Below are 288358 nucleotides of genomic sequence, written 5' to 3' on the forward strand. Positions count from 1 at the left end.
TTTATCTCCTTTGTGACTGCGCTGTCTATGGCATAGCATTTTCCCTCAAGTTTTCCTCATTCTGGCTACATCTGGTCTACCTCATGCAGGCAAAACAGTCTATCAAAGCAGCTCAAATATATTTGTAGGTGCCGAAGGATCATGGAGGCTCTTCTACACAGACAGCTTGGGAAGTAGAGTGAACAAGTCATTTGAATTACCTAAACCTGAAGAGTCTCCTAGGAATTGAGAATGTTCGTGTTAAGTCTGGGCTAGTGCTACAAAAAGCCAAAATGAAGTGTTCCTTCTCACCAACTGCCTCAGAGTCCATCACATTTATCTGGGGTGGGAGGGTCTAATGGTGGCGGGGACTAATACCCACTGTCTCCTTGACCTCACTATCTCCTCAGTATTTGTGACACAACTCTACTCCAATGTTTTTATCAGAAGATAGAACATGGGCAGCCCTGCCCCACTCTGTGTTCTGTAGGCTCGATAGAGTCTTTCTCCCACATTTCTTAGGAAGATACCTTCTGTTTTACTGTTTCTTTTTATAAACTTAAGGATTTTCTTAGTTTAGGGTTTTTTTTTTTTCTGACTCTATCCATTTTTTCCCAGTTTATGCTCATGGCTAGAATATGAGTAAAAAAAATCAATCTAGCTTTTTTTTTTCCCAAACAAAGAACTCTGGACTTAGAAGTATTTCAAAATGGTTTCATGTTGAACATATACCCATGGTTACAGAAAAAGTACCCATCACATACCTTATAATATAATGTTAAATTTCCTGTGGCTCTAGAGATAATATTATATTAACAGAGAAAAGGCTCTTGAAAAATGGCTCAGGGAAACTCTGTACTTGCTGCTTTCATATTGTGAACTGCTGGATGATGGACTGAGTATTTCTCATGATCCTCACTGGATGGTAGATGCCATGTGGCCAATTAAAGCTCCCAGAGATCTGTAAGGTTAAGGTCATGTGGTATACACCACATCTAAACTGTATCAAAGTGCTATGACTATACACGGTATAGGTATTGTAAGAGCTCTACACAGAAACGGAAGGACTTATTTTGAATAGCTGGTAGTAACCAGGCATGAGAGAGATGGCTAAATAGGTAGGAGTGCTTGCCTCAAGGCCTGGCCACTTGCGCTTGACCCCCTGCTCTGTGAGGTGGCAAGAGATAACTGACTCTTGTTGTATTCTGAACTCCACTGACAGGCTGCAGCATGTTTGTGTCTGCAAGTACATCACCCACACACACACTCACACACAGAAACACAGACATAGACACATACACACACTCAATAAGTACACTCACACAATGCACAAAATAAGTAAGAAAATACAAAAGAAAAAGAAAAGAAAGACATTAGACATGAAAATAGTCTTTTGTTTTCTGTTCCGCATGCTTTTCAGTATAGCACTCCATATCTTATGCCTACGGGTCTGAAAACTCCTTGAAAACAATGTGCCTTATGGGAGGGGCCTCATGACAGATCTTTTCTTTTCTTTTTTTTTTTTTTTAATGTGGTAGACAAAAAGACAGTGCTGGAAACATTGTTGGAAATTTTAGGGTTTGCCTCCTGCAAAATCTCTTAGCAATTGAACAATACTTTTCATTGCAATGTTAAGAAAATAAAAATAATACTATATATATGTATATTGTATAAATATTAGCATCAAAATAAATGTGAAATACAAATAAAGACATCTTTTTCTGACACGAGCTCTATCATGGCTCGTCCTGGTAACCGAGAGTCCTTCAGGAAAAAATGGAATATAAATGGTCAGCTGTTGACTTTTCCAGATTCTTTCTTTGCTGTGATTTGTGCCGACCCTGAGGCTCCCTGCTTCCTGACTCCCCATATACATCATAGACAATGTTAGAAAGGCCCAGCCCCTTGACCCAAAGGAGATGAAAGGGTTCTGTTTTTGGCTGAGCTCCCTGCAGGATTGGACAGGCCTTATCTTATAAGCAGCTCAGTGCGACTTCTTTTCCCCTAAGCCTGCTCCCGTCAGATTCTTCTGTCACAGCTGTTGATCTTTAGAACATCTTGCACCCAAAACTCTAACAGCATCTGCTCCCAGAGAACCCAGCCTGGGCTTGGATTGCAGGTGCTAAAAGTTGCTGTTATCTGGGTACCATGGTTTTGAACAAAAAACTTCCTCTTCCTATCCCCCTTCTTAAAAATCTAAAGGGATTATTAAAGAAAGCATTGGTCAAGAGAAATGACTGGACTATCCACAATTTTAAAGCAGTTAAGCATACACATGCAACTGTGCCAAATTTTGGTTACGAGCCAGGTCCTTCTGTATTTCTGGTTCCCTTCCTTTCTTTAGCACAGGGTTCCATATGGGTCTGGTTCATGTTCTTCAGTGATGTTCAAGTTATGGAGAGTCATCATGGTAGTTTTGTAAGATTTACACACAGTTCTTCAATAAAAGCTTTTTTTTTCTGGCTCATATATAAGTCCTCATCAGTTATATTTCTATTAATCTTTTTCATAATAGCTATTGCATAATCTACAAAAATGCTGAAAATTCAGATGTTTTTCCTTCAAATGCAAGTATGCTTGCCAACCTTAGAAACTTTAGCATGCGCACGTGCACACACACACACACACACACACATACACACACACTGTGTGAGAATACTGAGTATCTTCCACTTTATCTCTCTCAGGAGACCTTTGTTTTTGAGACAGAGTTTCTCTCTGAATCTAGCGCTCACCAATTTAGCTCGACTGGCTGGCTAGCAAGCATGGGGATTCATTTACCTCCTCCTCCCCAGAGCTAGGATTACAAGTACAGGAGCACAAAGGTCCTCATGCTTTTCCAAAAAGCATTTTACCCACAGTGCTATTTTCCTACCCCCTAGGAACACTTTGTGTATGTCTTACTAAGCTTGGCACTAGCTCCAAAGAAACTAATTATTTTTTTTTCCAGAGTTGCCACAGCAGACAGTATATTAGAAGCGTATCCTAAAAGATAATTATTTTTGAAATTTTTTTCTGTCTGTATTACCTTCAAGCTCCTTTTCTCTCGTTTTCCTTTTCCCATCTCTCTCCCTCCATCCATCCTTCCTTCCCTCCATCCTTCCCTCTCTCTTCTTTTCTACTTTCCCTCCCTCCAGCCCTACCTTCCTGGCCAGCTCTTTTCCTTACATTCTGAACCAAATGCAGAGGCCTATCTTACCTCAGGTCCTCTTCTTGGGCAGCCTCAATGAGACTTCACATTTAATTGTTTTGTGCTCCCATTATACAAGCTATACTTGTATCCAAGTATATGGGTGGAAATGATTTTTTTTCTCCCAGAATCCTAAAATCAAAACTGGGAAAAGAATTCAAAAAAATTTTTTTCTTTTAAAATTTTACTATTTGTTCTAATGTGAACTCAGTGTTTCATGTTCTCTTGTTTTAATTTTCTAGTTTCCAAATCTTTTTTCCCTCTGATATATTAGGAAATATACTTAAATGTAGTTATATATTGGCATAGTTAGTATAGTTATATAGTATAGTTACAAACCTGAAAGATATTTGGGTACATTCTAAGGAGAACTGTGGAAACTGCGGATACGGTTAGACACAGGTGTGGACACATTGAAGGGTGTGGACATGAACTGTAGGATTATTATATAGGAACTGGAAGGCGTTGAACATATTACACAACCTTCAAGATTGATAGTCCACTCTCTTATTCATGGAGATAATGAACATGTTGACTATTAACTTGCACGGGTGTTGGGAAGCTCTCTCCACCCCCACCGCTCTCCCCACCACATCCACACACTGAAGAATCTGTGGCTGACAGTGGTGACTTCATAAATATTTGACATCATTATCACTGAAAAATTGTACAATATTTTTGTGAGCCCTACTTTCTTCTCTAAGTTAACATTTTTCGCTGGAACATATTTAGCTTCTGACTTTATGTAAAGGTATAAATTTGCATGATTTTGTAATATGTAAGGCACTTTAAGCTCCCAGAGAAAACGCATTATGCAATTAGGGAATATTATTATTCACTGCACTCATGTGTGAATGCTCAAGGCTCCCTACAGATTCATCTTAAAGGAAGTATTAACTTCAAAGACTCTGTGAACCTTTGTGTACTTCATAAATGCTGAGTTTTCGTAAATTTTCACTTTTCTGTCTCACTTTTCTGCTAAGAGTAAAAAAGCAAAATCAAAAAGTGAGTGTAACGGGATTTATGGCATGTTCATAAAATGTAAGAATTTAAATCTTTCCCTTTAACATCAGCCTCATGCAATTTAAATATAAGGAATTGTAAGTTGTAAACTTGCCAGTTATTGACAGGTCTAGCCAAAGTGCTATGTCTATGCATTTGAGCCCAATATGCTCGCTGACTGCGGTAGCAGCATGTAGTATTTACACGTAGCTGGTCCAGTCTGTTTAACTTTGAATTGTCACAATTATCCTCTTCTTAGGAAAGGCGGAGATAATCACTTTTTGCTATAAAAGAAAACCTAGGGTCCATAGCCACCACCCTGAGTGCAGATAGCTGCTGGGATCAGAGTGTATCTGTGTCCTAGTCAGGACATATTCCCCCAGGGAGGGACAGGCTCTCTTCAAGAACAACAGCCCACCTGCCTGACTTCCTGGGTGTTGCCATAGAAGAGTCTCAGTCAGATCTCAGCATGGAGTGCTGAGAGCCAGACCCATCCAAGGCTCTCTCAGAGCCCCCAGAGAAAGGACAAAAGGAATGGTAGTGTATGTCTTTGCCTAAGGATATACTTGGAAAGTTCCAGTATGTAGCTGGGGCCTGGGCCTTGGAGAAGCCAAGGCTTCAGTTCCTGGGAACTCTCAGCGCTTTGTTTATCAGTCCTAAGGCTGCTCTGTCTGAGGCACCCTGTGTTCTCTTTGCCAACATTGTCTGATTTAGCTTTCTGCTGACCTTGGTCCAGTCTTCTCCTGCAAATAGTATAAGAAACGCTGTGGTCTTTAATGAAATGTCTTGGAATAACAAAGTTTATTACATACAAGACCAACTGGTCCTAGCTTGTCTATCTTTATCTTCTTCTCCCCTGGCCTTCCCACTTAGGACCCCGTCACAGAAGCTCAACTTGCTTTTCCAGGTCAATGGAGACCTAGATTTACAGAAACAATGTTCTCAAATCATTGTTTTTGCCACTTCGCTGTCATCACTTTACATGGAGGAGCTGCAGCTGGCCCTCGACGATGGTCCACATTGGTTAGAAAGTCCCCCCCCCCCCACCTGCCAGTATCAGCAGCTCCTGTAATGGAGGCTCCTCCCACACCATCGCTCTCGTAACACACATCTGTATTTACCGCTCCTGTCCTTGTCTCCTCTTAAATTTTCCTTTTATTCATCAATTTCTCACTTTATAATGAAGTGTGGCTGTCAAAAAATGCAAGGAAGAGCGAAAGGAAAAGTAGACGAGCGTAGGTCATTTTCCTGTGATCACACCAGAAGAGTCATAGATAGTATTTTCACTCTTCTGATGAACAGCTGAACACATGAGGAGAATCATAATTATTCAGTTTGATGGGAACGAGAATTTGAGACGCTGTTGGAGTAGTTTGGATGGGTATTTGAAATCGTTCTTAAGTCATTTGGATTTAGTATGATTTTTTTTTTTAACCAGGCTAGCCTGGAACTCATTATACACCAGTTTAGTCTTAAACTCTGGATCTTCCTGCTTCAGCCTCCCAAATAATGGCATTAAAATATGTACTACTAAGCCCAATAAGAAATTTGAATAATGTTAGAGGTAGAAGTGAAAAAAACAATTGAAAAGTGTGAACCAAAAGAAGTTCTTGTTAGAATAGTTGTAGAAATCGATTGGTTGGAATAGGTCAGAAAATATGGCTACAAGGATCATTAAAGAAAAGTGTGAAAATGAAGATGATTAGGTTATTTAAAAGACCTGCAGAGAATGGGGATTATGGAGATTAAATAGGATAGAATTACTTCTCCTGAGTGCGCCAGGGACTGAACTCATGGCTTCCAAGATGCTAAGTATCCGCTGACCTAAATTTTCATTTAAATCAATCTTGTTTTCTTGAAATGATATTACTTGAAAGAAATATTAAACAGGACAATGGAATCAATAGATGAAACTAAATAATTTTGCTTAACATCTGTGGTCTGAGATTTAACGCAACGATAGGCAGATGGCTTCCTGCCCTGTGTTTAATTTAAGCAACTGTTTCCAGCGGGCCGCTGGATAATGGATAACCATGTTCCTCTGTAGTGGGCTTCTTCTGCATCCAGCCATGGAGAAGGGAGTTTCTACATGTGCTTACTGTGCTGATGTGCATCTCAGGAAAGAAATGTGGAGTTGAAGAAAGCCTGTCTCATTCTAGGCAATTCTAATGAGCAAATTTAAAAAGCAGGAAGCCATAAAATACAACTTTTCATATTTCAGCTGATGCAAACAGCATTAGGGTTTAGACAGTACGACAGCTGTTGACGGCTGAGTTGCTGACTTGATTCTGTACTTTGGAAAAATGTATTTCGCTTTTTGAGGAATGTGAGTATGGGTGGGAACCAAAGCAAACCTTCTCAGTATTATTTGGTTGATCAGATACGTTGGATGCTGTGACAGATAGATGTTGTTGCCATGTGAACAACGGAAATGGGAGTTTCTGTCCTGTATGGGATCCTCCATACGAGTACATCTTGTTTTCTGTTCCTCTCAAAATCCAGTTTCCCATAGGATCCCATTAATCCTGACAGATGCAGGTGATGGACTTTATGACCCAGAGCAACTCAGTCTTGCTTTAACCCATACACCCCAGAAATGCATCTCACTCCTAGTCCTCTGTCTACAGAAGAGTAGAAAACATATATTAATCAGGAGGATGTCAACTCAGAGCATGCTGTTAAATATCCTATGTGGGCAGGTGGATATCAGTGACCTTTTTAAAAACACAGAAGCAAAATGTGTCAAGTAAATCTTTGATTGACCTACATTTGATCCTGCTGCAGGCTTTTGGGCTCCAGTACTCACATTTTAAGGATGGTGTTGTACCTATGTGCTAAGGTGAGGAAAATAAATGGGGAGGATGGTGACTGACGACATTGAGGGAACACCAGGAACAAGGGCCTGGGTTAGTCTGGCTAGACAGTCTACTGATCTTTATTGGAGAATCCATTACTGGCGGATGCATGCAGGGCTGCTCTGAGTTCTAGCTAGCAGTGGTAAGACAGCAATATGCACTTTGGTCCAAAACAGCAAAGCTATTCAACACATAGGGCATGTAAAGAGAGGTAAGGTCTTTCTCCAAACAGGTGGTTCTCAACCTTCCCACCACAGCTGCAACTCTTTAACACACTTCCGGTTGTGGTGATCCCCAACTATAAATTTATTTCCATTGTTACTTCATACCTGTAATTTTGCTACTGTTATGATTTGAAATGTAAATATCTGTGTTTTCTGATGGTCTTAGATGACTGTTGTGAAAGGGTCTTTCAATCCCTAGAGAGGTCATGAGCCGTGGGGTTGAGAACCACAACTCAAGCTCCATGAAGAAATACTCTGCAACCTATCACTAAAACTAGGTCTGCTGCTTACAGATGTGGTGGTTGTGAGTTTTCTTTCTTCTTTCTTCTGTTTGGTTTTCTTCAAGACAGACTTTCTCTGTGTAGCCCTGGCTGTCATGGTCTCACTTTGTAGACCAGACTGGCCTCAAACTCACAGAGATCAACTGTCTCTGCTTCCCAAGTGCTAGGATTAAAGGTGTGAGCCACCATGCCCTGCTAGTCGTAAGAGTGTGCCAAGCAGTAGGGAGTTGAGGAGCTCAACCAAAGCCTTACCCCAGAAGAGTGGGCAGCACTGAAGTTGATTGTATCTAAACGTTTCTCCGATATTAAACAAATGTCTTCTGTGTTTGTCTTGTACCTTTGTATTTGTCATTTGCTGTTGTTAGAATGTCCATGGTCCCAAGAAAATAATTATGGCTCATATCAGCCCCAGTACCTGTAAATGTATTTCAAGACTATGATGTACAGCTGATTAGAACTGCCATTACAAATACTTATTCAGCCGCATTGTTTTTTTTTAAAGGACTTATATTTTATTGTAACAGAAAGAATTCTGTTCTTTCTGTTCCCTTCTGTTCTATACAATGTCCCATTTGTATAAGGGAACATACTTTGCTAATCTGAAAGATATGATGTACATTCTAGCATTTTTTTTTTAAGATAATTGCTATCTTTTGGTGATTTTATGCTCTTCACTCTCTCCCAGACACCTCCCTTTCCTGCTGACATATGAGTCACTAAATCCCAAGTCCATCTCCTCTTTTCATTTATTTTGTTCCTATTCTGTGCCAGGTCTTGTGCAATGGTCATAGCTGCTGTGTGTTCAGGATTGTGATGGCCACAGCATATCTCTGTCAAGGTCTCATGCAGTGGTTTCAGCATTCTCATGCAGTAGCTTTGGAATAACCCAGAAGACACATCTCTCTATCCCCAGGCCCTTACAGTCTTTCTGAACACTCCTCTGCATTATCCTGGACCTCAGAATAGATAATAGATTAGATGTCTCACGTAGGGCAGAACACTCAGATGTCTCTTGTTCTCAGCACTCAGTTCTGAGTTGCTGCCTTGAGTGTTTCCCTCTTCTGGAGGTGGCTTTCCTGATGATGGCTGAGAGCGCTAGGATAAACGTAAGTATTTAGAATGCAGTTTAACTACACGTGAATATTCCAAAACATCACTAGCAGATTCCTACCATAGGTCTGTAAGCTTCTGACCAGCTTTCCAGCACTAGGCACATGCTCTCTTCCCTGAAAGGGGCCTCAGATCTAATCAGAGAATGGGTTGTTGCCCTGGGAAATATGACGGTGTTTCTGCCTGGCTGTTTGGTAATGTAGGATGCATCCCGCACAATTGGGTTAGATTATTGATGACTTTTCTCCCCCAGAAACCAGTCTAGATCTGCTAGAACGAAGAACACTTGCTAGCAGGGGAAACGTTTTAAGCACAGACCCATAACAGTTGCACCAGCTTGCCTTCCCACTGACAGCGTGGAAGTGTTCCCCGTCCCCAACTTACTTGCCAAAATATTTTGTCATTTGATTTTATGATAAAGAGTCATTCTGACTGAGCTGAGCTGAAATCTCAAAATGATTTCAATGCGCATTTCCCTGGTGTCTGATGCTGTTGAACACTTTTCAAAGACTGTTTATTTCCATTGTCTTTCTTCTGATCACTGTTTGGTCTCATCACCTGTTTTATGTTGGTTTTTTTTTTAACATCTTTTTACATTTTTGTATATTATAGATACTCATTCTGTGTCAGTGTATAGATTAGAAATATTTCTCTTATTCTGTGGGCTGTGTCTTCTGTTGATTGATAGTTTCTTTTACAGTGCAAGAACTTTCTACTTTCATAAAGGTTTTTTTGCTAATGGAAAGCCATATTTCCTAAGTGAATGAATCCTTCTACAGAAAGTCCCTACCTAGGGTATATATTTTTGTGTAGTTCCTAGTTTTTTCTCTTGCAGTATCATGTCTTTACTGAGACATGATTTTGATGCAAGGTGAAAGAGAAGGACTGAGTTTCACTAGATATTCAATTTTCCAAGGACCGTCTGCTGAAGAAGCTGTTTTTTTCTTCAGTGTACATTTTTTTGGCATCTTTGCCAAAGGTGAGGAGGTTGTAGTTACAGAGACGTATGTCTAGACCTTTTATTCTATTCCATTGATATGCACGTCTGGTTTTGTACTTGTACCATGCTGTTTTGATTATTATGTAGCCCTCAAAAAAATTTTTTAACAGCATTGTGTGGTGGAAGATGTTGGTATCTTCAAAAACTCAGTTATGTTATGTAAACCTGCTTCTGTTTTAACTCCAAATGTGGGGTATGGAGATGTTTCTAGTTTATCCCCTGCACATAATTGTCTCAGAAGGGGTGAGGCCTTTGCCGTCTGGTAACAGCTTCCTGTGTCTCAGAGAGCGGCGTGGTCTTCACCAGCTGCAGTTAAATTCTGAGGATTCTGAGATATCAGAGCCCAGACAGAGGGAGAAGGGACACTTAAAAGAAGGAAGCTTGGAAGAGATGGATTGAGAAAGAGCAAGGCTGCTGCTGTGTTTGCTGCTGTTGGCTAATCTGATGACTGAGATTGCTATTGCCCCAAAGAACCCGATGCCAGCCAGAACTAAGTCTATAGATGTCTGCACCACATTGCCCCACTAACCTTCTTCGTTTCCTGCCTAGCATCATGGGGTTGAAAGGGAAGTAGAGGCAAATGAAACACTAAATAAAATAGAGTCAAAAGGGTGTGCAGCATTGTCATTGCTGTACTCTTGCTAATGGCTACTGGATTTGAATTTGTTTCCTTATGGGATAAAATTAGTAATTATAACTTCACGGCTTTTTCTCCTATTTTTTCCATGTCACATTGGTGGAGAATCCAAGAAAATGACAAGTTGATAAAATAAACACTAACTGTGTGCATTTTTTTCTATTTTCGTAGCTGGTAAGTTTTCCTCTACATGTGTGCATTTCACTTGGGTCTGTAGTCTGTGTAACCTCCTAAACATAACTTCACATTGTACAAAGAATCACTCTGTTCAATTGTAGTGTGTTTCCCCTATATAAGCAGCCTAGGTTTGGAACACTAGTTTGATTTTTTTATTGTGTTATTATAATTTTCAATAAATTAAATGGGTAATGTACCTATGGATAAAATGATTTGCTCTCATTACATGGTGAGGGCATAATTTTTCATTTTTAAGCAAATAATACATTTAAAATATGTTAAGATTCATGAGAGTTGTGATTTTAGTGCATCACCATTTTACAGAAAGGGATATAATAAAATTAGTTGCTAAGTTGAGGTATTCTTATACAAAGGTCAGTATGATGTCACAGGGAATGCATTCTGGGGCATATATACTAAGAAGTATATTTTGTCTTGCTCTCTACATATAATAGAATGAGAAAGTATTAAGGTGTATTTATGTTGGTTAATTTCAGTATAATCTTCTATAAATGTAACACTTGATTACTCCTTTTTTTTTGGTAAAAATAAAATTTGAAACTATTTTGTCTAAAACATGTATTTGTAAAGTTCAGATTCTGTATATGAGAAAAAAAGCTATGGTTGACCGAAATGCAGAAGAACAAAAGGAAACAAAGCGGAAGTCATTCATGGAGTGAAAACTCAGCTTTAAATAGTAATTATCAGTTACTCCCTTTCAAACTGGCACACTCGACAAATAACCCTATAAAATAAACTTGAGTATTAGAAAAAAAAATCTCATTTCCTATTGAATCAAGTAAAGTGTTCTTGATGAAAATCAGCTTCATCTAACAGTTTCTCCATTTCTCTAGTTTCCCCTTTCTTTTAGATTCTAGTATTGTATATTTGTAATGTTCAGCCATTTTTAATAGCAGACAAGCCACTACTATATAAAAATCAGAAAGCTGATATCCAGAATTAAAGAATTGGGAAAACAATTGTATCATAGAATAACTAAATGTGTGAAAATAATTAACATTAAAGTTTTACCAACATTTATTTGTTTTTAACAAGAACATTGAATATATTTCTTATTTAATCACATTTTTGATACAGGGTATTATGAATTATTAAATAAATTCAAATGAATAACAGGTAAACGTGTAGGCAGTAATTATTAGGTGGACATACTTTATTATGACGGCGTCTTGAAAGCAATAGAATACCTGAAAAACCAATAACAATGGTAAGATTGAGTCAGGAGTGGAAATATTTTATGAGATGAAGCTTGGTGGTTTCAGTAACAATTTCTGCCAAGTGACTCATAAATATCAAACTTCAATTCCCCTTCAATTATGAAAAAAGAAAAGAGAAGTGAGGCTGTGGGGGAAAGTGAACTCTTGTACCCTGTTAGAAACGTCAGTTAGCCAGCTGGGTGATCATAGAAGTAACTTACCATCGGCAATGACCACCGATGTTCCATCAGTTTCTCTACTGCATTTCCACTGGATACACATCGCACATAGGAGACATCTACCCATGTATGTTTATTGCAACAGTACTCAACATATCCAAGAAATGGAATGGATCTAATTGTCAATCATCTGATCAATAAATAGCAAAGATGTGAAGATGTGATGTGTGTGTAATATAATACTATTTAACAGTAAAAAAAAAAAAAAAATGAAACGCTGTCATTTAAACCAATATGGTCGACAATGAAGACCAGTCTACCTAGGAAAATCAGCCAGATTCCATAATACAATAATTACACGATCACATTTATATGGATCCTGAAAAGAAATCCATGTAAAATATTTGAAAGTACAATGGTGCTTTGTAAAGCCTTGGGAGTGGGAGGGGATGTTGATCAATGGGCCCTAAGTTATAGTTAGAACAAGTAAGAAGTTCTGGTGTGCTAGCCTGAAGTAGGGTAGCTGCTGGTCAAACTTGATCCCGTGAGCACAAATTACTTCCGGGGTCAGTCTGAAGTGACTTCCAGCACAGTGCTCTGGTTAAGGGTGTAGAATGGTTAAGGGTCAGACCATATGAGTTCAAGCTGCAGATCATCTTTGCGAACTGTATGCTTGGTCAAAATTTAAATTGTCCTGTGCCTGTTGTTTATTTATGTTTTGTAGACTGATACAAATAAATACCAATTTTGTGAGAATATTATGAATATTTAATGGAAAAATATAGTTTATGTACATGTATGCCAAAGTCTTAATACAATTACTGCTTGAAAAATATCAGTTATTACATGTGTGTTATGTTAGTAATATACATTGTGATGAACTTGCATATTTATGCATTTTCTAAGAAACTAAGGAAACATCTATTCTTATTTAAATGTTTATGACTTTGATTATTATATATTTTCATATATGTATATAACAGATTTTCTTTTAAAAAATAATGCTTTTCTCTTGATGTAATGAAACACTTTCAGTGTCACCAATTAACTCTCTAATTACCCGTGAGTTTTTTTCTCTACTATGTTTTATAATTGCCCAGCTTATTTTTTTTTCATTCATCTTTTTAGGTTTTTAATTCATGGAAAGAGCTTTCTGATTTTTGTAGCAAGGCATATGAATCCTATACTCAGTGACTTTTACCCTTAACGTGACATTTAAAATATATTTCTTGGGGAAAGTCATTGCATATTTGATTTCAGTTATTAGGCTTTATTTTAAAATTTAAATTCATTAAGGAACATTTTGTCAATCAACATGTTACTGATGAAGCTTGTTAACTGTATGTGCGTCTCAGTTTTGAAGATGAATTATTGCTGAGCACCAATGGCAGTTCTCTGATCTTTCTAATAGGCACAGCCCTCATCTGTCTCGCTGCTGCTCATTTTAGAATGAGAGGATCAGCTTTCTATTTCTCTGTTAAATGTGATATCTGCTCCTGGGCTCGGAATGATGGACCTTGTTTGTAACATGACAAGAAGATCATACTTTCAGTTTATTCATCATTTATATGAGGGATGGTGGTTATGTTTGTTTAGATTTTTGTAGTATTATTACATGTAGATTCTTGGCGAATTTTAGTAACTAGGGAGATGGGAGAGATCTGAGGGAAGGGGAAAACATGATCAAATACATTATATGAAAAAAAGTTTTAAATACAAAGAAACTTTGACTTTTTTTTTTTATAAAATTGTCCTTCAATGAGTCCTTTAATTATGTGCAGAGTATTACATGCTTGGTAGATAATAAATTACAAAATCAAAACCCTAAAGGATTACACTATTTCTAAGGGTACTAACAGTATCCTGAATAAAGCTTAAGAGCATTTGTAAGACTAGAAAGCAACCATGCCTAAAAAGGTAAGCGTCATAATCTGATATCCATTAAAATTATCACACTAGAAAAGGCAGACAAATGCAATCCACAACGAAGAGAAAAATCAATCATTAAAAACTGATACAGATCTATTACCAGCAGGGACCTGCCGGAAAGAGGATTAACAGATTCCTTATGAAAGAGTATTTGCAGACGGCAAATAAGCACATGAAAAAATATTCAAAATCATTAGTCATTTGGGGATGTAAATGAAAACCACAACGAGACACCACTAAACACCTATTAAAATGGTTGAAATTAAAGTCATCGATCACTGCAAATGTTAGGAGGCAGTAGGGCTGTTATCCGCACACTGCTGGTGGGGACATAAAATGCTGCAATTACTTTTAAGGCAGCCTGCTAGAGTCTTGGAGGTGTGAATGTCATCCACACTGTGATGCAGCTGCTCTGCATCTCTCTCTCTCTCTCTCTCTCTCTCTCTCTCTCTCTCTCTCTCTCTCTCTCTCTCGTGCAATTATGTCGACTGCAGCTCCGCGCTAATAAAGCTGCAGCGACCATCTGCACAGCTGTCTGCTTGGATATGTGATTTACTTCTTTCCAAAACCCCAAACTTTCAATTCTACCCATGTCTGAATCTTTTTCATCTCGTTCACTTCCCTAGCCAAATCCTTTGGCCAGTGTCCAGTGCAAATGGGAAGATAAGTGACCATTGAAAGGATATGATTTATTATTGACATCGCCTTTTCAATATATAAATAAATCATAGGCTTGTAGCATATCCATGCAATGGAGTGTTACTTCAAACCCAAAGGAAATGAACTATTTATTAAAATAAGAATAAAAATGAAGATAACCATAGTAACTAAAAGGCATCGCAAGTGTATTCCATTTAAATAAACCTCAAGAAACTATAATGCTGGGACGTACATTAATGACAACCTGAGAGCCAGGAACCCGGGAAGGTGAAACGGCAAAGTCATAAATGAGCACAGACACTCCAGGGGTGATGGATAAAATCTGAGAGGTGCATACAGTGCTCTAAAATTGTGTACTTAAAACATACGTCAGTTTTACCTTAGTTTCCCACGGCGCACAGTGCAGTCTAAGGATCTTCTTCTAGAAATACAGCATGGTTGGGAACATACAACTATGAAACCTTGTTTTCTCCCTATGCTTTTAAGATATTTTTAAAAATCTAACATTTTTTTCCCAGTAAATTTTATTGGTGTATATGTATATAATGCTGGGTTTCATAAAGACAGCGTCTTTCAATTATATCATGCACTTTGACCATTTCATTCCCTTTTAGCTCCTTTTCTCTTCCTCCCTCTCTCATTTCCTATTAATCCGTTTTTACTGCCTTCTCCTCTTCCTCCCTCCACCCTCTCTCTTCCTCTCCTTCCACCTTCCCCTTCTCCTCTCTCTCTCTCCCTCCCTCCCTCTCTCTCTCTCCCTCCCTCCCTCCCCCTCTCTCTCTCCCTCCCTCCCTTGCTTCCTCCCTTCCTCCCTCCCTCCTTCCCTCCATCCCTCTCTTTCCACTTCTCCACTCCTCTCCACCTCTCCACATACAAATTTTTTTTGTTCTCTTTTCCTGTTATGGAAAATAGATTCTTTTCTCATAGATTCTTTTCCTCATGCACCCTGATTATAATCTCCGCCCCCCCCCCCCCGCCAATTTCTTTCTCAATCCATTTGCTACATGCTTGTAAGAGGGCTACTTACTTTTTTGAGTTTATCTTGTGTCCATCTACTTTGCTGAAAGTATTTTTGAGGTGTAGGGGTTCCTTGGTAGGGTCACTTATGTATACTATCATATCATCTACAAATAATCACACTTTGACTTCTTCTTTTTCTATTTGTATCCCCTTGATCTCCTCCAGATGGCTTATTGCTCTAGCTAAGACTTCAAGGACTATATTGAGGAGATCTGGAGAGAGTAGACAGCCTTATCTTGTTCCTGATTTTAGTGGAACTGCTTTGAGTTTATCTCCATTTAATTTGATGTTGGCTCTAGGCCTGCTGTAATTTGCCTTTATTATGTAGATATTTCCCTTGTGTCTCTTATCTCTCCAATACTTACTTTTGCCATGAAGTAATATTGGATTTTTGTCAAAGGCCTTTTCCATATCTAATAACATGACCTTTTTGTTTTCTTCAGTTTTTAAAAAATACTATATTTATTTATTTATTTATTTATTTATTTATTTAGTATTTTAGACCATTCCTGCATCTTGTGATGAAGCCTGTCTGATGATGGTGGATGACCTTTGTGATACATTCTTTGTTCATTTTGAAATTTTTATGGAGTATTTTTGCATCTATATCCATAAGGGAAATTTGTTCTAAGTGTTCTCTCTCTCTCTCTCTCTCTCTCTCTCTCTCTCTCTCTCTCTCTCTCTCTCTTCTACTTCCTTTTGTTGAGACAGGGTTTCTCTGTGTACTCACTTTGTAGACCACCCTAGCCTCTAACTCACAAAGATGCCCTGCCTTCTACCTACCAGAGTGCTGGTTTTACAAAAATAATTCTCTTTCTTTGTGGAGTCTTTATGTGGTTTGTGTATCAGGCTACCCACTCTGGTGTATCAAGTCACAGTAGGATTTGTTGTCAGCTTGCTGTATATTGCCTTTATTGTGTTGAGGTACTAACTTTTTATCCCTAATCTCTCCAAGACTGTTATCATGAAGGAGTGTTAGATTTTGTCAAAGGCTCTTCAACATTTAATGAGATGATTGTGTGTGTGTGTGTGTGTGTGTGTGTGTGTGTGTGTGTGTGTGTGTGTGTGTGTGTGTTTCTGATGGCAGAAGGCCCCCTGGAATGCAGGCAGAGCTGTGTGCTGGGAAATGGAGTACACAGGGGACAGGGTGGGAGTAGGGTTGGGGGTTGGGGCATGGGATCTTTCCTGATTGTCCCTGGTGCCAGCAGGCCTCCAGGGGTGCAGTCAGAGCTGCGGGCTGGGGAACAGAGTGCCAGGAAAATTTCCTTTTATGATTTTCTTGAAAATATTTTCCAGGCCTTTGAACTAGGATTCTTCTTCTTCTATTCTTATTATTCTTAGGGTTGATCTTTTCATGGAGTCTCAGATTTTTTAGATCTTTTTTTTCTGTCGGGATTTAGATTTAACTTCTTTTTCGACTGGTATATCCATTTTTTCTATCTTATCAACACCTGAAATTCTGTCTTCCATTTTTTGGAATTCTGCTGGTAAATTCTGTTCAAATTCCTAAATTTTTCATTATTCCAGCTGGTGTACAATTGCAACTCTAAATATGGTACTGGGAGATTGGATTTGGAGGGAAGGAGAGAGAGGTGAAAGTCTTCAGTTAGCTTGACTCTTTTCCTGTTCTGCTCAGCTGGTGTGTTCCCAGTGAATGCCTGCTGGGGTTGGAGGCTGGGCTACTAGGAAGGGTTGGAGGAGGGAAGAATGGAGCCAAGTTCTTTGTTCTCTGTTGGGAATGGGGTCAGAGAAAAAAGGGAGCTGGGAGTGGGTTTCCTGCCACATACCTGGGAAAGAGAATTGGGCGAGGGTAGGTGGATCTCAGGAGTGTGGGTCTGCCTTCAGCCTACTTGTTACTCTGGGAGAATGGCTTTTGTGTTTGCTAGGGTTGGAATCTGGGATAAAGCAACAAGTGTGTGCATATGGTGGGGAGGGGAGGCTAGAAGTGGAAGCTCCTTGGTACCCACAGGACGTGGGAGGGGCATAGGGAATGTTGTTTCAGGTGTTCTTCTGCCAAGCTGGAAACGAGACAGGGATATTGGATCTGTGGTAAGAGAGATGTGTGTTTTCTAAGTATTTCTCTGTTTAAAAATATAGTTTATTAATTTATTCATATTACATCTTAATTGTTATCCCATCCCTTGTGTCCTCCCATTCCTCCCTCCCTCCCATTTACCCCTTATTTCCCTCCCCTATGACTGTGTCTAAGTATTTCTTAATGATAGACTTTCAGTGTAGTTTTACTTAGCATTTCCTTTATTACTAAGGATGTTGAATATTTTTGTTACAACTGGTGGCCCTTCGGACTTCACCTTTTGAGACAAGGTCTTTTTTTGGGGGGCATCTTTTAATACATTCATCAATTTTTGATCTGTAGCTGGATTTTGTTTACAAATATCACATGCGAATATTTGCATCCATATTCACCAGATAGATTAGCCTATAATTTTACATTTTGTTTTGTCCTTATTAAGTTTTGGTGTTGGTGCAAGAGTGGCTTTATAAGAAAAGTTACCCCCCATCCTATTTTATGGGCTAGTTTGGAGAGCTCAGTGTTGGTTCATCTTCAAAGACCTCAGAATTCAGTAATGAATCCACAGAACAGGGCTTTGCGTAACTGAAATATATGTCTTGTAACTGATTTAATGTCACTTGTTAGTAAAAGTCTATTAAAATTGTTCATTAATTTTGTTAGACCAAATGGATATTGAAAATTTATGTTTTTTCTAGATTTTCTAATTTACTGTCATAGACACTTCCAAAATATGCTTTAACAAGCCTGCAAGTTTCATTATTATTGATCATCATCTCTCTCTTTTCATAACAAATTTTGTTAATTGGTATTGATTTAATTTTGTTTGCCCATCTTTTTTTATTTTTGATTGATTTTTGTCCAATCCTTTTTATCTTTTGAAGAGCCAATTCTTCGTAGTAATTATACTGTCTCCACTTCATTAATTTCTGCCATGATATTTACTGTTTTTTTTTCCATCTTCAGATTTTAGATTTTCCTTTATCTTAAGGCCTCGAAGTACACCATTAAGATTTGCTCTTAGAATTGGCTTCATTCTGCTTTATAGAAGTTTATAGACGTCTGATAAATTTTGTTTTCATTTTCATTAAAACCTAGCCATTTAAAAAATCTCCTTCAGATTTCTTAAATGAGTCTGTAATCATTTAATAATGTTATTCTGTCTCCCCACAGTTTCTCTTGCTATTTCTTTCTCATTTTATCCTCTTGTGATCAAATGGGACATTAGAACATCTTCAATTTTCTCGTATCTGTTAAGACTTGCTTTATAAATTACAGTGTGGTCTGTTTTAAAGAAAGTTCTCGAGGCTGCCAAGAAGAATGTGTGCTCTGCAGTGTTTAGGTAAATGTTCTGTAGATGTGTGTTGACTCCATTTGATTTGTAATTTCACTTAATACTGATCCTTTGGGTTTATTTTTCTAAATGCCATATCTATTGGTAATAGTCATGTGCTGAAATCATCCATTAAATTTGTGCTGAGATTAGTCTCTGCCTTTACCTCCAGTAGTGTTTGTTCTATTTGCAAATGCATTTAGAATCATAAGGGTTTTTTTTTTTTTAACTGTGAAGTGAGCCTTTCAAGTTCCTTCAGACTAATTTTGATCCAAAATCTGTTATGTCCAAATTGTTGCCTGTTTCCTACTTCCCTTTGTTTGGGATATATTTTTCAATCATTTCACCCTAAAGCGGTGCTTATCTTTGCCAGTAAAGTATGTTCCTTATTGTCAACAAATGGATGGTTCACCAGGGCATGGTGGTGCATGCTTTGCATCCCAGCACTCAGGAGGCAGAGGCAGAAGGATCTCTGAGTTCGAGGCCAGCCTGGTCTTCAAAATGAGTTCCAGGACAGCCAAGGCTACACAGAGAAACCCTGTCTTGAAAAAAAAAAAAAACAAATAAGCAAGACCTCTACAAAACAAAAAGAACAAACAAACAAAACTCCAAAACAAATAGATGGTTCTTATTTTTTTTTTACACCAACCTTATATGCAGTCTGTATCTTCTTCATTAAAAACTGAGACCATAAATATCTAGTTACTAAAATGTATGTCTTAAGTCCTTTCACTCTGTATTTTTTATAATGTTATTTTCTTAACCATCATTTGTTAGTTAGTGTTCTAGTTTACTTTATTCTTGTCTGTTGCACTTTGGATGTGTTATTTTCTTCAGTCTACAACATTCTTGACCTAAAAACCATCTTTTGGAATGGTGGCTTTCGTTCTCTTTTTTGTCTGTGTTTATTATGAGAAGTTTTTATTTTTTTCCCCCAGCTTGAAGGACAGATTTTTTTGGGGAGATATTTTCATCTTAGCTCAAAGTTAATTGCTTTTTTTTTTTTTTTTTAGAAGTTAGGGTCCATAGTTTCATGCCCTTCCGGCTTTCAGGTTTGCCCTTGAAAATTTTGCCTTCATACGTGACTTGATATTCCTCTATTGTAGCTGGAAATAGTATTTCTTTGCTCTGTGTACTTAGTATCTTAACCATAACATGGTGTGGAGAAATTCTTTTCTGTCCTTCTCTGGTGCTTCAAATCTTCTGTTGTGTTCATGGCTGTCTCTTTTTCTAAGTTTGGGATATTTTCTTTGATGTATCTATTTAATATGCTTTCTCTGCTTTTTGCCTATTCCCTTCTTGGCCTGTGTCCATAGTTCATAGATTTGACTTTTTAATGTGCTCCATAGAGCCCATATGGTCTATTGGTAGCTTTTTATTAAGTTATCTTTGCCACTGTTTAAATACTGCAACTCATATATCTGATATTCTATCTTTCATTTTATTCATTCTATTGGTGAGAATTCAAAATAATCTTTCCCGAAAAGCTTGACTTATAGAGATTTTTAATATCAAGCTTTTAGTGGGAATTTTCAAAGACCTTTATTGAATTTATCTTTTATAAACTATATTGACTTCCTTATTTTGTTAATTCAGAAGTTGATTTCTATCTGTCTTATTTTTTAGAATAATTATTTTATTTTTTGAGACTTTCATACTCTACTACATGTATAACATTCCCACCTTATTCTATCCCCAGCCTCCTCCCTTGTACCCCCTTCCAAATATATAGTGATAACCATTTTAGGACAATTGCTCCTTTAACGCCAATAGCACAGGATAGAGCCATGAAATTTACCTTGGAGGGGAAATAATAAAGATAAAGATAGGACATAAAGCCACAATTAAAGGAAGAATGAAAGGAGAAGGAAGCAAAGAAAAATACACTAGACATCTTAAAAAGAATCCTAGCATTCAGAAGCCTGAAGCACAGAGCACCCCAACTCAGGGCCAAAGTATTCTGTGGAAAGTTCATCAAAACAAACAAACAACAACAGAAAAAGAAGGTCATTTCGAGGGATTACAGTGGGGGCAAAGCTAGCCTACTAAATTGAAATTAATTTAATGGGGAAAATGTTAAATTGAAGGACAGAATTTCCCAGGTATTCAAAAAACTGCCTGTGATATCTTAGCAACACCTGCAGAAGTGTCTCCTTGCTATCCCTAACAGGGCCAGGAATGTCAGGCCGTCCTTTTGCAGTCCATCACAGGGGCACGGTATCTCTCCTTCGGTACCTGCTTTTACCTTGTTCTTTTGTATCCATGTTCCGTATGCCTTCTGTGCACACTTTAGCGCCTTTACCTGAAATACATGCTTCCAATTCCAGAGAATTTCAGTATTCTTGATCTAAACATGAACTATGTATGTTGGAAAGGCATCAGCTCCTTGCTTTCCATTCTACGAGGACCTGAGACAAGACCGAAGAGCTTCTTATAACCCACATTCTTCTGTGGCTGCCATTTCATTTCCTGCTTGCAGGATGTTTCTAGTCATGCTGTAGGGAGTTAGAACTCTGCCACAGCCAGTGCCTCTCTTAAAGAGTGCCACAGAGGTGGGCACCCTGAAGATCCCCAGAGGGCCCTCGATGAGCATTCACCAAAGCAATGTTCAACACGTGTGTACAAGGAAATATTCCAGAAAAAAAATTCACTGAATTTGAAGAAATAAATGGAAAATATGAGTTTAAAAATCAAAAGGAAAACTAAAGCATTTAAAAAAAAAACAAATTATATAATAGTGTGTGTGTGTGTGTGTGTGTGTGTGTGTGTGTTCCACCAAATAAATATGTAAGGAATTCAAGTCCTTAAAGGAGGCTGTGGCACAGCATACTTAAATACGTATTCCAATTGGCTGTGGTAGTGGAAGTTGAGGCACGAAGATGATGAATCTGAAGCCAGCCTGAGCTACGTGGTCACTTCATTTTCTGAAAAGTCTATAGATTGTGGAGGGAAATCCTGAAATGTATACATGATGCAACTTGCTTTTTCCAACTCTTCTTAGTAACCAGGAAGAAAACTACAACAAAATATTATGAAAACAAAATCATTTACAGGGAATTTTAAAGAAAATAAATTAAAAGACAGAGAAACATACTAAGAAGGATTCAATAATTCTTATTACAGTTATTTACTTTTTCCACAGCATCACACACACACACATACACGCACACACACACACACACACACACACACACACACACACAAACACACACACACACATCCTACTGAGTCCATTTAACGTGTTGTTCATATGTGCATGTGTTTAGGGCTGGCCACTTGGGATTGGACAAACTGTCAGGGTGCTTGTCCCTGAAAAAAAAAAATACATTCTGCCTTTTAGCATACATTAACTGCTTCTAGTTCTTCATATAGGGAGTAAAGTCTTGTGAAAATTACCCTGTCCTTGTCATCATGTCAGCTGGTGTGGACATTATGCAGGTATTGTTTAGGCTTTGGTGCAAATCCTTTAGGCATTCTTAGGGAAATTTTAGGCATTGTTAGAGATAGTCTGGGTATTGTTAGGGATAATTTAGGCATTGCTAGGAATAGCTTAGGCATTGTTAGGGATAGTTTAAGCATCCTTAGGGATTTTGCTTAGGCATTGTTATGAATAGTTTAGGCATTGTTAGGAACAGTTTAGGCATTGCTAGGAATAGTTTAGGTATTGTTAGGGATTGTTTAGGCATTGTTACAGACTGCTTAGGCATTGTTAGGGACTGTTTAGGCATTGTTAGGAACAGTTGAAGTGTTGTTAAGGACTGTTTAGGCATAGAAAGGAATAGTTTAGGTATTGTTAGGGACTGTTTAGGCATTATTAGGGATTGTTTAGACGTTTTTAAGGATTGTTTAGGCATTGTTAAGGATTGTTTAGGCATTGTTAGGGACTGTTTAGGCATTGGTAGAGATTATTCAGATTAGGTACAATGGAGATTTGGCTCTGGTAAATCATAGAGAAAAGGCTATAAAGGTTGTAATAGCTGGAGGGCTGGAGGTTCTGTTGGTACAGAGTGTCTTTGAGACACAAGAAAGCCACACCTATGAGATACTGATAAGTTGTGCCTTTTGCACTTTTGGTAAATGTTGGTCCTTTTTAATCTTCTGGAATTCTCATTACACATAAGTTTGTATTTGATGGTGTTCTATGAGGGATGGGGAGCCTAAATTTTTCTGTATGTACTTATGCTGGGACCTAGAGTCGGTGCCAACACACACCATTTTCAATGTAATGTTAGTCTTTATTTACTGCCTTCAAATGACTAAAGGGCCAGTCCAGAATGATTGCTTCTCATCATCTGAGTTATCTATCTATATATGGCCTTCGGGGATTTATTGTTGTGAAAGAAAACTGGAGTTGGGCATTTTCTTTGTTCCTGCATACATCTCATTTATTCCGGCTTCTTCACTGCAGTGATTTAATCAGTTAGCTGCTAGATTTGGGAAGGTATAATGGATTAATTTTTTTGTTTAAATACCTTTCAATAATGCCACATTGGAGCTTGTCTCATCTATAGAAAAGATCTGAGATAGGATAAATGTCAGTAAGTGTGGTGGTGCCATGACCTGCAGGGTTTTCGGCTTGACCTGACTGGGGCAATGGGAAGAGGAAACAAGCAGCATAGATGCAGAAATCTTGTATCTGATAGGACTCAGTCAGCTTGGTTGGAGGCACTGTGGCACTGTGGCCCCCAGGGTCCTCCCATTTGTTATGTACTTCAGGAAGTAGGTAGGGAACAAATATCTTCTTGGGATCAATACTGAAATCAACTGAGATTTTCAGGCAGCAGTATGACCAAGGGCAGAGGCGTTCTTGACAACCCCTTGTCAGAAACTGTTCTCATGAGCATGCTTGTCTTTCCTTAGTGGGGTTGTGCCTCCTCCTCATAACATTCTGTTCTGGGGCATGGCTGTGCTAGTGCTCAGAGCTCTGTATAGTTACTCAGTCCAAGTTAATGCTGCTCTCTAGATGGTAGGTACTTTGAATAAAAATTTCTGCTATAGGCTTGTGCGCTTGAGTTGTTTCTCCGGTGATTGGAACTGTTTGGGAAGGATTAGGTGACAGTGGGGGCCTTGCTTGGGGGGCGGTTATATCATGAGTGGTAGGATTTGAGGTTTGACCAGCCTTATACTATCCACAGTATGCTCTCTGTCTCCTGCTTCAGAATATGAGCTTGCATTGGTTCTTGCCGTTACACATTCGCTCTGCCATCATGACTTTAAACCTGCGGAATTGCAACCTCAATGAAGAGCTTTCTTTGCTAAGGCGCCATGGTCCTAGTGTTTTATTATAGCAGAGGGAAAAACAGCTAATACTGAGCCAGCTCCGCAGGAAAGCACCAGTAGTTATAGTCCCATTTCGTATAGCACAATGTTCACGTCCTCCTCTAGAATTGGGACTTGCGTGGGTTCCTTTCACGGAGTCTGCTTCCGGCTGAAGGATGGGTAAAGTGGGCACGGCAAATCCCACGAGATTTTCTTAGCAGAACTTCAGCATCGTTTTCAACAACTTTTCTATTCATCATACGTCGACCTGCTTCCCTCTCTGCTCCTCTGAGCTCTGGGAGCTGCTCTGCCACCTGGGGCTTCCTGCGGCAGAGGACTGCACACAATCAAACAGGGGTGGGCCGTAGTGTGCCTTAAGCCACAAAACTGTAAAAAAGCAGCCGCCAATCTTCTGGAGAGAGGGTGCGGGAAAGTCCGTGCCCTCGTGTTTTCCATGGGAAGATGTCCCCAACTGCCTCTCAGGCAGGAAAGGAAGCCGCAGCTTGGGAAGAGCAGAGGTAGCCAAAATCAGGAGACAAAATGAGGCAGCCAAAAATATAAGGAAGTAAACTTTTAATTTGCATTCTTAATCTCACGAATCCTGTGTATTGGAGAGTCAAAAGCCAAAAGAATAAGAACAAACAAACAAACAACAAAAAGGAAGGGCTAGAAAGGAGAACGGGGGACCTGAAGCTCAAGAGAAAGGGGACAGGAGAAGAGCCAGAAAATAGATGACCAGAAAAGGTGACCAAAAAAGGCGACCCTCACTCTAGAGCCTGGAGGTTTTAAGCCCTGTGTTCTAAAAGAGGAGAGATTCCAGGATATGGCTTCTGTTTATAGTAAATATCCTGAGAGCCCATCTCTGGAATAGGAACAGCCCCGTGTGAATCTGAGATGGCTTTGAAGTTTTTTTGTTAATCAAAGCAGAACCAGGTCTGTTACACTTCTCACCAAATGGTATCTAAAGGCCTGCTGGGAATAGGAGAGAGTCACGTCCTTTTCCGAACTCCTTTAAAACAGATTATCTGGAGGGAATAGAACTCAACCTTTACCCAGCAATGCCCCACAATTATATGTTGTGACTAGGACCCAGAGATCAAAACATATATTCCAATACGTAGTATGATTTGTCTCCTGTTTTAGAATTCAGTTCCAGAGGCCTACCTGTGATGTCATTCCTTACCTGCCACAGGGGTGTGGCCCTGAAAGGACAAACCCTCCTCATGGCCCCTTGTACCCTCTCTCTTATTCTTCCTCTGTCTCTGTCTCTGTCTCTTTGTCTCTCTGTCTCTCTCTCTGTTCTCTGGGGTATCCCTCTCCCCTTCCCTTCTCCCTCCCATACTCATTTAATAAACTCCTCTATAATGTAATATCTGCTGCCTGGTAACTTACATCTTATTCTCATATATAAAAATCTGTAATATACATAAATTTAAGATGTTGTGTTTATAAAAATATTTATTATTCTATATGCTGTCCCTCAGCCTGGTTTTCCATGTGTATCATTTTATACCTCTCAAACATTCTCTGTTATTCATTCATTATTTAATCCCTTGCTTCAGTTTGGACAATTCCTATTCATTTATCTGCAAGACCAAGTCATTTTTACATCATCTCTGTTAAGCCCATCAAAAGTATTTTTTCAGTTCATTCCTGCATCTGTAATTTCCTCCATTTTCTTCTGTTTCTTTATTTTGGAATCTTCATCTCTGCTGTACATTACCCAGATTTTTTTTTTCCATTTTTGACCATTCTCTCCATCTTAATATTAACTGTGTATGTTTAAACAATATGTTGTATATTTTCAATATTTATGAACTGTGTGGACCTGGCTCTGTAACAATTATTTTGTCTGCTGTTATGATGTTTTACCAGGGCTTTTATATGAACTGTAATTTTTTGTTGAAGGCCAGTTGTCCTGCATTGTTAGACTAAAGGAGAATGGGCTGTTTGAGAGAGTACTCCTGTAAATCTAGAGTTAGAGTCGTGTGCTTAACGTTTGTTGCTGGTAAAAGTAACACAACCTTCCAACGTCTCTATACCAGATATTTTCCGTTTTCTCTTTCTTATTCATTTCCCTTGTTAAGTCCAAGTATTCTCTTATGAGGTTCATATGTCAGGTTATTTTTTGAAAAGAAATGTGATTGCTCTTGAGCTGCTGACAAAAGTAACAGCAAAACTTGACAAATGGACTGTTTTTTCCCCCTAACTTGCCACAGTTAAATCTGCTGTGTTACAAAGACTGCTTGTCCGAGCTGTTGAAGCTCAGCGTTTGTCTCTGCCAATCACCAGTGTTGGAGACAGCCCACGGGACTTCCATCACTCTGCATGGCTTCCAAATCCTCCTGCTTCAATAGAAATGTCATAAACGTAGCTTATGCCTCAGAAAGAAGATCCTGAGAAAGACCTGTTTATTTTTCATTTGTCTGACATAACGACAGACTATTTTGATAATACTGGAGTTGAAAAACCATAAGAAATACGTCTTAGAAATTGTTACCTAAATTTAGACAGATTTCACATGTTAAAAAAAAAAAAGGGAGCCAGGCGTGGTGGCACATGCCTTTAATCCAATCCCAGCACTCAGGAGGCAGAGGCAGGTGAATCAGGCCAGCCTGATTTACAACTCCAGTCCAGGACAGCCAAGGCTACACAGAGAAACCTTGTCTCAAAAAAAAAAAAAAAAAAAAAGGATATAGAGTAAAAGTTACAATGATTTAATTTGATGGACTAAAGAAATGCAAGAAGAAAACAAATGTAATATAGGATACAAATTAAGACAATAAAATTATCCTAATTTCAATGGAGATAAAATTGTAAAGGTGTCTTTTAATCGTCTGATGTAATTGTCTTCTCGGAGACTTATTGTTGAATAAGCTAACCCTTTCTAGTTCTTTCTGAACTGTGTCTGGCTGCCTCAGCTCAGCTATTCTGGCTCAAACTCCTCTCCACTATGACTGATTCAAGCTGGCTTCTCCAGGACTCTCACTGAATTACTCTGTTTGGCTTCACACTAACTCTTGCAATTTGTTCTAATCTTCTGGCTTCAACTTGCCTCCGATGATCTGCACTGAACTTCATGAACTCAGGAAACAAACTCAACCTCACTACACTGAACGCACTGCATGGAGTCCCAACTGACTAACTCTTTCCCTGCATCGCTCTTGTTTAGCTTCTCCATTCTGTGTGGTTCTATGAAATGTGGGCATATCCTGTCTCTGACTCATTCTGTAAATCTTTCTCTGACTCATCACTTTGTTTGCCCTTTAATTAGACATCACTGGTCAGGATTAAATTGAGGATATGTCTTCATTCTTGCCAAATCACACAGATCTAGAAGGCCTTTGTATGTACTCAGAGCAGACATGTTGCTGGATTAAAATTTCTCTACATAACACAAAGGGACAACGTAGCAACAAAGTTTCCAGAAACTGCGAACTTTATATTTTTAATAGCCAAATCCTTTATTTTCTAGGTCAATTGTCCTTTGACTATCTAGGCTATTAATGAAATATTTTAAACATTCAAGGTATTTTGAGTTACTTCTCTGTTGTTTTCTTTACCCTTCTTTTGATATTTTATTGCATGTGTACAAGATGTTTTGGTCATTTCACTACTCAAAACTTTTATTTATTTCCCTACTCCTGGTGAACCTGTGTGGCTCCTTAAAAGTACCTTTCATATTTTCATGTATTTTGTTTGTCCTGAGATTTACTGAGTTAAATGAGTGTCTTCTCTTGCAAATCATGTATTTCAATTAGCTTACTAGCTACTTGTAGAATTTGATATTTGGGAAAGTGAAATTAAATAGAATATGATTTCTAGCCTTTACAATATAATGTGATGAATCCTGGAATCTCCCGAATCTCTTCCTTCTAGTGGGACTTGCTATCCACACTATTGTTACCATAAACCTAGCATTTAGCTGTATTGATTTAGCTGATTTTGTTACCAAGACTTTTGGCCTTGATCTACAATCAGAATGGTTACCCTGTTTTAAGATGGTAGAGGTAATTTTCAGCCCAGAGGAAATAGCTAAATTAGAACAGGCACTTTCACAGCCCAAAGGCAGAATCAAATCTACTTGTTTGATTTTCAATCGCCTTGTAAATTGCTCTGTTATGGTAGATATTATTTGGTTTCCAACCTTTCTCTGTGGCTCTGTCCTCACTGATACATTGTTTGTAGTTCAAGTAGATTGAGAAAAGAATGGATGGAGAAATAACTTCCATTTAGTGCCTGCTACTTTCTGTTGGGAGTTTTAAATTAAGTATCTTAATAAATCTTGACATTCTGAGATTACTGTTGTTCCCTCTCATAACATTATCAAAGCAGGAGCCCTAATACAAATGGGAAATAGGAACACCAGGATTGTGTTCAATGTCTGTCTGGCCACAGAAGCTATGAATGCTCATCTCATGGGTTGAGTGCTCTTATGCTCTCCTAAAATCTTTCTCTTTCTGTGGTTTAGCACAGGAGCTAACACAAAAGATTATCAACATAGCTTTTATAAACATACGAATAAATTAATTCTAGCCTTCATGGTATTGTGATTTACACTCAGAAATACCATGAATTCTGGCATTCAGAGTAAATAGTTTACACAATAACTACTATGTCCAAATAGCATGAGATGAGTAAAAATGATTTATGTAGATTAAAAATCATATAACCTGTTGTGAGTGATCACAAATACTGTATTTGTAGAAGAGGAACTTGATAATTAGAGAGAGTTTGGGCATGAAAAATAGGGGAGTGGAAGAGAAAAGAGGGAAAGTGACAGGTATGTCTGATTAAGGAAAGACGCAAATGTCTTTTTCTTTTTCTTTTCTTTTCTTAAAAAGAACTTTTACTCTTTTCTCATACATTATATCCCTCCATCCCTCCCAGTCTTTCACCCCATCTGCCCTCTCCCCCAGACCCACTCTTCGTTGGCTTACCTAAAACAAAACCAAACAAAAAAAATCCCCACATTTTACAGGGATATCTACTGAACATAGCCTGACAACATGCAATAAGACTGGCACAAACCTCTTATCAAGGCTGGTCTAGGCAACCAATTGGAAGGAAAAGGGGCCCAAGAGCAGGCAGAAGGGTCATAGATAACCCCAAAGTCCCTTTCCTAAGTAAAGGAGATGCTCACAAAACTATGTAGACTAGCTAGTTTGCAACAAAGCAGAATGTTTAAATCAATCCATAGAGACAGAACTTTGTTCTACTGGCAAATGGAAGATTCTGGAGCCATTGGTTCCTAGGAAACAGAAGCAAAGTCTGTCTTTTAGGATGACTATCCTGGCGGGGTGGGCTGACATGGAGGAGAAACAAAGACAGAGTCTATTTAGAATGTAACCTCAGTCATTGATGTGAGAAGCAATTTCAGCTTAAACCAAAAAAATATGTACAACGGAAAGAAAGGAGATATAAATTAATTAGAAAGAGACAAATAAGAGTCTCCCTCTACCATTTTGATTTCAGCTATGTCAAGTCTTGGAGAAGTGCTCACGACTAGTTTGTTTATAATCAACTGTTTCTAAGAAAGGAAGTTACAGGGATCCACACATCAGCTAGAGAAGGTGAGTATGGGTGATCAAATCATCCCAAAACAAGAGCTTATTAGCCAAAACATTCCATTTCAGCAGAACAGGTATCTAACAAAAAATATATCAAGTACTGCATCTACCTATGACTGAGACTTTAATTAACCATAAAGAGACAGATAAAGCCATTTATTTCTCCTTTATGTGATATTTATGCCAAATGTTCTTTTTAGATAGACATCGGGCTCCTGATATATTTTATAGAAAAATGTGGTCAATAACAACCGAGTAGGAACAGATGGGCAGAAGCTTTCCAAAGGCCACAGACAAAATATCTGTTATAAAAGCGCGAAGAGGATTTTGCCTGGAACACTAATTTAAGATTTACTGCTTGCTTTGGTGTTTAAAATGGGCAGATTACACAACCGAAGGTTTGTATGTTTTCTCCTGCTTTCCCACGTGTTTGGATATTTAAGATGAAAAAACAAACAAATGTTCTAATTGGGAATTGGTGTTAAGTGCAGAGCACAGCCCTTTAAAGGAAGCTACTGAGAACTGACTGGGTAAGAGTAAGGCAGCATTCTGTCGGTGCTGGGACACAGGACAATGTGCGCTTTATTCTTCATGTATCATGTCCATTAGATTCAGCACACACAAATCAAGGACTCGATGGGGAAAATGTCATGTCTTGAACTCTTACTATGTTTCAGTAGTTTTGAGAACCTTACCCCATATCTTGAAGGGCATAGGGCATGCGATGAAAAGTTTCTGAAACTCTTTCATGAATTCTTTCTGTATTAAACTGCCCAGAAAGTGGCTCTTAAAAAACATTTTAGCATCAAAGAACAGAGTGTTTTGCTTCTGTGAAAACTCGCATCTGAAAGAAAGTCACCATGAACTTCATTAAAGGAGTTAAGAGAACTGTTGCTTATTAGAGGTTGCTTGGGTTTACCTCCATCTTGAATTAAAATATGCTTTGACTGCAACTGATGTCAAAATATTTGATGATATGGCAAAAAAAAAAAAAAAAAAAAAAAGACGAGGATTTACAAAGACAAAGAAAGAAACACAAGGGGACCAGACACAGTTCCTGATGCAATTTTCTTATTCCGATTAATTAATTAGGTCCTGAAAGCCTGACTACACTATTGACAATATATAGCAATATATGGGAAGTGCTTAGAACTCTGCTTGGCATATTATCTTAATGTTTTCAACATTAGTCAGATCAATCAGTTGTCTCAATGTATTTGCATCATCTGCCTTGGGCAATAGGCACTGCATGCATGGGATGATCTTGTGGTGGATTACATTCATTGATTTACATATGTTGAACCATGTCTGCATTTCTGGGATGAAGTTTATTTGATCATGGTGGATGAGCTTTCTGGTATGTTCTTGAAATTGGTTTGCAAGTATTTTATTGAGTATTTATGCATCCATGTTCATAAGTAAATTGTTCTGTAGTTCTCTTTCTTTGTTGGGTCTTCATGTGACTTAGGTAGCATAGTTAAGTGTGACCTCATAAAACAAACTGAGTACTTTTCTTTCCATTCCTATGGGGAATAATTTGAGGAGTGCTGGTATTGGCTATTATTTGAACATCTGGTGGAATTCTGTGCTTAAACAATCTGTCCCTGGGCTTTTTTGTTTGTTTGTTTGTTTTGGTTGGTTAAGGGATTTTAGTGACTACTTCCATTTCACTAGATGTTGTAGGCCTGTTTCAATCACTTATGTGATCTTGATTGATCTTTGGTAGGTTGTATATGTTAAGAACATTATCCATTTCTGTAAGATTTTCCAATTAGGTGGAATATAGTTTCCTTAAGTACGAGCTTACTATTCTCTTCACTTCCTCAGTGTCTGTTGTTTTATGCACCCTCTTGCCTCTCATTTTGTTAATTTGCATCTTCTAACTCTATATTTTATTTACTTTGACTTAGAGTTTGTCAATCTTTGATTTTCTTAAAAAATAGCTCTTTGCTTCATTGATTTATTTTTTATTTATTTTTTGTTTGTTTCTATTTTATGGTTTCAGCCCTAAATTGGTTTATTTTCTTCTCATATCCTCTTTTGAGATATAATTTCTGGGTTTTTTTGTTTTTGTTTTTTTTTGTTTTGCTTTGTTTTTTGTTTTTTTGGTTTGCTCCAGAGGTTTAAGGTATGCTGTTAAGTTGCTAGTAGGAGATCTCCAATTTTTAAAAATATAGGCACCTAGGGCTCTGAACTTGCCTCTTAGAACTACCTACCTCCATCATGTCCCATAAGCTTGGGTGTGTTGTACTGTCATTTTCATTCAATTTTAAGATATTTTTAATTTCTTTCTTTTCCCATGTTACATCTACTAGTGATTTTATCAGTTTCCACAAGTTTGCAAAAATTCTTTTTGTTATTGTTTTCAGCATTAATTCAGAAGATCAATAGAATTCAGGGTCTTTTTTTTTTTTTTGTATCCGATGAGACTTGATTTGTATTCAAGTATGTAAAGTATGTGGTGAATTTTGGAGAAAGTTCCATAAGGTGTTGAGAAGAAGATATATTTTTCTGTGTTTAGGTGAAATGTTCTGTAAATATCTGTTAGGTCCATTTGGCTTACAATGTTAGGTAGCTTCAGTATTCCTCTGTTTAGTTTTCATTCAGATGATCTGTCCTTTGGTGAGACTGGACTATTAACGTTACCCAGTATCATCATGAGGGTCAATATGTGACTTAAGCTATAGTGGTATTTCTTTTATCATCTTGGGTACCCTTGTGTTTGGTGCATAGATGTTTAGAATTGCAAAATCTTCTTGGTGGATTTTTTTCATTTGATGAATATATAGTGTCCATGTGTATCTCTCTGGATTCGTTTTGGTTTGAAGTCTATTTTGTCAGATATTAATATGACTATAGCTGGCTTGTTTCTTTGGTCCAGTTACTTGGAGTATCTTTTTCCTTCTCTTTACTTTTTGATAATAGCATGATCATTTAATTTTAGGTGTGTTTCTTGGCTGTAGTAGGATGGAAATTGTTTTGAATCCATTCTGTTAACCGGTTTCTTTGTATTGGGGAATTTAGATCATTGATGTCGAGAGTTAGTAATGAGAAGTGTTTGTTGATTCCCATCACTCTGTTGTTCCGGTTTTGGTTTCTGTTCACCCTTGTTGATTTGCTGCTCTGATATTATTTATTCCTGTGTTTTCTTGGGCTTGGTTAATCTTGCTTAAATGTTGTTTTCTTTATGGAATACCTTTCTTTTCCATCTACTGTGATTTAAAATTCTACTGGATATAGTAGTTTGAGTGGGCATCTGTTGTCTCTTAGAGTTTGTAGAAAATCTTTCCTGACATTTCTGATTTTTAGAGTGTTTGTTTTTGTTTTTCACAACCGATTCTTTGTGTACATGACTGCCAGTTTTGTGTTTTTATGGGATTCCTTAATATGTGGATGAGTGTGTCTTTTTGTCTGTGTCTGCTTCTTTTGTCTTTTCTTAGGCTCTCTTCCTTCCGTTTGCTTGTTCTGTTCTATTTTGATTTGGTTAATTATGTCTTACTTGTTTTATTTATTATTATCCTTTATATTATAGATGTTTGCTTCCCAGTGGAACTCAGAAAATGGGTGGGTCTAGTTGGAAAGGGAGGTGGTAAGGACTGGACGGAGGAGATGAAGGAGAAATCATAATCAAAATACATTGTATGAATAAATGTTTATTTTCAATTTATATAGAAAGGAAGGAAGCAAGGGAGGAATGAAAGAAGAAAGAAAAGCCAGATTTTAGTCTAATGGATCTGCTTTTACATGTTGTGTGGACTTTTTCCTTTGCAATTTTTAATGTACTTGTGGCGCCCGCGCCACCACGGTACCGAGTCAAGGGCGAGGGACTGCGGATTGAACTCACACACACACATACACACACAATAATACAGCAGGTCCTTCATGCTAAGAGAGCAGCAGTGGCGGCATTAGCAGCAGCAGCAGCCACAGCAACCTTTATTCAGTGTTCAAAGAGCCTTCTTATAGCCGGCAAAACAGGAATGCCACTCGCAGGTGAAATCCCTCAAGAGGTGATTGCGCACAGGAGGAAAAGTCTTGAGGAGAGGAGGGGTTCATTCTCAGAGCAGTAAACATGACTAGCTAACCAACATAAACACAGGCATGGAAGCTGCAAGAAACAGGACATGAAACAGCAAGACAGGCAGGCAGCCCAGTCGGGCCTGGTTCCTACATATACTTTGTTTTTTTTCTGCTTGTATAATGTTTTGATTATTTTGTGCCAAGGGGACTTTCTTTGCTTGGTCCAGTCTTTTTGTAGTTGTGTATGCTTTTCGTGCCTTTATAGGTCCCTTCTTCTTTAGGTTAGAAAAAATTTCTTCCATGATTTCATTGAAAATATTTTTTGTGCCTGTGACCTGGGTTGGGTTTTTTTTGTTTGTTTTTTGTTTGTTTGTTTTTTGTTGTTGTTTGGTTGGTTTTTTTGTTTTGCTCTGTTCCTTCTACTTGTAAAATTATTTTGGTCTTTTCTTGTAAAATTATTTTGGTCTTTTCTCTGGTGTCCCAGATTTTGGGGATGTTTTGTGCCTGGGATTCTTTTTATGATCATGGTATCCATTTCTTCTATTTTTTCCTCAGTGCCTAATATTCCCTTTTCCATATCTTGTATTCTGTGGCTGAGGCTTACCACCAAAATTTTCATGCAGTTTGTGTTTTATAAATGGATTCTAGTTCTACTTTTTGTCTTGAGAAGTTTTTCATTCCTCTATTTGTATTTCCATAGCTTTCATTAATGAATTTATTCATATTCTCTTTAGAGTTCTTGGTCATATTCATAATAGCTGTTTTAAAATCCTTGTTTTGTGCTTAAGCTTTGTTGCATATCTCATAGTCTCCTATAGTAGGGCTCTGGGGGTTTAGTGGAGACATATTTTTCTGGCTGTTATCATATGTTGGCATATAGGCATCTGTGTTTGGGATGATTATAATTCTATGTGTTCATGTCTGGTCTTGTCTTTGTTGGGTGAGTTTTCCATTTCTTGGTTTCTTGTCTCTGAACTTAGGAGTATATAGTGTCTGTGGCTAACAGAAGTAGGGAGCTTTTCTGAGTCCTTGAAATGTGTGATCACGGAGGATCCCAGGTAGAAGTAGGTAGAACTTGTTTTCAGGTATTGAGAGCAAGTACACAGGGATGAAGATGGATACCCTAGAAGGGCAGAGAGCTGAGTGATCCCACAGAGTGCTGGCAAGCTGAGTCTTCTGGGATGATCTGGTTGCCTGGCTGGGATGGACAACAGGTTTCCTGCGAGAGAATATCTAGGGTGTTTGTAATAAGTTTTGTGGTGGCTTTTCTTCCTGCTCCAAGGGGAAGTGATCAAATAAGAGGCACTAGAGTTCAGGTCAGAGGGAGTCTCTGCTACCCCAACAACTGTGAAGAACGAGCTGTCCATTGGTGAATCCTATTCTTTAGATATTAAAATATCAACAACAACTTGCTTCTTAGGTCCGTATGCCTAGAAAAAAATTTTTTTTCAAACTCTCTACTTTGAGATATTGTCTATCTTTAGAGGTGAGGTGTGTTTCTTGGATGCACCGGAAATGTGGATCTTGGTTTTGCATCCATTCTGTTAGTCTGAGTCTTTTTACTGTGGGAAATTGAGACCATTTATGTTAAGAGATATCAATGACCAATGATCTTTGATTGCTGTTATTTTGTTGTTGGTGATGGTGGTGTTGGTGATCGTGTGTGTGTGTGTGTGTGTGTGTGTGTGTGTGTGTGTGTGTGTTCCCTTTTTTGAAGAGACAAGGGCTAAAAGTTTTCAAGAATCAATGAATAAATCTATTTAGGGCTTTCCATGGTACCTGGAAGGATACAGCTAGATGTGATAATGACAGTTTTGAGCATCAGACATAGAAAGCTTGTAATACAAGTTGTAAAACTCAGCATTGGAGTTTTCTCTAAGAGAACCTTATTTAGACTTAAAGCTTATTTCAAAATACTAACAGTTGGATGCTAGAATGGACAACAATACAATATTTAAGATTCTGAGAAAGCAGTAATTGTGAAATTAGGATTAAATACTTTAATAATAACATCTTCACAATTAACAATTAAATAAAAATATTTTCAAAAATAGTACAGGCTTTTTATCACAAAAGATGTTATTTATATAATATTTTAAATTGTCATATTACATATAAGACATCTTACAAAGCAGATCTGAGCTATAAGAAGAAGGAAACAAACAGTAATCAGGAAGCAAAACTGATTGGTTACATTGGTTACACGAAACAATATTTATTTGGATACTAAAATTGCCACATATACAACAATAGGTCAAGACTAAAAGGAAATGCATTAAATATGCCCTTAGTCCTCACATGACTGAAGAAAATTAATTTCATACATGGGTAAGTTAATTACATATGTTATAACTTTTAATGTACCATTGTATTATTAGTGAGTGCATAAATTACAAACTAGTTTAAGAGGGAAAAGAAGGACAATAATGATAAAATGATCCATCTGGAAGGCATAAGCATGATGAAAATACCAGAGGAGACTTGAGAGATAAAGAAATAACAGTGAAAGCTCTAAATATACTAGTTATAATGTTAATTGAAAGAAAGATTTGATTAAAATTAAACAGCTATAGGATTCCAGAAAGTACAAATGCAAAATAAGTACACTTTGTACTCCTTAATTAATGGTCACTATAGAACAGTGAATTATCTAGAACAATCTTACATTGTGAATGAAGCAAAGCTGACAGACTTCATATTAAATGACATAGACCATTAGGGAGAAAATGTTTATTTAAATATAAGGATCATAACTTGATAAAGGCTACTGCCACTAAAAAGATAACACAAATTTCATCTCAAAACAAGCAATCAAAAGTTCTACAGTCTTACCAAAGCATAGACATGAATCTAAGGGGCGAGTTTAACACAATCTTTTCAGTAATTGATGGAATAAGTGAGCAGCAGTTTCAGTAATGGTTCTGTGACTGCCAGGATCAATAGAAATGCTTCAGCAATGAGTATGCGTTAAACACTACACACTATGCGACTGCCAGGGGCAGGTGCACCTCCCATCACTCTCTTGAAAGTCACATTGACTAGAGAAATGTGAATGGGACTCCCATTGTATACCATACAAAAAGAGAACACCACACAGTCAGTTTAAACTTTTGAAGTGCACGTTGAAATGTTGAAATTTTATACAAGCAGCTTTCATCCTTTTTTTTTTTTTTTTTTTTTTTGCTATTCAATAGATTACAGAGTACTCAGGTATGAGCACCTGGAATAGAGGGTTGATGTCTTAAATCACTTCAGAATGAATCTCACATCTAATCCACATGCAAATATTATTATTTTTTGTACCTGGCTATTGATTTTAATTGTTCATTTGGGGACCCAAGCTTGCCTCATCCTCTGCTTCCTCCACATGGCCCAGTAAATTCTATTTCTCTCTCTCTCTCTCTCTCTCTCTCTCTCTCTCTCTCTCTCTCTCTCTCCTCTCCCTCTCCTACCTTACCCTCTCGGAAAGCCTCTGAACAGAAAAAAGGTGCCAAAAGCCCAGTGTCACATCTGTAACAGCTGTCCCAACCCCTCTCATTTGAAGTCTCCAGCCACCCAAGCCCATACCTCAGATAATCATAACTGAGTACAAGCCTAGCATGTGGCAGACATGTTAGTTTTCTTCACCTACAATCCATAAACAACTTCCTGCTGTAGTCTGTCTTTGACTTTGTTTGGTCAAATCCCCTGAGGCTTGTGAACTCGTCTGGGAGCTCATTCCCAAAGAAACTTGCTCTTTTTTTTGGTTTTGTTTGTTTGTTGGTTGGTTTCTGTTTGTTTGTTTGTTTCAGTTTGGCTTGGATTCACTTATTTCATCAACAGAGAAAGTATAATATTAATTATATGCAACCATCAGAAAGAAGACACTGTAGGCTGCTGACAGTGCAGGTCTGCATTCTAGCAAACCCCTCCCTGCACACATACACACTAACATTCTGGAAGCAGAGGAGGAACATTTTTTTATCTGTAGTCTACATTCTTAAGTTAATCACACCAGTATGCACAATAATGACCATAATTTCCATGGGCCATTCCATTGATGAGGAAAGGTAATAAGAATGGAGCAGTATGTATTCTGCGAGACCATATACACTTCAGTGCCTACCAAGCTGTGGTGGTTTGTGTAAGAGTTGACCCCTTAGGGTGAAAAACTTAATGCATAATTGTGATGGCTAGTCTTGGCTGTCAAGTTTAGTACATCTGAAATGAACCACATTCTGGAAAGGGAGGGCATACCTATGAGGGATTTTCTGGTTGGCTTGAAATGGGTAAATCCACTTCTAGACTGGACCTTTGACATAGAAAGAAAGACACATATTGTTGACCTGAATATTGAGGAAGGAAGACACACCTTTAATCTGGGCCACAGCTTCAGCTGGAGCCTATGCAAGGACATGAAAGAAGAAGGCTTTTACTCTCTGTCTGTGCGCCCTGGCCTTGCTAGAGCTTCCATTCCTTCACTGGCATTAGAACCTACTTCTTTGGAATTTCAGTTGAGGAACCCAGCCTTGTGGACTGGCCAACTACCGGATTCTTGGACAGTTGGCCATTGTTGGATTAACTGGACTTCAGCCTATAGGTCATTCCGATAAATCCCATATAACTAACACAGACACACACAGACACACACAGACACAGACACACACACACACACACACACACACACACACACACACACACACACACATGATTTTATCTACATAATTCTATAAGTAGTTACTCTAGAGATTCCTGACTAACACAATAGTTATCAGGGAGTGGCACTACTTGAGGTGGATTAGAAGGCACCACCTTATTTGAGTAGGTGTGACCTTGTTGGAGGAAGTGTATCACTGGGAGTACGTTTTTTTAAATATCTATTCCAGGCCCAGTGTCTTTCTCTCTTTTCCTGTTGCCTGTGGATCTAGCTATAGAACTCTCCATTGTTTCTCCAGCATCATTTTTGTCAATGTGTCACCATAATGATAACGGACTAAACCTTCAACATTGTTAACAAGCCCTAATTAAGTGATTTTTTTTTTTAAAGAGTTGCTTTGGTCATGGTGTCTCTTCACAGCAACAGAACGTTGACCAAGACACAAGCCGAACTTAGAAATTTGGGGTTGACTTTGTTTGCACTGAATATTGCCTAACTTATTTGTTGCAGAGTGTAGGTGTGTACAAAGTAGTATTCTAGGAAACACAAGATGAATTAACTAGGAAGGAACAGAGAGAGAGAGACCATTAGTACAGAGATTATCCAGAGTCTGCATATGTAGCAGAATATATTTTTTCAGCACGAACAGAATTCTGACTTGAATAATAAGAATTATCAGCTCATATCCATGAATAAAAACTAATGCTACCATTGCTAATTGACTTTATAAGATAGATATCATTGAGATAATTAGCCAGTCAACAATGGGTTCAATTTGAATGGAGAAGTGGTAACATACCCTTTTAGTTAACCTGTCTGTTTTGTACTGAGCAGAGAACAGAGGCACAAATTGTTCTAAGTGTTTGGAATACTCTAAATATGGAAAATTCCAAAATTAGATTAAATCTGACTTTGTGGCTCCAGACAAGTTTATATAATTAACTGACATTCATTTGACACTTATATTTGTTCATCTGCCTCTAGAAATAAAAGGTAAGTTAAAAAATGTATGAAACCAAAATGATTTAGAGGACAAGAAATGTTATTGGGTCACTGATTTCTTATATCAGACATCAAAAGGATAAAAGGAGAGTGTCCCTAGATGTCAAGAAACAAGCTTTGGATGAAAGCAATGGTTCTGAAGAACCAAAAGCTCATGTTTGTCTGCTCCCTTCATATTTCTTCTGAAGTTCAAAGTTGGTGTTGTGCTTTCCCTCAGAATAGTCTTCATGTTTCACTGAAGCCACATCCAATACATTGTTTTAAGGAATCTTTCAATGAAGGGGCTGTACTTTTGTCTCAAAGTCACAATTATTGGATATATAATAAATGCAAGGAATAACACAACAAAACGCTGTATGTTTTATTGAGCAGATCATTTGGATGGAGCGCAACTATTTTTGTAATTTTTGTGTTAAATTACCACTGCAATATTTTGTACAAAGGGCACTTATACACTTACAAAAGCCTCCAAATTAAAACTTAATAGTTTATGAGAAATTAAAACTCTTAGTTTGAGAGAAATATGTTCCTTACATTATCTGTGTTACTATATTTTAAAATACCATTAATTAGAAACAATATTTTAACTGAAGTCATTGAAATATCGGCATTCTACATCTTCAAGGATTGTTGCAGCCATCTAGAGGGAATGTTCTGGAGTTGAATGAAGGGAAATTATTGCTCTTCTCTACTATGAGGGAGGCAGACATTCACCAAACACTTCACACCTTTTTCCCCATCCACTAAGAGAATGCTCAATACGAACTCATTATCTATAATATTACATTATGTGATCCATTTTATCCTTTACTCAACATACATGTATTAGTGTGCATGTAGTCCCATTCACTAAAAATATTGTTATATCCTTATAAAATGTTCATAAAAAGATTTAACCCTTTTTGATTAAATTAGTTGGACATATTTGAAAGTGAGCTCCTGAATATGCTAGTAAGAAAATAGACAAATCAGAATTCTGATTGTGATTCATGGCTTCAGTAAGTGTCTTGAAATGAGCCTAAGAAATTTGCTGTTCATTTTTCCCCAAAGGAAAAAAAAATGGCATGGGCATTTGAGTGGTGTTACTATGAGGTAGAGAGAACACTGACTCTGCACTAGGCAGTAGTGTGATTTGGGTGTTAAGGGCACAATTCTCCCCAAGGAACGTGTGGTCTAGTGTAAAAACATGACAAACAAATGGCTCAGTGTGTACAACGATTAATGGTATATTCTAGAAGCAATAACTTTTTCTGCTTGAGGGCTAAAGTGAAGGCACCATACAGGTGGTAACATTTGGGGTCGTTTCAGAAGATAGGTAGGAGTCTGGCATGTCAAGGAGAATGGCCGGGAATGTATTCAGGGAGCACTAGCATCACGTTCAGACTAACAGTTTGTGAAACACTATGGAGTCGAGAGAACAAGAAAGCGTTATGTGTTAGGAAATCTGAGAGTAGTGAGCAGAGACTGGAGGGGAGGTCACAGGCTCAGAGAGCGGGTCAGTCAAACTCACATGACAGGATGTGGGCTAAAGATGAACCAGTGACATTGCTTTAGAAAGTGCTTGTTAAATGTCTGGCCTGAAAGCAAAATAATGAATCAAAGCTTAAATGCCCACATAACCACTCCATGAAGACTAAATCACCAGATGATTCCACATGAAAAGATTTATTGTATCTGTGTTATATTGTGCAAAGGTATTTGTGCACCACAGGATGAAGGTGTCCTGAGAGTCCAGAAGACAGCATCAGATGTCCTGAGCTGGAGTTACAGGGAGTTACAACTCATCTGACCTTGGTTCCAAGAACCAAACTTTAGTGCTTTTCAAAAATAGCGAATTCTCTTAACTGCTGAGCTATCTCTTCATTCCCAGGACGGTCAGTTTCATTAAGTCAAATACAGTAACATTTCTGAGAAACACTGTTTTCATTTAGTGCAATGTAAGATTTAGTGGGGCCATCTGTGTGGTCCTGAGTTTGGATGTACCCATCAGAGCCTCATGAGCTCACCTAAGGATACACAACTACTGGATGCTCTGCCTGTCTATCCCAAAATCAGTTGTTTGCCAATTGATTAGCTATATATGGTAGTTTCACATGAATTCCTTCTGCCCTAAAAGCTGTGAGGCCCATAGCTGGCAAGCATCTTGGACCTTGGCATAATGCATTGAGTGGACCTAGGGCAGGCTGCCTTGTGACCTCTTCCCCTCCTTGCCTCAGGATACATTCCAAAGGCTGCTTTGCAACCTCTTCCCCTCCCTCAAGGTACTCTCCAGCTGTTCTCAGTATTCCCGGAATTAGAGAGGCCTTCAGAGGACGAGCAGAACAAATTCTATAGATAGCATCTTGTGGTTCCAGATGCCTAACAATTCCACCCAGCCCCAGAACCACAGAGGCCCTCGCCCTGCCAAACTTCCTGACTTCCTGATATCTGGCGAAAACCACCTACCCAGATCACCTCACTCAGCCTCCTGCCTCAATGGTGTATAATTGCCTGTGAAAAAATAAATTTTGGTCAGCTTGATCAGACCCTTTGACTTGCTGTGCGTTCTTCGTGTCTCTTGCCCCCCATTCTCTCCCTAGGTGTCCGAGGGTCCCAGTTGATTGTCTGGCGGGTCCGGACAGTGAGGACAGCCCAGCTGTCCCACCTCGTTTCCCTAATAAACACAGCTTCCAGGAGTTCATGGTTGTCAATCCCCACAGTGTTTCAAAAATAGTATTTTATAGCCCTTTCCCCCTATCTTGTGCTTATAATATTCTTTTAGCATCATTTTTTCTTTCACACTATCACAATTATTGTATTTTAAATCATGAAAATAAGCCACACTTGATAGGTAGAAGTGAACATGATACGATGATCCCTGGGCTAAGGTTAAGTGTATGGATCCTGGGCTTTCATGTTACAAACTAGCATGGAGATATTATTTTTTGATAGTGGCTTATTTTTTTCCATATTTTTAAAACATTTAGTTGTCAAATAAGGATTATATACATTGAGGCATAAAATACAATGGTCTGGCATACATTTTGTGGCATTGATCAACTCAGTTAGCACATCTCTCTGAACCCATGTTGTGCATTAGATTCCTGGCCTCCTTCATAAATGAAACTTTGTGTTTTCTAAAGTTAAGTCTTTGGCAATTTCACACATGTACATAATGCATTCTGGCTACTCCCCTCCCTCTTACCTGCCTCCTCTTGTATCAACACACCTCCCACCTGGAGATTGTTTTCTTCAAGAAAAAAAAAATAGTGTAAGACCAAGAGGGAGTGCGGTGAACCACAATCATGAAGTAAAGTTGTAAACACTCCCACTGGAAGCAGGAGAAATAGGACACCACCATTGTGAACAGTTTCAGGGTAATAGTCAGATGCCAGGTCTTAACCTCAATTAACTTTCCACTCTATTCAATAGAAGCAAATGTGAAACTTCAGCGTGTACCCTCCTGGTTAGCATCATAAGAGAAGAAACCACCTGCTCAGATACATAATTGGGGGATAACTACACCTCATTCAGTTAAGTGATTTTATAAGATGGCCTCAAAACAAAAAGGGAATGAGAAAGGGTAGATTAGGTTGAAAGTGTGAGATGAAGCTGCCAGCCAGAAGCTGAAGCAATTATCCAATGGCTGGGTGGCTAGCAGTTTACCATGAGTAACCTTGGGAAGGAAGTGGTATTTGTTGTTCAACTGAGGCGAGTCTGGTCTTGTAAACAAGGCAAGTGCTGCTGTGGTTAGAGCAATGTTTTGGAGATGGTGGCCAGCTTTGTTTATTCCACTGAGTGTTCTTTTGCCAGATGCTCCCTGAGAAAATATTTGTCAAACATCACTTCATGGTTGCGGGAGGACGTAAGAAGATCTAGAAGTTTAGAACAGTAATTATGCCCCGTTTATTGGTTTGTAGTTTGGAAATCTCAACGCCTTACAGTATATTTGCTTTTGTTTTTTGTTTTCCAAGACAGGGTTTCTCTGTGTAGCGTTGGCTGTCCCTGGACTCATGTTTTTAGACCAGGCTGGTCTTGAACTCACAGGGATCTGCTTGACTCTCCCTCTTGGAGTGCTGGGATTACAGGAGTGCGCCACCACACCCAACTACATTATCATATATTTGTAAAAAACAAAGAAAGAGTTAAAAGATTGCAAGACTTTACCAGATGCTTATATTTTTACTTCTAGTCACCAAAACTTGGAAATAATCCAGATGTCACCCATCGGTTGAAGATAAACACTGGTTTGTCCACATCTATTGAGCTATGGGAAGTTTAGGAACCATACATGGATAATGCAAAGTGATAGAGAGCAGTGGGAGAAGGCTAAAGTCTATATAATTCCAACTATATGAGAATGGGGGGGGGGGGAGGTGAGGGCGAACCATTGAGATAAGGAAAAGGCACCACCAGGGAGTGGAGGAAGGGTAGGAGGAGCAGCGATAGCAGACACATGTGAGGCAGTGAGCCTCTTCTGCGTGCTACAAGGATGCTGGGCACATGCCAATAGAAATTGTTAACCCCTACAGGATAACAGGAGTGGACTGCGTGTGAGGTGTGGATTCCACATGATTAGCACATGGCTAGGCAGGTTTATTGATAGTAGCAAATGTGCCACAGTAGTGGATGACAGCGGTGGTAGAGTCTGTTATGCGTAGGAAGTGGAAAGAGGCTGGCTAAGAGGACCCTCCTGTGATGTCCAACCAGTTTTGCTATCAATCTAAAGCTGCAGTAAACAAATCTAAAACTGTAACAAACTGATCAACTTAAAAGTCAGAATCTTTATGCCTCACAGGATCACTTCTAGTTTGTGCAGGAGGAAAGGGGAATAGAAAAGAGGAAGTTTTTTGCAAAAGATAAGATTCTCATATCCAGAGGGTCCTAGAAACCTACAAGAAGAACATTATGATGGGCAGATCTGGGCCCAGGGGTCCTGCTCAAACTATGGCACCAGCCAAGGACAATACATGCAGTTAACTTCAAACCCCTACCCAGATCTAGCCAATGGACAGGACACTCTCCACAGTTGAGTAGAGAGTGGGGACTGACTTTCACATGAACCCTGGTGCCCCATATTTGACCATGTCTCCTGGATGGGGAGGCCTGGTAGCACTCAGAGGAAGGATAGCAGGCTACCAAGAAGAGACTTGATACCCTATGAGCATATACAGGGGGAAGAGGTCCCCCTTAGTCACAGTCATAGGGGAGGGGAGCAAGGAGAAAATGGGAGGGAGGGAGGAATGGGAGGATACAAGGGATGGGATAACAATTGAGATGTAATATGAATAAATTAATAAAATATAAAAAAAAGATTTTCATGGGTTTTGTGTGTGTGTGTGTGTGTGTGTGTGTGTGTGTGTGTGTGTATGTGTGTGTGTGTGAATAGCATATTTAACACGCCTTTCAACATAGTGAAATAGGTTTCAGCCAGCTCAGGATTGCTCACTTTTCCTAATTCTACAACCTTGTAATATAGTTTCTCATGTTGTGATGACCCCCAAACATGAAGTTGTTTTTGTTGCTACTTCATAACTGTAATTTTTTTAATGTTATGAATTATAACAAAAATATCTGTGTTTTCCAATGGTCTCAGGTGATCCCCGTGAAAGGATCAGTCAATCCCAATGGGTTGCCACCCATTGGAGAAATATTGATCTAGAGGAACAGATTACACATTTTCAACCTTGTAAGGCATTTTGCATTTGATTTATTTACCCTTAACTCATGAATATGGCAGTTGACATGTAGATAAGGACCCACATCTTTCCAGAACGATGCACTGTAGCACCGAGAACTATGAGCTACAACAAACCCTCTTTATCTAAATAAAAAGGAGCAATGACTTAAGACAAGGTGAATAGCTTTGGAAAACTGTGTAACACTGGCTTGAAGTGTTTGGATACTTTTGTTAAGTGACCTGGCCTGTGTACTTAACATGTAGTCCCCAAATGGTATGATCCTCTTCTGAAAAGTTGTCTTTGATATAAAACCAGGGACTGAATAATTACCCAGCCTAAGACAAAACAAATGGAAATCCATCAAAACAGCAGCAGAAAAATGAAAACAATGCAAGTGGAAGGTGACTAAGTGTTTCAACATGGAGTCAGGCCCTTCCCGAATGTACTTTCACTTATTTTTTCTTAATTCCAGGATGACTTGCTACCTTTTATAATTGCACTTAAACTTGTCAAATCGATTTGAAAAGGTGTACCATGATTCTGCACCCATAAAAATAAAGATGTTTCTGGGAGCTTCAAAAAGCCCACACTTTTACTATGAATTTCTTTTGAAATAACCTCATAAAAAGCGGCCTGCTTCTCTGCCCTCTAAATTACAGTCCTTTCCTCCATTGCGTTAAAAAAATGTATTTTAAAGTTGAAACTCCCTTCGGATGATCGAACTACAAAGAGTCTGTGGGATTCAGAGTCGGCCACAAGAAATGCTGTCACTGAGAGAAAGATTAATGATGTAAGAGCAGTGCAGGGTTGGCCCTCCGATAATCCCAGCCCTCAGTGAGATGACTACCTCCAAATTCCTGCCCCTGTGATTTATTTACTTTGGTGAAGTAGAGCCTAGAGTGGATGTTTTAAATGCTACCAAAAGAGTTTGGAATTCAAATGTATTTGGATTTGAGAATGCCTGGTGATAGGCCAAGCAGTGCATATATATCTGATATTGAGAGGGGTGGGTATACACCATGCCGTGCACATTATTATTTGAGTCATATTTCTTGAAGTAGTAGACAGATTATGTTATTATAGGAATGTCTAAACAGTGTAGTATTTTATCAGGTTTTTTTTTTTTAGGTCCTATAAAAATAGACTTATCACAGCAGCAGCCTCTAGTAACATGAACAGTGAGGGACAAATAGAAGCCAAGGAAAATCTCTGGTAAAAAATAGATTTTTTTTAGGCCTTCAGTAGACCATATGTCACTGCTGAATCTACAGTTCTCGAAACGTTCGCAGGGAAGGTATAAATAAATACGGCTGTGGATTCCAACCACGCGATTTTTAGCTGAAGGAAAACACGCAGCGTGGATCTCCAGGCTTGGCCCTCGGTTACAGGCTGGAAAGCTCCTCCAAGTATCACACCAGACTCTGCAAATCCTGAGCAACATGTCTTGGGGAAAGTGAGTGATGGTTCTGCATCTCTCGGCTGCCGCTGGAGCTGTGTTGATTTGCCGACCATCTTTGCTGAGGCATGTGTGAACATTTTAGCAGGGCACAGCCCTTCTCCCTGCCTGGCTGTCTCTTCTGTTACTCGGGCTGCTTAAGGAAGTGGAGCCCAGAACTGTTAAGGCTTGATTTGGGTTGGCAAACAAAACACTTGCTTCCACTGTTTCCTCGGAGATGTGGTAAGGATGCGGAACTTGGAGCAAGTGTGGAAAAGAGGCTAATGTGCTTTCAGAGAACATGGAGATATGACGAAGCGAACAGCGACTTTTTTTTTTTAAAGGCTTTTCACAATAAGATTAAGACTAATGGAAGTATTTATTGCCCTTAATTATATTCATAAGCATCTGCTGCTTAGAACACACTCATAAATTAAAATACCTTTAAATTATATAAATTAGGTAGCTTGGGGTATGATTTGCATATTTTATGAAAAAGCCTGTAGAGACTAATGCTGCCATTTCCTAAGGGCTGATAACTATGGGTTTTTTGGAAAGTGGTTTAGGAAATACATGAAAACAGTAACAATTCAAAGTAAATAATAAATGAACTTGTAAACCATTTGTATGTGAGGAATATTTGAGCAGACAATGTCAAGTTTTATATAATATAAATAGCACTGTATTTTTGTGGAAGTGAATTTGACCAGTGACACCCAGCACTTGGTACTTAAGACCTCATATTATCCATCAAGACTATTAAATATTTTGAAAAGGGAGCAAAATTCTCCTTTCAACCATGTGATAAATACTTTCCAATCAACATACAAATCAACTTTTAAGAAGAAAATAGGCTTGGATCACATTTTCATTCAAAGACCATAGTCCCCTTTGCTTGGGATCATGGCGTGGCAGCACACTATGGTCATCTGATACGCACCCCCTGTGCAAGGGTTGTTCAACCCCCACTCCCAAAGAAGTTGTGACTGCATGTTGAGAGTCATTACTTTAAAGCAATAACTTAGAATTGGTAAAGTGTAATATACTTAAATATTCCTAAAAGGTTGAAAATGACAGAATAATGTAAAACTGTATTTAGATCGTAGTAGGGAAACCTTTCTAAAACAAGTACTGATATCAAATATGTGTGTGTGTGTGTGTGTGTGTGTGTGTATATATATATATATATATATATATATACACACACACATTTGTATATATATTATCATCTGCAGATACGCAAATAATAATATTCTGCACAAGTTTGAGTGTGGGCTGAGACACTTATTTTTATGATATACACATTGCTACAAATAATTTGAAAGATGTTCTATTGAGAATGTAAGCAACAAAATTTTAAAAGAGACACTAAAGTTAAGAAGCCAACATGCACAAATAGAAGTCAATGTCTTGAGTCCAAAGCATCCTCCGAAAATCCTGGTGATCTGAACTATATCCTTAGGAACATGGCAAGCTGGAGGCATTTTCCAAAGAGTTATCACCTCTTAAAAAAGAGAGAGAGAGAGAGAGAGACCTTACAACTGAACAGTAAATGGCATTATTCATCAGGTGACTTGTTTACATGAATCTTGAGAGTAAATAGCTTCAACACACACACATGTAAATTTTGATTTATTTAAAGTTTTAACTGACTTAATTTCCTAGTGGAAAATATGGCTAGATGATCTCAGAGACATGCCTACAAAAACATGAGATGAGAAGTGAATGTTTCCAAAGCACACAAACACAGGCTTTAGCATAGAATATAATTTGAGTAAATTAAAGATTAGGCTGTATGGAAAAGAAATCAGTTAGAAAAGTTTCTAAATGTGTTTGGCCCTTTGAATTTTGAGATGTATTCACCTTTATATCTGACAAGTTCTTTTTTTTTTTTTTTTTTTTTTACCATTTATATACTTCAGCCATATCAAACCACTTGCAGTTTCCTAAGCTTATGTGTTAGTTTGCTTTTATGCCCTCTTGAAGGGGTGTGCGTGTGTGTGTGTGTGTGTGTGTGTGTGTGTGTGTGTGTGTGTGTGTTAGTGGAAAAGTTGTCTTTCTGGGCTATTCTAATTCTGTAAAATACTGCCTAGGCTGTCTCTGAAGATAATCTCTGATCTACAGATTTCAGTGACCCTGGTTTTCTTCTCTGTTTATATATATTCTGGTCATAACTGTTGAGGTGTTTGCTGTTACATTAATTGCCATGAAACGACGTGCATACTGAGATACATGTAGTTGATTTTGCTGGCTTTCAATCAATGTTTTATATTAGCGGATACTTCAAAGCAGGTGTTGAATAACTGAGTAGATTTCACCCTGTTAACAGCAGAATGATTCACAACACGTATTATTAAAGAAAGTGGACTAAATGGAAATCTCTGGAATGAATGTTAGGGGAAACCAGATGGTTCAAAAACAGGCACTGTAAGATAGTGGGAAAATAGAAAATAACTGATAGTGTTGGATTTTATTAAGCATCTTTTAATTGCATCTGGTGTGTGGTGGGTACTTGCCCTAATCACAGACCACATAAAGGAATGGTGTGTGTAAAAAGAAATCATTTTATAATCTTCCAGTCATAGGAAAGATGGTCAGATCATCTATTCCAGAGTTTCTCAACCTGTGGGGCACAATCTTTTTCAGGGGGAAAATGAGACTTTCACAGGGGTCACCAGAGATCATTGGAAAACACAAATATTTATATTACAATTCACAACATGAACAAAATTACAGTTATGAAGTAGCAACAAAAGTAATTTTGTGATTGGGGATCACCGTAGCATGAGGAACTGTATAAGGGCTTTTGGATTAGGAAGACGGAGAACCACTGATTTAAAGAATGCACATTTTCTTTATTGCTCATAGTTTCCCTTACAAACATGTACAAGCAAGAGGAAACTCTGAAAATGTAGTGTGGACACCACATGTTACTTTTATGTGAATTAAGAGTACAAATTACTTTAAATTAAGAAGTATAAACAAACAATATTTTCAGAGCACCACAGAGTCTAACACCAGGGATGAAGAAGGTAACCATAGTTACATGAAGATGCTGGACAACAAAGCTGCTAACAGCAATTTATGCTCTAGAGGCAGATGGCCCAGGCTTGGATCCTAATTCTGTCAATTACAAGTTACGTATCTTTGGGAAATTATCTTACCTTCCCAGCTTCAGTATCCTTATTTTAAGTGGACAGAATTGCAGTGTATTCCCTTTAAATGTTAATATAAGCACTTAAAAGGGAAAATCTATTTTAAAATGCTCAACATTATTATTATGGTTATTGGAATCATTTTGTGAGGAAGTGAAGCAGTCCATGAAGAAGGACCAGTGTAGTACTTGCTGCTGTGGCTTTCAGGAAGTAGCAACCGAATAGAGCTGGGGAATTTAAATTTTTAGACAGGTGCAAATGGGTTATTTCAGGCAGCATGTCTAAGGCTTGCAGGTGGGAGAGCTGGCAGTCAATAGTGTACTTCACTTGAAATATGGGGCCATGTGAGGATATCCCAAGAAATAGACTTGTAGATGGCTCAGTGGTTAAGAGCACCGCCTGCTCTTCCAAAGGTCCTGAGTTCAATTCCCAGCAACAACAGGGGTGGCTCATAACCATCTGTAATGTGATAGGGCGCCCTCTTCTGGCTTGCAGGAGTACATGCAAGCTGATCACTGTATACATAATAATAAATAAATACACATTAAAAAAATAAATTCTGTATGGTCCATCTCAGACTACTTATTCACTGTATTCACTGTTGTCTGCTAGATGTCGTGTTGTTTTCTCTACAGATATTTAAGTAAGTTGCAACATGATTTCCTGACAGTCGTGAAACCTTTACAATATTGTTGTAAAATCTAGTGACATGTCTTATGTACGTGTGCTCAGACATGATATCGGGACCTTGCAGGTATCCATGCAGAGAGACTTAAATGAAGAATTTAGTGAGTATTGTTCATGAATATTGATGAAACTTATAATATGAAGACACTTGGATACGTGACCACATATTGTGTAATGGCGAAACAGCTACTGAGAACACAGTATGAGGCCATGAGCAGCTTCTGTCTTGTTTTATGTAAACACTGTCATTGTTAACGTGCTTCTTTTTCCATCCACAAATGATAGACAGCACAAAAGACAGATAGTAATGTAATGCAGACAGTGTACTCTGCATTATTAAAGTCAACAAAGCCAGAGAGACAGTAGACGGAGAGGCTGTTGTCTAACAATTGATTCTGTCAGTTACCATCTCCATAGGGATATGAACATCCTAATTTGTGTGGTTCATTCATAGGTACCTCAGCTCAAGAGGATTTAATCTAAACAACTCACTTCAGTATAGCTTATAGAGAATTTATCCTAAACCAGCCTCACACCAGTATCTGAGAGCGAGGACAGAAAGGCATGAAATTGAGAAAGGCCATGTCCTTGGCCCTTGTGTGCTCATAATTCAGGCAAAACAGACTGCGATAGACTCTGTGATAAACAGAGTCCAGGAGACACATTCCTCAGTGGCAAAATGGAAATGGAAACACACACATTAAGGTCACACACATTAAAATATGTTAGAACCTGTAGGCTGTTAGGAACGTCAGAGTTACATAGTACTGCCTGTTGGCAATATCATGAGGAATTATTAATTTTGAAAACATTCGCAGGCATAAAAGTACTTAAGGAAAGACAATCTCGGGAGTCACAATATATTATTTATTTTTTAAATTTTATTAATTTATTCAGATTACAACTCAATTGTTATCCCATGACTTGTACCCTTTCATTCCTCCCTTCCGCACGCTTTCACCCTATTCCCCTCTCCTAGGTCTATGACAGACCAAGGGGCACCACCTCTCCCATTATATGGTTATAGGCTGTCAAGTCTCATCTTGGTAAGGTGCTTATTCTTTGAGTGCCACCAGGCCTCCCCACCAAGGGGAGGTTGTGAAATATGGAGCACCAGAGTTCATGTCAAAGTCAGTCCCCACTCTCCACATAACTGTGGAGAATGTCCTGTCCATTGGCTGCATCTGGGTTTCAATGTTTAGTGCATGTATTGTCCTTGGTTGGGGCAGTAGTTTGAACAGACCCTCCCCCTGGGTCCAGATCCACCTGTCATAATGTTCTTCTTGTTGGTTTCTAGGACCCTTAGGTCCTTCTATTTTCCCATTCTCTCATACTTTTCTCACCTACGCTCCCAATAGCATGTACTCACATCTATCCCAAGTTCCTGGTAAGTGAAGACTTTCACTGGACATACCTTTTGGGCTAGTGTCCAATTATAAGTGAGTATATACCTTGTGAGTCCTTCTGCTTCTGGGTTAACTCAGTATGATCATTTCTAATTCCACTCATTTGTCCACAAATTTCAGGATTTCCTTGTTTTTAATAGCTGAGTAGTATTCCATAGTATAAATGTACCACAGTTTCTTTATCCATTCTTCAACTGAGGGACACCAAATTCATTCTATGAAGCCACAGTCACATTGATACTTAACCCCACAAAGATCCGACAACAAAAAAAGAGAATTTCAGACCAATTTTTCTTATGAACATTGATGCAAAAACACTCAATAAAAAACACTCACAAAATGAATACAAGAACATATCAAAGATATCATTTACCATGACCAGGTAGGCTTCATTCCAGGCATGTAGGGATGGTTTAATATATGGAAATCCATTAATTTAATCCACCATATAAACAAGCTGAAAGGAAAAAACCCCACATGATCATTGCTTTAGATGCAGAAAAAGCATTTGACAAAAAGCAACACTCATTCATGTCTAAAGTTTTGGAGAGACAAGGCACATACCTAAACATAATAAAGGCTGTATACAGCAAGCCAATAGCCAATATCAAATTAAATGGAGAGATACTCAAGGAAATTCCTCTAAAACCGGGGACCACACAATATATTTTTAAAAAGTAGAGCTGGCATGATCATTCTGATGATAAATTTAGTAGTGCATTTTCTGTATTATTTCCTGCCAGCCTCAAAATATCACATGACATAAAGACTTTTTATGTCCTTCATTCTTTCAATAAGTAAGTAAATAAATCGATGGATAAATATAACTGAAATGACAAGCTGGATTGAGACAGCAGGAAACCATGTTCAAGTGCATCTACAGTTGAGCACCATGCTCTTATTAATATTTTAAGGCAGCTTGTAGAGTATAAGAATGTGTGCTCACGTAATATGAATGATGGAGATGTGGAGGAGGGCATCTATCATAAAGGTGACACCTATGGTTGTCACAAAATAAAGAACACTGCCTGGTGTGGAAGGGGAGATTTCAAAGGAGAAATGTCTGGGGTCCTTTCTTGATAACAGCTTCGGCTCCTGTGCAGATTTTGGTGGCTTAATAGTCCTGTATGTTCTTTTATCATCTCTGAAACATGCGGTTGAATCTATGAATATTAATAAGTATGCCGATGGACTATTTTGAGAATTAAATAAGAAACATAAAATACTTATCACGGTGCTTCATTGTCACAGAGACTAGTAAATATTAATCTCCATTATCCTTATTAAAGTTGTGTTACCGTTCTTGACATTCGTGTAGGATGCAATGAATAACAGAGTTTATAGAGGTTTAGTTTTGCCTTAGGAAAATCCAAGAGTAGAGTAGCCTCTCATCGGTGAGGGATACCAGACCACCTCAACTTCCTTACCTAATGCCTAGAAATTTAGGAATGAACATAGCTATCTGCTTCTTGCAGTTTCAGGAATCCGAAGCTTTCTCATTAACAGCACAGCATGGTGCCTGTGCCTAAGCACACCATATATTAAATTCTCCCTTGTAGTGTGCTTCTTTTAAGAGTGTGGTTGTAGTTAATTATGTAAATATATTTTGCTTCACTCCTACCCCTGCTTGACTGAAAGTTCCCTAGCGACACTGACTAGGCCAAATTTATCTTCCTACACATCTTCCTGATTGGTACATAGGAGACCTTTAACAGACATTTGCATAATGAGTGCCCTCTTGGGTGAATGGAGAAATTATAACATTTTAGAAAATTTCCCAAGTGACTCATCAATTTCTCACTGATGTATATTTCCCTAAATAATTTTAGAAGTCTTTATAAACAGCAATATAAGTTCCTTGAGCTCTAGCTTAGGCAGTTTTGGTTCTTTTGTAGAGTTTCTCATTTCAGCTTGTCAAATTTATGAAGTTGTATTCATAGTTTTAAAGTTATTGGCTTGCCTTAGCTCAACTTAGACGTTGACTGTAGGGTGTCCTTTACGTCTTGGCTAACTTACAGGTAGTCTTCAGCCTCCATGACCCTATTACTGAATATAGAACAAATGTCAGAGTAGGTCAGCTTCTGATAGAGACAAGAGAACAGAGCATTTTGTGTGGAATAAGATAAGATTTTTAAGAATATGGACTTTACTGCTTTGGTTCTATGACTCACTAGATTGAATTTTGAAGAAAATATAAAATGCTTCCCTTGCACCATCTTTTCAGAGAAACTTCACTGAATCCCTTGCCTGAACTGTGAGGGAAGTTGTGTTTGTATTTTCTGTAGCACAGTAGATGTTCAAAAGGGCCATACAGTTCCATATTATTTTATCATGACTCTAAAGTAGATGGTTTGGAAAATAGTAAGCAATTAACATAATATTAGCAGATTTTTTTGAAAGGGAGAAGTATTAAGGCTTTGAGATACTAAAATTACATGTTTTTTTAAAACTTACTTTTGGTGTTTTACCTAGTGGATATACTTTTTACATTAGTGGTATCTTGATTTCATGAGATTACATTAAAAGACCGTCTATTAGATCTTTAAAAAAATAGGAATTTGATTTGATTTTTCAACATGCCAATCTGATAGGTTCCACCTTACAGTAGGCAACCATATCTCCACAAAGATGCAAAGCTGACCTTCTCCATCTTTAGGATATTTGTAGAACTTGTCTTGATGGTAACTTCTGTATTGTGGATCTTGCTCAACTATAGGAAAAGCCTTAAAGTAGTGTGTTGCTTTTAATGGAGACTACTCTTGAATTTATTTATTTATTCTTATTTTTATTTTTTTTAAAAGAGCAAGTATTTACAATTTTATTTTAAATATGGGTGTGTGTGAGTCTGTGTGTGGGTTGTGCACATGAATGCAGGAGACCCACAGAGGCCGGGGGTGGGGGTGGGGGGCTGGAGTTCACAGGTGTTTGTAAGCTGCCCAAATGTAGGTAATTAGGAGCCAAAGTCAAGTCCTCTGCAAGTGCATTCACTCTTGACTGCTGCATGTATCTCTTTTTTTTTCCTTTTTTTAAATTAATTTATTCTTGTTACATCTCAATGGTTATCCCATCCCTTGTATCCTCCCATTCTTCCCTCCCTCCCATTTTCCCCTTATTCCCCTCCCCTCTTGTATTTATAATGGTGATTTTAAAAACAAAAATGAACAGTGTAAACGGTCAGCTCTTGACATATCAATTACGTCAGTTTTAAACTTTTCACTGAAATTAATATTTAAATTGGTTAAAGAAATGATCCCTTAACCATATATGGCATTGTTTAAATTGTACTGAAGGAAGACATGTAGCAAATAATAAAACTTTTAGATCAAACTCACTTAAGATTTCAAAACATGTATGATCTTAGGCTTGACATGTGGTGTAGAAAGGAACCCAGCTGTTGCACATCCTGTGTCACACCCATCCTGATCTTATTCTAGTTCATCATGTCCCTCTTTCTTGATTTGGATGCATTTTAAACAAGTAATTTATCAGAAATGAACGGGAAAGGTTTGGAGCTTAGCCTCAAGATGTCTGAGAAGCTTCCACTGCTGTCTTGTGAATTCTGTCTGTTTGCAGGAAGTTCACACGAGACCCTAGATATAGAAGAGACTGTGGGCCTGAGCAAGAACACCCATGTGTCGCGGTGTCAGTCTCACACATGAGAGTCATGTCAAGGGAGGTCAGCAAAGCTAAGTTCACTGTTGACTACAGGTGACAGTGGAGAGTGAACAAAACTACCGAACAGAATCTTGCATAAACTGCCCACCACAGACCTGTGAAGAGTTTGATTTTGATCCAGTAGGCTTAACAAAGGTTTGTTAGGCAACAACTCCTAGTACACTGATATTACTGGTATGTCTTAGTACTAAGATATCTCCTGGCATGTTGTTCTAGAAGTATCCTCAACTCAAAATCTGGATGACACAGTTAACACAGTTAAAACTGTCACCAAGGAAGGCATATTGGCCAATGATAAGCAATACTGAATGTATCACCAAGTATGGCAAGTACACTGGGAGTCACACTGAATGCGACCTAGACCTTTAAGTGACAACACTGGGCTCTTCACTGTTCAGTGTGGTGATTGCCTTTGGCTTTATATGTATCCTTAAATTCTCCAGGACTTTTATAATGAAAGGATACTGTAATTGGTTAGAGGCCTTTTCTACATCTAACAAAATTATTGTGTCATCTCTGTCCTTGAATTTTTTAATGTGATAGATTAGATTTATTGATGCCATCCGTGCATCTCTGGGATGAACTCAGCTATAGCATGGTGCTTAATCATTCTTATGTGATCTTGAAAAATTTTCTGCATGTATTTTTGATAATTTTTTTAAAACATCTCTGTTAGTCATAAATTTTGGCTCATTATTTCCTATTTGTTTTTGTTGCATCTTTGGTGTTAGTGTCAGGATAATAGTGGTTTCTTTAAGTGAATTTCAATGTTTTTCTTCCTTTTCTAAGTTATGGAATAAGTTGACTAGTACCATGGTTATTTCTTCCTTGAAGTGTGGTTGATTTTGTACAATAGTCCTCTGGCCCTGGAGCTCTTTTTACTTAAGCAACTTTTAATTACTTCTATCTTTGTGCGAGTGTGTGTGTGTGTGTGTGTGTGCGCGCGCACACACACACACGCGCTGAATGCGCACATCTGGGCATGTGGTTGCTAATGCACTAAAGCAAAAGTAATTAGATCCCCTGAAGCAGTTGTGAGCTGCCCAACGTGGGTGCAGGAAATCAAACTCAAGTCCTCTGAAAGGTCAGTATGTACTCTTAACCAATGAGTCATCTCTCCAGCCTCTAATATTTTGACTCTTAGATTCTGCAGATGGGGGAAGAAGAGAACAGCACGAGTTGGGGCTAGGTGTTGGTCCAGTCAACACAGACCTTCAGTTTCTTGCAGTCATGACTCATTACTTCTGTGCCACTTAACACATCCTCAAGCTCTTTAATGCGCATTTTCACATTTGGGTGCAGTAATGAGCCTTTGGAGACAGCCAGGGAAGGGTGGTTATTTTCATTTTAGAGAAGAGGAACCTGAAACAATGGAAGCAAGCGCTTCACAGATATTAGCAGGACAGGGACAGAGCACATGTTGCTGCCTCTCTGTGCATCTCAGGGCTGATTAAGCAGTTCTGCCACACGAGCCATTACTAGTCACATCCCTCCTCTGGGCAGAAGGGACAGAAGACGCTGGTCTCTGGGATGATTAGAGTCCAAGAATCTTTCATGGACTCCCTCTGGCTTCCCCAGAAGCTACCCCTGAGATAATGCAGGTGGCCAAGAGACATGGAGAGAAGAGATGAGAGGCCCTGTTCCATTGGAAGAGGTCCTGAACTTGCACACACTTTCTCACAGAGCTGTATCAGAAGCAATGGCTGACCCGTCTCTGAGACGTTCTATGTAAGATTTGCTTAAAGCCCAGGTTTCCAAGTCACTCTTAGAAGCACAGCAGCTGCGTCTACATATTTGCCGCCCTTTTGCTTCAGGTAGGGCATTCCTGGAAGTCAGCAGTTCACAACCTGGGGGTCATGACCCTTTGGGGGGGGGTCAAATGACCCTTTCATAAGGGTCACATAACAGATATTGTGCATATCAAATGTTTACAATATGATTGAAAACAGTAGAAAGATTACAGTTTTCGAGCATCAGTGAACTAATTTTCTGGTTGGGGTCAGCACACCATGAGGAACTGTATTAAAGGGTCACAGCATTAGGAGGGTTGAGAACCACTACTAAATATTTCTTGTGGCGCCAGTGTAATAATGGTGAAATTTTCCAGCTTTTATTTATCTTGGGACCTTGGTGTCCTTAATTTCCAAAGGCCAACTTTTCTATGTACAGTGTTTGGGATGGTATTTTTCTTCCAGGAATTTGGAAGAATAAATAATTTTATTATTTCCTGGTCTCCAAGGTTACTGCTGTAGACCTGCCCTCATTCTAATGGAAGTTCTTACATTTGACTTGGGGCTTAGCCCTTGGAGTTTTTTGAATTCTTTGTCCTGCATATTCATATAAGCTGGACTCTAATGTGGTGCGTAGTGAAGACCTCGTTCCATCAAATCTAGGCAAGGTCCTCTGTCTCTTAAGCAAATCCATATGTACTAAAGTTATTTACACGTTCCCTTGAGTGGGTTTTCTGCCTCTTTTCCTCTTCACGCAGATTTTGTTATGTTTTTAAATGAAGTTATACAAGTCTCAGAGAATTTTTGCATTAAGACGTCATGGTTTAAGATACTTTAAATAGCCAGCTGGGTTCAGACACTCTTCCTATTTCTTTTTTTTTTTTTCCTTTTTTTAATTAATTTATTCTTGTTACATCTCAATGGTTATCCCATCCCTTGTATCCTCCCATTCTTCCCTCCCTCCCATTTTCCCCTTATTCCCCTCCCCTATGACTGTTCCTGAGGGGGATTACCTCCCCTTGTATATGCTCATAGGGTATCAAGTCTCTTCTTGGTAACCTGCTGTCCTTCCTCTGAGTGCCACCAGGTCTCCCTCTCCAGGGGACATGGTCAAAGGTGAGGCACCAGAGTATGTGAGAAAGTCATATCCCACTCTCCACTCTACTGTGGAGAATGTTCTGCCCATTGGATCTAGTCTATGATAGAAGCTTTCAATATGTATTTTGTCTGGATCATTCACTACTTCATTTGCGTTTCACTCATTTTCCTGAATTTATCTTTAATAATAGAAATTGTTTTTCTAATCTGACTGGGACGTCTGCATTTGCTTAGAACCCATTGATTCTTCTTAGAATCATTCTTATGAATGTTTTGTTAAGCTTTACATGTATCCTTCAGTGTGACGTCACTAATATGTTACCATGTTGCTTTTCACATGTCATGTCATGCTGCCCTGCATCTCCATCGTCCTAATGTTCCTACATGGACATGTGATCAAATGGCTATCAATGGTCTCTACTGAATTTATTATGTGGCGTTTGTAGTTCATGGCTTTCTTCTGAGCATGTGTCCTAAGAGGCCGGTTTGGTAGCGCTGATTCTCATTTTGCGTCACAGCGTAGTAGGTCCTCAACTACAGTCAGTGGCACCAGTGGTGGAGGCAGGGTGGTGAAGAACATGGCCCTCGAGCCAGGCATGTCACATGGCTTGGAGCACACTTGTGAAGTACTGGCAGTGATCCGGAGGCTACAGGCACCCAGCAGGAGAGGCAGGGACCTGTTCTCTTGGAGGAAAGATGTGCACAGTAGTAATGGGAAACAGAAGGAAGTGAGGGGCAGAAGGGACTCCAACCTCCAGAGCTTAAACGTCTTGCCCTTTGAGGTGTTGGGAGCATCCAATCTACCACTGCATAGAAACTCTCATTGTTACACCAAAGGGCAATGCATTAGGTTCGATTTTCATCTAAATAACTACACATGTAAGTCATACAGAAAGAAACAATTGGGTGCTCCTTTTTGTGTTTTTTTTAAAATATATATGCTACAGATATTCCTTAAAAAATGATAAGTCCCAAAGTAAAAAGAGCCTTGCTGTCATTGGTTTGTCACACTATTTTATTTTGAATCCTCTGTCTTCTCAGATTGCACAGCTGTGGTACCAGCGTTGTATGCGGTTCAGGGGTTCCCCATGGTGACATTAACCATGCCTTTTACACAGGAGCCAGACCAGAAAGATTGAGTAGTTGCACCATCTGCTTTACAGGTCACAGTCCTCCATCACAGTCATTGTTCAGCGTGAGATGGAATAATGCATGGGAGTTTAGAACCCGAGATCATGGTACCTGTGAGTCAAAGTGAGGATTCACACTACAAGCACACCTCAAGCCTTAGGATAGTGAAGGGGCCTTGCCCTATTGCAATGGTAGCTGCCTCAGAACTAACAAAACCATGGCAACAGCTAAAGAAGCCAATTGTGTTCCCTTCAGATATCTAGTTTACCAAGAAACTTTATAATTATTTTGTTTAGCTATTTTCTTGTGACTTCCATCTCCTTTCTGCCAAAAATCATATATGATTTATGTACATATAATATAATACACATATATCATTTGTGCATATAACTTATTAAATCATGTCCATTACTTTTTATTTGCTTTATTTTCTCAAATATATTGCACATTTGTAGCATATTTTCTCAAATATATAAAATATTAACTTGCATTAACTGATGCTTTGATATAATATGCAAAAATACTGATAATATTTATCAGCCACACAACATTCTGGACCATGATGAAAAGATATCACTATTTCAACCTTAAATTGTATTTTTGAAATAAGGTTTTATAGCTATCTCTGATTATAAGACTACTTATTTCATGTTAAAATTTTAAGTTGCACACTTTTATTATAGACTTTATGAGCACAGTTATTCTTGTGTTGAGTTACTTTTTCTAATTTCAGATTTGATTATATATATATATTTTTTTTCTCTGTCCCAAAGTCCTCAAACATTATAGGCCATTGCCAATGCTCTTGATTACCCCCCTAGAACTGGATGGTAAGTTTTTATTGTTAATAACATGACATCTTTGACTCAGAAGATACGAAGAAATCAAGTTGGTACTGGTACTTTTTCATGATGCTAAAAGCAGCTATGCATGCATTCTAAGAAAACTAAAATCATCACTCGTACACAGCTTTGAACCTTATGAGCTGCAAGAACAATCAGTCTCAGAAGATTTGCACACTGGTGTTGGAAATTGTGGAGCAATCAACCAGTTTCTGATTCGATTTACATCCTGACTCACAAAATGAAACCCATAACTGCCACCATTATTGGGCCAAACCCTAGACAGGTCATTGATTCTCCAGGGAAACTTTACTACTATTAGTCTACTAAATGGACATAGTATTAAACTGACTCATAAATAGTTGTCATTAGACTCATAGACTAATACACCTCCCAACTCTATCAGTGAAGTGTCTGTTTGCCATATATGGTGATCAACACAGATATCCACAACTTGTTGATATGCACAAAATAAGAGACTACAGAACACTCGGCCTTAAATAGAACCTATATTCCAAATCCCATCTTCCAAAACTTCAAGGATCATAAAGATGGGCTATGTCCTCAGAAGAAAACTATATGCAACCAAAGAGTTTATCAAATTAACTAAGTTATCTTCAGAAACATATATATCATTTATTTCCTCTTGATTGTGGTCCATAGAGTTTCACATACTCACATAAACTCATGTATGGCTACATAAAATAAATTACTTTCATAAATGAAATGGAAATGGAACAATGTAATGGAACAAGAGGTACCAAGATGAGCAAGGAAAGGCAAGAGAGAGGCTGGTGAGGACCATGTGGTAACATGGTCAGTGTGCACGTTATACCTGCAGGAAAATTATTCACATTTCCCAGGAAGAAGAACTCATTTAAAGCAATATTCCTTAAGCATCATATGCTTATATTCTAATGTATATCAGAGCCTTGTTTTCATCTCCAAATGGAGTAAAAATAAATTTTATCATTTGACCTCTAAATAGAAAGTATATGCATTTGTTAATATCATTTATCTTCATGTGGTAATTGTGATTTATCTAAAAATATGATAAGTATATGATAACCAAGGATGGCTGACAGACTGCAGGGAAACTGTCCCAGTTTCATTTCTGTTGCTGTGATGAAACATCATGACAAAAAAAAAAAAAAAAAAAAAAAAAGAAAACAAAAACCAAAACCCCCCAAAATACAACAACAACAACAGCAACAACAACAACAACAACAACAACAAAACCAACCCAAACAATTTATGGGACAAAGAGACTTATTCTACAAATGTGTGCATGCCTACTGCCCAGCTAGCTCCCTTTCCTCTTTAACAAGTCAGGGAATGATGTTTTGCCTCCACTCTCAGGCTACATCTTGCTACATTAATTGTGGCTGTCAGGAAACTCTCCCACACACATGCCCACAGGGCCTTCTGATATAGACAGTCACCCACTGAGACTCATTTAAGGTTGTGTCACAGTGACATTTAAAACTAACCACCACAGTCATTTAGCACCTCCGGGGACTACAGCACACCCTTGGTATTCCCTTAGTGAGGTACTTTTCTTTCCTGTTACTTAAGAATAAATTTGATCTCTAAAGATGTTGAGTAGCGTCAAATCTGCATGATGTCTGAGGTGATAATCAAAGTCAATATTTTTGTGTGTGTGTATGAAAAATAGGGTTGACTATGGAGATTCCTGTTTTGTTTTGGTTGCTCAGGAATACTGAAGAGAATTCGCAGACAAATACATTTATCAGTAAGTGGGTAACGTGAATCATGAACTTTCTTCTAGCAAGAATATTCAGTACTGTGCAGTGTGTGTTTGCACATGTGCATATTTGTGTGAAAACATAGGGCAAAAAACAGAAGCAGAGCTATCAAATGTGCATGTGCAAGTGTGTGCAAAAAGAGAAAAAGACAGAACCAGGGTAGGTATACACAGGTAAGTACACATGTGTCCGTGTGAATGGAAAGAAAAAAAGACAAAGACTTTGACAAAAATAGAAAAAGGGTTATTTGTTACTAGAACTACTGCTGTTTAAATAAACAAATAATAAAGGCATGCCTAGTTTGTAAGGCCTATTTCAACTGCATCTGACAGATTGGCATTTAGTGGTAGAGCCCCTGAGCACTGTTGCACTCAGTTACATGAGTAAGAATTGATCAAATACTCCTCTTTGCTTAAATGCTCTGTGGCTGAGAGATTTTTATTAGCATGTTGAAGAACACAAGCATGTTATCATAATGAAACAATCGGACTGTTCTGTCTTCATATTAGTTGGCATCTAGTTAACTTAAGATATGTAACTACACATGTGCTGTTGAGGCAGACCAGGATGTGCAGCAAATTTAACAAATAAACTAGGAAGGAAGCAAAATTTGAAACACTTCATTTCACTTCTCAGAGTTCAGGTGCTCAAAATGTGTTGGTCAGGTTTCCTTCACTGGGAAAGATGCTTGTAAGAAAGACTTTCAAAGGGAGAGAGGGCGGTTTTGGCCCACTGGCTAAGGTGTTTCACCGTATGTTTGGCTGAGTCTCTTGCTAGGGACTGAAGAGAGGGCAAAGTGTCTTGGGGAGAATGGTGTATGGGGAAGGCTGCTCACTTCATGGCAGCTTTGAAGCGGGGAAAATAGCAGGAACTGGCCACTGCCACACGCAGATCTCCCCACGTGTTCCTGGTGAACCGCAGCCTGGGTCTACCTCATAAAATCCCAATGAGCTGTTGTAAACTGAGCCTTCAACACATGAACCTGCGGGCACATTTTAAATTCAAGCTTGAACTCTATGTGTTATTTTCTGTCTGTTTCTCTGTATTGGGGCAAACTCTGAAAACAATGCCTTATGGGTAATTGAAAATATAGAAATATATTCAAGTTAAACTATTGTAGCTGGTGAATCTGACATAGTGCCCATGAAAATATAAAGTCCTGTGGAAGAGAGAGCCTCTTTCTTTTTCCTTCCTCTGTGTGGCGGAATGTGTGTTATCTTCTTGAATTTATTAAGCATATCTAAATAAAATTATAGTTCAGAGGAGCCTTTGCTTAGGTAGAGGGGAGGAAAAAGCTCTCCTTGAAGCCAATGTCAGCACCATCTGCCCATATGCTGTATGGTGTGACACGAACCTCAGTCAGTGTCGGAATACCTTTCTGTTTCCAAAGATGAGTCTAGGCACTGCCATACAGACAACAGAGCCAAATGCAACAACTTCCGAATAAGTCTAATCCCCTGGGAGAACATAACAGTATGAACATATGCCAGATTCCGATGGGCAATTTGACATTGTCTCATTCCCTTCCTGTCAATATGACTTCTGAACCCAGTGAGCCTCTCATGCACCTTCTGTGATGACGAATTTTGATTGTCAACTTGACTCACCTGGAGGATGGAACCTCAATTAGGAAACTGCCTTAATCAGATTGGCCTATGGGTATGCCTATGCGGGGGATTTTCTTGATTTGTTAATTAATTTAAGAAGGCACAGACCACTGTGGGTAGTATCACCCTTAGGAGGGCATTTTCAATTGTATAAGAATGCTCGCTAAACACAAGCCAGAGAGAGAGAGAGAGAGAGAGAGGAAAGAAGGAGGAGGAGGAGGAAAGAAGAAGAAGAAGAAGAAGAAGAAGAAGAAGAAGAAGAAGAAGAAGAGACATAGAGATAGAGAAAGACAGACAGACACAGAGAGACAGAGAAACAGAGAGAAAGAGAGACAGCACTCAAGTTCTTATCTGAAGTTCCTGCCTTCATCTCCCTCAATGATGGGAGATTAAAATCTGTAAACCAGATAAAGCCCTTCCTTCTCCAAATTGGTTTTGGTCAATGCAGTGTGTTATCACAGCAAGAAGGAAGCAGGCCAGAACACATGCCCACAGCACATACTGATCAGGGGTGCTTCAAGTATTTGTTCTTTACTATGGCAATTTCACATTTTTCCACGTGTTTGTATATGCATAAATATTTCTTCTGTTTTATTGATACCTATGTATAGCAGTTACATATAAGATATTTTAAGATAATGTTGTCTTTTCATTATACTATAGTTATTTTTTAAAATAAAACTCCATGCCCTTAATTGTGTGCTATCATTTCATTATTCTATAGTTACATATATAAAACTTTATGGACTTAATTTTGTGCTATCTTCTCTGTATAATATGATAATTATTTTCATAAAACTTTACAGTCTTTATTCTATTTATTTCAATATAAAACAAAATTACACAAATACATTTTAAAATTTTTGACAAAATATTCATACTATTATCAGTTTACTTTAGTAAAATGAAAGTGTAATTAACCAATAACCTCTGAGTAGTTTCTTTGAGGAATGTGAAACATGAAATATCTCATTAATTTTAGCCATAGTGTTTGTCTTTGAGCAGAGATAAATTATGTGAATTATTATAGTTATGACATTGGTCCTGAAAACTTCATTAAAGATATTGTAAGATAATGATTTGGAACTTGTGTAATGAGGCTTTTAAACTATTAATGCTATTATACTAAAAAACCCTCAATTTTTTTGTATATGATTATAAATATTTCTCTAAAAATCTGAACTAAAGATGCTAGTTTTAAGGGTATTCAAATGGAAATACATTTTTTTGATAAAAAAGAAATCCAATTTCCATATTATTGCGTTAGTTAATACTTCCTAACCATATATACTCTGAAATATTCAAAGATAAAGATTGATAGAGCTAAATATGTAATAAACATTTTTACATGTAATAGCTTCTAGTATTTCACTATTGCTAATAATATCCACTCTTAATAAAAAAATACTTAGTTCACAAAAATATAAATAATTTTCAATATTTCCTTGATTTATGCATGTTTATCTTATATATAAAATGCAATATCATAAGACCAGAGAAGTAATTTTTCTTTTTGAAAATGTTATGCCAACAAAATTTAAGTATTTTATGTAGAAAGAAGTCACCCGAAGCATTAAAACCAGAACATATTAGTAGAGTGGCATTTACTCAATGTAGCAAAGCATAGCTATTGTACAATATTTTGTTATGCATTTTAATCAAAATATCTTCTTACCTCAAAATTTTCTATATGAATTCATAAAAAGTGAGTTTCAAGTATAATCACAAGGACAAATTTCTTTTGTTTTTGTTTTTCGAGACAGGGGTTCTCTGTGCAGCCTTGGTTATCCTGGACTCACTTTGTAGGCTAGGCTGGCCTCAAACTTAAAGAGATCCACCTGCCTCTGCCTCCCAGAGTGCTGAGATTACAGGTGTGCACCACTATGCCCAGCTAAGGAAGCATTTTTTAACCAACACTTGTCTTAATTAGGATTTTTTTGGTAGAGTCCTATGGTCATCATACAAATGATTTCCTATATTTGGCTAAAAAAAAATCTAGTCTGCATACTGGATTATTACACATGTATTAAGACGCATACAAATTATAGGCATAATTATATGTGTCTAACTTGGGTAAAGTCAACTCACTGAAGTCACGGTAGAATAATATTTGAAGCAATATTTCTCTGCCATCTTAGGGAACCAGACATGCCCTTCTAGAATCCTTGGGCACCAAGTTCTTAGGTGGCACATACTCATACAGACAGACAGACAAAACACGCATATGCAAAAAATAAATAAACCAACCCAAAATTTTTAAGTTAAAAAGAGAAAGAGTAGTCATAAGTTTTAGGAAAAAAACCTTTTTATTAGTTCTTTGAGATTTTCATACAACATTTTTGGGCCATATTCACCTTCCCTCCCTGGCCTTCCCACTCAGCTTTGTGTTCCTGGCCACAACCAAAGCTAAGTTTGGATGCCCAAGTATGCTCAGATGCCTGGCCTTCCAATGGCGCTTGGTTGTTATCCGGCATTGTACTCTTTAGAGAGAAATGGTTCTTTCTCTTCCAGAAGCTGAGAATGGCAACTGGCATGCTCCGGGAAGTCAGAGAGAAGCAGTTAGGATAATCTTTCCCTCTGATGCAGTCATTGGCTGGTGCCTCGGACAGATACCATGACATTCTAGATCTTTTGCTGCAACAGACAATTAAATCATTATGGAGCCAACATGTTCTAACAGTATGATTATTGGATAGGATTTTTTTTTTTTTTGCTTTCTGTTTGTTAATCTTTAAAAGATCCCATCCCAGCAGTCTAATTGGATGTAAGGCCAATACAATAGATGGGAAATCATGCCTGGTAGTAGATAGAAATTTAACCACTTCTTGAGGGACAGTGAGGTCATGGGCATTAGAAATAACTTACTGCCGCTACCTTGCTACATCACATAATTCCTTACCACATTCTAAACTTTGTTCTTATATCCACAGATAAGAAAGACTCCCACTCCTTATCAAAAGCAAGCAAGCAACCAACCAAACAAAAAACAAAAAAGCAAGACAAAGCAAAACACTTCTCTTTACAGGAAACAGAGATCACCACAGAAAATCACAACTGGACACAGTGCAGAGATGAACAGACCTTGTTAAGGCTGATTCAAACGGCTACATCTTTATCACAGCAGCAGCATCTGTGGCTAAGGAGACAATGCTGAGGGAGGAGAGAGAGAGGGCAATACCCGGACATCTGCTATGAAGCAACTTCTTATAGAAATGGGTGTATAAACAAGACCAGAACAGTGGCAACATCGACAGAAATTCTAACATGGAAAAGAGAAAATGTTATGGAGTCCCACTCCTAGACAAAGAATTACAGACAGCACATGGCTGCCGGGAGAGAGAGAACTAGTGTCTTTCACAGATGAGGCCCCTTATTTGTTACCCAATATCAAGTTGTCAGCTCTGCCACCATACAGATGCAATCAACAAAAACGAACTCAGCATATTGTGCTTGTAATAGTTGCACATATCCATATTTACACCCAGGTTTGTTTTATGTATTTGTAAATAATAATAATAATAATAATAATAATAATAATAATAATAACCCAAGAGACATGGGAGGGGTTGGAGTGGGTATGTTAGGGAAGACTGGCAGAAATGGAAGGAGGAAAATGTTATAGTTCTATTTCAATTAAGAATGTAGCATCAATAAATAATGAAAAACTAAAATCTCATTGTTTTTATCCTGATATGCCTGCCTTATAAAATAGAATCTAGAGTATTAACATTTGAAGGCTTACTTTTTACTTCACTCTTCTCTTGGAAATGTGGATTACCATCTTGTCCATATATTTCGACAATAATCATGAAATGTATTATGTCCCCAACTACTTTTCCCACCAGTGAATTATTTACCTTGTCCTGTAAGTTCTGAATTTACCACTTAAGAAATGCTCAGAGTCGGTGAAACAGTTATGAGGTCCGGAGACCCATCGCAGTCCCTAACACCCTATCTTCTTTGGGTGTGTTTGGCATCCCTTCCTGAAAAACAATCAGAGGATCTCAGAGGCAGGTAACAGTCAGATGGGTGCGGTGCTGAAGGTTTGCTGGCAAGATCTACTTCATACTAACAGATGGTATGGATCTCTTATCACTGTCATAAGGCTAGCTGTGCATCCACGCACAGTTCATTTTATAATATTTATCATCTGCACCTCTCCTGATCTCAAATTTCCATTTTGTTTAGAAACTGGGCTCCTAAAAAAAATCTCATGTAAGTATTCAATCAATTTACTTGTACCCTTTCCTAATTTTTTTTCTTACTTTAATGTTCTAAACAGCTTAGAATGCAGTCATTTCTATCACAAGCGACAGAAAGCACTGGCTTAGGTTGTAAGTGTTCCTGATACATGCTCTCTGCTCCACTCGTTCAAGGATCTGAAAAAAAAAAAAACCAACAGTTTGGAAGAAGACAGCTAAATGGAGTTATGAAAGCCGAACCTTCATGTATGCAGTTAAAACAGTTTTGAGTTTTCCCTGAGCTTCTGAGAGAAAGCTATCTCTGATTTAATGCTTGAAGAAAGCAAAGTTGAGCAGTTGACTAAAAGGGGAAAATACAGTCTAAAGCAGCATTTATACAGGGCACGCTGTAGAAGCTGAGGCATACAGGGGCACCTGACTCTGATGAGCATAAATATTTAAATACAGTTAGCGTTCAACACATCCCTCCTCCTATCCAAAAATGACCTTCTTTCTCTTCAGGACCATGAAGGAAAGAGGGGCACTAAGAAGGGAAGGCTGGTAAATGTACATCATCTCACTTTGTGCCTTTGACTTCCTTGTCCACTATACTCTCCGCCCTTCTGTACCACAGGTGCCAGGTAATCCTGTCATCTGCTCCAGAGAGCGAGCCACTCTCCTTTCCAGAAGTTGCAAACCCACATATGACTAATAGAAATCCCCACTTCAGTGAGGCAACTTGACACTGGAATTTTCTGCAGGAGAACAAAATCAGAGATGGAGGATCAGAGATAGTCCTTTAGTCCCATCGCTTTGTATTGAGCTGACCAATGGAGCTGGCAAAGGAGCCAGCTAGTTAATTTCTATCCTCACCATGCCTGAAATAATGGACAGATAGCAACTTAGAAGAAAGGTTTACTTGGCCTTTAACATTTGAGAGAGTGTATCCATGATGATGAGGCAGACAGGGGAGTGGAAGGCAGCTAGTCACACCACATCCACAATAGGAAGCAGAGAATGGAATGTTGGTACCCACTAAGTGTTGTTGTTGTTGTTAATGAAGGAACCCCAGCCCATGGGATAAGACTCCCACTTTAAGGTGAGTCTCTCCTTGTTAAATCTCTCTGGAAACAGTCCCATAGGCACACTATTGGTGTCCTTCCTAGGCGAATCTGAATCCAGCTAAGTAGACAGTGAAGGTCAACTACCAAGAGGAGGCGTGACTCATCTAAGGAAAGCCTAAAGTCCAGGGTCAGATGAGAGGTTTAATGAGAGAGAGAGAGAGAGAGAGAGAGAGAGAGAGAGAGAGAGAGAGAGAGAGAGAGAGAGAGAGAGAGAGAGAGAGAGAAGAAGAACCCCTTTGGCAATCTTTTGATTCAGTCTGCACTGATTCTGAAATAATCAAATTAGTATTGTGAAAGGGAAGCTTAGTTCATAATGTGGTGGTTGAATACCTTTAACGTATTGATGAGTCATAGAGAATTCTGTTTAAAAAGAAAGAAAGAAAGAAAGAAAAGAAAAGAAAAGACAGAACATCTCCCTATATCTACAATGACAGTGTAGGGCCTAGTTATTAGGCAGATTTGGACTCAGGGGTCCCGCTCAAGGACAATACAGGCGGTAAACCTTAAACCCCTACCCAGATCTAGCCAATGGACAGAACACTCTCCACAGTAGAGTGGAGAGTGGGATATTACTTTCTCACATACTCTGGTGCCTCATCTTTGACCATGTCCCCTGGAGGGGGAGACCTGGTGGCACTCAGAGGAAGGACAGCAGGCTACCAAGAAGAGACTTGGTACCCTATGAACATATACAGGGGGAGGTAATCCCCCTCAGGAACAGTCATAGGAGAGGGGAATAAGGGGAAAATGGGAGGGAGGGAAGAATGGGAGGATACAAGGGATGGGATAACCATTGAGATGTAACAAGAATAAATTAATAAAGGAGAAAAAAAAGGGGCACCCACACTGTCTGCCAAGCCACGGTCTCATAGGCAGGCATCTCCAGTTCTATTAGCCCTGCACAACCCCTGAGCATATTGAAAAGTTCAGCAAAATTGCTATGAGACAATCGTGCCACAGCTTGTTTAGTGCATTACAAAAATTAAATTGCTGCAGAAGCCATCAGCGCTTGCTAGAATCTTAGGGTGCACTTGGCCATGGTCTGATTCATAGTCTCCTTAGCTGAATGTTTCCAATTTAGGTGAGCTTAAAAGTTAGAATAAATATTTACTGATTTACTACTCCTAGGTTCCAGCCATCAAAAAAAAAAAATGAAACTAACTTAAATTTAGTATTTTTTTGGCAAAGAGCCATGAAAAAAATAAGCATTTAACATGAAAGATCAGGAGTCTGTTCTCATTCCAATTTTCCAGAGGCTACAAAAACAAAAATGACCAGAGTGGTATGTTTGAGATTGCTTTTAATAACTTTCATATTCTTAGAAAATGGATTGGAAGTAAACAACCTGTTATATATTGTTCAATTAAAACTGGAGTAGGGCTGCGTGCATGTTAAGCTAAACATCTGGGGAAGAAAGTCTTTGTGCTGGTAGCTGTTAATTTGTGTCTTGTGTAACTGTGTCTTACAGACAAAGCCTCGTTTTCACCTTGTGTTGACCTGGAGGCATGTGGACCGAGGTCCTCTATAGGAGAATCTGATCAGTAATTAAATTGGAACAGCTGTGATAATGGAGCCAGCGAGGCAGACAAAGTGAAAGTTGTGGGAATGTCTGTATGTGATGCTTAGTTTATATTTTTAGATTTGAAGGATGTTGTACAATGCAACAGTGTTTTAAGATAGTGGAGGCATTCCATGGGCTATGATTTTTTTTTGGTCACCCAGTAAGTTTCTTCCCATAGGGCCATATTCACAACCCATCACATAACCCCCAAATCTCTGTGCTGTGGTTCCTATCACAGGACACAACGCAGTCACTCTCCAGACTTCCCCGCAGTGGTCTTTCTCCCCTCATTTCTGTGTCTCATTGTCATAATTAGTTTATTGGGCTCATTTGAATTTATTCTGCTTTTTTTGAGCAAGTTCTCACTATGCAGCTGAGAATGGCCTCTTATCCTAAAATGAATAAATAGCAGAAAGAGTTCCATTGAAGCATCCCATTGTAATATGAAATAAAATATTCAAATGCTTATTAATGTTTTATTAATTTACTCCCCGTCTAATTATTTATCTTCACAAAACTGATTGCTCTGTGGCCTAAGTGATTAAAAATTCAATATATTCCTTCCCTCCAATTGCATTAGTCCCATTTGCCTTTGAAAGCAATGGAAAGAGAAGGCAGGGGGTGACAGAGTAAAGATGATAATCTTCTAGATGCATCGTCTTCTCTAGAAGTCACTGAGCCAGAAACACTGGCAAGACACTTGTATAGCTATTTCACCAGTTTTCAGCAAAGAAAGAAACAAAGCTCATGGCTGCTACATTCTATGCCAGTATATGTAAGATACGATGCTGCCCGGCAAATTGCTGTTTCTCTTCTAGCAGGTAATTGTGTTTGGCTTGTGTTGTGGTGGACACACAATTTGCATTTTTGCTTCACTTAGGTGCAGTTCTAGGACCTAGACCTTCAGGGACTGCCATGGGCATCCACAGTGTTATTGACGGCGCCCTTGGATCTTGCTGCCGAGAAGCACCAGCTCTTCCTCACTTACTGTTGTAGAATTTTCTGAAGTACACATCACTACTTGCAGTTTGCTGAGTTATGCACAGGTTCTTATGAGGGTTGTGTGTAAAGGTCTGTTGTCTTAAGCTGTAACCCAGGATCCTATCAGTTAGCTTTCGGCTGGATGTTATCAGAAGCTGACTCCGTGGTTGATACAGAAATACAAATGACAAACATGTGTAATGCATTTTAAAGGGAAGCACATCTGAAAGACTTGCAAAAATGGGTATTAGTATTATTTGCAAAATATGATCACTATATTAGCTTAAAAATAGATAAACAGCTAATAATATGCAGAGTCTTGAAGGAGAGATGAACATATTTTGTTGTTGTTGTTGTTGTTGTTGTTGTTGTTGTTGTTGTTGTTTAGATCCAAGTGTGGGATGAGGAACAGGTGATATTCATCCCCTTAGAAGTTCAACCACCTTGTGGGGGAAGAATGGTTGTTACCATCTGAAAAACATTCTTGAACAAACTCTGAGAAGAGATATAAATGAGAGCCCAAAACAGGAGGGGTGGTGTCTTTAGAGGCTTGGGATAGTTTTGGCTGTTCAACTCTCCTAGAGAGACCCACTCGAGGGAAGGTTTCAGGGCTCAGGGCTCAGGCTGAGGATCCAGGGCTCCGGTTGCTTCAGGTTCCAGAAAAAGAAATCCTGCTGACTACTCCAGGAGAATTGTTCCTCAGAACTGATACCCAGAAGGTTTCAGTCTTGTGTTCTTTAATCTCTTTTTCCTCTTGTTTAGATTAGTCAGATTATAAGTGAGGTATGTTAGGTTAATAAGTTTATAATAAAATATAATAGTTAAGAAAATAGAGCCTACAGGGTCTGGAATCCCTCATATATGTTGGTTAGGTTTATGAGGAAGATGAAACTACAATGAGGTTGTACCCTGACAACCAGACCCCATATGTCATGTACAAATATAACTTTTGATAGATAAAATACAGACTTAAATGTGAAATATAAGCACAGAAGCCTTCAAAAGGAAATAGACTTTGTTGATAAGTCTTTTTCATAGGCAAGAAATAAAGAAGTTGAGAGTCTCCCTAAAATTAGAACCGGTGAACTTGGTGAATTGTTATTACAAATACATGTCCAGTCAAAGATAGTTTTAAGAAATTTAAAAGACAAGACAAAAATGAAGATAAATATGTCTATAAAAGCATGTAATTAGGGTCTAATATATGGAATACACACAAAACAAAACAATGCTTCTTCAAGAGGCAGAAAAGCTATGAGATACACAAAAAATAATAGAGAAAGCATTTTGCAGTAGAAGATATATATATATATATATATATATATATATATATATATATATATATATATATATATAAAGACACACTCAGAATTTAGTTACAAAAGAAAACCAATTTAGAACAAAAATGGAACACTAGCGACAATTGCCTAAATCCATTAATGTTACAAAACCAAAAATACTGTTCATTAGATAGAGAGTTGTACACGTTGTAGAGCTGTTTGACACCATTGTACTAGTTATTTTCTGATGCTATCATAAAGACTATAAGCAACTTTTGAAAACATTGATTTAAGCTTACAGTTCCGGAGCAATGAAAGTCCATTACGGCAGGGAGGCATGGCGGCAAGTGCAGGTGTGGTGGTAGAAGAGCGACGCTGAGAGATCACATCTTAAGCTGCGAACATGAAGTGCAGAGACCCAATTGAAAGTGGGACAAGGTTATAAACTCTGAAAGCCAGCCTTCAGTGATGAACTTCCTCCATCAAGGCTCTACCTCCCATAAACTTCCCAAATAGCACCACAAACTGGGGGACACATGTTCAGATACTTGAAGGGCATATTTCTCACTTAATCCTCTATTCAGAAATTCTCTATGTGGTGAATCTTTATGCTAAGTTTGGAACAGTCCTGAAACAGCAGTCATCAAATCTAACCTATCACACACTGCTGTCTATTTGGTGAAGGCATACTAAGTAGGCATGAATTTGCAAATCTCAATTACATAAGACAAAATTTAAAGCTCTCATAAATAAAACATGTACCCAAACAAGCTAGAGAAAACACTTTATAATGCTTTCCTGAAATTTATATTTTTTTAAAAAAGCAGGCAAATGCAGATGTTTTGGAAAGAGAGATACTTGTTAACCTTGCCAACTTCAATCAAGGAGGGCAATGAGGGCAGCTTCACAGACTTTCGCAGTGCTGTGTGTTGTGTGAGCACAAATTAAATCCTGGCATTCTGATTTGAAAATTAATTGTACTTTTTACTCCTGTGGATTGTCAGCTCTTCTCTATTCTTCCCCAGAAATATAGAATAAAATAATATGGCTACATCAAGAACTTAGGCAAAGCTGGGTGTGGTGCCACATGCCTGGAAATTCATCACTCTGGAAGCTGAGACAGGAGGATGGAAACTGTGAGGCTACCCTGGAGAAGCTTGCACAATTCTGCTTCAAAATCCAAACAGAACAGCAATAACCTAAACCACAGCAACAGCCACACTGTGCACCTGCATATGTTTTTTAAAAAATTATTTAGTATCGATTACTGTCAATGAAATTCTCAAAAAAGATATAAAATATTTTGCAGTTTTTACTGTGAATTTTCTATTAATGTTCAACAGAGGAACCACAACCTTTCTAACTCACAACAGAAAATGTAATCATGTCCTTATATTGACCTGTATTTGTAATACTCATTTTTTCCTGTGATTAAAAGGAGGCCATCGCATTTCAAGTTTTGTTTAGGGTTACTCAACTACTTTTACTTTTAAAATAATTATATGCTAATATTCTGTTACCATAAGTGCCTAGGGAATCCAAGTCTATGTTTAAATTTCACCCTGAAAAAAAAAAAACCCTTCACTTTTCTCTTCAGACAGAAGGTGTGCGCTGTGTGGCACTGTCTTCTGTCATCATCCACTGAGAAAGCAATGGAGTACAGACTCTATCTGTGTAATTACCAGGCCCTACCTGCGGAGCCAGAGTTCATTAGAAGCAGCATGGGGGGTGGGGGGGTTGCTGCCTGCCTCCTATAGTGGGTGTGCGCACCATCCACGGACGTTAATGGGATCTCCATGCACACAGTGGGAAGACTTTGAATAGGCAAATGCAAAAATTCCCATTTCCTCCCCTGCATTGATGCACGGCAGGCTTTTCAGTTATGTGGAACTCTTGGGGGAGTAGATTCATTTGGCCTTTGACTTCATTTAGCACAGAAGACCCACAGGAAACCTTTATGGGAGTGAAACTGTCTATAGCGTCTTGTATTCCTGCTTACACAAACACAGTTATGCTTGCGAGCTTGATTTCTTAGGACATAGCAGGTTTTTTTTTTTCAGTTTTCCTCATCAAACTGATTCTGTGAACTTGCTTGCACAGGATAAAAACTGTGTTTATAGTTGGAGTAAGAAGTCTTGGGTTCCCTGGACATCTAAGGTGACTTAACTGGAAGTTTTGCATTTAAGAGAGCACAACTGTCATTCGTTACCTCTGTTTTTTTGTGACCATTTAAGTTTTCCAGCTCCATAGCCAGGCTAAGGAGCCAACAGTAACATCTACGCCTCTAATAGTCAGATTTATAAGGAGCAGCTTGCCTTTCAGAAGGATGGTTGCTATTTGACCACAATGTCATCACTGTTATGTCTCTCTCCTCTCTCCCCCATGCTCCCTTCAGTTCACAAGAGAACAACAGCCTTGTATGTATCATGTCTATCAGTGGAGAGTGGAGTCTGCAGGGCGGTGAGCCATTTTCTCACAGAAATAAAATAGCAGCACACGTTAAATTCAGGGGTTGGGGATCACAAAGCGACGTACAAGTATGTAAGCATATAAGTATTGGAAAGGACAACTACAAGGTAGTAACTGTCGACTTGCATACAAATCTGTTTCTCAACAAATGTGGTGACTTCAGACCCCTTTGTAGAGTTATGAAGACATGGATGACACTGTCTGTGTGAATATTTCCATGCGGAGCGCCATGTTCTTTGTTGAAGCTGATTCTCCATGTAGTGATCTTAGTTTGAGAACAGGTCAGGTATGGCATACGGCCATCATCTCCCAGGATCCGCTGCACTTCATATACTGGAGTACAATGGAAATTTTTACTGTGGTGCTCTTTTCAGACCGGCGTTTGTTGACCCATTCAAGGCGTTAAACATTTAGCATGATACTGAGTTACAGTGTGTCCTTAAGCCACATAGTCGGGACAGGTTGCTAACATGACTCTACGCTACGGGACATGGCATTCTTCTACTCAGGCCTTGATGCAGTCTCTGTCCAGTGTTCTAGTCTTCTCCAGCTTGCCACTGACATCAGTCGTTCTTTCCTTCTGTCCTTCTACCTCACTCATGCATGAACGCTGGATACTCTTCTAAGCTTCATCCCCATGCCACTGCTCAACAGTCCTGCTAGGCACTAATATGTCACGTGTCAGCAATCAAAGGCTTTGATCCCACCCAGCCAACACCCAGGGTGACCCTGTTAAATATTAATTTGACAGGATCCATAATTACCAGAGTGATGGGCCGCTGAGTGTGTCTTTGGAGGATATTCTTAAGTTAATTGATGTGACGAGACTTGCCCACTGTGAATGGCACCTGTCCCCATGGGTGGGGACCTGAACTATATAAGAAAGAGAAAGTGAGCTGATCACACATGTGTTCTTCTTTCTGTGTTTTCTGGTTGAGGATACAATATGGCCAGCTGATTCCAGTTCCTTCTGCCTTGACCTCCTCATCATAACGAGCTCCTTAAACTGTGAGCTAAAAAAACAAACAAACAAAAACAAAACAGCCCCCCCAGAACAAGTGGAAAACTACAAACAAAAACATTATCATCAACAACAAAAATAAAAACAAACAAACCGAACAAACTAAAGATCCCATCCCACTTAAATTGCTTCTATGGGATTATATTATCACAGAAAAACAAAAAGAAGTTTATACGTGAGATTTCTTTCCCTCACATCCCCTTCCCCATGTCTCTTGCTTTCTCCAAGTAATAGAATTGAATTCTGAGCGATGGCTTCATCACCGAGTCTCTGCAAGTCTTTTAAAGTGAAGACCGGGCTAAGAATGACCCAGTGTAGCCTGGTCTGTCCCTAAGCATGCTAGCAGCACTCTTTCCTAGTGCAGCCTGCCCTGCACCCTCCAGTGCTTCTGCGCCATGGTATCAATCTGGTTTGGAAGGTCTCTACCAGCTCCAACAGCACGGGAAGGAAAAATAATGGTCCTTCTCCACCCAGCTATGTATGCCACAGAGTTTAAACAATAAATCATGCGAGCATCAGAGTCACCAATGCTGATATTGAATTTTAGGTCTAATTAGGTCTTTAAATTAACAACATAAATTAGTTTTAAGGAAGGAAGAGTAAAGCATGCCAGCCCAATGGTACTCTGTTTTCCTTGATAGCTTGTCTAAATTTTCGCACAGCAAGGTAATCTCAAATGATGCTAAATACATTTGGGCTCTCAGAGTACTGTCTCTATTTTAATCTACTTTAATATGTTATACATTGCATGTTTTAAAGTCTTGCTGCTTTATTTACTTTTAACAGAGTTTGCCTTTAATCCATTTCAGCACAGTCTCTTGTAATATCCTGTTGTTCCTCTGCCTGGGATAGCCTTGTCTTTCCCAATCATGTCCCATGTCTGCCTAGTCTGCTGTCGAGAGCTCTCATCTTGGGAGGTGCAGTCCAGATCCCTGCTCTGATCGCTCTATTCCTCCTTCTATCCTTTGGTACCTAATGAAAGATTTGCATCCCTCTTTATCCTTCGGGGCCTAGATGCTTTGAGGATGGAGGATGATGAATAACTTCTACTAATAAGAAAATCTCTACTTCATTAAGATGTTCCTGAACATTTATTATGTTTCAGGTCCCATGGAAACACCTGCCAATAGAGGGAGAAAGAAAACTCATTTTATTTCCAAATGGATCCTAAGGGAGAAAACAGAAATTCCAGACAAAAAGTGGAGTATAAAGGAACAGTTTTATATTGGAGGTCTCTCCAGAGTCCTTTGGCAGTGACCCAAAAGATAAAGAGTCGGGGCATATAGCTTAGTGGTAAGGAGTTGCCCAGCATATTTGAGACCCTAAATTTAATCATTGCTAGCGTAAAAAAAGAGATGGAAAATGATAAAATTCCTCAACTCCGGGGAATTACAATGTGTTTAGAAAACAAAGCAACATATAAGCTGATCCTTAAGGTGGAAAAATCACTAGAAATGATGAGAAATCACATGTCCAGAGATAATGACATGTTGAGAGTGCCATGGAGTAGGGAGGGTAGACAGCTATCAGATGGAAAATATGTATAGGGAACAGGGCTGTTTCTCCAGAATCTGCCAAGTGCATTTGACTCCTTCATGTTATTTTCTAGATATGTAGTTTTTCACTAATGGAAAGGAAAACAGCTACAGTTTATGACTGGAAAACACCATTATTAGCAGCCAAGAAAGTATCATCATCACACTCTTTAATCTCTTATATATGCCTCTAAAAACAAAAGGCAAGCAATAAGGCTAGTTGAGACTCAAGGCAAGAGTCACGTCTTTCTTAAAGGTGGCATTGTTTTTGCACTTTTCATATATTACTGTCCTTGACAATCAACTGTTTACATGATGCTGCTTGGCGACTATTGGAAGCAAAACATGGCTTAATAAACATGGCAGTGAAAATGGTGGATGCTAGTGGCAATGTTATAGAAAACATCATGCAATAATGAAGAACTCTGCACCACACAATGCTCTACTCACAGCAGGGGTAAGAGAGCTGGCACCTCAAGCAGAAGAGAGGGAAATGGCAAATCTCCCATAAAAGGAAGAGCTTCAAACCGAGACTCGGATCTTAGCCAGGAAAAACTGAACAAAATATCAGTTCAGCATTCCCAAAGCACATCTCGATTTTTGGTCTTATTTTTTTTTTTAAGGCTAATGATTAGTAAAATTAAAAACATCATCTTATTTATTCATATACTTATTGTCCCTGACTGATTTTTTTTTTAGCATCTGATCCTAATGAAATGAAAAATAGCTGAGAGGAAAAGCAAATTCAGTAATGCCTCTTTGAGTGCACATGAAGGATGATACAAATATCTTAACAGCTTTTCAAACAACAGTTAAAGAAAAGAGGTCATGAATTTGAAATGGAGTGGGTACGTAGAGGGCTTGCCGGGATGAGAGGAAGGGGAAAATGACACAACTATATTACTTTTTCAACTTTTAAATGTTATTAATAAGAAAAAGAAATAGTTGTTGGAACCTCTTAGACAGTGTGCGGATTGCTTTCCAATGACCAGTGATATTTAAATTATTTAGAATAAAGTATGCAGTTTTGTCTTGACCACACATCACTGCATAGAGCAGAAGTGTCCTCTGTGACTTCATTAGGGCTCCAGAGACCTCCTCTCTAGGGTGTGGGAAGTAAGGGGTTTGGAAGCACTGAGGTCAGGTGCAGGCAGACCACATCAACAGAACACACAGCAAGCTGACTTTTGCTGCTCCTTGGAGTGAGCAATATTTGTGAGCAAAACTTTCTCTTGGAGAACAAAGCCTGCCTTTCTGATCCTGTCACTCAGTAGAAAGAACAAAGACTTGGTACTTGGAACCAGAAGAACTGAAATAAGTGTTTCCTCCATTTTCAAGCCCTCAGCAGTCAGAAGGTATATTTCTCCCTTTGAGTACTGGATATCAGGTGGTTTACCCCTGCTGTGAAGATGATGAGAAAAAACAATCAAAATGTTTTGTACTATGATCTTGATGTCATAAGTCACACTGCTTTTACATCTGGAAATATGACATGGTGGGGTATCACTGTAGCTTCACTAGAAAAAGCCAGCCATCGGCTCATATTTATTTTCTTACAGCCCATTAAAGTGGCTACACAAAAAAATCTCATTAGACCATGCAATTTTAAATTTGTGTTCTCTCTTTTTAATATATATAAATCTTTCCTATGCTAAACAAAAGCCCTTAGAACAACAGCTTCTCACTCAGGACTTTTGCCATTTTTTTTTTTCAAATTGCAAGGCTTCTCCTGTTAGACCATCTGGTATTTATTGTAAAATACACACCCCCGTGATGTGCTAATTGCCACAAGAATGCGACCTCACAACTGTAATTAGTTCTTTGTACGCAGTTTCTTCCTGCCACGGATAGTGCTTTCCTGAATAAATGATAGTGTGGGATTGCCTGTGTCAAAACACTAGCCCATTGTTCCCAAGAACAGGCACAAGAGAAGGCTGGTCTTCTGTGAGGGGTGGCAGCTACCCCTGTCACCCATGTGAAAGCAACCTTAAAGGGGACCTAAAGATGTGACAGGAAAATTCACCACTGAAGTAGGGAGAAAATAAGCTTCTAGAACACAATTTCATTATAATCTCTACAAAACCACAGTAATGTTAATACAAAAAAAAATTAAAATACTAATAAAATAGAATTTTGAAATCAACATTATCTGGTAAAGTTGATTTCAATCTAGTAGCCACGTGTCACGTTTATATTCCCTATTACCAACACTTTATTGTAGCTGATGTTTTTGACTATTTGTTAGGTTTCTAGGCTACCACCCTTCTACACACCAATCCCTTCCAACCACCATACACTAGTTGGGAGAGAAAAAAAGGATAGAGGGGGGAAAGGGGCTTAGATCTCTTTAGATACTGTTTAGGGGCACCGAGTTTCTTGGGGGGTAAGTCCAATTTTCATTGTCAAGATATCTCCAACCAGCAACCAGCAATCCAGCAAACAACAAATAGCAATCAGCAAACAGCAAACAGCAGGAAGCAGCCGCAGCAGGGGAGGCAGAAGTTGCCTCTTTGGAGCCCCTCCTGTTGCTCTCAGGGGACTGAGATTTATAAGAGTGCCCAGAATTCCAAACTTAACATATCCCCAGCTGGCAAAATCATGCCCTTGCCAGAGCATGAGAACAGTACTGGTTAGCTCCTGTGGTCAATCTGAGGCAGCACCATTTCCCACACCCGGGACTGAAACGAAGCTAAGACTCCTGTGGGGACCCATGCCAAATTCTGCCATGTCAGAAATCCTGTGTTTAGGCTGTGTGCTGTGATCTTTGAGTTGCTGACCTTTACCTCACCACAAGGTCCTGTGTTCTAGGCTATCCTTGAACTATTTACCTTTGAAAGAAGTAGAGATGTCTCAACTTGGAACCCCCCCAGAGGATCTAGGAAGTTCTTACAAGGAACTACTCAGAGAACTAGAAAGTTCTACAGAGAGCAATTTAGGCTATTGCATTCTTGCCCTGGCACTAGGGTGCGTAAGATAAGAATAGATCCTATTGACCTTGCCCTATATATGTTCCTGCTAGTTGGCAATAAAGTGAATCTTGAGCAGAAATTTCCTGACTTGATTCGTTATTTCTCACGTCTTTGTATCCTACTTTCAATCCCCACTCCCTCTTTCAGGTGAGCTCTGATTTGATTTTTCCTGTGGGCTGGGACCCGACAGACTCGTGTGTGTGTGTGTGTGTGTGTGTGTGTGTGTGTGTGTGTGTGTTTAAAGAAACCAAAAGTTCTCACTACGTTTTATTCTGTAACACTCAAGTTATGGCTGATTACTTCAGTGACAAAAGAAATTCCAGATGATGAGAGCCTAAGACTGTAGCAGTATTTTCACGGGAAGATTACCTGGAAGCCAGCTGCTCAGGCACAGTTAGGACATCGCCTCTGATGCCACCTCAGCAGGCTGCAGTGCAGCAGGAAAGGCATGCACACAGTACTGCAGTGCGCTAGAAATGGTGACGTGTGTAAAGCCAGTTTCTACAGGAACAAGAAGCAAAACTAAGGCTGTGGCAGACAGCTGGAGAGAATCAAATGTGTAAAAAAGAAGTGGACAGTAAGATTCAGGGGAGGGGTGGGAAATGGTAACCCTCCAAGGTTAGGGTTTGGATTTTGATGTGTTACCAATATTTCGTATAAGAGTTGGGACAGAAAAACAAGGCTCAAACTTTCTAAAAAGAATCTGCTTTTGGCTTATTTGTGTAGAAATGCCCAAGAAATGGTAAAAATGCTTGTGTGCAGAGCTCATAGCAACATAGGGTTGAGGAGGTAATGACTCTGTGATTAACTTTGTAAAATTATACAGTGGAAAATAAAATGAGAAGAGTGTAGAAAACGGACACGTTCCTCAAGAACATCAAATGGTAACAGAATAAGGAAATGTCCTGCCAGAGATAGTAATGATAGCGGAAATGATTAAGACACTGGAAAGGAAATGTTACTGAAACCAGGAAGAACCTTTTAGGAGAGAAAAGTTGATCAATGTTACATTGGAACCTGTGTTGGGTACAATCAACACTGTTCTGTGTAAAATTTTATAAAGCCATCAGTGGTCTAGGAAAGGACTGGATGTAAGTTTATGAGCAGTATAAAAAATGTGATTATATGAGGAAGTTCATCAAGCACAAAAAAAAAGTATAATTTTTTTTTTATTAGGAAAAACAAATTTGGGCAATGTTTTAGGTAGAAGAAGCCAAAGGAGGAAGGGTTTGGAGGTAAAGAAAAAGGGATAAGTGTAACAAAATATCCTGTGATGTCACAAGAGCTTGGCATATAGGAAAACTGTGTTTAAAATGCACATTTAATATAAAGAGGCATTGCTACCTTGGAGAAGGAAGTTGAAAGGGCAAAATTCCAGTGCACATCATTTCAGGGAAGTTGGACAGGCTACCAAAGCAGGCCTGCTATGTCACAGAGATCCAGAGACAGTCACCCAGGGGAGGGGAATCTTTGTTTTAATGCGTCACTGCACATTTACACACATTGACTCTGAGTAAAAGTGTGTGTAAACTGGTTGGTCACAAAGGAAAAAAAAATGAATCACCTTAGTCACTACGTTTTCAGTACTGCCTGGGAACTACTCTAAAACAGCTTCCTGCTTTTGCATCTGTGCTTCTGAGCTGAATTAAGCACTTTGCACAACCACAAATTATCTTTCTTTCTTTCCCCAGTCTTTATTGATTAGCCTTCTTTAACAAATAATATATGGGATCAAAAATCTAATATTTCCGAGTTAGAAGGCCTCTCTAACACATTAAAATGCCATTGGCAGATGACTTTCTTCAGATAAATCTGAGCATTTTCAGGAGGAAGGGGAGACACATTTGTTTTCATATCAAGAAGAATGGCTATTCCGAGAGGTCTATTGATCTCATACGGATTTCAGAAAGAAAAATGGCCAAGTAAGAGCAGCAGTGGGGATGAAGGATGCTGCTGTGTAACTCCTTAGTAAACATAAGGAATTAGATTAGGCAATTAAGGCCCAAGACGCCTGAGTCTGCAGAAGCAGTGCTTTCAGCAATAAAATCAGGGAAGAGATGCACCGTGGTAATTTCCAAGACTTTGGATTCTCACACGGTGTCTAGATCTAGATTTGCAATAAAAAGTGAATTTGTACAAATAAACATAATTAGTGCTGAAGTCGTCAGAATATAAAATATAAGTACCAGTGAGGTAGAATATAAATTCTGAAAGAGGTGGAATAGAGAGTGGTGAACTTCAAAGAATATCATTTTTCTACATGGGGGCCTTGGTCAGTCAGTATTTGGAGTCAGAATGTTTGATCTTAAAACTCATAATATAAAACAAAACATGCAGACAAAAACCAGATCTGTTTATACACGGTCATAATCCTCATCCTGGAGATGCACAGACTTACAGATCACTGGGGCTCTCTGGCCGACAAACCTATTCAGACAACTTGAGGCCTATTGGAGACTATCTCAAAAATAAGATGGACAGCATATGAAAAACTTCACCTGCGCTTGACCTTTGGCTACACACAGAGAAGAAACACAAGTGCACGTGGAGTACGCATTTGCACACACACACAAGTAGAGGAAAAAATAAAAATAAAGAGAATTTTCACATTGGTAGGAGTTAAATGTCAAAAATGATTACAGTTGGACGGACCATATTGGAAGTTATGACTTTACAGAGCACTCTACAAAACGACAAAGAATGTGTGAGAAAAGAACTTCCGAGAATAGATGTGTGTGTGTGTGTGTGTGTGTGTGTGTGTGTGTGTGTTGACTGTACTTAGGAGTGCTGGTGCATGAGCTCATTTTCATGCCTCTGAGGAACAGAGAAGAATACTAAGTCATCTATCTGCTCTATCACTGTCCACTTTATTTCCCTGAGAATTGGTTTCCCTCTGATGGCAGACCTAAGTGTGATTAGCAAGCCTCAGTCTCTGTCCACAACAGCAGTAGTGCTTCAAGAGTGTCCTGGTTTTGTTTGTTTGTTTTCGACTATTCTCATTATTTGGATCTGACTCTCCTGGAATTCATTATGTAGAACAGGCTGGCCTCAAACTCATAGAGACCCACTTGCCTCTGCCTCCTCGAGTGCTGGGTTTAAAGGCGTGCACCACAACTAAACATGTGTTTTAACGTCAGTGCTGGGGATTTGAGTTAAGGTCTGCATGCATGCACCGGCACTCTTATTCACTGAGTCATCTTTATTGGCCTGGTCATGGTTTTTTAAGGAGACAAAGCAATAGGCGGTATACATCTGCTTGTTACTTTTGCATAACTATGACTTTTAGCTGACAGAAGAGGTTTATCGCCTTGGCTCATGGCTCAGTGGACATTGTCTATATGGCAGGGAAGTTAAGAAGGTGGGAGTCCTTGTGGCTGTAGTGGCAGAAATGTGAGACGACTTGTTGTATCATGGGAGATCCTAACTAAGAAGCGAAAACCTGGGCCCGAAAGCAGAGCTGGAAATTGGCTTTAAAGCCACAAATTCAGTATTTTCCATATCCCCAACTTTAAAAGCATCACAAGCTCCAAATCAAAGATCTCATTTTGGAAATGAGGGTTGTTTAAGCACATATATCTGTGAGAGTCATCTTCACCTTCAGATTATTAAAGGCTTATATAAGTGGATATAGATGTGGATGGATTCCCATACACAAATGTAGATATGGTGAGAAGGGACTTATTAGAGTAACTGGCTCATAAAATTACAGATGCCGAGAAGCCCTGTAATAGGTGTTTTGCAAGTCTGAGATCAAGTAAGTCATTGGCATAGTTCAGTCATCGTTTAGTTGTAAAATTTCAGAGTCAAGAAAACTGGTAACATAATTTTCACTCTAAGATTAGATACCCAGAAGACTATTGGTACATGCCTAGAACAAAAGGTGGGGTACTTCGGAATTCTGACACCCAAGTCCAGAAGAATAAGCATATTCAACTTCTGAGAAAGTGGACAAGAGATAGAAAGAAAGAGAAGCAAGGGTGAGAAAGAGGCTGGAGAGATGGTTCAGGGGTTAAGAGCATTGCCTGCTCTTCCAGAGAACCTGGGTTCAATTCCCAGAATCCACACAGCAACTCACAGCTGTCAGTATCTTCAGGATCCAACTCCCTAACACAGACATACACACAGACAAAGCACCAACGTGCATTTTTTTAAAGCCATGAGAAAGAAGGATGAGGAGGGGGAAGAAGAGACGAAACAAGTGAAGATGGGAGAGGGAACTCATATTCCTGTACCACTTTATTCTCTGTGGACCAAGCGGATGATGCCCACCTACACCTAGTGAGGGAGATAGTCCCTGACTGTGCTTCCGCATTCAAATGTCAGTCACTGTCTTCTAGAAAGAGCTTCATAGAAATGTATAGTAATAATGTTAGAGTTCCCTGAGGGACACTCAAACATAGAATTGCCTCCATCAGATTAGTCTGTGGGACTTTTTTTTAAATTAATGGATGTTATGACCTACACACACACACACACACACACACACACACACACACACACACACACATATGCAGTAACTGCTCCTGGGCAATCTTATGTGGTTGTTTCCCCTAAGATGGAAATTATTTCTTCTTCTTCTTCTTCTTCTTCTTCTTCTTCTTCTTCTTCTTCTTCTTCTTCTTCTTGTTCTTGTTCTTGTTCTTGTTCTTCTTGTTCTTCTTGTTCTTCTTCTTCTTCTTCTTCTTCTTGTTCTTCTTCTTGTTCTTCTTCTTGTTCTTGTTGTTGTTGTTGTTGTTGTTGTTGTTCTTCTTCTTCTTCTCCTCCTCCTCCTCCTCCTCCTCCTCCTCCTCCTTCTTCTTCTTCTTCTTCTTCTTCTTCCTTTTTCCTTTTTCTTTTCTTTTCTTTTCTTTTTTTTTGGTTTTTCCAGACAGGGTCTCTCTGTGTAGCCTTGACTGTCCTGGACTCACTTTGTAGACCAGGCTGGCCTCGAATTTCTTAAGATATGATGTTTGCAGGGAAGTGAAACACCAGGCTGTCACAAGGGGAGGGCAAATACTGTATTAAAGTTAGTTAAGATAGGATGTAAACAATTCAAAATAGCATCAGGAAGTGTCTGAAACTGACTAAATTTTCTATGCCCATCCCTTCCCAAAAGAATACAAACAGTAAAGACTGCTAAGGGAAGTCTTTTGGACAATCCTAGTCTCCTGGAAGAAGCAGAGACACGTCAACTGGCTTGGAAGAAGCAGAGACGATTTGAACTGCCTGGAAAAAAAGAAGTCCTCCTGAGACGCCTGCAAGGGGCTCAGAGCAACAGACCCACCTGGAAAGGACACCCACCAACTGATTGAACTGCCTGCAGTCTCTGAAGTGAGCTCAAGATGTCTAGGAATGGTGAGCTGTTTCACATACTAGGATGAGCTTTGGTGATGTGACTCTGATTGAGCAATCTCTGATACTGTAGGTAGCCCTCCCCTGTATTCCTGTAAAGTAACCGTATAAAACTCAGAGGCTCATCAAGTTAGATTCTGGTGCTAATCCGTACTTTGGTCTGTGATAGGCTCCCTTTCTTGGGTGAATAGATGTGAGTTGTGTATACTCCTAGGAAAAAAATTTTGTTATACAATAGCCAGGTGGTTCTGATAAGCAAACTGAACAAGCCACAAAGAGCAAGCCACGGAGAGCAGGCTAACAAGTAGCATTTCCTGTTTTCTACTTTAGTTAAGGCCTCCAGGTTCCTGTCTTGACCTTCTGACCTAGCTTCCATTGATGGTGGACCAAAGAGCTGATATAAATCCTGTCCTCTTAAGGGTGCTTTGGGATCATGGAGTATTCACAACAACACAAAAGGAAGCAGGCCTGAAATTGTTATCGTGTATGGCATCTTGGTTTATATAATTATGTTGGCTTTGGAGGAGATTGTGGAAATGTTCATAACTTAAGACTGGAAAAACTATTCTTGAATGCTAAGAATTCAGTGGACTACTATGTGGAAATTAGGAACATAAGGATGCTGAGAGAAATGTGGACTGCAGCAGCTGGCTTGTAAGACTTAAGAGGGAAGGAAAAGGTCTCTTATAGCTGTTTGTGTTATAGGCACAGTTAAGAATTGATGAAAGAGCTGGGCGCAGTGGCACATACCTATAATCCTAGTATTCAGGGAGGCAGATTCAGGCAGAGCTCTGTGAGTTCGAGTATAGCCTGGCCTACAAAGCAAATCCAAGACAGACAAGACTACACAGAGAAACTTCATCTCAAAACTGGGACAACTGTTTAGCTAGGGCTGAAATCTAAGTAGTTGTTGATAAGATATCAGCATAGTTGAGGTGCAATCTTCTGGAAAGTATTTCCCCAGCGTCAACACAGAGTGGGCCCATGTTACACGTCAAGCTGAAGTTCAGAGTGTGTATGCGTCTCCTATAGAATGTTTGTTTTGAAAGGATAATGAAGATCATTTGCAGCTTGGTATTATGTGTAAGGATTGGAGTCTCTGTGGTGAAGCGAGCACTGAGAGGTCATCGGGAAACATGGAACCTCAGCTGAAAGGAACACCTCTGCATATTGTAAGTGCAAAGACTTCAGGGTGACCACTACAGACAGCAGCTGGTGTGGAGTTGAGCCTGCCTGGGTCTACAAGCGAATTATGTGTGCTACCGATGGCAGGGCTGGAGAAGAGGGATTGCTCTGACTCTTTGGAGCCCAGGAGATTGTGACACTTTGGACCCAGAGCTTGTTATGTGTTAGATTTTGGCTTTGCTTTGATCTAATTGCAAGTGTGACTTGGTCTTCTCTTTTGGGGTAAGAAAGCATTTGGGTTGCTTTTCATTTTACAAGCCTCCACAAAGTTATGAGTCTTTGGATGATTTAAAACAAGTACTTGAACTTTTTGAAGATTCATTTTTTTATTTTTTAATTATGTGTGGCTGTGCATAATGGGTTATAGTTATGAATACATGCTTGCAGAGGCCCAAGAGGAACAAAAGTGTCAGGTCCTCTGGAGATGGAGATACGGATGGTTATAACCCAGGTGCCATCACCTGGATCTCAGTTCCTCTGGAAAAGCAGTATTTTTAGCTACTGAGCAATCTCCCCAGCTCTGATAACTTGTACTTTCCCACCACTGAAAAGTTTAAAACATAGTGGGACTCTACACATTTTGCCTGTGTTTTATGTTGTGATATTAACAAGAGGCCTTGGTGATAAATAAGAAACGAAAAATTAACAGACACACTTGTGTGTCAGCTTGACAAGGGGTTAATTGTGCTGATTAAGTTTTGTCAACTTGACCTAAACTAGAATTTTCTCTTATCCGATTGGCTATGGGTATGTGTGTGGGAGCATTTTCTTGATGAATTATAGATATATGAGGGTTTAGGTCACTGTCGGCAGTGCTGTCCCCTTGCAGGCAATTCTGAGTTACATCAAAATAAGCTGAGGAAGCCATGGGAAGCAAGTCAGCAGGCTATATTCTGCTATGGCATCTGCTACAGTTTGTATCTCTAGGGTTGTGTCGTGACTTCTTCAGATGATGGACTGAAGTTTGTGCATGAAATCAGCTCCTTCCTCCCTCCTAAGTTGTTTGGTCAGTGTTTTTATCACAGTGGTGGAGAAGCAATCCAGGACAATACTTTACTAGGTTTCTGGGTATCCCTTAGTGTAGGAACTGTGATACTTAAAGCTAAGCATCACAGTATGTATACTCAGGAACCAAAGCACAGTGTCAAAGGTTGTATCCAATTCAGTTTGACAGTAATGCAGGATTCTTTATGCGAATATTTGCCCAGATTTCTAATCATACACCAATATTGAACAGAATAGACTACATCCCTGATGTGGCAGACATTGCCCAGATTTCTAATTTCTATGAATTTGAGAAGATAGTAAATTTAAAAGGCATACTATTGTAGTTGTAATTTGTATTTACTTGCTTGTTGTATGTGAATGCGCTAACTAACACCTTTATCAGATCTTTCCATGGATACCTTTTTCCTTCTATTTATTATTATTACTATTTTTGGAGGCAGGATTTATCTGTGTTATCTTGGCTGTCCTCGACTCACTCTGTAGACCAGGCTGACCTTGAACTCACAGTGAGCCACCTGCCTCTGCTTCCTGAGTGCTGGGATTAAAGGTGTGGACCACCATGCCCAGCCGACACCATTTTCTTTTCAGGTAAAAATCAGAGGATAATGCAAAGGAAAGTATCTACATAGGTCTCTCTTGTTGTGCTTTTTTTTTTTTTTTAAATACAGGTAAGTTCTTTCTGAGTGGACACTTCAGCCTCAGTTACAGGTCTTATTGTCTACAGCAAAGGCCATGTCACTGATGCCATAGCCAGTTTACTCTCATGTCCCATAGCTTCTCTCAAGGACTGTAATATATTATCTAGTTCGTTAGACATTTGGGAGACGTCCTCATACTCACGAGGCAGACATGCTTCATCAAGGAGACAAGTCCCCATAGTCACACTCTTTGGGAAAAGATGCCTACCCTAGGATTTCCCTAGAGGACACTCCAACCTCACATGTCTCAACCTTGGTAACACGTCTCATCAAATCCTTGCAGGGAATCTTTGGTTCTGAGGGTCCTTGCATTGTGTGACTTTTCCTGTGGAGACATGAACAATCCGTATTCATCTACTATAGGACAGTGACAACACAGCAAAGACGTTACTAATCCACCTAATCTAGCTTAGTGAGTACATGTGGGTATTAGGTTACCTGTGAAAGCATAGGCACAAGGTTACTTAATGGGAGCTTTTAAATCTTTTATGTTTTAGGTTTTCTGAGTCTTATAAGCTTCATTTACATCCAGAGCCTTATGTGTCTCTCTCCCGGATCTCTGAGGAAACATCTACACAGCAGTTGTCTATACTTTTTGTGCAAAACTATTTTGTTGTCATTCAATACTTAAGTCATAAAATATGGGAGAGCGTTTAAGACACTGATATTAAAATACAATGAAAGGACAGTCAGTATGGCTCAGTAGGTAAACACTCTTGCCACAAAACTTCCATGACCCTTTTGATCACCAGAATCCATGTGGTAGAACAGAAGAACCAACTCCCACAAGTTGTCTGCTTAATTACACATTGCACCACGGCATGCATGCAGGTATGCAGGTATTAAACATACACACACACACACACACACACACACACACACACACACACACACACACACAAATGTGTGTGCGCACAGAGAAGAACACTAATTAGCCAGCTAAATGTTTAAAAAATTCTCATAGAAAGAGGAAAGTTGGAGGAAAAACACTCTACACATTTTGACAAATGCTTCTTCTTTTTTTCCTTTAAATTTTTTAAAAATTGTATTAATTTTAAAATTGTATCTTTTAAAAAAATTGTATTAATTTATTCATATTACATCTCAATAGTTATCCCCTCCCTTGTTTCCTCCCATTCCTCCCTCCCTGCAACTTTCCCCTTATTCCCCTCCCCTATGACTGTGACTGAGGGGGACTTTCTCCCCCTGTATATGCTTATAGGGTATCAAGTCTCTTCTTGGTAGCCTGCTATCCTTCCTCTGAGTGCCACCAGGTCTCCCCATTCAGGGAACTTGGTCAAATATGAAGCACCAGAGTACATGTGAAAGTCAGATTCCACTCTCCACTCAACTGTGGAGAATGTCCTGTCTATTGGCTAGATCTGGATAGGAGTTTGAAGTTTACGGCCTGTATTGTCCTTGGCTGGTGCCATAGTTTGAGCGGGACCCCTCGGTCCAAATGTGCCTATCATAATTTTCTTCTTGTAGGTTTCTGGATCCTCTGGATCCTTCAACTTTGCCATTCTCCCATGCTTCTCTCATCTAGAGTCCCAATAGGATTGACAGATGCTTCTTTTAAAAGCAGCCAAATATGGGAATTTCTTGAACCACGTCTCAAAATTAAACAAGATTATTCCCAATACATTTGTGTAATTAGGTGTGATTAGTTTGGGGATATCCTGCACGAGTCACTTGCATCTAGGAGTGATCAGTTGGAGGATCCAACTCAGCTGAGAACTATCATCAGTGGGACACATCAACGAGAATGTTTTCTGTTTGAACACAGTCCAAGAGTGGAGTCATAAGAGAATTCTGAGTGTTTGTGAGAAAGATCCAAGAAACAAGACAAGGTATCTATGATATAAGTGTGTAAAGAAATCCAGGTGAATTTCTGTCTGTAAACTCAGAGACTAAGTGATGCACTGGCTGGTTTGGCAGTACTGATGAGCAGAAACTTGAATGAGGCAGACATCAAGGCATACATAAACTGGATAATGATTGTGAGGACTAGGCACCTTTGAGGATTCAGGGCGTGCTGGACAATGAGCGAAGCCAATGTCCTCTGTGAAACAATGGGCTATTTCCAGCTTACAGACTCCTAGAACTGGCAAGTGTTTGACTTAAAAATCATTTTTAGATAACTCATCTGTTTCTCCAACATTCAATTATATGTCTAATTACTTCTTAATGTGAAGATTAGTTTGTCCTTCGAGATGCCTTATAGGTTTTTCTGCATATTATTTTGGAGAAGAGTCTCTTTTTATTGGGGCTTTTAACTTTCTGGTTAATGTACCTAACCTTCATGTGTGCCCTAAAGAATAGTTTACAGGGCTGTTATACTATCCTCTGTGGCACAAAACTGGGTTGTGCTCTTTTATAATTTCTGAGTCAAGCATCTGGATTCAACAAAGCATCTGCATCCATTAAACATGTGCACGTACATTTCAGTAATTATTGATTGCCAAATCACGGTGTTCTGGTATTCCTATACATTTCATTTTGGTTTCAATTTGTTTTCTTCTAAAACTATTTTTTACTTGAAATATTTTATATATTTTTCTGAGTAAGGGCTTAATTTGCTGTGTCAATCTGAAGGCTTTTGAAATCTGTTGAACCTATAGAAAAGTGAAGACGATAACACAGAAGGGACATAAGAGAGTATTCCCTTCCATTTTGCCAGATGCTAATATTTCTACCTTGTGCCCAATTTCTCTTTCAATGAAAAGTCAAACATATGGCTAAATGTATTCTTTTTATTTTATCCACTCATTCATTATTTGTGACAATTTTGTTCACAAGCTACAAATTTTATTATTATTTAGACATACAATAATTTCTGTGTTTTATACTATATTGAATCACAGGAAATTTGATGTTTTCATTCATTTCCCATTTGAAACTTATACATATTTGTGTATATTTATTCCAAAGTTAATTTGCTTTATAGGTTATTTCTAATGTTTTGAAATATTGTGTTTTTCTGCCATAGATTCTATTAATGGAAAGAAATGTAAAGCATTCTTTTTTTTAATTGAAAAATAAAATCATTCATATTACATCTCAATTGCTATCCCATCCCGTGCATCCTCCCATTCCTCCCTCCCTCCTGCTTTCACCCCATTCCCCTTCCCTCTGACTGTGACTGATGGGGACCTCCTCCCCTTGAATTTGATGCTAGGGTATCAGGTTTCTTCTTGGTAGTCTGTTATCCTTCCTCGGAGTGCCTTCGGGCCTCCCCATCAAGGGGACATGGCCAAATATGGGGCACCAGAGTTTGTGTGAAAGTCAGTTCCCAGTCTCCACTTAACTGTGGAGAATGTTCTGTCCCTTGGCTAGATCTGGGTAGGAGTGTGATGATGACTGCACATATTGTCCTTGATTGGTGCTGTAGATCAAGCAGAACCCCTGGGCCCAGATCTGCCCATCATAGTGTCCTTCTTGTAGGTTTCTAGGACCCTCTGGATCCATCTACTTCCCTGTCTCCTATATTTCTCTCACCTTAGGATGTCCTCACCACTATTGCACTTTCCTGGTAAGTGAAGACTTTCATGAGACATGCCCCTTTTTTTGAGAAGTCATGATGGGAAATGATTTGTTAAATTTCCAAAATAACAGATCTGTCGTGAATACTCTGATGAAATAAAGTATATAAACTTAAAGATTTCTGATCCAGTATAAGACTTCAGGCATAAAAAAGAGTAAAGAAATTATATTAGGAAAACTATTTTCATCAGAAACCAATTTTTATACTCAGATGTATTAGAGGTTCTACATATAAGCAATATATGAAAGATAGGTACAATGGATAGATCTAAGGAGAATCTCAAAGACTCCTTACTATGAGCCAAAAAGTGAGGACCTATAAGAATATTTGGACAGGGCGGAAGAAGTGAGGATCAGTGATGAAGATAGCTCTCTGCTCTGGCCTCTAAAACACAGGATGAGAAAACTCACCATTCACCATGCATGCATGGATGGGCCTTAAGAGTTGCCAAGAACAGAAAACTATGGCAACCAGAAAGCAGTCTGTGTCTGATGTGTTGGAAGTTTTGGGTTCTTTGTAAACTCAATTATGTTATATACATATGTTTTTTCTTTAATCTCCAGTGTGGTATTTTCGTTTGGGTTTCAGTATGTCCACAGCTGATAATTGCCTCCTGTAGGGCATGGTCTTTGTCAGCTGGGAAAGGATGCTGCAGGAAGAGGTTTATGGTCCAGGGCTCTGAGGGAGATAAATGCAAGAGCCCAGAGAGAGGAAGAGAGAAGGTGTCCTGTGTGGAAAGACCAGAGACCAATGGTGTGGCAGCTTGAAGGACACAGATGGAGAGAGGGTTGTGAGAGGGACACTTCTAGGATGGAGGAGAGAGAGAGAGAGAGAGAGAGAGAGAGAGAGAGAGAGAGAGAGAGAGAGAGAGACTGACTTCAATTGAACTAAACAACCAGGAGAAGGAAAGAAGTGTGCACCCTCTCTCTTCACTAACCTTCTTTCTCTCATACCTAGTAATGAGGTGTCAGAGGGATTCGGGTGGAGAATGGAGGTAGAGGTAGTGAATACTCTAGATAAAATAGAGTTTAAAAACTAGCACCAACAGTCTGAACTGTTTCAAATGGAGAAAACTTTTAAGTGACATGTCAAAAATCCTATCACAGATTAGCTTGTAAAAATATGGTACACGGAAGCTTGTGTTAATAGTCCCGGAATCCAACAGAGCAACTAAGCACCTTAATGCCTCATCCATTTTTTGAGACAAAGGTTACATCATCTGAGGCAATATCAGCTAAATCAATCCCCATAGAACTGTCTCATACCAGTAACCAGGGACACTTAGTTACCACTGACTAAGACCCAATGAATTCAGAGACTAGAAGCGAATAGAGGTGTGAATGTCATTACTAAAGCAACTGGGCTTGAGCGAGACAATATTTGATTTCTACTCCACAAAGAATTCAGGAAGAGGTTAATTGAGGAGGTACCTCTTATCTGGGATAGAGCTTTTGGGTCAGGGGTTGGGTTGTTGAGCTCCATGGCCTGGCATTATCTCTATTGTCAGGAGAAGCACTGTTGGTTATAAATACCTTAGTGGTCAATGCTGTCTCCCAAAACTAGTCATACAATCCAAAGAGTATGAGAAATGGGCTGAGCAGATAATAAAGTCTTCTTAGGTCACTCAAGGACAGGCATGTCAAGCTGCTGCTTCGATGGACTTTCTGGGATGGAGGTGGGGTAATTTCAGAAAGTCAAATACTGTGCTGCGAGCTTAAGAACTTTGTGGGTGAACAACAATTTCCAGAGAACACACATGATAAGACAATGCAGAAGAAAATGATGAAGATGGTTATAGGGATTCGCAGTTACCTCTCCCATACTCTGCAGTCTGCATTTCTTCCAAAAAATTTATACTAAAGAGCTGAAGTTACTCAGCAGTTAAGAAGTACTGGCTGCTCTTTCAGGGGACCTGGTTTTTATAACTAGCAACCATCACCCGGTGGCTCACATCTGTCTATAGGACCAGCTACAGACATCCTTTTCTGTCCTCCTCAGGCACCATGCTCATAATTGGTCTACAGACACAGACACACATCTAGGCAAAATACCTATGTACATAAAATAAAATAGAATAAAACTTAAAATGTTATACTGAGGATGAAGTTTCTTTGCTCAGCCATGGACTGCTTAGAGCCTCTGTGACTGATAGGAAGGTAAGAAACACAGTGCTGGGAAGGAACCTGTTAGAACCAAGGAACTGACTCTAGCCACATGCATGGCAGGCTAGGGCATGGCAGACAATGACATGGCTCTGCTTCATACTGGACCTGAATTTAAAATATGCAATTCAAGCCAGCCTTACCAAGATGGTCAGGAATGTGAAAACACAAGGGCCCGCAGAAGCAGCAGTGCTCCAGAATAAGAGATGAATGGCTCATAAACAAAAGCTCTGGGTTACAGAAGCCCGTATGAGAGACTGTCTCTAAGCGCCCTCCCCCCATGCAGTTTTGCTCAACATTTCTCTTTCCAGGACAGTAGATCCAAGTTATGACATCTTGTCATGCTAAATTAGACCAGTGCTCATGAACCTGTGGGTTATAAACACCTCAGGGTCACATACCAGATTTCCTGCAGATCAGATATTTATATTACCATTCCTAACAATAGTAGCAAAATTGCAGTTATGAAGTAGTAACAAAATAATTTCATGTCTGGGGGGTCTCCACAACCTGAAAAACTGTATTAAAGGGCTGCAGCAGTAGGAAGATCAAAAACTATTGGATTAAACTTTAGTAACTCGTCTGTTTTTGTTTTTTGTCAATTTGACACAAAGTAGACCCGTTTGGGTAGAGGAAACCTGCATGTAAGATTGCTTCCATCAAGTTTGCTTGTGGACATTTCTGTGGGGTGTTTTCTTGATTAATTATCGATGTGGGAGGACTCCGCCCACTTTGGACAGTGCCACCCCTCAACATGTGGTGCTGGCTTGGCCAGCAAGCCACTACACAGCATCCTGCTATGGTCTCTGCTCTTGGTGCTTGCCTTAAGTTCCTGCTCTCATTCCCTGAAGTGGTAATAGTGGTCTTGGAATATATAATGAAAACCAACTCTTTTATCCCTGAGTTGTGTTTGGTCATTGTTTTATCACAGAAGAGAGAAGCAATTTAGGACATATCTTTTTAGCTATCAAAAAACAATCAATCAATCAAAAACAACAACAACAACAACAACAACAACAAAAACCCTGATACTTGGAATGGACAATGTTAGGCTCAGAGATCCCGTTAATGCTTTGTTTAAAAAAAAAGATAAGTCTTGCATGTCTTACAGATTTGGAAAAATATTATAGGTCAAAGCTTTCCCTATGTTACTACCACAAAAAGAGACACACAGACATGCACACATAGGGGTTGGGAGGGGATTCAGTATATTGTCTTACATGACATGGCTTGGGTAGTCCAACAATGGCTGTCTCACTTTGAAGAGGTCCAGAAGCTATAGATGCTAAGCCCATGATGCCGAAGATGGTGGATGTCAATGAAGTCTCAGTCTTGTGTAGAGACTTGGAGGAGTCGTGGAGAGCTGTTGCTCCTCAGTCTGCATTAGAAGCCTAAAGATGCTCGTTATAATGCCAGCAAAGCAAAGCGGCAGCCAAAGGGTGGATGAATTTGTCACCAAGAGTAAAGGCAAGCAGGAGAAATGCAGGTTTCCTTCTTCTATGTCATTTTATCAGGGCTGGCACCAGAAGGCACAGCCCACATCTAGGGTAAACTTCCCACTTCAAAGAATGTAGTCATAGAAATTCCACACTGGAGTTCCCAGAATCCTCTATTTTAGTTGATTTCTGATCTAGTCAAGTTGACAGGGAAGACTGAGCATCACAGTTAGCCATGTTAACAGTCACGCTGCACCAGCCACGGACAGTACGTGCAGTAAACTTCAAACCCCTCCCTACCCAGGTCTAACCAATGGACAGAACATTCTCCACAGTTGAGTGGAGAGTGGGGACTGACTTTCACATGAACTTTGATGCCCCATATTTGACTACGTCCCCTGGATGGGGAGGCCTGGTGGCACTCAGAGGAAGGATAGCAGACTACCAAGAAGAGACTTGATACCCTATGAGCATATAAAGGGAAAGGAGGTCCCCCTCAGTCACAGACATAAGGGAGGGGAGTAGGGGAAAAGCAGGAGGGAGGGAGGAATGGGAAGATACAAGAGATGGGATAACAATTTAAATGGAATATGAATAAATTAATAAAATAATTTTTAAAAAAGGAAAAAACAGTCACGCCACTATTCCCCTGTTTGTGATTCCTACCTGGAGTTCAGGTGCACAGCATGCAGGGGCCATACTTTGAGTTTACAAATAAAGATAACACCTTCCTGTCTGTTCTGTCTCCTTCTACTTCCCTTCTGCCTTGTATTCAGGGTTGGTTTCTGCTTTGAGCCCACGCGCCTGTTAGTCCTTTGATATTTTCATGTCGATTATCCCCAATTTAAAAATTCAAACTCTTAATTTTTTTTTACTCGCCCATTTTTGAGATTTCTTAATAAAGATGGCACCACTGGGAATCTGTGGTATGGAGACAAAGGGGAAACAGCAAATTGATGCCTAGGTAAGATAGACATGTCTCTGGGACATGTGTCCTGAGAACAAATTATTGGCTAGTTTATTTCACAGCATTATTATACTGTACTAGACTAACTCTTATGAAAAGTCCAGCACTACCCTCCTTTTAAAACTCAGCAGAGACTTCTGTACAAAGGAGGGCATGTTGTGTAGGTTCAAGAAAAACTGGCTTGCTGTACATCATTGTAGACGTCAGACAAGGGTCCAGGGAAGAGAATGGCTTTCACTGTTTAGAAAACTTTAAATATTATTATAGGGCTGTAAAATGAAGGGGCAGAATATAATTCTAGATCAGACTCTGATAGGAATGAAGCTTAGCTGAGAGTGAGCTCTGGGTCAATAATGTAGCCCTGATCTCAAGCTGACTTGGGCAGAGGGGTGTGAGTGCTGAAAAGCAGAGTCTAGAAGCAGTTGGAGGATCCTGCAAGAGAAAAGACATCAGGAAAGTCTCCTGGCATCATTTAGGTAGGAGCATTTTGGGGTTTGGAGTAAGGTAACTTAATATTTGGTAATTAAAAAAATATTATAATTCATCTTAAAGGTTATCCCTTCGATTGTATCTTCCACTCCCACTCTCTCTCCCTCTTCCATCCTATTCCCCTCCCCTAGACCTCTGACAGAAGGGGACCTCTTCCCTGACCATATGACCAGAGCCTACCAAGTCTTATCCAGATAGCCTGCTTCCCCTTCCTCTGTGTCACCAGACCTCCCCACCAAGGGAAAGTGATCAAATTGGGGGCATCATAGTTCATGTCAGAGGCAGTCCCCTTTTCCCCAAGAACCATAGAGAATGAGTTGTCCATTGGCTAGATCTGAACAGGGGGCGGGTCTACGTTTACTGCATGCGTTGTCCTTGGTTGGTGCAGCAGTTTGTGCAGGCGCCCCTCTGGGTCCAGATCCGCCGGCCTTGATGTATAGCCTTGATGTCCCTCAAGCAAAGAATGGATAAATAAACTGTGATACATTTACACAACTCAGCTATTACACTACTCTGCTATTAAAAACAAGGAAAAATAGAAATTTATAAGCAAATGGATGGAACTAGAAATGATCATCCAGAGTGAGGTAACCCAGACCCAGAAAGACATTCATGATATATATACTCACTTATAAGAGGAAAGCTACCCACAGGGTCATGAGTATGACAGAACTATCCCTGCCCCTCACTAGCTTCCACACTAAGGAGAATGAGTCCTACACTTCACTTGGACAGCATAGCAGAGCTGGCACTGGAGGTGGGGACAGTTGAGTTGGCCTGAGGGTGAGAGCATGGATTAGTGTCTCCTCTACCTCATCCCTCCTCACTTGCTGCAGTCAGGAGAAGAGGCCTGTGGTCATGAGAGTTCATGAGAGCAGATTAATTGCCCCTGTCACTTGCTGCCTGCAGCACTTAAGAGAGTGGGCCCTGCACCTCACCTGAGCAGCACAGTAGATTTGGCACTAGTGCTGGGGGACACCAGTGAGCCAATCCCAAGGGTGTGAGCAAGGGAGAGCTTGCCTCTGACTCCTCTGTCAGGAAGTGCCCTGGGGAGGAGAGATTCCCTCTACCCTCTTGTCCCTTGGCATCTGGGGCAGGTAGAAAAGCTTATACCAGGGTCATTAGAGCTGGTAAGCTGACCCTACCCCTCATATGTTGCAGCACTCAAGAGAGCAGGCCCTGCACCTTGCCTGGGTAGCACAGTATTTCAGGCTTTGGTCAAAGGGTTGAGTGAGCCAGTTCTCAGGATGAGAGTGATGGACAGCTGACTCTGCCACTCTTCTCCCATGAGGTGGTATTGGTTCAGAGTGATGCTTGCCCCCTCAGAACTTGTGGTACTTGGAAGAGCTGGCCCTGGGGACAGCTAAGAGCAGTGAGCTGGCTCTGACCCTCATTGAGTAGACTGTAGCACTTGAGAAATTGGACTTTGTACCTTGTCTGGGCAACACAGCTGAGTTGGCATTGATAGCAACCGCACAGATGATCCAGACTAGAGGGTATGAGACCAGAAGAGCTGGTCCAGTCCCTCGCAGGCTACAATGCTTAGGAAATTGGGCTCTGCACCTTGCCTGGGCTGCACAGTGGAGCTGGCTATGGAGGCATGGGTGTGGTTGAGTAGGTCTTGAGGGTGTGAGAGCAGGAGAGCTGACCCTGTTTCATGCTGATGGCAGGATTGGGTAGCCTAGCCAGAACAGTGCTGGAGAGCTCGCCCTGGTGGTTCAGATAAAGGAGAGAGAGAGAGAGAGAGAGAGAGAGAGAGAGAGAGAGAGAGAGAGAGAGAGAGAGAGAGAGAGAGTGCACTAACTAGTTCAGCTACCACCCAGGTCCAGACTCAGGCCCCTGAGGTGTCCCACCCAAATCCATATCATCTGTGATTGATTGGGATGTGTGAAAGGGCCAGTCTTGCTGGTCTACAGCTGCAGGATCTCCATGACACAGGGCAACAAAGAGGATAACCGGCAAGAGTCCCAGTGAGGATCCAGTGTTGATGGTGTCACAGAAGCCATAGACCTTAAACCAGACCAATAACTCATTACAATGAACATTTGCAAGTAAAGATGTGTGGACAGAGGGGTATGGTGTAGGACATGCTGTGACATACTACACTTCCATGATGAGATTGTTTTATGCTTTGCTTTCTGTTGGTTTATTGTTTTTTTGTTTGGTTGTTTTGTTTTTTTTTTTTGGTGAGGAGACTGCAAGAGCGAAGGGCATATATGAGGAAATGGAGCCATTTGCAGGACTGGGCTGTGTGATGTGAAACTCACCAAGAATCAGTTAAAAAAACATAAAAATCAAAGTTCCTTTACTTTCCTATGTCTTCAATAATGAGTAAAATCAAGTAGGACAAAAATATGTATCACGTTAAGATAGGAAAGAGAAATGTCATTGTATTTCATTTTTACATATCCGGCTTCCTTGCCCAAATGTCTTTGACACAGCATTATCTTTAGGCATATGACATTGCTTCAGATTGTTAAAAGGTATAATTGAAAAATCAATGTGATTCCAGGTTTACTCTTCCTCTATGATTCTACTATTTGTTGTTCAGCACATTTAATACTGAATACTTTTTATGTAAACGATCAGCCAAGTTACCATTACTGTTACAGCCCTTAATTCTCTCATTCAACATGTCCCATAGTATCAGACTCTCAGCCTTCTTTCAAATGTTTCTATAAGATACCCTTCCATTGTACACACACACACACACACACACACACACACACACACACACACACACCCTTTCTTCATGAAGATTACTTATAGGTATAAATATAATTTAATCAACATTCATGAAATTGATATCTAGACAAAGTATGGGGAATAATTCCCAAACTAACAGAGGTGAGAAAATATTTCTCTCAGTCTCTGCATGTAAACTGAACATTAATTTAGTATTCAAAATGTAATGTGGAATTTGAGAGCCATGGATACCTGTAGTAGAGGCTAGATAAATCCTATGCCTCTGGTTTATGAGTAAAAAGCATGCACACTATAAACAGAAAGGTCACACCATGAGCCAGCAACTCGTGCAGCCGCATGAGCTCTTCTCTAAAAGGGGGTCTCGGTTCAACACGCTCTGCAGCTGCCTCTTTAGTACTTCGTGAGCATGAAGTCTGCATTTTTTTTATTTTGCACTGGGGCAATATGGGTTTTTAAAAAGCAAATGTATGCAAACACACACAGACCAACTACCAGACTCCAGAAGAGAACAAGGAAACGTCCCATTTCCATTTCAATGCACTTTTCACTGCTTCCTAGAACACAGTACACCCAGATCTCTTCAGGCAGCTTCCTTACGTTCTGTGCTCACGAAGGCTCATCAGCAAGTCATCATCATCATGTTTATCACTAATTAAATAAAGGGCACCATTACCATTTATTTTCCCTCGTCTCGAAAAAGGATTTTAGGTCTAACTTTTGCCAAATGTTTTTTGCTTGGGAAGAAACGACTAGGGAAGACACTCATCTGCCAATAAGAAATGTCTGTAAGATGGCTGTCTATTGTTGAAACAGACTCTAGCAATATGTTGACTTTTAGCAGCAATTGCTAAATGTTTTTATTTATTCTTTGAAAATTTTTATGTATTTTGATGATACTCTTTCTTGCCCACCCCCAAGTCCTCCCAGATCCTCTATCACCTTTCTATCCATGCAATTTCAAGTTTTTCTCTCCTTTAAAACAAACAACCGCGCACGCGCACACACATGCGTGCGCGCATGCGCACGCACACGCACGTATACACGAACATGCACCATGGAGTTCTTCTTGTATAGGTCACCTACTCCTGAGCCCTGGGCTTGCTCTGGAGTATGACTGATATGCTCAGTGTCATTCCACTAAAGAAAACTGATTTTGACTTTCCCAGCCATTATCAGCTGGGACTAGCTTCTTGGATAGGGGTAGGACTTTGGGCTCCCTTCCTTCACTCCATGCTACACTCTTATTAACAGGTACATTGAAAGGATACAAGTGATGGGATAACAATTGAGTTGTAATCTTAATAAATTAATTAAATAATAAAAAGACATTAAAACAAAAAAAATAAATGAATAAATCTTTAAAAAAAGATTTAAAAATTTTTAAATGCAATTTTAAAATAACTGTAAATACAAATAAAAGAAAAACTTAAACACACACACACACACAAAGAACTACTAAAGTGTACCTGGCTATGTAAAGGGTGCCCAGGTTAAATATTATTGTTAATAAAATTATAAAAGATATTATTATCTCCTGTCCTCATTCTGCATTCCTCTATGTAAGATTCACTGAAGTCTTACACACTGCAGACATAGGGAGGAAACAGGTCGCTATGACTTTGGCCGTTGAAAATACCTCTTGTAGTCTATTCTCCATTTTACTTATAAAATACATGTCTGACTGTCATAAAGCTTAGGTTTTATCTCTCGTGTTCATGATATATTCCTATCATGTAGATCAATTCTTTTACCCAACATTTTTTAGTTCAACGATGAAATACTTATCAAATAAGTAAATATGATGCAAAGGGAAAAATGAGGGCCCAAGAAAATTTTTACATAAATGTATTTGTGATAAAACATAAAATATTGATTTAAAGATTTTGAAGCAATGAAAAGTAAAATTCTAATTAAAAATTCAAAAAAGCAAAGGGAATTTTATTTACACAAGTTGTTTATTGTTTTACATAAACTAGTAAAAGTTAACCATTTTAAGCCTAAAAAGTTAAACCAGTAAAGTTAACAATTTTAAGTCAAAACTATCTAGTACATGCTATCTGGTGTGTGTCATAAAATCAAAGTCTATATATAATTTAAAATTTTAAATTAAAATTTACTTTGTTTTGTATAGATAGCTTCACACATGAGTATAATGAACATTTATTAAATTTGCTTTTACTCAGTTTGTCATGTATTTATGACAAACATGGCGATGCTTTGATCTGTGGGTTAATTAAATCAAGCTAGCTAACACAACCATCGCACCAATTAATTTATTTTTATGTGTGGTTAGAATGTTAAAACTCTCCTTTTTAACTTTGTAACTTTACTCATTTATTCATTTTTGAGACGGGATCTCATCATGTGACTGTAGCTGGCCTCACACTCACAGAGCTCAGCCTGACTCCTGGGTGCTGGCATTAAAAGCTTGTGCCTCCATGCCTGACTTCTTAGGCACTTTGAGGTACATAATTTGTTACTGTCATGTATATCCAACTTCATCAGCGCAACTAGCTTTGCACTTTGCGTTCATTTTCCCCTTTCTTGTGTTGTCCCAAATCAACCTTAGTTAACTACCAGTCTTCTCTCTGTAAGACTAACTTTTGAGGCTCCATGTATCACAACACCTGTTAGAATGGCCATTAACAAGAAGAATATTTTGACATATAAACACAAAGAAGTGTATATAAGCTTACTGTTAATCCAAAAACTATAGCACTGCTATAATATAGAAATTATATGCATCTAGAAACAAAAACTACAAACTATCCCAGGAAAATATTACCTTAATAACTAAAAGAAATAAAGATTGATTCGAGAAATTCTTCTGCCATAACTGGCTGCCACATCTAAAACTGAGCTACAAATACGAATGCTTGTGATAAATTTAAAAAATGGCACCTAAGTTAGTGGATTCAGACATTATTATAGGTCATTTCCAAAAATTTTTAGGTTAAGGAACTACATATTTTAAAATTAAAATAATGAAATTCTTAGAAAGTTATGAGGAAAAATCTGAAGATGCTATCATATGGGATTAGAATTTATAGCCAGCTGTAAATTTAAAATTGTTATTTATCCAGGTAACTTCCTCCTCCATTTGACTCTGTCTGCGCTTGCATTTTGGAAGATCGTTCAGCAAATGATCTAAAAGTTAAAGGACATTCATGTTAGCTGACCTTTATCCTAACATCAACGATTGTTTCTAAAGATATTATTTTTACCCATTAAACCCTTGCAGATATAGGGAGAAAATGGCATCCCTTGATAAGGGGGTACTATATAAGTGTATGAACACTCAGTGTTTTATCTGTCATTATAATGATTTCAGATGTTTAAAGAAATGCTGTCCAGCATTCCTTGTGTATCTTAAGTGGAATAAATTCTTCATATTAAAAAGAATTTATTATTAAAGAATTTTTATATGAACCCTGTCTTGGAAAAATCAAGGAATTCCAGTATAAGAATTCAAAATAAAACACTATATAGAAAATAGAAACTTACTCACATATGGGGGAATAAATACCAAGAAGTCTAAAATTTTGGTCCCACAGCTTACCACTTGTAAATGTATCTTTGAGAAGACTTATATGAACACACTTGAGCCTCAAAGGCAACAAATTTATAACCAGAAATGATTTTGATAACACTTAAATGGATCAATTAAATTAACAACTCAAAGGTTCTTAATATCTTGAGACTGCTACAACTAGTACCTAAATTGGAAAACATGACCCCAAAATAAGGAAATTACATAAAGTATAGAAGAGCATGGACAATCTGTATGAACACCCATGACATACAAAAGTGCTCTGAGTAGGACCCCACTGAAAGTGTCTTAGCATCTTCTGAGACTCCCCTTTGTAGCATTTGTAATGATGTGCTTGAGGGTAAGATCTACTTACATAACTACCAGTCATTTAACTCAATGTTGGCCTCACTGGGCACTTGGTCTATATGTGTTGTAGAGCTAATTTATGGCCACTGAAAATGATATTTTCATGTCTATGATTGTCTTTCAATGGACTTAAGTATCAAATGTCCCTCCAGGGTATCCCAAGAACTGAAAAGTTGATTTTTTTTTTTTAAATACAGAAAGGTACTTCCAATTCCTATGAGTTGTTTTTGATACTTATATCGAAGCCAACAGTGCAAAATATCTGTTGGTTCTAGCACTCCTTAACTATTCTGTCCTTAATTTTTACGAGGCCCATTGTCATGATATCTCCTGGAGTTGTAATTGTTATTTCTCTGAGTATTAAGTTGGTTGACATTTTTGTGAAGTGCATTTTCTATGTTCTTGCTGTGTCTCCTTTCTCATTTTCTTTTTGCCGATGCAATTATGTTCTGTTTACAAGCACTGTTTATTGCTTGTTTGAAATTTGTTTACTTCGTGGGTACGGGTGTGACATATATATATGTATATATCAAGTCTGCCACCATACTGTAAATATTAAATTCTATATCCTATGTCTATTATAATTAGAAACATTTGGCTGCCACATGGCATGATTTCTTTGGATTTATTTTATAATCTGCAGCATCCTTTGTCCTGGCCAAGGCCAGGGAACATTTCCAAGCATTATATTCCACAGGCCACGAGTGGCTTTGTCCATGTGTGTCAGGTAGGTCAGGCCAGCCAGCTCCTGTTCCACTTCTCTTCTCTACGCACTAGACGTCATCTTCTCACTCTGTGAATTATACGGAGTTGTCTAAAGACCCCTCAGTTGTTCTGAGTAGCATCTGACACTCTTTAGATTTATCAGGGTTTTTTGCAGGTGATGCTTCACTTTCATTTTATTTCAGGGAAATTTTCTTTTTTTTCTTTCTTCATTGACCTATTCATCATTGAGTGATGAATTGTTTGATCTTCATGGGTCTCACCATTACCAAAAATTCATTTGCTGTTAATTTTAAGCTTCATTGCATTATGGCCATATAGGATCCATGGAGTTAGTTCAATTTTTCTAGATTTCTTCAGATTGGTTTTATGCCCCAGTTTGTGGTCTATTTTAATGATATTTCTTTCCATGGGATGTGGTGTGGAATGTATATTCTTTGTTAATTGGGTAGACTATTGTGTGTGTATATGTTAGGTACATTTGATGTTTGAGGTCATTACTTCTGATGTTTCTCTGTTCGGTTTTGTTTTGTTTTGTTTTGTTTTGTTTTGTTTTGTTTTGTTTTAAATCTAGAATACCTGTCTATTGGAAAAAGTTCAGTACTGAAATTGCCTAATTTTCCTGAATTAAGACTAAGCTCTTTCTTTATGTCAATTATGGAAAATTAAACTATTTTTGAAATTGGGTATGTGAGAGTTTGTACTGTGTTCTTAATTAATTGTTCCTTTCTTTAGTGTAAAGCATCCTTTTCCATTTCTGATTAACTTTAGTGAATTAACAAAACTACTGTGTCATGAATTAGACTAGCAACATCTGTTTGTTTCTGGGTATCATTTGCTTCTAATACTTTTCCCCATCTTTTTGCTGCAAAGGAAAGACTAGAGATTTGCCTGTTACATACTATCCTGGCCTTTGATACTGTTTTTGTGATATGAACTTGAATGTTTATTTTCTTAATTATGTGTCTTATGTGAGATCCTAGGTTGCTTCAGGGTAAGCAAGTGCAGAAGTGATGTGACCTGGTCAAGGTTTGGGATATGGAGATGGAACAGGTAAGGTTGTCCTGAACAACCAACATTTTAAATAGGGAAGTCAGCACCATGTATCCTGAGTATAGAATTTATAAGAAAATGCAAATCTTCTGAAAAGAATGAGCAATTTTAGCAAAAAAAAAAAAATCGAGAAATACCAGTGGATACCAATAATTATAAAACTGTGATTATATATATATATATATATACACATATATATATATATCACATCAAACATGACCCTATTTCATACTGCATTTTTAAAAGGACTATTAGGAACCTTGTAGTTAAATATGTGGGTCATGAAGTATTGACATTTCCAGCAATAATTGTTTAAAGTCTTCATGATCTTGGGTGGGAAACAGTTTTTATGCAAATATTTAAAATACTAAATGTAAAGATTGTCATAGATATAAGGAGCTGAATTAAATTCAAGAGTCTTCACTAACCAAAATAAACTATTTGTGAATATTAAAAAGAAAAGTCACAGTATGCAAAAGAATCTTTGCCACATCCACTTTATACACAATTAGATTCAATACATACAACTTCTAAAAATCTTTTACACTCAGTAATTCACTATAAAAACAGGAAAGTACACTATAAGCAGGGAGAAACTTGAACAGGTCAAAAGGTAGTATTTAAATAAATCTCTATAAAGTATTTGCGATATTCAGGAGAAGCCACTTGAAGCCAGACGTAGGTGTCAGCACACAGGACATAAAGCTGAAATGAAACACTGAGCAAAATCCAGCATCAGCTGAGATGCGAAGGAATAGAACTTATTCTTCTAGGCAGCCATTTTGGACACAATAGCAAACAGTCACAAAAGTAGATAAATGTGCATCTCCTTAGTAACAGGCTCTGTGATGGATCCAGGACCACTGCCTCACAGGATTCAAGAAGCATTTTTCTTCCACCATACAATGATCAGAAGTGATTTTTTAAATAAGCAACAGGATTCTGTGTGAGTCCCCAAACTAAGTCATTAACGAGACTAAGGACTGGACTTCTTCTCTGGAAGGAGCTTGTCATTATGGCATGAGGACATTCACACAGCCTGTTGGAGATGCCAACAAGCTAAGGAGCTGTGGCCTCCTGCCAACCGCCACATGAGCGATGCATTCTGGAAACAGATCCACCACCCCTGTCAACCCTTCAGATAACTGCAGCCAAGGAACACCATCTTGACTGTAGCCCCATAAAAGACTGAGCCAAATTGCTCCTGGATTCCCAACGAATGGAAAGTGTTTGGTGCAATAAAGTCCCTTGTTGTTTGAGAGCTCTCTGACTAAAGTAATTGTGTTTTAAAGGAATCCCTGCAAAAATAAGTAATATATATGTTTACACCTGAAGAGTCAAAGTGAAACTTCAATTGTAAGAGTAACAATTGTAGTAGCATAGAATAGAAACAAGGCAAGCATTCTTCAATAAAGGAACATAACATGGAAAGAACACGTTCTTCTGTAGGCATGGGTCAACTAGACATGAACTATGTTGACTAACGGACAAACACGTTCTAATTGTAGCTAGCAAACCTTCACAGAGACAGACCATATGTTGTCTCCCCTTTGAGAAATGTTTCCCTAAGAAGAAACCTGAAGGGAATGCTGGGGTGTGAGCAACCTTCTGTTCCACTGTCAACCTGGCTGTTACGCGGATATTTTAATCTCATAAAATACATCAGATGCCTCATTGTTTCAGTTACGATAGGCTTCAAAACATTTCCTTTTCCGAAAGAGATTCTATGGAGTTCGTTCTTACAGCTCTCACAGCAGTTCATGAAAGCACTCAATAAGTAGATATTGAACATGCTACAGAATAGGAAACTTTAGTGAGTATGGAAATGATATAGTTTATTCACTATTGAAACAGTATTTTAAAGTCTAGAGAGGCAGCTAAACAGTTAGGAGTACATATATATTGGCCTTTAGAGGATCCGGGTTCAGTTTCACAGCACCCACCTTTGGAAAGTTCAAAACTGATTATCACACCAGCACCCAGGGGAATCTGCCACCTTCCTCTGGCCTGCAAGGACGTCTTCACTCATACGCACATACTCTGTATGTGCACACACACACACACACACACACACACACACACACTTACTAAAAATCTTTTTAAAATATAAAATATTTTACACTACCATTATATGCATTCATTTATGTATATATCCAGCTTGTTACACTGTTTTTATCAAATGTGTACACAGAATTGTGAAAATATACATATGCATATTGGACTATCGATAAGAGTAGTTGCACTCATGACATCCTTAACACTCATAGGTTAAGCAGCAAAGTATTGCTTGGCTTTCACATCTAGCAAGGATTGTCTTGCTCTAATAGTTTTCAAAATTACAGGAACTATTTTGGGTGGTAAAATATGCTCATTTATAGCTGAAGGATGGCAATTCAAAATATCTGATTTCTGATGCATTAACAGTATCTCTGGAAGAGTTGTTTACTGAAACACAAACGAAAATGATATATTTACTTATTTTTTCTGTTTTGCCTGCACTTGAGGATGAAAATGATTTAGGCAGGTTAGTGAACTTTAGATAGCATTCTGTCTCAACTTCTGCTTGCTGCTCGCATGCAAAAGTGGTCACCTGTTTTATAAACCAGAAATGTGGATGCCATTCCGTCCTCGCATCTTCCTCTGGCAGTGATGATGACGGTGATCATAGTCGTAGTAGTATTGAATAGTTATAGTAATAGTAATAGTAGTGAGGCTGCATACATAATCTAATGCTAGATTGTACACAAGCTTATAAAACCTTTGGAAACCTGATAACCTCAGTTTAGACTAGAATCTCAATCTTTCAGAGGACACTTTTGTCCTATTCTGTATTTCATATACTTAAAAAAATCCTGCATTTGCGAGTTTAATGTTAACATTCTTATGTATCACATATCTCCATTTTTATTTTCTTCAAGGAAGGTTGCACTGACATTTTTTAATCAATTACATTGCACTTATACTTACTTTACTGCTGAAGTGTTGCTAAGAGGCCACTCTACTCATCTGAGTTGCATCGTTAGGCTAGTGGTTTCACACATCACTTACAAACTCATATGCAAATTAGCATCTTACAGCTATGGTGCTCTATCTATTAAAAATTTTCATGGTGACTATTTGCCATCAGTCATATAGGATGTCTGCCATCTCAGGTGTCACTGAGGGACACACCTGGAGAGGCCTACCTGGAGAGTTTGAAAATGAACCCTAGTCACAAGCACATGAACTAGCTGATATAGGAATTCACGAAAGAGGATATAAGTGAACCTTACTGATTGACAGTTATATGATCATATGTTACATCAGTCTTTCAATTTTTTGAGTGGAGAGAATAAGAGATACTTCATTCTAGAGCCATTGTGAGTGACAGTGGTTGTGGAACAGGGATTTAAGTTACCTCAAATTCTGTGTTCCAATGTGAAAGCAGTTTCATGAAGTTTTATAGTATTATAGAACAAAGAAAGCCATATGTCGAGGGAAGTTTAAACTATTGGTGTGTACATTAGAGAAGTGCAGCAAGACGGCAGAAGTTTTGCTATAGGTATGATCTTTTGGTGGATAAATGTTTAAACCTATCCTTTGTGACTCAAACACTAGATAATAAAGAAAGGCTACCTGGAAATTAGTGTAAAATAATTTATCATTCTTTTCCTGGTAGAGGAAGTAAACATGAATATGTTTCTTTTGTGAAAAATAATTCTCTAGAGATATGGAGAATCAATGATGTAATGTATCTAATGGAAGAAAGAAAGCTAAGGAAGAAGAAGGTTCTAGAGATTTCCAGATTGAGGAAAGGTTTCATTCTGGACTGGTTAAAAATGCAAAAGGTGGATTCTATAAAGCATCATTCTTTACCTACTTGGCTTTCTGCTCAAGCAGTATATAGACAAGCTCTTGTGTTTCATGGCTCCTTTCCAAGATGGCCCCAGATTAAGTAGCGTTCCTGAGAGGGCGAGGGGAGAAAAGGAAGGAGCATGGGACTGTATTTAGGATTAGAGTTGTCGCTCAGCACTGTGAGATCCTTTCAATCTATGTGTTTTGGGAAATGGGTATGTATTCTGGAATTATACGCTTAGTTTATAGGGCCTTTGCCCATTGGCTTTTGCTCTCCATGAGTCACAAGTTAGACCTGGAGTTTTTTCTTTATTTTTTAAAAATTAAAACATAATGACTTTATTGTCTCTTTTCCCTTTCTTGTCTCTGACTCTTGCAGTTTACAGTCCCCTTTCTTCTAAAATTCATGACCTCATTTTTTAAAGATAATTATTGTTAAACAGACAGACACCATTACAAAAAGTCACAACTGGCCAAAATGGAGAGAAGTTATCTTGGTGCTCAAGCCCAGTTGCTATATCTATAAGAAAACACCTGTAACTAAAGCTCAGAGAACATCACAGAGAATGAAGAGGATTATAGGAGCCACAGAACCAGGAGATCTGCTGTCACATTGAGTCTCCTACAGATGACAGGGCAGCTTCACCTATGGTGTATCTGGAGTTTTAAGACTCTACTTGAATTCTGAAAATGAGTTCCAGAGACAGCTTAGGGAGGTGTGTTGTGCCATTTTAGTGGAAGCCAGTCAGGGAAACCCTGAGGCTATGAACAGAGACATGAAAGAAACCTACTGCTGATCATCTTTGCATGCAGTATCTTAAATATATTTAATGAAAGAAGCTCAGGCCTAGCCTAGTAGCTGTCTAGCAGTCAATAGGTATTTTTACACCATGGCATGTCTGTTTCAATTAGCTTGAATTCTATCCCAGGCTGTAATTTTGAGTGTGCTGGGATTTTAGCAGCTAGGAAGTCTATTTAAGTGCTTTATATCATCATAACATTTGTCATTATTTTGCCTAAAGCAACAATGACTTCCTAAGGCTTAATGTTTACATTAGAACGTCTTGCCTCTCCATGCAAAGATTTTATATGGCACTTTGATGTATTTATTTATTATTGTTCATTTATTTTATTTCACAAGTATTATTATGGACAATTCTTCAAAACTGGAGAGAAAGATTCAATCACAGAAAAACGCTTTTGTCTTTTTTGATAGTGAGTATTTACTCACTGGAGTCAGAAACCTTTGGGTAGATGCTAAAAATAGGGCATAACTGTCGTAATTTAAAGTCTTAAAAACAATGGTTCTACAAAGGCAATGACTCCTGTTACAAATATCATAATTATCAAATAATTGTGTTGTTTCATTTCCCTGCCTCAAAAGCAATCACTAGAACATTGAAAATTTGCTAAAACAATCAACAGATGGCTATTTCAACACTCAGTTTATTGTTAATTTCTTCTCCTGATGTTCTTTTGCCCCACACTATTCTTTTCCAATTTACCGACATCTTTTATACATTTGATAACAGATGATTTCATGAAAGTAGAGTATTTTGCCATCCCGTAATTAAAACAATTATACTTTAAGCTTCCTCTTTAGACATTGGCTTCTGCTTACTTATTCATCTTCACAGGAAGGAGTAATCATCAGAAGTGATTCTTTCGCACCTGTAATTTGAAGACTTCCTAGTAGAACGTCAAGGACCTTCCACAGCTTTCTTGGACTACTTTCCGCCTGTTTGTTTGAGCTGCATTAACACTCACACCTCCCACTCATTGTTCTTTACTGCTTCGCGTGCATCACCACTGTTTCACACCTAGTAGCGACTGTCACCACAAGCTCATTTGGCCTTTTCAAACCCCAGAATTAATTGTTGAATCACTGACCTATTAAGATAAGGTTCTACCTACCTGTCTTCTTTCTTTTACAGTTGTCACAGCATCACTGAAATTTGTAAGCTGATTCTATTTTTTCTATTATCCTCCCTTCCCATTACTACTTTTTAATATTAAGAAAGTCAAATATTTTATCAGTTGTATTACACATTTCGTGATGTTTAAGGTAATTGATGCTGTAGCTTTTCATAATGTTGATGCCTGACTCCCATTTTCTCACTTAAAAATATTATTCTCTCATATAACACAACCTGACCAGTTTTCCTTTCCTCTGCTCCTCCCCGTCCTCCCACTTCCCCTCCTCCCTAGATCCACTCCTCCTCCATTTCCCCTCAGAAAATAGCAGGCCTCCCAGGAATATCAACCAAACATGGCATATCAAGATACAAAAAGACTAGGCACAAACCCTCACATCAGGGCTGAGTGAGTTAACCCAGTAGGAGAAAAAGGGTCTCAAGAAGAGGCAAAAGAGTCAGAGACAGCCCACTCTCAGTCAGAATTCCCATAAAACACAAACACAGCAACCATAACATATACACAGAGGACCTATTTCAGGCCCATATGGACTGTATGCCATTTCAGCCTCTGAACCCTTATGAGCCCTGCTTAGTTGTGTCTGCGGACCATGTCGTCCTGCTGCCCACAATCCCTTTGGACCCTACAACCCCTCCATTTCCACAAGGTCCACAGAGCTCCAAGAGGAGAGACCCAATGGAGTCTCTTTCTGCTTAATGTTTGACTGTGGATCTCTGCGTTTGCTGTCAGCTGCTGGAGAAGCCTCTCTGATGACACTTGAGATAGACACCAATCTATGAGTATAGCAGAATATCATTATAAATCATTTTATTGTTTTTTTTCTACCATAGGTCTCCCGGCGATCCATCCAGCATCCTGTTTCTGACCATCCAGGCAGTGTTGGGCATAGGCTCCCTTTCCTGCCATGGACCTCAGATTAGAAGAGTCATTGGCTGGCTCCATTCCCACAAGTTCTGTGCCTCCATTACCCCAGCACATCTTATAGGCAGGATAGAGTGTAGGTGGACAGTTTTGCGGCTGAGTTTGTACCCTAGTCTCAATATTGGGCGTTGCCTGGTTTCAGCAGATGGCCATCTTCTGCAACTAGACTTCTAGTTTCTTTAGATAGGATTATAAATTACACATATGTCCACATACATACCATGTACAAACATGTGTATGCACATATTCTATACATATATCCATTATTAGAATCCTATGGAGTTGGTACAATGGTTTTCACTACTTTAGGGATGTTTTACATATAAATAATGAAACTAGTGAAATATCAAATATATTTTAAATCCAGAGAGTGCTGCTCTTACTTTATCCCTGTATGTTTTCTACATATAGACTATAACACACAAGACATAAGAGCAAGTCATTTATTAAAGAGGTCATCTCATACAGTCATCCCATATAGCTTTGAAAACTTCTTATGATTTTTTTTTATCTTTCTTAGGCTATCCATGCTGGTATTTCTCCCATTGCTTCTATTTTTTATTTATTCCCAAGTGTCATAGATGGTCACTTACTTATAAGTAATCATCTCTTTTTGTTTATAAAGATAACTCCATGTTCGATTAGGAAGACAATCTGCTCATTTATAGAGTATATTTTACATAGATAAGTCTTCCCTTTGAGTGAAGGTGGTGAGTGAATCCTTTGAAGGGGGGTACATAGCTTCTCTCTTCTCACTCACTGAAGCATGAACATGGCTCTACTTCTACCTGCCTGCAGCATGGCTCTGCTACTGGCCTGGAAAGAGCAATAAAATTGCAACTGAAAACCCAAAAAAGAAAATGAAGAAGCAGGGTAGAAGCAATGTGGATCCCTGCTGCTCTTTTGAAATCATCAGATGCTCTTATTTCTCTCTGAAAGAACTGGTTAATGCACAGTAAAGAGGAAGTAAATTTAAGGCATGCAACCGTATTACCTTTGCAGTGAAAGCAGTTTCATTCAGATGACTCCCTTGGTATGTGTACAACATCAACACAAGGAAATTCTCCCATGACCCTAAACAAATCATTAATCTTTAATTGTGGTGAATATTGTCAGCTATTCTTATATTCTTTTTTCCAATTGTTTTTTAATTAAACATTTTTTATCATTTGCATATTTATTTATATTATTACACATACATACAATAAACTACCAATAGCAAGAAGAACCACGACACAACCAGGAATTACATAAATATTATGTTCTTAGTGTTTTGGATATTTGTTTTTGACAGTCTTGAAGAAAACATCTTTCCTCTCTTTGTGCATTTAAAATTCTGAATACCAATCAATATCTATCATACCTCATCATTTTCAACTTAAAATATCTGTCTAGACCTAAAAGCATCTTAACCCCTATCTTCTTATCTTTTTAAGTTTAATATAAGCTAAAGATGAGGTTATTGAAATGGGAAAAGAAAGAGAAAAGTTACAACCTGGGAGAATTTTAAGATGGCCAAGAATTAAGAACATCTCTGTTATACACAACACAAAAAAGAATCTCAAAAATAGTTTATTTAATTCACATTTCTGACAATAATGCTTTAATAGATAAAATGGTTTTAGCAGTTGAGTGACATCAAAATGTTTTGCTTTGTCAAAAGATACTAGCTTTTTGGGGCGGTGTAATTATACCCACATATTGTAACTATTTGGTATCCCCTCTTACATGGGGGTTATGGTTTAGACAATAAAAATAAAATGTTAAGTTAGTGTCTTCTTTGAAATAATAACATCAAGGAGCTAGCTTCTATGTCCTAGAAATCTAGGGTTAATGTTGAGTATAGGGCGGAGACTTCTATTTAAAAACTTTATATATCTCTCTGAATACTTCTGCCTAGATATCCTCTGTGCACTCTTTAGGGCATGAAGGATATCTAGGCAGAAGTATTCAGAGAGATATATAAAGTTTTTAAATAGAAGTCTCCGTCCTATACTCATAGTCTCTTAAGGTTCAATCTGGTTGCATCAGGCTCATCCACTCCCCTATGAATATGAAGATATAGTCTGATTTGTGAGTAGTGAAATATTCTGGTGGCACAAGCAAAAGGAAGGTCTAATATAGTGGCCAGATTGAATATTCCTACCTCTACTAAAGAAAATGTGAATTTAAAAATAAGAGTGGAAAACTTCTGAGAAGCAGGGAGGGAGATGTAGATAAAGATAAAGAGAGTTTTTAAGAGGTACCAGAAAAATACAAGAGAATTATATTGCGGGCCTTGAGCAGCAACAAGTTACCATTTTTGATTGACAGAATTGTCATTTGGCATCTATATGCATTGCCCCTCTTTGCTGGAAATAAGCAATCTTTGACTTGGTAGCTTTATAAAATTGGCTGCTAACTTTTTGGGCAATTAAATGGGAGCAGATATGATGCACACAGCTTTCCCTTATCTCCTATGGTCTTTTTCCTTGAGAAGAACATGTTTAAAGAAGTACACAAGGAGCCAGGTGGTGATGCCTCATGCCTTTAATGCCAGAACTCAGGAGGCAGAGGCAGGAGGATGTCGGTGAGTTTGAAGCCAGCCTGGTCTACAGAGTGATTTCAGGACAGCCAGGGATACACAGAGAAACCCTGTCTCGAAAAACTATAACAAACAAACAAAACCATAAGGCTAAGGGAAGTCCCTCTGTCTCTCTGTCTCTGTCTCTGTCTCTGTCTCTGTCTCTGTCTCTGTCTCTGTCTCTGTCTCTCTCTCTCTCTCTCTCTCTCTCTCTCTCTCTCTCTCTCCTCTCTCTCTGTGTTGACATATAATAGTAGCTAGGAGAACAGTGTCACTTCTTTAAGTCATATACCCATATTAAGGTAAATAACATTTCACCTATATTCCTGCTGGAAAACTGCACTGAATGGTCACACACAGTTTTCACTCAAAAACATAGACAACACTACCACACCAGAAATGGCAAGTCACAGGTATACAAGAGAATACTGTTGTCCCATCTCTAGTCCTTGAGCTTTGGACTCTTACAGCAAGGCTGTGGCAGAAACAATTACTTACATTATTCACTAGGAGTAGAGTGGATTCTATAAAACGTATTCTATATATTGAAGGGGCAGACCTTAAGTTAACGTCATAACTCATTTAAACAGATGACCTAACTCTGTTATAAGCCCATCTACTTCCAGGAGGGCTTTAACGAGTTGAATGAATTACAGGAGCATTGGCTCATTGCTTGTCTTCTCCTTACATGAACTCTTTGACATGATGAGACCTGGATAGCGTATTACAGTGGTTTATGAGCTATTCAAATAGCTCCACTAATAGCAAAACATGATAGGAAGGAAATGTAAATCCACAACAAGATCTTATTCTAATGAACACAAATAATTACTCCCATCTGTGCCAGATTGCAGTCAAGGTAGTAGCTCTGATGAGGCCTGGAGCCGTTTTGGCATTGGTGATGGTTTAGGGACATTCTGGGGACTTGATTGGATGGCTCTTGATGCTCACAAATGGAACAAAAGATCCAGTGGCACCTTCATCACGTTTACAAAGAGGAAATCTTCAACTTCAATTTTCATATTCCACCCATCGCTCCCCTGACAGGCTTGGCAGAGATCCCATCCTTAAATACCCCACCCTCCCAGATATTCAAGGTCTTTTCTTACTTGGAAATAAAGTCTTTGCAAATGTAACTAGGATGGGGTCATCACGTACCCCAAATGGCTATAAATTATCCACTAGTGTCTTTATTATAAGACTTTTTCAAAGTAGGCCATAGGAAGGAAGAAATCAGTGTTGAGAGAAAGAGAAGACCAAGGGTAGTGCCTGCCAAACCCAGGGTATGGGATCCCAGATAGGGAATGGCCCATGTTAGCATCCTGATTTTGGACATTTACCCTCTAGAGCTGTGTAAGAATTCTCTTTTTTTCCCTTCCATTTATTCTTCTCTCCACCACAGCCTCCCCTCCCTTCACTCCTCTAAGCCCTTCTCTCTCCCAGATCCACTGCTCCTCTGTTTCCCTTCAGAGTAGAGCAGGCCTTCCAGTGATATCAAACAAACAGGACCTAATAAGAGGCAATGCATCTAGGTGCAAAAGACACTGACTTACAGGGCACGAGTTTCTCTTCTATTTTGCCTCTTAGTTTCAGGTACTCATGACTCATAACTGTGGTCCAGAAATAGTTAATGAAAATTTCCAGTAGTTAATAACTTATAAGATTGAAATAATCTGTATTATAATATACTGTTTATGGTGGTTCTAATACATTAGCTTCTATGGTTAATCAGTTGGTGCCCCTAAAATTTAAATTAAATCTAGCCGTAGATCCATACGTAAGTGAGAAATAAAGCATGTTTTTCTCCTGTTCTAATCCACCCAGTTGTAGGAATCCACTGGACACTATATACTGCGTCCCCCATAGAGAGTGGGAGTAAGTGTACATTGGCAGCCTAGGACATAAGTATGTGGCCCAACATGTACTGTGTTTGTCATCTTTCTCAGATTACAAACACCTCTCCAGGTATAGATAATATAGATTATAGTGACCACCATTTAAATACTAGAATTCTGTAGTCCACATCAATGAAAAGAATGTTTACATTTGCAGAGATTAAACCATGTGATTCTTCCCTAAATTTTATTTCTATATCCACTAATGTTTATCTTGTGTAATTACCAACTAGTCTAGAATGAATATAGATTTTAAGGTAAAACATAATCATCTACCATATAGCCACTAAATAATTTCCACCCATAAACACACAAGAAATCTACACATAATAAAAAAGATAAACATAAAATTAAGTACATGTACATATCATCAGAGGTTAGAATAGGGCACTGGATCTCCTAGAGCCAGTGTTGAAGAGATACAGCAGGAAAACAACCACATAAGGAAAGAATTAAAATTATCGCTAATGCCAACATGATTGCAATTTAATACAAAAGTAATTTTAAATTATAAGATAATTAAAAATAGACTATAGATTAACCAAGAAATTTCTTTTTAGATAAATTATTTGACCTTATGAAGATATCAATAAAGAGATTGATATTAAATACAACACAGATGGCATAACATATTAAACACAGTTTAAGAAAATGACTGGACTGAAAGATAAACAGGAAGAAACAGCTGAAAAGTAACTTAAATACCTCAAAAAATGACAAAGGAATAGACATTGGACTATTTTGAGTTATTGCTTAAATGGCATTTTTTGTGGATCATATTTGAAATTTGTCTCTGGGTTATACTATTAGAAACTGTTGTAATATTCAGGAAATGGAGTCTCCTAGGAGATCATTTGGTTATTGGGAATATAACACTGAGGGGATTGGGAGATAATGACCTCTTCCTTTCCTCATCCCCCCACTCTCTGGCCATAATGTGTGTTTGGGTGGCTACTCATCTCCTGTGATTCACACCTAGTAGCTTTATCAGATGCTCTAAGAAATAGACCTACAAAATACTAGGCCAAAACATATAAGAAAAAAACAAATATTCTTCTTTATGCATTAATTATTTCACTTACTTTATTATAGTTACTGAAATCTGATCAACACTTCTAATATGTCAAAAGTTCAGAAAGAGAATATTAGTGGGAGGCATTAATCCAAAAGTTCAAAAACTCAACAAGTCCAAGTTTATATATAATTATTCATATTTATTTAGAGATATATACATATATATGTTTGAAGCATCCAAAAAGGAAAAATATTTCCTCCATTGGCAGGGCAATTAATGTGACAGATGGCATCTTAGTCATTCCTGAGGTTAGGCTACAGTAATGTTTATGTAGGAGGAGAAGATATCTAAACCTATAATTTTGTATTAACTGTCTGTTTTCTAAAATGTATTACAGAAGCTTGAGACTTAGCACACACTTACCATATCACATTTTCTCTGGGCTGGAATTCAGCAGGAATTGTGGTGGGTGATTGTGGTTGAATCTCTTATAAAGTGGCTATTAAGTTGTACTTGGACTGGAGTCAACTGTCATCTTGATTTCAATTGATGAATGATCATCAAAAATGGCTGATTTAGGGGACTTTTGAAGTAAGTTCTCAATAGCTGTTAGATGGGTGCTCTCAGGTCCTTATTATATTCACCTTTCCATATTTCATTTCACCTGGTCACTGATCTAAGAAATGGGAGGAAAGGAAGAGGAGGAGGAAGAAGAAATTGTCTTATTCCATGAATCACTTGATTAATCCTTCAAAGAGGAGAAATTGCCTCCGAGTTTTGAAAAAGGGATTTCAAAGAATGTGGAGTTATACATATACAAAAACATTCTCAAGTATATACAAAAGAGTAAGGAAATAAGAAAACAAACAGAAAGATGGTATTTTGACCACCAAGAGATATTAACCAAAGATGACTCTATACGAGGTTGCATATACAAAAGTGCATGTGGAATGCAACATTAGAAAGTCAAGCTACTAAGACAGATTATAGATCACAAAAAGCCCAGACTTACATACAATCTTAACTTACAATCTGAGTACCATTCCTGCTCGGTGGGAAAAAGAATATTTCAATCAATGATGCTGACACACTTATTCATTCCAGATAAAGAGAAAGGAAAATGAAATTGAGAACTTAATCTCATATGCAAAGTTAACATCTGATGAATTACAAAATTAAATATGAACGTCAAAGATAAAATTTAAGGATAACAAACACTTTATGAACTAAATGCAGAAAATATCTGTTGTGGCGCTCCACCGCGGTACCGAGTCGAGGACGAAGGACTGCGGATTTTACTTATACACACACACGCACACACAATAATACAGCAGGTCCTTTGTGCTAAGAGAGCAGCAGCCGCGGTAGCAGTTTATTACTCTTTCTCCAGAGTTCCAAAGAGCCTTCTTATAGGCAGCCAAACAGGAATCCTCCTCCCAGGTGAAATCCCTCAAGAGGTAATCGCACACAGGAGGAAAAGTCTTGAGGAAGGGAGGGGCGCGTTCTCAGAGCAGTAAACACGACTAGCTAACCAAGATAAACACAGACGTAGAAGCTGCTAGAAACAGGACATGAAACAGCAAGACAGGCAGGCACCCCAGTCGGGCCTGGTAACTACAATCTATTGACACATGAGGCACAAAAAATGAATAATGGGTTATACCATAAACTTCACTTCCACTTAATTCTTCCATGATGTGACCTTCAGGGATTTCAGATACGAGCTTTTACAATATAACTTAGCTTTACCACTCCCTGGCATATGTCCAAAGGACCCCCCCATCCTGCTTCACATATACTTGATCAGCAATGTTTCTTGACGCCCTATTAACAATAGATAGGAAATGGAGACAATCAAAATGTCCTTCAACAGAGGAATGAATAACAAAAATATGGTACATATACACAATGGAGTACTAGTCACCATTAAGAAAAATGAAATGGTAAAATTTGCAGGTAAATGGACATTCCTAGAAAAGATTAGATTGAGTGAGATAACCCAGGCCTAGAACGGCAAACATCATGTTTCTCTCTCATTTATGGTCCCTAGCCCCAAATCTTCAATGTACGTATACAAAATGGAGTAACCACAGAATCTAGTAGAATATTAAGGGACCATAAGATATGGTAGTGGGTGAAGAGGTAAATAGTGGTTCAGTCTCTGTCAGATCCAGTGTGGCCAGGACATTTGACTCTCTAGGTCTCCCTATAGAGTCCTTAACCCCTCTGGCTCCCTCACTCGTCCCCCAACTCTTCCACAGGACTGCCGAACTCTATCTAATGCTTGGCTATGGGGTCTGTATCTATTTCCATCAGCTGCTGGGTGAAGCCTCTCAGAAGAGTTATGCTGGGCTACTGTCTACAAGCATAGCAGAGTAACATTAACAGTGTCAGGAATTGGCTCTCCCCTGTGCGGCGGGTCTCAAGTAGGGCCCATCTTTGGTTGGCCGTTCCCTACATCTTTGCTCTGTTCTTTGTCCCTGCTCATCTGGTAGGCAGGACAAATTTTGGGTAGAAGGTTTCGTGGGCGGGTTGGTGTCCTTATCCATCCACTGGAAGTCCTGTCTGGCTACAGGAGGTGGCCACTTCAAGCTCCATATCCCCTGCTGCCAGGAGTCTCAGCTAGAGTAACCCCCATAGACTTCCTGAGGCTTCCCTACCCCAGGTCTCTGTCACATCCCAAAAATGCCCAGAGGAGAGTGGGGCTGTGATCAGCATGTGATGTGAATAAATAGGCAAATTAATGCAGAAAATAGGTGATATGAAGAAGGAAATGGAAAGATGGGGAAGGGGCTGCAACTGGGGACAATAGGGAAGGTCAAGACAAAAGGGATAAGAGACAAATAATACCATGGATGTTTGACAAAAACCTCAAGAAAGCCTGATAGTTTATATCCACATAAACTGTTATATGTAATACGCGTATACGTATATGTGCTATATGTATACATGTATACTTATACACAAATATGCATATATGCATGCATATGTCTTCTAAGGAAGTTCAGCCATTTGGGCTGACCATGCTCCCAACAAGAACCATAGAATAGCAAAAACCCTAGTACTAGGTATGAGAAACTTCCTTTGCTATGGCTGTCGGTTTATTTCAGGTGACTCTCAAAGCAATAAAGATTATAGGTGTATGCTTTGCTTGCTCCTTGTTGAAGACACTACACAGTTAGGGCTCAGGACTCAAATGATTGTAAACTCCCTAAAATCGGAAAGTCTCCTTCTTGAAGTCTAGCTTTCAAGGGATCATAAATGCTATGCACGCTGCCAAAGGAAGAAGGAAATTAATAGTCCTTCTCATGTGCGTAGTCTAGGGAACATGATAATGACAAGCACGGCAAGATAACCTGAAAGGCATAGGAGGTGACGCATGTTGGCAGGCTTAAGGCCCACTCAACGGGAGTAAAATTGTGCCTGGTACTAGAAACCTTGCCAACCTCTTAGGGACAATGAGCTCATGGCCCTCAGATAAGAATTCACTACCATCACATTGCTGGACCATCACAACATTTTATTCTAAAGATTGTCCTTACACACACACACACACACACACACACACACACACACACACACACACACATACACACACACCCCACTACATTAAAAAAAATGCCTGACATGACATTATGAGATAAGGAGCCTCCAAAGATGCCATTGATTTCACTCTCTGTTCACCATCTACTGCTGGGCATGCAGCCTACCCTTAAGAGTATTTTGTTTCCCCCAGAGACTCAACTGGAGAAAACTAAATTTTCATTTGCAGCAATCGATTAGAGATTGCTTCTGGGTTGGTGATCACGGCATAGGGCCACTTCTCTTTCCGGCATCCATCTGGTGCAGACCCATGCAGGCCCTGTGCATGCTGCTTCAGTCGCTGCGAGTTCTTAAGTGTAGAGATCCTGTTGCTTTAAGATGCTTTATTTTGTTGGGGTTCTGCCTCCCATCTGGCTCTGACAATCCTTCTGCCACCTCTTTTTCGAGGGTTCCCTGACCCCTGAGGGAGGCATTTGATGGAGACTTCCCATTCATGTCTGAGTGATCCAAGATCTCTCACTCTCTGCATATTGTTTGGCTGTGTGTCTCTGTATTTCTTTGTTAGCATATGGAGACCATTGCAATAAGCCGCAGGTGGACACAATGCAGAGAGCAATAAATGGCGGAGAATTGGTTCCAATGGCCACATCTACACCACAGATAATGCATCTATGTCTCAGAGGACATTGGAGAAGAGAGACCAGAAAGATTTGAAGAGCCAGAAGATTAGGAACTTGGGTATGAAATAGTCTCTTCTATAAACAACTGCATAAACGATACTGGAACCATGACAATACCAATAGACATGCTATTGTGGCTGTGAGAACCATAGGCAACTAAACTGTGCTGGGAGAGAGAGAATTAGCCTCTCCCTGGCATGAGCCTCTATTTATTATCCAATATGAAGTGCTCGGCCTTGAAACCGTACATACACAAGCAACAAAAGCGCACACAGTAGATTTTCAGTTTAGATTTGCACATAAATATGCATATGTATTATGGACACGAAACAATAATAATCAAAAAAGAGTGTCAATCTGAGAGCAGGATTTGGAAGAGGGCACCAGCAAGAGGCTGGAGTGAGAACATTTTAAGTACATTCGTAAGGAAAAATATCTCTATAGGCTTATAGAAAATTGAGATAGATCACATCCCAGTATTCTCTGTTTCCCAACTCTTACTTTTCTCATAGTTTGCTCAGTTCTCAGCACCTGCTGTTACTGTGGTTCCTTCTTACAACAGACAAGCTAGCACTACCACACTGATACTAACCGAAGCCCACCCTGAAATTGTCTCTGTGTTACATATCATAAACCCTTCAACACAATGTTTTACAGAACAGTTTCACTTTCTTTAAATCCTATGTTCTACCTGTTTACTCCCTTCGTTTGAATTCCCGACTCTCCCATATACTTTACTATCTCTTTTTTTTTTTACATAAAATGTATATAGTTTCCTAGGTATCATTTACTTGGAATTGTAGACTCTATGTTTAGCCTTTTCAGGCTGATTCCTGGCCTAAGCGTTATGTGTGAGGACCTCAGCAGAGGAGAATTGAGCCGCCAGATGCTAAGGTGGTCCATTAAGACAATAACCAAAATTACAGCAACCGTCAAGCCTTTAATTTCTACTGCAAGGTACAAGCAAGAGGTTAAACAGGAAAAAAAAAAAAAGCACCAGTTCTCTCAATGTTCTATTTTCCCCAAGGAGGAAGGTCAGCTACATCAGGGCAGATGGGAGAGTCATCTCACTGGCAAGGCAGCCCTGCACAATAGGCTCCTCCTGCTGTTTTATGGGCCCAGTGGGAAAGAGAAAGAGAAAGAAAGGGTGATTGGAAAAACACTGACTGTGGAGTCAGAATAGAGAAGTTCCTTTGACATAAGACCAGTAAAGAGGCCTCCACAATGTCATCTGAAGCCACTTGATGTGTGTAAGGGTAGAGCCACTGGTGGTGGTAGTGGTGGTGGTGGTGGTGGTGGAGTGCAATACTGTTCTATTCATGCAGTTTATTAAGTCTAATGTATGTATGAAGGAAAGCCTTCCCACCACTAGCCTGCCACGTGAAGCCTTTGCCATTGCTAGTGAGATCATGGGAGAAAGGCAGCATACAGCGTTCTATCCTGGGGCATTGAAGCCTTAATGTGCACTTAGCACTCTCCCAGTTTTTGTCTACACACAAACTCACTCATTCTTGTTATTATTTTTCCATTGCTCAGGCATGTTGATTCATTTGCCCTTTAAGAGCAACCTGGCTTCTACTTTTTGGAAACTCAAAGCAGATATTTTAGCCCTTTCTATGTAAGTGTGTGCAGGCAGATGTTTTAAACACATTTATACAGATACCTAGGTAGAAAATCATTGGATCATATGTTGCAACTCTTTAGATAAAAAAAAATGGCCACAGTGTCTATTGAAGTCCTAGTGCTCTTCTGCCTTTGCACCAGCACCAAGTGAGAGCTCCCATAGAATCACATTCTGACTGTCATATGAAAGCATCCGTGTCTTAGATTTCAGTTATTTTAAAGGTGGTCATTATCTTAATAGGAATTCAGTAAAAAGATGGCATTGCACATCTTTTTACATAGCTAAATTGGTTGTGTAGATATTTTTCTCTGGGAAAGTGTGCATGCAAATGGATCATTTTTTATATAATGTATTTTGCAAAGATTTCTCCCTTTCTATGCCTTGACTATGTAAATTGTCTTTCACAGAGTTGGAGGTTTTTAAAACTTACAATTAAATCCAACTTGTTGAACTTTCTCATGGGTTACATGTTAAATCAAAGATCATTTGGAATTTCTTTATATGTTTTCTTTCAGAAGTCTTATATGTTTACATTTTATATTTAGTTAAGAGATCTGAGTTGAATTTTACATAAGCTTGAGTCAAGATTGTTTGTGTGTTTCTAAGTGGATCTCTATTTGCTCAGCACCAATTATTGAAAAAGTCCCTTTTTTCATTGAATTGCTTTTTTTCCAGTCCAAAATTATTTCAGCATGTTGTATTTATATATTTAGGAATGTGTGCACATGTATGCACATACACATGCATACACACAGATAGAAAGACAGATAGATTAGATAGAAAGATAGAAAGATAGAAAAATAGATGATAGATAACAACAGTTAAAGAAATAGAGGTCATGAATCTGAGAAAGAACGAGAAGTATACATGGGAAAAGTGGGAGGAAGGTAAGAGAGGGAGAGAAATGACAGTTGTATTTTAACTTAAAATAAATATATTTTAGAAATTAGTTGAATATAAAATATTACTTGACTATAATGTATTTTACTGATAGGCTTTTAATACTTTTCTGTTACTACACATACATAGACATAGACACATACACACCAAAAACCAAAAGTCAACATCAGTAGACAATAAAGTGAGTAGATAAACTTATTTTGGAGACCTGTTGAACTTTTTCAGTCTATCCTTTCCCAGGAATTCATGGTTAATGGTCATATGGACGAACGTGGAGGCTTCACATGGGCTCAGCAATGAAGGCATCCACTCATCAAGCAAGGCATGTCTATCTGTAACCATCACAATGTGGCCTGTATGCCGACAACCAGAGGCAGTTCTAAGCCTGTTATAAGCTCATGAGAGATCAGTCCCCAGGAAATCAACCCCTCATTGGGTATCAGGCTGGTTTCAATGGAAACTTTGAACTTTCTATTCTATTTCTTTCTATTCCAAATCTTACTATGGATATAAATTATCCAAAGGTGACTATAATGCTTCTAGCGATACTGCTGTCCCGGTAAATTATAGTATAGTACCAGGTATGGGACTTAGCAGTCCTAGAGTTACATCCTCTTTGATGTTGCAGGCTTCCAACTGGAAACTAATGTATAGGTAGCTTCTCAGGATTCATGGATTGAGGGCTGACAAGTAAATGGCCATAGTGACAATAAGTGAATGGTCATGATGACCATAATAACCATCCAGTGAGGCAGTAATAAGTGCTGGCCTTCTTGTCAGTGTAACTGTGGACCCTGCTGCTCTAAATATCTTGGTTTTCAAAGAAAAAAAAAGCTCATCAAAGGACACAGAAGGCTTCTAGCTGGACGCATTACAGTGGCTTTTACTATCTGAAAGGTTATAACTGCCCTTGCCAGTTTGTGCTCCTCCTCCTTACAAGGAAAGCTATGGGGGGAAAAGATGCCTGTGACATTTGGAGTAATTAAATCTGAATACCAAAGGGGAACTGATCTGCTATTAACAATGAGGGTAAGGATGAGTACACATGAATGCAGGAAGTCCCTTGAGCATCTATTCATTACTCATGTAACCTTGTGGTTAAAATCAATCAAAGCTACAACAGTCTGATAAAGGAAAAAGAATCTGTGGTTAAGACTGTTGCAGTTATCTCATTGTTGCAGTTTATTATTAGACACATAATTATTATTATGGCATACTTTCTAACCCGTTAACAATCATTCATGATGCAGACACCTGCTATATTTTAAAATAGCCTTAGTTAACCTGGGGCAGGGCAGATATTAATCCCCTAAACTTCTTCCCATAGTGGGGCAGGTATGGGATACCTGTCTCAATCCCATGCAATCTGCTTCTAATAATTTCTATCTAATAATTTCTACTTCCCATCCATAATCCCAAATACTTGCTAATTATCATCATCTGCTTCTCTTCCACCTAACCCATGTCACAGCCTTCTTCTCCACCCCTCTTCTCTGGTCTCTGTTCCTCCTAAGATTCTGTCTCCCGAAGCCCTGGACCTTAGCCATGCCTATGCCATTTGACCAGGCCAGGTGTGATGGCCTTTTATTGGTCAAACAGGTTAGACTCTTAGGGATGGTATAGGTGGGGCACAGAGACAACAAACAATAATTAGCACCAAAATACACCAGACCAACCTCCAACAAAGACACTCTAGAAACTAAGGTTTTGTTACTATATCAAGAAAGGAATAAGATGATCCCAGGCACTAACTGAAGGAAGATAGTAGGTAGTGGAAGAAAATAATTATGAACACAAGCTATTGCATGTGACAGTTTGCAGAGTCAAGGACGATGATGCATATAAGCTCCTGCATTTTTTTCTTTATGGTTTTTGAGATGGAGTCTCATATAACCCTGGCTGACCTAGAACATGCTATGTTGCTAAAACCGATTTTGAGAATGGCTAAAAAAAATTGTTGTGGCCTTTTTCAGGCCAATTGGTGACTGCATGGTCATAAACACTCAACAGGAAAGCATAAACCAAAGATAAAATTACTGATGTTTCTTTAACAGTGTAAGTGATTGTGCTCCCCAACCATTAGTCCTGAATCCTTATGCTTTGCCATTTTGATAATTTCTCGTTAGTGGTTTTCTTCATAGTGAGAAACCAGCTACCCAGATTGAATTTGACTCAATTCTATGCTGAAATGCATACTTGTAATGAAGAGAGGTGAGCCCTTATTGTTTTAAGCTAAAAATCAAATGGTTAAAATTCTCTCTCTCCCTACAGAGAAGCCATCTGTGAGGGGCCACTTTCTGTGATTCTAGCCTCTCCAACAGTTAGCAAAATGCCTGAAAGAAGATCTTGTGTCTGTCACACTGAAATCCAGCCTCAGAAACCAAAACAAAAGCCTAGGAGAAGCCCAGTGGATGAACATTCTTGTGAGTCCATCAAGAGATTTTAGTGGATGTTGGTTTGATAAACGTTTGTCCTTATACCCAAAGATAAGTATAGGTAGTCCTCATCCTTCACAAGGAAACTTCTCTTTGCAAGAGACTAAGACTCCTACAGGAAACCACCAATCAAACTGCAGAGTCATGTAGCCCAGGCCCAATGGATACACCTACAAAACACTACTGTACCTAAGGCTCAGAGAACGTTGTGGAAAAGGAGGCTGAAAGACTTGTAAACACAGTCTTAGAGTCTCACCAACATGGCTGGCCCAAAATGAACACACTAAAGCAGACAAGGAAAGGTCATAGACCTCAACCCTACACAAAGAACTAGAAGCAACAACAACAACAACAAAATTCTGGAAACCAGAGAGATGGTCTTCTTGAGGGAAGAGCACACCAATTTGTTGTCCAGTACCAAATGGTCAATCCCTGAAAAGATGCATACAAGTAACATATAGACTGAGCAGGTTATATTTAGGAATACACATGTATGCAGATATACATATGTGCATGCAATAACAATTAGTGAAAAAAAGAGGGCATGAATTTGAAGAGGGCATGTGGGAGGGTGTGGAGGGAGGAAAGGGAAGGGAGAAATGTTGAAATTATATTATAATTTAAAAAGCTCCCCTTCTAGCTTTTCCTGATCTTGGACTAGAGCCTTTCATGCTACCTTTTGCCTTTACTTTCCCATCATGTTTTTATTTTGGAGCCAGTTAAGTCTTCCCTTCTTCTCCTAACTTGTCCCTCATCCAAACATAATCATTGTTACATTTGGAGGTCATTAAGGGGTGCTCCAACTGCCAACCCAGTTACTCCATGAGCATCATAGTTCCTCAAATGGCAGAGTTACCTCTTCAGGTCAGGTGGATGCTAAGGAGAGGGGTTAGAAGTGAGAAGGGCAACTCAGAGATAAGGACCTTGATTCAATCCTTGGCCATAAGCTGAAAAAGTCCTCAGTTCTGGTCTAGCTCGAGGCCAGGAATGCCCAAAGTGTTTCAGAACTCTGATCCCCATCCGTTTCATGGAGGACTTGAAGGAAAACTGTTGCAACGTAGAGGATTTAAAAAGAAAAGAAAAGAAATGTACTTCTTTTTTTGTTTGTTTTATTTTTATTTAAATAATTTATTCAGATTACATCTCAGTTGCTATCCCCTCACTAGTGACATCCCGTTCTCCCCTCCCTCCCTTTTTTTTATCCTACTCCCTTCCCCTAGGCCTGTGATAGAAGGGGACATCCTTCCCCACTATATGGTCACAGCCTATCAGGTCTCATCCTGGTAGCCTACTTACCCTTCCTCTGAGTACTCCTAGGCCTCCCTACCACAGGAAGTGGTCAAAAAGGGGCACCAGAGTTCATGTCAGAGTCAGTCCCTACTCTTCACACAACTGTGGAGAGTGTGTCTCCTAGACCCCTAGATCTGAATAGGGGATCTAAGTTTATTGCATGCATTGTCCTTGGTTGGTACAGGAGTTTGAGCAGACTCCCCCGCCCCCCCCCCACCACCAGCCTTAAGTAAATTTCTTCTTTCTTCTTGGAACCCTACAAGAAATTTACTTCTGAGCAGAGATTTGCCATTGTGTCTTCCCTTAGGAGTTAGTCAAGCTGGGCTAGCCAATCACCTGCTCAGTGGACCATTCCACAAAAGGCAGGTTCATCTTAAGCCATGCTGAAGGAATTATTGTACCTTTAGTGAAATAATGTTCTTTTATTCCCAGAATTCCTATGACCTAGTGTAGTTACTCCAGAGCCACTGTGATGTTTTGCTGGCATCTTTCTGGGTGATGACTCAAATAGGTTTAACTTTACCTTTTCTGGTTTTGTTTTGTTTTTTACCCTTTGTTTCTGTCTTCACATTTCCGATGCTGGTCAGAGCATAAGTATAATTTTTTCTGGCATTTGAGTATTTTCCTGTTTTCCCTAAAGCTCTCTTCCCCACTGTGTGACTGGTCATCTGTCATGTGACTGACCTCCATGCCCAGCTTAACTCAATTGGCATGGCTTTCCCTCTTTCTTTTCTCTACCTTCCTCTTCCAGGCAGCCGGTGAGATTTACCACTTGCTTGCTTTGAGGTTTTTCTTTTTGTTTTTCTTTTTTTCTAGTAAAATTGTCTTCAAGATCAAAGGGGAAAAAGTTACTTTGTATTCCTAAAACTCATGCCTCTACTTTCCAAGTCCTGAGATCACAAGTATATGGACCAGGTTTGGTGAGCCTCTGTGTTTCTTCAACATGAACAGGCTTGAACATATGGAAGCTCTTTTTCTCCTTTTCCGTCTTGTTTCACCCAATAAAAACACTTTAATGATTGTTAACTTTTTGTCTCACTATTTAATTTATAACACCTCAAAGGAGAGCCTGATTCTTCTAAGAGAGGCATGAATGGCATCCAATAGGTAAAGGTTGTAAGTCTGCTCTAACGAGAAGACAGCATGCTCTGGGTGGACGAAAGCTGAGGGCATTATGTTCAACCAGGGCATGGGCTTTTCTGTTGTCTTTGTCTGTAAGTTAAATTGAATATACTCTGCAAAGATATATATATGCATGCCAAATAGGTAAGAAGCGACCTATGGGGGACAATCATTGGGTCATCTTCACAAAGACAGAATTACACTTCCCAGAACTCTTTCCCTGCATTGTTCTATTTTGGATGGGCCAACACACAAAAAATGATAATTTGCATGAACTTAGAGATGCAAATAGGCCACATGGTTGGATTACTTCATACTTGAAAGGTCAGGACACCTTTGTTTTATCTGGCTTGAAACCTTTATGAGCTACACTCATAGCACTTACAACAAGACAGTATTTCATTTGACAGAACAGAGGGAGTTCTATGTGGGGTTTTTTAAAAGTTATTTTATTAATCATTTGAATACAACCTTTAAAAATTCTGCATTTTTGAGTAAGGGTTTTTGGGAGGGAGCCTACAGATTTATTATCCTATCATCTTGTCATAAAGTAGTATTTTTTTCTGATGTAAATACACTCCATGACATTTAAATTTTAATATCTTGAAACTTTTAAAGTGTTCCCTGCCTTAGTTCACTAGAGTTGGTGATGGACTGCTGATGAACAATCAGATCAGTAAATAACAGAGTGAGAAAGATCAGAAAAGTCAAGGCTTAGAAATGTAAAATACAGCTAAAATTCTGTGAAAGCCATTGAGAAAGAGCATTTGTTGCTATATCTTTGAATCTGGAGGATAAAGGGAAGGGGGGGGGGTGGTAAATTAATGTTGCGTAACAAAATGCCACAGTGTCAACTGCCTTAAAAAGGACAAAGGTGACTCATGTAATATAGAGTAATAAGTCACAGAGGGCTTAATTTAAGAGCAGAAGAATTGGAGGCATTGCTCAGGGTGCACCTTCAGAGCAGTGTCAGCTAGGAGAGGCACCCTGAAATTCTGTGGCTAAGTTGGGTTATGCTAGTCAGTAAAACCATCTCCCACAGAGCTGTCTTTTCTATGGGACAGAAAACTACATCTCTGTCTTCTTTTTAAAATATGAATTAGTAAGTCTCATCCTGGTAGCCTGCTTATCCTTTCTCTGAGTACCACCAGGCCTCCACACCAAGGGGAAGTGGTCAAATATGGGGCACCAGAGTTCATGTCAGAGTCAGTCCCTGCTCTCCACACAACTGTGGAGAATGTCCTGTCCATTGGCTAGAGCTGAATAAGGATTCAATGTTTACTGCATGTATTGTCCTTGGTTGGTGCAGTAGTTTGAGCCCTTTTGGGCTAGTGCACAATTATAAGTGAGTATATACCATGTGAGTCTTTCTGAGTCTGGGTTAACTCACTCAGTATGATCATTTCTAGTTCCATCCATATGCCTGCAAATTTCAGGATTTCCTTGTTTTTAATAGCTGAGTAGTATTCCATAGTGTAAATGTATCACAGTTTCTTTATCCATTCTTTGAATGAGGAACATTTAAAGTTGTTTTCAGGTCCTGGCTATTATGAATAAGGCTGCTATGAACATGGTTGAGCATATGGAGGAGGTCTCTTTCTGTCACAGAACTAGGGTGAAAGAGGGAGGGAGGGAGGAACGGAGGAACGGGAGGATACAAGTGAGGGGATAACAATTGAGATGTAACCTGAATACATGAACTAAAATTTTAAAACAAAGGGGAAAAAAGAAAACAAAACAGATGGGCATTGAAACCAGACTTCTGTTTGACAAATCTTCTGAAGGTTGTTCTGATGTATAATGACCTCATCATGCTTGCTTTGATTAACATACAAAACTCACTAATCAGTAGAACCAGACAAAGATAGAAAGCATGGTAGAGAACCTCATGTACTTGAACCCAACAAAATATCTATCTCCCTAAAATAAGTATCAACTAGTAGGTGATATCTCAGAATCTAGGCTGTTGTAAGATGCACATGCTCCAAGAAAATTAAGTAATTATGATGGCCTGTTTTACAGCACTCCAGCAATGTGACAAAGAATCATCCAACCATTTTTCATTCCAAACTGCATTTTTTAGTTATATAACACTGTTTAATAATTTTATAAAGCCACTTACCTCTACTTCTATTTCTTCTTTTCTAATCCTTGACAGTTTTGTTTGTAAGGTTTTTATTTTTAACCCAAGCTTAGACAATAGGAATCTCTGTATTTTCGACTAGTCATAACCATGGCAGCTCAGTAGATGGCTTAGTATAAATCCATCCTCTAGTCTCAATGTATATGCAAACAAGTCTTGGGTTCTCTCCCTAGTTTTCATTCTTAAGAGAGTTTTCCCAGTTCAAACACCCCAGAGGTCAAGGCTCTGTTTTCTGTAACCTTGTCTACAGGGCCAGGTCTTGATGTCTGTGTTGTGTTCTTCAGTGGACATTTCCATTTTCCTCAATCTGGCAATTTTATCTACACAAGGAATTAACTCTGAAAGTTATCTTTTGTCTTACATTGTCTCTCATAGCAGCCCATTTAAACATCAAATGCATGGAAATTGTATTTGAAGATGTAATTTTTACTTGTCAGGATGGAACAGATGTGTAATGTGAGCCGATTTGCTCCTACGTCTTAGATGAGCGGTTGTGCTCCCTTATGCAGGATGTAAGAAGGAAGTCCTGGCGCGTATTACTAATCTCCTGCTCGCTCGCATCTACACCCAAATTGTTCTCTAGCAACCCTAACAGGTGAGCTGAGCTGCCAGATACTCCTCTGTAGAGGAAGAGAAGGCAAAGGTTCACAGAAGGATTCATCTGGTAAACTAGCCATGCCAAGACACTACACCAAACGCAGATTTCTATGAGTCCAAATTTTGTTCCTTTTCCTATATACCACAGTGTGAAAATCTTGGCAAATGGCAAGTCATTTTGATGACTAAGTTATTACTTTTATCCTTTTTCCTCTTTTTATGCCGTAGTGTATACACCAACAGGGAAGAGGTATACATACATACATACATACATACATACATACATACATACATACATACACACACACATATATATGCATTTATGTATATGCACACACACATATGAGTGGACACTGTTAAGGCTTCTCTCCTTATTCATCAACAAGACAATTGTACATTTCCGGTTACAGAACCATTACTGAAAATGAGTATCACCATTTGCTTAAGTGTTGCTGTTTTCCTCTGTCAAAAAGAAGTGTAGGAATGCACCAGATGACTCAGCACACCTTGTACTTTCCAGACAGACCCTTCTGTGATAGAGGCTGCTTGCACTTCCCAGTGTGCATATTTGTAAAATTTATAGTACGTTACATCATTCTGTCTTACCAGTTTAATAGACTGTACAGAGAAAAAGATGTAAGTAGTGTCTGAGTATTAGTAAACAAAACAAATAAAAAGTGAACTCCCTCTGAATTGCAGCTGGTACAGGAACACGGCTATCTTTTATTTATTTATTTATTTATTTGCCAGAGAACAATTCTGTCTGTTAAAATGAAGATCTAAATAGTCTAGCGAATCCCATCCGAAGTCCCATCCTTACCTTGACATTTACTGCCCTGCTTGCCATAGACCAAGGCTAGAACTCAGCTGGAAATAACCAAAGACAGAAACCTTGCTTTTTCAGAATAAGTGAGAATTAAAAAAAAAAATCAAGAAGACTAGAAAGAGAAACTGTGGATCAATACAATAGATCATTTCTCATTCGGTTTAAATCTTCTTTCCCTCAAGGCTGCACTTAAATTTTGTTTAATAATTGGCAGGGAATTTGCATTTATAAAGCTCCTTAGCATTTAGTTTAGAAAAATAAAATTCTTGTCTTCCCACAAAAAAAAAAAAGTGATTAACTGATTTCTCAGGTTTCAAGTTGCAAAGCAAATACAATTTAATTATAGATTTTTGTCCCAGAGCTGTGCTCTGGCTATGCGCCTGTTGTAAATCTTCATCTTATGTCAGCATCTGTATCTTTTAACTCCTTATGGTGACATTGACAGCTCTGGTCTAATGGGGCAAACTCCAGTTGGTAACCTTGGGAGCAAATGCAGAGCTGTAGAAAGCCTTCGAATCTATTTACAAGTCCCTAAAAGTCTATCTTTGGATCATGATTCAAGAACCTTCTATGGCACCTGTAGTCTTTTCCTGCCAGATTATAAATCAGCCTCCAAACTCAGGTGACTATGCCACTCAGAGCAATACTGAGGAAGTCATGTGTCAAGGATAGGACTCAAATAAATTATGTGATGAAAAAATATGCTAATTTAAAGTGCAGAAAAAGAATTAATAGAAGGGCGATGAAAGTAACGCCCAAGGTTTCTTATGAATACAATTGATGTTATTTAGAGTTTTGCAGTTTCTGAAATTCAGCCTCACTGAATGTCACCAACTTTGTCAGAAGCATTGTTATCAGTATTCCATTTTAAAGATCACAGAATAGATTAAGAGAGTAAAAACGTGTCACAGAATAACCCAGCAAGCAATTAATGAAATGAGAACTCCAAGGAAAGTCTTCTGATTCCAAAGAACATACTCCCTCTCCTACTACTCCATTTTTTGAGATCCACTTAAATTAGAATAAATCCTGTGTTCCTCTCCCTTCTAAACTGTAAGGTCTTTGCACTGAGTTGCACATGTTTTTTTATTTTATATTTTTCTCTTCTATATTCTTCATAAAACCATCACATGAAGGGCTCGTGCTTAATAACATATTAACTGATTTTTGCAAATTCTATTTGTACCAAAGTATCTGATTCAGTCTCTGATTAGGAAAATAAAGTCATAAACTAATTAGGGAATCCCTTATACTACGGGATTTCTATACTAACATGGCCACTTAAGGCATACATTAAGATTTCAGTTAAATGTTGAATCTAAAATGATATTTTATCATGGGTGGTGTCATTAGCATTCAGAATGGTTTTTTGTCTTTTTTGTTTTTTGAGACAGGGTTTTTCTGTGTAGTTTTGACTGTCCTGGACTCGCTTTGTAGACCAGGTTGGCCTTGAACTCACAGTGATCCGCCTGCTTCTGCCTCCCAAGTGCTGGGATTAAAGGCGTGCGCCACCACTGCCCAGTATAGCACTTAGAATGTTAAAGAACTATTTGGCAGCACATTTCTGACAGTGTGCCCCAGCTTAGTTACCGGCTGGCTGGTCTTTTCCTTGACTTTTGAGTATTAATTAGGTTGAGTATTAAATGTATCCAACAAACCTTTGTATGAAACCGTTGCTTCTTCTGTGTTAGGCAATCTTTGATGCAATGAAAATACTGCAATAGAGAACATGAAATTCACTTCCTTCCTCATGGGGAGTCCTTTCGAATGACAAAAGTAATTAATAAGGAAATTGATAGGCTGATATGTATGCCATATAATTACAATGAGCTCGATGTAGGTAGAGCTAGATGTGGGCCTCAGAAGAATGGAGGGGTGTGGGGGGGGCAGTTCCCATGTTATAAAGGTGAAATCTGGTCACAGCCAGTAGTGGAAATGACAAGTCATATTCATCCATAGGAAGGATTTTGTGGTAGAAAGAACAGGCGCTGATTCCCATAGTGAGAACAATAAAGGGTCAAGGTTGTTAGCGGAGGAGACTGGTATAGGTGGGAAGGACTAAACCTTGGGACTGGAAATGCCCAAGACACTTGAAATCCAGTTATGATGCCTTTTTATAGTTTAATTTTTATTTTAATGAATTATAATCTTCTGCATTTGTGATCAGTCAAATGTAAGATATATATTTTTTTGAGACAGGGTTTCTCTGTGTAGTCCTGGCTGTCCTGGACTCGCTTTGTAGATCAGGCTGGCCTCGAACTCACAGCCACCCACCTGCCTCTGCCTCCCAAGTGCTAGGATTAAAGGTAAGATACATTGAAGGGATCTTTTTTCATTATTTCCCTCTTTGTTAAGTGTTTAGAAGGTATACAGTTAATCTGCGCAAACATCAGGCTAAGCCTATTCTGTCAAGCAAGGCAATTTTTTATTTCTTACAAATATGAAGACTAGAGGTCTGACCTCAGGTGCAATGCATCATTTCTGGCCTCCGACTCACAGCTGTCTGCCTGCCTCTGCCTCCTGAATCCTGGGATTAAAGGCGTGGGCTACCACACCTAGCTGACTATGTTATTTCTTACAAAGACACTAATTCCTGAGAGAACACTCTTGTCATCTCATTTAACTAGTTATTTTCCATACTTTCCTGTATGGTAGAGATAGGAGGCTTACTGGTCATAGCACCACATGGCCTAAAAGTGAGAAATCCCTTTTCTATCTCATTCATATTAAGTTTTATTTCCCTCAGTCATATTGACTCTTACAATAATAACTACTCATATGTCTATTGCTAGTTTAATAATCTCCAAAATCTTAGGTGCATTCACATACTTCACATTATTTCTTCCATGGGCAAGTATGGGTTCTTCTAGTGCTATTGTGCCATGTTAATCACACATAACACATACAACATTATCTGTTGCAATGTGCTCTTAATGGAGGTCTCTATCAAATGTTAAGGACTGAACTCGGTTTCTATGTCTACATGGAAGTCCAGTCTCTCTACGTGATAGCGTTTGGGGATGATATTTAGGAAATAACTATTTATTTTTATTTTTACTGCTGAGGATTTGATATTTTTGAGGCCTGCTTTGTCTGGTTGGGGGTATAATCAGATCTTTCGGCATTTCTTTGAAGATGAGAAAGAAGAGATTTATTTTAGGTTACACTTCTCCAGTCACACTCTGTCGCTAAGAGACGTCATAGCAGGAGCTCCTGGCAGGAACGGAAGCAGAGGCCATGGAGGAACTCTGCTTACTGGCTTGTTTAGCGTGTCCCCACCCTCCTTTGTTAAATGTAGATGTGTTTCTCATACAATATAATCTGAATAGTTTTCCCCTTGCTCTGCTTCTCTCATTTCCTTCCCTTCTTTCTCATCCTGATCCACTGCCTCTCTGTACTCCTTAGAAGGGAACAGGGGCTTTTTCATCACTTCCCCCAAGGCAGGCCACAGGGGAAACGATGCGGGCAGCACTGATGATATGTGATGTGCTGGGGTGGGTTGGTGGGGAAAGGCTCCCCCTTTCTGAGGAGTAGGAGAAGGAGGCTAGGAGGAAGAGGGAGGGAGAGTGAGACTAGGGGAACAGGAAGGAAGGGGGTATACATTTGGTATGTAAAATGACTAAATAAATAAACGAAGCAAAATCTATAAAAAGAAAAGAGCAAGCTTCTAAGAGACAAAAATAAGAACACAACAAAATAAAATAGAAGATCAAACTATCATATCGAAGTTGGACAAGCCCAACCAAAGGAAAAATTCTTTTTAAAGCCCCAAAGGAAGACACACTCATGCATTTACACACTCAAGAGTTCCATAAAAGTACTAAACTACAAGCTATAGCTAATTTAATTAGCTAGAATTTAATTTCATTACTGTAGTATAGTATTTATGCAGAGGTCCTGTGTGGGCCCTGTGGTGGCTGCTTCAGTCTCTGTGAGTCTATATAAGCTCTGCTCTGTTGTTTTAAAGGACTGTGTGTGCCCTCTCTGTGTCCCTGAATCCTCTTCCAACGAGTTCCCTGAACTGTGAGGGGAAGGATTTGATGGAGACTCCTTATTTACAGCTGTGTTTCCCAAGGCCTCTCTGTGTCATAACTGGCTGAGGGTCTCTGTATTAGTTCTCATCTGCTGTTGGAGGAAGCCTCTCTGATGATGAATAAGGCACTGATTCATGAGTATGGCAGAATTTCAGTAGGGATCATTTTATTGTTACTTTTTTTTTTAAAAAGGCCAGTAGTATTTGGCTTTAACCTAGATCTCTGGACTATCTAGTCTCTGGTTATTAGTTACCAAAGCTGTGTCAGCGTGTTAAGTATGGGTTCCATCACATGAAGTGGCCCTTAATTCAAATCAGACATTAGTGGGTTACTTCCACAAGTTTTATATATATATATATATATATATATATATATATATATATATATATATATATATCCACCATTGCCTTAGCTTAGTTTTCAGACACAGTAGATTGGAGAGCAAAGGTTTTGTCTTTGAGTTGGTGTTTATGTTTCTCTCTTGTGATACTTCTCCATTTAAAGAACACCAGAGCACAGGGGAGAAGGTTTTAGGTAGGCACCAACTCAACCTCTCCACAGTCAGCAAGTTGTGTGGATGCTGTTTTCAGTAATGGGGTCTTGCTGTCACTTTGTGGAGAGCAACCTGTTGTCTTGGCAACAGGCTGGGTTGTTTGGGGAGTTCCATGGAACTCTTTCAGCCAAGACTCAACAACGTAATAAAATGAAGCTACCAAAAGCTTCATTTGGTGACACGAGAGGCCCAGTTGGTACTTTGTCTCCCTCATTATTTGAAGACTCCATTAGAATTGCCTTCATATATTATAGGAAGCTTCCACTGCACAGGTTTCCATGTAGCCCCTCAAGTGTCCTTCTAGCTCTCTCCCCTCCTTCCCTCCCTCAATCCCATCTCTTCTCTTCCTTCTCACCAGATGTTCCCATTCTCATCCCCCCCCCCACCAGGCCTCAGCACACTCAAAATCTATTCTATTCCCTCCCAGGGAAATCCATGTGTACTCGTCCCCTGTCTCTTTCTCTATGCCTAACTCCTCTGGGTCTATGGATTCATTATCACTTATTTAATGGCTACTATGCAGATATAAAAAATACATGTCATATTTATCTTTCTGTGTCTGGGTTACTTTACTCAGAATAACTTTTTTTTCTAGCTCCATTCATTTGCCTGAAAAGTTCATGATTTTTTTTAAACAGCCAAGTAATACTCCACCTTATAAATGTACCATATTTTCTGTATTCATTCGTTTGTTGAAGGACATATAGATTATTTCCAATTCCTGGCTATTATGAATAGAACAACAATGAACATTGTTGGGCAACTGTCCCTGTGGTAGGATGAAATGTCCTTTAGGTATATGCTGAACAATGGCATGGCTGCATCTTGAGGTAGATTGATTCCTTTTTGAGGAAAACGGAGGGTCAAGATTGTATTATTCGTTTTCTTATTTAGATTCAAGGTCGGTCAGTTATGTTTGAAATATACAATTTGGAAAATCTTCATTACTACAGCAACACACTGGGATATTGTGTAAGATACAAGTAGTGTTCCCTTCAAAGTTGCCTTGAAATGCAGTCACTGAATTCACATTTCTAGGTTGTTATGCTGTGCAGTTAATTGTGTTTTCTTACTGAGCTTACAGAGAGAAATCAAAGAAAACAAAGTCTCTATTAAGAAATTACCTATTTAACACCAAATGAAGTAGGAAACATTCATGAAGTTATTCAGAAGAGGCAATAAAATTCACTGACAGGATACCATTCCAAATGCCATGTCACCTGTGATTCCATGATGGTTACACACCTTGATTATTTACTTTCCAATTTACAAAGGACAAAATAAAATATAATGCTCAAGTTACTAAAAATATAATGAATAAAATGTGGTAGCTTAGTCACAAATAGTTGCAAAAATTTTTTTAGAAGTGAATTGATGGACTTAATAAGATAAAACGTAAAGTAATGGTGCTCATTTGGAAAATGAAAAAAAAAAAGCCTATAATTGTTAGAAGACCACAAAAAGCATAACGTTAACATGACAGAAGTCACCACTGAGTTCTCTCTCAGAGTCAGATCATCCAGGATGGTTTGGATTACATCACATAATTTCATAGTAAAACCTACTCATGACTTTCTTTTCCCAATTCTTCCTTTATTCCTTTAAAAGACATTTAGTTATTTTTTTATATTATAGTATAATTACATGGCTTCTCCTTCCCCTTTCTTCTTCCTATTATCACAAATATTCCTCTTTGGTCTCCTTCAATTTCATGGTCTCTCTTTTCATTACTTGGCGTTACTGGAGAAAGATGGCACAGTAGACAGGCTAAGGTGTACGGAGAAAGCTCACGAGACCTCCATCCTACAAAAAGAACTGCAGGCAATGAAGGAAAGCTGAGAGCAAGAGAAATATCCTTCCCCAGGGAAGAGCACACCTATTAAATAACCAAAGCCTTCATTCCTTTTTAATACAGCGTAGATGAACTTGAGTCATCTACAAAATTATTTAAACCTCACCTTCCACCTGTCTTGAATATTTGAAGAGTTACTTCACTGCTCTGGAGGACAATGTGCTGATTGTCTAGGACGCGTCCTCCATAACTCAGCTTGATCACATTCTTACTTAGAAGGGTTATATTCTCTACATGTTAAAAAAAGTTTCTTTAAAGTACAAATTTATTGTTATAATTGGCAAAAAGACATTTTGTAATGGCTTTCATCAGAGAATACAATTTATGGCCATTTTATCTGCATCATCTCCGAAAACTGACTTTATAACATAGGTCCCCATGTGGGGCTGGCAAGGCATCTGCTCTCGTACAGCATGGTCTATTTGAATTAGTTGGCAAAGACTTGGAAGAAAACACTCTTTCACTTCAGTATTCTCATTGTACATTTGTCCTCAGGAGTTATGTCACCCAAGTAACCATCTGAGTACAGTCTGATCTCTGGAAAAATGTGAATTAGGCAAGGAGACTTTAAAAAAAAAAGAAATAAGTACATGACAGGTATGGCTGCTAAGTTGGGAGTTATTTTATCTTTGATGCAATACTTTAAACCTGTGGCGTTAAATACAATTGTCTGATTGATAGATTAAGATAGATGATGTATATATATATGGATGTATATGGATGGTAGCTAGCTAGATGATAGATAGATTAGATAGATAGATGATAGATGGATGAGGAGAAAGAGATGGAGAGAGAGAAAGAGAGAGAGAGAGAGAGAGAGAGAGAGAGAGAGAGAGAGAGAGAGAGAGAGAGAGAGAGAGAGTTGATACTTAAAACACTGCTGGAAAGATCATGGGAGTAACAGGATTTTTGTGCCTTATATTGAAAACAGATGGCATGGTTAATTTTAGATGTTAGCCCGAGTGAATGCAGGATTTCCTGGAAAACTTACAAGTCAATTTTAAGTGTTGTTTATTTTGTTTACAGAGACTATTGGCACCATCATATGCTTTATAGACTGTAGGCTGACTGTGGAAAATCTACCCTCACTACATCAAATACATTAAGGGCCTGGTTGTTGCCCCCAAATTCATGGAAATGGAAGTTTTCTTTCTGTGTGTCTCTGTCATTTTCCCAAAACATTCCCTTCCTCCTATCCTTAGAAAAAGACATCCAAGTCCTCTGCCTATGGACTCTGAGACTTACTCCAGAGCCCTTTGAGTTCACATACCTTCAGGCTCCAGGCAGTTACACCAAAGGCTTATATTGCTCTGAATCCTTCATGATATAGGTGTTTTCCCTCACTTAATAGTGGCTATTTCATTTGGCTTGTCGGCTTCTACAACTTTGTTGGCCATTTCTCTTAATAGATCCCATGCTATCTACCTAGGTCTCTCTAACTACATAGACTGTCTGTCTGGGGGTTGCTACTAAAGTTAATGTCTCACAGAAATTAACCAAGTCACTGTAAAAAATGATAACTTTATGTCTTTTGCTACAATATGGGTGGAACTGGAAGCTACTATAAGTGTAATAATTACCTATTCACTTATATGTGGCAGGTAAAATGTTGATCTTCCAGAAGCAGAGTAGAACAGAGGTCACCAGAAATCATGAAGGCTAAAAGAGAAGGCTACAGAGAGAAGCTGACAAAGGGTACTGCTAGCAGGTACATAGGCAGATTAGTTCTAGTGGGTCATAGAACAGCAGGACACCTGCAGTGTGAGCCAATTTACTATACACTTACACATGGACATAGCTGCAGAAGAGCCTTCTGAAAGTTTTTAACGCATGAAAGTAAATGATACGGGTGAGGGACGCACTCTTTGTATTGACTTTAATCATTGTGTCTGCATGTCACATCATCAGCTGATCATGCTGTAGCTGCAATTCCAAGTTCACACAAATACAAATGAAAATGAAGCTACAGTTGATGAGACCCTGTAGACAACGGCAGGAGGACGGCCAGATCAAGCCTTCCTAGGCTACCAAGTGCTACTTTGAGCAGAGTAGTAAAATTCTGCTTCAAGGTAAAAGTAAAAAGAGGGCCGAGGCCACATCTCAATGGGAGGTGCTTACAAATATGGAGGAGACCTTGTCTTTAACCTCGGGTTGACCCCAAATATGAAAATAGCAGAAAGAATAATGTGGCTGACAAAAATTCACAAAGTACTAATATTCATGGATTTTGGTGGTGAATCATGGATATATTTTTCTTTTATCTTTACAACTTTTAAAAAAATCATAAAATTTTAGGTAAGCATTTTAAGTATGATAAATTACAGACCAAAAGGCAAATGATCATAAAATGGTACTTTGTCTAGTATTAGAAATACATATTTACTCTAAGGTATGTTTACCAAACATGCTATTTATATTGGAAGAGCCAGTACTTCCCTAAGCATTAACCTGTGCGTAAACTATTTAGCAGAATAGGATAACACACACATACACAGAGACATATTCAACTGCATACATCATTGCGTGAATTTCGCCTTGATTTTAACCAATAGCTTTTTATTGGTATTCTCCTTCATCTTTATCTTTGTCATGAGAGAGACAAGTTTCTTATGTTATATACTTTATTTTTGTTATTTTCTTTAAGAATAAAATATGAAACCTGTCATTTGACTCAAATTTTCTTTAATTTTCTTCACTAACTATAATATTCAACTTCAAAAACCTAATCTATAAGGGAACATCTGTTAGAATTTTTATGGAGTTCAGTTCATTCACATTTTTTCTTAGTCCTCTTTCTCTATATTGTTTTTTTTTTTTGTACATCCTTATTAAAATCAGTGTGACATAAAGAGTTATAAAGTTATGGTAACTCTCAATTTATTTATCTCTTAATTATACTATCAAAACTTTCAATAAATATATTTATATAAAATTCAGAATAATGTGGACTGAGAATGGTGTGTATTTGGTTCTTTAATACTTTTATCTTGGCATAGTTTTTACAATAAGCACATCCTAATTAAAAACAATTTTTGTGAGGTTCTATTGTTTCCTTAAAGACTTTTTCTCAGCTGGGCAGTGGTGGCTCACACCTTTATTTCCAGCACTTGGGAAGCAGAGGCAGGCGGATTGCTGTGAGTTCGAGGCCAGCCTGGTCTAGAAAGCGAGTCCAGGACAGTCAAGGCTACACAGAGAAACCCTGTCTCATAATTTTGGATTTCCAGATTAAGACTTCATAGAGTACTGGCACAGAAGCATTACGTTAACTTTATTTTATTTGCATAGTGTTGGGAATCTAATGCAGGGCCTTAGGCATGGGAGGCAAATGCTCTACAACCACCTCCTTCCGTTTCCTGTTCAAACCACGTGCTTGCAAAGTAGCTTGGTGGTAGAACGTGAGCTTCCTTGCAGAAGGATCCATAATCAACACTATTCACACAGAAGATACTATTTTACTGATACGTCATTTCCATACATTAAATTTAGATTTTTTTTCCTCTCTGAATTTTTTAAAACAATCTCAATATAACCTTTGAGATTCTGCATTCGGACACATTCACAACTGTCAGTGCCTTCTCCTGCTTCTCCAAACGTGCATTAGGCACCTTCAGATACAACCCTTCTATGCCGTGAAAAGAATAAAATGTGATGTCTGCTCCTGTGTAGGTTACGATCTACTGAGACTGATTAACTGTAGCATGAAACACTACTATGAGCCCTGCTCTAAGGGCAGTAGAAACAAAGGAGTCTGATGGTGCAAAGAATGTGAGATTTTTTTTTTTTTGGTTTCGTTTTTAATCGGAACAAATAGGGATTGAGAAAAGAGAAGATTTTTGTGCCATCTCTAAGAAACGACTGAATTGTGCATTCCATCATATTCTGATATGATGAAGGTAGATGCTAATATGTCAGGGGCAGGTAGGAAAAGGAGCTGGTCTCATAGAAGACTGAGGGACTTGTGCTGTGTGAGTATCGGGGGGGGGGGTTAAGTGGATTAAAGAAGAAACACACAGTGTTAGGTCGCCAAATGCACTGTTTTATAATAGCAAAGATATTAGAGGAATTTAATTCTAGTATCAATCCATCAAAGTCAGACTGCTCCTGAATAGGTCAAACACAGTTCCGGGATGTGAGACAGCTAGAGTGAGCCTTGAGCTCGCTGGGATCTGGGGACAAAGTGCTAATTGGGCAGAGGAACTGCAGAATGTAGCTGAGATGGTTTGAGAGCTGAAAATTAACCCATTGATTCCTTGGAAAGAGTATAAAGACTAAATATTTATCCAAATGCAAAGTAGTTCACTGAAACCATTTAGCACCAATTAATTGTAGTATCAGAGCCTTTCTATTAGCCTCATCAAGTTGCATGCATCTATATATGTGTATATAGAACCAAATTTTCTCATTACCAAATCTACCACCTAGGTCGCACTTAAGTAGGATATTCTTCATATTGTTAAATAGTAGTACAAAATTATTCGGTAGTAAAAATAAAGCATAAGTATAATTTTATCGATCATTATTGGAAAATTAACCCAACCTCAGAAAAATATAACAATATAAACAAAATTCATGTTTCTGTTAATATAATTGGCAATATCTACCTTCCCCAAAGTAGGATAGAATATATCATAAAAACCTCATTCAATCAATGTGTAAGAAACACAAGATGAAGCTGGTCCTCTAGCTCCAAGGAAAGATAATCTACTGAGAAATGGGAATGAAATCAAGGCGAGCTGAGAGTAACAGCGAGCACTATTCTAGCAAGGGTGCATCGAAGTAATGTGTGTGCTGGCAGAAACAGCACTTGCTAAACTTAGAGATGCTGCTAGGATACTTCCACAGTGACTGCTGGCACTGTGGTGCTGACTTGCACTTTCTTTCTCTCATCATCTTATGCTTTCTGGGCTTTCCAACTATTCTAAGCTTCATTAGCTTCCGCAGCCTCTAAATTGCATTAGTTCCTGAGTGGTTTGATACCCTACATCTATGTAATTCAGAGAAAATGGCTATAACACTACACCCATTCTCCAGCTCGTATGTACTTCCGTATCCTCTTCTGAGATGTTCCCTGAACCTTGAGGGGTTAACACAGATGCCTATTTTCTCCCATTCAAGGTTGGGCATTGGGCAGCCTTGCCACAGAAAGAATACTATTCTCCGAAGTTTAATCAGTAATGAACCTCAAGAGGCAATTGCTATCTACTCCAATTTTTTTTTCTTTCCATGACCTTTGCTGAGAACAGAAATATTCTATGGGCATAAGTACAGTGTTTAGAATGAAGTGTGACAGGCAAGCTGCATCTGTTTAACAAAACAGTCACAGTTGCTTCTCCTATCCAGATGCTTCTAACTTAGCTTACAAGACAAATTCTTTCCTGTAGAGTGGGGCTTTGAACCCAATTGGAAACTAGCACACTCACAAAAGTCATACCACTGTTGCCCGGAGGGTCATATTTATCTGACATGTTGGCACTGTAGCACACAGCGTCTATAGCTGAACAAGACGGTCAGTGACAAGTGCCCTCCAGCAACCTGTTGAGGGTCTTCTAGTATAGTAGGCATGGAGCTACAAGGGCCTTTCATTCAGACCAGGATATGTACGTCTTCGTGTCCTATAACCAAAACATGTACTATCACGATAAATTCAGTACTACATTTCAGTTCTTGCACCCAGATGATAGTTGTAACATGTAGTTCCTTAAAGACCTCCCTGCCCAACAATTTGTAGGAAGGTAACTTGCTCCTGTAGTGGAAATTTTTTCACCAACGTTCTTGGGATGTCTGGGGCTTTCTTTTCCTATACATGCAAGGTGCCTCCATTGAGGTTCTTTACCTGATGTTTTTACTCTTTTGCCAGGAGCTTTCCCACTTCTGTGAGACATTAGACAGAGAGCGTTAGATGAGGAAGTCTCCTTACAGGAGTTACAGGAGCTCTAAAAGCCCGTTTCTTTCCCAAACAGATGCCAGATAACCTTGGGCTGCTAAAGAGATAATAAAATCAAATTGGTAGTGAGGCCCACTAGCATTAAGGTTCTCACCAAACAATTCAAATTCAGACTATTCTGAGGTCCTTGCAATTTCCTCTACCATGTTGTTTCTTAAACAGACATTTGGAGTCAATGATTTTTCTTTCTTCTGTGATGAAGTGTGGGTCTAGGAGATGTATCTTATCTCTCATACCTTGCTCCCAGATGACTGATTCTTCCTACAGATTTCCAGTTTGGGGATCCTAGAAAGGGCTCTGCCTTCCAGACCTAAATGATATTCTTCCTTTGGAACCAGAGATGCTGAAAAACAATTCTCACTATTTCCATGCTTCCTACCAACTCATATACTATTGGAGGGGAGAGCATCACTCTACCTTTCCCAGGACTACATTTTTTTCATTCAGGTAGACAAATTCTTTTGCATCAGACAGCTAAGCAAGCACCAGTTGTGTCTCTTTATGCCCACAGCAAAGGCCTCACAGTAGACACACAGTTTACAATTCACCCCACCCTCCCCCTTTTCAAAATCTGAAATATATTGTCATGTTTTGTGTTCTATTAGCCATTGGGGGTATATCCATACTTATATTGCAGAATCAATTAGTCAAGAAGATATGGTACCCTGCAAATTGTAGTGGAAGACAGTCACCCTGGGATTCCCGCCAAAGATACTCCACACTACTGCAGATCAGCTTTAGTTTGCATCTCTTAGCTAGAATAGGAACATGCCTCCACCCCTGAGCAAGGAGGTCTCACGTCATATGGAGAAGCATAGATACAGTGATATTTCCATGGATGGCCTACCCATATATAGATCAGCCTCAGCATCTTGCCTTATCACCCATCACAGGAAGCAGGGAGCTGCTCCTCTCTAACCCACCTTTGTCAGTTCTCATCAAATTGCCACTTCCTTTGTATAATTTTTTTTTCTTGAGGAAGCATGAGTAAATGTCCATTCTCCTCAGATAGAGCACTGACAACAACAAATTAAAGAAAATATCCCACTCAGTCCAGTCAGGTCTATCTTGTTAAAGCAATTAATTTGCTGTGGTTATGTTCAGAAGCACCAATAAATGAATTCTTGCAGAAACGTAGCTAAGTCAAAGCCATCATTTTTAAGAGAAAAGGCCACCCCAGTGTGGCAGAAAGCTGCATCCCTGGGATTCCTTGGCCAATTTGCAGAAAGCTGCTTTAGAGAGTGCCTTTCTTCATTCCAGATAGTTTATGTAATTTGTGAAAGGGATCCATAAATTTGATAAATTTCCGAGCTCCTTGAGTCCTGTAGTTTTACAAGCTTCCTAACTCTGTAAGTTGTTTCAGTTTCCTGGCTTTTCTGAGGCCCCTATATCCCTCAAAGATATGTTCAGTTCAGGGAAAATTGCTGTATAAAATCTGCATGTATCGCTTTAGCCAGAACTCAGTCCCCAAGGTCCTCGTAATTACAAAGGAGTCTGAGAAACATATACCATGTCTGAGATAAAGGAGGGAAAACAGTAACATGGTAAAGGGATATGGTGTGCCCTGTTTGTTATATCTATTTTTAAAGATAAGATTTTTTTTCAATGCTGAGATATTGAATAGGCAGAGTAGGACTCGATACCTTCTGACCTCGCTGGAGTTGTGATAAGTTATGGCTAGTCCCCTTTGAGAAGAATGATAAAAAAAAATATGCAGAATGGGTCCTCCTAAGAAGATCTTCCAGGTTGTTGAAATCAAAGTGAAGCAAACGTGTAGGATGAAGTAGTTCTTAATGGTCCAGGAACTCATTGATAAGAGACAAAATATAAGGACGGGGATGGAGCTCAGTGACAGAGCACGTGTCTAACAGCAAGGCTCTGGGTTCAACTGCCAGAATTGCAAAAAAGCAAAACAAATGCAAACAAAGCAAACAAAGAAAAAAACAAATGAGCCAATACATGGGGCAGGGGAGAAAAATCCAGCATATAGAATAATATAATTTAGTACATTAGGTTTTAATTATAAAACTGTAGCCGTTGAATAAAAGTTCCGTAACAGTGCACTTAATTTAACTGCAAAGAAAACAAATAAAAGTATTTGTAAATTATTGAGCCACTGCTCTTAAATGCACAGACCCCTATGCCACTACAGGCTGAAATTTGCCATCAGCGCATGACAGTTCTATGCAGTGGATGGGTATTAGAAAGAATATCGGACCAGTCAGCCTCTCAGGTTCTCTCTGGTCCTGAACTCATCTTGTGGGTGTGAACCAATGGCATTTGCTCCAGACATCATTTCTTACCTATGAAATCTGAAAACTATGCAAGTACATCATCCTTTATCTAAGATCGTTTGTTTAACACCACCATAAAGATGTCTGGTTTTATTTAAAACATTTCAGAGCTGTTTTAAAATGCCAGCCAAATCATTGTCCTTTCTTGTAAATATATATTTGGAATCACAGAATGAATAACTTAACATTCTGTAATTAAAAAAATGGCCCTGTGTGCATGCGTAGGCTGCCTGTCAGTATTCTGCAGCTCTCTGTGACACCTGTAATATTATGGTAGAAGTTATGGAGCCCACACTGACCTTTCAACGGTTGCAGAATCTGCTGTTTCAAGTCGCTTCAACTTTTAAGGTTTAATTCCACATTCCGAAATTCTATACTTTGGAAAGTTCCCAAGAAACATATTTTTTTTCCTTCCAAATACTGCATTGCTGAAATTGAATATAAATTTATTTTACTCACTTTTGCTATCCGTGACACCTTGAACCCAAGGGCCTGGCTCATTGTCAAAGTTCATAATTTTACGTGACTTTTGTCCATTGACCGCTCTCCAGAATATTAGAGTCAGTGTAAGTATTTTGCAATTAAATATGAGGAGTCTGATGTAATATGTACAATTTAAACAAAAGTTTATGGGTCAGATAGCTTCTTTGAGATGAGTTGGGATGAACTGGACTCTTTTTTAAAAAGTTTTTTAAAAATGTATTTATTTATTCACTTTACATCCTGATTTCAACTCCCATCCTCTCCTCCCAGCCCACCCCTCACACATGCCTCCCCTCATCCTCTCATCTTCTTCTCCTCAGAGAAGGAGGAGGCCCCCATGGGTACCAACCTGCTTTGGCGCATTAAGTTGCTGCAGAACTAGGTGCATCCTCTCCCACTGAGGCTAAACAGCAGACTGATTAGGGGAGCAGGATCCAAAGGGAGGCAAACAAACAAACAGACTCTTAAACATTTACTCAGGTATGAAGATTCTCCGAGTATAACCAGCTTCGTGCTTCCCACCAAGTAAGAGGTGTTTTCTTTGAAAAAAAAATATGTCCTTATAATTAGAACAAACTTGAGTGTATTGGTCCTTCACTCACATAAATGGACTTTAATACTGGTTACGTTTTTCCTTAGTAAGGAAACTGCATAGTTACTAACTAGATATAGGTTAGAGGAAATTCTGGATTTTAAAATGTAATGGTGATAGTCATGAATTTTTCTGAAATTTTTACAATTGTAAATTGTTGACCTGAAGAGGTTGTAAAGGAGAGATGCTTGCTGTCTAGTATAGAAAGCCCTCCAACGGCTTTCAGTAAAGCAAGTTTTCTGTCTATATACATAATTTTAGTGATAAGACCTCACAATTTCTAATTTACATCATTTTGTGTGTTAGAGAACTAATAATGTATTTGAAGGCTATTCAGCATGGTAAGATAAATTATACTTGTATGAGGTTCTGTTGTTTGAGCCATGAAAACCAATAGATTATTTTGAATCGAGTAACTCTTTTTTTGAATCAGAAAATTATAAAGTAATGGAGATTATTATACTTTGAAAAATAACAATCTAGTCTAGATTCCCAATAGCTCCAGAGAGCCCCGGTGAAAACCCAGGTGTGTAGGTACATATTAAATTTCCCAAAGGATTGTATTTGAAGATTTGGTCTCTACTCCACTGAACTGTTGAGAAGTGATGAACCATTTAGGAGCTGAGGGTCAGTGGACACAACCAGAAATCACTGGGAGCACAACCTTTAAAGAGACATTTAGACCTTACCCCTTGTTTTCCTATTTCATATATAGTCTGGGCCCTGTGATGTGAGCAGCTTGCTCTGCCTGTACTCTCTCTGTGGTGTGCTATACAAAGTCATTGAAAACGCCAAAACTATTTGCACCAATAAAGTGTTCCTCTGTTTGAACTCTCTTAGGCTTCTGTTTTCTCTGTGTCATTATATAGGACTGGAAGGCTGGACTAATGATGCCCAGAAGTAGGAAGATTCTAAAGCCGAGTTGACCATGGGATTCTTTGATTCTGATTTCTGTCCAGAAGATTACATTTTATTTTTTAAATGAAATTTATAGATGGATAGTTTATAAAACAATTAAATTCTGACAAGACTAAATTAACCTGACACAATACAAGACTTGTAACACTTTTTGTAGAGAAAATAAAATGGTTGTTAATCTAAGGTTTTCTAAAATATTTTAATATAAGTTGGTATCCTTTAATTCCTTTTCAATTCTTTCCTTTTTAGTAAACTTTTTAGCAAAAATATTGATCTTTGCACTTTGCATTTATAACTTTGTACATCTATATACTTGACAATAACATTAAAGATACAAACCCCAAGTCCTTCTCAAGTCTCTGAAGAAGTTGAACACCAGATAGTTTAGTTTTGCAATTAAGCTTAGTTGTTTAGGGGTTAATATGTTTTTAGTTCTAGATAGATGTTTTAAGTTGATAATGGTGAGCTACGATAGATATTGATTTACATTCAGAATTTTAGATGCACCAAGATAGAAAAGATGTCTTCTTCAAGGCTGTCAAATACAAATAGCCAAAACACTAGGAATGTAACATTTATGTAACCATGAATGTGTCATGGTTCTTTTTGCTATAGGTTAGTTTATTGTATATATGTATAATAATATAAATGTAAAAAATAAAAAATGTTTAAATAAAAAAGAATAAGAATCCATGAATATGAGAATGTTGGGGGTGGGCATGAGAGGAGGAATCTGAGGTGGGAAAGGCAGGAGAAAATTATGTAAATTCATTACTCATATATGAAATTCACAAATTTAAAATACTTCAAAAATGACTATTGTATGACTATGAGCGTGTCTGGTAAGTGTCTTTCTGTGATGGTGATTCACTGATAAGCTATGTATACCATTTGGCGGCACACAATACTCAAGTCCGAGTCTTCCCCCTAAAGACATCTCCCAAGGCAGTTGGTGCATCCTCTCCAGACTAGGAAGCACTCACAGTTCTCCTTTCAGCGAAGCCTGAGTCTCCTGCTCATCCTTTCATTTGACGATGATTTATTTCAGCCTGTGAGAACCAGGACGTCATCCAACACCTGACAACAGGATTGATGCCGACATCCGACGGGAAGGACACAGTGAAGGATGGATCAGTGTGACTGTGAAAGGCAGACTGTGGAAGCAACTCCTGTCAAAATTCTCAGTGTCTTTAATAAAGAAAGTAAATCTCTTAGATATGCTTTTTAGAATTGTTTACACTACTTTTGCAAAGGAAATGTCTTAAGACAAAGATGAGATATTACTAAAATCCTAAGTCCAGATTCCTGAGATAAACTGACTCATCAGTTGTTTAAATTCTGTGATATTTTTGAGAAGCAGGGTCTCCAAATAGCCAACATTTAGTAATGCTTGTGGGTCTGAAAATGAAAAATCACATTTACCTCTGCGTACTGTAACAAGGGTAGACCACAGATCAAGGGGATTTCTGAGCTGAAAGATGTAGGTGGAATATTGGCTATCACTTTTGAGTTTTTAATTATAGACGGGGCTTTCTTGATCATTTCTCAAATCTATAAAAAATTAAGAAGGTTTCCCAACTTAATGCGATTTCAAGCTGCTAAAAGCTTTACCATGTTGACAAACAGGCACAGGCATTCTTCATATTAAATATTCATACATCATGATAGCATCAATGTACTTTTTGAGGGTACATATATTTCATTACAAAAATGAATGCATCTATCATTTGTTATGGAAAATTTAGAACATAGATAGGCCATCCATTACCTGACATTATAATTACCAATTCCTAGACATCTAGAAATTCTTGCTTCAGCCTTAGCCTACCTTCCCTGTCTAATTTTCAGTGGTTTTTTCACTCTGCCATAGATAATAGGAGGATTTTTTTGTTGTTGTTTTTTGTTCTGGTTGTGGTAGCCGTTTTTGTTGTCGCTACTTAGTAATGGAAAAGATGCACCACATAAATAGCTAGATCCTTAATGATGTTTAGAACGCTTGTTTGGGTGGGGGTTGGGGTGGAAAAGAAACTCTAAAACAATAACAAATGTTTCGCTATCACCGCACTCTACGTTGATACTTCTCTCAGGTTAAGGTAGCAGGTACCTGTGATGCTCTCAACATCCTTCAAAAGAGTAAATTCAGAAACAGGTGGCAGAGGCTAGAGATGGTGCAAGGGTAACTCGGTGGCCAAATTCATCCATAGAATAGAATGAAGCTTGCATGCTGGGGTCAGGAGTGGTAAACATTGAGTATACTATATGTACTCAAGACCAATGCCTGCGGTCTTAGTTTAGGTTTCTTCTTTTAGATAAAGCACCATGACCGAAACAACTTGGGAAGGAAATGGTCTATTTCCGATTACAGCTTTTACCGCATCCTCCAGGTTAGTCCCAGCAGGAACCCGGAGGCAGGAACTGATGCAGACGGAGGCCATGAAGGAAGTTGATGACTGTGTTGCCCTTCGTGGTTTGCTCAGCCTGCTTCATGGTTTACAGCATCGAGGACCACCAGACCAGGGGTGCTGACATCCACAGTGAGCTGTGCTCTCTCATATCAATCACCAGTCAAGAAACTGTACGACAGGCTTGCCCACAGGCCAGTCTGGTAGAGGCATTTCTCCCAATTGAGGTTCCCACTTCCCGAATGATTCTATCTTGGGTACAGCTGACACAAGACGTCTGTGACCTTAGTACCTTTGAAAATGTGGGGGGAATATCACTGTGAATTCCAGGTTTGAATTATGGCGTATGACTGTCTCTCAAAATAACAAGGACAAAAAGAAGAACAAGAAAAATTAACATGTACTTTGATGAAAGACTTTTTTTCCCAAGTATAAAAACCTCTAAAATTCTCCATTTAATTCTAAGAAAATGCAGGGAAGTCCAGTTCAGGTGAGCACCCTGTCCAGGGGCAGTGCTGATATAGAGAAACTGTCTGATTCGGGCAGTAGAGGGAATTAACATATCAGATGGTAATCATGTTCTACTGATTTGTAAGCTCTGTGCTGCAGTTAACCTGCTGCTTGAACTCACGGCAGACATGGGGCTTACCTGCTTTTCGTGTTTCGTTGTAATCATAGGATGATGATGGTGGTGGTGGTGGTGGTGGTGGTGATGGTGGTATATTTAATGCATATTTACAATGGCCTGGTTTGTTATTTGAAAAAAATTGTGTCACCCTATAGACTCACAAAACATATTTATTTTATTTTCAAAACAACCCCAGGTGAATGCATATGAATCTTTGGCTAAGGTAATTGAGGCTCAGAGGTTATATACTTTTTCTAGGGTCACCAATAGAGGGCAGTGCAGAGCTAGTGTCCAAGTTGCTAAGTGTCCTGTTAGCTCCACGTTGCTGTCTTCTGTCTCCCAGGAAACATATGTAGGACTCGCTTTCTGTGACGCTGCTGCTTTCAGTTGTTGCCATATTCTATTTGGTCTCAAGATAACTAACTTGTTCTGAATTCGAAAGGTTTACAGTTATTATTAGGCTCTCTCCTCCACAACCCGAAATTTTCTTCTAGAATGTAGAAATAGGATACAAGCAAGAAGACAGCTAAAAAGGAAAATAAAAAAGCCCCTAGGCTAAAGGCAGATTGTTAAATTAAAGTGGAGATGAGAAATGCACGGAGCATTGATAGTGTGTGAATCTCAGTGCTACTGAGGCGTTTAATAGGAAAGGGTATCAGATTCCCCAGCGCAGGTTAAAGACCTCACTTTAAAAGGCCACCATATAAGCCTATATTTTTGTTGACTGGAAAAAAAATACAAAACTTATTTCTTCAAATGTGTGAAACTAAAGACTATAGAAACATCTCTTATTCTGGGGAAAACAAATGCAGGTTGAAGATCCCCAAAAAGAAAAGTGTTATGCCAGTGCTCCCTGTTGTGTCCTGTTTCCTCACATCCATCACAAAGTCCATGCGGCTGTGATTAGCATTTTTATGGGCAAATAAAACATTGTTCTTGGGTAAACAGCCTGAAATAAAGAAGAAGGAACAAACAAATGTTCTTGGAAAGAAAATGCCCCCCTGTTCTAGGTCTGTCTCTGCATATCTCTGCTCCCCTGTTCTAGGTCTGTCTCTGCGTATCTCTGTCCTTCTGTTCTAGGTCTGTCTCTGCGTATCTCTGTCCCTCTGTTCTAGGTCTGTCTCTGCGTATCTCTGCTCCCCTGTTCTAGGTCTGTCTCTGCGTATCTCTGCCTTAACACACTGTGAGCCTGGGGTTTCCATATCACCTAGCTCAGTCTCCGTAGAACCTGGGATTTTCCAAATCAAACCATCCAGGCTCCGTAGTGCACCTGCTCTGCTACTAACAAAATGAGTAAAATCTACTGGTTTCCATCATTAGAAAGACCCTGAATGAATAAGAAAATCAAGACCAGCATATATGATGTGACCTTGGTGCAGAAAGGCAAGGTCCCTGTGCTCCAGGGCATGGGAACTAAAAGGGCCTTTGAGGAAAAACTTTGTAATAGACAGTTTAAGCCACAGGACCATCAACCTCAATGTGTTACCAGCTCATGTTTTATATTTCAGCAATATAAGCATCTGCGCAGATGTCACTAAGGTTTCTGTTGTCAATGAGAGAAATATGGCTTTCACCCCAAAGAGGATGAGAAAATTTTTTTCTGGATATAAATTTTTCTGAGTGACTAATGGCCCCAGTATGTAGATTCGGGTTACTCCAGAATTTGTGTTCCAGTGTGATTTCGGCTTCATGAAAGTTTTATAGGAACAAAACCAAGAAATTCATTAATCAGCATGCTTTTCAAATCTGATGGAAGTATCAGGCAGGTAAGTTTTAGCAAAGCAAGGCAGCTGAATTGGATTTTTGATGTTTATTGTATCGATGCTCATCTAATAAACAATAAGTATTGCACCAAAAGACCTGCTAAGGAGAATGAAGGTTGCCAGTGTTGTCGGGCTGCTCAGAGCGAGAGTAACGGTTTCAGTGAAGCAGATCTCCCACGCGTGTGTCAAAGTGTTTCTGAGAAGAAGCACAGGCTCAAGGACGGGACTGAAGTTTTTCTGTATCCAACATACATTTTTAAAAGTCGTTTGACGTCGTCATCAGCACTGTCATTCTGCTCATAGTGGGAAGCCAACAGAGAATGCTTTGTAAGATAGCAGTGCTCCTGACGAGGACAAGTATATAAAATATCTCTTCTTGCTTTATTTCAGCATACCAAATCACAGAACTGAGAACTGTGGTGAAAGACAGGCCACGGCCACTTGGAAGGAGTCGGGGATCAAGGCTTTTGACAACTGGATGTCTGCCTCGGGGCAATGTGAAAAAGAAAAAAAACCCCTCCAATTTAGACAAGAAATAATGCTGTTCAAAAAGAATTGTGCAAGGCTGTAGAAAAGAGATGGAGTCTGGGAAGGCCTTAAACCTTCTCCTTTGTATCAGCGAGAACCTCATGTGTCCCACTTGCAGCCAGGCTCTGTAACACTGTGTGGCAGAGTACACTAATGCACAAACCCCAGCCCCTTGTGGGAAACAGAATCAGGGCAGCAAGTTGTATGTATGAATGAAGTTGTGCACTGCTGGACAGAGGGGCAGAGTGAGACTCACGTTGTTCACACAGTGCAAATAGAGTCCCATCAAACCTGCGTTGTTATAAAGGGATGCAAAAGGCAGTGGGGCATAAAATGTGCTTGGGAGAACAGAGTCTTTTTAAAGTCATAGACAGAGAGTACATTTATTTTTAGCGTGGTCTTCACTTTGGCGTAAGCTTGTTGGTTTTGCTTCATGCCAAGAAATGTTGTGAGGATGTGCCCATGTCTGCATAAGGAGTTCAAGCCAGCTCTAGAGCACCTGTCACTCATGACAGAGAGAGAAAGAGAGAGAGAGAGAGAGAGAGAGAGAGAGAGAGAGAGAGAGAGACAGACAGACAGAGACAGAGACAGAGACAGAGACAGAGAAAGACAGAGACAGAGACAGAGAGAGACAGACACACACACACACACACACACACACACACACACACACACACAGAGAGAGAGAGAGAGAGAGAGAGAGAGAGAGAGAGAGAGAGAGAGAGTCATTATAACCATTGGCTCAATTTGGCTTAAACAACAACAATATAGGCATCAGAGAAGAAAAAAAAAACAGTACCAAAAAGAAAAAAGAAAAGAAAAAGAAACAATATCCGGTATGAAATGAGTCACTGTGAGTCAAATGCAGAAGAACACACAAGCTGTGTTTTTGACAACTTGGAGACTCTCATATAAGAGAAGAATTACATTCCCCCTTTGACTGTAAGGGAAAGTGACATCAAGGAATAATACAAACGGCCGAGATTAGGTACAGTGTTTTACCAACAACCTTCTGTTTGTATCTCAAAGACGGTGTAGAAAGCATAGAGTGATGATTTCACCTCAACTAGAAGGCCTAAAGAAACCCACAGGCATGGTCCAGAGCAGGGGTGGTGCCAAGTGTCTGCCCTAAGGTTAAGGTTGCCTTTTATTACCCAAATGCAGCAAGGGTGAAAGTCATCCAGACCTTAGGAGGGATGACCGTATCCTGGAATGTACTTTTCTATTTTTTGATTCTGTTTTTCCCTCAGTTTTGAGGGATTGATATGAAGATGATAGAATTCAAAGCCTCCTATTATAATGTGACAAGGCAGGTGCAGATTTACTGCTCATTCTTCAAGTTCTAAAGTTAGAACGAGAGAAAGCTGTTTCTTATGGGGAGGAGATATGACTTGGGCCTCTAAAATCCCCGAGTATCATGGCAAGGACAAGCATATTCATCAATCTGCTTAGTGGGCAGAGGGCATACAGCACAAAAGCATGTGCTTACAGCAAGGGTTCCACACCAGCCGAGGCTGAGAGAGCGCATGGCTTTTGGCTTTCATTTCTGGCCCCAGAGGCTTTCCCTGTAGTCTTCTCCTTACAACTTAGCTTTCATGTTGAGAAGTGTTACTTTAAACCTTCCACTGAGGTTTCAAAATTATCGGCCTAAGGCTCCAAGCTGAATACATAAAATAGAAAGTCACCTTTCACTTCCCAGAGAGAGTACTGTAGAAAGCAAGCGAAAGGAAATAGAAAACTATAGGGAGATAAATTGAAACATATCTACTCAATTAAAGACACTGTAGTACCAAAAGCTGTTAAGTAGGTCTTTATCTTAAAAGTTCTAGATTATGAAGTTTTAATTAACTCGGTTAGCAGTGATATAATTCAGGCCACCATGTATCCTCTGGACCTGGCTCAACATGTCATTAACAAACTCAAAGTCTCCACTTCAGGATCCAGTTGATTAGCACAGCCTGGTAAACACTACATACATGCACTGCTATGTATGTCACTTAGACAAAAATTATCTCCGTAGTTGGTTACAAATGTAACAGAACACTGAAAAGGAAAACTAATAAAAACCAACCTAGCACACACTCTGGTCCTGTGGATCTTACAGTCTTTCCCACCCTCTGTTCTGCAATGTTTCCTGAGTTTTGTGTAGTAGGGTTGCATTTGGATGTTTCCATCGGAGTTTGATGCCCTGCAAATGTGCTGTCTCTGTAGTTTGGCCAGTTTTGGATTTCTGTAACAGTCTCCATCCGGTGCAAAAGCAAGCTTCTTTGGTGAGGTGAAAGAGCTACACCTGTCTGGGCATTTCTTACAAAGTACCATCGACTGTGGCAAATAATGTGCTGTATTTGGAATCTAAGGCATTCAGAAGAAATATAAACATGAAACCAGTGTCCAGTGTGTGTGTGTGTGTGTGTGTGTGTGTGTGTGTGTGTTCAATATGTTTGGTAAAAAAATACTATAATGTTACTTGAATGTTCTTAAATTCTTCAATAAGGACAATGCAGAAAACATTGTTGTTTCACTGGACCAAACTTCCATAATCTTATATAAATAAATTCCTTGTACAAAATTATAACCTGTGGTAAAATTATCACGACTATTGCACCTTTATTTTGTGACAGTCAGCAGTGTTTGTCATTCATCTTCTTACACCTCACTCTCACCCAACAGTGAAAGCACCGTTAGCTTATCACTAAAATATTTGGTGCATAACAATGTGCTCATTGTTTGTGGCATTTAATAAATTAGACACATAGTTATTAAATTCCTATTTGACAGTTAAAATTCTCAACAGTGAACAAAAAAATCATATGGCGTTTTTGGTTAAAAAAAAAAGTATCAGTATGGGGAATATGATTCAGTGTGGGCATGAGGACCTGCGTTTGGGTCCCCAGTGCCCAGTTAAAAGCCAGGCATAGTGAGAGGTACACGCCTGTGATCCCAGCACTGGGTGGGGCACTGCCAGGGAGACGCAGGTAGATTTCAGAAACTCACTGGTCAGCTAGTCTAGCATGCAGCTAACTACAGGTTAGCTAAGATACCATGTCTCAAAAGTAAGATAGATAGAGGAAGAAACTGATGTGGACCTGTCTTCCATGTGTCCATACTCATGTTTACACACCTGACTGCATAGTATATGCATGCACACACACACACACACACACACACACACACACACACACACACAAATAAGTTTTTAAAATGAAGCTTATGCAATTCAAATAGCTAACATTTTCATTTATTTAACAGATGTGCAGCATAATAGAAAGAGTCCATCACATGAGTTACTATCTCAGGGAATACTAGCAGGAACCGTTAAATTAAAGTAGCTATATTGTAAAATATCCTGCATGGAGAAAGATTAATCAGAGAAGCATTATCTTTTATTCGTCATTTTATTATACCAAAGTCTACCTCTAGGGATGATCTCAGCTTGTCTATAGAAAAAGGGGAGCGCTGATGCCAAGTGTGATTCTGTGTGCTTGAATGCGGTAAATCCACCTAAACCATGTTTAAAGCCACTTCTCTGACTCACAGTTGCTCACCAGGCTGTGATTTTTGTTCTGAGTCATGTGTGTCACACTCCCAAATGTTCTTCCACATCTAGATCAAATGCCACATCTGTCATGAACCCTGACACCTTCAGCCTCAGGTGGACACACCCCTTTCAAATGCTATGCTGTGGCAGTGGTCACTCTTGGGGCTCACACTTCACCACCGTCCCTCCATGATGGACAGTTGTTATCAAAGCACTAACCCGAGCCAGCTCAATCCCTGTTGGCTTAAGCTGTGTCCCAGGAGACAGTAAATCACACTGCAGGAAGATATCATCAACCAAAGCCTTAGTGTAGCTTCCTAGTTTCTCGAAACAGGGTCTGTAATCCATTTTTTAAAAGTCACAGTAGACATGGTTGAGCATATGTCCTTGTTGTGTGCTGGTGCATCTTCTGGGTATATTCCAAGGAATGGAATAGCTGGGTCTTGAGGAAGCCTTATTCCGAGTTTTCTGAGATAGTGCCAGATAGATTTCCAAAGTGGTTGTACTTAGTTTGCATTCCCACCAGCAATGGAGGAGTATTCCTCTCTCTCCACATTCTCGCCAGCATGTGGTGTCATTTGAATTTTTTTTTTATCTTAGCCATTCTGATGGGTGTAAGATGGAATCTCAGAATTGTTTTGATTTGCATTTCTCTGATGACTAAAGATGTTGAGCATTTCTTTAAGTGTTTCTCAGCCATTCGATATTCCTTGGGTTACCATATTTGACCACATCCCCTTGATAGGGAAGTCTGGTGGCACTCAGAGGAAGGATAGCAGACTACCAAGAAGAGACTTGATACCATATGAGTATATACAAAGGGCGGAGGTCACCCTCAGTCACAGACATAGGGGAGGGGAGTAAAGGGTAAGCAGGAGGGAGGGAAGAATGGGAAGATACAAGGGATGGGATAACAATTGAGATGTAATATGAATGAATTAATATAAAAACAAGACTAAAAAGTCATAATAGACACTAACTAACTAAAATTCAAGAGAAAACAATAAAAAATAAAAGAGATCCAAAAGAAATACATACTTTAAAATATTAGGACAATACTTTAAAATGCTTAATATGTGATAAATGCCCTCTGTTGTAGAAAAGTTGGTGAAATGTGCTTTGGAAATAAAAGTAAAAAACTGAAATAAACTCCATGTTACCTTAAATTTCCAAATTATAAATTACTTAAAATACCTTCAGTTTCAATGTAGAAATTTGCATTTATTTATTTTTCTCACACAGTAGCTCAGGCTGTCCAGGAATTGGTTATGTAGCCTGTGCTTACAGCAATCTTCCTATGTTGGCCTCCTGAGTGGTTGGAGTACATGTGTGAGCCCCCAAAGCAGGCTCAATGCTTGATTTTAAGAGCATTTTAAAAGTCTATATTAAGATAGAATTTTCATGTTGTTTTCTGTATTTGCACTTCTGAGTAGCTGGTTAATTCAGTCCCCCCCCCCTCTCTTTCTCTCTCTCTCTCCTCCTCATTTTTCTTGTTCTTTTTCAATCTGTCCAAATATTCTTCTTTCAGTGGACACATTTGTGTTCAGGAGATGACAAATACATAACAAGGCTGTGTATTTCTTTCTGTGAGCTGGTACAGGAAGTGCCAGAATTGGCTAGGTTGGTCTAAGCAGGAGAAACCAGCCAGTTTCAGTGCTCCAGAGGCAGAGACAGGAAATTTCCTATCTATGCATCTGGTCTAGACTAGGCAAATTAGTGTGTGTGTCCACCTGAGGCTGAAGGTGTTAGGGTTCAAGACAGATGTGGCATTTGATCTAAATATTGACGAACGGTTGGGAGTGTGACACACATGACTCAGAAAAGTGAATGACCCTGACTTAGTGAATACAGTGGAACAATCCAACAAAAGGCCTCATATCAACATCTGTTCTCCAAATGCATGTATCCTCAAGCACACAAGGACCTCCTCACATGCAGACATGTATACCACACATATGTGTTGCGCATATACGCAAGATAAACAATAGAAGAGTAAAAACTAAAACCTGTAGACACAGCACAGACCTACGAAAAATGCAAAAATAATCAAAAGATAAATGAGAAATAAGCAAGAAGTATGCCAATGTAACCAGTCTTTGAAAAGGAAAAAGAAGGTCAGAAATCAAGAAGACTTTAATATTGACAAAACGCATGTCAAGGCAACACAGGGGGTAGGAAAAAAAAAACACATAATAAGCTCAAGGTGTTTACCAGTAAAACTTCTGAAACCAAACACAAAGGGGAAAAATTTCAGGCAGCCAGAGATCCTCCCATCAAAATGCCAAGGAATTTATAAGTGATTTCTAAACGAAATGAAAGGACAATGGGATAGGATCAGGGTCTCTAATAACAAAGAGGAAATGCCTCCTAACTCCTAATGCCTCTGTTAATAGAAATAGCAAGTCAAAGATGAAGGCAATATCAAAAATATTTTTTGAGGCAAGCAGTAATTTGTCATCACAGAAATGGCAGTGTGCATCATAAATCACCATGAAAAGGATGGATTAGACAATGAATTGTATAATTTGCTATTCATACAAAAATAATGGGGAAGATATCTCCCAAATAAACTCTATATGCTTGGAAGCCTGATGTGAAAATGTAAGTTTATCTTTTGGGAAATGTATTTGGTAGACCATCTCTATGGCTGTATGGCAGGAAAAAAAACTTAAGTGCAAACATTTTATAATGACAAATATGCCTGTAATAATAACGTCTCTGAAAAAAATCCATGTAATTGAATTAGCATGAACCATACAATGAAAGGAAAGAATTCTCATTACATACAATTGACAAAAATTTCTTATTCAAAGCATATATATTTCCTGAAATACAGAAAGGCAAATTTTGCTAAACAAAGACGATTGTGGCAAACCTAAAGAGTCAGTACAAGCAAGAGTGACTAAGAGGCACATGACACTTTGAGACAGTCGTGAACAAAACAGAGGCAATGTGACCTCTTCCAAGCTAGAAGAAAATATTTAGAATCTACATTTTTGATGATTGTTCAGAATAAAATGAAGAACTATGAAAGTTTCACTTGTTCTTGGTTGGGTTGTAAGTTGGTTACATGCTATCTGAGAAAGGAACTTAAATGTAGTAAGCCAAAGTTTAGCATTTCACTTCCTAACTGTACTCAAGAAGAACAAAAGTGTACTCCATACCAAGTAATTTACATCACAATTTATTACCATTGTCTTAAAATCAGAAATTACCTAGATATCTGCCAACAGATAAGCAAATGGTGAAATCCAGAAGAAAAAAAAAAAGAAATATGATAGAAATTAACTGTTTTCTAGACACAGAAGGAAAGTTTCCCATGGAAACTCTTAGCAGTCATGACCGCATGCATAAGCTCAAGCTATTCCAAACCCCCAGCAGGGGTGGGGGTAGACCCACCTAGCTGAGAAGTCAATGACACATTGGTAGCTGCTGGGAGCGGGGAAGTCAGTTTTCTCTAAGAGTATGGAGCCACGTAGGTACATCACACTCCAGAAAATGCTGCATGTCCATAATCATGTGGGCAGTACAACTTGAACTGGAGAAGTTAAAAGAAAAAAGGGGAACAGATGTTGGGTGGGAAGGGAAGTGGGGTATCTTGGAGAAGATGGCAATAGGGGGTGAAAATGATCTAAATACTAGGTATGAAATCCTCATAGAATTAATAAAAAGTACATTTTTAAAAGTAACTTGAAGGAGCACAATTTAAGAGCGGGTTTGGAGGCCATTAGATGAGCAGAGCTTCTGTGCGTGGAAAGGAGACTGCCCGGTTAACTGTACTTTTGAACTGCATATGACAAAGTAACAAGAAGCGCTAACCTTTACTGCATAAAACCATTAATATCTTTTATTGGTCGTTACAGCAGAGAAACTGTCTTCAATGGCCAACAAACTTTGCCCTTAGAAAGAACCCTAGCCATTCCTCATGGCAGCCCAGTGAAGTACAGCTTGGTTTTGGGAAGCTTTCCCACACTGGAGAAAGCCTGTTGTAACTTGTAGACATCTCTTTGTCCTGCACCTCCTGTTTGTTTAGAAACTCTGTGCAATTTCAGGGTTTCTTTCTTTTTCTTTTTAGAAACGCACACATACGTATTGTCTTGAGTTGTAAATATCCCAGGTAAAGTTATTTTGCTTTTTCCGTTCCCAAATTTGTTGGTAATCAACAGAATAAACCAAGGGGGTGGGGGTTACTCATTCAGCAAGATATCCTTAAAAGTTAAAAAGAAATACTGTTGAGAATAAGTGATGGGATGAGTGAACGCTTGGTTATAAGCAAGATGTGTAAGTCATCTCCTTTAAGGCTCAGGGAACATGGCAGATGAGGGACAAAAAAGAATGTAAGATCAGAAGACTGGGAAGAAGGGCCATGAATTGCTATCTTCCGGCAAGACGTGGCCATTGAAATCATGAGTGCAGAAAAAATAAGAGCTATTGCCTCTTGATGTACTACTGGTGTACTATTTATTGATAACTCCATCAAGATTTAATGTATAACCTCAGTCGAATGGTCACACAGATGGTCCTGCTTAAACTAAATGACTCACAAAATCAAACCAAGGGCCATGAATCTGTCAGTGATAGTATGGGGTGAGAGGCATTGAAAAGAGATAAGAGAAGACGGGGGAAAGAGTAATCAGAGCACATTATACACATGGATTAGTTTATCAAGGAAGAAACTTAACTGTTTAAAAGAAGAAAGAGCCAGGTAGATGGCTCAGCAGTAAAAAGCACTGGTTGTTCTTGCAGAGGACCTGGTTTGGTCCTTAGCATCCATGAGGAGACTCACAAACACCCACTATTACAGTTCCAGAATATCCCACCCTCTTTGGTGACTCCATAGGAGTCAGGCATGCATGCAGTACGCATGTATATAGGTAGGCAAAACATGAATGTGCAGTTTTTAAAATATGTGAATTATTCAAACATAGATGATTCTTCAAATAATCAGACTGAATAAAATAATGTAGAGCAAAGAGAAAGAATATATACCATGTTTCATATTCTAGTTATTTAAAGTGTTAGGAAATCCTAACTAATCTATAGCATCATATGACATCAGTAAGTATCTGGGGACAGTGGCAAAGAGTGACAATAAAATAGGGGGTCTCACATAGAGTCACAGAGACGTGTTGGAGGTCACTCAAGTTGTCCCACTGTTTCTATCTTCATATGGCAAACTGCCAAAAAATTGCTTGTATTCTTGACCACAGAAAAGATGGTAGTCTAAACTTTTTTATCACAAAAATGAGCAAACACTTATGAGAGACATGTAAACTGGATAAAAGAGAACAATAGAATCCTAAGGAACCCAACCATTGTATTAATAGATAATAATAATAATAATAATAATAATAATAATAATAATAATAATAATAATAATAGTTATATCAGTGGAAGTGTGAGCTGTCATGAGCTTATGGGACCACAGAAAGGGAGTACTAAGAAACATAGATAATTATAAGGTATTTGATTAAAAAACAAAAACAAAACCCACAAGCTGAACAAATAATTAAGCAAAGGAGACTGACATGTCATTTTCTAGCTTTTAAAGAAACATTGAAACAGGCAAACCCTTGTTAAGAACATTGCATGCTGGGGTGTGCCACATATATATATACTGATCCCCAAATGCATCATCACCTATACATTAAATCTTGTCCATGTGTGTCACTCACACTGCAATAAAGTGGATTTAAAGCACTCTTATGAGCATGTAACTGAAGTGATTTAAAACTGGTTTTGAGAAAAGAAGAGAGGCCATGGGAATCAATGAATGCTTCTAAAATTCCATTTCCAGTAAAGTCTAGAAAAGTAAATTCAAACACTATGAATTTATAATATTTAAGAGATGTTTGTTATTATGAATTACCCCATCTCAGCTCTCAGTAAACAGGACATTTCACAGCCTGGTGGAGCTTTGCACATGTAAAGCTTTCAAAATATGTCATGGACTGCCAAGGTCTGTCATCCTTTCAAACATTTTCTCTTGTAGAAAAAAAAAAAAGAAAAGAAAAACTCTTCAGAAGTAAACATCTCACCCACAAGGGACAATAAAGTCTACTTAGTATTCTACTGAGGCCAGGGTCAGAACAATGCTTTACTTCACTGCTGTATCTTTCCTTTTTATATATTATGTGGTATGCAAAACACCAGTCTGCCATGACAGTGACATTCTAGGCTCTAGAGCCCATGAATATGAAATATCGCATGGCGAAAAATAATTAAGGACGCTGGTGGGATTGTTATTAGTTCACTTTGAAATCAGAAGGTTATTTCTATTGTCTGGATGGACTCAATAAAATCGTATGGCCTCTGGCTTGTTTCTTTTCTGGAGCTATGGAAAGGACACAACTAAGTAAGCAATCTATCGTTGACCACAGTGCAAGCCTCCACATAGTCTTAATTATGGAAGGAGCTTAAAGAAGTAAGAGTAAGATTGATGCAATATGGGAAAGCTTTATAAAGCCTTTGCTGGCTTTCCTCCTAAGTACCAAAGGCCAGAAAGGATTCTCACCAATTCTCACAAATTCAGAAAGGAACACTGCTCTGCCTTAGTTTAGCTCATTGAGACCATGTCTATGTTTTCAGCATTTGAAACTGTTACGTACATTTATTTTATTTTAAACTACTACATTTGTGCTTATTACAGCAACAATAACAGAATATGACAATTATCCATATTTCATCTCAAAAAAATCTAGTTCCAGGAATCCAATTTTGGAAACTCATGTGACTATGATTGCTTTTATTACTACTCTTTACTAGAAATAGAATGGTTTGTAAAACATGGCCAATTGGTTTCTTGGGAAAGTCCAAGGATATTTTGTTGGGATATAATTCAAATTGTCATGTGGATGAAATACAAGTGATGTTTAGTCTAGGCTCTTAGCTGGAGGTTCAGGGAAGACACTTCTTCCAGATTACTTACTTATTTTTTAGTTCATTTGCCTTATTCTAACTTTAGACTTGGGTTGAAGCTTGGTTATTGTTTTTAAATTATCCTAGGGCATAACAATATTTATGGGCAAGGCCCATACTGAGTCAGGTATCCCATACCTGCCCCAATGCCATGCCATCTGTTTCTAATAACTTCTATCAAGCTGCCTCCCATCCATAACCCCAAATACGTCCCAATGTTCCTCATCTGGCCCAAATCCTCCATCCATGCTGGCCACTTGCTTCTCTTCCATCTAACGCATGGCAACCTTCCTCTCTTCCCTTCTCCTCTTCGGGTCTGTCTCCTCTAGTCCTTCTTCTTCCCAGAATCTTCTCTGTCTCTCTAGGTCCAGGAATCTTATCCACACCTATCTCCTTTGCCCTGCCCAGGTGCATGGACTTTTAGCATCACAATGCCCCCGACCAGTGCCCAACACTTGGTGAAGGATCTGCTTCTAGACAAATTCCAATCAGTAGCTCATTCACATCACTTTACATGAGGATTGCAGATGGATCTACTTCCACATTAGTTATACTTGTATTTCTGTCCATGTTCTGGAAGCTGTAGGCTGAGGTCTCCTTTCTTCAATGGTTATTAATCATGGAACTCTCTCAGGTCCTGTGAATGCCAGCTTTCTTTCTAATGTGGCATTCTTCAAGCCAGCAATGGTTCTGAGACCTTCTTGTCTCAGAATCACCAGCTAGACAAAGTGTTCTAGTGTCAAGACCTCGAGTGGTTATAGCATACTTATGTGAATAAGATCTCCACCACAAGACTCAAATGTACACCGAGGTGATAGGGGACTTGCCTCACATGCATGAAGGCCTGGGTTGAACACTTAACACAATAGCTTATTAAGTTTAAAAAAATCTCTATCTTAAATAATTATGAGAATAATAACTCACCAAAGTTACAGATTTTGGCATCCAATAGGACATACGAAGTTGGCAATTTAAAAATTCTTCATACCACGGCTGGTTGATATCCATAGGCGGCCTCCCCTTTTCTGAGCAGAAGGGAAGAAGAGATGGGTGGATAGGGGAAGTGAGGAGGTAAAGAGGAAGGACCATGAAGGGAGGAGGAAGGGGAACCTGCAATCAGGATGTAAAGCAAATAAATAATTAATAAAAAAATTTTCATGTCAAATTATTCAACTGCTTTTAAACATTTACCATATAAAATAATTACTAAATTGGTATCTTTGACTGTTTAGAAATTTCCCTGTTATCCAATGTCCTACATTTATTTCTAATAAAAAAAAAATAGGAAGGTCTTTAGCATAGTAATAATATAATTAGTCACTGTTGGGCACCGGCTTAGAAATAATAGATACAATGTGATAGAACTGTCAACAAAGAGTCTAATGGAACAGTGTACAAATAAGTGGAAGAACTGTAGAAACTTTGAAGCCTGTAAGAGGACCCTGATAGTCTAAGGAAATGGACTTAAACTTGGATTATTTAGACCATGTGACCATGGATACAAATGCATGATATCAGTCATGCTTGGTAATCTACAGATGCATTCAAACTATACTTAACAAGCATTGTTTTTATTTTCCAGAAGGGGAAAAGTGGTTGTCTATCTACTGAGGGGGGGGTTGGAATATTGCATGAAGCTAACCAGAGTTTTAATAAAATAGTTTATAAAACCATTAAACATCATTTAAATACAAGTCTTTGAAGTTGGAGGTACAGGTTCTGCTTTCCAGTGTTCCATATTCACATCTATCAGCAGATGATGATTCATATGACAGATATTCAGGGTAATACTGACCATTTTTTATTACCAGAAGTAAAAATATGTGTAACATTTCTTTTTAGCTAACATTTTTTTTCCCAGAAAAGGCCAAACTGATTTCCTGTATTGCTTCTCCATATTTGCTTCCTCCACCTGGCTTGCTCTTATACTGAGCCAATTCGAAGAAGTTACTATGCCAGTGACATTTGTAGTATGAAGTGGTTGATGGTGGACTGGGTTTGAATCTCAGGGGTACTTGTGTATGACCTCAAACTCTATCAGAAAAAAAGAAAGATGAGAGAAATAAAGGAAGGAAGGAAGGAAGGAAGGAAGGCAGAGAGGGGAAGGATGGAGGGAGGAAGGAAGAGGGTTTGCTATCAATTATTCTAACTAAATCAGAGAATTAAGTAGAGAGACTCCCTAAAGCACATACAGGCTAAAATATTATTAACAGGCTAAATCTAAGGTCTGAAATCATAAAACCCCCAAGGGGAAATAAAGAAATTCCTTCTTGACCTCAGCTTTGTCTATGCTGTTTTGGAATATGACACTGAAATCATTAATGACAAATGAAAAACTAGAGGTGAAAACATCACAACTGAAGGAGCTTTGAACAACAAAAGGAAATGATTAAGAAAATTAAGTAGTTGTTTATGGCCTACGAGAAAATAATTACAAGTCACATCATGGACCATCTTGTATCCCAAATATATGTGCAGCTCATGCAATTCAAGAAGAACATAAAAATATTAAAAATCTGGTTTAAAAAATGAGCAAAAGTCTATGCCTGGTGTTCGGTGCTTGCAATAAGAGGCTGAGAGACTTTAAGTTTGTATAGGAAGACCGTGTTTACAAAGGCAAACAGAGTTAAAAAATAAGTAATTAGCTTGAAAAGACATCTTTAATATTTGATTGTTTATTTATTTTTATTTTTACAGCCTGACTGCATGTGCCCCCCCCATCTCCTCCAAGTACATTCCCCCACCTCCCTTCTCCATTGCTCCATCCACTCCTCTCAGGAATATCAAAAAGCCATGGCATACCATGTTTCAGTCAGAGTAGGCCTTCCTCACCTATTAAGGCTAGAGGAGGCAACCCCATAGGAGGCAAGGGTTGCAAAGGCAGGCAACAGCAGAAACAGTCTCTGCTCCCACTGTTAAGATTTCCCACAAGAAGACCAAGCTACACAACTGTATGCAGGGGTCCTGGGTCAGACTAATGCAGGTTTCCTGGTTGGTACTTTAGTCTCTGTGAGGCCCTATGAGATCAGGTTAGTTGATTCTATGGGGTTTTGTGGTGTCCTTGACCCTTCTGGCTCCTACATAGAGTTGCCCATTCTATGGTGGCATGTCTACTGGTATTGTGCTTATTCAGTTGTTTAGGCAGCCACATTGTTGAGTTATCATGGATGAGGCTTCTCCATCATTTCTAGGAGGCATAATCTCACAGCAGATTTCCTGGTCCTCAGGCTTCTACAATCTTTACACCCCCCTCTTCCATGATGTTGCCTGAGCTTTAGGTCCAGAAATTGAGTTGCAGATGTATTAATTAGGCTTGACCACCTCCAAATCAGCTGTTCTATTCATTTTGATCAGTTGTTTTTTTTTTTTTGTTATGGCTTTTGCTTTAGTTGCTTTCATTTTGCTTGACAAAACACTGTGACCAAAACAACTTTTAGTAGAAAGCATTCAATTGGGTTTAGAGTTTCAGAGGGTTAGGGCCAATGATGATGAAACAAAGGCATGATGGTGGGACCATCTGAGAGCTCCGATCTAGATCTGGAAGGAGGAGGAACTGGGAATAAAGTAAAAAGGAATGTGAAATGGCCTGAGTCTTTTGACACCTCAAAAGACCTGCTGCCACTGACATACCTCCTGCAACAAGATCACACGTCCCAATCCTAGCCAAACCGTTCTGTCAACTGGCGAGCAAGTGTTCGAACACATGAGCCTGTTGGAGTCATTCTCATTTAAAGTACTACAGTCCTCATCAGCTTCAAAGAGAAACATATTTGAAGAGAAGTGAAAGCTACGGTTATCTAAAGTTACAGTTATCTGTAGGTATAAGGATAAGTACTTAAAATAATAAATTATATTATTTAATAAAGTGGCAGTAACAGGCTCTCTTCTCATATTCACAACTTAGTAGCACCAGGAAATTGGATAGGTTTCCAATACCAGGCATAATTTTATTTATGACGATCAAGCAGGTCTTAAGTCCAATTAGATTGTATATTCGATCTACTATAATTTAAGTAGTATTAGCATAATGGAAATATTATGGTCTGTTCTCAAAAACTAAGATTGGAGTTGCAATGATAATATAGGAACCTGTCTCACACATCTACAAGTCAAAGGATAAACTTGCTATCTCGGGTTACTCTCTGCCCTTACTGAGGCGTCTGCATAAGAGCCATAGTATATAAACAGCTGATGTGCCCTTCACTTTTCCCCCCACTGTGGTACTAAGGTTCCAATATAGGGCTTTGCAAATAGATAATCTAGACAAGTGTCTGATACTGATCAGCTTCTCTTTTTATTTTTATTTTTCTAATTTTAGAACTAGGTCTCACTAAGCTATGCAGACTGGCTTTGAAGTCACAGGACATCCTAGGCAACCCCAGAAATAGAGGTCTCACTGCCTCAGTCACAAAAGCTGGAATTGCAGATCTGTACCACAAATTCATATGTCTTTCTAGAAATGTATCAATAAATAAATTGTAGTTAATGCATACAACAATAACTACTCTGCTTTAAAAAAATAAAGATATCGTTGTTACTTGTGATGACAGGATGAACCTGGAGGTCTAAATAAGTGAAATTAGATACAAAAAGGCATATACTGTATATTTTGCTTTTGCATATAATTTAAAACTATAAAAAGATCTTAATACATAGAATCAGGGTTCAACAGAAGTTACCAAGGACAAGTTCATTGGAATGGAAGTTCTATAGCTCTGAAGTAGCATCAAGGATTATAGTTCACAATAGTGTACAAAAATCTGAAAGTGATTATGAGAGAAATTTTAACTATTTTGTTTCAAAATAGTTTGTTGTTTGATAAACAACAAAAAGAACAAAACCAACTGACAGTGTTAGATGTTAATACTTTTTAAAACATGATTGGATTTGCAAGATTTATTTCAGAAAAGTTCATTGTAGGAGCTTGGAAGTGAAACTTAAAATCTTACTCAAAACAAAAAACAAACACACAAACAAATCCCGTACTCAAAGGGCAAAGGCAGAAGCTGAGAAGCTAACAGAGATAATCTGTCCAAAAATCTCATTAATGAAGGACTGGAAAGTGATGTTCACTGAAGTCAGTCAAAAAAGTGGCTCTCAGATATAATTTGTGTTAAGTTATTTAGAGCTTTTGTTTGGTGGTTTAAAATTTATACTTCAGAGCTCTAATTAGATAAACTGTGGTTAAGTAGGTCTAGGAGTAGAAATATAAGGAGTCTCAATAATGTCTGTTAGTGAAAAGCTTAGATGGGATTCTGAAACATAATGGTAAATCAAAAATATTTATATCACTGTCCTTTAGTTAATGACCCTTTGCAAAGAAAAGCAAAGAATGTGAGATGATGACGTCCATGTCAGTCTAGACATGAACTTCAGCATCTCAATTCCTGTGAGTTCCCAAGTAAGTTATTAAAACTTCCCCTAGCCCAGAAAGGTCATCTCCTGCACTGCTGTAATTAATAAGAATATGGTAGGAATTTGCATTTTAGCATTGTAAGTTGTTAGCATTACTGGCAACCTCACAATGATGCCTTTACATTTCCTGGTACCTAGGGCACAACTTATTTTTCTTAACTTCCCTAAACTCAATGATTAGACAGTTCTTCCTGGATCCCCATGGTGCACTCTTTACAGAGCCCCATTTTATATTGTAATGACATGCAGCCTAGAAGCATGAAAAACAATGCAGTGGTACAAGAACAAATTAAATCAAAGCCCTGTGATAAGGCAACCACATCTGCTGAGCATTAACACCACTGGCACAATCATGATCTGGAGACGTGTAGACAGGGTGGCTGCAGAGACACATCATTTAAAAAGGTTCATAGCGTTTTATAGATTTTTTTTCCTCAGGTTACTCACTCAGCACTCAGCGGTGGGAAAACAAAGTGAGAGAATTTACAAGTCTTTTATAGTTCAAACTTTAACCTTTTTTTTTGTTCAAAAAATGTACTCAGTGAGGTTCTTTGTATTATGTATCTGATTCTTTACATATGCTAAGCTATTTCTTTTTCTTTTTCTTTTTTTTAAGATTTATTTATTAATTCTTATGTATACAATGCTCTGGCTGCATGTACACCTGCAGGCCAGAAGAGGGCATTAGATTACATTACAGATGGTTGTGAGCCACCATGTGGTTGCTGGGAATTGAACTCATGACCTCTGGAAGAGCAGCCAGTGCTCTTAACCTCTGAGCCACCTCTCCAGCCCTTTAAGAAGCAGATGAGATGCCTAGCAGAGTAGGGGGATATGGAGGCTGAAGTCTCCACCTCCTGTATACAGGAGGAACCTCCCGTGGAAGGAGGGGGACATCAATCCAACCATAAAAATCTTCAACCCAAAATTTGTCATATCTACACAAAGTGTAGGGATAAAGATGAAACAGAGACTGAGGGAATGGCAAACCAATGTCTGGCCCAACTTTGAGACCCGCGCCATGGGAGAGAGCCAACCCCCGACACTATTAGTGATACTCTGCCATGCTTGCAGGCAGGAGCCTTGCATCACGGTCTTCTGAGAGGCTTCATCCAGCAGTTAGTTGATGGAACCAGATGCAGAAACTCACAGCCAAACTATAATAGGCAGATGCGGATTCTGTGGAAGAGTGAGAGTAAGGATAAAGGGTGTTGCGGGGGTCAAGGACACCACAAAGAAACACACTGAGTCAACTGACCTAGGCCCATGGGGGCTCACAGAGGGTAAACCACCAACTGAAGAGGATGCATGGGTAAGACCTAGGCCTCCTACACATATGTAGCAGATGTGCAGCTTCTTCTTCATGTGGGTCCCCACAATTGGAGTAGGGCCCCTCTCTGACTCTGTTGCCTACCTTTGAGTCCCTTTCCCCTAGGTGGGCTGCCTTGTCTGGCCTCAGTGGAAGGGGATGCACTTAGTCCTGCTGTGATTTTTGACGTGCCAGGGTAGGTTGTTACTCAGGGGGAAGCCTCCCACTCTCTGAGGAGAAGGGGAGGGGAAGGGGGATGGGCATATGAGGATGGAACTCGGAGGAGAGGAGTGAGATGGAACAGCAACCAGGCTGTAAAGTGAAATAAATGAATGAAAAATATTTAAAAAGGAAGCAAATGAAAAGCCGTACATTAATGAATCCATAAAATATGATGGCTGCACTAAGCCGAAAGAGACTATATTGTCCCAGTCATGGGCTTTTTCTGGCGATTTCCTGTGGTAAAAAACTCTGTAACCCACGGTTGTAGAGTTTGATCCTTTTGCTAAAAGCTTCCGGGTTCCTCCTTCCCAAGCCTCTTGACGGTTTCATTTCTTACTCTGACTCCTGAAGAAACCTCAAGCCCAGACACTAAGTATGCTATTGGCTGAGCCCTCACTCAATCTTTCAGATGAGAATCTACTAAAATGCCAGAAAAAGAATTTTCATTGTGACAATTTCCCATGTCCACAGCTTCCTGTCACTTTCTGTCTCACTCTAGATCACATTTGGATTTCAGGAACTTAGTGAGATTTTATCAGAGTTATTTCTAGTTTATAGCCTACAGGCCCTAGGAAGAGAGTGGTCATTTATACTCAACCGAGCAAGATGTTCTTTCTTTCTCTCAGCTACTTAGGCCACTTCCCAGTTTCAGCCTCTTGCTTATCTTTTCTTAGAACATTCACTTTAAAATGTTTTAAAGTCTCTTCTTGGTAGCCTGCTATCCTTCCTCTGAGTGCCATCAGGTCTCCCCCTCCAGGGGACATGGTCAAAATATGAGGCACCAGAGTTCGTGTGAAAGTCATACCCCACTCTTCACTCAATTGTGGAGAATGTTCTGTTACCCTATGAGCATATACAGGGGGAGGAAATCTCCCTCAGTCACAGTCATAGGGGAGGGGAGTAAGGGGAAAATGGGAGGGAGGGAGGAATGGGAGGATACAAGGGATGGGATAACCATTGAGATGTAACAAAAATAAATTAATAAAAAATTAAAAAAAAGAATTTTATCCATATGAAAAATGAAAAAAATGTTTTAAGGTATAAATTCTTTTTTTTTTTTTGTCTTATCATAAATCTGTTGGAAAGTCTGACGCCATTTACAAACCACGAATATCCTTCTCTAAGCCCTGGGAGTTGTACACATTAAACGTAATCACCAAAGGAGAAAGTGCCTCTGTCTTCCAGAACTTCCCTACATAAATATCGTTGTCAGGAGATACCTTACTATGCAGGACTGCAATCTCTCTCATTCTGTCTCCATGTATATATACACCCATGTATATATCATATATACATGAATATATATGGATATAAACTGACATCAGAATTTTCAAATTGACTTTTAAAAGTAAACTGTTTTTTCCAGAATTGTTAGAAAAACAAACCAAAAAATATATATGGATAGAAAGAGAGAGAGAGAGAGAGAGGGAGAGAGAGAGAGAGAGAGAGAGAAAGAGAGAGAGCGAGAGAGAAAGGTGGCGGGAAGGAAAGAGAGATAAAGGGAGGGAGAGAGAGAGAGAGAGAGAGAGAGAGAGAGAGAGAGAGAGAGAGAGGAGGGAGAGAGAGGGGAGGGAGGGAGATGGGGAGGGAGAGGGAGAGAGAGAACCAATGGCAAAACCAATGGCCCATAGGTCCTTCCATGTGTTAAGGTAGCTTGCACTGGCACTTTAAAGCAGCCTTGTCTTTTGTCTCATGTGAGCAAAGTTCTGCCTTCCTCTTTTATTGCAATTTTCACCTTTATCCATCTTTTTTTTAAAGAATCTGTCCTTAGATTTGTAGAGTGGAAGATTGCCCTGCAGCATCTACTCTCTGATGCATCAAATAAAAGCTTGTTTGCTGTGGCTTGTAGAAGTAAAGGCTGAGGAAATGCAGATCATCATAAATTGGTACCACAGGTAAGGTACATCTTCCTGCTTTCGATTACTCTGTGTATTCATTTCCAATTTTATGTGAGCTCTGCAGGAATGCAGGGCATTCAAATACTAGGGAAACACCATATCAATAAATATGCCTAAATAAGCTAGTGATGTGCCTTCCTTTACCAAAGAATCAGTAGAGTCAAAAGAGCTCAACTCACTAAAACAATGTATTAAGGATATTTTCTAAGCTGTATTTTCAGAAATTTATTAATAAACTATTTTCATTGTCTGAGGATGACATTGTCATGGCATTTCTACCAGAAACAAAACAAAATAAAACAAATCAAGCAAGCATGCAAGCAAACTAACAAAAATCCACAGAAATTTAGACATGGTACCTGGAAAGAGGTGAATTTTGAGAAAAGAAAAGTACAAATGTAAGCCGGTTGACCCCCAGTTTCTTCACAAGGTATTTACTGGGACCCACAATCAGGCAGAGAAAGACAACTAGATTCTGAAATGTGAAAGAAAATTAAATTGAAGGAGATTTACTCATACACGAAACCTTAAAGACGAGAGAATAAAACTAAATAGTTAAAATTAGAATTGTGCAGTCACAGCACAAGGAAAGAATGAATAATTGCTTTATTACTAGGGCTCCTGAAATGAAAAAAATAATAATAAAGCAATGAACCATAGCACCTAGTCTGAAACTCTTATCAAAGACAGAAGTGAAAGCCTGAGGAAGTCTATGCTAAAAGGATCAGGAGTATGTGGCTAAAAGAGCACAGGTTTACTATCTTGGAAACATAGCCTAATAAAATGACTGATGCTCAGAGAAGAGGGTATGATACTCAGGCACGGTGGCTCTTGGGAAACGGAGGGAGAAGAAGGCTGCCATGTATCTAGCCTAGACCACAGAATGAGACCTTTCACAACCTTTCTGGCCCTAGTACTAATATCATTATGATATCCAGGAAAATAAATTATAAAGACAATAAAATGACATCAGAACTTTCAAGTTGACTTTTAAAAGCTAACTATTTCGTTTCCAGAATTGTTAGAAAGGCAACAAAACAGAACCAGCTACTACCACCAATCAATCAATCAATAAAACAAACAAACAAACCAAATACCTTAGTTAAGTGTCTTGACTCAAAAAGTACGAAATGAGAGAGAGAGAGAAAAAAAAAACCAGTGTAGATTTGGGTGGGTGTAGAGGTGGGGAGGATCTGGGAGGAGTAGGGGAGGAGAAATCGTCCCAGAATATATTGCATGAAAAAAAATATTTTTGATTAAAACAAAAAAATTTTAAATGTACAAAATGTATATGTTAAAGTTTACAATTTGGTAACGTTTTTGACTTGTGTCTGTATATCCATGAATTAATCAATACAGTTCCATTAGTGGACATACCTACCACTTCAGACTCCCCCATTATCACTTTCCCAAGTCCTTGTCCCCCATTATTAAGGAACCCCTGATCTGCTAGGTAACTGCATGTAAATTACAAACAAAAAACTTTATATAAATGGAATCGCAGATAATAGATATTCTTTTCTAATTTTATTCACTACCTTGGACACTGGTATTTATCTTTCTTGGCTGTCATATGTGATGTATCTACACTTCTTCCCACAGGTCTTTGTGTGGAAATGCATTTGACTGTGTTTGAGTAAATACCTTGATGGATAGTGTCTAGGGTGTATGGAAGGTGTTTAATCTTTCAAGAAGCGAATGGTTTTCTATTATTATTGAATCATACCACATTTAGCCTTTGGAATGGCCCGTCTTTTCGGTTTAGCTAATCTGACAATGCTGTGCTCTAAAGCCACATTTTGTAAGGGTAAACTTTTATACCTTCTGTCATATTAACGAGTGTAATTTTGTGGCTTGCAAATCTAAGTCATAAGGCAGAGATTATGTCTTTCTCAAATCATTTTACTCGTTGCTGCCTTCTTATATTTCTTGACACTTTCCATTTCTTAGTCAACATTTTCAGTTTTTCGTTGTTTCTCACTGTCAATAATCGCTAATCTGCACATGTTAATGATGGCGTCTTTAAGGTCCATGTCCAGCAGTTCTATCGTTTCTGTAATCTTAGGTGAGTGGCTAACAAGATTTTCTTGTTTCTCAGTAGAATGAGTGATGTTTTCAAGAAACCTGGATACTTGTTTTACGTAAACATCTATTCCAGTTCTTTTCTGGAAGAGCCTGGGAAGGTGCAGCTTCCTTATAACTGCCATGTGGAGGAATAAGTCCAGGCTCCTTGCTCCACCAAGCCTGCTCCTCCTCCTTCCCTGTGAGTCAGAGTGAGCACCTCACTTCTGGCATGTGGCAGGAAACAGCTGCTCCTCTCCATCTCCGCTGACATCCCATGTGTGGAGATGCTCTTTACTGCTTATCCCTGATAAAAGTGTGGCTCTGGAGAGCTTCTTGGTCAGTTCCCATAAACTGGCAGTGGAGGGATGACTTGCATCAGGGTACTTGAGTAATATTTTCTTGGAGATGCATTGCTCTTCCTTTTCTGAGTTGTTTGACTAGAGGAGAGGCTCTTGTCCAAAAGAGCTCTGTTGTTCAAATCTGACCATTCATTTATTTAGTTATCTATCTATCTATCTATCTATCTATCTATCTATCTATCTATCATCTATCTATCTATTGCATAAAGAGAAAGGGCTTCCTCTTTTAGGGGGAGAAAGGTTTCGTGTAATCTGTTTCTAAGCATTTGAATGTCTGTGTTGTCAAGGTCTGGGATATAGCAACATATAGGTAAACTTGGAAAACATTCCAGCACATAATTCTTGGGGCTATAGGGGTAGAAGGCAGTTTCTCTAAAGTTTTCACTTTTCAATATGCCCCATTGCTTTTTTTTTTTAATACAACATACAGCATGGATGCTTGTGTAAAATAAGAAGAATAGAGGAAAACTGTCTGCTCATTTGTTCCAAAAGCAGAAATCCTGGGGTTGAATTTGAAAAGAAAATAAAGGGAGGATGGATGTGTAGTTCTGGGATTTTATATTCAACCATGCTGGTTTTCAGTGTGTTACAGCAAATGTCATTAATCTCAATGGAAATAGAATTATTGTATTGTCTTCTCGATGACCTTAGTTTCAAAGGCTTTTGAAGTCTTTACAGCTCTATGACATAACTGTTTCTTCTTTTTTTTTCTTGAGCACATGGCTCACAGTGCTGAGATTTGGTGCCTACTATAAGGAACTCCTTCCTGCTTTTTTTCTACATTTGACAATTTTATCACATTCCAAATATTGTAAATTTTACAGGTTGGATGCTAGAAATTTTTATATTCCAGTAGGTATTCATGACTTTTCTTCTTCAGCCAGCGTCCTCACGTTGCTTTCAGATCTGTGTGATCTTTCAGTTCTATGATGTCTATGTTTTGTTAGTCAGCGTTAGAACAGCATTTGGTATAGGTTTCACTTTCCCTTTTCCAAGAGAGATTTCTTCCAAGCACCCCACCTCATCATGTGATTAATGATGGCTACATTGTCAAGCTGAACAGCCATGTTTTGACTTCTGGTTTTCTAGGGACTGCTTTCCTTGATTCGTTCTGTGTCCTTGGATAAACATATACATCTGTGCATGAGGAAACCATTAACTCCAATTGTGGCTACTTCAGAATGCATTTGCTCAGGCATTGGTAAGACCAATATATTAAATCAACAAAATGTTGCTAAGAAGAATTCCTGAAAGCCTAAATATCATCTTATGACCCAGCCAGACACAATATGAATATGATTATTTCAAAATGTGTTATTCAATCAAACAAGACTAATAATAAACATTATTGTTAAGTCAATACCATGAGGCTTATTATAACTTTTTCATTAAAATGATAGTTTAATTCCATTGTGCATATGTCGTAAAAGGAAGCATTAATTCGATATTTTGACCTAGAAAGATTATCTTTTACAATGTACATAAGGATAACTAGCAAAATAATACTGAATATGTAAAAATACAAGAGCATCTTGTTGAATTATGCTTCACAAGTTGTATATTGAACATATATTCCACAATGACTTGAAAGGCATCAATTGAATATAATTCTCTCCCCAAAGCATTGTATTCTTTGGCTTCAGGAGTGATTAAGATTTCTTCCTTTGGATGATGACACTGTATTTCCAAAGGTTGTCAATGTAAGGAAAATATAAGGGGATATCTTCCATCATCTTCTGATTGTTCTTGATGATATTGATTCCTCGTGGGTGCACTGTGTTGTGTAGTAATAAAAGAAATGATGTGCTGTCACAGACATCTATAATTCACTCTTCTTACATAGTGGAAACACTTTGCCACTGAAAAGCGCCATTCCATTCCTCTCCCTTATTCTGCAGACCAAGGCCACACATATCCTATTCTTCTTTCTATTAATTTACCTATTTCGTCAATTCATAATCATGCAATATGTTTCCTTTTATGACTGAACAATTTCACATAGCATAATATTCCTCAGAGTTATTCATATGAACACAAAAGCAGGGCTTTTATTTTATACGAATGAACAATATTAGATTGCATTATAGATCACATATTTTTGTCCATCTTAGTGTTTACAGACATTGACATTATTTCTATCACATAGTTCTTGTGACTCACGTGACAGTCGTCCTAGGGATACATAAGTCTCTTTGTGATATGTAAAACAACCTCAGAAAGAAAAACAAAGGTGGAAGTATCAGCAGATGTTGAGATATATTATAAGGGTTTATATAAGGGTATATACAATATATATATACAATATATATATTGTAATATATATATATTACAAGGTTTAAAAACATGGTGTTAAGAGGTCTGGAGAGATGGCTCAGCAATTAAGGGCACTGACTATTCTTCCAGAGGTCCTGAGTTCAATCCTAGCAACTACATAGTGGCTTCTAGCCATGTACAATGAGATCTAGTGCCCTCTTCTGGTGTGCAGACATACATGCAGGCAGAATACTGTATATGTAATAAACAAATACATCTTTAAAAATACTGTATTGGAAAAATGATAGGTAGATAGACAAACAGAATACATAGCTAATTAGCCTTTGATACATGTGTCAAAAACACAAACTAGAGAAACAGTAATTTTGGGTAATCTGTCTATCTATACGTGGAAGACTGAGACTGATGTTTTTTCATATACCTATATAAAATCAATTCAAAATACGTAAATAATTTAAACATAAGTTCTTCAATTAATAAAAGAAAGTAATTTCAAAACCGTTAGTGAGTTTTAGCATGTAGATTTGTTAATAATGTATAAATATAACACCAAAATAATAAATAATAAAAACAATATTAGAAAAAATTGGAACTTTATTAAGATTAAAATGCTTTTACACAGCAGAAATAACAAAAAAACCATATAAAATGTAAAGAACTATATTTAAGAGAAAGTTTATATATATATATATATATGTATAAGTCTCACAGTTCAGTGTGACATAAAAGCCAAGTAATTTTATTAACAGTGGGGGAAAAACTTGAGTATAATACATCTTTTAATAAAAATGGTGTGAACCAAAAAAGCAGATGAAAATGTGCTGACAATCACTAATCATTAGGCAAATGAACATAAAAGTCTCAATGAAATACCAAATGTATTAAGATGGCCCCTATCAAGAAATCAAAAAGCGAAGGGTTGGGAAGGAAGTGGGAAAGCTAGATTCCCTGCACCTTGTTGGGAAAAGTGTGAACGTGCAGCCACCGCAGAGAGCATAGCACGGTTCTTACTCAAAATATGTCTGAAAATTTCCATTTCTGGAGCAAGGAGGTAAGCAAAGCAGGAATGAAAAGGGAGTAAAAGAGAAAGAATTAATGTGAATGGGTATGAAGAAAAGTACGGAAGGCAGAAGAAATGAGGGAGGGGGATTGTATGATGTCCCTGTAAAACTGGATAAGCTGGCTTTAAATGAGTACAGGAAGCGAAGGAGCTAAGACAGCCCCTGCAAGGGTAGGCATCATCGTCTAGAGCCTTGCAGGATGCTAACCTCCAGGCCAAGCCAGAGCGACTATGTAGATCAGGGTAACTCAGATGAGGAGACTCACCCTAAGTGTGGGCTGGGGTCCTGGATTTAACACAGAGGAGAAAGCAAGCCTAGCCTAGAATTGCTCACTTTGCTTACTGACCTGTATGAGGTGACCCACTGCCTCCTCCTGCTTTGCTGGCTAAACTCTTGAATGTGCACTGAAAATAAATCCTCTCTCACTCAATTTACCCTTTGACGAGGACTTTTTGACACATTAAAAAATAACTTAATCAGTTACTAAGATTTTGAGAGAAAAACAAATGTCTTCAGTTAGCAAACCTATCATTGTTGAATTCCAGCATTTACTTCAAAGTTACAGGAATCAAAGCAGACATGTCAAACGTAAATGTCAACAAAATAGAATATGAGGCCCAAAATCATTACCCGTATTAATAGATTTTCTTTTAAACATAAACTAATCAATGAGAAAAGAAAATATCTTTGAACAAATTATATATCTATATAAAAACTAACCAATGTCACTATCTCACAAAAATCAAAATAACCTAATATAAATCATGTCTAAGAGTAAGAAGAAAATACAGAATAATTTTAAGTGACAAGAAAGAAATTATCAACAAAGTCAACATAAGAAAAAATATAAAATCAAACTTTAAAAAAAACCAAGTCTTCATTGAAATGAAAATCGATTTTCAAAATAACTATTATTTAGTACATAAAAATGCAAGCCACAATCTGGGAAAATAATTGTGTGTATGTGTGTATGTGTGTATGTGTGTGTGTTATTACATATACATATGCTTTCTACTCACATGAATTCTTATAATTTATTAGTATAAAAACCAACAAAACATAAGCAAAGCTTTCTTGATAGAAGATACATAAATTTCTAACATAAAGCCATCAAAATATACTCAAAAGTATCTATGTTCATCTGACATACTTGAATTAAACCTAGAATGAGTTAGTACTGAACACAAATAAAAATGGCTAAAATTAAATATTTAAAACACCAACTGTTAAAATGAATATGTAATAACTAGAAGTTTTGTGTAGTCATAGCTGAGTTATAAATAACATCTGAATTTGAGGGAATCATTTAGCAGCTTCTTAAACAGTTATGTGTGCATTTACCACAGCGCTCTGTAATTCATTGCTATATAGCGGCTCCCAAAGAAATTAAAATGTATAACTACCTAAGAATCTCAACTTGTGAAAGAATTTTGCCATAACTTTGTCTATAATTGGCAAATGTTTCAATTCTCAATAGCTAAGTGTTCATTAACATATGAATACATCCTGGATAGCCATAAACAGGATCATTTTTTGAAACAAAGGCAATAAAGTACAGAAAATACATCAATTTAATGAGTCATGAGTCAATAAAAAATTATATTCAGAGAAAGTAGCCACACTCCAAACAGGTCATATTATTTGGTAGATTTTTGTGAAATTCTGGACGAGGCAAAATTAGTGCATAACAAACTGAAGGAAACCAGCTGTTGCCTGAACCATGGTTGGAGAAATGACCAGCAAAGGGTCCAGGGAAGCACTCCAGGGTGTTGTAAATTTTGATTGCATTGATGGTTATGTGAGTGAACATTTGCACCAAAATCTATCTAACTATGAACTTAAAATTAGATCATTTTATATGTAAATCACACCACAGTAAAGTCATATAAAATTTATTCCATTCCTTGTGATTGGTTTTCAGTCAACTTGAGCCAAACCTAGAATTATTTGGGAAGAAGAACCTCAATTGAGAAAACGTCTCCATCAGTTGTCAGTAGGCACACCTGTGGAGATTTTCTTGACTAGTGACTAATGTGCGAGGGTCCAGCTCAGTGAGGGTGGTGCTAGCTCGGGGTAGGTAGTCCTTGATGGTATGAGACAACAGTCTGAGCAAGCCATGAGAAGCAATGCAATTATCAATGGTCTTCCATGGCTTACGTTTCGTTCTTGCCTCAAGGTCTCTATGTTGATGCACTCTGATAATAGAGAACTGTGATTTGAAATAAAGCCTTTCTTCCCAAAGTTACTTTTATTCACAGTGTTTTATCAGAAAAACAGAAGCTCTATGACACCATGGTTTTCTTCATTATGCAATGAAGTCATTAGCCAGAGTCATGATCACTGGCTCCTCATTACGTGGCCAGAATAGTGAGGACAATCCAGCCCACAGTAGAAGCTGAACTCAGTGGGCAGATTAACGAGCAGAGCCAGACAGTGCAATGAGGATTCTACAGTGAAGAAATCTGAGAGGATAAGAGTAAGTCTGTTAGTCAGTGCCACATGAATCTCTTGTGGCAGATCAACCCTTGTTCTAAACTCGAGAAGTTCACTAGATATGACTTTTGGAAGGAAGATATAAATTATTAGTAAGCTAAAGTATGCTAAATTGTCTCAGATGCAACTTAAATAAGTGTGCGTGACCTCTCATTTAAAATAGTTCTCCCAGCTGTCCTGCTGTGGTTTGCATTTCATTGATCTATATTTATAGAACGCAGAATACGGCATACATTTTTTTTGGCATTTCTATTGTAGTTTTATTATATTATAGTCATTGCTGAGCTACAAAGAATAATTCAATGAAAATTTCCCATAAGGAACTGTAAATATAATTTGAAAACAGACATGTATAAAAATAATTCTGAGGCAAGTACAAAGAAATGGTAATAAAGAAATATTCCATGAGGTACCACAGTAGTGATGCAGATGAAACCTTCACATCACTCTGAATAGGCACACTTGGTAAGCAACTGATGTTAAAAAGATACCATCCGTCTAAGCTCTTATAAAACCATAAAAGATAAAGCATAGTGTTTTTTCATCACCTGCAGATATCTGCTGCTCCAGAGGCTTAAACAGTATGTGAAATTATCTGCATCATCCAGCTAAAAATTAATATTGAAACGAAGGGCAAGAACTCAAGGAACCACCTGAGATGAAAGCATCAGAGGGTAATTTAGTTATCATATTTTTATCATATTTTATTTAAATGAAATAATGTAACCCATCCCAATGGGTTTGGCCTTAAAATTCTTGTAAGGTCTGCAGCTAAATAACCCCAAATTACCGTACCTTCAATTAAACGCTCTGTGGATGCTCTTAAAGGATTGGATTTGAATACAATGTTTACCAATATTCAAAACCTTGGGGAAGGAGACATGTATGCCCCATTTAGGACTGAGCACCCACAGTCACTTATCCTCCCATGTTAGGAGTCGCTGCATTAACTGTTGCCTACCTCACAAAAGAGCTTTCTGACCCGGAGAGGAGGCCAAATATCCCTCTTTCTTTCTCTTCATACACTGACTTCACCAATATGGATCTCATTCATTGCCAAGAAAAAAATTCTCTGATTAAGATTAAGACATGACAACAAACATTTGCATTTAGAAGGAGCTTGGACTTTGACAGTTTAGCTAACCAACAATCGTTAAGATCTTCCCATGATCTAAGACCTCCTTACGTGCATTTTAAAATTCGGATGTACACTATCGGGCATGGATTCTTTAATATATAGGATACCTCAAGACACTTGGCTGCTGCCTAGACGGTCATGCCACTATTCTACCAGTAGGAACATCTTGTCTTGCAGGCTGGTGTTGTAGTTCATAGGGTTATCAGCTCTTTCCTCTCCAGAAGCTTCCATTGTACTTTATGGTATAAAAGCTGATCAGCAGGGAAGGAGCTTCCCCAGCTGATTTCTCTGTATCTTTCAGCCAAGGTGTCTGGTGTCTTCGGCAATAGTGCACCATTTACTTTCAGTAAGCAGCCAAGAATAACAGCAAGAGCCTGCATTGCCTTGGAGAGCTGTGGCACCTATCCAACCAGTGGCGCTGGGGATTTGGTTTAATAACTTTTGGCTTTTTGGTTCATCACCATTGATCCATGCAGGATATCACAATTCTGGATCTTAGATTTTTTTTTGTTGTTGTTGGCTCTCAAAGATCCCATAGAGCATGCATCCTTCATTGGGTTAAGCATCTCTCTGTTCACCCTCACCTCCCCATCTCCTGAACCCTGCCATGAGTGATCCCTGCCCAACACACACTCTATTGAGCATCTCTCTGTTCACCCTCACTTCCCCATCTCCTGAACCCTACCATGAGTGACCCCTGTCCAACACACACTGTATTTTTATATCATTTCCTGTTCTGCCATGGCCTTTCTACTGAGCCATCTCCTACCCCAGTGGGTGCTTAGCTTCCTGGCTTTTTATAGCTAGTTTCGGTTAAATATATAAATACTAAGATTTGATGGTAGGATTCAAATATGAGAAAACATATTGTTGTGTTTCAGGGCCTGGATTACCTCACATAGTGTAATTTTTAAGATATCTCTTCTATTAACTGAATTTTTCATTCCTTGTTATTTTTTCTTAATAGTTGAAATCTCTGCTGTATACCAGTCTTTCTTTTTTTTTTCTTTTTCTTTTTTTCTTTCCTTCTTTGGTTTGCTGGGAAGGGTTTCTTTGTGTATAGCTCTGGCTGTCTTGGAACTCACTTTGTAGACCAGGCTGGTTTTGAACTCACAGAGATCCACCTGCCTTTGCCTCTCAAGTCCTGGAATTGAAGGCACATACCACAATGCCCAGCCAGGTATCAGATTTTTAACCACCTATTTATCTGTTGATGGACATCTAGGCCCATCCTGTTCCTGACTATTGTGAAGTATCTCTATAGTAGGGTGCAGAGTCCTTTGGTTATGTTCCAAGGAGTAGTATATCTAGATCATGTTGGTTTTCTATTTCTTTCTTCCTTGGGAACTACCGCACTGATATTTATATTACCATAAACAGGGAATAAGGTTTCCTCTCTCTCTCCACATGCTTGCTAGCATTTGTTGTTATTATGTGTGTGTGTGTGTGTGTGTGTGTGTGTGTGTGTGTGTGTGTGTGTACAATACATATACATACGCACAATACCATTCTGACTGGGGTTTTGTAGAATCTAATAGTTTTTAATTTTCATTTCTCTGAAGAATGGTAATGCTGAACACTTTAAAAAAGTGATTAGTAATGATTGGAGTATATCAAAGCCTCACACAGGGTGAGATGCAGAAACACCATAGAGAACAAGTAGAAACAGTGCGGGGGCTAAGGGATGGGGAGGAAGGGTATGGAACTGGCTTTCTGTGTGTGGCATGGCTTTTACACTGAGCTTATCTTAGTTTCACTGGGGACATTAGAAGAAACACAGTTCACTTTCAACTACAGTAATTGTTCATCTTCATGGACTTCAGATTAGACTACTTAATATGAACTCTCCACTTCATTTGTTAAAAGCACATTTGTTGATATAGAATTTACACATTGTGCAGTTGAGTCTGTTTGATTATGGGATCCAATAATCCTGAGTATGATCAAAAAGTCATGCAACGACCACCACAGTCCACCCCAGAACATTCTGTTACAGGAGAAAGAAGCTCGTGCTCCTTACTTCCCATTGTTAGCTTCTCTCTCACTGGCCAACCTGTGTTCTCAATACACGCCCCCCCAGGCAGTTACTTCTCTGTCTTATACATATTTGCACTCTCTGTCTTCCTGTCAGCCAGTTAGTCCAGTTTTTAAGGCTTCACTTCACTGAGTTCTTCTGAATGGCATACGTGATTTCCTAAGAAGAATGGGAAAATCTCCCTTTGAACGTCTTTACCTTTTCCTAGTCTCCTGGGTTCTTGAATGAATCACCCACTGAAAACATCAATTTAAGGAATCACACCCCACTTTACTGGGTTTCAAATTCTTTCACTCAAAGATACATGTCAGAGGAAACTGTTATCTTAATGTACTGGACAACTGTACCCAGTTTTAAAAAAAAAAGTTAAGATAGCAATAAAAAGACTAGTTATAAAAACTAAGATCTACATAAAAACAATTCAATGTAATTTTTTTTTTTGCAATTGTAATTTCATCTGAAAGGAAATTTTGGCTCTTGTATGGAGGGCCAAGAGGTAAAATTCTGTCTTGGCATTCCCAAACAGTTCCTTCCTAATTCATGATTTCATTTAAAAGATACAGAAATTTGAAGGAAGAAATCCACAAAGAAGGAGAAAGTACAACACAGGAAGGAGAGCAGGACTGGCTACTCAGAGGCAGCTGAGCACATCAAGGCAGCTTAGAACGCCAATGCGGTGTGGATACAAGTGCAGCCCTGAACACGCATGCTCTGTTCTTACCCAGTTATATAATTCAAGTAATGTGTGAACTTAATACAATTAACCCCGAGTTTGAAATTTTTGGGCAAGCTCACTTCTATTGTTCCCCTAAGAAGATGAGAGCGTCGTCCTGGAGGATGTCACTCATCCTTCAAGGGAAATGGTCTAAGGAACATAGTTGTGCAACAGCCCCCATTTCACCACAGAACTCAACCAGGCAAAAACATGGCGGGGATATTACCTCTGATGGTTTCTCACTGATGACTGATGACTGTAGCTGGTTTATTCCTTCTTACATGTGTGATCAAGCATGAGAGCTCTTCTGGCAGCTGAGACACCTTGGTACCATGATGTAGTCTTAGAGTACAGGAAAGCCCAATGCTCCCCATCTCTTCTCTTTCACTGGTTTCTGACTAGAATCATTCTCTAAGGCCTGAGACTACTGTTTCGATTTTTTTTCCCTCTTTCTGATTTCTGGACATTGACTTCCTCTATACCTGCCAGATTCCAGATGCTGGTCCTACATGTACCTAGGGGACTTGGGGTGTTTTGCCTTGTGTTTTGATGTTATTTGGTCTGGTATTTCCTTGCTGCACTCATTTTTCATCCCACTTAGAGTAGGGTTATTTACTAAATGCCGCTGTATAATGTGTATAACTTGATTCTGTCACCACAGCTGTTCCAAGTTCCAAAGAAGACTTTGGAATTTCGAATGCTGTTGGATTCCTACAGACTTTGAGGGATATTTGAAGTGGGACTGAATGCATTTTGCCTCACAAATTAGCCAGTGAGTTATGGAAGAAGCCAGGAGCACAATATTACAAATTGGCTTTGAAACATACTCCATAATGTATTTAAATAATTTGTCTCAAATTGGTGGTTTGGATTTTGGAGTCTATAGAATGTTTAAGATGTAAGGCCTTGGTGGTGGAAATGGCAGGCTAAGGACCAACTTTTTTTGTTTGTGTTTGTTTTTGGTTTTTTCCAGACAGTTTTTGTGTGTAGCCTTAGCTGTCCTGGACTAACTTTATAGACCAGGCTGGCCTCAAACTCATAGAGATCTGCCTGCCTTTGTCTCTCAAAGTGCACCACTGCACCCAGCTTGAGGGCCAACTTTTACAGGTTAAAAACTACCCTTGGCTCCAGTCTGGGATTTGCTTTCTGGTAAGCAGGCTACGCCCATATTCTTCTCCAGCGACTGACATCCCATGCCATCACTGCAGTGATGAAATGTCTCTATGAGTTGTGAACCAGGACAGACCACTCCGTTTAAGTTGTTTCTGTCAGGTGTTTGGTCCCAACAATGTAAGATTGTGAGAACAGAGAATATTCTTAACAAATCTATCTCAACGTATGTTGTTAGATCTAAATATATCTACATTTATTTATGGGGAGATTGTACTACTTGAAATATATATATATATATACATATATATATACATATATCATATTTAGTAATAATACATTTATTCATTTATAAATAGAATTGTACTGGAAAATTATAAAAATCTACAATTTATAGAAAATTAATACAAGTAGCAGAGACTATTTATTCAACTTGATGAAAACCACTTTAAAAACTACTTCTTAGTGTAGGAATGCACTGGTAGCATTGCTCTGTGAACGGTGCAGGTGGCCTTCGCTAGCACCTACGTAGGCATCATTATGCATTCATACATTCTGCTGGTGTAGAAACACTCTAGACGAAATGCAACAGAGTATTAGTGGATCTTGCAAACACACGCATCCATTTTTTCTTTTTCTCAATTTTCACTTTGCCTGAAAGAGGATGCATCACTTATTTAAATGTAAAAAAATGCTTTGAATTCTTTTAATCAGCAGTCGCTTTGTTCAGTAGCAACGGCATTCTCTGAAAAATACATGGAGCTATATAGTACGGGAAGGGCTCTGAGAAGTTGGCGTGTCAAACATGGCTCTGAAGGAGCAGGGTCCGCTTGGATAGAGCAACACCCAGTGCTGTGGGGTGGCTGTGAGATCAGCGAGGAAGCACAGGGAGACCTCTGAGCAAGGTGAGATTGACGAATGGGTGTAGACGCGGCTCTCAAACTCTTGGCCTCTTCCCGAGGTTTGACAGACGCATGGTGCGTAGGACAAGGGCCCTTAAGAAACCGGAAGTAGCAAGGAGAAATGTGAGCTCTTGTGCTTCTCTGGAAAGAGCTGTAAACTTAGGTTCCACCATGATGGAGCGGGTGGCTAATTTTCCCCATTTTAGAAAAATCACAAAAATAACAGTGACCATGTCTGAGAACTAAACGCGTCTTCTTAGGTCAGAGGACAAATCCAAGGTGGACATACCCTCACGATGTGTGAAATCAGTCTTTTTAAATGAACTACATATTTGACATCAACATAAACTCTCATTAGAGGAAAACCTAACTAATCCAGGTCATTGACAGAATTTGGTTTGTACCCGTGTTGCAGGCTCCAATGTGTAACATAAACGTACTGTTGATGTGGGAAATAAAGTCTGAAGGAGCATGGTCAAATAACTATCTCTCTTTCTCTCAGCCTTTTTTTTTTTTAATGTGACAGTGTGTGTACACATGTGTGTTCACATTCATATGTGTGAGAGTTCAACTGTGTGTGGGTGAGAGAGAGAGAGTTCAAGTGTGTGTGTGTGTGTGTGTGTGTGTGTGTGTAAAGGCCAGAGGGCCCCCTCAGGTATCAATGTTCAGGAGCTATCCATCTTGTTTTGTGAGACTGGGTATCTCACAATTAGAGAGCTGACCAATTAGGCTAGGCCGGCTGCCAAGCCATAGGAACCCTCTGAGAGTCATCTCTGAGTGCTGACATTATAAGTATGGACTGTCACGTGACGCCATTTCTTTTTAAAGATGGCTTCTGAGGAGTTGCACTTAGATCCAAGTGTGCCTAAAAATTAAGCTATTGCCCCCAGCCCAAATGACTCTCTTTGCATATTTTACTCCATTTTTAATACCACAATGTATGAAATATATTTAAATTTGTATTAACTGTGTCGGGGAGAAAGGTATTGAGCTCACTATTTCAAAAATAATTTTGCGATGAAAATTTTTGTCAGGAGAACCTAAGGTTCTTCAAACAAGATTGTTCTGGGAGCAAAACTTTCCTTACTGCAATGTGCAATTACAATTTCCAGCTGGATAGTTTGGTTCTGAATGTGAGAATCCGTCAAGCCGTCAGCCTACCATTTACCAGAATCATTATATATAATCATTGCTGTCAGTGTGTACTAAGTTTTCTCTATATTTAATATTTCAGCTATCAACTTATGACCCAGAATTTTGCTTGTGACATCAAATAAAAGTAGCAGAATGTTAAACATTACATACCCACTACAGTAGCACACCTATAAAATGCATTATTTATTTCAATAGGGAAAGAGAGTGAGGGGGCATGTATGTAAGTATGGGCCAGAGCGTGCCAGCGTGGGACAAATTGTAGGAATTTATTCTTTCCTTTCATAGTGAGATCCAGGGACTGAACTGTGGTCATTAGACTGTGACAGCAGGCACTTTTATCTACTGAGTCATCCCTCTTGTCCATATATAATGAATTTTCAAGCAAAATGATATTTACATTTTAGTTATAATAGTTTCAATAGAATGTCTGTTCTTTTTGCATCTTTACACTTTCACTAAGTATTTTCCTCATTGTAGCTCTGAGATAATATTATGTCATCTCTATGTCTCTGTCTCTGTCTCTCTATCTCTGTTTCTCTCTGTCTCTCTGTCTCTGTCTCTGTCTGTCTGTCTGTCTGTCCGTCCATCTCTCTCTCTCTCTCTCTCTCTCTCTCTCTCTCTCTCTCTCTCTCTCTGTGTGTGTGTGTGTTTGTGTAGGTGTGCTCAACTGTATACGTATGTGTGGAAGCCAGAAGTTGACATCATGTGACTTCCTCAGTTGTTTTCCAATATAATTTTTTTCAATAAAAGTCTTTCATTAAACTTGGAGATCTCCCTTCTTACTGGTCTGGCCAGAGAAACCCTGAGATTCCCTGTCTCAGTGTAGCCTTCATGGCAGGGGTTACTGACATTGTTCGTTCTTACCTGAGTCCAGGGATCCAGACTTGGGGCCTTATGGTTTATCATCAAATTTGTCCTGAGCCAGCTCTCCAGCTGCAAACCTGGCATTTACAAATTTTAAGATGTTTGCTATTGCTCATAAAACGTTGGAGGATTACTAATGGAGCTAAGGTGATTAATTCTTCTGCGTTTTTCCTGGAGCTTCTTAAAGTATAAACAGGGACAAGTAAATAATCAAAACTTGTTTCAAATGGAGGAGAAAGTACTTTTTAAAGGTAGAAAATGTGTTTTTATTAGTTCTCATTAAGAAAGGAGGAAATGAGAAGGTTATTATTGACCCAGCAAACCCCAAAGAAGAACAAATAATTTTCTATTTATATATTTTCTGAGGAGGTTAGATAACTTCCCTACACAATTTATAATTACCTGTATTGGGTTTTGGGGATGGGTCTGTATTTTTCATTTCAGAATTTTGCCTTTCTTCTTTCTATGGGTAAGGCATTTAAAAATATCTTTTTGAAGAAAAATCCTCAAATGCCCTAGACCTCGTCTTGTTCTAATGGTAGTTTTCCTTCATTTCCCTGCTTGACTCTAAAATTAAAGTTGTATATGGCCTCATTATGCAAACTTAGGAATTCTAAGCAGTTTTTTTATTCAAGGAAGAAATACTTCAACATAAAGATTGTGCCAAAGAAGCGACTCATAATTTTTTTGGATAGATGATGATGACTTATGAAAACAAATAGTTCAAAAGAGAAGGACTAAAATAAGGAAAAAGATAAATATTAATTCATTTTAACTCATATGCTATTGAAGATTTGAGGCACAATGAAATAGGAAAGAAGATTATAAAAGTGTATGAGACAATTGACACAATTTCTCATAGTACAGTGGCCCTTTGTATCCATAGGGATTTATACACGATGGAGTGGATGCCAGAAAAGATGTATTGTATTGTGTTGCATTGCATTGCATTGTCTTGTCTTGTCTTGCACTGCATTGCATTATATTGTGTTTTACTCTAATGTACTTTATTGTATTGTATTGTGTTGCATTGCATTACATTGTATTATATTGTACTGTTGTGTGCTATATTGTATTGCATTGCATTGTATTAAATTGTACTGTACTATATTGTATTGAATTGTTCCTGTACAACCACACTCACATTTAATGCCTTTCACATTTTAGCTAGGCACTCGCTCTCCACCTCATAACCATGTCTTTTGTTGACCCAGGTGTGAGTGAAAGAAAAAGTGCCACACATTTCTTTCTTTCTTCACAGTTTCATAGATATAAATATTTTATTCTCATGGAACTTGGCATCTTTAGTGTGCAATTTCACTTATCTCCTTAAGAAACAACTATAAAAAAAGAAAAGAAACAGCTTAGTTTTTTCATCTAGTTTCTCTTCAACATATTTAAATTTCCAACATCGCTACAAATTTACTTTGTGGCCATTAGTAGGGAGATTAAAGGTTAATTGAATACCAGCCTGTACCATGATGGTAGACACAGGAACTGAGACCATAAGTAGGGGATTAGTGTGGCAGGGAGAGTTTGCAGAATGGATATGTTAGTGAAAGAATTGGCTCACACACTGCATGCAACAGGGCAGACTAGCAAGGGATTCATTCTGGTTCTTAGAAAAAAATGTTAACATAATGTGAATTATTTGTATCTGGAACGTTTTATTTAATATATTTGTACTATGGTGAACACTGTTAACTAGCATATGGAAAACAATTTGGTGGTCAAGTGGGACTATTATACAACTCAGAACTATAAGCTCTCTGCTGCAATACAAATCCACAGTGCCAGCTCTGAAATTAGCATGAAGAATATTATACCTGAGCCTACCCAACTTTATCTCTAGCATTTAGTCAACTGGAACAAGCAGACAGATAAAACAATTTAAAATATGCAATAGGAAGGCGGGGGCGGGGGGGGGAGTCCTGAATGTGGACTTTTCTTGACGATAACTTATACAGTGTCTTAAAAAAAAAAACAGAAATCAGAAAGAAGAATGCTAAGCACATGTTTAAAATACTTTTTGAAATTTTATTCAAAGCTAATAAAAAACTTATCTTGAAGAAAACTGGGAAATAATTGAATGGACTTTTTAGGTGTTTCTATGTGTTAATTTTGATAGTGTATCAAAAGTGTAGTATTTATGTAATCAAATATAATACTTTAGGTATAAAGTAGAAGTAATTTAGAGTCAGTGCAATAACGTTACTAAGCCACTTTTAAAATATAGACACTTCACAATAATTGCATTAAAAACAAAGCAAGCGCCATGAGACGATAACTGTAGCATCTTGAGGTTTATCACTGATCATTCATTCTTGTTATCTCCTCCCAGAGTTTATCTATTTTGTATTGTCAAGTCTTGAATGCTAGCTCATGTACAACTGAAGAGGAAAAGGGGGCAAACGTTAAGTTATGGGAACCTAAGATATGAGTCCTTCCTGCCTGAGACAAACCAAGAGCTGGAAAGACGTGCACGCTGCAGGGTCATTGACACTGGTGTGTTCATGTGCTTCACAAGGAGCGTTAAGAAGACGAAGACGTGAGCTTTCTGTTACAAAGCACGAGTGTAGTAAGAGGTAAAGCTAAACCAGGAGTTAGAAAACTATGTGCCCCATTTTGAAAAAAAAAAGATTATCTGGTAAAGGAGGTGATTGTCACTACTTCATGAAGAGAAAGTATGTTAACGAATACTATTGCAGCTTCTGTATCTGAGGAAACAGGAGAATGTTCCCTGTGGTCTGTGGTAAATTGTGATGTCAGGAAGGACTTAGGGATGCTCTGATGGTAAGAACTCCACAGTGTCCTCACAGCTGTATATTTTGGAGCAAAAAAAAAAAAAAGCTCTTTGTAAGCATGCAAAAATACAGCACAAGATAAAAAGAACGTGGTGACTTAAAATAGGGACACCATTTTCCTATTTTTCTTATCTTTCTTTTTTATACCTCTAAGAACATTCCCTTTTACAAGATACTCCAAAGAAAAGACGGAGTCAAGAAACTAGTTTCCTAGACTTAATTAAATCATGTAATACCTCTTAAAAAATCTAGTCATGAAATATACTTACTAATTTTTTCCTAAAAAGAACCATAAATGTTGGAGTTAAGAGAAATGAGAAGGGAAGGAATTTGGTTTTTATTGACAAGTGGAAACATGGGGACACACTGAATAAAGAAGACCGAGCGAGGATGGGCTGAGCTCAGAGCTCTGCTTGGTTGCAGGTTTTCAGCACAAACATTTGATACCTACAGACCTCATCCAATAGACAGACATTGTTATTTGTCAGAGAAAAAAGTCTTGGTACCTAGTTGTAGGCCCAGATGAGTTGTGCCTGACCTGTGAGAGAAATCATCAAGTGAAAACAGCCTGGGCAATGGCATCTTCCCAGAAGCACTTGAGACCAAGAAAATGGCTTAGCCCTCTGACATCAGTTCCAGGAAATTCCAGTTGTATTGCAATTGATCTGCTTATCCAGGTTGCTGGGCGTGGAAGGCAAGCTTTCTTTTTCTTTTTTCTTTTCTTTTCTTTCTTTCTTTTTTTTTTTTTTTTTTTTGAGACAAGGTCTCTCTGTGTTAGCCTTTCGCAATCCTGGACTCACTTTGTAGACCAGGCCAGCCTCAAACTCACAGAGATCCGCCTGCCTCTGCCTCCCGAGTGCTGGGATTAAAGGTGTGCGCCACCATGCTCAGCTCGGAAGGAAGACTTAGCAGCTGTGCGTGGTCCTGTCTGATGGGATTGTGTTGTGAGTCTGGAAGACCTAAACAAGAGAAAATTTCTCAGTTCCCAGTTACAGAAGGGCCAGGAGCTGCTGGGAATATAGAGGTATGAGGCATTGCAGAACTGGGCCCAAAAACTTAACAAGAATGCCTTGATGAGCCATTAAAATATTTCAGGAGAGAAGACCTGCTGTAACATCTGGTACTCTTAAGGAACTCAAAAATAGTGTTCAGAAAAGGATTAATTGCTCTGTCTTCTTTTCATTTCAATACTCCCAAGAAAATATGAACACCAACCAGAGAGCAGCAGAAACAATACGACGATAGAAAAGAAGTCACATTTGCTTTGTTTTCCCATCTCAAAGGACCAATGTGGAGAGAATATTTAACACACCCAGGAAAGCTTAAAGTAGGATTACCTACTATCTAAAATTAGGTAAACATTCATGTTTTCTGGAGTTTTTAATTTAAAGACAGGAACACATGATCCTTGCTGAATAAAATATTAATTCTACCAGCAAACAAAAATAAGATTGCTTCTTTTATAAAGAATCATTTTTTAATGTAATGCTAAAAATAATTTGTGGTTTTCTTAGTCTGGGGGAAGTTCTAAATCTTCTGTACATTCTAAGGCTTCCCCACACACAAATGAGTGCATAGCCACAGGCTACAGGTTGTCTCAGTGATGTTAATTAGGAGAGATTTGAGAGAGGGGAATTGAGTGGAAATGGTCTTAGGTATTTTGTGTATATACTGCACATTCAAGTTTGGAATCTTAATTAATTGAAACTACAGAATAGACGGGGAAAATTAAGTCTAAATTTTCTAAGACCCCCCCCCCCATACTCCATCATGCTAGCAACTGTCCATTTCAGAGTTTTCTCTAAACTCAGTAAAGTATTTCCTCATTTCTCCAAAGACTGTAAATCAGCCTAAAGCAGATGCCTCCTCCCTCCCACATCCCTGATAGCAGCAACTGGATCCCTGTCACCGTCGTCATACCTCCCCTGTCTTGTAATTTAGAATCCACGTAGTTAGACAGTCTCACTTTTCAATACACCAGACTCCCAAGGACTTGTGAGACAAAATAGTGATGCGAGTTATGTTACAGCAAATGTTTACTTCATGTGACACCATATGAGTCATGACCTAATCCTACTAATGAGGACATTTTGCTCATCTAGGATGATTACAGGATATCGCTATCTAAAGTAGTTTAGTTGAGTTGAGAAATTTTCATACCTGATTCCTTCCCCATCAAGGGTCATGGGGTCCAGAAGATGGGAATTCAACATCTTGAAGTATTAGAGAGAGAGAGAGAGAGAGAGAGAGAGAGAGAGAGAGAGAGAGAGAGAGAGAGAGAGAGAGGAGAGAAGGAGAGAGAGAGAGAGAGAGAGAGAGAGAGAGAGAGAGAGAGAGAGAGCATCTCATTCTACACATAAGAAAAATATGTTTCAGAAACAGCAAATTAGAATTTTTTCATGCTAAATGTTAGACTTATTCATTCATTACTGGCAGTTCCACACAAAGAAATGTTGTACAAAGTGCTTCATCAAAAACTATAACAGCAACAGGTTCCTAATCTGTACAGAGGGGGAGGACCCAAAGTGACAAGTATTATCCTTAGTTTAGGCAGTAACGTCCCCTAGGTTAACAAGGTCACAATGTACTATTCAGCATTATAGCTCTGTTCTATCTCATTACTTGCAATGGGGTCTGTTCAAAATACTTATATCATATATAGCTTTAATTTTAGTATTTCTTTTAGGTTTTCCATCCTGCGGTGTATTAGTTTTCAAAATATTTTCTGCATTTCAGTGAAGCCTATGGCAATGATACCCTTTTGATCTCCAGTTTCACTGATCTGTGTATTCTACCTCTTTCTTTTTGTCAGATTGCATTAAGAGTTTGTCAATCATTGTTTTTTTTTTAAAGAACAAACTTTTTCACTTTATTTATTGTGCTTTTAGTCTCAATTTTCTTAATTTACTCCCTAATATTTATTATTTATTGTCATCTCAGTACTTTCCTTTTCTTTTTTTTTTTATACAAGATTTTTCATCATTTTTTTTCCTTCCTGATCTCCTCTGAGATTCTCCATACCTTCCACACCTTCAGGTTTCCTCTTTCATAAAATGAAAACCATGCCAATAACATTACAAGGTAGAAATGAAAAAGATCACTAGGCCTACGAAAAGAACTATGAGAAACTATGGGATTCAGAGAACCAAAAAATAGTCTTCTCCTGGCGAAGGCAGACCAACTGGCTGAACAGTGTAAGAATTCAGCCTGAAACCATACACACAGAGGGCACCATCTGTACTGAACAGGTTATATCTGTCGGTATTATATATAATAGCAACTAGAGATAAAAAAACAGGATGAGATATATGGAAGGTTTTGTAGGGAGGAAAGCAAATTAAAAATCGTTGTATTTATTCTATACATATATAAAATCTCAAAAAGTGAAAATACAACAAATAATATGACCAAAAATGCTAAAAACAAAACAAAATGAAACATGAAGCCTGCGAGAAAACAAAGACACAAACAAACACCATTGAGTGCATTTTGTGTTGGCCAACTACTATAATTTCAAGAAGAGGTTGGAATTTGCTGCTTGTTTTTCAAGAGCCCTGATATTCACCATCAGGTTGTTTATTTGATATTTCATAGATTTCTGTTTTTATTACTTATTATAAACCTTCCTCTTATGACTGCCTTAATTGTGTCACAAGATTCTGGTAAATTTTGTTTCCATTTTTTTAATAAAAAATTTTATTTGCTTAGAAACATTCAGAATGCCAGAAAAACAACTGCAATTTTTTTTTGTAATTATAGAGCAGTATTCAGTTAAGAGAACAACAGTTATCTTCATAAAATCTGCATCACAGACAACTGAAAATGAAAACAACAACAACAACAACAACAACAACAACCCAAAAGACAAAAAAAGAAAAACCAAAACAAAACAACAAAACCAACCAAACAAACCAAAACAAAAACCTACTGTTCCCATATATAACCAATTTGTGCTGTGGAGCAACAAGAACCTGCTTTAAATTTTCATGTGAATATATAACCGCCATACTATACCAGGCAAGGTTAGTGGCCAATGAAAATACCACCAGGGCAGGGCTACCTAAAGACCCGTTCAGTAATATGTTAATTATTAAAAAAAAAAAAAGACACTGTACAATTTAAGAACAAATCTTACACAGCCTTACATTTCTATTTTCATCTTTAAGTGGAGTGAGTTTTGTATAGGGGTGTTAAATGCTTTATAGACGAGGCGGGGAAACTGCGCTAGAACCAGCGTACTCATCATGATCTTCTTTTCCATCTTCATCTTCATCCTCTTCCTTCTTTTTCTTGTTCTCTTCAGCCTTGGCCACGCCCCTTTTCCATTACATCAGGCTTTCCTTTAGCTCTCTAGGCAGCAATATCATTTTTGTATTTCTCCTTCAGGTTGGCAGCTCGTCATCCGAAGCAGTGTTGCTCCACATCTCTCCTAGTGTATTTGCAACATCACCAACGGATAAATAAGTCAGAGCGTTCTCCGTCTGATTTTGGTCGACACACAAAACAGAACAAGAAGAAGGCCAAAGGAGGCCTGTGGGGTGTATTGGGGTGCTTGAACTTCTTTGTGGTCTCCCCCCCCCCCCCCGGGGAGAGTGTAGGTTTTCATTTTTCTTTCATAAAACGCCTGGTTGGCCTTTGCCATGTCTTCAAATCCCCATCCCCTTTTCTTTAGCAGCCATGGTCTTCCACCTCTCTGAGCACTTTTTGAAGAACTCTGAGAAGTTGACAGAGGCATCCGGGTACCGCTTCTTGTGCTCCTCCCAGCAGGTGTGCACAAAGAACGCATACGAAGATATTTTGCTTCTGGACTTCTTAGGATCTCCTTTGTCCATGTTTAGATGATTGTCGTCCATAAGTCTGTCACCCAGTGCCCTTCCGGGTTGTGCTTGCACCGTTGCTCTCTATGGACCTCAGGGAACCGCAATGGCTGTGTCGTGGTTTCATTTTTATTTGATGATAGTTTCCTTTCTGATTTCTTGGATGACCCACTGTTCCTTCAAATATGTATTGTTAAGTTTCCAGGTATATTTTGTATGTTCTCCTGCTGTTTATTCTAGTTTTATTGCATTGCTGTCTGACAGGACATGAAACATCATCTCCTTTAAAAATTATTTGTTATCTGTTGGGATTATAATATAATTAATATTCTTCTCTTTCATCCATCAAAACCTTCCCATCTACCCCTCTCTGCTCTATTTGAAATTTGTGGCCTCCTTTTTTTTTTTTTTTTCATTTAGCCGGTGTTAAGTGTACACATACATGTAATTAAAAATCCAAAATATAGCCTTCTCAGTCTGTATAATGCTACTTGTATACAGACTTTTAGGGCTGACCATACGCAGAGAGGTCAAGGTCAGAACATTGCATGTTCTCTCTCTTCTGAGAGTCCTCCATCCAAGTCTTCAGATGTGAGTACTAATCCCAAAGTAACTTCAGAAACCAGGAAAGTAAAAAAGGACCGTTGCTAGGCTGATGGAGAAGCCATAGAATTACCTAATTTGATACTCTGAACCTTACTTGTCTCATCTATAATTTTTGATAAGGGTTTATGTGCCCCTGAGAAAAAGTATATTCCCTATTTGTTGGGTGAAATGTTTTGTTCGTAATCATTCATTCTGGTTGTACATAGTGTTTTAATCTGAAGGTTATTTGTTGATTTTTAGTTTGGAAGCCCCATTTAAACAGAAGAGTGGGGCGTTAAAGTTCCCAACTCTTGTTGTGTCTGGACCCATGTGCTCTTTATACCTCTTAGCATTTTTTAAATGGACTTTAGTACCTACATGTTTGCAATTATTGGTATCTTCTTGTTGATCTGCTCCCTTTATTAATATGTAATGTCCCTATTTATCTCTTTTAATTAGTTTGGTTTCAAGTCTACCTCATCAGAGATAAGAATAGCTTAGACTGATATTTTTCTTGATAGCTTGTCTTCCACCTTTAAGGTTTTTTTTTTTAAATCTCTGTTAGTTAAATGCGTATCTTAGAGGAAACATACAGCTGGTTCTTGTTTAAATCTATTACATTGCTCTGCATATTTTAAATTGGAAATAAATATTTCTCTCATACAATGCATTCTTACCACACTTTCCCCTCTCTCCAGCTCTCCCAGCTCCCTTTTCCTCCACCTCCTGTCTCCCCCAGATCTACTCTTCCTCCATCTGTCTTCAGAAAAGATCAGGCCTCCAGAGAAAACAACCAAACATGACAACAAAATATAATACACTCAACCAAATGTCCTCACACCAAGCCTAAAAAAGGCATCCAAACAGGAGGAAAAGTCTCACGAGCACATGAAAGAGTCAAGCATATGCCTGCCTCAACAGTAAGGAGTCCCACAAAAACACCAAGCGAACAGCCACAGCATTTTAATGGTTAATTCAGGACATTAACTTTTAAAGTTATTATAGGAAGGGGTTTTCTATTTTTAATAAATTTACTAGGTGAAGTTCTGGTTTCCTGGATTGTTGGCATTTCTGCTCATTCTCCTACATTAGTTTTGGGAGGTGGCTGTTTTACTCTGTTAGGTGAGGTTGTTTCTTTCCCAAGCCACTTTGTCCATCTCTTCCTTTTAGGGAGTGTGCAGTTCTATGTGTTCTCAAAAGCCTTCCCCACAAGAATTCTAGGACCAGGTAGCACTATAAATAGTTCAAGAAAGATTTAGTACCAATTCTTCTTAACCTGTTCCATGAAATAGAAATGGAGGAACACTATCAACTTCATTCTACAAAGTCAGCATTACTCTAATATTAAAGTCTGGTAATGTTTTCAGTGCTGGATTTGTTGTTGTTGTTGTTGTTGTTGTTGAAGCCCTATTGTTGTCTCTATTTTAATCTGTTTCTGTGCTGGATTATATTTGTTGATTTCCAAAGGTTGAACCACTTCTGCATTTCTAGAATGAAGCCCCTTGATCATTATAGATGATATTTTTCATGCGTTCTTGGATTCAGTTTATGTTTTATTGAGTTTTTCATTTATGTTCCTAAGGGATATTGGTCAATAATTTTCTGTTTTGTTAAGTCTGTATTGTTTTGGTATTAAGGTAAAAATGGTCTCAGAGCATTTAGAAATGCCAACTCAGTTTTTATTTTGCAGAATAATTTAAGGAAAATTGGGATTCTTTCTTCTTTTGTGCCTGACAGTATTCTGCAATGAACCCATCTGGCCCTGGGCTTTTTGTTGTTGTTGGTGGCAGTGGTAGAACATTTATAATTGCTGCTTATATTTCATTTGGGGTCATGGGTCTTTTTAAAATTTTTCTTTTATCTCAATTTAACTTTTATACATTGTATATTTATCAAGAAATTAATCCATTTATTTTACAATTTTATTTTTATCTTGTTCTTGAGATTATAATTTAATTACAACATTTCTTCCTATCTTTCCTCTCTCTGATCTTTCCCATATACCATTCCCTTTCAAATTTATAGCTTCAAATTATTTTTTTCCCATCTGAGTTCATTTCTCGTAAGTTTTCCAATAGTGAAATACAGGTTCTTAAAGTAGTTCCTTATGATGCTCCAATTTTCATATCCTCTATAAGGTCACTGAACATGGTCATAGCTACTATTGTGAAGCCATTGTCTTATATGCTTCAGCTAAATTGCTTTGCTCATAGAAATTTAAACAGGAGTTCTGGCTTCTGGAGGAACTATATTGCCTTGCTTGTTTATGTTTATGCTCTTGCAATGAGATCTAGGTGTCTGGAATTTATGACTTTTAAACTCTTTTGGTAAGGATATCTGGTCTCACTTTTTTCCAGTGGATGCTTTGGTCTCTGTGTGCTGTTACCTCATTCTCTCAGGTTGAGGAACAACTGAATGATGCTTTGTTTTCATGTTTTTTTTATTTATTTAATTTTTATTTTTTTAGGTCACATTGTGTTTCAGGATTCAGACTCCAAGGGATAGCAGTAAGTAGGGGGGCAGGAATTTTACTTGGAACTCCACATTCAGATGCTAAGCACTCCTAGATTGGGTAAGTGGTTGAAAAGAGTGGTAGGTGAGCAGGCTTGGGATAGGACTGACTCTGGTGTCTCTTACATAGGGCTGCACATGGTGCAGTGGCCATTGGGCTGCCTGAATGTGAATAGGAAGGAAGCTGGCTCTGAGAATCACCACCTGAAGTCCTGCTTGGAAATCCATATCAGACCCAAATAGTTCCAGATCAGCACAGTGGCGGTGGCGAATGGTAGAGAAATAGGAAAAGAAAGAGGCTGATTCTGGGGGTCCCTTAAGTGGACGTTAGTGTCCAGCTCCATGTGGTTAGTCATGGGAATATTATTTAAGGTATTAGTGTAGGTAAAGACCCTATGAATAGAAGATCAATAGCACAGAATCTAGCTCAAAATACCAACAGATGGAATTACATGAAATAAAGGCTTTGTATACAAAAGGAAACAATCATCAAAACAGACAGCTCCTAAAATGAGGGGGAAAACTCTCCAGTCATATCCAGACAGGCTAATATCTAGAATTTACAAGGAACTACAGAAGTTAAAAATGAAGGAAATAAAACTTCCAATCAATAAATGAGCTTAATGGAATAAATAAGTAATTTACAAAAAAAGAAACAACATGGATGGTAACCATTTTTAAAAGTGGCCAAAATCTCTAATCATTAGGAAAAGGCAAATTAACATTGAGACACTGCCTCACTCCAGTCAGAATAGCTATCATTAACACATTTGTCAACAAATGTTGGAGAGGATATTGGGAAAGAGGACTCCTTAATGAATGCTGGTGGGAGGGCATTATGTTTTTAAGACAGGGTCTTACCATGTAGTCCCAACTATCCTGAAATGCACCATAAAGACCAGGCTTACCTAGATTTCCCAGAGATCCAGCTGTCTCTGCCTCCCAAGTTCTGGGATTAAAGATGTGTGCCACCATGGCTACATTGATTCTTTTAATAATTAGTAATACAAAATAAAAGAGTAAAAATTTAAACTTCATTTATAATAGCTTCAAAGCCATACATACTTAAGGATGGATATAAGAAACTAAGCAATAGATTTTTGTGATGGAAACTAAACAATACTGGTAGAATCCTCATTTTAAAATCGTATATTACTATAAGAGATATACATTGTCAAAGACTAGAAAAATGCTTAAATTTTCAGTTCTCCTCAAACCATGTATTATTATCCCAATAAAACCCCATTTCTTCTTCTCCATTTTAGTTTAAATTAAACAAGCTTCACCTAAAATTTATATGGAAAAGGTAATCATCATGAAATCAGGATAACATCTAAAAATAAACAAATGTAGAAACTTATACTAACACCGAGACTAAACATAACCAAAGTCCACGTAAGAAAATATGTGTAATTACACATAATTTCAAAATTACTTGTACTGGGTGAGAAGGTAGTACTGAAAAACAAACATATGTACACTAGATGTTTTTGGTCAGGAACAAAGTCATTCAATGGAGAAAAGATAATTTTGTAAGATCCTGAAAGATTTTTTGAAGTTTTATATATAGTACACTAATGTTGAATTATTTCTTCTTCCATATTCAAAACAACCTCAAATCGCTTATAGACCCAAACATAAAACCAAGTTATAAAACTTCTAGAAAGCAGAGCAGGAATGGTTGCTAAATTGTTTTAGAACAAAATATATGAACCATAGCATATATGGAAACTGTCTAATACAGAATATAATTATACACGATTCAAATGCCTTAGAAATACATAGTTAGACCTTCAGGCAGAATAGTGATAAGGCATGTGTCTAATGCACAATGTAGGATAGAATAAAAACTTTTGTAAATCAAAGACTACATTTTAACATATAAACAGCAGTTTAAGATATCAAATACTGGAGCATTGACACATATGAGTGAGATATACATCTAAGAAATTCAGTGTATTTTTCCAGGGAAATACAAATTAGCCCTAAAGTCAGATAGTTCCTGGACACACTCAAAAACAACAACAACAACAACAACAACAACAACAACAACAACAACAACAAAAAGAAGCCACTGTGAACTGCTGATGGAGATAGAGCAAGGGGCAAGATGTGAGATTCCATTCAGAAAAGAGCTTCATGGGTTTTTATAAAGTTATATCTTATGATGCAATGATCCCGTTCCTTAAGCTGTACTCTGGATATGCAGGCTTCTGTAGTCACAAGGCACTCCTCAGAGTGTTTATACCCATTTCAGTCATAATAGCCTACCTATGTGAATTAAAAGAAACTGAACCCAATCAATCAAGTGATAAGTGGATAAAGTGTGGAATTGTGGTACGTCCTTAGTGAAACCTCTAGACATCATTAGAAAGCAGTGAACTGCATACATGTGCAGTACATCCAGTAATATAGAAGAATTTTGAAACAATCTTAGGAACAAAACCTGGTGGATTGTATGATTGCACTAAAATGACATTTTCAATGACACAAAATATGGCTATAGAAATAAAATCAGGTATTGTACACTCAAAGTGGGAAGCAAAGCATTGCTTAAAAATAAGTAATGAAGATGTACAAGGTTGTGAATATTCTATACTTTGATTGTGATGTTTTACATAACTCGATCTCCTTGGCTAAATTTCTTGATCTGAAGAAATTTTAACATATAAAAATTGTACCTCCATTTGCAAGTAATATTTATTAAATTTTATATCATTTATTATTATTATTATTATTATTATTATTATTATTATTAGTAGTAGTAGTAGTAGTAGTAGTAGTAGTGTGAGTGTGTGTGTGAGTGTGTGTGCATGTGTGTGTGTGTGTGTGTGTGTGTGTGTGTGTGTGTGTGTTATGTGGTAGTGCAGGTATAACAGTGTTCAAATGGAGGTCATAGAACAACACTATCTTACCAGCCCAACATAAATAAAACATACGTATATACACCCATATATAGTGTATGTACATATACATTTATCTAACATATGTTCAAATTGTTTACTTTTATCTAGCTGTCTGATGAGGCTATCTACTTTTTAGCTATTTCTGAATCTTATTTCCCACACAAGCAATATAATTATTTTAAGATGGTAAGTAATGATAAGTGTCCCTCTCTTTGATAGTACTAATTATGATAATTTCATGAACAAATCAAATCAATTACACTTTTTTGTTTTGAACTCATTAATTGAAGTTTCCATCCAAAATTTCTATAGCCTCTTTATACTTGAAAGATATTCTTTAGAAGAAATATCTTTGGGCACATTCCAAATTGCTCAGTTATTGGCAACAGTTAGATTTGCAAAGCTCCTATCTCAAGATGCAGCTCCAATAACTAGCTGGGTTTTTTTTTTTTTTTTGGTAAAAATGTAGTATTCCAGAGATTGAATCACATCCTTATCATGAACAGGAGGTGTTGAGAGCTTGGCTAAATCCAATTCTGAACAGTTTTATTTAGGCTCCACAAAAATATAGTATGAGGGTGAGAAACTATAAATAAAGAAAATATGCATTGGCTACTATCAGTGATGGATTCTGCTGATGTGAAGTAGTATGTCAGATCACATAAGAGCGTGAAAGATTGATCATTGTCTAAAACTGCAAAGATTAATTTTAGAAAATTTCAAGGGCCCACAAAGTATAAACTTTCTAATAAACTTTAATCAGTTGCTAGCTTCACTTCCGCTTGACTTAAGCTTAAGGAGACACATATTCAGGGAGATCAAACAGTAGACTATACACTTTCAGATACAGTTTAAAAATGTGTTTTCAATGTATTAGCATTTCTGGGATTTGCCAACAGAAATAACTGGAGGATATTAAGACCCTGTGTTCCTGCACAAAAGATCTGAAACTCTGTTGTGACTTTAAGCTGTCCCTATGGTGACTCTTTTGATGAATGGAAGCAGCAAGCGATGTTTTCACCTTATGACATGACTGTCTATATATACTTGGTGTGAAGCAGAAATTGCATCTGATCCGTTCATGTATACGTATCACTCATTTGTCTTCCACCTCTAAGTTTATATTGGACTTTGACATTGACACTCCTTGCACATCCTTAGTCTTTCCGTGCTGTGCAATCTCCTTAGTTTTTGTGTCTCTCATCTTCTTTACCTTGTTGGATACCTAAGGATATAGAATATCTTGTTTCCATTAAACTCATGGAGACTACAGTGGTGTTGTAAACATAATGTTTACTTAGGAAGAAACTAATAAGAAGACATTGGAGTACCGGTGGATGGCTTAGAAAGTTACGCACTTGGACTCACCTTGTGATATCTTCAATAGAGTCTGTGAAGGGGGCATCCTAATATCTGAAACATCACCACAGAATCTGCTGACTTGCAACTCTTCAAATGGGTCCCACTGTAACATAAGGTAGGAATTAAATTTGAATATCTGCCAGAAATTACACATAAAGTAAAATTCTGTATCCTTATAAATATTTTTCTAAGATTGGCAGCATGGTCAATGCCTATACTTCAAGCACAAAAGGGGTGAGCACAGCACGGCCAGAAATTCAATGCTAACTTCTACTTTAAAAAAGGGTGATTTCTTATCTAACATATTTAAAATGTTGTCATCTTACATTTCTGCTACCTCCATTTCTGAAAGAAAATCTTTTGCGAAGCAGAAAAGAGATACAGGAAATGTTTATAAAGAAAGTGAACATTAAAGATGTAGAAGAGTCTGTGCCTACCTCCCGAAAACTGTGTTCTTCAAGGTCAGATGGTTTACAAAGAGGAAAACTCCTGTAAGCAATTTTTTAAAGGTAGAAATTAGTTATAGCATGTGCTGCGTTAATTACATCTAAAAATATTCCGAACATTTTTTTTCTTTTAGCACTTAAACATCTGTTGGTACAGTCAAAGATCCTCTTGAATTCCACAATCAATTAAATGATGTTTTCCTTGAAGGGAGTCTAGACTATGGCAGTAGTCTACCATTAAGTTTCTCTTAAAAAGTGTTACTGCCAGTCAGAAATTTACATTGGAATAGGCATATTTTGGAACATGTGAAAATTGTTCCATTTAGCATCAATACATATTTTTTAAAGTCCTATAAGTGGGAATTTAAGTTTGTAAAAAATATTCAAGCTCGCTACTTAATATAAGCCAAAGAGCAGATTGCTCGGAATTATTTGCACTGCATTAGACAGTAACCTTTCCAAGAGTTTTGGGGAATAAAGCATCAGTAGATGTGTCAGGGTCTGGTTTGCTAATGTCTACTGTAAAGGGTTTTATTAAGAGACCCTGGAATAGAAGCAGTAGGTTATCCTACATTTAACCACCAAAACTCAAAGCCGACTCCTTCTTTAAACAGATCTTCAGTAGCCACTAGCAATAGGCACTAGTCACCAAGTTAAGGATCAGAAATTATCTCAGTGTGTCTCCTGTGTGAAAAAAATCTAGGTTCTAGACATACTGATAATGTAGGAAAATAGTAGCATTTCTAGAGAGTTCATTGATAAAGATAACCCTATAAGAACAGGAAATAAAAGCTTTTTTTCCCTTAAAGCTATGACATGGTTTGTTTATCAGAAGCAAAAACAACCTCAATATGTAACCATTAAGGGAATATTTGAAACAATGGTCAATATCATGATGTCAGTTTGTTGAGAGTAGCTTTTGCTCTTCTCAGGTAGGGATCCTTAAGTGTCGGCGGTATAAGGACATTTGTTTTTGAGATGCCCCACAGAACTCTGATTACTGTCGTCAGCCCCAAAACCTTGGCTTTCAGTTACCTTCTCCAGGAAAAAAAAAAAAAAAACAGGCAGCTTGGACTCCACAATAGCTACCAGTGCAGCCTAACGCAAGCCCTTAAGCCTACTTAAAGTATCATGATTTGTTCCGGCAATGTGCGTTTATAACACACTTTCACATTTCTAGGGCATACGCTTTCCAGATGTAAATCTCAGGCTACAATGTTAAACACACCAGGGACACAAATTGCACTGTAGTTCCCAAATGCTGCCAGGTTAATCCTACATCTTGGTTCACCATTTCTTACGTTTGCATGCCTTTTAAGTAAATATATATTAAATTATTAAAGAACAAACTTTTTAACAATTTATGTTGCTGGGGTTTTTTGTTTTTAGTTTTCTTGTTGTTGTTGTTGTTGTTCTGTGTGTGCATGAATATTTTGTCTTGTTTGTGTCTCCATTGTCATTGGTTACTGCCAACCTTCTGAGATGCTCTCTGGGTAAGTTCTTAGCATGTACTGCCCCCCCCCTTTGCATTTATTTTAGTGTAACTTGTCCAGCGACATGTGTTGTGGTTAATTTACCAATGTGGCCTAATAATAAACATTATTATTTTATTTTTATTATTACAGCAGTATTTTCTAACTCTCTAGGAATCAGTCAAGAGACAGATACCTGTTATATTTTAAAATAGCCTTATTTAACCTGGGGCTGGGCAGATATTAATCCCCTAAACTACTTTCCATAGAGGGGCAGGTGTGGGATATCTGCCTCAATTCCATGTCATCTGCTTCTAATAATTTCCATCAAGCTACCTCCCATCCATAACCCCAAATACTTGCTAATGTTCTTCATCTGGGACAGATTAGCCATCCATGCCGGCCATGTGCTTCTCCTCCAGCTGACCACCTCACAGCCTCCTCCTCCTCTCATCTCTTTCCTCTGAAGATTCTTTCTGTCTTCCCAAGCCCTGGAATCTTAGCCACACCTATCCCATTTGCCCTGCCCACATGTGATGATCTGTTATTGGTCAAACAGGTTAGGCTCTTAGGCAAGGTACAAGTGGGGCACAGAGACAGCAAGCAGTAATTACCATCAAAACATATCAGACCAACCTCCAACAGACATGTTTGTCTTGTTGCTTTGGATTTAAACTATTTTATTTTGATTTCTCAAAAATATGTTGCTATGTAAGATTTGGGGCTTATAGTTACTTTTTCATTGATATATCCTTCCACTGTTTCTGGCATCTGTTGTTTCTGATAAGAATCAAATCTTAGGTGGTTTATTTTAAAGTATTTTAATTCCATATGCTTTTAAGAAATTTCCTTATATTTATTTATCAAGATTTTTAAGGTACTGTACCCATATATTTATTTTCTTTTCAAGGTCTATCATAACTTTGGATTCTATAAATCATTTAAATTAGCTTTGAAAATTCTTAGCCATTATTCATTCATGCATGCACAGTTTTGATGCTATTTTTCTCTCTCTAGTCTTTCTGGGTATCAAACTGCATATATTTCATGCTTATTTTCTGTTCCACATATATCTTATATTTTTTATCTGTTTTCCATTTCTTTCTTTCTGTATCCATCATTATAGTTTCCCCAGAGTTTTCTCTTCCAAGCGACCATGCCAAATAGAAAAGTGGAGTCTGGCTCAATAGTAGGTTATGTGCTGACCATGCACAAATTTTTGGTCACATTCCCCCGGGGAGGGAGGGAGAGGAGGAGAGGGATGGGGACAAGTGCTGAGTGAGGAAGAGTGAAGCAGGAAGTAGCAAGTGCAAGAGAGAGAGAGAGAGAGAGAGAGAGAGAGAGAGAGAGAGAGAGAGAGAGAGAGAGAGAGAGAGCACGCATTGGAAATTTCTCAAATGTAAATAAACAAACCCCATGACCAGTGTGGCCTTCAGACTCTCAGGACTGCGCCTGTGTCTGCCGCTCTCCGCCCTTACCTTAGTGCCACGTGCGTGCCACGCTGCAGGCTGCCCTCTGCCTGGAGAACTCTTCCTTCCACCCAGGTCGTGGAATGACACAAGAAGCCAGAGGTCGAAGTCAAGCAAAGACCTCCTATTGCAGCCTGTTCCCGTCAGCAGGATTGGGAAATGAAAGGGTCTGATGGAGGGCTCCCTCAACTCTGTCCGGGTCAGCATTGCTGTGAAACAGACTGATGAGACTGAGAAATTTTTATGCCATAAATTCATGTGCTTTGTGATGATGCGAGCAGGGAAACTTCTTTACCCTTCGAAGGGGTTATGACATCAGCTTTCTCATCACCAACTTCCACATGGAGTAGATAGATGTACAAACACAAGCTGGTGGATTTTGTAATCCGTTCCGTGAAGGAGATTGACAAGAAGATCAGTGAGATGAAGCTGTCAGTCCATGCCTGGGGCCCCTATTGTGGCTGAGGAGTTCCTCAAGAAATTTTAAACCTGGTTCTCGCGACCTTGAGCTTGGCCTCCCCTGTGCCACTGCGTATCTGCAAAGATGTCCCAGAGCAGTGGTGCAGCAGCAGCAGCAGCAGCAGCAGCAGCAGCAGCAGCAGGAAGCTAGGTTCTGTGGGTATTGGATGCAGGAGGTTGGTGTGGTGTGCTAGCTAGCTGTGCGGAACAGCAGCAGTGGACCTGCCCCATGCCATATGTGTCTGGTCAGGCTGGCTTCTAATGTTCAATCCCCTAGACCAGAACAGACTGTTTTATTTAACGTCTTGAAATCTAAACTCTGTTCTTGTAGATGACAGTACCTTTTTTTTTTTTTTTTTTCTGCTTTACAAACAAAACAAAACAGCCTCCACCTCCAGTGGCTGTGACTGTCTCCGGTAATTGTACCTTATTGGTTGCTGTGGTCTGGGTGGGCCTGGAGCCAGATGGCAACTATTTTTCCATTGCCCCCCCAGGTGGGAAGAGAGGGACATTTCAGATTCTGGTTTCTCTTCTTTGCTGTCTCACTCACAAGCCTTCTTGGGCCCTGTAGAGGTGGTGAGGCCCCTCTACTAGCCTCCTGAGTCCTGCTTAAAGATGGCCACTGCACTGGCTGGGAACAAAGGCTGAATCCATGATGGCAGGGCAGGTCTAGGAGCTGGGGCCCAGAAACCAGGCCACATCTGGCTGCAGGGGCTACCTGGTGTCCCTCCCCCCAACACCCTCCCAGCTGAGAGGCCTCAAGGCTTGCCTGCCTGGTACAATGCCCTTGCTGGAGGCACAGAGGTGAGTCCTTGAGCACCCAGCTGGGTCTTGCCTGCTCTGGCTCCTCTGCTCCCATGGTTGCTGTCTGTGAGGCTGATGAATCCTCCCTTCCCCTAATTAAAGTCTCTACCAACCTTTTGGGGAAGGTTGAAAAACAAAAGACTCTTAGGCCCTGGGCAAAATCTTAGACAGCTGCTTAGTTGCCACACTAAAAATCCAGTGCCACATTAAAGGATAAAAACTATCTCTCTCCTGGGATAGGGTGGAGCAGGAACCAGGCCAGATTTGAGTTCTCCACTTCTCTCCTTGTGTCTTCAATCTATTCTCTATGGTCTGTGACCTCTTGGCAATCTGTCTGCCTTGTGTGTTTGAGATCTATCTGTCCCCAAAAGGGATTTGTTCTATAGTTAGTGAACAATACAGAAAACATGGAATAGGAACAAGAACAAAGAAATCATTTTTTTACAGAAATTTTAACAGTTTTATAAGGGAACAAGAACCTCAACTAACCCAAAATAGTGTTCAAAACCACACACAAATATTTTAAAAACCTATGTCCATGTGGTTTTTCTGATAATTGTGGTAGATATTTGTTTTCTTTGAGGTTCTTTTCAGCTTGTTAACTGCTTTCAGCAAGTGAATCCACTACACACACACACACACACACACACACACACACACACACTATTCTTGCTGAAGAGCAAAGAAGACTATGCAGTTAAAGACTAAAACTATGTCGTTCATTTAGGTTGTAAGAGCTGATTACAGTGAAAATCCAAAGCATAGTTATGTTGGTTACATTGCTTTTTTGAAGACAGGTCACACTCAAAAGTCCTGAATACTAAGTTGGGAAACTGAGTGCGTAATTTAAATGATCTCAAGGCACATCATTAACTTGGCTACGAGGTCTAGAAACCTTTTGTTCCAAAGTTAACATGTATTTTGAGAAAAAGATATTTCTACAATTAGCTGAACTGACACAGCATCAAGTCCACTCCAATTTTCTGTTTATATTCTCAGATAGAGGCTGCTCTTGGCCTTAGAAAGACAAGTTTTTCATTGTAGTGAACAAAGATAAAGGCAAAGATTAGCGGTGCACAAGATGCTGAGAATAAAAAACAGCTAAGGGCTCTGCCCTGAAAAAAAAATGTGTTATTCCTTTTAAAGCTCAGGCAACATTGAGAAAGAGGGGACAGAGAGAATGCCAGCATTGCAGGATGGAGGAAGAGAGTGTGGAATACCACTTCTAAGCACAACAGGGACATGGGAACCATATACCCTCAACAGTTGTGATTGGCACTGGATCTACAGACATTAGCCCTCCTAACGTCTATGCGGGCAGAAGGGATCACCAAGGCCCTATCTTTTACTGCTCGTGTGTTGCAAACTGAGAGATTCCAAGAAGGAGAAAAGTGTGAAATCAGTTGTATACCCACTGGTGGACCCAGCGGACTCTCATGGTTAGTTCCAAACTCAGTATCATCTAAATGGCTCTGATTAAACCTATGCAACACTAAACAAAACCAAGCTTAATATAGAAGGGAAAGAGATTTAAAGGGAGTAGGAGGAGCTGGGAGAGGCAGAAAAATGGTATGGGTTTAAAAAAAACCTTATATAATATACATGTATGAAACAAACTTTACAAATAAAAATATAAATAGAAAACATAAAATTAATATAATTTCATTTGCAATCAGTATAAAATTAATTAAATAATTTAAAAACCACAATTGTTCACTTTGAAACAGCCCCTTTGAAATACTACACACTTATGTGACTGAAATGTCTGGCATTTGCACTTTGATAACTGAGAAAAAACTCAAGTCAAAATACTGTGATTATTTTCACACACACACACACACACACACACACACACACACACACACACACACACAAATACTTAATTACAATTCATCCAATTTGTATAATGATGCTTGTATGCATGTCTTCAGTGCTGGCAATTTTGTATTGAATCAGAAATTGGTGTTCTCTTCCTGGGTAAGATTGTTCCTCCTGCTCTCCACATTCCTTGTTTGCTTGTAGTTTTACCTGCAGGATTGAGGAATTGAAAAATAATAAGGAGGGCTATCTGGGATTGTTTGAAGAGAGAAAAGGGAAGGGTGAAATGATGTAATCTCAAAAAAATAAATAAAATGATCAATTAAAAGGTACATCCTGAAACAATGGGATCATGTCTGCATGCCTGCTTCCCTGGTTTGATTTCTCAGAACCAGTGTAGGAAGGAAAAATAAAAATAAAAAGGTCACTTTCACATACTGTGTGAAATGATCAGTTTTCCCTGATGTCCTCGATGTCCTCTATCTCCTGTAGAAAAGTAGGAAATAGGACGTGATTGGGAGCCACTGAGGTCATCACAATAGACTGTATTAATCCAGCACATTTTGGAATAAATAAATATTGATTATCTCAGCACAGTAAGTATTGGGTCAGGTGTCTAGGCACTACTAGCAGGGTCCTTAAGACTTCACAAGGCTTGATGTCAGGTTTCATCCAAGCTGATTTTTTATATGTGGACCAAGGTAGACCTACTTTTAAGCACACCCAAATGACTAGCTGAACCAATTTCATGACACCTATGGAATTTATCAATACTTGCTTCTTCTCCAAGGGAAGATGAAAATCATTCTGACTCATGACTCTTTTATTGGATGTCCATAGCTCTGTCAAGATTACCTGGGATAATATTCTCTTTGATTTACCTTTTTTCAAAAAGTGTAAAGTGGGCTTTAGTTCTATCAAAAAAGCCCTTCATCTTGACCATACAGTGTTTACCAGGAGCAAGACATAAGCCCTTCTTCCCTCAATCCAAAGTTTCAAGTTACAGAAGTTATACGCCATTAGCAACCCTCTTCATATTCTGGTTATCAAATGCAGGAGTTTTCCAAAGGAAGAGGTTTTAATTAAATCATTCTGAAAACATAGCTACTTCATATCATTTGGGGACATTTTTACAGAATCTGTTCAATTTTAATGGTTCTATATATTAGAGAGCAGAAAAAAAACACAATTATTCTCTGAAGTTATCATGACTACCCTGTTTATTTTTGTAAATAATAAAACAGTGGTATTAAGCTGATAACGTGGCATAATCTAATATGCAAGTATAGTAACAAGAACTGGCAGCACTCCTCCGAGAATAATAGGATTAAATCTACAGTGCCCAAGAGTTTCTATCTGATAAGTACTGAATTCTCTGATGTCTTAGTCACTTTTGTGTTGTCATGAGGAGGTAACATGATGAAGGCAACTTATGAAAGAAAAATGTCTGATCTGGAGTTCATGGTTCCAGAATGATATACTCCATGCCCTGCATAGTGTGGAGTAAGGCAGCAGGCGAGTAGACAGCCGAGAGCTTATACCTTGACCTTCAAGCATGAAGCAAGTAGGTAACTCGGATTGCCGCGGGGTTGTGAAACCTCAAAGCCTGCCTGCAGTGACACCTCCTTCAGTAAGGCCACCCTCCTCATCCTTCCCCAACAGTTCCACCAACCGTGAACCAAGTACTCCCAAATATGGTCCTATTGGGGCGGGGCCAGGGAGGGTGCGGAGGGTGCTCTCACTCAAACCTCTATACTAAACATAAAGACCTAGCATAATTTAGAAAAATAGCAAAAAGTCATTACAGGGTGGTTAAATATCTATAGTCACAAGAGTGACTTAATGGTGCTTGTAAAAAAAAAAATCAGTAAAGGGCAAGAAAAGATGATGCCCTGAAAAACAAAGGCCTGGAGATGTCAGAGCATGTAGCCTCTAAGTTAAAGCAAAAAATTGAATAGCATGCCAATAAGAACATGTACTGTTTAGAGCTGAGCCTGGTCTCTAACACCAGGCACTCCAGAGGCTGAGCCAGGAAGGTAGTAAGTTCAAGGCCATCCCAGACTATATCGACAGAGCTTGGCTCCTTTTGCTCTGTAACCTTCTTTCTATTATTAGTGCTGTTCTATGAATGTACCACATGTTCTGGGATCTTAAATCTAAGTGTTTACATTTCCAGTGGGAAAACTAATCACAGCATGACTCACAAACACAGAAAATAATTTTTTGTCCAATTAGAGACTCTTTGTTTTACTTTGGGGTGATTTAATTTTCATTTACCTTTTGAATTGAAAGATTCATTTTTATTAATGCTGCCTTGTTCTTTTCCCTGTTTGGTACTGCATCTTTACTTTTCTCCATCTCCAGTACTTTCTTCTTGATCCTTGTCTCTGGCGTGGTGAAAGTGACACATCACAACTTTCATGTTGTGTAAATGATTCATGTTATAAAACGGATTAAGGATTGTAAATGTATGGATAAGTGACTAACAAATAACATTACATTTGCAAAGATTATCATTAGAGATCTTTTTGGGGTTGTCTATTTTATTAACTATGATCCTCATTTCTCCTCATTCACCATCCACTTTTTCCTTACAGTGTATGATCTTCTGTAAACGTGTAAACTTCTTTAGTAAACTTGTGCTTGACATTCTGAATGGCTGTTCACCGTTGCAATCAGACTGTCTGTCGTTTATGCACAGGCCTTTCTTTAAACACTTCTTTATTCCTTTTTGAGAATTTCAGACAACGTATTATGTTTACAACATTTCTACCTCCTACTTTCACCACTCGAACTCCTCAAGTGTCGTCCAATTCCATCAAACTTCATGACCTCTATCTCTCACTATCATACACACACACACACACACACACACACACACACACACACGGGGTGGGGAGAGAGAGAGAGAGAGAGAGAGAGAGAGAGAGAGAGAGAGAGAGAGAGAGAGAGAGAGATCCTGCTGAGTCCATTTAGTTCCTCACATGTATATGTGCATAAGACTGACTACTTGAATTTGGATAATTTATCAGAGGCTTGTTTCTGGTGGATAGTAGATTATTCTTCTCACAGGAGCCAGATACTGCCTGTAGTTCTTCAGTTAGGAGTGACATGTTGTGAAATTTCACTAGTTGTGCTGTCGCCTGATATTTCCACTGTGCAGGCTTTCACTAGTTGTGGTGTCACCTGATGTTTCCACTGTGCAGGTCTTGCTTAGGCAACTATATTGTTAAGATTTGATGGAGGCCACTCCTTGTCATATAGAAGCCATGGTCTCACAGTAGACATCTTGGACCCTGGCTCTTACAACCTGTTCCCTCTTCTTTGATGTTTCTTGAGCCATAGTTACAGGGGTTTTACTGTAAATGTATCAATTGGGTATGGGTTCCCTACAGTTAGTTGTTTCTTTCTGAATAATTGTGGATTTCTGAGATAGCCTCCATCTGCTGAATGTATCCTGGATAAGCAAATATTGTTAGGTATATGTCAGTAAATGCAATGAACCATTTAAATGGACTTAAAGAAAAAATTGTGTGATGTTCCAATAGACAAAAATAAGGGCATTGAGAAAATCCATTGTGGTTTCATGATAAAAGCCTTAGACAGAGAGTAGGACTGGAATGAATAAAATCCAACATAATAAAGAGTAAATATGAAAATCTCACAGCCAACATCATTCTAAATGGAAAAAGAAAACATATCAAAGCAATTTTGTTAAAATCCAAATGGGTCAGGGCTACCCACTATCCCCATTAGTTTTCAGTATAGTGCTTGAAGCACTAGCTATTACAATCAGACTACAGAAGGAAATTATGGAGATACAGATAGGAAAATATGAATTTAAATTATCCCTGTTTGTAGATGATATATTACATAAAAGATGTCAGAAATTCCACTATAAACCATCTAAAATGATGTAACCATTCAGCCAAGTGGTGAGATAGAAATTGTATTTACAAAAACACTAAAAGCCAATAACACACATGCTCAGAAAGAGATCATGGAAACCCTCCCATCCACAAAAGACTCTTTAAAAACTATATGGAAATAAACTTAACCAAGGAATTTCAAGACTTCTACAAGGAAAATTAAAATTTTTTGAAGAAAGACTGGTGGATACTCTGAAGATTAATAGACTGCCCATGCTCACAGGTTGATAAAAGCCATACTATCAAACTATTATTTATAATATTTTGATATAATTATAATAATTATATTATTATAATATAATACTACATTTATTTAATATATGTAATTATATATAATTTATATAATAATTATATATAATATAAAATAATGTATTTAATATAAATATTACAAATAATTATAATCTGATACAGTACTATTAAATTTTCAAAATTATTATTCTATGTAAGGCAATTTACAGATACAATACAAACTCAACAAAGCTCTCAAGTAAGTAGAAAAAATAATCAAATGTTCATATAAAACCATAAAAGATCTTGGAGATTTGACTCAATTATGAGCAACACAAACAAAGATGAAAAACAAAAACAAAAACAAATTAAACCAAACTACAACAAAACCATGCCAGAGAGATATTTCAAGATGTATTACAGAGCTAGAGTAATAAGATTAGCATGGTACTGGCACAAAAAACACATATTTATATAAACATAGCAAAGTAGATGACCCAAACATGAGTGTAAATTGGAAAGGCTCTTTAATATTTGGTAAAGAGGCAGAATATACACACTGGAGAAAGGACAGCATCTTCAACAAATGGTACTGGGGGAAATGAATGCCCACAAACAAAAGAATGAAATGAGGCCCATGTTTATACTCCACCAAAAGTTCAACTTCAAAATGGACCCAAACACCTCAATATAAAAACTAAAATATGGGAACTTCTAGAAGAAAACATAAGGCAGCACCCTACAGGGCATGGATAGGAAATTACTTTCTGATTAAGATTTCATTTGCCCAGCAGTTAAAGCCAACAGTTGAAAAAGAAGACTTCCTAAAACCAAAAAGGTTCTGTACGTAAAAGGACACAATTGAGTGAAAAAGAAACCGACAGAATCAGAGAAAAATGTTGCCAGTGATATATCTAATAAAGGATTAATACCCAGAATATACAAAGAACAAAAACAAAAACAAAGACAAAAACTTCCATAGAGTCAAGGAAACAAATGATGAGCCAATTAAAAACAGGCAAAGGATCTGAAGAGAGAATTCTCAAGAGAAGAAACAAAAAATGGTTAACAAATACTTCAGGCTTAATAGTAGACATTCTTTGGAACCAGGGAAATGCAAGTTAAAGCTACTTTGAAATTTCATCTTACTTGAATTTTTGATCTTAGCCATTCTGATGGGTGTAAGATGGAATCTCAGGTTGTTTTGATTTGCATTTCCCTGATGATTAAGGAGGTTGAGCATTTCTTTAAGTGTTTCTCTGCCATTTGATATTCCTGTGTTGAGAATTCTCTGTTTAGTTCGAAGGCCCATTTCTCAATTGGGGCTATTTGGTTTGGTAGTGTTTAGTTTCTTGAGTTCTTTATATATTTTAGATATTAGACCTTTGGGACTCTAGATGAGAGAAGCATGGGAGAATGGCAAAGTAGAAGGATCCAGAGGGTCCTAGAAACCTATAAGTAGAACATTATGATAGGCAGATTTGGGCCCAGGGGTCCCGCTCAAACTAAGGCACCAGCCAAGGACAATACAGGCTGTAAAACTTTAAACCCCTACCCAGATCTAGCCAATGGTCAGAACATTCTCCACAGTAGAGTGGAGAGTGGGATATTACTTTCTCACATACTCTGGTGCCTCACCTTTGACCATGTCCCCTGGAGGGGGAGACCTGGTGGCACTCAGAGGAAGGACAGCAGGTTGCCAAGAAGAAACTTGATACCCTATGAGCATATACAGGGGGAGGTAATCCCCCTCAGGAACAGTCATAGGGGAGGGGAATAAGGGGAAAATGGGAGGGAGGGAAGAATGGGAGGATACAAGGGATGGGATAACCATTGAGATGTAACAAGAATAAATTAATAAAAAAGGAAAAAAATAAATAATCATTTAAAAAAAAAGAAAGAAATTTCATCTTACTCTAATTAGAATGGCCGATATCAATAAAACAATTGCTAACAAGTGCTGATGACAAATTGGGAAAGGGGAACCTGGGGACTTTCATTGTTCTTTGTGGGATTGCCAACTGATGCATCCACTGTGGAAATAATTGTGGCACATTTTCAAAAAGGTAAAATACTTAAAAGGCTAAAAGTAGATCTTCCAGGTTACCTGGCTTTACCACTCCTTGGACTTGACAGATGACTTTACAGACACTTTCTCAGCCATATGTATTGCCGCTATATTTACAATAGCCAGGAAATGGAAAGAAATTAAATGTCCTTCAATTGGCGAATAGATAACAAATATGTACTTTACAAAAAACAATGGAGTTCTATTCATCTCTAAAGAAAAACTAAATCATGAAATTCGCTGGTAAATGGAAAGAACAAGAAAATATTTTTCCTGAGTTATAAAACACAGACCCAGAAAAATAAATTCTGTATATTCTTCCTTATTTGTGGATCCTAGCTCTAAATCTTTAGTTGTGAGTGTATAATATGCAATGTAGATTAAGCACTGGCACTAGAAAAATAAATATAGACCATGGAGGAGGAGAGAAACAGTGGTAGCAAGGGGGAAATAGAGCCTGGGTGGCAGGAAGGGGAAAGTTGAAAATGGGGAGGCAGCATTAAATGGCAAAGGGAAGAAAGGGAGAAGAAGGTATACAGGACAAACAACACTAAGAGTATGTGAACACTCCCCACAGAGACATTATTTTATTTAAAACTACATATATACTATACAAACACACACACACACATACACACACATAGATATAGATATAGATAGATATAGATATAGATAGTATGTGTATATATAATGCAGTTGTGCCACTTGATGATGATGCTACCCTAAAAGCCACAAAGCATCTAACAAAAACTCCAGAGGCAAGCATGGGAAACCATTCTTCAAGTTATTCCTAAATTTCATATAAGACTCACGAAATAATGTAGGCAATTCCTGTTGCCCTTGATGCCTTCCAGAATTTGAACATAAGCCTCTGTTGCTGAAGATACCATCCACGTTAGACACAGGAGTAAGAGGAATCAAGTCAGATTGACTTCAAATAATCTTCTGTGATGACTGGCTCTAACAGCATCTAAAGGTTCATGCAAGCTGCCAAGGAAAAAAAGCAATGAAAAGTCTTACCCAGCTGTAAAGCCTTTGAACCGCAACATTAAGCAGTGAAGACATACCCAAGGGTGCAGTAGTGACACTTAACATCTTGATAGTAACCACCAACCACCTAATTGAACTTAAGCCACACCAATAGGAAGAAATTCAAGCCTTGTGCTATAAACCTAGCCAGCTTCCCGTAAGGTCATCAACACCAAAGGAGAACTAGCTATTGATAAGTTCCTAAGCCAATATAATTCCACACTTCAGTCAAATATCCTCATTCATAGATGAGACCTGATCACACCCTGTGTTCAGACCTTTATCAATTTTTTGGAGTATGATTCCAAGATTGTTTAGGAAGGAATATGGGGAAAAGGTACAGATAACATATTCTCTAAGCCGATAAATATTTGAGGTAGTCTTTCTGTCTCTTTGATCAGACAGGAACATTTGTCAGAATAGGAAGGCTATGAGTTATAGGAATAAAGTTATTGTGTAGTTTAAATTTTGACTTCCTGTCTAAATGTTGTGCAAACTCTGATCCCAATTGTCCCCCTGTTATGTGAATAAAGAGGCTTACATCCAGTCACTGAACAGCGGAGAGAATAATGTCCCACTTCCTGCTAGAGAGAGGCAGAGGAGTTAGAAGAGGAAGAAGAAGTAAAAATACAAAGATCAGGAGGGAGGAGCTGGAGCAGAGTAAAGCTACAATGTACAAGTATCACTGCTACGTTTGCTGGGATTAAGACAGAATAGCATGGACCATTGAGAATAGACTTAAGGATGCCAACCACCAGTGGTGCTAGTACCTTGGAGCTGAGTGCAGTACAGAGTTGTGCCAGGCTGCAAAGACCACCGCGGCCCTCACTCCTGCTGGGACCAGGAATGAAATATAATATGCCCAGTGCTATTACAAACATTCATGTTCAAGCTTTTGCATACAAGTGTCTTCTCATTTCCCATGGGATGGACTTGCTGGGTCATACCAAAGCTCTATTAACATAATATTTTATATTTTAGATATAAGACTTTTAACAGGAGGCCACGAGGAAAGGTCCATGGAAGATAAGGATGAAGTAGCTAGAGCCTAGGAAAGCTACAAAGTGCAAGTATTGCTGTATTTGGGACTGAAATCCCAGCAGGGAAGCATCAGAGATCCTGGCTTATGGAAATCTTGGGGAAGCAGGTGGACCTATCCTCAGACCCACCCCCCCGACCAATAATCACTCACCAGCAAACTTCTCTCAATGACCAGTGAAGGACTCCAGAAGCTACCTCCCAACATCAGAGACAGCAAAGTGACTAAAAGGTAGTGTAAAAACAAACAACAAAACCCAAAACAATATGGCATCACCAGAGTTCAGCTATCCCAAAGAAAACAACCCGGTTGAACAAAGAGAAACACACAAAAAAAATCTAAAACCCTTAGTAATGAAGATGATAATGAAAGAAATGGATAAAATCTGTAAACAAATGCAGGAACACACAGCCAAACAGGTGGAAGACATAAAAGGGATCTATAGAGAGTTACTGGAAGGGATTCAGGAAAATATAGACAAGCAGGTGAAGGCAAGCAATAAAACAGTTCAAGATATGAAGATCAAAACAGAAACAATGATAAAAACATGGGCAGAAGAAAAATGGGAAAGAGAACGCTTAGAGAAGAAAGAAACAACACAGAGGTGAGCTTCTCTAACAAAATCCAAGAGACGGAGGAATGAATCTCGGGACTAGAAGATACAATCATAGATCTTGAAGCAACCATCAAAGAAAATGCTAAATCTATAGAATTCCTGACACAAAACATCCAATAAATCCAGGACGCCATGAAAAGACAAAACCTAAGGATTATAAGTATTGAGGAATGATAAGATTCCCAACTCCAAGGCCTAGAAAATATTTTCAACAAAATCAGAAAAAAAAAAACTTTCCTCAATTTAAAGAAGTTGTTTATAAACATACAAAAAGCCTACAAAACATGAAATAGAATAGACCAGAAAAGAAAAACATCCTGTCATGTAATAATCAAAACACAAAATATACAGAACAAAGAAAAATATAATTAAAAGTGGCAAGAGACAAGGGCCAAGTAATATATAAAACCTAACAGAATTAAACCCGACTTCTCAGCAGAGACCATAAAAGCCAGAAGGGCCTGGACAGAGATCCTGAAAAACCTAAGAGACCACAGATGCCAGGCCAGACTATTATACTCAGTGAAATTTTCAACAACCATTGATGGAGAAAACAATATAGTCCATGGCAAAAGCAAATTCAAATAGTACCTATACACAAATCAAGCTTTACACAAATTACTAGAAGGAAAACTTCACCCCAAAGGGACAAGCTACAACCAAAATTACATGGAAAGTAGATCACTACCCCATCACAAAAACACAACCACACAGGCTCTCTACTGCAACCAACATAAAAATCAAGAGATTTAACAGTCACTGGTCATTAATATCTCTCCACATCAATGGTCTCAGTTCTCCAATAAAAGGCACAGACTGGCTGAAGGGATGCATAAACAAGATACAACATTCTTCTGCATTCAAAAAACACATCTCAGCTACAAGGATAGACATTACCTCAGGGTAAAAGTCTGGAAAAAGATATTCCAAGCAAAGGGACACAAGAAAAAAGCTGGTTAGCCATTTTAATATATAATAAAGACTTTCAATCAATCTCAATCAAAAGGGATGAGGAAGGATACTTCATACTCATGAAACGTAAAGTCAACCAAGATGATGTCACAATTCTGAACATCTATGCTCCCAATACAAAAGCACCTACATTTGTAAAAGAACTATTGAAAAGGCTTAGATGACACATTGATCCCCACATACTAGTAGTGAGAGACTTCAATACCCCACCTTCACTGTAGGATAGGCCATTGAAACAGAAACTAAACTGAGAGATAACGACACTGGCCAATGTCATGAATCAAAAGGATCTAACAGATATCTACAGAACTTTTTACCCAAACACAAAGGATTGTACCTTTTTCTCAATTCCCCGTGGAACCTTCTCCAAAAAGGATCATATAGTAGGTCACAAAGGAAGCCTAAATAAATACAAGAAGATTGAAATAATACCTTGTATCTTATCCAACGACAATAGAAATAATAAAAAGTCTATACACACATGGAAACTAAACAACTCTTTACTAAATGACACCTGGGCCAAGGAAGAAATAAAGAAAGAAATTAAGGACTCCCTGAAATTGAATGAAAATGAAGGAACAATATACACAAATTTGTGAGACACACTGAAAGCAGTGCTAAGAGGAAAATTCATAGCATTAAGTGTTTTTTATAAAGAAATTGATTATTTCCAGACATCTATTCCTCTTGGGTGTTTCTGCTTCTTTTTTTCTAGGACTTCCAGCTGTGTCATTAAGGAGCATGTCCCATGAAAGTCTTCACTTACCACAAAAGTGGGACAGAGGGGAGGACAACCTATTGGGACTCTAGGTGAGAGAAGCATGGGAGAATGGTGAAATAGAAGTATCCAGAGGGTCCTAGCTGGGTGGAGAGTGGGGACTGACTTTCACATGTACTCTGGTGCCCCATATTTGACCACGTTTCCTGGATGGGGAGGCCTGGTGGCACTCAGAGGAAGGATAGCAGGCTACCAAGAAGAGACTTGATACCCTATGAGCATATACAGGGGGAGGAGGACCCCCTTAGTCACATTCATAGGGGAAGGGAGCAAGGGGAAAATGGGAGGGAGGGAGGAATGGGAGGATTCAAAGGATGGGATAACAATTGACATGTAATATGAATAAATTAATAAAATATATTTTAAAAAAGAAATTGGAAACATCTCATATGAGCAACTTAATAACACACCTGGAAATCCTAGAGAAAAAGAGGCATAAACACCCAGAAGAGTAGATGTCTGTAAATAATCAAACTCAAGACTGAAATTAATAAATTAGAAACAAAGAGAACAATTGAAAGAATCAACAAAACCAGGAGCTGGTTATTTGAGAAAATAGACAAGATAGACAAACCATTAGCCAAACTAACTAAAAGGCAGAGAGACACTATCCAAATCAACAAAATCAGAAATGAAAAGGGAGACATCAGAACAGATACTGATGAAATACAAAAAAATCATAAGATCCTACTTCCAAGGCATATATGCCACAAAATTTGAAAATCTAAGGAAATGAACAATTTCCTTATCAACTCCACTTGCCAAAATTGAATCAAGATCAGATACACAAACTAAATAGTCCTATTTCCTCTACAGAAATAGAAGCAGTCATTAATAGTCTCCCAACCAAAAAATACCCAGAGCCAGATGGTATCAGGACAGAATATTACTAGACTTTCAAAGGAGAGCTAATACTGTTTACTCTTCAAACTACTCCAAAAAATGGAAATGGATAGAACTTTGCCAAACTCATTTTATGAGGCCACAGTCACTTTGATACCTAAACCTCACAAAGACCCAACAAAGAAAGAGAATTTCAGACCAATTCCTCTTATTAACATTGATCTAAAAATTCTCAATAAAATAGTCACAAACCGAATATGAGAACACATAAAAGATATCATTCACCATGACCAGGTAGGCTTCATTCTGGACATGCAGGGATGGTTTAATATATGGAAATCCATCAATGTAATCCACCATATAAACAAACTGAAATAAAAAACCACATGATCATCTCCTTAGATGCAGAAAAAACATTTGACAAATTCCAACACTCATTCCTGTTTAAGGTTTTGGAGAGATCAGGGATTCAAGGCACGTATCTAAACATAATAAAGCCTATATACAGCAAGCCTATAGCCAACATCAAATTAAATGGAGAGACACTCAAGGAAATTCCTGTAAAATCGGGGACCAGGCAAGGCTGCCCACTGTTTCCACATCTCTTAAATATAGTTCTTTAAGTTCTAGCCAGAGCAATAAGACAACAAAAGGAGGTCAAGGGGATCCAAATCAGAAAGGAGAAAGTCAAATTATCCCTATTTGCAGATGATATGATAGTGTAGAGAAGTGACCCCCAAAATTCCACCAGAGAACTCCTACAGCTGATATACACCTTCAGCTAAATGCTTGGATATAAAATTAACTCAAAAAAGTCAATCTCCTTCCTATATACAAATGACAATTGTCCAGAGGAAGAAATGAGGGAAACTACACCCTTCACAATAGCCACAAGCAACATAAAATGCCTAGGAGCATCTCTAACCAAGCAAGTGAAAGACTTGTTTGAAAAAAAATTCAAATCTTTGAAGAAGGAGATCGAAGATGACATCAGAAGATGGAATGATCTTCCTTGTTCAGAAAAATTAACATAGTAAAACTGGCCATATTACCAAAGGCAGTTTACAGATTCATTGCAATCCCTATCAAAATACCTACACAATTTTTAAAGACATTGATAGGGTAATTCTCAACTTCATATGGAAAAAACCCCAATAATAGCTAAAACAATCTTGTACAATAAAAGATCCTCCAAAGGAATATCCATACCCAATCTCAAGATGTACTACAGAACACCAGTAATTAAAACATCTGGCACAGCAATAAGCTGATTTATTGATGGAATCGAATCAAAGACCCAGAAATGAATCCACACACATATGGTCACTTGATTTTTGACAAAGAAACCAAATCTATTCAATGGGAAAAGGATAGCATCTTCAACAAATGGTGCTGGTCTAACTGGATTTCTATATGTATAAAAATGCAATTCGACCCATATTTATCACCACTCACAAAACTCAAGTCCAAGTGGATTAAATACCTCAACATAAATCCAGAGACACTAATTCAGTTAGAAGATAAAGTGAGGAAGAGCCTGGAACACATTGTCACAGGAGACAAATTCCTGAACAGAACACCAACAGCCCAGTCATTAAGATCAAAATTAATAAATGGGACCTCATGAGGCTGATAAGCTTCTATAAGGCAGAAGCCCCTGTCAAGAGAACAAAGTGCCAGCTTACAGACTGGGAAAGGATCTTCACCCTTCATCTGACAAAGGTCTAATAACCAAAATACATAAAGAATTCATGAAGTTAAATTACCACCAAAGCAAACAACCCAAATAAGAAATGGGGCTCAGAATTAAACAGAGAATTCTCAGCAGAGGAATACCGAATGCCTGAGAAATACTTAAAGAAATGCTCAACATCCTTAGTCATCAGAGAAATGCAAATCAAAACATCTCTGAGATTCTATCTTACACTTATCAAAATGGCTAAGATTAAAAGCTCAAGTAACAGCACATGCTGGCAAGGATAAGGAGAAAGGGGAACACTCCTTCATTGCTGGTGGCAATGAAACTTGTACAACCACTTCATAAATCAGTCTGGTGCTTTCTCAGAAAACTGGGAATAGGGCTACCTCAAGACCCAATTATTCCACTCCTTGGAACCCAGAAGATGCTCCACTATACCACAAGGACATATTCTCAACCATGTTCACAACAGCCTTATTCATAACAGCCAGAATGTGGAAACAATCTAGATGTCCCTCAGCTGAAGAATGGATAAATAAACTGTGGTATTAAAAACAAGGAAATCCTGAAATTTGTGGACAAATGAATGGAACTAGAAATTATCATACTGAGTTAACCTAAAAGCAGAAGGAATCATAAGGTATATACTCACTTATAATTGGACACAAGCCCAAAAGGTATGTCCAGTGAAAGTCTTCACTGACCAGGAACTTGGGATAGATATGAGGACATCCTATTTGGACCGTAGGTGAGAAAAGTATGGGACAATGGGAAAATAGAAGGACCTGAGGGTCCTAGAAACCTACAAGAAGAACATCATGACAGGTGGATCTGGACCCAGGAGCATCTGCTCAAACAACTGCCCCAACCAAGGACAATACATGCACTAAACATTGAAACCCTACTCAGATGTAGTCAATGGACAGGACTTTCTCCAGTTATGTGGAGAGTGGGGACTGATTCTGACATGAACTCTGGTTCCCCATATTTGACCACTTCCCCTTGGTGGGGAGGCCTGGTAGCACTCAGAGAAAGGATAAGCAGGCTACAAAGATGACACTTGATTGGTAGCCTGTGACCATATAGTAGAGGAGGAGGTCCCCCTCAGTAATAGACCTAGGGGAGGGGAATAGGGTGAAAGCAGGAGGGAGGGAGAAATGGGCAGATACAAGTGAGGGGAAAGCAATTAAGATGTAATCTGAATAAATTAATTAAATAAAAAAGACTTTTTAAAAAAAAGAATAGATTTAAACTGCTTGAGATTGTGTGGTGAAGCTTTGTATTCTAAAAGAGTCTCAATTATTTGTGTGATAGCCAGGTTATAAAAAAAAGATAAGAAAAACAAACACTGTTTTATAAAAGAGTGATAATCATTGTCTTCAAAATTATTCTTTCCTTTTATCATTTCATGTTGTTGAAAGTCAGAGATTTTGCCTCATGATTTACTTTAAAAATTATCATGTGTCTAAGTGTTGTGCCTGAGGTCATTTGGAACAACTATTTTTTTCCACTTGAAGATAGTTTTGTTTTGATCAGCATTGCCTGATGTTAAAGAAATGGATCTTCTTTTTAATCTTTTTAAAAATTTATTCATTCAGATTACATCTCAATTGTAATAGCATCACTGTATCCTCCCATTGTTCCTTCCTCCCATCCACTTTCACCCTATTCCCCTTCCCTATGTATGTGCCCAAGGGGCACCTCCTCCCCCACTATATGGCCATAGGCTATCAAGTCTCATCTTGGTAGCCTGCTTATTCTTTCTTTGAATGCCACCAGGCCACCCCACCAAGGGGAGGTGGTCAAATATGGAGCACCAGAGTTCATGTCAGAGTCAGTCTCTGCTCTCCACATAACTGTGGAGAATGTTCTGTTCATTGGCTAGATCAGAGTACGGGTTCGATGTTTACTACTTGTATTGTCCTTGGTTAGTGAAATAGTTTGAGCAGACCCCCCTGGGACCCGATCCACCCATCACGATGTTCTTCTTGTAGGTTTCTAGGATGCTCTGGGTCCTTCTATTTCCCCATCTCCTTTATTTCTCTTACCTAGAGGTCCAGTAGGATGTCCTCACATCTATCCCAATCCCTGCTAAGTAAAGACTTTCGTGGGACATGCATTTTGGGTTAGTGTCCAATTATAACTGAGTATATACCACGTGAGTCTTTCTGTTTCTGGGTTAGCTCACTCAGTATGATCATTTCTAGTTCAATCTATTTGTCCACAAAATTTGGGATTTCCTTGTTTTTAATAGCTGAGTAGTATTCTGTAGTATAAATGCACCACAGTTTCTTTATCCATTCTTCAACTGATGGACACTTAGGCTGTTTCCAGCTTCCGGCTATTATGATTAAAGCTGCTATGAACATGATTGAGCATATGTCTTGTTGTGTGGAGGAGCATCTTCTAGGTATTTTCCAAAAATTGGAATAACTCAGTTTTTATTTTTAAAAAAGTTCAAAATAAGTTTGTTTATTTTCTGTAAGTAATTCCACAATTATAATTCTTCATGATTTGTTTTACTTACGTTTTTCTTAATTTGGAGTCTCATGTAGCCTGGTTGGCTTTATTATTGCTATTTAATTGAGGATAATTTTGTTCCACTGCCTGTGCATCCCAAGTTCTGTGAGTGTAATCCTGTGCCACTACACCAAAATGATTTCAGTAGTAGAAATCAAAGTCTGGCTGTGAGCATGCTAGGCAAGTATTCTATCAGCTCAGTTACAGCCCTTCTTTTCTAATAAATATACATTTTTAAAAATTTCAGTACATTTTTGGAAGCTATGCACAAATATGCATATATGCCCATGTCCCTCAGCACAGAATTTGATGTGTATTATGTTCAATTCTGACTAATTTTCACTATGTATTGAACTTGGTTTATAAGATGTCCTTATAATTGATTACCCTATTGCGTGGCATGTAGTTGCAGCTTTTTCTCCAGGAATTCCTCACAGAAGCCTTCTTACTAACTCATGGACTTTTAACTCCCAGTGCTGTGGTTCTCAACTTTCCTAATGCTGCAACCTTAATCATAATGTTATGATGATCCCCTCGCCCCCCCCCTCAACCATAACATTATTTTTGTTGTACTTTATAACTTTAATTTTGCTACCATTATGAAACATAATGTAAAAAGTCTGTATTTATTGATGGTCTTAGGTAACCCCTGTTAAAGGATCATCCTACTCCCAATGGAGTTGAAACCCACATGCAGAGAAATATGGATGTCCTCATGCTATTTTCTGAGGAATTCAAATATCCCTAAAACTTTTAAGTAATTAAATTCTTCCTTCCAGAACTCTATCTTCTAACCTTGCCCTTGGGTCATGGAATATTTTTTGAGGTGGAGGTTGAAGGCATTAAAGCCAGTCCTTGAGTTCAACCATTGCACTTGCTAAGTAAGCAATTTTTCACTGAACTACTTTCCCAACTATGAAAAACCTACTGTCAGACCAATCTCAGTATCACGGCCAGGTTAGCCTAGGACTGGCTGTACTTCTACCTCAGCCCCTCAAATGCTTGAATTACAGGTATGCACCTCTAATTAAAAAAATAATTAGTCCACGGAAATCTTTAGTAAACAGCGAAAGATTTTATGTGTATGGTGTATGTTGCCTCAGAGGGTCAGTTGGTGTTAGTGCTCCTGCTGTGGCCAGGGGCCATGTTGATGTCTGTGGCCCCTTACTGCCAGTAAAAACCCTGGAATGCCAGTGGTCCGTGCTGCAGCCTGAGGCCACATTAGTGTTCATGGTCCATGTGGCCATCTAGGGAGGTGTCGATATCCATGATCCTGCTGTTCCCTGCTTGAGGGAGGTGGGTGGGTGTTGATGTCCACAGCCAGTGTTACCACCAAAGGCCATGTGGAAATCATGATCCCTATTCCTGCTGACTACAAAAGGCAAGGAAGCTTCTTTTGCAGTGGTATTGATGGCTGCAGACTCACAGTTAATGGGAGATTTAGAAATCTTCTTTGACAATTTCTCTTCCACTTTCTCTACCACTGAATAAGAAGGAGGAGGAGGAGGAGGAGGAGGAGCAGAAGAAGAAGGAGAAAGAGAAAGAAAGAAAGAAACAGTCTAGACAGGAAGCCATTGAAGAGACTCTTAAAAATTGCAATAAGGGTGCTGAAGTATAGCTCTAACAGTTGATGGTTCCTGGTGGGGCAGGGGGAAGGACTCAGTTTTACTTAAGGGCCTGGACATTGGGAGTTTGACCAGGTGCCAGTGAGTAGGGTAACACAAATTGCTATTTTTTCTTTTTTCTTTTTCTTTTAATGATGTTTTGGAAGAGGTCACAGGGCAGAGGGTGGTCCTGGGAGGACTGGGAAGTGAACATGATCAGGCTGCATTATGTGAAATTTCCAAATAATTGATACAAACATTAAGTTAAATAAATTGATTAGCCATTGTGAGACCTTTCCATATATGCTCAGGCAATGTGGAGTCCCTGCAAATTAATTTCCTATAAGGTTGGATAGTGGGGTTTTCCTGCCTCACTCTACTGATTTAGCAGTTAAGTCCCACTTACAGACTTCAAGTAGAGAACAAATTAAAAGTCTTCCCCCCAAGAAATGTCTACTCTTCAGAAACATGGTTTTCGTTTTCTTCAGTACATGGAGATCTATTGTCATTGAAGAGCTGTAATTTGTACAAATCAGACCTACTAGCATTCTTCATGTTTCTGCCTTTGCCAATGGTGAGTATCAAATGCTCAATAAATATTTTAAAGTAATTCATTGTTTACTGTCTATAAGTATTCCATTGTGTCCTCATACAGCAATGATCAAGATAGACAAAGAACATGACCTTAACCTCAGTATATGCCAATAATCAATGATATATACTCACGAATATACTTAAAGACTCTGACTGATACCACTCATTAACTCTTTTAACTAATATGCGCTGAATATATGTATATATATAGTTACAATATATACATTTTATATATATAGTAACACATATATAAAATAAACTACATACATCAAGACACAACACATCAGGAATTGTAGTAATATTACATTCATAGCTGAATATCTTCTTGATGCCAAACACTGGTTTAGAATTTTGTGGAAAGATTATACAAAAAGAACAAAGGAGAGAAAGAGAGAGGACAAAAAGAAAGGGAGGAAGGAAGGAAGGAAGGAAGGAAACAATCTTCCTACTTGTTAAATTAGTTTTGGTTTATTCTAATGAATAAGGTCTTTGTGATGATACATAATGTGAACGCATACAATAATAACTGACGTGCTGTAGTGCTTAGCTGTGGTTTCTAGGACATGTGTGTAGGACTGCGAAAAATCAGTAGGAGTTTGCCCATCAACACATCGATAATGCAGTGACAGAAACAATGTTCCAGGCAGAAGTGACAGTGATTGTCAAAGTTTTTTTGTGGTCAGAAATGTATGTAGGTTCTTTTCATTTAATCTCCAGAAAATACAGTCTCTTAACTGTATTCTCAGAAGTTTGTGAGTTAGTTTTTTTATCACTACAGTTCAGACTTGTGACAAGAAGGTCTTGATAAATTCCTCTGTGAAAAGCTGAACAACATCCATTAGGCTCTTGCAGCCAGGTGAGATTTTGAGGCTCAGATACTCCTCCCTTCTGTGATAGCAATTTCTGTTTCTTCACACTTTCTCATCTCATGCGGTTTTCACTGTCTTTCTGCCTCTCAGCAAGATGCCTTTTCATCTCAGCCTGTTGTCTCAGATTTAAAAAAAAAATCTCCTCTGAGAACTTGTTTAATCGACTCTGTTTTATTGTATTTTATTGAGTACAAAAACCAAAGGGTGTATTAAGTAGACTTCTTTCCTTATGTAAACCCACAGATAAATGTTCTTTTAAGAGATCTCTTTAAAACTATAAAGATCCTATTATTCTGAATTATAGGTTACTTTATAAAGATCCTGTATCAGTTGCACCAGTTCAATCATAACATTTTAAATAAAATGTAAAAAAATTAAAATTAAAAAATATAAATAAATAAATACATAAATAATAATACAATGTATATGTTGACTGGTCCAGAGAAGCAGGTCCTCGCTGTTCCTAGGAGCTTGGCTCTAGTCTAGACTCTGATCCAAATCAGGAGCTAGAATCAAACAAGGAACCAAGGAAACAGTCTGTCTTCACTGGCAAACTTGACAGCTACCTTCACACAAGCCACAATTTTATTTGTATGCCCATGGAGTAGTGATAATAAATCTAGATAAAAAAAGAGAACTGCATTATATAATGTAGATCTGTAAAGAGAGCACCTGTTTTGGAACAAATGTGATTCTTCTTAGTCTTTTTAATTCCTGTAAATACTCCATTCAACTACTTTTTAAGAAGCAATTTTGATATGAGCAATACAATAATTTAATATGGCCATATAAGAGTCAGGATTAAAGTGAGGGAAAAAATGCAAGCAAACAATAGGATATGTCCAAGGTAGTCACATGTTTCTCATGGACAGAGCCATATTTAAGAACACTTTTAAAAGATGGAAGGATCTCTCATGCTAACAGATTAGAAAAATTAATGTTATAAAACTACCATTCTACTAAGAACAACTTAACAAAAGAAATGTAATTACAATTAAATTGCAGAATCATTCTCACAGACACAGGAAAAACAACCACAAAATGTATCCAGAGTCACTAAAAGACCCCAACAGAAAGCCTGGTAACCTGGAAAATGCTGGAGTAAAATGTACGATGCACGCAGGCATCAGCTTACAGGAAAAGGGCAAGAACTTTATGGATAAGACTCCAATACCCTGGGAAACAAGACCCAAAATGTAACAAACAGGACCTCATGAAACTAAAGAGTTTCTTAGAGGAAGTGAATATGCATCCCACAGAATGGGAAAAAAAATCTTGCAACAGAGGATTGATGTCTAGCACAGAGAAAGGACTAGAAAAGAAAAGCTAAATACCCAATTAAAAGTGACTATGGAACTGAACAGAAAATTCTCAACAGAGGAAATACCACTGATTAGGAAACATTATAAAGTGCTCAACATCCTCAGCTGTCCGTGAAATGCAGATTAAAGTGACTTTAAAATGTCAACCCAAAGCCATTGCCAGAAACACAAATGACAACAAATTCTGTGATGGATGTCATGAGAATGTAAATTAGTGTAGCCACTGCATAAATCAGTGTAGGGGGTTCTTCAAAAGCTAGAAGCAGGACTCGCACATGATCCAGCTAGACCACTGCTGCATGCATGCACTGGCTCACCTGTATATCCTGCTACAGAGATGCTTACACATCCACCCCAGAGTTTCCTTATTCACCATAATTAGGAAATGGAGTCAGCCTGGATGACAATCAACAGATGAATAGGACAGAAAAATATAGTACATATGCACAAATAGAACACTGGTCACCTCTAAAGCAAAATAAAATAATGTAAGATCATACCAAGTAAAATAACTGAGCAGATGAAGTCAAGTACTGTACGCTCTCTCTCATTTGCTGACCCCTAGCTATAAATATTTTTGCTCCTTGTGTTTTTAACTTGAAGCACACATGGGAGGCAGGAACGGGCCTTTGGGAGGTGTTAAGTGAGGGAGAATATAGATTAGAGATTAAAAGTCTGGAGAGGGAACACTGAGGGTTAAAGGAGCAAGCGGTGATAGGGATGGGAGAATGGGAGAAAGGACCAGGAGTTAACTGACAATAAAAAACTATAAACAGGTCGTATGGCAACCCACTATTTAATAAGACAATTTCAAAATGCAACTTAAAATTTACAAAAAGAATTTGAATGGTATTATCATGCATGAGCAGATGATATTACTCCCAGGAGACATGGATTATTAAGCGGCCATCAGAGTACAAAGCATGGTATACACCTCCATACCAGGAAGGCCCCAGAGGGCCCCCAAATGACATAGATTAGTGCAATGATCTTCTTTATTACAACAACATGGTAAGACTCTATTGCTGAAGACATCACATACTGGCTGCCAGGACATAAACATCTCTCTCAAACTGACCTGGAAACGTCCTTCCTTCTGGCTAGCTTTCATGGTTTCTGAAGACACTAATCATGTTTCTAGGGCAACTGGACCCTACATGAATCCCAAATAATAATGTTGATTATTAAATGCCTGGATTGTCATGGCGATATTCTCTAACACGCTAACATTATCAGTAAAAGACACAGACACTTGTTGTACTTTCGAATAAGCCTTATTTTACCTGGGGCTGGGCAGATGTTAACCTCCTAAACTACCTCCATTACCTCCCATCCCATGCCATTTGCTTTAATCATTTCTATCAGGGCTATTTCCCATCCTTAATCCCTAAAGACTTGCTTATGCGGTTCATCTGGGGCGCTTCTTTCCATGCGCAACTTCACAGTCCCTCCTCCACCCTGGCCCACGTAGATCTTTCCTATGGCATGGTGATTCAGTCCTGTCTCTCTCCTTAGGTATCTCTCTCCTCCTACCCAGGATTCTTCTCCCGAAAGCTCACTAACCTTAGCTCTGCCCCTCACTTCTGCCCTGCCCAGGCGTTGGCCTTCTATTTAGCCAATCAGGAATAATTTCTCAGGCGAGGTTACAAAGGTCATATTGGGGGTACTTGAGTATCTGCTTGTAAAAGACAGCAAGCAGAACTTGGGGAGCAAAATAACGTTAGAATTCATTGCGCCAGGCCAATACTCAACACACATGCTACAATACCAAAATGCCAAGCAAGTTAGTGGCTAGATTTCTGTGGGGCAGCGAACCACTTTCTGTGTTATCTAAATCTATAGTTTCATGTCTGCTATTGTAATCCTTGTCAAAAGCCAGGACCAAGGGCAAGTCTGCTATTTTTCTTTTACTAAATGGTCGTGCTGTCAAACTGTCTCCCAACTGTTTATGTTTATTGCCATAAACCCAGGGCTGCTCTCAGCCTTGGTCAGAGAAGTTTCTTCTCGCAGTGGGCAGTGGTTAATGTCAGGATGCGCAGCTAATTGATGAAAGCGCTGAGGAGAGGGGTTAGAGTGCTCAGCCCTAAATGGACATCTTTATTAACCTCACTACTACCAGCGCTCAGGCATCATTTCTGAAGTGGAGGAGGAAGGATGTAAAAGGCAGATAATGAGGCAGAGTGCTGTGAAAATGCTGTTTTCTGGCATGGTATGACATGACTAACACAGACATGAACTTATGGCAGCTGTGATTACCTGCATGACCCAGTTGGAGATCAAGCAGGTCAAATCCACTGCTCTGCAGGTAGGGCACCTCTAGGCTGAACTCTTATGTTGAGGTGCTACTGACAGTGGCTAGATGCAGGGAGGGAGAATCTGTTTTGAGGATATGGCCAGTGGTAGGTTGTTTGTGCTCTAGTGATGTCACCTATTAACATATGGAAACCACTTAATGGCTACCAAAAGAGAATGAGACAGAAAGTTTGGAGGGGGTCAGGTTCAGGGGAGACATACAAGGTGCTGAGGGTGGGTAAATGGGAGCAGGAGTGATCATATTTTATTGTGTGTTTGTCTGCTCTGTAGAATACTTTTTCATTTTAAAAAGCTAATATTATAATTATCAAAGTTATTCCCCAGATACCTAGGGTGTGTGAGTGTGTGTGTGTGTGTGTGTGTGTGTGTGTGTGTGTGTGTGAGAGAGAGAGAGAGAGAGAGAGAGAGAGAGAGAGAGATTATCTCTAAAAAGTTTCTATCATCACATATCTGTTTTCTTGATTCCAGATATTTTTGATTGATATGAATAAGTTTATGAAAGTTGAAAGCCTCTGGGGAAGTCCATATATTATTTGAAACCTTAGAGATAAAGCTCTGAGATGTAATGGCATCACAGAATGATTTTCTTTAAGAAAGCAGGTGCACTGTAGATGTATACATAATGCACACATGTTAGTTATTACTCCTCAAGTCCCAGCCACCTCAGGCACAGGGGCAATTGGATGAAGCTAACAGAGCGGCAGTCCTCGATCACTAAAGTGTCTGACTCCGTGAAATCATCACACTGCTCAAACATTACTTCGTAGAGTTAATTGTGCTCCTTCTTCTCCTCTGTTTTAAAAGTAAGCATCTCTTGAAATGAAATGTGTACTCTGTGTCATTCTCAGTTGACAGGGGAGCATGAGGACTCAATAATCCCAGTGGATACACTCATGCCTATTTAAAAATCAGTGGTGCTCATTACAGTAACAATTGATGAAAGACGAGGGCATGAATTTGAAGGAGAGCAAAGAGAGGTACCAGGGAGGGCCTAGAGGAGGAAAGGAAGAAGTGTTGTAATCAGAACACAATCTCAAAAATAAGCAACAAAAAAGTCCCATTAGAGGAATTTAAAAGAGTAGGTACTAAGTTAGTAGGTGATCATAAATGTTCTTTGAATGAGTTGAGAGAAGCAATAATTTTCCTCCCAGGCCAAAACTTTCAAGAAAAATCAAATCAAATTATATTTATGTTCACAAATCCTTTCATTAATAAAAGTCTGCCTCTATGATTTCCATTTTGATAACCATAATACAAATAACAAAAATAAATGGGTCCCCAAAAATATTTCACAAATGTTTCAGACAAAAGGAAGAATGTAATTAAGTGTAACATCATAGTTTGTTTTACTGATGCATCTGGTATTAAGTGAACTGCACTGACTTTGGAAATCCTGGATCTGGGAGGGTTGAACTAGGGGTGGATTTTACCCAATGGGAGAATCACTCTTCTTCGCAGCTGTCGAGCTGTGTCGTCTTTTGATTCTATTTAAGCAATCCCCTCTAGAACGCCATCACTCCAAATCACTTCAGTGATATTTCTCACCAAGCTGGTTTTCCTTGATGAGATTCCGCTGCAGTGTGAGAGCATCTTGCTGCGACACCACCTGGGGAAGCTGCTTCTTTGTCATCCCTCAGAGTGCACTGAGAAGGTTTGCTTGGATGGCTGCCCAGGAAGCCAGTCAGGACGTAGACTTGTCTCAAGTGCATCCTCCTTTGACCTTAATTGGGATGGGTTGTGGGTAGAGGCGAGAATATAAACTCTAAATCTCTAATTACTTTTCCAACGGGAAGAAAATAGTCTTTTTGGTTAAATCCATTATAAGAGTGTGTAGAAAGTGGATTTCACGTTATATTTCTTAGGGGATTCCTAGGACATTAAGACTTAGCTTTTTAAAACTCAGAAAAACTGTCAGCATGGCCCAAATTTTCATCACTGTTCACAACACATAATACGTAATGCTAATTGATTTTCAAAGTAATGGTTTTCACATTTTACTTCATAATAGTGTCTTAATTATTTTTTCTTAGCACAAAGAGCTTTCAAAACCAAAATAATTAGCCACAAGCCAGTAGACCAGTAGACTATATCTAACATCAATTTATGAGAGTATATAGATGCATTCAGAGTTGGGACCAGAGATATAACAAAGGAAAGCTCTGATCCTAGGGCAGGATGTTTATAGTTTAAACAAACAACATATTACTGATACACGCCACCCCATTTGCAGGCTAATATGCTAGCCACTCCTGGTAATGATGAATGCATACTTAGACTGTGTACATACACAAAGCTTTTTATATACACCTGCACACTTAAATCTGCTTGCAGTTAGTGGTAGATGGCCCAGTGTCTCAGGTTATTATCCTCACGAATACCAGGAGACATAGAATCTGGAGGAAAAACTCTTCATGCAACTTTGATCCAATCATGTCAACAAAAGCTGAGAAACAAAAATATAATAGACCACCTTATGGTTAACAGTAATAGTCACAGAGGTGAGTAAGAAAGGCAGGGAAAGCTCAGAGCTCTGCACACACAGGAGGCAGAGGCAGGAAGATCTCCACAAGTTACAGGCCAGCTTAGGCTAAAATGTAATCTTGTTTCCAACAAACAAACAGAAGAGAAGAAAAGGAAAGTAGGGAAAACATATGTATGGATGAAACATTGATGAAACAAAGACATGGTCGAGTCCTATAAGCACTTTGGTAGAAAATCTATGCATTTATCCTTACTCAACTCTGTGTGTTCTCTTGGGTACCAATCACCTCAGTGATGAAAACTATAGAGTACTGCCATTGGATAAAAGGTAGCAGTGGCCTTCACCCTGACGAGGAACCTCACTGAGCTGCATTGTGTTCTCTTGTGTTAGGACTCAGTTGCTATATAGAGAAAGTCTATAAAAGTCAATCCAACAGTCTTATTGACGGGGTTACCATAAGTCTGCAGAGAGACATCATTCGTTTACTGGATCAGCAGTCTCTAGGGACTGTAATTTTCCACAGTGAAACTGTAAGTGGAACCACAGTGTTTTCATCTGATCTAATTTCTTTGATACCTTGCTGTTCTACCTAGGAAAAGTCTGAGCAAGACACACTTATCTAACACAGTAGGACCCTGGTGGCCTAAAGTTTGAAGCTGGAAGACTCCATGAAGACAGATTGAAATTATCAGGGGAGTGAAGTACAGTGTACGTCTCAGCCTCTCCACTTGTTTGTGGCTAACCTTCCATCACATTCTCATAATTCGTTTCCTTTCATGTATATCAAAGTATTAATCTTTGCTTTATCTTCCTCTCAGGACTGTGTAAAAGATCAAATATTTGAGATATGAAGGAACTTCCTAGGGAGTTATAAAACACTATCTTAATGTGATAAAAGGGTTTTATTTTAGGAAATATGATAAATATGCCAACATATGATTCTTCCGTGCAGAAGTAACTCATATACATTTTAAAATCAAAGCCTACTATATAAAGGGAAGCATTTATTGTTAATAAAACATGATTTCAGCCACTCATACCAGATTCATGGTGCACAGATTATAATGCTCTGTTGCTTGATTTCAGTGTTCTCTAGTCATGTTCACATGGATAGTGTGTCAGCTAAATATTTTCCAATCCTCATTTCTTGGAATACAGTTTTTTTTCAAAAGGAAATTGCTTGTTGCAGATTATGCATAAGGGTGTGTATGATTTAGCAGTTAATCTAAGGCAATATTAATTCATATGTTTGAACCTTTAGAAATCATAGCACAGTGGAGGAGCTGGTTAGTCAGCAGTTTATCTCCTAATCATGGGAACTCTAATAGGAATAATTTTCATGTATTCATTTAATATTTTTGTGGAGAAAGCATGAAGTCCTTGCCATGTCTGTGAAATGATACAAGTATTTTGCTAACAATTATTTCAATGGGAAGTTCTTAACTATCTTTGCTTTCACTGACCTATGCCATTCTGAGATTAGACTCCTGAAAAAAAATCCATGCTTTCTAGAGAAAAATCTGCTAGCTTCTGGAACAACCAGAGGCCTGGCTCATGCCTTGGCAGCTTCCAGCTCGCAGTGCAACCTTGAGATGTCCTTCTTTGGGTGTTAGTTGTGAAATGGAAAGCTTGACTTTATTATTTCTGAGTTATTGAACCTTACAGGGAGTTGAGCTTTAAGCTATTGTTTTCACCTTGTAAAATTCTATAGTATTTGCCTGGGTGGTGGTGGTGGTGTAGACAAGATAGCTAAATTTTAGTTCCATATAATATGTGTATGAAAATGCAGGAAGACAGCTTCTCTCTGAAAGAAAACTACCCTGTGGTCCCCGACTTTCCCCCACAACTGTCACTACTTAAGCATGAAGATTAATAGTTGCATTACTTTTGAGTGCAAGCACTAATAGGCTCTTAATTGTTTTTAATGGGACATTGTAAAGGAATGTCTGATTTTCCACATTGCAGTATATTTTTCAGCATCATAGGGGATCTGATTCAACACATCTCAGCATCATCTGGTAAATGAGATTGTGTTCAAAACCAGGACTCATTTTATATAGATAAACTCATGATTATTTTTTAACATTCTGACGTCAGCTAACACAAATAATATCCAGATTGCAGTGATGGATGTGTGTCCTTCCAAAAGAGCAATACCACAGCAGGATGGGAATAAGATTTTACTCTGCATTTGGACCAAAACGTTACCCTGTTTTAATGGAAAGAGGGAAAGGGACCAATATTTTGATGAAATCTACATAAAATTCAAATTGAGATTGATAGAGCAGTGAGGCAATACGATCACTCATTTTCTGCATCTCCAAAATTAGGTGTCTTCCCTTTCAATGATCTACAGAAGTAAATAAGGACTGTGCAGCAAAGTAGGTAGATCTGAAACAACTGTAGCTACCCAAAGGGCTAAAACAATCTGATAGTACTGGGACACAAGTCGAGCCACAACAGGTCAATTTTGAGACATGAGCAGAAACCCGATGTAATAGAGGTGGGCCCCACCCCCAATGGGATAGTTCTGGGACCTGAGTAGGGTCCCAATGGGTAGTGTTGAAAGAGTCATAGAATCCCAGTGGGAAATAATGCTTGGACATGAAGAAATTGTGGGAATGGAAATGGTTCTCTCCATGCCCGTTCGTTTCTAAGAACTCAAGGTGTCACCTAGCTCTGACAGCCTATAATTGGGACAATCCTTATTCTTATGTGTTTCTTTGTTATTACCACTACACATTATATTTTATTACCGCTTTATGATAAATCCCACGTGCACTGCAGGAGAAAGAGTAGAGATGCTACCAGGTAGGCCAGATCTCTCTTATAGAGTACATCTTGGAACCATTCTCTTGAAAAGCCTACAGAGGAAGCCAAAATCTCACAATAGGTAATATTATAGTGAAATAGGGATCTTCTGATGTTACAGAACCTTTATCGGTGCCTGTGTGTGACCACTGGAAAAGTTCTGCACTGCCTAAACTTCTCACGTATTACGAAGAACATAACTGCAGCTTCAAAGACATGAAGAACAGGACATTCTGGCCATCAGAAGACATAACCACAAACTTAAAGGTGTGGTTCTCCTTAATGTCCTCAAGTTCACATAGATTTTCTTGTCTGTCAGGTCCCAAAGAGACATTAACTCACAGAACCACAGGAAGATAAGACAATAAACTTTCCTGGCTAAGAATTGAAGGTCAATAAAGATGACCATATAAAAATAATATCCATTTATGAAAGTATGATAGTCTTTCATATAACATTTAGATAATCAATGTAACTGAGCAGACGTTGCAGCAGGTAAGTCTATTTGATATACAGACATACAGACCTGAGTCTGAAACCTCAGCACCTGCATGTGAAAAGCCAGGCATGGCTGCTCATTCAAGTAACCCTACTATGGTGTAGGGGGGAAACACACACACACACACACACACACACACACACACACACACACACACACACACGGGGGAATGGAGGAACAGAGACAGAGACAGAGAGGCAGAGAGACAGAGGAGAGAATTCTACTGACACTATGGACCTATGCCTTGGAGCAAGGTAGAAACTAGACATACTGCTAAGCACAAGGTAGAAACTGAATAAAAGTGATCCAAAGAAACAAAAGGCTATTAATAGATTACTTAACAGTAACAGAGCTAAAAGATGCACCCCATTTCTTTACTACTCATAACGCAAAACACAGATTCCTTTAAAAAAAAATGGACAGATCCCAAGCCCCGAGGTTAGCATGTCTTAAAACTTTATGAGACTTGTAAAGAAAGGAACACAATGAGAGGAGCTGCTTGAGTAACCATTGCTGTTGATACGCAAGCTCCATAACTCCAGTTGCTCTCCGCGTCTATGCTGCTCATCACAGCTATGATGTTATTAAAAGGTTGTATTTCCAAGTTCTAGAACAAAGGGGAATAGCCCCGCCCCCCCAGAACTGCCTCATGAGGGGAGTTATGAAAGAAGACATAAACCAGCAGATTGCCTATTCAGAGAAGCCTTGAAGAAAATGCAAGTCACGAAGCTGCAGGCAAATCCTCAAGCAGCCCATCATGCAGTAATCACAGAGGGCTTTCCTGAGCAAAGAACAAAAATAACATTTTGCTTAGCAGCAGGAAAAATATGGGTCACATTTTTATCCTTCAGGCTTAAGGTTCCATTTTAAGCCTCCGGGCTTTCAGTCCCCACTGTCAATGTGCTCTGAGCTGCGCATAGAAACACCTTTGTCATCCAGAAGCTTACATCTTTATAACCCATTGGAAATCCCCAAACAATTATAATACTGAACATCTCTCTGTGTCTTCAGTGAGGACTAACCATTACTGAGAGTCTGTTATGTACAAGTCTTCTTTAAATATCACACCCATATTAATGGGTCCAGTTCCAAAAGCATCCTTCCTGTGGATAAATAGTGTTTTGTCACGGTGGGGAAAGGAACCGATAAACTGAGCATGCGAGTTACCTGATCATGCTAACAGCTCTCTGAACCCACCTCTTCACTGAGCACTGTTGGAATTTCTGTACGATAATATTTTTCCATCTTTTTCATACCGCCACGAAAAAAACCAAAGTGCCTTCTTCCCACTTTATACCCGAGGAAGCAAACATACTAATTTTGACATAATATAGCCACTTCTTCGCAAACGATTGCTGTCAAAGCCAGAAACTGGACGCTCTAAATTAATGGTTTAAAATTTCCTTTTCCCATAACTTTAAATTACAATATCTAGAAACTTTATTTTTCTATTAGGAAAGTTAGCTGGGTCAATGTCATGGGATTTTGTGAAGAAAAACTAATAAAATGTGATTGTAAAATACCAGAGAGTTGCTGAAGTGTGCAGTCTGCTGTGTTTCCCCCTTGCTGGCATAGATTCCAGAAATAAAAACATCAGAGAGTTGCCCTGTGCTTGTTTGGGGAGGGGCATGTGCAGTATCCATTATGCATTGTTTTATAGAGCAGGACACAGCCGAGCCAGCAGTGCCAAAGCCCAATATGAAACATTCATGAGGATGTAGGTGGCTACTCGGAATAGCATGCACCCCGGGGAAAGCCATCCCACGCCTCTATCACAAGGTGCACTTTGCAGCCAGAGACAACAGCACCCTCCAAAGGGGGATACCCTTGGCCCTCCACGGAACACCTTCTGGGGTGTTCTGCTTAGAAATAGCAGCAGAGTGTGGGAGACACCGGCTAATGCCATCTGCAAAGGAATCTCCTTTGCAAGGAGCTGGGGAAATGATGGAGATCATGCCTCACACTGGGTTCCTTGCCTGTGAGTCTGATACATACATCTCTTTCAAAACAGCCTCAGTAATACAGCCAGTGGGCATGGCAGTTTCTCCAGCACTGCTGGAGAACATACATTGTATGACAATTGTCACTTTATTACTTAAGAAAAATCACATCTCTAAATAATGCATTCGAGTACAAATAACAATGGCTATACAATCCAAGGGAGAACATCTTGTTTCACAAAAACTCAGAGAGTTGCAGTTTGTTCAAGTATTCTGGATCATGTGTGGATTAACACTTGCATTTTGAGTTCATGAAAATAATCATGATTACTAAAATATCCAGAACACATTAATTGCTAAAGGCAGTTCTAAAACGGAATTTTAAATTTCATCCAGTGCAGCACAAAGTAAAAACATATTTCAATTTGCACAATGAGGTGGTTGTTGAACAAGAGTGAGGAATGGCCATTGTCTCACAAAAAAAGTTCTGCCCTTATTATATATAGTTCATTCTGTATTTTCTACTGTATTTCATTTGATCATCTTAGTGAAAATATTATTATTTATTGCCACCAAAACTGATTTTATAAACCACCATTTCTCAACCTACAATTTCAGAGATAGAGCAAAAACTCTCAACAGTAAAATGCTGAATAAATTAATGAAATACATAAAGCTATAAACATAAAATATCTAAGCTAATTTATAGCATGAAGAACAAGGCAAGATGCATTCTAGTGTCTGACTTCAAATTGTTCCCGGAGCAACCAATGCAGTATGGTATCCCCGTACAGATCTAGGAGAGGAAGAGGATGGAGAGCCTAGAAAAAAACCTACACATCCATAGCCAAGGGTTTTTGCTGATGCCACTAAGAGTGTGGACAAAAGGAAGAAGAGTGGTTAATTCAAATAAGCAGAGATTGAATATATATATATCAACACAAAGAAAGGATGATGTTACTATTCTGTGTTCCACTAGTCACAAAAATAACCAGAAAAATAGATTGTAGACCTATATGGTAGGCCAAAGACTATGCGAGCCACTGGACAATATATATGTATGTATGTATGTATGTATGTATGTATGTATGTATGTATGTGTGTGTGTATATATATATATTTACAAAATGTTTCAGGATGGAAATGGACAAGGAATCTTGAGAGAAAACTTCAAAGACTTTGAAAAGAAAATCAAAACATCCAAATGGGATTCTATCAACTAAAACACCTCTGCCCAAGAATGGAAACAATAAACAGCATGAAGATAATATACAGAATGGGAGAAACTGACAAAGTACATATCTGATAGGAAATTACTATGGAAAATAAGATGTAAATACTGCTGATACACACAAAATCTCCCTTACAAGTGCAATCTAAAGAATTCAATTTCTATGGAAGTTGACAAGAGTGGTGGTTCCAAGAGCTGAGACAGCAGTGAAAGGAGTGATGGGAAAGCGATGATGATGAGCTCAGAAAGTTACAGTAGGGTCAGCGAGACAGCTCAGTGAGCAGAACCAGTTTGTATACAAATCCATGGGCGGAGACCAATCTTGGAACTCACATAAAAGTGAGAGGAGAGACTTGACTCTACAAACATGTCCACTGACCCCGGCATGCAAAGTATGGAATGACTATGCCCCCACATACATGCCACACAGTAAAAATAAATAAATAAGATTTATATAAACGATAGGACCTGAAAGGAGTCTAGAATGTATGGAACACTGTGAAAATAAAAATCAAAATTAGAAATCGATGGAACGGAAGACCTGCCTATTAGAGCTCAGAAAACTGAGAGGATCATACAGACTAACAGTGGTTGATATTTTGGGGGCGCACAATTTAGGATTGCCTATTAGTAGGTAATTGAAATTGATATAGAATGCACAGACATTATTCCAAGAGTATGAACTAGGTTAAGGAGAAAAAAATTCAAATACCATACTATATTGTAAAAGAGTCACCAGAAACTATCACTTAAGTATATTTTTGTGTCACATACTTCTCAACATTTTCATATATTTATTTATCACACGAAGCATCTATGGCATTAAGATAATAGCATTCTGTATTTAAAGATAAAAAAAAAGAGTTATTTAAGTTGTCCAAGATTATTTGGTTCACAGGACTCAGAGTAATATTTGGTTGAAGGTAAGCTTCTGGATGCTGGGCTTCTAACCATGATGCATCAACTATGTATCAGCAGTCAGTAGGCTTTTTGTTTGCTTGTTTGTTTGTTTGTTGCCAAGCTCAATCTCTACCATTGTGTTGAGCGCGGGGACTGCCTCTGACATGAATTCTGGTGCCCCCAATTTGACCACTTCCCCTTGTGGGGAGGCCCAGTGGCACTCAGAGAAAAGGGAAGCAGGTTATCAGGAGGAGACTTGAGAGGCTATGGTCCTATGGTATGGGGAGGAGATCCCCTTCTGTCACAGGTCTAGGGGAAGGGAATAGGGCAGAAAAGGGAGGGAGGGGAAAGTAGGAAGATACAAGCGAGGGGATAACAATCAGGATGTAATCTGAATAAATTACAATTTAAAAATATATAAAATTTCAATAATCCATATACATATTGGCATTTTGTAGCCAAAATAAAAAATTATGCACTATTTTTAAGTTTATATTTGCTATCATAAGGTCTGAGTATTTGTTAGACTTTTAAAAACCATGCCAGACTTCTCTGGTGGTTTGAATGAAATGTTACGTGGTTTTCATGCCTGTTTAGGTAGGTGATGGAGGTGTGGCCTTGTTGTAGGATGTATGTCACTAGGGGCAGGCTTAGTCCTTTAAAGACTTGAAGTCCTAGTCACTCTCTATGTCTCATCCTGATGCCTTAAGATGTGAGTCCTCAACTTTTCTCCAGCCCTCGTGCGTGCTGCTTGCTCTCACACTCCTTAACACAATGAATTCTTATCCCTCTAGAACTTGAGGACAAATGAATCCTTTCTTCTATAAGTTGCCTTGGCCATGGTGTTTATCAGAGCAATAGAAAAGTGACTAACACAACTGCATATAACTTGTTCAACAACAATGCAATTAAAACATAAATAAACTACATACACATGACTAGAAGTCAACCTCTTAACCTTCACCCAGTGTTCTTCATAAATATAGAAATGAACTTCTTTTTTAAAAATAGTCAGCGGAGCAAAGCAATGTACTAAAAATACATGTTGCAATGGATCTAGACGCATCACAAGGATACAAAGTGGTTTACCTGCAGTCACCACGTGGTTATTGTAAACCTTGTGCCAGCTCGTGGAACTGACTCACACTTTCTGATTGTGTTATCATCTGTAAAATGATGCTGTGGTCTCTGATCAGATGACAATCAAATGAAAGGAGGTTCAGTGGTTGTAGCTGTGGTTTTTTTTTTTATCTGAATCACCATAGTAGTAAGACTGTTAACTTATCGTGGAGCAAAGATCATTAGCTTTTCTTTGCTGCCCAGTTCCTGTCAGCCAGAGGGGGATACAGAGCAACGTGTTGGGAGTAGCAGCTTGTTGTGTTTTATAAGTGGAAGTGTGTGTGGGGGGGGGGGGAAGATAAAAGGATCTGAAATTTATATAAAGTCTGAAAATGATAGAATGTACAACTTTTACAGCATCCAGATTATGACATGATTTCCCACTATTCAGCGTATTGTCCCCATTCACATCTTCTGGTATGCTCACACATGTCATCCACAGTTCTAAAATTAGTTATTTGCAAGATCTCTATAATCCTACTTCTATGAGCATATCCCTAAATGTTTATGGCATATGTGTTTATTTAGTTGAATCTTATTGAGCTTTTAATTTTTAACATCATATTAAATAATATGTACACAATTTTTCTTGATAAAAACATGCATGATATTTTATCTTCATACCTACATATGTAATTGATTACTGTCTTACTGCTGCTTAGTGTTTTATTGAATGCATATGTGTGGTTGGTACATAGTTGTTCTACATTTTCAAAAGATGTAACAATGAATATTATCTTTCATGTTTATTTGTCCCTGGGTAGGCATATGGAATATCTATATAGATTTTTGTATAAAATACATAAATCATTGCGCCAAAATTTGCCACATATTAAGTTTGTTCATTAATTCCAAAGGAATGGCCCCAGTTTATGTTCCCATCAGGAGGGAATTCCCGCATGGTGTTAGATGCTCATGATTGCAGACAATCAACTGTCCACACTTGGAATGAGGAAGGACCAGTAGCGGTTCTTCCCAAGGCTTGACCAGGCATTTCCCTCATCATTAAACACATTGTTATTTTTCATGTATTTTCTCATCAATGACATTTTGCTTCTTCATTCCTTATGCCTGTTTTTACTTATGATAATTTATTAAATATTTAGATATAGTAGGTACCGAATACCAATATGTATAACACATGATGAATAACAATGAACACTGCTAAACCTCTAAAAGTATCTTTGAATTTTCTGTGAATACAGTATTTTCTTCCTGATCCCTTGCCATTTCTTCCCAATGACTATAAACACTTTCCTATATTATATGCTTGTTTCATTTTTGTCTTAGTATTTCAGTATTGTTTCTTATGCATGCAAGAGTTAAAAGTCTTCTCTTCCCACCTTTGTGCTAAATAACACCTTTCCCCCTGATGGCTTTCTGTGGACATTCAGGAACATGATTAAACACACTGCTGTGTTTGCCCTTCAGTGAATTGTGGAGCTCTGCCTGTGCGAGCAGCTGCGTCACAGCAAATCATCGCTATAATTCAAGGAGCCAGCTGCTTTGGCGTTCCATTTGGAGGCTGTGCTTGAATTGATCAGGTGTTTTATTTTTCCCCTTTGCATACAGCACACTGCTGGGCTATGTTAGGACTCTCAAGTTCACATGAACAATCAGTGCTAAGGTGTATGTATTCTCACCAGTGTTTACATGTGTGTCTCCCATGAGTGCTACACAACATTGTCATGTTAATTTGAATAGTTTAGCTACAAATGTAGATTTTTATTGGTCACAGAGGTTGACTGTTTAATGTGTAAAAGTACTGATGGAGATTGCGAATTTTAATTTATCACATCACATTAGCTTTTCCTTCACTATACCCTTAACATAAAAGCAAGTAGCTCTAAAATGCAGGGGAAATGAAAAGAGGGAAGGTAGAAGACCTTTAAATGTACAGTATTTCATAAAGGTTTCAGCTAAAATACATAGTAGTTTCAGACAAAATAAATTCTTACCTGTGATACCTGTGATTATCGGAGATATTATATCATATATATGCATTCATATATGTACGTATGTATGTGTGTGTGTGTATTTATATGTATATATCCTGGTAATTTGTTCTCTCTCTTTCTCTCCATCTCTCCAAATTCTCCTTTTTGATTTTTAAATATATTTTATTAATTTATTCATATTACATCTCAATTGTTATCCTATCTCTTGTATCCTCCCATTCCTCCCTCCCTCCTATTTCCCCCTTAATCCCCTCCCTTATGACTGTGACTGAGGGGGACCTCCTCCCCCTGTATATGTTCATAGGGTATCAAGTCTCTTCTTGGTAACCTGCTGTTCTTCCTCTGAGTGCCACCAGGCCTCCCCATCCAGGGAATGTGGTCAAATATGGGGCACCAGAGTTCCCGTGAAAGTTAGACCCCGCTCTCCACTCAACTGTGGAGAATGTCCTGTCCATTGGCTAGATCTGTGTAGGGGTTCGAGGTTTACTGCACGTATTGTCCTTGGCTGGTGCCATAGTTTGAGCAGGGCCCCTGGGCCCAGATCCGCCCATCATAATGTTTTTCTTGTAGGTTTCTAGGACCCTCTAGATCCTTCTATTTCCCCATTCTCCCATGCTTCTCTCAACTAGAGTCCCAATAGGATGTCCTCCCCTCTGTCCCACTTTCCTGGTAAGTGAAGAGTTTCATGGGATATGCCCCTTGGCCTAGTATCCAGATATAAGTGAGTATATACCATTTGAGTCTTTCTGCTTCTGGGTTAACTCACTCATTATGATCATTTCTAGTTCAACCCATTTGTTCACAATTTTTGGGAAATCCTTGTTTTTAATAGCTGAGTATTATTCCATGTTGTAAATATACCATGGATTCTTTATCCATTCTTCTACTGAGAGACACTTAGGCTGTTTCCATGTTATGGCTATTATGAATAAGGCTGCTGGAACATGGTTGAGCAAATGTTCTTGCTGTGTGCTGGAGTATCTTCTGGGTATAGTCCAAGGAGTGGAATAGCTGGGTCTTGAGGAAGCCTTATTCCCATTTTTCTGAGATAGCACCAGATAGATTTCCAAAGTGGCTGTACTATTTGCATTCCCACCAGCAATGAAGGAGTGTTCCTCTCTCCCCACATCCTCACCAGCATGTGGTGTCACTTGAATTTTTGATCTTAGCCATTCTGATGGGTGTAAGATGGGATCACATTAGCCACAAACGATATAAAATATTTAGGAGTTACTCTAACCAAGCATGTGAAGGACTTGTTTGAAAAAATTTCAAAACTCTGAAGAAAGAGATTGAAGATGACATGAGAAAATGGAATGACCTTCCTTGCTCATGGATCGGGAGAATTAACATAGTAAAAATGGTCATCTTACCAAAAGCAATTTACAGTCTCAATGCAATCCCTATCAAAATATCTACACAATTTTTTAAAGACATTGAAAGTTCAATTCTTAATTTCATATGAAAAAAATCCAGAATAACTAAAATAATCTTTTACAATAAAAGATCCTCCGGAGGAATCTCCATACCTGCTCTCAAGCTGTACTATAAAGCAACAGTAATTAAAACAGCATGGTACTGGCACAGCAATAGGCTGGTTGATCAGTGAAATTGAATCAAAGACACAGATATGAATCCACACATATATGGTCACTTGATTTTTGACAAAGAAGCCAAATCTATTCAATGGAAAAAGATAGCATCTTCAACAAATTGTGCTGGTCTAACTGGATATCTTCGTGTAAAAAATGCAATTGGACTCATATTTGTCACCATGCACAAAACTCAAGTCCAAGTGGATTAAAGACCTCAACATAAAACCAGAGTCACTAAGTCACTTAGAAGAAAAAGTGGGGAAGAGCCTGGAACACATTGGCACAGGAGACAGCTTACTAAACAGAACACCAACAACACAGTCCTTAAGGTCAACTATTAATACATGGGACCTCATGAGGCTGAGAAGCTTCTGTAAGGCAGGAGTCACTGTCAACAGAACAAAGCGACAGCCTACAGACTGGGAAAAGATCTTCACCAACTTTACATCTGACAAAGGTCTAAATCCAAAATATATAAAGTACTCAAGAAATTAAACACCACTAAACCAAATAACCCAATTGAGAAATGGGGCTCAGAATTAAACAGAGTTCTCAACAGAGGAATATCGAATGGCTGAGAAACACTTAAAGAAATGCTCAACCTCCTTAATCATCAGGGAAATGCAAATCAAACTCTCCTTTTTGAAACAAGGTCTTGCTCTCTATCCAAGGACTGTTTCATAGCCATCCTCTGCCTTAACTTATGAAGTACCAGGCTCACAGTATATCCTATCTTACCCAGCCTTTTACATACACAGGTGATTTACCAAATAAATGCAAGATACTCAGAACAATAAGAAAATGAGTATTATTCCTACTTTTGTTTTCTGACATTTTTGTTTTTGTAGTATTATTCTGTGCTTGTACTTTTTATTATTCTTTGTGCTTCTGTGTACACATCATTAAAAAGTGTGTTCATGTTTATTCCACAAATCACTGTCAGTAAGAGCACTTAAACAACTCATTCTAACCATTAGAACCAAGTCCTCAGCTCATTCCTTCTGCAAAATATAGATGAAATGCCAGAAAATATTCAAAATTAGCTCCTGTAGATCTGGTGGAACACATCATAAAACAACTGTGGGAGAAGGACGTAGTTGGAAGAAGTGGGCTAAGGGATAAGGATTTCCTATTTGTTTGTCTTGTTATTCACCTGGTGACCTTTCTTAAAGCCCTGAAGGAGACCCTGAGAAGCCAGGTGGAACAGTTCCCCAAACCAGGGAGAGGACACAGGAGAGCAGAGAGCTGAAGAGAGCAGTCCTATGGTTCTGTATTTATCACTCTTCACTGTATTGATCACTCTTCACTGTATTGATCACCCTTCATTGTATTGATCACTCTTCACTGTATTGATCACTCTTCACTATATTGATCACCCTTCACTGTATTGATCACTCTGCATTGTATTGACCACCCTTCACTGTACTGATCACCCATCACTGTATTGATCACTCTTCACTGTATTGATCACTCTTTGCTGTACTGATTACTCCTCACTGTATTGATCACCCTTCACTGTACTGATCACCCTTCACTGTATTGATCACCCTTCACTGTACTGATCACTCTGCATTGTATTGATCACCCTTCACTGTATTGATCACCCTTCACCGTACTGATCACTCTTCACAGTTAGCTGTCTAGTTGCCAAGCAACACAATTCAGAGTGTGCCCGCTTGGAGAATGAAGGAAAAGCAACTGAGCTAAAATTTGCACTACCATAAAGGAGCTGAGGCAGATTGTGTGGCCTTGAAGCAACTGGCTAAAATAAGAAATTCTCTAAGGAAATAGACCTTGGAGTCTTTCTATTAAAGGCAGAAGGTAAATCCAAGATCTTTAAACAAAGAGCCATATCTGTTCTCTACAATAGAGTCAACAAATGCCAACTGATAACTATTTCAGAGGTTGGAATTGCCAGCCAAATGCCTTTTAAAATATGCTATCACAGGTCTACTACAAAGGCAAAGGGAAAGATGAAAGACCAGTAGAACAGTGGCAAGTATTGACCACATGTATAAGATAAATAGATGAACTAAATGCAAAGTAAAACATAAAAAGTAGATTATTCACTAGCAGCATGGAGGTGAGAGAAAAGAGTCCCTAAAATTAATTATATAAAAATGAACAACCATTTCGCTTCTACCAGAAAACTTTATTACTTACGTGACTGGTGATATTTCCTTTAAACATTTAAATATTTCGGGACGACATTGTTTAGATAAGGGGCATAGCATGATAGGCTGGCAGTTCATCTCCCCAGTACTCAAACAAAAGCTATGAGTCAAGAACTACATGACTTTGTGGGAAAAAATCCATTTGGAAATATTTAAATGTTTCTGAACGTACAACAGCCAAAAATCAACTCAAAAACCAGTGCAGAATGAATCTGTGATGCTTCCTTCTGTCAGTAATTACTGTGTTGTATCTTGTGACTTCATCGTTGCCTTTGTTCTGAGCGCCGTCAGAACACTTCCTGCCAGGCAAGCCCTCACTGCACAGAGCTCTGCTGCATGAAGCACCTCAGATCAGATTTGAGATTATTGTGTAATTAACTACAGGGTATTTACTCTATGTGTGAATTTTTCTTTTCACATAAAAATAATGGTTTAATTAGAAAATAAAAGCTTGTAATATTTTACTGCCATCCTTCTTCAGCATTTAAATATAGGCTTAGTATAGCTTTGGATTGTACTATGCTGACAAACAATCCTATTCAACTCGTTAGTATGCACACTTGCTTTCGTGTTTTATAAGTGGGATATTCAACATATACCAGAGTTTTAAATATATATTTCTTTGTGATTAACTATCATCAAATGTTTGAAAGAGGGAAATTCAACATATACCAGAATTTTAAAAATATATTCCTTTGTGATTAACCATCAGTGAATGTTTGATTTATGTAACTATTTACTTGTATACCTGTAGTCATGTCATAATAATACAAGGAGCAACAGGTGGGAAAATGTTGACAAACATGCTGGAAAAGACAGTGGTATGAAAAGATAAAACAAGGATGCAAAGGTTGAGAGTGATAGACGCACAGATAGCCTGTGTTCATGAACTGGGCAATCAATATTGCTAAGTGCCCATACACCGCAAAATAACCTACATATTCATACTGTCTCTGCCAACATAGTGTGACATTATCCACAGAATTAAAAATATATAAGCCTACAATTTTAAGGGGCCCATGAAACCCCTTGAATAGTGAAAGAACTAATCACTAAGAGAATTAAGCGGGGAAAATTATTATGCTATCTGTATTCCAAACATACTTTAAGGAGATACAAATCCAAATGGCATGACCTTCAGCATCCAAGCCGACCTACAGACCAATGGAACAGAATAGAGGGCCCAAAGAAAATTTATATACCTACAGAGACTGTTGTAGCAAAAATACTTAGAATAAGTCTCAGAAAGGACAATTCTTCCTTTAGTCAAACATAGAAAAATGTATATCCACCAAATCCATATGCAGAAGAACTATCTCAGACCATTGTTTGGTTTTATTTTCCATTTCTTACTAATTTAATTTTTATTATAATGTAACAACATTCCTTCTTTCTATTTTCTACCTCTAATTTCTCCTCTATATCTCTCTTGGCTCACCTTCAAATTAGTGGTCTCTTTTTTACCCTATTAATAGATGGTGCATAAATGTATGTGTGTGTGTGTGTGTGTGTGTGTGTGTGTGTGTGTGTGTATGCATACATATTTCTAAATACAATGTGTTTGATATGTATGTTACTTGTGTGTACGTTTTCACTAGCTCTCAGGGTACCAGAAGGTGGTTTGCAAGCTTTTAAGGAAAGGAAGCTACCAACAGTCCTACCTAGTAATGAAGTCCATGAACCACATCAGGGACCCAGAATGGCATGCTAACCCTAAGGGTGAACTAGTGGTACACATGCTTTGATGGCAACTGGCAACTCTCTAATTGGACTGATGAACTATTCAATAAAAGAAAGGTCATGCCGGCTACTGGATACCTAGCCAACCATCTATTACTAGTGAAAACAAGACTATTAGAGGAGAGTCTACAACTACTAATTTATTAACTCAGCATAATCAACATAGCATAGCAGCAATCAATAAACACTTGACCTTCTATCCACAGGTGAGTGTAGCCCTCATGCCTCACTAAGGAGACTTCTCTTTACAGTAGATCCTTGTTTGTGTTATAGAAATTATTCAAAATGAGTTAAGACAAGAAATCCTTTCCAGAAAACATGGAGGAAATGCTTCAGAATGTTTGTAATGGACAAGGATTTTTTTTTAGTTCTCTAAAACAGAGGAAACAAAAACAGACATAGGAAAACAACAGGATTATAGATAGCTAGGAAGCTTCTGAACACAATTAAGAGACAATTTATAGAATGGGAAAAAATATTGACAAAATGAGCATCAGTCAAGGGAGTAGTATTCAGAAGACACAATAACTCAAATAACTCAATCCTCAAATCACAAATAACCTGATTTTTAAAAATCAGTTAATATAAAGAGGTACTGATGATATCTCAGCAGATAAAGGCATTTGCTGCTAAATCTGATACCACAAGTTTGATCTCAGAGATCCATATGGTAGAAGGAGAGAACCAATTCCTAAAAGCTATTTTCTGTTCTTCTCAAACAAGATGTGGCAAGTGTATACACCCACTCCCAAATATACACATGTAATAAAGTTTTAAATAGATGTATGAAGACATATTTAAAGAGTAGATACTATAAGCATACGGTTATTATGTAATTCAAATGCGGTTCCTGCTTATGCATGTACACACACACACACACACACACACACACACACACACACACACACACAAACACACACACACACATACACACATGCACGCACACATATCTGGTAGCCATCCTTGTTCTGAGAATCTCCTGTCTCAATATTGTGTAAACACTGATGCTCAATCGTCCCCTGGTATACCAATAAAGCATCTTACAGACAATCACTAGGCAAGGGAAATAATAGGGCTAGACTTCCTGACAGCCAGGAGTGGAGGAGTTAGAAGAGGAGGTAGGTGAAGCAGTCACAGGAAGATGTCCAGGAGAGAGCAGAAGGGAGAGAAAGCTCAGCAAGTAAAGCTACAAAGTGGAAGTATCTCTGGGTTGTATGCCAAATTAGCTTAGAGTGCTAAGAATAGAGTAATAACTGCTCAGTTCTTGTGCTGTGAAGCTTGTTTAAATAATATAAAGACTCAATTATTTGTGTGATAGCTGGGTTAAGAGAGAAACTGAGAAACAAGCACAGTTAAAAAATTTATAACAAGGCACCTTAATGGCTAGCAGCTATATAGAAATAATGCTCAATATTAATTATTGTAAGAAAAGTACAAACTAAAATCACAATGAGACATTTCCATAAGAAATAACAAAAGAAGAGGTATAGCCAGGGGTGGTATAGACAGCAGGAAAAAGAACACAGGCATGTACATTACTGTTAAGAGTTCAAATTACAGAATAAGCCATTGTAGAAAAGAGTATGCGGACTCTCAAAAGTTAAAAAAAAAAAAAGGATCCTCATATGATTAATCAATCTCACAATTGGCTATATCTCAAAAGGAAGTGAAATCAGTAGGTCAGAGCTATATGAACTTGCCTGTTTACTGCAACTCTGATCACAAAAGCTAAGAAATGGAGACAAAGTAAATATCACTAGGTGATGAACTGATAACTAAACTGTGAAGTGTCCATAATGGAATAGGGTCAACAGTAAACAGAGTAAAACTTTGTCACTTGAAACAATGTGAATGGAACAGAAAATCATTACAGTAATTGAGATAAGCCAGGTACAGAAAGACAAGTATCGCATGACCTCACTTACGTGGAAACTAAATAACAAAACAATTAAATGCTACTGAATTTAGAAGTAGAATGGTAGTTGTGGAGGTGGTAGACTGTAGGGTGGGGGAAGGGATGTGGGGAGGGTCATCAATGAATGATAAATTAGGTAAAAACAATAACTCTTGTATGCTACAAACCAACAGAGATTATAAATAACACAAGGCACTACACATTTCAAAATCCTTTAGGGAAGGATTTTGTATGCTTTGAGCATATGGGAACAATAAATGTCTAGGTGGGCATGTTCAGTATGTGTTGTTTGCATGTTTTAAAATATTACATGGTACAATATCTATACAATTAATATATTGCATAGCAATTAAAAAATGTAATTACTTTTAGTTTTTCACCCAAAGGAAATCGCAGGGTATGTATATGAAGTTATTCTTGCCTAGCACAACTTGGAAAACACCTGAAGGCTAGCTAGTGGAGTTTCTGTTATAACAATACATTAGTACTATGAGCAAAAGTCTCTGAAAAAAAAAACATGCTTTGAGGCTGGAGAGATGGATCGGTAGTTAAGAGCAGTCATTGGTCTTACAGGGGAACCTAGTTTAATTCCCAATACCTACATCAGGTGGCTCTCAGCTTCCTCTAACTGCGGCTCCCAGAGGCTCTGACACCTTGGACCTCCTTAGGCAACAGCACTCATATGCACAGGTGTATACACACAAACATACACCCAAATAATTAAAAAGAAATTAAATCAAGAGAAGAAAGCATTCAACAGTCTTACCTAGATATGAAGAATAAAAATCATGATCATCATTTCAAAATATCTTTAAAGGTACAACAATTACAATTTGTTTGTAACCAACAGGTGTCTAATTGGATTAAAAGCCCATTGAACAAGAAGGAAATCATGCCTAGTACTGAAACTACACCTAATAGTGAGGTCATAGATCTCAGAGGAGACTCTACTACTGCCACTATCCTAAGCCAGAATAATTCAGATACTTATTTTTATATGCACAAGTAAATGTAGATCTAACCTCTAACCAAAGAAGCCTATGTCTCCAGAACAGGGAGACGTTTATAGAAAGACACAAAAACTAATAAAAAGCCAGGGAACAACTGTCAGTGGGGTGGCAGATATCAGTTAATAAATCTACAACACAACATTTAAACCTAAGCCTCAGGAACCGTGTAGAGCAGAGGTAGAAACATGGTCTGCTGTTAAAGTTGTATCTTCTAGCTAAGATAAGGAAGCTACAGCAATGGAATCTCAAAATTGTGGCTGCTTAAACAAGACTTGAACAATGGCAGCACTAACTGACATGACAACATGGCTGGGAGAAACAGCTTGGGGCCTCGCTCCTAGATGAAGAGCTAAAGGCAATAAAAAAAAAGCATTGAAAGCATGGCACAATAAGCCTAATGGTGCAATAGTGGTATAAATACCTGGGCAGAAACCAACAGCTCTCCAATTAGACTTAAGAATCACACAACATGAGAAACCAAGACTCACAGTCTAAACCTAGCCAACCGTCACAGCTAGTGAAGTGATGGATCTTCTATGAAAACCTACATGTGGCAATTTACTCAATCAGTATCATTCTCAAAAACACTTTAAATATTTGTCCTTAAATCCCCAAATAAATGTAGTCCCCATTTTGAATCCAGCAGACAGAGACCATTACAGAAAATCAAAACCAGTCAAAATTCAGAGTGTGGAATTCAATCCCAACTGATAGATCTAAAACATAACTCCTGAACCTAAGAGTCAGGGGTCATTGATGAGTTGGGTTAAAAAGACTGTAAAGGCCAGATCAAGGAAATTCAGGTCTTAACTAGTATTCTGCAGACTCTCTCTTCACGCTCTTTATGATACCACCTGAATCAGAGAAGTTTCAAATTTGGTGTAGCCCATTTTCTTATTTTTATTATTTGTGATTTGAGGCCCTGTGTATAGCTCAACATTAAAATATTTATTTCTACATTTCTTTACAGAAGTTTTATTTTTTACGTAGAAGTATGGGATGAATTTCAAGTTTGTTTGTTTGTTTTGGTTAACAACACACAGGTTATTATTCCAGTGTGGTTAATAAGACCCTCCAATAGTTGGCTGGAAGGTATCTAGTTGCTTCAGCTCTGTTTGTTGAAATACTTTTCTCTCACTGAATGAACTCTGGCACCCTAGTTGAAAACAATCCATTATAAATATATGCCAGTATTCACAAACTTTTAATTCAACTGCACTGATTCTTAAGTTAGCAGTTACGTGAGCATTGTAATGACCTGGTCTCGGGTTAAGTGATGCTACTATGGATTGGTGATAAGACTTGTAATCAATGTGTATGAGTTGAGCCTTAATGTTCTTTCTCGTGGTGCTCCGAGAATCCTGAGTCCACGCATTTTCATATGAAGGAAGATGTTAGTGGCATATCAAATGCTCAGCACTACTCAGGCACGGGAGTTTTAGGGTCCAAAAAGTAGAGAAACAGTTCTTAAATACTTTATGTGTATCTCTTTTCACACACACACACACACACACACACACACACACACACACACACACACACATCATACCTTACATTCTGGCTGAAGTTTCCCTTCCCTCCACTCCTACAAGTCCCCTCTCTCCACCTCAACCCCTACCCCACTCCATCCCCGATTAACTCCTCTGGCTCCTCCTTCCAGGAATATCAACTGAACATAATATGGCAAGTTACAATAGAAGTTGGCACAAACCCTTATATCAAGGCTGGACTAGGCATCCCAGTAGGAGAAAAGGGGTCCCAAGAGCAGGTGAAAGAGTCAGAGACACCTTCACTCACCATGTTAGGAATTCCTTGAGAGCACCACACTATACAACCATAACATATATGCAGAGGACCTAGCTCAGATCCACACAGAGTCTGCGACTGTTGACTCTGTCTCTGTGAGCCCTTATTAGCCCTGCTCACTTAATTCTGTGGGCTGAGGTCTTGTGATGTCTCTGACCCCTCTTGCTCATACACTCCTCCTTCCTTCTCCTTTGTGGGGTTCCTACTTCATGAACATGTCAACCATTCATTTGTGTTGAAGTTTTGCAGTCACCCTCTTGCAAAAACCCAACTGATATTGCTGTGCTGGGGCATTGAAATGTTAAAACTATGCTGCTCATTTCTTTTAAAAAAAAAAATGCACGGAAGTGAGGTGTTCACACAAAGTGAGCTCCAGAACAGGTCAGCTAAGGGCAAGTGCTGAAAATAAAGTGGTTCTTTTCAATGAGCCAGAGGTCAAATCATCCTTACCTCTCCAGAGGCGGACCTTCTGGAGTGTTCAGAACTGTTCTCTCTCCTCCAGTGGCTTCAAGTGTGTTAGTTTTACAGCTACCATGACACTGTTGACTGTCAGTGCTGCCACAGTGCTGCAGAGATGGAGGAAAGTGAGGCTAATATGAAAATACTGGGAAACTCGGTGTGATTACACCAGCCAGCTGTTTACCTTGCATGACCCTCTTGGGGATATTTCAAGTCCTGGCTTACTGTCCTCATATTTGAAGAAGATAGCTGGGAAGGTTTCTGCGCTGTACTCATGGTTAGATTTGCAGAGTGTTTTCTCTGCCACTCTGGAAGTGCTTCTACACCTATGAAACATTCAAGCCCTGAATTCTACCAGTCAGTTCTATTTTTCATTTTTCCTTTTAATCTCACATGTTATACTTATGGTTTCTCAGGTGGGTATTTGCTTTTATTTGTTTAAAGATGGATTTTTTAAAAATGCATTTCCCTAATCACTTTTAAAGCATATATTCCTTGACATTAGTTCAGAGAATAGTACATTTTTTTATCTATAAACTCTATCTGTATTAAAGTATTAGTAATTGTAAAGTATTAAGTATTTTCCATTGTGTGTCTTGCTTGCAGCACTTACTAGAAGATCCTTTGTGATCATTAGTACTATACAAGTAATAGAAGCTTTGTGTGGCGGGACGTATTCTGCACTTTGCCATGTGTGTCATATTTCTTTATCAACTTGTCCATCTACAGACTCACACTTGAATTCTCTGTCATATCTGTCACAGGTATAGTGAATAATGGTGCAATAACTGTTGCTCTAAAGGGAAGCTCAGTAGCACAATAAATGACCAGCATGTATATATATATATTTTTTTTATTAATTCAATATCCAGTACATAATTGCAATTCAGGTTTCCTCACTTCTTTTGAGTCTTCAACCATATAGCATAATGATGAAGACTTAGGTAAAAGAGCTAATCCTCTTTCCATTGTAATTGCAGATAATGAGGCATTGGTATGGGAGTGATAAAAGCCTAATTCAAAAACACTTTCTTCTCTTCCAAGATTTTTCTTTGAAAAAGTGAAGGTCAAATTCATAAAGTGATGAAAATCATAATTTTGTTGTCCTGAATCTATAAATGAAATCTTAGGAACTTTTATATGAATTGCAATTTGTACTGCATTTAAAGGTAGAACAATTGGCAGCCTTCTTTGGACTGTAAGCAATTGTTTCATTTAAGGTACTTGCTGATCTACATGCAACACCTAATGGTATATGTGATGTGAGATGCTCCTGTCCTTTTCTTGTGGAAATTTTGTATATTTGTATTCATGTGCAAAAAACACATTACCTTTACTAAATTCAAACAACTACTCCATTTTCAAAAAGAAAATTGCAATCTCTAGTGTCCAAGTTGTTGGCAAGTATATCTTTTCAATTGCATATAGGAAAATTTGCATATTAATGTAAATCTTACAAACTGTTTTGACTCTGCATTTATTTTTTGGATCTTCAAAAAGTCTTCAAGGGTTTTAGAACAGAACATATTTGAATTTAATATATGGAGGATCTGAAACCCAGAAAATCTGATTTACAGAAGGGTGTTCATGCAACATTAAATATAAGGTTGAGATGTGGTCCTATATTCTGCTCCTGCACAGACTTTATCATGATGTGTACCCTGGCTTGTATTACAGCCTATAAACATGTGCACGAATATTTCAAAGAGAACAAATTACTTTCTTTAAAGGAGCCAGGTTTATGAAAAATCTCATACCTTCTATTGAAATTTGTTGAAGAGATGTGGTTTTGTAGAAGAAAAAAATCATTTCTTATTTTGCACATATGCAAAAGAAATATTTGTTCCTTTGTTTCATACATAGTTCTTTTGGGGTTTCTTTCTTATTTTATCTGGGTGTTTCATCTCTTTCCTTTGAATCGCCTCATTCTGGAACACAAGAGGAGGAGGAGGAGGAGTCATCTCCCAAGTATAGTTGGGCTATTCTAATGTAGACAGAAACAAGAGCAGGCAGGACCTTGGGATGCCTGTAACACTTTGACTATGTATAAGGAGAATTATTTTCCCCAAGTAGTATCTGAATGCCACATGCTGTACAGCTAGCCACCATGTCAATCCACATGGAATGTAAATACCTCAGCATGGGCTATGGCCCATAACACAGTAACACTTGACCACCTGCAACCCTCTTTCAAAGTTAATCCTTGAAAAAATAATGTCATCTACAAAGATTGCTTTCTTGACCACAAGTGCTTAGTTGTCACTTTCAACTTTTGTACAAAATGTTCTACTTCATTGTCAGAGGAAAATATCATAATTTCATGATAGATTTTTTTTGTTTTCCTTTATATGCTATATTATTCTGGGCCCAAGACCTGTGAACCAAAAGACAAGTTTTCTGTCTTCACAGAAACTAATATAAAAATGTACTTTGGAAAGGGACAATGTAAATTACTATTATTCATTGAACTACAGAAATGTTCAAATAGTCTTGGACAAATATTAAGAAATGTGCTATCCTGAAAATGTATAATGTGCTTCAGTTGGTTTAAATCATACTTAGCTGTAAAACATGCCTCTTTTTATTCTTCCTTAAGTCTTTGTCTGTGATGGCTTCTCTTTCCTCCTACATCTGTCTTCCTTATTCAGGTCCAAGGAGAAGACGAAAACTAGTAATCCTCTTAGCATGTGCACACACACATATGTTGTAGTTAGTTTTATAAAACCGTGTTTGTTTCTCTCAGTTTCTCTCTTAACCTGGCTATCACACAAATAGTCGAGACTGTTTACAACACAATCTTGAGCAGTTTATGTCATTCTTAGCCTTCTGTGTGATCCTGACTCCATCATTGCCAAAATCCCCGAGTTACTTGCTTTTTAGTTCTTTCTTACTTCCATCTGTCCTGCACCTCGGCCCGTGGCTGAGTCACCTGCTGAATTCCCTACTTTCTCTTATAACTCACTCTTCTCTCACAGGCAGGAAGTGTTGCCCTATTCTTTTCCCTGCTTGGTGATCAGCTGAAGTTGCTTTATTTATATATCAGGGGACAATTGGGGAGCACTGTTTAAACATTAAGATAAGAGATTCTCAAAACAAGGATTGCAACCCGAACAGAGGGATACAGAAATCAGCATTTGAATTACACAATTACCTTATGTTTACACACATACACACAAATTCAGACAAACACACATGAGAGAGAATTGAGTATATTATATTCATGTACAATTGGTTGGAGTTATATACTTTCACTATCATCTTTATTCATAATGCATTTAAAATCTGTATCTATACATGAACATATGTGCTTATCATGCTCATAATAGCTAGAAAATATAAACTGCCTAGATGTCCATCAACCAGTGGCCAGATAAACACAATGGAAATATATTCAGCTGTAAAGAAAAATGAAATCATGACATTTGTTGTCATGGATAGAAAAAATAAACAGACTCAGAAACTATTGTATTAGGTGAACGACCCAGAATCAGGATGGCACATATCACATGTTTCATCCCATAAGCAGAGAGTAGATTTTGAACTTTATATATGTGCATATACGGGAGGTGTTAAGCCATGAAAGTGGAATATAGGCTGCTAGAGGAAAGCAGAGTGATCGGATGAGGACTCGAAGAAGATCAAGGCAGAGTGGCCAGAGGCTCATCTCCCATCAATCACGTTGGCAGTTTAACCATCACATGAGCCTTAGAGAGCAACTGTGGTTCGGTGCTTGTGATGTCCATTTCACTCTCAAACTGCAAGCAAATGAAAGGCTCTGTCTTCTGGAGGTTAGTTTAATATGAGTTTATTGTTTGAAACTGATATCTTAGAAATCTCTTTAAATTCAGAATGCCGTTGATTGTAACACTTTGGAGAGGAAGGAACCTGCAAGTTAGGTGAGATTGGGTAAGCCAAGTTCGCGAACGATACAGTGTATTTCGCTAATATCACCTGTACCAAAGAGTTATGCTCAGTAGAAGGGAAAGTGCACATAGGAAGTGCTGTGTCAGGCTCTTCGCTGCAGTGCTGAGGATCATTATATCACCCTGACTCTGAAAAGTGGAATAATCCTATAACGGCATGACTCTACTTCAAATAAGGACATGTGCATAGTTTTAAAAGCAGCTTCTTTTAAAACAAGATGAAAAAAACAACTAGGACCTAGATCATATCATAATTTCCATAGTCCAATCCAAAAATCACCTTACATACAAAGAACCAGAAAAAAAAAAAGATCCCTTTTGAAGTGCCAGGAGGCAAGCTAACTGTCCTCTGAGAGGCTCCACCCAGCAGGGGATTGAAACAGATGCTGAGACTCACAGCCAAACATTAGAAGGAGATCTGAGAACCTTGTGGGAGAGTTGGGGGAAAGGATAAAGGGACCTGAAGGGGACAAGAACTCCACAAGAAGACCAACTAAACGAAGGGCTCACAGAGAATGAGCCACCAACCTAAATACGCATATGGAGGTGGTAGAAGCTGTCTTCATGTGGGTCCTTTAGAAACTGGTGTGGAGGCTATTATTGGCCTGGTGCAGTTGCTTGCTATTGGATCATGTTCTCTTAACTAGGCATCCTTGTCTGGCCTCCGTGTAAGAGGGACCGCTGACTCCTTATGGGACATGGAGTGGTGAGGCAGGATGGTGGGGGAAGAGTCCATTCTCTGAGATGAAGGGGAAGGGTGAATTGGGGAAGAAGATGGGAGGTAGGACTTGCAGGAGGGGAGGGAGGGGGCTGTGATTGGTATGTAAAGTGAATAAATAAACAAATAGTAAATGAGAAGAAAATAAATAACCGTTATTTTCAGCATACGGTAACTCTCGGTAAAGAAGTATCACAACTCTTTTACATTCTTTTGAACCCCTACATCGTGGTCAGAATGAACAAATTTTAAATACATAGTGAACAAAAAAGAGATGTCATTAGCCTTTGTTTATCTGCTTTAATGATAATCTTAGAATACAAATTGATTTTCTTGGTCTTGTTCTGCTCACTGTGAACTGTGACCTCTTATTTCATGGCCTGATTCTAACAAGGCATTGAATTTAGAATGCCATGCCATAGAATGGCTAATGTAAAAATGTGAGAACACAAAATGCCCACCTGTGCACCATATCCTGTGCTGCCTGCAGTTAGAGTCAGAGGTACATAATATTCTGCTCACTATGTGTAATCAGCTTACCACTGGTGACCACATGTTCTTTAATATTGCCTACACTACAACAATGTCTTTGAATCTTGAGCCTCTGCAGTTTTCTTTTATTGAATGTATTTCCTGTATTGAAGGGAACTGCTCCTCATTATTTTTCTTTGAAAGTCTCTCTTTAGTCTCCCTTGCTAATTTGTTTCCCCTCTGGTTGTAGAAATAGCTGGTGCAAAGAGATGGCATCTATGTACCATGAATCCTTTACAGAATCGAAATTTAATTCTTAATATTACTAGTTTGAAAGTCAAGGAGGGATATACAAATTACAAATTCATAATGGCTATTTATAGAAAATAATGTCCTGTTTTTCAATAGTGCATAACTTCCACAAAAATAACTCTGCCGTTGAAGACCTAGAAAAATCCATTTAAAACATAAACCAGGTCATGTTGTTTCCCTCTTTGGACTTTGATGCAGCTTCACTCCTCATAATGTAAAATGCAAACCATCCACACAGTCTGTAAGGGATTGTGTGGCCACTCAACTTTTCTCTCCTCTCTTCTTCCATTCTTTTTTTTATTCACTTCACCATATTCACTTCCATCTTTTAAAGAAAGTAGCTATTTTCCTCCAGTGTTGAGCCTTTACATAGATCTTTTTCCTTTTAAGATTTCTTCTTCCAAAACTTCATCCATATGGCTGTCTTATGCCATTCCATGCTTTGCAAAAACCTCATTTTATCAGACATAGTGTCCATTAACCATCACAACATGGAAAGTAGGTATACTCACAGTATGATCTGTCCATGCAAGGAAAATCACTCTAGACTGTCTTTCACCTTTTTCATCAGTCAAGTGGGAAGAGAGACAGTGCATCAGTATAAAATGTGGGGAAAGACCCAAAGCAATATTTTACAAAATGTCGCACTAACTGCCCAGCTCTGTAAAATATAGAACTGTCTTTGAGAAGCTATTAGGGGCAATCTTTCTCTGACTGTGGTATTAATAGTTTTCCTAGTTAAAACTGATGTTGACGAACTACCTATAAATTGTTAATGCTTATATGAGAGAGAAGGAACTTTTCCTGTAGTTATAAAAACGGTCAGGACAGAGTTAACAGTTCACTTTGAGTTCCCAAGTTTGTTACCACAAATGAGAGGCTTTCCTAGACCATAAAATTCCCTCCTTCCACTGCCAATTGCCCAGCTGCACCGCCAGAGAGCCTACACATCTCTGCTAATTGGATGGAACATGCTTGCTATGTTTTTTCTTTCTTCCTCACCAGCGACACAAGCTGTGTGAAGTTCTCCAAAGGGAATACACTCTTTGACAAGATTTACGCCTGACAAGCTGCCAGAAGAGTGTAGACTAAAGTTCCGAGGAGTGAATATAAAAGAAAATTGCAACATTAAATACAATATTACAATCAGGAGGCTTCGCCAGGTCATAGATATCTGAGGCATGTCTCAGAGATTTTTAAAGCCATTAGTCATGCTAGGACTGGAGAGAATTATGGGGCTACTCAAAGTTTATTATTCTCCAGTTGTCCAGAGTGCCTCATACATTAAGTATAATGGTTCTAGAATATTCCCTTAGACTTTACAGACTTATCATTAGCATAGTGCACCTTGTTTTCAACTTGAAAAACAAAGTCTTTGTGCACTAAGTTTGTATTAATGTGTACTATTTTTAATATTCTTTACTAGATACCAAGGAAGACAAGAGAGTACACTGCTTTTCTGTTCTATGGTTGTTATGATGAATAGAAGTGTTAAAGCCTTTATCCGTATAATCATCAGGAAAAAGTAGAAATTAATATTACCTATAAATACAGAAGATATAAGTGTAGCTACTTGGAAAGACTAATTACTTTTATCATAGTCTCGGTTTAGGAATAAGAAGTAGTTTAGAACTAATATTGTCTACTCTTCTTTAAACATGAGAAAAATCACACATAGCCCTGGTTTAGAAAGACAATGTTTCCATTCTGTCCACCTAATTAGCAAACGACCCAAGAGCAAAATATATTTTTATAGAGTAGATGTTCACAATAACTAAGTACGGTTAGCCTTGAGGCTCAAGAGAATTCAACACCTGCATGTGTTTAATTGCAGTCAGCCAATGGGATGCCATAATCACTATTTAGGATCTTGGCCAGGATCATGGTGTATCAGATTCCAGCTGTTCCAGAAGGAGCCGTGGGGGGGCGGGGGGGAAATGGGCTGTGGTGTAAGAACAGACACAGAAGCCATCTCTAGCCTCCAATAGCCTGTGAAACACCTAAATTGCATTGTGTGTTAGGATTCTGCCTTTTAGCCTTCGTATCTACAACCTCTGCGACACGTATCAAGAGCCTCAACAAGGTTCACCCAGAGCCCAGGTGCATACTGCCTGCTGGAAAGTAACACCTGGCTGTCCTGTAAATGACAATATACAAAAAATGAGAAGTGCCTATGCTTACATCACTGCCACCTTTGCCCTGGTGTGTTTCTCATTGCTAGTGCCCTCTCTGGCATTGCACTGGTAAACTAGTTTTTGTTTCCTTCAAAGCCTCCTCTGTTCTTGTATCCTGAGAAGGATATCTTCTGCAGCTCTTTAAACCACTGTGAGATTTCCTACATTTTACTGAGTCCTTTGGTGTTGACATTTTCAGTAGTAAAGTGGGGGTAACAGCATCTGTCCTAGTAAGAATTTTATAAGGGGAGCATGAGGATTGGGGATAATCTTATATTGTTTTGCTTTAGTTTTGTATTTACATTTTTATAACAGTCATTTATTTATTATAAACAAGAAAACTAACAATATTTAACTTAAAGAGGCATAGCATGAGCATGTTCTGCCACTGCTGTTATGATCATTCTTATTAAAAATTGTAGGTACTCATCATTTTACCCCCAAACAGTAAAAACTGCCCTCATAACGAAAAGCAAGCCCCTTGCTCTATAGACCACTTTTTAACTGCTGAGCAACATTCATGGACTATTGTTCCTGGCCTCACAGTGAAACTATACATTTTTCAGATCCACTAGCACTTAGGTAAGGCCACATGGCAGTTCCCTGGCCAAAAGGAAAAATGGCAGTGTACCATCTCCAGGCTTTACATAAAAATCCCCCATGTGGGAGACCCCATGCTCTTTGTACAAGAAACAAGTAAATGTAAGAAATCACACTGTAGCAAGGGGAAATCAAAGAAACAGAACTCAGCTAAAACAGAACTCAGCTAGACTTCAACAGCAGCAGCAGACCTTTATTGATCTGAGATGTGTCATCCCTGAAGCCCTGAGGCTTGGCATCCGAGGGTACAGGAAAACACTGTGTACAGATCTGGGAACAATTTTTGTAGTACAGAGTAGGGAGGGGGAGGGTGCGATCTCACAAGAACCATACCTGTTTCTGAAACTACTTTCTGAAACTTTTAGGTGGGGGTTGTCAGATTGCCTGTTTTTGCAACCCTGGGTTCTAACACATTTCGTGGATGTTGGCTTCTATCCAGAATCCTGAAGGGTAGCAGATTTCCTGGAGGTTTACTACTGTTTTATAGCCATGGTCTTAGTAAAATTTTCTTTTATATTAGACCCTTTGTATATAAAGGATGGAGGAATGTCATTTTCTGTGTGCGTACTTAGTGCTGATGGCATCACTTTGAGGTCCTTGGGTCTGGAATGACTCCAAGGGATGCATTCTTTTCACTTTGTGCTGTTTGGTGGACCTAGTGACGTCAATGAAATTCAGCAGGACTTTCTGTTTAAAGGTTTAAAACACAGGGTATGTAATATAAGTATGATGATAACAAATAGCAAAGGCATAAAAAAGGAGAATATAGGATAGGAAGAAACCACAACCTATCCAGAAGAGGGGGCTGGTTGTTGATTTCTCTATTCCTGTTCCTTAAAGTCTTTGACGCCGTCTCAAGCAAGCTTCTATCTACTGGTGTAATAGCAGCATTGATCCTGGGGAGAAGACATAATTCCCTCCATTGGCTGCAGTGAGGCATACCTGCTTTGGTTTTGGAGGATCATAATAGCTGAAGCCTATAGAGCATTGAAGTTGATCTGAAATGTCTTTAGGGCTTTGCGAGAGCTGGTGAGACAGATAGATTAACTGATTTAAAGAAACATTCAGCACCATTGTTACCATTCTGAGGCCTGCAAGACTGACTAGAAGTACAGCACGGTAGATGCCCATAAGCTATGCAAAAGGTGTCAATGTCCAGGAAATCCAGGACAACAAAGCTTTTTAGAGGAACTGATAGGTGGCAGCAGATTTAGGTTTAAATGGTGAGGTTCAGGGAAGGGATTGAGTATTTGATAGGGTTTTTCTGAGAGTAGGGAACTCAGGTCTTCTTCCTTGTCTCCAGAAATATTGGGGACCATAATAGGGCTATGTGGCCAGCAAGCTCCCCCATAGCACGGAGAAACTGAGGATGACATGTGTCAGCTGTTCTAATAACAGCTGTCCTCATAATGTAGTCCGTCATCCAAGCTCTTTTTATCTTGTAGCTCTACCTTCTCGGCACATAACCATCATAGGGATATGGGGAGTTAGGACAAGGCCAGTGGGATTCAGTGCAGCTTGTCATCTTTGTCAACTCCACTAACACTTTATGTTCTGTTGCTAGTTCCATAGCTCTGAGCCTCCTCAAAGTTTGGAAGGTATATAACCAAATCAGAATGGAGAAATAGTGAATAGCATTCCTGTCTACTACACACACACACACACACACACACACACACACACACACATTCAGAAAAGTCTTAATGCAAACATACTTATACACTTGCAGATAAATAAAGATTGCCTGCAGACAACACTTGGACTTTGAAGTTCTACTTAATATGTTTTGTAACTTAGCATGCATATTATCCCTCAACTGTTGCATTTATTCAATATGCCCATTATTAGGAGATATTTATTTGCATACCTTTCCTAATGGAAATAATATTGCTGGAAACATTATTCGAGTATGTATTATAATATCTATGGGACAAATTCCTAGAAATGAAACCAGTAATTCATGTTTGCATTTTAATTTTTTTAATATTTAATAACATATGTATTTTCTTCCCAGTGAATTTGTGTGAATTTATATTATGATCAGTTTATAGGAATAGTTGTTTCCTTTTAGCCATGCAAGCATGACATTATAATTATGTGAAGTATTATATGCTTATATGTTCATATTTAAAGATTTTTGACAGCTCATCAAATTTATTTTTACAAATTATTTCCAATACATACTTACAGCAGAATTATTTAAGAGTCAGCTTATTTTACCTCTATCTAAAGTTTTATTTAATTTTAATATTTGTACATTATGAAATAAATATAAGAAATTGATAATGGCATCTCATATGCCATTTCCTATATCGACTTATTTAATTTTAGGAAAATTCTCTAGCTATATTAACAAATACATAATTATGGTTTTAGATTCACTATATGAATTCAAGAGTACATCAAAGGAGTATTCACCATGATCAAGTGATTGGCTTCATAATACTTATTTAGAATTCAGTTTTCAGCTCCATCTACTACTAATTCACTTTTTTTGTTTGTTTGTTTTTTCCAAGACAGGGTCTTTCTGTGTAGCCCTGGATGTGTGAGAACTCACTCTGTAGAGCAGGTTGGACTCAAACTCAGAGATCCATCTGCCTCTGTCTCCTGAATGCTGGGATTAAAGGCCTGTGCCATCACTTTCCAGAAATAATTAATTTTGACATCTTCTATTAGAGTTAGGGACTGTTTGGGTTTCCTCTATACTGTGAGTCTGAATTATTATAATGTGAACCATACTTACATAGATTTTTTCTCATATATTCTATATGACCACTGAAAGAAAACATAGGAAGTAGATGAGCATTAAGAAAATTTAATGTACCATAGTATATTATTTCTGTACTATTATACAATCTCATGTTACTTTACATAGTGATGATTAATATTTCCTGAAACAAAATGAAAGTTGTATCAAAGGATCTTCATAAGATAGTTATTAAAATATCATGAAAACATGTAGTCACTTTATTTCTGAATCTGAGCAAGTATTCCTCCCTAATTTGCAAATAATGTACTTTAAGAAATAGCTTTGTTTGTGATTGTTATATCTTTTTTTCCCTATTAGTTATGGTTCTTAGTATTCTCTCTCAGGATTTTCTAGGGAACCAAAGAAGCCTTAAAGCTCATTGGGTTCACAGCTTTCATCTTGCTGATAATGAGAATCAGGGAAGCAGGCCTTGCTCAATATGAAAGAAACAGACATCCAGAGAGATGAACAAGGCTTACAGACATCCAGAGACATGGTAACCAAGACTTACAGATATCCAGAGAGATAACCAAGACTTCACTCCAATTAGTTAATGATTTGTAAAATTCGTTGACAAGAAAAATTGCATTTCTTGATGGCATATGACATGCTACATAAACATGAAGGTCGATATCAACTTATTTGGCACATGCACTGTCCTACATATGCAGAATCATGATAAGAAGAATTTGTAAGTTAAATGAAGTATCAAACCAGAGGACTGAATTGAAGAGAGATGCTATGTTACACAACATGGCAAGGATATTTAGTAATAAAATAAATAAATAAACAAAACCAGAGCCACTTTCTAACCCAACAATGCTGCTTGGGAGTGTACATTCAAGGATAATAAATTTATTTTTTTTTATTCTATTGGTAACCATGATGTAAAGTCATTTGTTTAAATAATAGTACATTTACTTGCATTCAAACATGTTTTCTGAAGGGTAAAAGGAGAAGATGGGGTTTGGAAAAATTATTGCCATTTGGAAAAGAAATCTATCTAAAATATTATGGTTGCCTACAATTCATCAGCTTTTTTTTTTTTAATTCGGCCAGTTTAGTAAGAAAAATCACAGTTTAAAAAATCAAAAACACTGTTAAATATTTTATGAAAACTATGAATACTGGATTTGAAGAAAACACTGTGAGATCTGTTTATCACTCTCTACCTTGGCCAAATAAATAATCATTAAGAAGTACATGATTTCTTAATGACGCCCTTCCTGCAAATATGCTAGTAAAATGGTGTCACAGAGGTTGTGGGAGTAACCAACCAATATCTAATTTGACTTAAAGCCTATTCCGTGAGAAAGAACCCATATTTGCCTGAATTTCTTGGGTGACTTAGAACCTGAGACTGGATAACTCAGGCACCTAGGGCAAAAAGGGATGCTGCTGCTGCTGCTGCTGATGATGATGATGATGACTCTAATAATAATTTTTTAAAACAAAGCAATAAACTGACTCCTAATGGCATTCTGCTATACTAATAGGCCAGTGTTTTATTCACCCATCATCAGAGAAGCTTCCTCCTGCATCAGATGGGAACAAATACAAAGATCCACAGCCAGACAATAAGCAGAGAGTGGGAAGCCTCAGAACACTCAGTCCTAAATGGGATGTTTCCATCAAATCCTCCTTCAAGGCTCAGGGAACCCCATGGGAAAGGAGGGAGAACAAATGTAAAAAACACAGGAAATAGAAGACACACACAGAGAGAAAAAATAAAATAAAAAACTAAGGCCCTCTAAATCAACCTGATCGAAGCTCATGTGAGCTCAGCGGAGACTGAAGCAACACACATAGGGCCTACCCAGGTCTGCGAATGAGAGGCTCTCTGTTTCTTGTACAATCTCTTGGCCTCTTTTCCAATGTGTTAGTTTTGTCTTATCTTATCACATTTTATTTTATAGTATCCTTTAGAAGCTTCTTTGTTTTCTAATGAGAGACAGGAAGGGAGTGGATCTCAAACGGGAAGGGACATGTGAAGGAGCTTGAAGCAGTAGAGGAAGGAGAAACCCTAATCAGGGTGTATTATGTGAGGAAAAAAATACCTATTTTGAATAAAAGGGTAAAAAGAGAAGCACCTGGCTTCTAATTAACTTGGAAAGTGAAGGTATCTATGTGGAAGCACAGCAGGTGTGTTCTCAAAGAAAACATCAACTGGTTTGTGTTAAAAATATCTGTAGTTTTCCCATTTCCCTTCAGGTCATGTCCATCTCTCACCTGCTTTTATATATAATTTTAATGACATTGACACTTTACCATTTGTACACAACTCTGTACTGTTCACTTCATCAGACAATAACCCCATCGATTCAATCTGATTACAGAAAATGATGCTTACACTATCTGGATTTATTTATATACATTTTATTTATTTAGCTTATTGAGTACAAACTGAAGGTTTGTGTGAATCATCTCATACGTCATTTTATGATCAATTACTTTGGGAACGAATGTCTAAGCCCATACTTTCAGTGTCAATAGGATTGTGGGCTGTTGGATGAAGGGTAGAAAGAAAAGATAGTGATGACTTGTCCATGTCCTGAGAATGTACAGTGCCTCTGTTTGACAATATTTGTTCTCGCCTTTTATTCTAGTCATTATGTATGTGTGTGTATGTGTGTGTGTGTGTGTGTGTGTGTGTGTGTTTATGTGTGTATAAAATAGATTAAAACCAAAAAGGACCAATTTGAAAAGCATAAAAAAGATACCTAAATTCCCAGTTGGCATACATGTGCCATTGCCACGCAGAATGCATTGGCTAGCCCCTGATAGTGACTGGTCTTATAACCTTAAATATCAATGACCTTCCAAGAACCATAAAAGCCTGGATATCACCCACATTAAATGAAAATCACTGGCCATTTATTTCTTTAGCTTGTCTCTTTTGAAGCTTGTTCCAAAAGCAATATATAAACAATATCAAGAATCACTTCTACATGCTCCAGTGAATATATGGGCAACACAAATTAAAACTCCCCCAACTCTCTCCTTCTTTTGAGGGGGTTGGAGGACAGACTTTGGAGGGCTGGGAAGTGAGTGTGCTTGGGGATCATAATGTAAAGAAGAAGAAGAAGGAGGAGGAGGAGGAGGAGGAGGAGGAGAAGAAGAAGAAGAAGAAGAAGACAGGAAGAGGAGGAGGAAGAGAAAGAGGAGGAGGAGGAGGAGGAGGAGGAGGAGGAAGAAGAAGAAGAAGAAGAAGAAGAAGAAGAAGAAGAAGAAGAAGAAGAAGAAGAAAAGAAGAAGAAGAAGCATCTTCTAATCGTTGAGAAATTACAGCTCTAGTGAGAAAAAGTACTCCTTCTGCCCAATAGCAAGTGGCAACCTCTAGACCAGGGCCTATAATGACTTTGTATGAGAGTGGATATTAACAGCTCTTACAGCTAAAATACTTGTTTATCATATTCAGACTTTTCTATATCAATTCAATGTGGTTCAATATTCTGGCAAAAAGTTTCTGGCAAATGCTCTCTTTAAAAATAAAACAAAACGGTTGTGTTCATGTTGGTACAAGTCATTCAGCGGAGCTCAGGATAACTGTACTCTGTAGCAGTCCTCAGGATGGTGCAAACAGCTGCTGCTGGGCACTTCTTCCCTGCCGGACGGCCCTGCCGACATATTTACTGAATCTCCCCAAGCAAGCAAGCACACAACAGCAACAAAAACCCAACTTTCTTCAATGCAGGAGAAATAGATATAGCCTTGACACTATACCCAGGATGTGTGTGATCCTCCTGTGTTGAATCGCGCCCCCTCACAGTGTTTTCCCTCAGCCTCTGCTCCTATGAGCTCTGGGAAACTGTCTGGGTGAAGCCTTTGTTCCTCAATGCAGTCACGCAGAGGGTTGAGAGTTGATGAAGGGGAGGTGGTGGTGGCAGCGATGAATGTGGGCAGAGGGGAGCCAGGTTCTTACACTCTCTGTGGGGGAAAGGGAGCCCTGGGTCTTGCGGAAGTACAGGGTAGCCTAGAGTGATTGGCCAAAAATAAGACCGAGGGGACTCAAAGAGCTAGGTTTTAATTCATGCACTAAATCCCAGACATTTGGTCTAGAGGGAAGAGTCTAAGCTAAGCTGACAGAAGGAGAGATAAAGAGAAGCCTAGGTGAACAACAACAACAAAGGAAAAAAACACTCGGGGTTGAGAGAGCAGGAAAAAGGGGGGACTAAAAGGCTCTCCCCCACATGGAGACGCTGGGTTTTTAAGGCGGTGCGTTGTAAACTGCAGGTTTACCCAGTATATCTCCTGGAGCCTGCCTCCAGAACGGATCCTTCTGTAAATTCAGAGGTTGCTTTGAAAAGTCAGAATGGCATCAGGGTAGTCACACAATTCGCCAAAATGGGATATTATGGTTTCTTTCTAGAACAGGAGGGAGTGATCCCTCTTATCTGCATGCAGGTAAAACTGGCTTCTCCCGAGGGAAGCTTATTCAGACCTCTGCCCAGAAAAAAAACAACAAAAACAAAAAACAAACAACAAACAAACAAACAAACAAAACAAACAAACAAAAAAACACACCCCTGTACATGAAGCCTGATACTTTTACCAGTTTCTGAGAAAATACAAACACACTGGGAGAGGAAGCCAGAAGGGATCAAGAGACTATAATAAGTTACAATAAGACTAGGCACAAACTCTCATGTCAAGGCTGGTTGAGGCAACCAAGTAGGAGGAAAAGGGTCCTAAGAGTAGGCATAGATTCATAGGTAACCCTACTCCTACAGTGTGGAGTCTTACAAAAACACCAAGCTAGCAAGCACAACATATTTGCCAAGGACTTAGTGCATACCCATTCAGGGTCTTTGATTGTTATTTCAGTATCTGTGAGTATATGCTCTGGTTGATTCTGATTAGCTTGGTGTTGTAACTGTTTTTGCCTGACCTTGGAACTTTTTTTTTTTTTGTACTGGGTTGCCACTCCCAGTCTTGATATGAGGGTTTGTGCCTAGTCTTGTTACAACTTGTTATGCCGTGTGCTAGTGATATCCTCGGGAGGCCTGCCCTTTCATGAAGTGAAAGACCAGAGAAGGAGTGGATCTTGTCGAAAGAGGAGTGGGAAGGAAACTGAGCAGAACTGAGGGTGGGGAGGTTGCACTCAGGATATATTGTATGAGAGAAAAGTAAAAATAATTTTTCAGAGGTTAAAATTAACACCATTTTCAAATTAAAAAAAAACCCTAAATGAATAGAAAAACATAGTAGCAAGTTACTATGTATTGTTCCTACAATTAGTAAGATTTAAAAATTAAAGAATGAATAATGTTCCATGTTTTGTTTTTTAAGATAGAGAAGAGTACAGGCTGGTGCCCCAATCACTGGGAAAGTGATGCTCACAGGCTGCCCTTGCTGAGTTCAATAAACCTGACACTTGTCCTTCTGAGCTGACGTAATTCACATCTCACCCCATTCTATTTGCCTGAATTCCTTTTATCACAATCGCTATGCAGTCTGTGCTTTTATTCATAACCAAGGAAAGCATTTTGGAAGCTCCATTTGGATTCCTTCCAAAGGGCAACAAAATGACATGCTTTAATTCAATAGTCAGCTTCTCTTTAGCTTAAATATTTTAAGTACATCTAGATGCTTCTTTAAGTTAATAAATTTCTGCCTTTATCCCAAAAAGGGCACTGTTTTTCATCTCGTAATCACAATGCCTGTGTTTTAAAGTTCTATAAAGCTATTATCTTCCATTTTATCAGCTAAGGAATCCATAAGCGAGGGAAGTCAAGGTCACACTGCGGTCAAAGCACATTGCCATTTGAGAAGCACCAACCTAAAACACAGCACATTAAAAGACGCAGCTACTGCAGATAGAACTTGGAAGCAAAAAGCTCCTATAGATAGTCACCAACAATTTTCCATCAACTTTTTCTTTAATATTTTAGATATATGTAAAATCTTGTCAGCCTAAAAAATATTCTAGTTTTCATTATGTCCCCACAAATCTCTCTCAGAACAATATGGTGATTTTTTTTTTTTTTATGATTCGAGTAGAATCTATGTGGTAATACGACAATGCTTGCCTAGCCCACGGATTCCTGCGAGATCTAAAGCTAATTATTTCAGTAATTTCACTTTGTGACTATTTGTTTCTGTTTTCTGTGAAGAAGATGGAATTTACACTTGTTGTTCCTGTGCTTGCATTAAATAGACTAACAGGATAAAAAGGAGATAAGTTGTGTGTTGGCGACTTTTCCTTTGCTGCACTAAAGCACCCTGACATGTGCAACTGCAGGAAGGAAAGCTTTGGTCTTGAGGGGACACAGTCTACCATGGTGAAGCAGGCAAGGTGTCGTCAGGAGCGGGTGGTTGGCCTGCCACATTGCCCCCTGTAGTTCAGAAGCAGAGAGAGAAGGAGAAGTGGGCCATGCCTTAAAACTTCTTGGCACACTTACACCAGCAGTTCACTGCCTCCTGAAATTTACCTAACTGTCCTCCAAGTGACACTGTCAGCTGGGGTCCAAGTACTCAAACACATAGGCTTATGGGGGTGTGTATCACATACAAATTGCAACAGTTTTGTGCATTGTTGAAGATTAGTTTGCTATAAATGATTACTAAAAAAATGACATTAGTAAAACCAAGTGGAAACTAAATGGTCTGTAGGCGAGGAGTTAGAGGGTGACTAATCATGTATTAGTTGGGTGTGACAGGACCTTCCTTGATGGATGTTACTACATCTCAGCATATAAAAATTTCTATTAAGCCCATAACATGTTATATTATTTCTGCTTTAGAAATCATCATGTCACAGAAAAATAACTCAAATCCAGAAACTTAAAAAAAAAAAAAAAGATTAAGAACAGTTAGGTAGCATCCTTAATGTAGCCCCTCTGGCATCATATATCTTAAATTTAATGAGCAAATAAAGTTATCTATTGCCATTAGTTCCCCAAAATGGCCGTGACCAGTCAAGGAAACTTCGATGGGAAATTTGAGGCACTGAATCTTACAGAATTAGCTAAAAAGCAACCATGGTGGCATAAGATGTTTGGGCAAAAATCTGGGCCATCAGCTGAAAAGAATAGTGTAGCAACCCAGCTGTTAATTGGAGGTGTTGCTGGATAGTGCACTGGATTCATATTCCAGAAGGCTGGAAAATTGGCTGCAACAGCTGTAGGAGGTGGATTCTTTCTCCTTCAGCTGGCAAACCATACTGGGTACATCAAAGTTGACTGGAAATGGGTAGAAAGGGGCATGAAAAAAGCCAAAAAGCAGTTGAAAATTTGTAAGAATAACCAAATACCAACTGAGGTCAATAGTAAAGCAGAGGATTTTGTGATATTTGTTACAGAGAATGTTCTAGTGACTGGGGGATTTTTTTTGGGAGGCTTTCTGTTTGCCATGGCATCCTAAGAAGAAGTTCACTTCATTGTTGTGTTTTTGTTGTTGTTATTTGTTTCTTGCCAGCAGCTTTTCCTCCTTTTCCTCCTCTTCTCCTGTGCCTTCATCCCTGTTGTAGCAAATGGCTCCCATAGGCTTCTCCTGGTACAGGGTTAATACAAGCCTTCTCATGAGCTTGACATGTTGGAAGAGACAATAAATGTTAACTTTCCAGTACACTCCTTATGTGGTTGATGTACAGCTTAGCCACATGCTCCTTTTCCCCTGTGTAAGATCCTTTCCCAAAATTGATTTGGAATACCAGCATGTAGTTACCTTCGTATTATATGTTACATTAAAAGGAACCAAATACATTTGCCTTTAAATATGTAAGATTTTTGTATCTTGGTGTATGCTTTCTTTTATAGTGGGTTGTGGGCTATAGAAAGTGAGGTATTTATACTTGCTATAATTATCCTGCCAAAATGCCAGTGGAAGAACTGTAACTAAAAAGATGGAATATAAAATGAACTTCTGCTAAAGATGTATGAAGTAATGTAGGTATTGTATTTGGTAGGTGGATCGTAACAGAAACTAACTATAAGTAACTTATTATTGGATGGTCAGAAGAGTCACTTATGGGTACTAAGATCCAGTCCAGAAATGTTTTCCACCATACCACATACTGCAGCTCATGGCTGTATTCAAGTCATTTAGGTAAGAGAAGGAAAAAATTGTTGGATATTTATTTCATATAAAAGGTTGTATGCTTTGAAATTTGAACTATTTTTCACAGTTGTTAAAATATTAGGGGTAGAAGTATTCCTTTATGAAAATTCTGTTTCTTTATCCAATTGATATGAAATACAACATTTAAGTAAGGATTTTAAAGAGATGTTCCAGGCATTCAGAACTGAGAATAGCACATGTGAAATAAAGTATTTTAATCAAAAAAAGTTATGTATTGTAGTTTTTGTGCGTAAGATCTCTACTGTGTTTTATTTCATATAAAAGTAAGAAGCTATCTAAAAAATACTTTCAAATTTGGGTTTCTTAATTCAGCCTGAAAGCAAAATTAAGCAGAAAGCATAATGACCATAGTCATGTAGCAGAACTTGAAAATACATTCAAGCTTTAGAAACAGGCCAGCATGAATCAGGTATAGTAATTTCTCTAGTCATTACAATTAAAATGATGTAACTTCCTTTAATGTGAAAGAATATATAACATTTTATTACATAAAAATATCAGATATCATGTGCTATCACATAAATGACTTTTATCTACTACTCGTATTGGTTATCTTTAAATAGTACTCCATATAGATTATGCTTAGACACAAAATATATAAATAAACAGAAAAATACCAACACTTTCAGTTGTTAGGAACACGGCTGTTTGGATAATCCCTGTATCATCTTCCACAAAATCATGCCTTAAGTGGTCTTGTTGTTCCGCAAGCTCCCCAGCTTTCATCACATACAGTGCAGAAACAACAAAAATTCAACCTCTGAGCAGGCATAGATTCTGTGAGCAGTGAAGCTTGCTTTAACCTGTGGCCCACAGTTGACCTCACATCTAATCATCCTTAGAGGGAGGAGAGGATGGCTAAAAGAGCTAAAACAACAACACCTGAGCTCTGAGAAAATCAGGGAAATGCAGAAACCCTGAGCAATCACAGTTCGGAAAGTCAAAACCCAGCTAGGCACTTATTGACATGTTCACCTGTCCTTGATTCTAAATAGAGATTAAAAACAACAACAACAACCAACCGCACAAAGTGACAGCTTCTTTAGAGTTCTTCACAGCAGAGGGCACTGCTTGTGAGTGTGGTTTCCCACCTCCTCTGGTGCAGAATACTAAAACTTGTCTTTAGAGTGCTTCCAAGTAGGTGTTACCTACAGACTCCAGGAAAAGGCAAAACAAATACTTCTGGAAGAATGCATTTTAAAACAATACCCAGAAGGTTCACATAAATGCTAAAGTAGAAGGAATGCAAAAATGTTTAAAATCACTATGTATAAATTATATAATAAAATCTCAGCATCCTGATCCAGAAAGGTGACAAATACTGAACTACTTCGCCTGGTATAGTTAACCAAGATACTTTATATTACTATGGCTATTGTGAAAGGTATAGTTTTCCTAATTTCTTTCACAGCCTGTTTGTCATTTGTATACAAGAGGGCTATTGACTTTTTTTCAGTTGAGTTTGTATCCAGCCACTTTGATGAAGGTGTTTATCAGCTGTAGGAGTTCTCTGGTGGAATTTTGGGGGCCACTTATGTACAGTATCATATCTTCTGCAAATAGGGATAATTTGACTTCCTCCTTTCCCATTTGGATCCCCTTGATCTCCTTTTGTTGTCTTATTGCTCTAGCTAGAATTTCAAGTACTATATTAAAGAAATATGGAGAGAGTGGGCAGCCTTGTCCTGTCCTCGATTTTAGTGGAAATTCCTCAAGTTTCTTTCCATTTAATTTGATTTTGGCTATTGGCTTACTGTATATAGCCTTTATTATGTTTAGGTATGTGCCTGGTGTCTCTGATCTTTTCAGGACTTTTAACATGAATGGGTGTTGGATTTTGTCAAATTTTTTTTTTTGGCATCTAAGGAGATGATCATGTGTTTTTTTCCCTTTCAGTTTGTTTATATGGTGGATTACCATATATTGATGGATTTCCATATATTGCACTATAACTGGGATGAAGCCTACTTGGTTATGGTGAATGATACATTTGATGTGTTCTTGGATTCAGTTTGCGAGTATTTCATTTTTGCATCAATGCTCATAAGAGAAATTGGTCTGAAATTCTCTTTGTTGGGTCTTTTTGAGGTTTAGGTATCAAGGTGACTGTGGCCTCATAAAATGAGTTTGGTAATGTTCTTTACATGTCTACTTTGTGGGGTAGTTTGAAGAGTATCAGTATTAGCTCTTCTTTGAAGGTCTGGGAGAATTCTGCTCTGAAACCATCTCTCTGGACTTGTTTTGGTTGGGAGACTTTTGATGACTGCTTCTATTTCTGTAGGAAAAATAGGACTATTTAATTTGTTTGCCTGCTCTTGATTCAGCTTTGGCTAGCAGAGTTGATCAATAAAATTGTCCATTTCCTTTAGATTTTCAAATTTTGTGGTATATAGACTTTTGAAGTGAGACCTAATGATTCTTCGGATTTCTTTGGTGTCTATTGTTATGACTTCCTTTTCATTTCTGATTTTGTTGATTTGCATAGTGTCTCTCTGCCTTTTAGTTAGTTTGGCTAAGGGTTTGTCTATCTTGTTCATTTTCTCAAAGAACCAACTCTTAGTTTTATTGATTCTTTGAATTTTTCTCTTTGTTTCTAATTTATTGATTTCAGCCATGAGTTTGATGATTTCCAGGCATCTACTCCTCTTGGGTATATCTGCTTCTTTTTTTCTAGGGTCTTCAGGTGCTTTCTTGGCTATAGTTCTGCCTGATACACAGAATGCATGTGCTGTATGCTGCTGGCAAGCTTGTGGCCAGACCTTGGGGACCACACCCATGCCTACATTTACCTGGGAAGTTTTCATGGATTGACCAGGTGATCTGAGGTCATATTCATTTGTGTTCCAGCCCATGGGGATCCTCTGGGCCAGAAAATCTAGACACTGGTATTTTGTGGGCAGCAGTTCCATCTTATAGACAGAGCACAAGTGCCGTGTGCAGGCAGGTGATAGGCAAGGCTTTGTTGAGTGCACACAAGCCTGCAGGGACTTTTCTATGGATTAACTGTGTGGCCCGAGTCCAGACTTACCTGTGTTCCACACAATGTGGACCCCTCTCATCTGAGAAACACCAACACTAGTATTTTGTAGTTCTCAGTTTGGTCCTTAGGTTGCTGTGCAGTCACTGCTCTCCCATTGCTCAGACACAGGGTGTGACTGGCACTGCCATCTTTGATCTCCCCTTATGACATCATTTTTAAACAGCTGAGTAATAGTACATTGACTAAATGTACCACAGTTCTTTATCCATTCTTCTGTTGATGGACATGTAGGTTGTTTGTCATTTCTGGCTATTCTAAATACAGCAGCAGTAAGCATGGTTAAGCAAGTGTCCCTATAGTGAATTAAGCAGTCTTTGGATACATGCTCAAGAGTGGCACACTTGGATCTTGAGGTAGAACCATTACTAACAATCTGAGGAACTGCCATATTGATTTCCATAGCAGATGTACAAGTTCACACCTCTACTAGGATTGATGAGTGTTCCTCTTACTCCATGTCAGCCTCAGTATGAGCTGCCACTTGTTACATTCATCTCTTTGGGAAAAAAAGCAACAAGATAGACAAACACATATCCTAACTAACTAAAAGGAAAAGAGAGAGTATCCAACTTAATCAAATCATGAATTAAAAGGTAGACATAAAAACAGGTACAAAGAAAATGCAGAGAATGATAAGGATGTACTTTAAAAACCTGTACTCCACTAAACTGGAAGATCTAAAATAAATGGAGAATTTTCTCAATTTATCATCAGGATCAGATAAGTAATTTGAATAGACTTAGTGAAATAAACCCCTAGTGAAATATAAATTAAAGATTTCTCAATCTCCACCCCAAAATCTCAGGGACAGATAGTTTTTGTGCAGAGTTCTACCAGACTTTTAAATAAGAGTTAACACCAATTGTGATTATATTATTCCACAAAATAGGAACAGAAGAAACATTGCCCAACTCACACTGTGAAGCCACAGTTACTGTGATACTACATCATGAACCAACAAAGATAGAGAATTGGAAACCAGTTTCCTTTATGAAAATAGACCAAAGTTTATCAATAATATACTTGCAAACCAAACTTAAAAACACATAAAAAAGACCATTTACTATGATCAAATAAGTTATATCCCAGAGAGGCAAGACTGACTCAACATTTGTAAGTCAATAAATTAGTCCACCATATAAACAAACTAAAAGAAAAATAAACCACATGATCATCTCATTGGATCCAGAAAAGGCCTTTGAAAAAATATAGTACCCCTTCATGATAAAAACCATGGAGAGATTATGAATATAAATGGCATGGCTTAACATAATAAAGGCAGTTTACAGAAAACCCATAAACAACATAAAAGTAAATGGAAAGAAACGCAAAGCAATTTCACTGTAACTGGAAATAAGACAGGGTTGCTCACTTTTTCTACACCTATTTAATATAATACTTAACATCTTAGCTAGACTAATTTGACAAGTGGAGGAGATACCTTAAAGAAGAATACTTTAAAGAAGGACATACTTTAAAGAAAAGAAGTCAAAGTGTATTCATTTGCAGGTGATAAGCTTGTATACATAAGTGAACCTAAGCATTCAACCAGGGAACTCCTAAAGTAGATACATAACTTCAAGAAAGTAGCTGAATACAAATTAACACCAAGAAACAAACAAAAAGAAACAGGATCTCTCTTATATACAAATGACAAATGGATTGAGGAAAAAATCAGGGAAACAACAGCTTCCACAGTATTCTCAAATAATATCTTGTGGTAAAGATTTATCTGTAAAGACTTATACGATAAAAAATTCAAATAACTGAAGAAAGAAACTGAAGATGTATCAGAAGATGGAAAAATTTCCCATGCTCATGGATTAGTAAGATTGATACAGTAAAAATGTCCATCCTTCCAAAAGCAATCTACAGATTTAATACATTTTCCATCAAAATTCTATCAGAATTATTCACACGCCTTGAAAGAAAAATTTGTACCTTCATATGGAAACACAACAAATTCAGAATAAATAAAACAATCCTGAATAATGAAGGGACTGCTGGAGGTATCACTATCCCTAATTTCAAGTGCTGCAAAGCTATATTAATAAAAACAGCATGCTATTGACCCAAAAACACATATTTTCCCCAGTAGAATTGAATTCAATACCCAGAAAAAATTCACTCACATGAGCCCAAGATTTTTTTTTAAAAAGAAGCCGGGAACACACACTTGGAAAAAAGACAGCATCTTCAACAAATGGTGCTGGTCATACTGGATGGCTGCATGTAGAAGAATGCAAATATATCCATACTTTTACTACCCTGTAAAAAGCTTAACCCCCAATGGACCAAAGATCTCAACATAAAACCAGATACACTGAACATGAGAGAAGAGAATGTGGGTAATAGTCTTGAGTTCACTGGCACAGGAGACAACTTCTTGAACAGAACAGCAGTAGCTCTGTCAGTGAGATGAACAATTAATAAATGGGACCTCATGGAACTGAAAAGCTTCTGTAAGGCAAAGGACACTATTAAGTCAACAAAGCACCAGTTACAGAATAGAAAAAGATTTTTTACTAACTTCACATCTGTAGAGGACTAATATCCAAAATGTATGAAGGATCCAAAACCTAGATATCAAAAAAAAATAGCTCAATTAAAATGTGGTACAGATCTAATCAGAGAATTCTCTATAGCTGAAACTCAAACAGCTGAGAAATACTTTAAGAAGTGTATGACATTTTTAACCATCAGGGAAATAGAAACCAAAATTGCCTTGAGATTTCATCTTACACCCATTGTCGTGACAAAGACTAACAGAACGAATGAGAGGTCATGGTGATGAGGATGCAGAATGAGGAAAACAATAATTCATTGCTGGTGGGACTGCAAACTTTTCAAGCCAGTGTCAAAATCAGTGTGGCAGTTCCCCCACGAAGCTAGTAATAGCCCTACATCCTGGGCATATATCCAAAGGACTCCACATCTTACCACAGAGAAATTTGCTCAGCCATATTCATAGCTGCTCTATTCATATTAGCCAGATACTGTAAACAGCCTAGATGCCCATCAACTGATAACAGATAAAGAAAATATATACATTTCTACAATGCAGTGTTGCTCAGCTGTTTTTTTTTTTTTTAATGGAAATTTGCCATTAAACACATGGACTTGAACTTAGAAGAAAAATCATTCTGCCTGAGGTAACTTAGGTCCCAAAAGACTATGCTATATACAAAATGTTATGAATTTGTTTACATATGGATGATACCTGTTGTGTCTTCAACATGCAAGTTATAATCCATATAACTACTGAGATTAGGTATAGGGTAAAGGGTGTGGAGTATGTGTGTGGTATGCATGTGCGTGTGCGTGTGTGTGTGCGTGTGTGTGTGGGGGGGAATAGAACAAATACTTATGAATGGTGAAGATGGCAGACTAGATTGGGTGAAGAGCACCAAATGGGGAGAGGGATGATAATGGAAATACATGGAAGGCCAGCTGAAACTTAGGGCCATATGCAAGCCTACACAGGAGAACACCTCTAAAATACAAACATGTATGAGAGAAGTCTAAATGGACTTACTAAATACCCAGGGAGACAAAGCCAAATTAGGATCTACCTCTACAAAATGAAACCTCTGAGCCAGAAATGGGTTCCATCTAATTGAGTTGTTGCCTAAAAGAGCCAGATGAAAACTCGCAAAGAACCTAAGCTATTGCTCAAGCTATTGATTTATCTCCACAAATGGATGTAAGGTCCTATTGCTGAAGACAACACCAACACAACTCACTGAATATGCATAAATGCAGCTGGTGCCTTCATAGAAGCTTCATTCCTACTGACTGGCGTTCATGGTACTAGGAGGTATTCTGTGTGCATACTACCAGAGAAGAACAGTGAACACAGACCAGCTACAAAGACTTCTATTGACAATGGTGACTTGGCTACAACTTACACTCATGCAAGAGTGGCCCAAAAGTTGAAACTAATACATTATCTAATTGGATATAAGGCCAACTATGTGAGACAGAACCCACTCCTTGCGCTGCTCGCATTGCCATTAATCTAACAACATTGTGATATACTCAAATATCAGTACCTTACTCAACTATCACTGAGACAGTGCCTCCTGCAATATGCAGAGATCTCCAAGTGGACAAAGTGCAGAGAGTGACAGACCTTGGAACACACAGTCTTAAATTGGATGTCTCTATCAAATCCCTCCACCTCAGTTCAGGGAACTCTATGGAAAAGGAAGTGGAAAGGTTATAAGAGTCAATGGGAATGGGAAATAGAAAGCATCAACACCTTTTAGACACAACAGACCTGACACACATATGAACTTACAGAGACTATGGCAGCATGCAAAGGGCCTGCACAGGTTTAACACAGATGAGGGCCCAGAGCTAAGAGGGGACATATAAATACAAGCCCCTGTGCCTAACCCAGAAGCTATCTCCAGTTGTTAACCACTCACTTGTAAAGAAAAAATTAGTTTCTACCAACAGAGTATGCTGGGTATGTAAACCTCACTTAAGTATAGGCCCCATGCCCAGCAGTATAGTAGTATAGTAGACAGCCAACACAGAATAAACTCAAAGGAATTTTTGGAGAGTTTGCTTGGTAGGTTAGCTGGTTCGTTTTTCTTTTGCCCATGGTGCTTTGTCTGGGCTTCTTTTTTTCCTTACAATTCTTTGTTTACACATTATGGTTTCCCATATTTTGTCCTTATGGAATTTCTGTGTGTGTAGATGCATGTCTCTGTGTTTATGTTTCTTGTGGTTTTTCTTTGACTCCTTTTCTCTTTTTCTACTTTGTTTGTTTGTTTGTTTGTCTTTGTCTTCTTTGGATTTGTTTTGATTTTTCTTTTCTTTTCACTTTTTAGATCACTGTTTGTTTTCTAATGAGACGGTGCAAAATTAGGTGTAGATTTGGGTGGGAAAGGAGATGGGGAGGACTTGGGAAGAGTTAGCATAGAAGAAATGATAATCAGAATATATTATGTGAAAAATATAGTTTTAATAAAAAAGAAATAAGTAGGTAAAAATGTCCTTTTAAAAGATGTAATTTTTACTTAAAGAAACCACTAGACTTTTTATAACATAACTGCTATAACAATTGAAATAAACAGTGTTATAGTATATTTAAATTTTTGTATGAGTTTGTATGTAACCATGATTAAAAAAAAAGGAAAAGAAGCTTTGAAACTCTACTTACAATAATACACAATTTCATGAAATAGTTATATAAACAGAGCAAGAAAAAGTAAAGTTTCTACCTAAAATATTACAAATGTTGTTGGAGGAAATTAAGGAAGTACCAAATGAGTAGAGGAACATGTTGTAATTACAAATAAAGTTCCCAATATTATTCAAAACTGAGTACTTCAACAGATCCAATTTCCTCAGAATCTTATGCTTGGAGAAAGATGAATATTGATGCAATCATAATCAGGATTACATAGGCTAAGTCATCACACTTTACAATCAAATCCAAATTTTTATAGAAATGTAAGAAATTATAATTAACATGTTAAAGGATTTGTTTATAGAGTAAATAACATATGAATAAATGTCATACTTTGATTTCATGCCTTAAAACAAAGTTTAGACAGCTTGCTACACTCTGGGAGTTCCAGAAGTTTAAAAATACCGAATAATGGACCCAAATCAAAAGACAGAGCAATGTATAGTTAGTTAATTGATTCTCACAGACATGAAAAAGCAATTCAATAAAAAGGAGATGCTTTTTAATAAATATTTCTGAAATAATTAAGTTTCCAATTAGATTTGCAGCACTAGACAAAAGATCATTATTTCATAACATGTAACAAAATTGATAGAAATAAATGGTAAGCCAAAAATTTCAAAAGTTCAGGGAGTTAAGCAAATGTTTTTTTTAGAATGAAGAACAGTATTAGCTGTCATAAAAACTTTCTAAACTGAACTTCATCAAAACGCAACACATTCTCTCATGGGAAGTAGCCCACAGCATGGAGGATAATATTCATAATGTACATATGGGAAAGGGCCCAAGGACATGAAGAACTTTTGATTCATCAATGAAAATGGACACTTCATTAAAGGGCTCACAAGTATATAGGAATGTAAACCACTAACCATGCAAAATTCCCACATTAAAAACTGTGGACCTGCCACTTTCAGAAGGCAGTGCTTCATTATAAATTTAAACGCTGTGAATTTCCATGTTCACCAATGCTTGAGGCACTCCTCATTTAATAACAGTCATCCCAAAAATATGGAGGTCCATTCGTTTTGTTTTGTTTAATTACTTTTCATGGTGAGTGAAAACACTCAGAATCTATGGAGGTGTTTACTGGTCATTTGGATATCTTGCCGGAGTCATCTTTTGGAAGATTTTTACCCATCTATACCCTGATGGTAATAGTCTAATGCTGGCCCCTGCAGAAAGCAGTGATTGAAGGCTTTAGGAGCATTCTCTCTCTTCTTTTCCTTCCTGTTTTCATGTTACAGATTAAAAGAAAAATGTCTCCATTTCCCAGTTGACATAGTACCTTTTCTGTTTAGTTTTATTTCTCTTCTTTCTTCCCACAACGCTTAACAAAGAATGCCTTGTTGCTTTAAACACCTGTTCAATTTCATCACTTTGATGGAGTGAAGGGCAGTGGCTAAGACAGAGAAAACAGGTTGTCTATGGACTTGGAAGCTGCATGAGTTCAAATATGCATAGTATGTCCTAGAGAAATTGGAATTCCCCCAGAATCTCATGCTGGGAGAAGGATGAAGCTTGCTACAAGCCAGAGGGAGACCTTGTCTCCTGGAAGTACAGACAACCCGTTAGACAGCTATCAGGAAAGACTGGAGCACAGACATGAGGCGATGACGGGAGGGGCCACATCTTGACCAGGAGAACTTAAGTCTGACATTTCTGACCGTCTATTTAAACCTAACATCATGTCAAAAACCACAAAGATGGACTTGTGGGCAGTCACTGGACCTCCTCATCTCTCTTCCCAATGTAACTACCTTAGTACCTTTTTTTCCTGCTTTTGGCTATTTAAAAATGAATATGTTGTAGACTATTAAAGCATTTGTACAACATTTTATATTAGCATTTATATATCTGTCTTCCCTATGTGGCTATTAGCTTGCAGTCCAAAAGTAAACTGCTTAACTTAATTATTTTCATTCCAAAGAAATCTACATAGGTCTTGGCACACAATCAGTGAAAGGTGAAGGTGGGAATTGGGCTATTTAGTTTAGTTTTTTTTTTTTTTTTAATATGTCAGAATCCCAGAAAACAATGTTTCACTGAGTCTAAGGAGCCAGTACAATTTAAACAAAAATGAACATTTCCCCTCCAATACCTACCACTGGACATTGGCTCTGTGTTCCTGTATTTCTGTATTCTGTATTCCTGTAATTATGTATAGTTGATTTGACATTTTATCCGAAAAACTGGCTGCCAAGCCAAAAAGCTAGTTTAGACAGTATTAGCAGCTATTCCATGAGGATTGCACAAGTGCTTATGTGTGCCTGCATGTGTGAAATTCCTGCTGTTAAGTTGGTTTGTGGACCAAATTTCAAGACCGACCTGTTCCGTGAGCAACATCCCAGCTGGAGCACCATTCTTCTGAGCCAAACTTTCATCCACACGCTTTCTTCAGACAGCCTGGGTATTGTACACTGAATAATTACCTAAGTCACTTCTCAGCCTCCAAACACACATGTAGTAATTCATGGCCTGCCAATGGATTCCAGTGCCATAGTTTAACACAGAACAACACATCTGAGTCCACCCTGTAGTCCCTCTTAACGGGCCCTGAAAGATTCTTTGTCTGTTTTGCTGACGTTAATAAGAGACAAAACCGAATTCTTCATCGTGAGCCTAATTACTGATATTTAAGGATATCATCTTGTCAGAAAATCAAGAGTCATAACAGAGACAGGATTGCACCTGGCCAAAGACTCATAAATGAAATAAAGAGAAAGGAGTATGACAAATGGTAACAAAACGAATAATAACAAATGTAGGAGCTTTGTAGAATACTACTATTTATTAGTTAAAAATAAAGTTCTGGGGCTGGAGAGATGATTCAGTAGTTAATAGCATGCATTCCTCTATCCTAAGGACTAGAGTCAGAATGCCAGCACCCAAGTCCATTGCGTGACCACCAATGCCTGTACTCCAGCTCCATTGAATCTGATGTGGTTTTTTGGCCTCACACACGTGG

General features: G+C 38.5%; 2 pseudogenes across 2 annotated transcripts; both read left to right on the forward strand.

Moving 5' to 3' along the window:
• Positions 1-208668: 208668 nt before the first annotated feature.
• Positions 208669-209468, forward strand: LOC311608043 (actin-related protein 2/3 complex subunit 4-like; annotated as a pseudogene). The gene is made up of 2 exons: positions 208669-208701; positions 208937-209468. The product of its transcript is annotated as an actin-related protein 2/3 complex subunit 4-like (transcript).
• Positions 209469-275974: 66506 nt separating this feature from the next.
• LOC311608514 (FUN14 domain-containing protein 2-like) lies at positions 275975-276433 on the forward strand (annotated as a pseudogene). Its single transcript has one exon. The product of its transcript is annotated as an FUN14 domain-containing protein 2-like (transcript).
• The last annotated feature ends 11925 nt before the right edge of the window (positions 276434-288358 follow it).

The sequence above is a fragment of the Acomys minous genome (assembly GCF_964271855.1).
Source record: "Acomys minous genome assembly, chromosome: 11".
Classification (NCBI taxonomy): domain Eukaryota; kingdom Metazoa; phylum Chordata; class Mammalia; order Rodentia; family Muridae; genus Acomys; species Acomys minous.